This window comes from Molothrus ater, chromosome 16, assembly GCF_012460135.2.
Source record: "Molothrus ater isolate BHLD 08-10-18 breed brown headed cowbird chromosome 16, BPBGC_Mater_1.1, whole genome shotgun sequence".
NCBI classification, from domain to species: Eukaryota; Metazoa; Chordata; class Aves; order Passeriformes; family Icteridae; genus Molothrus; species Molothrus ater.
In genome coordinates this window covers 3,110,055-3,389,588 of record NC_050493.2, presented here as the reverse complement: position 1 = coordinate 3,389,588, position 279,534 = coordinate 3,110,055, and the positions used below count along the sequence as shown (strand labels likewise).

The 279,534-nt window shown below is 48.7% G+C and overlaps 7 protein-coding genes and 1 long non-coding RNA gene across 13 annotated transcripts; 2 read left to right on the top strand and 6 right to left on the bottom strand.

Annotated features, from left to right (window-relative positions):
- Nucleotides 1-18,868: 18,868 nt before the first annotated feature.
- Nucleotides 18,869-42,266, bottom strand: FBXL18 (F-box and leucine rich repeat protein 18). The gene is made up of 5 exons (XM_036392321.2): nt 42,171-42,266; nt 41,350-41,550; nt 38,919-40,459; nt 36,084-36,302; nt 18,869-24,603 (listed from the first exon to the last, which is right to left on the bottom strand). Exons 1-5 carry the CDS (start codon nt 42,186-42,188, stop codon nt 24,447-24,449), a joined length of 2,136 nt encoding a protein of 711 aa, XP_036248214.1. The 5' UTR covers nt 42,189-42,266; the 3' UTR covers nt 18,869-24,446.
- Nucleotides 42,267-47,633: 5,367 nt separating this feature from the next.
- On the bottom strand, nt 47,634-52,436 carry ACTB (actin beta). The gene is made up of 6 exons (XM_036392392.2): nt 52,352-52,436; nt 50,749-50,877; nt 50,233-50,472; nt 49,265-49,703; nt 48,749-48,930; nt 47,634-48,383 (listed from the first exon to the last, which is right to left on the bottom strand). Exons 2-6 carry the CDS (start codon nt 50,869-50,871, stop codon nt 48,240-48,242), a joined length of 1,128 nt encoding a protein of 375 aa, XP_036248285.1. The 5' UTR covers nt 50,872-50,877; nt 52,352-52,436; the 3' UTR covers nt 47,634-48,239.
- Nucleotides 52,437-74,508: 22,072 nt separating this feature from the next.
- FSCN1 (fascin actin-bundling protein 1) lies at nt 74,509-85,673 on the top strand. The gene is made up of 5 exons (XM_036392341.2): nt 74,509-75,401; nt 82,063-82,219; nt 82,683-82,804; nt 83,060-83,227; nt 83,372-85,673. Exons 1-5 carry the CDS (start codon nt 74,579-74,581, stop codon nt 83,572-83,574), a joined length of 1,473 nt encoding a protein of 490 aa, XP_036248234.1. The 5' UTR covers nt 74,509-74,578; the 3' UTR covers nt 83,575-85,673.
- Nucleotides 85,674-86,748: 1,075 nt separating this feature from the next.
- Nucleotides 86,749-162,894, bottom strand: RNF216 (ring finger protein 216). Its single transcript, XM_036392665.2, is given in 19 exon segments — nt 86,749-90,165; nt 90,819-90,888; nt 98,629-98,851; nt 101,156-101,253; nt 133,546-133,624; nt 134,071-134,219; nt 135,412-135,549; nt 136,516-136,566; nt 137,486-137,625; nt 137,905-138,019; nt 139,011-139,175; nt 140,026-140,128; nt 143,636-143,712; nt 145,187-145,675; nt 145,677-146,057; nt 147,011-147,147; nt 148,260-148,388; nt 162,042-162,153; nt 162,782-162,894. Coding segments are annotated over 17 exon segments (2,802 nt in total). The 5' UTR covers nt 148,327-148,388; nt 162,042-162,153; nt 162,782-162,894; the 3' UTR covers nt 86,749-89,845.
- A 1,158-nt stretch (nt 162,895-164,052) lies between these two features.
- Nucleotides 164,053-209,911, bottom strand: SMURF1 (SMAD specific E3 ubiquitin protein ligase 1). 4 transcript variants are annotated; one of them, XM_036392349.2, is made up of 18 exons: nt 209,660-209,911; nt 183,919-183,957; nt 183,415-183,523; nt 182,448-182,581; nt 182,270-182,335; nt 181,325-181,400; nt 180,765-181,018; nt 179,267-179,351; nt 177,277-177,423; nt 175,976-176,180; nt 175,591-175,694; nt 174,044-174,158; nt 172,919-173,097; nt 171,956-172,093; nt 171,475-171,595; nt 169,810-170,011; nt 168,910-168,994; nt 164,053-168,256 (listed from the first exon to the last, which is right to left on the bottom strand). In XM_036392349.2, exons 1-18 carry the CDS (start codon nt 209,712-209,714, stop codon nt 168,157-168,159), a joined length of 2,214 nt encoding a protein of 737 aa, XP_036248242.1. In that variant the 5' UTR covers nt 209,715-209,911; the 3' UTR covers nt 164,053-168,156. The 4 variants fall into 4 exon arrangements, with proteins under 4 accessions (XP_036248242.1, XP_036248243.1, XP_036248244.1 ...); XM_036392350.2 differs by having other exon boundaries at nt 168,910-168,985; XM_036392351.2 differs by having other exon boundaries at nt 180,765-181,003.
- A 2,645-nt stretch (nt 209,912-212,556) lies between these two features.
- Nucleotides 212,557-218,912, bottom strand: KPNA7 (karyopherin subunit alpha 7). Of its 2 annotated transcripts, none has more exons than XM_036392421.1 (10): nt 218,815-218,912; nt 218,049-218,189; nt 217,430-217,515; nt 216,740-217,008; nt 216,168-216,250; nt 215,467-215,730; nt 214,880-215,113; nt 214,368-214,550; nt 213,794-213,943; nt 212,557-212,773 (listed from the first exon to the last, which is right to left on the bottom strand). In XM_036392421.1, the coding sequence occupies exons 1-10, from the start codon at nt 218,875-218,877 to the stop codon at nt 212,693-212,695; spliced, it is 1,554 nt and encodes a 517-aa protein (XP_036248314.1). In that variant the 5' UTR covers nt 218,878-218,912; the 3' UTR covers nt 212,557-212,692. The 2 variants fall into 2 exon arrangements, with proteins under 2 accessions (XP_036248314.1, XP_036248315.1); XM_036392422.1 differs by having other exon boundaries at nt 218,052-218,189.
- A 26,768-nt stretch (nt 218,913-245,680) lies between these two features.
- Nucleotides 245,681-261,703, bottom strand: LOC118692584 (uncharacterized). The gene is made up of 3 exons (XR_004981173.1): nt 261,661-261,703; nt 256,380-256,441; nt 245,681-246,624 (listed from the first exon to the last, which is right to left on the bottom strand). It is a non-coding gene; the product is annotated as an uncharacterized LOC118692584 (long non-coding RNA).
- A 48-nt stretch (nt 261,704-261,751) lies between these two features.
- On the top strand, nt 261,752-277,987 carry ARPC1A (actin related protein 2/3 complex subunit 1A). Of its 2 annotated transcripts, none has more exons than XM_036392498.2 (10): nt 261,752-261,878; nt 265,089-265,193; nt 265,930-266,034; nt 268,469-268,691; nt 270,311-270,418; nt 273,251-273,463; nt 274,676-274,751; nt 274,938-275,131; nt 276,405-276,495; nt 277,606-277,987. In XM_036392498.2, the coding sequence occupies exons 2-10, from the start codon at nt 265,130-265,132 to the stop codon at nt 277,642-277,644; spliced, it is 1,113 nt and encodes a 370-aa protein (XP_036248391.1). In that variant the 5' UTR covers nt 261,752-261,878; nt 265,089-265,129; the 3' UTR covers nt 277,645-277,987. The 2 variants fall into 2 exon arrangements, with proteins under 2 accessions (XP_036248391.1, XP_036248392.1); XM_036392499.2 differs by having other exon boundaries at nt 261,760-261,878; nt 265,112-265,193.
- The last annotated feature ends 1,547 nt before the right edge of the window (nt 277,988-279,534 follow it).

Genomic DNA, 279,534 nt, shown 5'->3' with positions numbered 1-279,534 from the left:
CGGCAGTGACGGTGGCGCATGGAGGCAGGGAAACACGAGCCCCTCTCCTCTCCCTCTGAGGGTGACCCCAACCTGCCCCACATCCCCCACTCCCCCGACCCTTTAACACCCAGGGAAGCACAAGCTTTGCTCACCCGTCAGGAGCTCCCTTATCTTTTAATAAAACCTTTAAGAGCAGAAGTCAGGCAATGCCGGCACAAAGGCAGCTCAGCCTCCTCCCGGGACATTAATCATTTTCTTTGACACGTTTTGCTAATTAGCCAAAGCGTTTGCCTCGACAGGGGAGAAACTGGGGCCTGGGAAAAAAAAAAAAGAAAAAAGTAGAAAAAAAAACATTAGAAGAAGGAGGTGAGGTGGAAAGGGAGAAGAAATGGGGGAAGAAGGAGCTGACGTCACCCCTGTGTGATCCGGCATCCCTGGGCATCACCTTGCTGGGAGAAAACCCGGCCCCAAGCCCATCCCAAGGATTTTGGAGCATCATGAGCTGCAATACACATTTTACCTTCCCCATCCCACTCCTGGTTGCCCCAGTAGTGCAGATTGCAGCCGTGCAGGGTTATTTGAAACGCTCTGTTTGGAGGTTTAACTCACGGCTCTATCTTTTACATGGCTGTTAATCCTCAGGACACATGTTTCCTATCAGCCCTTGATATTTAACATACAACAAGTGTCTTATTAAATCCCAGGGACTGGCTCCATGCAGACCTCTCCCCCCAGGACCTGTCCTGAGGACATCCCAAAGGCAGATGGGGCACCCCAGCTTGGGCACGCATTTGGGGTGTAGAGTTTGCTATAATCCACAGGGTGAGAACTAGAGTGGGGTGAAGGCTCCTTCACAGGAATTCAGCATTTAAATTGGCTGAGCAGCCACTGCTCCCACACATGAGGAAACCCCTCACAATTTTTAAAAATAAGTTATTTTTAAGGGTTTTCTGGCAATGCTGTGGTGGCCAGTGAGCCCATCTCAGGCAGGACTAGCTGCTGCCTCAGCATGGCTTCTTTTTCTGAGTCCAACTCAGTTTTCACAGGACTTGGTGTTCACTGGAGGAGAGATACCACAGAGAGAGCAACTCACAGTGAATTCCCTCTAATCCACAGCATTCAAAACAGAAAATCCCAAGGAGAAAGCAATGCCTGCTCATCCCTCCCCCCAGTCCAGCATGGCAGAATCCTGGCTCCTGTCCCATCCCTGAACATCAGCTCTCCATCCCAACTCCTTAGGGAAGGGCAAGGCAGAAAGCCACACGGCACAATCCCCTTTTCTCCACAAAACCAAGGGTAAGAACAACAAATTGGGGCAGTACAGCCCCTCACATGATGTAAGGACAGCCCCCTGCCCACAGCAACAGTCCCGTTCCCATCCATGGGTACAAGGGAGCAGGAGCAGCATCCCAGAGCCACGTCAGTCCTTTGGGGAGTGTTAAAAAAACAAATCACAGCTCTTTGCTCCTCTCCAGCACAAGTTTCTCATTGCTGTGGGATGACACACACCACCTCCTCCAAAACAAGGCTCTGTATTATTATTCTGTTTCTAATTTGGGGGTTGGAAATGATTTTCCATGCCAGATTCCAAACTAAACCAGCACCCCCCCCCAAAAAAAAGAAATTGCTAATGTGCTTTCCAGAGAGCAGTGGCACGGTCAGTGCTCTGTGAGGAAAGGGTGAAGGTGTGGTATAGAGCAGTGAGCACCACTGCTCTGAGAACATCCCTCTCAGTGCCTATTTCCAAGAAAACACATTTCAAAATAGCCAATTCAGTTAAATACAGAGCTGGCCCAGACTCCTGCTGCAACCGGGTCTGGGATGGGCCGGTCCCACTGGGAAAGGGCTGAGCTCCATCTCTGCCCTCTGAAGGACTTGGAGAAAAAGCAGTGAATGGTGAGAATTTGGGAGGCAGTGTGGTGCTGGGAACTCAATGGGAATCAGCATCATTCCCATTCTGAGTGTTTTAACCCAAATCTACCGATGGACCCTGCTTGCTTCCTACGAGGCATCAGGAAGCCAAGCCACACAGCAAAGTCTCACTTCTCCGTGTCCTGCCTGGCCTTGGGGACAGTGGGGACACCCAGGACAAGCCTGATTGAGTCCCCAGCCCCACCAGCCCAGGTTGTGCCACAAACCCTGTGGAGAAATTTGGGGGGCCCCGTGCAGCCGGCGGTGCTGGCAGGAGAGTGGAAACCAACACGCAAGGAGCCGGTGGAAACCCTCCAAGCTTCCAACACCGTTGTATAAGAGCCACTGAAAAATACTAATCCCCAAAAAATTCAACCCTGGGAGGGTGAGCAGGCTGCCTCCCAGGCAGCTGATGGAGCATGGCTTGCACAGCCAGCCCTGCACACATCCAGGGGAAAACGCCATCAGGTGAGGAGCTCCGCAGGAAGGTCGGGGTCCCAGAGGTTTTTACACCAATGATCCTTTAAAGAAAAGGCAGACAAGCGAGGCAGGGAGGCAGGATCACCCGACGTGCCGAGCGCTGCTGCAAAACAAGTTGATTTTCCATGAGTCACCAGTGGAAAGAGCAGATCAGGCGTCCCATGGGTGGGCTTGGCTGAGCCTGCCCTGCATCCCCACCACGGCCGGGAGGATGCTGCGGGTGCAGCCCCTTCCCTGCCTGCTCTCAGCTCCCCCAGGGCTGCTTTGGTTACCCCAGGGGGGGTTCCATGGAATCCCCAAACACCTCGGGATGCAGGGATTTCCCCAGCCACTGACATTCCCCATGGAGACCAAACACTGTGACCCCGGGGCTGTGTCATTGCTGTCCCCTAAAACCCTCCTGAGGGACCAGGGCAGGCGGTGGCAGAAATAAAAACACAGAAAGAAACGTGGAAGGAGCGCCCTGAAGCAAACGGGTGTGGTTTGATGGTGGCGGGAAGGGGGAGAGCGATGACAGGCGGCGCAGGAAATCCCTGGGATCGTAAATCCCATCGGGAATGCACGAAACCAGCGTGTTTCCTTCCACGGCTGGGTGGGAGGTTACGGGGAGGGCAGTAAAGCTGAGGGAATCTGGGCTGGAGTGTTTTGGTGTTTAGGGGAGAGACACCATAGAGAGAGCGACTCGCAGTGGATTCCCTCTAACCAACAGCATTCCAAACAGAAAATCCCCAGGAGAAAGCAACGCCTGCTCATCCCTCCCTCCAGCCCAGCATGGCAGAATCCTGGCTCCTGTCCCATCCCTGGACATCAGCTCTCCATCCCAAATCCTTAGGGAAGGGCAAGGCAGAAAACCCAAGGCAGGGGGTCCCAGGGTCACATCCTGGGGAGGGCTGGAAATCCATCCCATCCCATCCCATCCCATCCCATCCCATCCCATCCCATCCCATCCCATCCCATCCCATCCCATCCCATCCCATCCCGTTCCCCATGGGATCACAGCGAGCCTGGCTGTGCTCTGGGTACACCAACAGCACGTCCCTGCTGCTGGCCGGCTTTCCTGGCAGTCCCAGGCAGGATTTGGCTGCACAGGAATTTGGAAGCTGCCTTAAATCCAGAAAGAAATGAGGAAAGGCTGGGAGCGACTTTCTGAGCAGAGCTCAGCTGCAAATCCCCGCCCGGCAGCGGAGTGAGGTCGGACACTGCCGGGAATCGCCTCCTCCTCCTCCTCCTCCCTGGGCACATCGAGGAAGGCTCCCCAGCACCTTCCACACCTTCTCCTCCCTCTCCCCAAAAGCACCCAGCTCTCCTCCTCTCCTCACCCCGCTGAGGTGACCCCAGTGATGGATTGTGCTGCTGTGAAATTCCATAAATCCCCCTCCCCTCAGCCACGGGGCTGCTCTCTCCCCGTGGACGCCATGGGCTGACACAAGGCTTCACTGCCTTACTGCTCATTTGGGGGGAACTGGGAGGAAAGGGATGAAAAAGGGACAAGAGGTGCTGAGTGCTCTAAAAATCAACAGCAAGAACGCAGAGAAATGAAAATTCTCCCCAAAGTCTCCTCTGGGTGCTCAGGAAGGTGCTTCCCTACCTCCTGGCTGTCCTCATCCAGGGCTGGTGCTGGGGTCATTTCAGCTCCACACCCTTCAGGAGTCCAGCTCTGGCTCTTCACAACCCCAGATCCATTGGCAGGGATTTGCCTGCTTCATCCTGGCTCGTTGTATTTGTGGGAAACTCAGAGTTTCTTAGGAAAAACGAGCCCAGTGACGTTCCTGAGCTTCCCAATGATAGCCCAGGGTGGAGAGGGTCCTGGTGGTGGATGGTACCCAACCCTGCATCACCAAAATCCAGGTTGCACCTTTTCCTGCAGGAGGAACAGCCAAGCACTTTCCACCCCAGTGATTTTTTTAATCTCATTTAGGAGAATGCTTTTAATTACTGGTGCCATCACCCTGCACACTTTCTGTGTAAACACAGCCTCTCCGTGTGGCTTAAACAGACTGAACTCACCCCTTCCTAAAGAATTCACTGGGAAAAGCAACAAGCCCTTGATGCTCAGAGGGAAGGGGAAGCCCAGGTCCTGGAGAGAGGATTTCTGCAGGTATAAATATACTCAGGATATGCCCCAAACCCATCAGCTCTGTGTTTCCCAGCTCTCTCCTCATTCAGGGGCAGGCACCAACACAGGGACTCCATGCCACAACCCCTCCAGCTCCCTATATTTGCCCTAAAGGGATTTTCCTGCCTTTTTTCCCTGGCTCAAGCACCCTCCTTTCCTAGAGCACCTGAGGCATGACAAACATTATTCAATATCTTAGCTAGGTTTCATATATTGATCTTTTAACTCCCAAACTGCAGCTTGCAGGGAAAAATCAAGTCTGGTGGGAATGGGATCCCAGCCCCAGCACTCCCTGGTTTTCAAGCATCTCATTTGGCTTCTCTGCCTCATTTTGGGGAGCAAACAGCTTCTCCATACTGGGCTGTGTCTTGTGCTGCCTCTCCCTGATGAAGAAGCCCTTGAATAATGTGGAAAGGGCTCGGATCTGCTTTGGCGGAAAGCTGCTTTCTCAAAAAACCTCAAAAACAACCTTCTGTAGGAAAAATAGATAGTTTGGGATGACCAGGGCTGCTCATCAGGGATTCAGGGCTGGATTTGTCCCCGTCACCAACCCCAGTGTGCCCATCAGCCTCCCAAAAAAGCCAGGTTTGCTCACTGCTAATAACTCCCTGCAAAGAGGGGAGGGAAGAAAATTCCCTTCATGCTCTCACTTATGCAGAGACAAGGAAATGTCGTTTAACTAAACCAAACAAACGGATCCAGAGGCAAAGAGAAAAAAAAATCACATTATCCCCAATCATAAATCCTGGAGAGGGGTATTTACAGGCTGAATTGCCAAGTGCATTGGAGCTGCAGAGCATCCGAGGAGCAGATAGCCGTAAAGGCAGACAACGGCCCTGGAAAAATGCTTTGATTAGGATCTGGGCAGCATTCAGCCCAGATGTTCATTTGTCAATGGAAGAGGGATGGGGGGGAGGTGAGAAAGGCTTTAAATTAATCTTTACAACTAGAAAGGAGCTTGTAATACACACCATATGGGGAGCAACGTCCTTGGAGCCCCCTCTCCTCCCCCAGCCCGTGCTCGGGGCCAGGCTGGGACCCTCCAGCCCTGTCCCCCTGTACCCCCTCCCCGTTTTCTCCATGCACCAAACACCCTGTGAGCCCAAACCCCTTCCACATCTGCTTTATTTTTCACTGTGAACAAAACAAACTGCAATTCCTCTTACAACACCAGATCTCTTTTATTATCCCCCCCCTCTCCCCGCTCCCTACTCCAGACCCTGATACCTGCTCCCCTCTCCCTCCAAAATCCACATGTGGGGGTTTTTTTAGCCCTTCCAAGCTGCCAGCAGGGCTGAGGTGGGGGCTGTGTGTGGAGAGGAGGGACGAGGCTGTTTATTAAACGCCAACCATTCAAATTAATTCCCCTAATGGACTCACCGACATCATGGTGTGCATTTAAATGAACGCTTTGTCATATTTCATAGCCAACCTGCAGCTCTCTGCAGAGCAAACCTGCTGGAAAGCCAGGAACAGCAGCAATGACAGGGACAAACCTACAGAGAGATAAATAAGAATGAAATACAAATCCCCACCGCAACATGAAGGGGGGAACAGAGAGCCCTTGGAAATTTGGAGGTGCAAGAGAGACCCCAGGCAGGGCAGCAGGAGCTGTGGTGGCACTGGGAGATGGGAGCAGGGAAAATCCTCCTGCTGCTGGGGCAGGAGGCACCAGGGAACCTTTGGCTGGGATGGGGAACCTTGTCCAGGCCAGCTCAAAGCCACAGATTCCCAGCTGGACTCTGGGCTGTGCTTGCTCCACTGAACCCTGGGGAGCCCCACCAGGGCCAGGAGCAGCCCCAGCACCCCCAGCTCAGCCAGAGAGACCCAGCAAGGAGGGAAACCCTCTCCATGCTGCACCACCAGTGTGGGGGTGAGGGTGGAGGTGCCTGAGCATCCCTGCTCACAGCACAGGCTGGGATGCTGGAACCCAGCCCCTCCTGGCAGGCTGAGACCACAGAATGCCCCAGCTCCTGGCACAGCATCCCTGCTGCTCCTGAGCAAACAGTTCATCCCCCCAGCACCCCTGGCACAGCCACAGGTTCCTCACCTTGGCTTCAGCTTCAAGTCCTGTCTTTACCAGCCTGATGGAAAGTTGGTGTGTGCACACAGCCCCCATGTGCAGCACCAGACACCTCCTGCCCCTCGGTTCCTTTTCTTCCCCCACCTTTAAGAGCTGCAGCAGAGATTTCTTTCCACCTCTGAGGGTCCTTCTCCTTTTCTCCATCCTGCCCCAGGCAGCTTCTGTGGGATCTGGAGGATGAGGAGGGGCTGGGGAAATATTGCTGGCATGACCAGGGGTTTTCACACACCACGAGGGCCAAGGGAAAGGGAATTTCCATGGTCCAGGACAGGGATGTAGGCAGCAGCCCCAGCCCCATGCTGGGCACAGGCAGGAGAGCAGAGGGAGCAGTGAATGCTGGCAGCCAGGTCTGCCCCATCCTCCCAGCCCCACTGCAGGCTGCAGGTCCCAGAATGGGTCAAAAAAAGCAAAAATCATTGAGTCCCAGAAGGAAGGGACCCCAAAGACCATCTCATTCCACCCCCTCCACGGGCAGGGACACCTTCCACTGTCCCAGGCTGCTCCCAGCCCTGTCCAGCCTGGCCTTGGGCACTTCCAGGGATCCAGGAGCAGCCACAGCTGCTCTGGACAAGCTGTGCCAGGGCCTCCCCACCCTCCCAGGGAAGAATTTCTTCCTAAAATCTGATCTAAGCCGGCACTGTTTGCAGAAGGTTCTCATTTAGGGAAACATCTGGAGTCAGCACTTCTCCCCCAAAGGGCAGCGAAGGGTTCAGAGGACAGCAGCCCTCATGCTGGGGAGGAAGAGGAGGAGGAAGGAGCCCATTTTCCTCATCCCCCAAGGAAGGGACACAACATATTTGTGCTTGGTGTCTGTGACCCGGCCTCGAGTGAGCAAGGCACCACCCCCTGCCAGAGAGAAGTGGGAAAACCCCCTGGAACCCCAGCCAGCAGCACTGTCCCTCCAGGGCCCAGAGCAAGTGTTGGCAACGCCCAGGGTCCTCCCAGGGCCAAGGGGACAGCCAGCTTTGGCTGAAGGACCCTGGGGACCCGAGGGGACAGAGGAGCAGGGATGCTTCTGGTGCCCTGGGCCGTGGGTGTGTAGGGAAAATGGCTCAGAGAGGGACAGCACACCTGGGGACATGGCTGGTGTCACAGCACTGCCAGGGGATGTCACCTCCTTTTTCCAGGTCCTTTTTTTCTTGTCACCTCCTTTTCCAGATTCCCATGGCCCCAGAGCAGGAGCAATACCCAGGCTGCAAACAGAGCAAACGCCCCTTCCTTCCACGCTGGGGCATCGCAGGTGAGGAAAGGTCCCATCCCATCCCATCCCATCCCATCCCATCCCATCCCATCCCATCCCATCCCATCCCAGGCGGTCTCCAGGGGCTGGCAGGGCCAGGCTCTGGTGACCCCGGGCTCTGGTGGCATCTGCTGGGCTCCCACCCGATGCCCCCCAGCCCCTCCTGCCCCGGGCCGGACCCCCTCCCTCGCTGAGCCCGGGGCTCTCCAGCCCCGACTCCGCTTCCCAGCCCCAATCCCAGCCTGATCCTCCCTCCGGCTCCCGTTCAGAGCCTCCACACCCCATCCCTCACCGCCAGCTCCAGGGAAAGCCTCCCTTGCCTCGGCCAGGGCAGGGGGCAGCGCCCCCAGCCCCAGTGGGAGGGGTCCTGAGGAGACCAAAACCCTGACAAACCCCTGCATTAAGGGAGAAAATGCACAAATTAGGAGCGGGGGGGCAGGGATTGGGGAAGGGGGGAGGAGTTGTTTATCTAGAGCTGATTTTGATTTTCCTCTTTCAAATACCAGCAGGATGCTGAGCCTCGCCTCGTTATGCAAATCGAAGCAATTAGAGCTCACCCAGGCTCTGCCCACGTGATGGTTTATGGCACTCGCAGAAATCCTTCCTGCTGCATGAGAGGAATAACAACAACAGCCCCCCGTGCCTGCTCCAGCCCTGCCGCGGCCAGGGACACGGGAGGGCTGGAAAGAGGAGCCCCGGAGCTGGGACAGATCCCCCATCGCCACCCCCAGGCCTCCCAAAACTCTCAGAGGAGGATTTTCCAAAGGCTCTTCTGCTCTTCCATGGACACACCAGCCCTGCCGTCAGCAAACCCCGCCAGCTCTTGGCATGTGAGAGAGAGGAGGAGGGATGGAGGGGGAAAGCATCACCCCAAAGCCTTTTTACCCCACCAAGGCACAAAGCCAGCCCCCAGCAGGGCATTGCTTTGCTTTGGCACATGGGTGTCCTTTGCTGAGCTCCAGCAGAAAGAGGCAAAGCAAAATGCCCTAAATTCCCTGCACTGGGGTGAGAAAGCACAGAAAAGTCACCCCCAGAGCAGCCCCAGCCTCGCCCTGGCTGCAGCAGGACGTGGTGGTGGCTCCATCCCCTTCTTCCAGCACTCGCCCCCCCAGGGCCACCTGCAGGCACCAGACACGGGAGTGTAAATCAGGCTGGATGCCATAAATCCATCACCTCCCTCCTGATTTACACCCAGGTAGCCAGGAGGATTTACTCCCAGTACCTGCCTTGAGTTTCTCACCCCCAAAGGAGCACAGGGAAAAGCAAAAAAAAAAAAAAAAAAAAACCACAAAAAACCCAGGCTCTTTCAATATTGATCTTGCTCCTAAATCTCTTTTTTTTTTTTTTCCCTTCTTCTTCGGATGCAAATGGAGATTGATGAGGCCAGGCCAGCAGCTCCTCACCTCTGAGGGTCATTTCTCTGTGTTTCCCAGGGGGAGGAGTGGGCAGTGGGATCCCACAGAGGCCATCACCCCCTCATCCATGGGCAGGAGAGAGCTGCCAGCCCCTGGCTCAGCCCAGAGGTGTGGGATGAGGATGAGGAGCAGCCTCATGGATGGAGAGGGGTGAAGGACACCACCAGGGATCATCTCACAGAGAGCTGACATCAAAGCCAGGAAGTCTCCAGCCTGCATCCCTGCATCAGCAGCTCTTCCCAGGGTTTGCAGGGTGGAAGATCAGCAAGGAGCCTCTTCCATCTCCCCAAAGCAAAAATTCTCCATCTCACGGGGGGAGGCAGAGCCTGATGGACACGGAGAGATGGAATTCTGCAGCCACAGGATGGTTTGGGAGTAAGACCCTCACACCCACCTCGAAGGACCCCCAAAAGCTTTAGGAATTACCCAAAGCTTTAGGAATTACCCAAAGCTTTAGGAATTACCCAGGCATCCAGCAGGGAGCTGGGCAAGGGCTGAGTCAGCACCCAGAGTCGCCCCCAGCCAGGCCATTCGTCAGGCAAAGGCTGGGAAGGAGCTTTTCCTCCCTAGCAGGGCCAGGCAAATCATTCCTGGCAGATAAATAATTCAGCAGGAGCTGAGCCGTGCTCTGGCTGAGGATTGCCTGCGAGCCCTCTGCAATTATCCCGAATTCATTCGCCAGCCTGAATTTTTAGGTGAATTATTCAGACGAGGCATTGCTGGGCTGAGGGAAAGCCTGGGGAAAGGAGGCAATACCTGAAATGACAGGAGAAATCCTCGTCAGGGGGAGGGAGTGGCTGCAGAGCACGGGTGCTGCTGGGGTTATTCCCCATCTGTGGGGTCAGGGTTGGGTTTCCACCCATTCCCTTCCCAGCCAAGAGCCCCTGGACATCCCTGAGCTTTCTGCTCCCTGCCAGGCAATTCCTCTGCTCAAGGAAAGGGAGATGGAGGAGAGACAGCTCCAGCAGAATAAATTCAGGTTTCTGGGTGGATGAGCATCTCCCAAATTGCTTTAATGAGGCATCTCCTGCTTGTCCCAGCTGCAGGCTCCTCCACAGCCACACAAGCCCACGTGGTGGGGACATCCATGGGTGTCTCAGCTCATCTGGAGTCATCAGCCAAGGGCTTGGCCCCCACTGCCTGCAGTGAAGACACAGAGATGGGCTTTGCAGGGAAAAAATACCAAAACAGTCAATTCAAGCAAAAAAAAAAAAGTCATTTTCTTGCAGGACAAAGCAATGCTTCCAGCAGGAAATCAGGGCAGCAGCATTGCAGGGACACAAGGAATGTCTCAGAGAGGCTTCTCAGCCTCCAGACACTGGAGCTGCTCCTGCTCCAAGGGGGCTTTGGCTCTTCCCTTGCCTGGAGCAGAGGATCCCCTGCAGCAGTGAGAGCCTCTGGCCCTTCCCCAGGCAGCTCCATCTGCTGCCCATTCCCAGGAGATGAAACTGCAGGAGGAGAGGACTCAAGGGCAGGTTGGACAGGGCTTGGAGCAACCTGGGGCTTTGACAGAGATGATCTCTAAGGTCCCTTCCAACCCAAAGCACCTGGGATCCTCTGCAGGGTCAGACCACGCAGGGCAGGCTGACACCTTGGCACAGGCACAGCAGTCGGGCTGGAGTCACCTCCCCTCAACAGGAAGACACCACAGGACCCTAAACCTGCCCAGAGAAGCTTGGCAGGACGTTCCTGACAACATCCAGATGGACTGAAGAGTCTAATAATAGTGATAAAATCAAATACAATCTCACAGCTGGATATTTTAAAGCCCACCTTGTGATTTTAAGGGTTTAACTCACATTTACTCCTCAGGGCTGGTGGTGACTGTCCCAGCAGTGTGACCAAGTGTCCCTGTCCCTTCCTGTGGTGGGAAGCAGCTCTGGCAGAGCTGGCAGCCACTCTCCTGCCTTGCCAGGGCCACTCCAGGTCTGCACAATGCCCAGGGTCACAGCAAACCCCTTTCCCCTCTCCTTTGCAGGGATGTGTCCCAGTGCCACGGTCCCCACACACAGCACAAAGTGTCCCCAGAGCCAGGAGCTTTGGCAAAGTCCCCTCCTCACCCAGTGAGGCTTTGCAAGGCTCCTGAATTAACAAACCTGTCTCTCCACGAGCCAACTGCTACAGGCTCCGGATCAATGGAACAGGTAACAAAGAAAAAAAGCGAAATAAATTTGCATGACTGTTCCCTGACGGGTGTTTGATTCCACAAAAGGAACGCGTCTCCTCTGGCTGGGCTGAGATCCTCAGCAGCACCAACTGCTCCTCTGTTTTCCCTTGAATTGCCAGTCATGCATTTAAAATTATCTTTAAGCAGAGAGAGGAGGGAAGTGATTACCTCGGGAGACGCTGCCTCGGAGGCGCAGTCCCGCGGGGAAGGAGGAGGATCCAGACCCCCCCAGCTGCTCTCCAGGCTGCCAGAGCCCACCCAAAGCAGCATGAAAACCACAGATTTTCCCCACTGGCTGGAAGGGACTCACTCGTGGGTGTCACCTTCCTCAGCTGCTCCTCACCCTCACCTGGTCCCTGCTGCCTCCCAGGGTGTTCCTCAGGAGCATCCCAGGATGATCCTCAGCTTGCAGCCACTTCCATCTCAGCTGGGACAGCCTGTGCACTCTTGGTGAGTTAATCCATGGTATTTCACCCAAATTTGGTGAGGGAGTGATTGATTACAGGCTGCAGACTGGCAGGGGGACAGCCAGTGTCCCCTGGCAGAGGTTTGGGACCAGGGAACAACCCCAGGGCTCAGAAGTCCAGGAGAGTTTCCTGCTCCCTTCTAAGGCTGCCCAGGGGCCTTCACCGTGCTGGGTGGGAGGACTGAAGGTGGAAAAAGCCATTGAGCACTGGGAAGGGAGCCAGGAATGGTGATGGGGACACTGGGGGCTCCCTGACAGCTCACACCAAGCCTCCCTTCAGGTACCAGTGGCTCTCCAGTCCTTGCTTGGTCTCTGTGCACTGCCTTGGCTGTACCCCCTTTCCCAGGGCTGGGGACAAGGAACCACAGAAGGAACCTCAACATCCACCCCACCACAGAGCCAGGGACAGCCCAGCTCAGCCCCTTCCCAGGGCTGGGGTCCCCACAAAGAGGGTGGAGGCTCCTGCTGATGCCAGAGGGTCCCCTGGGATCTGCTTGGCTGCCTGAACGCAGCTGGGCTGGGCTGGTGGGAGCTGAGCCAGGCACTGGCACATAAATACACCATAAAATAAATACCCTGAGCCTGTGTGGATCAGAGAACAGCCCAGGGACACAAGAAGACCTGGCCTGCCCCATCCCATCCCACCCCACAGGAGCTGGCTCACCAGGAACCCCCCATGTCAGTGCTCCACCAGTGAAAAATAAGGGAGGAATGTGGTGGCTCTGGCCCCTGGATCTGCCAAGTTTCTCTGTCAGAGAAGCAAAATGAGGACTCTGGACATGCTGGTGCCCTCACCCCTGCCAAGGCTTCCCCCTGTGCCAGCCTGGGGGTGACAACGAGGGTGCCCAGAGCCCCTGCACGGCCCCAAGGAGAGGATGGGGGGAGAAGTACAGACAACAAAAAAGAGCTTTTATACAAAACACAGATAGATCCATCCCAGCTGATGTGAGAGGATAGGAAAGGGAGGGGGGAGAGCAGCAGCTGGGGTTTCAGAGAACAATGTGGGGAGAAAGAAGAAAGAGGGAGGAAGATGAGTGCGGTTGGGTCCCCGTGGTTGTCGGGGGGAGGGCAGCAGCAGAGTCAGTGATCAGCCAGATCTGAAACCAGACAAAACCATTTCCACATGCCAATAAAACCCAGAGTGTGGAGGGTTTGCAGGGATCTGGGGCCCCCATGCTGCCTCTAAAACAAACCAGAGGAGCTGGGAAGCTCACCCAGGCAGGAGCTGGGACATGGAAGGGAGTGCAGTGATGGCATCTGAGCTTTCCTTCCTCATCCTCCCCTCCTTGCCCACTGCAGCTCAGCCCTCCTGGCATTGTCTGTATCACAGGGACACATGGAGAACAACTGGGCAGTGCAGGCATTGCTTCGTGGGGCTGGTGGTGCTGCTGGGTCTCCCACTTGTGAGCTGGGTGGGCTCCATGTGGCACTGGGGACTGAAAGGCTGGAGGCGTCCCTGCTGCCACGGGACACAGCCTGATGGCCCCAGCCCTCCCCATGCTGGCATGGGGACATTTTCCAGCCCACAGATGACAGAGACCTGCTCCCACCCGTGTCCCACCATGTGGTGACCTCGGCTGAGCCTCTGCCTCCCCCTGGCTGAGTCAGGCTCTGTAACTCCCCTGGCCAGAGAGGGGAGCAACCGCTGCCCTGAGCTGTGATAAATCACCCCAGCACAAGCACAGCACCCACTGCCCACTCCCAGGCTGTAAATCTGCAGCAGCAGGAACCAGAGCCTCTTATCAGGAGAGGCCACATCCCTCCCTGGCCAGCTCAGCCCTCGTGCTGCCCACGTGGGATTGCCAGGAGAGGAAGAGGATGCTGGGTTGCTCCGAACCCGCAGCCTTATCGGGCGCCACAATCCCTGCTGAGCTCTGCACCCACATCACTCCCACACCCAGGGATCATCACCTCCATGCCAAGGGCCCAATTCCTGTCCCTCAGCCTCGAGGAAACACCTTCATCCTTCCCCTCCAGCTCAATAAGAACGAGGGCAGGACAACTGTGATGTTTTCCTCTGAAACCTTGGACACCTCAGTCCTCTGGGAACACCCCAGAGAAGAGGATGTTCCCAGAGGACTGAGGTGTCCAAGGTGTCCTGTATTTCCCAGAGAATTCAGGAGGCAGGACTGAGGGCAGTGCTTCCACCCCTCTGGACATGGGAGAGGAGGATATTGAGGAACACGTCCAAGGACTCACCAAGGAAGGTTCTTGGGTACTTTGGGCACATTTGGACACTGAGGGTTCACCAGGCAGCCTGGAAGTCACTGCCACACACAACTCCAGGAAAAGCTGCACCCTCATTATGTTAATTAACAGTGGAGAAGGGAATCAAGCACAGATCTGTGCCCCATCATCCCTTCCCACCAAGGCAAAGCCATTGGGCTCCAGAGCCTTCTGCAAGGGAAAGGGTGACCAGAGTGACTCACAGAGGGTGGAAATTCCAGGTCTGCTCCCAGGAGATGCTGGAACACCCCTGGATAAGAAAAGCAGCTGTGAAACACCAACTGCTCAAACCAGAGCAGGATCCTGTGGCACGGTCACCAACAACCACAGGAGGTGACGGTCACACCAGAGCCCTGCTGTAAATGAGGAGAGACACATCCTGCTGATGGGAACAACTGGGCACGAGGCACAGCCTGATTACAACGAGCTGCTCCTGCATTTGCTGAGCAGCTGAGCTGTGCTCCTGCACACCCTGTAGGGCAGGGGTAGGACTATGCTGGAAATGGGAACATTCCTCAAAATCACAGCCCCTGCTCCCAATGGAGTGGGTCACCCTCCCCCATGGCAAATGAGCCCACCAAAGCCAACCAGGCAAAGAATGGTAATGAGAGGTTTGGAGTTTGAAGGTAGCACTGAAAAGCAGGCCCAAGGTGCAGAGAAATGTTACCCTGAGTTTTGGAGGAATAAAACCTGGTGCAAACATCAGAGCTCCTGCAGGAGGGCTGGGGGAAGCCCTGCCCTCTCCACTGCTCTTGGTCCTCTGAGATTTTCTCCTCTTCAGTTCCCACCCACAACAGGGTTTTATGATGGCATTAAACTCAATGATCCCAGCACCTCTGGGAGTGCAGGACCTGCTCAGAAGGGTTATTTCAGCCTGAAGGGCAGATTTACCACAAACAAATCCAAATGGAGAAGCAGCCGTGGGGTTTTTGCACCTTCTGCCAAGAAATGTCAGGGCCTCCAGCATGAGAGGGGCACAACTTGTTCCTTCCTCTCTCTTTTCTCTTTCTTAGGAAATTAAAAATAATGGTGGTAGATGCCTCTTGGCTTTATCCTCTCCCATCAGAGCAGATTCAATTAGCAGCTTCCCTGAGTGGCAGAGGTGTGATTGACTCCCAGAATGGGATGTATTAAGATGCAGGGCAGCAGGAAGTTTCCATCTGCCCCCCAACCAAATTCCCCAACCATTCCCACACTGAGGATCAGATAAGCTCACCTGTTTCCCTTCCTCATTAATGGGTTTGGGAGGTGCAGCCTGTGGTTTTGTTAAAGAAGCCTTGAGGACACGTTCACCTGGGAGAGCTCACACCAGATTCCTTTCTTCACACATCCATGGGATGCTCTCTACATCCAAAACCACGTCAGTACCCACCAGCTGGGCACAAGGAGCTTCACACCCTGAGCTGGCAGCTGCTGCTGACACCAAAACCACCCCAAAACAGCCCAGGCCCAAAGGGAATTCCCATGACAGAGGTGGGCAGCTGAAACTTTAACCGGTCCTGTATGAAAACAGCATTGTGCCCCATATGAGGGAGTTCAGGCCTCTCAGAGGACCCAAAAAACAGCTGCTCCCTTTCCAGCCACATCCCATCCTCCTGATGGCCAGGGATGGGAGCTGTTCCCTTTCCACAGCACATCCCAGAGCTGAGTGCCCAGCGTGGCATCCAGGAGGAGAGAACGATGCTCCACACCCCTCACACCAAGCCCTCTGCATCCCACAATTCCCATTTGATTCCCCTTTAAAGGGGCTGTAATGCAGCGTGTATTTATACTTCAAAACAGCTTGTTTGTGTAATTGCCAAAAAAATGTAAAAAAAAGGGAAAAAAAGACACAAACCAGCCCTGCTACAATGACTAATTAGCTCGCTCCTGCCTCGTCCCCTGTAAACAAATGTATTTGTAACCAATTTGCAAGCACTTTGCATAAGGGGCCCAGAACACTCGTGCCTGTTTGATGCATTTTGACATTAATTTGATAATAGCAGCTTAACAAGGAATCCAGGCTCCCCAGCTATAAATATGCTGCTTTTCCACTTCCTTTTATCTGCACAGTGAAATAATGTTTTTCCCCCTGCTGCAATAACCACCATCCAACCCTTTCATGAATGCCCTTTATGTCCTTTAGCATTTCAAGGCTGCTTTGCTTTTTTTTTTTTTTTTTCCCTCCTGCAGGAGAAAGTAAAAGGGTTTTATTAGTTGTATTTTTAATTCCTGTTCATTGGTGGGGGGAAGGAGAAGAGAGGACAGTAATGGTGCTCTGATAATGCAGCTTCCAAGAGACAGGGAGGAGAGAGTTGTTTGTTCAGAAATACTGCTCCATCCATTTGTGCTTCCTAGGAAAAAGAAAGCTCATCCTTTTCCTTCTCTTCTCCACTTGCCATCGGGTCTCTCTCACCATGCAAGCCTTCACCACCATGCCAAAAACCAAATTCAAGCACAGTGAAATGGGAATGGGACCATAGAGTCCACTCTGGTGGCAACCAAAAGGCACAGAAAGGGCTGGATCACAGGGCTACAGCTCATCCATGCCCTGACACCATCACTCCTCCTCTCCTGACCCTCCCCAAGACTTTCCTCCTGTCCCCAAGGTCAGAACCTCACTCACACACGGGATCTCCCTTGTGCAGGGCAGGAATCCTCCAGCTCTGCCTCATCTGCCAGCCCCTGGGAGAGGCCAGCTCTGGGGCTGGGAAGCACCAAGCCCAAAATGAGCACCCTGGGAATTGTCAGCTGCCTCCTGTGGCCACAGACATCCTTCACCTCTGGGAGCTGCAGCAATCTGGCCTCTCTCCTCCACACTCCCTCCGTGTCAGTGCCAGGGATGCACAAACTGCTCCCAAACCGCCCCGGGGGTGAAGCTGCACTTGGAGCACAGACCCAGAGGAACTCTCCTCCTGCCATCCCATCCCTGGGGACCTCCCAGAGAATGTCCCAGCAGTGGAAAACCAGGGCCTTCTGCGCCTTTCCCTGACATCCCTACTCCCACGTGCCCACCCCGTGGCTGTGCAGGGGAGGGCAAACCCACAAACACTCTGAGACACCTGAGCAGAAAATGTCTCCCTGTGCCAAGCTGAGCTCTGCACCCTCAGCATTCCCACACCTCCACTCCAGTTCTCCTGCCTGGAAACTGAGTCAGGCCCCTCCTTGCCAAGAGATAAGCTGGCAGAGGACATGAGATCAGTACCAAAAGGGAAGAGGGATGCTCTGCACAGGCTATCCCTGGGTTCCCTCCCACCAGTGTTTCATACTGACCACAGCTCTTCCAGCCATTTCCTCCCCTGGGATCATGAATTCCAAAACCCCACAGCAGGTCCCAGCAATAAGATGGAGGCTTAGCAGAGTCCAAAAGCACATTCTTTCCTCAGCCTCCTCCCTCCTTATCTCCTTCCTCCCTCCCCCCAAAGCACATTTAGATAAATGTTATTGGAACAGTAAAATCTATAACTTAAACACAAGCACAGGAGGGATGGAAGGAGGGTCTGCACTCCATGCCTGGGTGAGCAGATCTGCCAGAACAGAAAAACAGAGGAGAGCCCATGATCCCCTCTGGGAATAAAACCTTGGATCACTGCAGGCAGAGATCCCAGCACAGAGGCTCTCCTACAGTCCCACAAGTCCTGCACAGACTCACTCACCTTTAAAAAACTGATCACAGCCCAGTTCTGAGGCTTTTCTCTACTTCAGCTACCTGGGGTGAGTTGACTTAAGCACACGAGTGCATGAGCTGCACCATTTTCCACCAAGCTGCTCCTCCTGTGTGTTTATTTTGTGGATTTTCCTAACTCAAAGAAGGTGCTGAAGCCTGGCTTCTCTGTGAACCACCATCCCTGGGAACAGCAACACAGAGGCAGCTCAACAGGGTGCACATTTTCTTGAGCATTGATCACAGACATAAGCCCAGGACTGTGCAGCCCCAGCACATCCATCCCACTCCCCTCCAATCCTCAGCGTGGGTGGCAGTGCAGCCACCACTGCACAGCTCCAGGATCCATCCAGGGCAGAAATGCTGCTGCCAAGGCAGGTTAATGCCTGAGGAGTTTCCTTCACCACGAGCAGCCCATCCTGCCCACTGCCATCATCCCAGCTTCCCCTTCGTGCAGCCCCAGCCGGCCCAGCCCAGCTAAATCCACACAGTCATGGTGCCATTGATCCCAGTTCACATTTCACCAGGCACTTGATTTTAGCCCTTGGCTTCACACAGAGCAGTGGTGTAGGTCCTGTCTGTCATCCAGGGGCTGGAGCTGTCAGAGCAAGGTGTGGGAGGTGGCCTGGGCTTGCTCAGAGAAATGGATCTTCCTTGAGCCACTGTGAGTCACCTACCCAGGGATAATGGTTACAGAATCCCAGAAAAGCTCAGGTTGGAAGGGACCTCAAAGCTCATCTCATTCCAACCCTGCTGCCATGGGCAGGGAACCTTCCACTGGACCAGGCTGCTCCAGTCCCCCCCCAGCCTGGTACTGAACACTCTGTCCCACCTCAGCACAGCTCAGCAGTCGGATGTGCAGAGATCCAAAGAGGAGAATCATTTCCTAAACACAGAGTAGCTCCTCCTTCAGCTGAGCCCACAGCCACAAACACCACAGAAGAGCATCCCCAAACCCAGGAGACCAGGGCTGTAACCCCAGAAGTGCTCATCCCAGCACTCCCAGTGACACTCCCCAGCTCCCAGCACACCCTGCCCACACACACACACCCCTTACCTGGCAATGCCCAAGCACTCCCCATCAGAGGGTGGCTTTGGGCTCCACGTGGACAGGGAAGCAGGAGGCAAGGAGGCAGAGCTGGTTCCAAATGTTCCACTCTTTATTTGAAGTTTTACATGCCACCAGCGTACATGAAAGTTGCACATTCAGAACTGGACTCACTACGAGGACAAAGGGCCAGATGCAAACACAAGGGTCAAACGAGCGCGCGATGGATGGAGGAGCCCGAGCCCAGGAGCCTGCAGGGATCTGTGACCAGGCTCTCACCCTGGTGGCACTTGGGGTGTCAGAAATGAACCCCCAGTTTTAGGACCACCTCCCTTTGCCATCTCCAGAGCTGGGTCTTCTCTCCTAGCGTGGCACCGTTCCCTTTCAAGGAGCTAAAGAAGAATTTTTGGTAATATCTCTACCAGAACTGAGGGTGTTTGGAGACCAACTGCCCATTTAATGCTTTCCTGAATTCCCCTTTCTATCAATGCCAGCAGTTTTTACAAGGAGAAACAATTTCCACCTGCTGTTTAGAGGGAGAGATGACAGTAATAGGGACTCTTACACTGACATTTTATTTTCAAAGAAAGTTTTGATAGAAAAACATTTTCCCCAGCAGCCTTGGGCAGGGAGTTGCAGCTTCCACTTCAAAGGACAAACTTCAAAAACAAATCCAGTGTCCTAATGGTTTTGTGCTACATTACTTAATTGTCATACAGCTAATTAGCAATGCCTGATTTCACATTCTCTGTACATAGATGAAGTTCACAAAAGAAGGGGCTACTTAAAAGAATAAATAAAACAAGGCACCAGGCAGCCAGGCTCCGACAACATTAACATAAAATGTTACACTTTACTATTTAAAAAACTGAAATAAAACCCCCATCATGATTAAACCTATATTGATCTGCCTTCCTTCAGATCTCAGAGCTTTGGATCTCTGCAAGGAAGGGGGGAGAACACAACATGGCAAGCGGGGGCTTAGCCTGTGCCTCTGTGTGTGTATTTCACCAGCGTGCAGCAGAGATCTTTAAAATTCTAATTATTTCCCTATCACCAAGTAAGATGGGGATCAATAGATGGTACAGACTGACCCCTTTCCTCCAGTGTCAGGGGGAAATTAAAAAAAAAGAAAGGGGAGGGCGAGCTGAGAGCGTCAGAGGTCAATGCCACAAAACAATAGATATTGATGTCTCCATTCATTTCAAACAGCGGAAAGGTCAATGCCTCCCTTGCTTCATGTTTTATGGCTGAAATCCTGCTGCTAACAGCAACAATGTTAGTAGTCAGACCTCATCCATCCTTTTTTATTATTATGATTATTTCTAACCAGGTTAGCCATTTTGAAAATTTGACGAAAGCTGGGAGCAGCAGTGGGGGGCTGGGTAGGAGGAGAAGAGGGGAAGCTGCCCTGGAAATTAATGGAAGAGATGGTTTCCATTAGTTTTCAAGTCTCCCTGTCCCCCTACCTGTGCCCCAGTTTGTCCCTCACTGCCCCCTAAAAAATGAAAAGGGCCTGAGGCAACATCCCTTCACTATTAATCATTATTCCCTGTACAACATCCCAATTGGTTTCTATGGAAATGATTCTCCTGCTGGAGTACCCCGGCTGCCTGTGCATCTCAAAGAGGCAGGAGAGCTGCAGTGGAAGGAGACTGGGCTCTGCAGCACCCAGCACAGCTCCTGCACTGCTCTCCCAGCTTTGGACACTCTGCTGAGACCAGCCAAGAGGAAATTGCATCCCCCTTAGACAGGTGAAACAACCCTTCTGCACTGGTTCACTCCACCAGGGGGAAAGTCCCCAAATTTCTACAGCCCTATCCTGAACCAGCACTACCCAGCACCTCACAGGGATGGTCCCACACACCTGCCCATTGTCCCACAGCCCTGAACATCCCTGTGAGGGGACAGGTCCTGCAGAGGAGGAGGCAGTGATGGGAATTCAACCCCAGTGAGGGGAGCTGTGGCTCTGCTGCTCTCAGTGCACCCCTGCCCCAGGCCTGCCCTCTGCTACCCTGTGAGCAACACCTCACCTGGAGGGGAGGGTTCAGCACCTGGGGAGCCTCCTGTCCTTCCACAAGAGAGCAAACAGCCCAAGCTCAGGATGTGTGTCTGGCTTCCAGAGGGAGATCCATGACTCCATCCTGCCCTGCCTCCTCGCACTCCCATCTTCTCCCTGACAGAGCAGTGACCACAGTCAGAGCTCTCACGAAGGGAGAGGCTGTCACACACAGCCCCTTCTCCTAACAGAGCAGTGCATACACTGCCATTTCCTAAAGAGACCATGAAATCAGCTTTGCAAACAGCTGAGGAAGCAATCCTTTAACCTACACTCCCAAAAAACCCACGGGAACACAGATGACTTAGCCCCTCTGAATTCCCCACACCAGGGTCACTCCAGACCCTGCCAGTTTCAGGAACCAAATGCCACTTTGCCAAACAAGACTTTGGACACGAGCAGAGCAGCAATCTACATTGAGCTTTCCACAAGAGCAGAACTGCCCCAGAACATCCTTCTCCCACAGAACCATGGACACTTTGGGGGCGGTCAAAGCAAAGATTTCTGCTGCAGTGCCCAAAGACTGGAGGTCTGCTTTGGAAAGCAGCAAGGAAAAGCCACCAGGGACTGGGATCCTGCAGAGGCACTCCCTGTGAGAAGGGCACCTTCTGGAATTGAATTCATTTGTTTCAGACTATGGACAGCAGCATCAGCAGGCTCAGAGATCACCTCCTTAAGATAGCAGGAGGGAGATTTCTGGAGAGATGGGGACAGAGAAAAGCAGGGGGGGATTTCATATTAAATAAAATCCAGGAGCAGAAAAGCCCTCTCTCTGCTCCCCTCTCTTCCCCTGCAGCTGCCTGCCTGAGTGCTGAGTGGGCTCTGAGTCCCAGGCACTGCTCTGCTCAGAACATATGGAGCTGTGTTTAATAGCCCAGCTCTGCCAATTGGGTACTATTAGGGTGGGTTCTTTTCCCAGTGTAAATGTTGCAGAATATAAATTGTAATTAACACCGATGCCAAAATAGCACTTAGAGAAAATAAGCACATTATTAACATCTGGTGAATCCTGCCTGGAGTGCAAAAGCAGCGGAAATTCTCACTCTCCATAAGAGGATTTGTAGTAGAGATATCAAGCACTGGCCCGGAGTTGGGGAGCTGGGGGTAGAAGGAGATTTTAGCTCTTTATTACTATTTGGGATGCTACCTTCATCACCTGTGGGTGACCTTTCCTAGCCCTGCTTATAACTGGCAGCATCATCAGGACTTGTGACCCACTTGCATGAACACAGATGCCCAAACATCATAGCCCTGGCAAGAGAACAACAGCACTAACAAACATACCTGGCTGCTGCTCCCATGCAGCAGCACAGCAGGCAGGTGGATATGGATGTGCCAAGCCAAGTGCACAGCACGTTCCATCAGGTGATTGCAAGCCCAAGAGCAGAGGTTTCCCACCAGAATCGAGCAGCGGCTGGTTTCTGCACAGCACTGTCCCCCAGCCCAGCTCTTCCAGAGGAACAGGAAGAGGTGAGCTGGCAGCACTGCCAGGCCCCTGCTGATGCCACAGCTGTTTGTGCAAGGGAAATCCCCGCTGAGGCTGGGAATGGCCTCATCAACCAAACATCAGGATTCCTTCACAGGACTGAACAGGCTCCCTAAGGCACCAGAGAGCTCCTGCCACACCCTCCACCTTCCCTCTGCCCTGAGGCCAGCGGCACAAGCAGGACAAAGCAACTTTGCCAGTGCTTCCAACAAGGAGGAGAAAGCAGCTTTGCAAACAGCCTCTGCCCAGTCCTGCTAGTTATCCCAGGAAAAAAACACAGGACAGAAACCAGGCAGAGCTGAAGTGGCCTGAGCTGGGCAGAGCAGCAGCTCGTGCTCCTGCCAAAAAGCACATCTGATGTGCTGAAGAGAGGGAGAAGGGGATTCAAACAGGTGAGTAATGCGACAAGAGGTAGAAAGAACGACCTCAGGGGGGAGAGTGGGAGGGAGAACAGCGGCAGAAGCAGGGCAGCAGCTCCTCACACTCAGCTGCATGGAGGTGAAGCTGAGGCAGAGCCTCCAACGCTCAGAAGCGCTCCCAGCTCAGCTGCAGCATTCCCAGGGGAGCTGGCCTCACATTCCTGCTGCCAGCTGCACTCCAGAGGCTGTGCTGGCTCCCTGTCCTCAGAGGGGAAGGATGAGAGCCTCAGGAAAGACAGCAAACCACCAGGGCTGGTCTCAGCAAAGCACAGACCTGTGCTAGCAGAGCCTGACACTCACCTGCTCTTTACTGTAACCTCTCTGAGCACAAGGGTTGTCACAGCCTGGCTCAAGATTTACACCTGTGGGACACAATTCCAGGCAGGCTCACACGTGGCTGATTGGAAAGCAAGGACAGAAAGTCCTCCAAGGCTGGGAGATGCATTTTGTTCTCAAATCTATCCCATCAGACCAGGCTTCCTCTGGACACTGAGGGCAGAAGAGCATTTGGGAGAGGGCATCTTGAGTAGGAAATGCTGACAAGGAGATGGGCACATCATCTTTGGACGACTCTGGGCCTCCCCAGAAGAGCAGAGCTCAACACATTCGGGATTTGGGTGAAGTCAGACAGCTCTGGTCAGCAGCTGCTTTGCAGAAGACAGACCTGGGATGCTACCAAGGAAAATTCTGCCACCCAGACTTGTAGCTCCAGGAATTTGTAACTTGGCTTTTGGTACAGCTGTCTGATGCTTTTAAAAGTGCTCAGTAAATAAGGCAATATGAAAGTGATCCAGACCACTACTGATGCCTGAGGAAGTTCTGTGGAGCAGAGAAGCTGACTGAAATCACACTGTGAAAATACTTCATAACATCTCTAAAATTAGCATGAGCCCAAGGCATGGGATATAAGGACAGAACTGGAACACTACATTCCCATCTACACTGCAAGACAGACTGCATATAAATCAGATCTGAGCCTCAACTTATTCACTGTAGGCACCATCTACCCTAGGACAAGGATTTCCAGAAGAGCTGAGAACTTCTTCCACCAGACTAATGGAAACAGCACCAGCAGGAACATACCATGGTCAAGGTGTTAATGACCTTAATTTGTTATTAAAAAATAAAGAGTCCTTGTGGTACTTCTCAGTCAAAAAAAAACCCCAAACCTTTAAATATCTGTGACTGCACGAGTGTGACTACAAATGCCTATTTGTAACACAGAAAACATGTGATGCACTTCAATTGAGCAACACATTTTTGTGCCTCTGAGCTGGCCTAGGCTTTCTACTTTGCCAAAAACAGACTGAAGCAAAGAATGATTTCCACCAAAACCACAAAGCACACTGCCAACGTACACAGGGGCCCTTGGGACAGACACCAGGGGACACAGGGGAAAGAGCATTGTTAAGTCAGTTTCTCTTACCTTTAACTTCAGTAAAATAACAAAAACAATTCATATTAACCGCAAGGAAATACTCATCAGATTCCACAAGCCTTTGAGACAGGATTTTCAGATGCAAGCAATATCCAATAGATGTTTCCCCACTGTAAAGAACCAGCTTTTTTTATTTTGCAGTTGCACCTGGTTGAAGTGATTGTACAGCATCCAGTGAGGTGGCCAGGAGTCAAGGATGGGAAATCCAGGCCAACAAGAAGCTGCTCCATGGGTTCACACTGACTTGTCCTTTCCATGCTGTGGCAGTCACCACCACAAATTGGGAGGTTCCTCAGCCACTCTGCTTTTAAACAAGGTAATTTCATCCAAGTGCCTCATGGGGACATCTCTGATGACCTCTGTCAAGTCCTCGTGAAGCAGAGGGAAAATGACGACGTTTAATGCAGGGCGCTCTGCCTGGAAACTAAATCAGACACAGGTGATTAGCCAAGGAAAAATACCAGTTCTGCAGTGCAAGGGAAGGGGATGGCCTGGGCATCGATCATGCAGGATGGGGGCAAGGAAGGAGGAGGCAGGAGGGGCAGCTGGAGCTCCAGGTCTCCCACTCTTCCCTCTCTGTGTCAGCAAGGAGCTCAGGCTGGGTTTGCACCCCTTGGCAGTGAGTCTGCTAAGCTGCCACAAGCCCAAATTGCACCTAAAATCGGGAGCGAGGAAGAAGTTTAAAAAAAAATTAATAAAAAATAAATCAAGACGGGTAGGTATTCTTAGAGGATCAGAGATCCCAAGAGCTCTGCCCAAGCTGGGCAAGGTGCTCAGCGGTAACAATTTACACCACCTGCAAACCAGAGGCAAGTTGCAGAGCCATTAGGAAAATCAGGCCAGAGCAATGTCAGGCATTCCCTCGGGGCTGAGCCTGGGATTATCACTTCAGGCTGGGTTGTTCTGCATGCAGAGTCTACACTCTGCAATTAGAGCATAGGCAAGTTTAGAAAGCTCAGATGTGCAGATAAGCATTTAAGTGTGCTCACACTCACACACTGCAGCCTTCTTTTCAATCCAGGCTGCAGAGCAAAGGAAGAAATTTGCACGAGTTAAAGCCATTATGCAATGCAGAAAGAACCGTACAGAAAAAGCCCAAGTGCCCACCAGCAAGTACTTTACATGACAGCAACCTGTGAGGAAGAAAAATGGTGGTAGCAGTGCAGTGTAACAAGAGCTCAGTCTTTTAAAGCTGGGGGGGGGGGGTAAAACTGTGGCATAATTACCCTTAAGAGCTACACCTTAAAATGAAAAAGATCAGTGACTCTTAGTCCTGTGCCACCAAGGTGTTTCCTCTGAAGGGGGTGACGAGGACCGGTTCATTTTCACTCACAAGGAGGCAGAGCCACACTGGCAGCACCAGTCCCTGGAGGCTGAACCAAGCTGTGCTGGGCCCAAAGAGAAGCTCTCTGCTCGACAAACTTAGACTGGTGCGTGCCTGGAAGATTCCCAGCTCATCTCTAGCTCTGAAATGGCCAGGTTTGTGTCAAACACTGAGGAAAGGTTGGAGATCCAGCTGCTGGAAACAGACATGAAAATCCCAGGCAGCAATGCAGCCAGCTGAAGAAAGCACCACGAGAGACTGGCATCTCCTGGGAGACAGAAAGGACATTCCCATCCACAAACGATCTGGAGTAGAGCTGCCAAAAACACAGCAGAGAAACTTCCATTCCCAGGCTAGCTGCTCAGCCTTGGTGGGTTGAATTAATTTGCCTGAACCTAAGTAGCTGCAGGAATAAGAATTTCCAGCAACAGAACTACCTGGGGCAATTTTCTATCTCTCTGCATCACAGACCTGCCCTTCATGCCTCATGCCTAAGGGCTGGCAGAAAAGGACACGGCTCCCTGAGTAGATCTGGGGACTTGTGTCAGAGCTGTGCAGCTTCTTACTTCCACAGCACTGCCCTCAAGAAATCAACCAGCAAATAACTGCTGATCTGGGAGGCAGCTGGTAAAGTCTGCAGTGAAATCACATAAAATACAGCCAAATGTCTCTTTGATAGTCCCTGCTCTGCCTCAGCTCTTCGTGTTTCTTATCCAACACCACAGTCCTGCAGAGAAAATCATGTTAATGGACCGAGTTTACTGAAGTCCAGCAAAGGAAGAAACTGCCATCTCCCCAAGGGAAAGAAACTGCTTCCTTCTTTGTATACAGACTCTCCCAAATTGGAGAGAGTGCCTTCTCACCATGTACAAAATTGTAGTTTATAAGCAGCCTTTACATGTAGCTATAAAAACAAGAACCCAGACAAGTTTACATGATGAACTGCCACCGAGACAAGTGAAAAACCCCAACGCAGTTAAGTGTCCCTCCTCAAGAGGCTGGGTTTATACCAGGGGTTTGAACTTGATCTTAAAATAAGAGAAAAAAAAGAAAGCTTTGTGATTTTCTCCCCCCCCTCAACAGGAAACTGTATGTTACTGCAAACCTTGTAAATTCCATACCCCAGCAAGTTGACGCCAGAGAATTCTTTCCATGTACAATTTGCGTGATTTAAGGAAAAAAAAAATCAAATGCACATGGTTCACTATTATTCTCAGTTAAATGTGCGTGCAAAGCCTCTCCTTTAACTGCCTGTTAAAAAACACCCTGATTTTAACGAGCAGCTGTCATAATGTTAAACTGGGATTAGCAGTTCCCAAAAGCAGCCTCCCTCTGCAATCTCTGCTCCTTTAGTCCTCCCCCGGAAGGCAATTCCTTTCTTCATACACCTGTCCAGGTGGGCTAGATTAAGTGAGAGGCACTTAGAGCACTACTTCGAAAGGCCCCAGGCATGGGGAGGAGATAACAAGAAGGGGAAGAGAGTGAGTTAATGAGTTGCAGAACAGCTCCTGTAATCTTCTTGAGGGTTCTTTCCTCATTCCACACCTGGATGGACTTCAAACTCCATCCACCTCTGCAAACGCAGGGCTTGTAAAATTAAAACCCAAAGGACAGAGAAGGATGTTGACCCAGGGAGACAAAAGAGTTGCAGTTTCAGACATGAAGCCCTGGGTTTTTTTTGTTTGGGTTTGTTTTTTTGGGTTTTTTTTTTTCCAAGGGAAAAAAGCCAAGGATATGCTTGCCTGCTCTCTCCTACAAAACCTCCAGACTAAACTCATCATGATTAATTAAATGAAAGCAAGTTTTCTATGCAACTGACTAGCAGCCCCTTCAAAACTGATCCTTTAATCAGAAACAACCACTGGGATAACAAAGAAAACACCTCCCTCCCTCTCCCCCCCCCCGCCATTTATATTTTCCAGCATAACCTCTGGTCCAGCAGAATCAACACCAAACCAAGCACCACCCAGCAGGAATCTCCACAAGGAGGTTTCTGAAGTGTCCTCACGTGGATGTGGACACAGAGCAGACCTGGTCTCAGCAGCTGGCTGGAATCATCCACAGAGCTGGGAAACAAATGATGAAGCACACCCTGTGTCACAGACTCCTCCTGGCATCAGCGTCTCTCTGCTCTTAGATCTTGAACCGGTTGTGTGTGGATGAAAGGGTTAACGATGCTTTGCTATTTGTCTCCAGAATTCTCCCAGAACAGGTGTGGACTGGACTCAGTAAGGTTATTTTCAAGTGAACAGCTTGGTAAATAGCCTAACACTACACTCTCAATTACTTCCAACCACTGTGGCAGGATCCAATATGTAGGTCAGGGACAAAGTCAAAAAGAAAGAGAAAAAAGTCTAAAGCAAGGCTGCACTTTGATCAGATTTCCTCGATTTTAGCAAGACAAAAGAGACCCTCCCTGGAATGCAGTTATCTCCTGGCAAACATTGACATGCCTCTCCAGAGAGGACAGCCAGTCCCCAGGAGATTCCACCTGCTGATAGATCCAAAGGGTGGCCCAAAGCCATGGGGAATCTCCCCAGCCAGCCTTGGAAAGATGGATCACACCCAGCCCCTGCACCACAGACCCTGGACGTGACAGCTCTCTGCATTAGGTGCTGCTCAAACCTCCTTTACTTGCAGGCAAAGGATAAGGCAGTATTTGGGGCTGAAGAATGTTCTTCCCCTTGAGATCACCACAGAAACCCAAGGAAAGTCCTAAGCCAAATGAGACATTTCAGCACATCCCACTTCCCAGAGGCTGGCAAGCAGGACACAAGGAGGGTTAATTAAACACTGCCAACAAAAGCAGCACACAGCAGATGAAGTGAGGGAATACAGAGTATCAGGAATGGATCAAGGGCAGATCTCTGACCTCCACAAACCAAGCTGAGCTTATGGAAAAAGAAGCTCTAGAGAAGGAGAGGAAGGAAGGAAATGAGGAGAAGTTTGATTTGGGGGAACAGAGCAGATGTGGACTCTGGTTGGCACAACTCTCACAAACGCAAACCAGTCTCTGCTGCAGTCACACACCTTCTCCCCTCCCTGGTCTGACCTTCCCCACAGGCTGGTGAGCTGTTTTTGGAGAGCCACAAGTTTCTCAAGAGCAGAAGTTTCACACCAACTCACTTTCTGCCCCGTATGCAGCTTTCTCACCGACATGCACAAAGCCCTGCTAATCCTCTGCCAGGCACAGCCTGTTTTTACTGGAAGACTTGCTCACACCTCCAAGTTCAAGTGTGGCATCTGTCCTGAAAGCTTCAGCCAGCACACCTGAGCCAGCCTGGAAACTCCCTTCCTGCAGCATGGCACGGTGGAATGGAGGAAGTGCCAGGGCAAGCTGGAGCAGCTGGCAGCAGCATGACCCAACACACACTCACACTTTTCTCATCTTCCCAGGGAAGGCCAGGCAAACACTCAACATTTGTTCCGCTGGCCGTGCCCTGACCTCAGTACCAAGGAGCTGAAAATCCCTCCTTGCCTACAGTGACTGCCAAAGAAGCTTCTACAGGAGCATCTTCCAAAGAGGATTTGGCCTCACCAAAGAAACTGTAGGTGGGATTCTCCCAGGACCCTTCTCCTGGGAGCAGGGAGAGCCTTTGCCTCCCACTCATCCCCCAGAAGCCTCTCAGGGGGGTCCAAACCCTCCACACACTGACTCTAAAGCAGATCCACTCTCTAGTGCCATCCTCCCTTCCAGCCCTGCCAGAGTGCCAGTGCTAAGCAGACTTTATTTCCAAACCTCAGAAATGGACTTGAAAAGTTCCCAAGGAAAGATGTTCAGATTCCTCTGGTTGCCCTTAACTCCACACAATGAGATATTTTTGCTATAAAGCGTTTTCCTTTAGGGGTATCTTCCATCCCTTCATGTCTATGTAGACAAACCAACATTCTCCCACAGCTGCTGATTTTTCCACACTTAAGTCCCATCACTGCAGCCTCCAACCTGAGACCAAGGGGTGTAGATGGGACTCTGGAAATCACTCACACACATCACTGCCAACTCTCCCATTATCCTGAATGCAGCTTCTTCATTTGCCACTGCGCTGAGCCACAGGGAAGGAGCAATAACACATCAGAGTCATCCCGAGCCGAGGCAAATTACATCTCTCTGCTGTGGTTTCCCTGTAAGGCATGAATGGCACTCTGCTGCTTCTCCTGTGAGCTGAGGTTTGTATCAAACACGCCTGCAGACTGAGGTTCCTATGTTATTTTGCCAGCTGAACTCTGCATCACTCAAATGTGACCGGACAATTAGAGGGGGAGGGAAATAGGAACCCAAAGAGCGATGCCAGAGCGCCCAGGACACGTCCTAGGGGAGTGCTCTGCCAGAGCAAGCTGAAAGTTATTTCCTAATCTCTTCCACAAATTAAAAAGCTACTGCAATAACTGCTCAATTAGATTTATTTTACTATGGAAATGCTTTAAAGCTGCAGTTAATGCTTCCGTTCAGGCTTTTACACCCTCATGAAGAGAAAGCACGACAGTGCTATTCCAATATTATTTCTCAGCCAAGAGAGAGAGGACAATCCTTGGAAGTTATTTCATGCACAAACCAATCTGCCCGCTGAGGAAGGTTTCAGAACTGAATTCCTTTCAAAACACATGAGGAGCTGGCAGTTAGAACGAGGCATTTGGGTCAGCCACAGGAATGCATTTAAAGAAGGGGGTTTGTGAGTACCCCCAAAAGAAGATAGATTAATATGGCAAACTGGGGATGGTCCCACAAGCCCTGCTGGCTTGTAAAGTATTTAAACCCACCCATAAACAACATCCCTGGTAGAAGCAAAGGTGTCTGGGCCACACCTCATGCACTCAACCTTCGCCAAGCCCGCCAAGGAATCCTTGGGCAACGCAATCTGACAAGGATGCAGTTTGTTATTCAGTCTGTGACAGAATGATTCAGGGGTTTCCAAGAGCAGGAAATGAAACAGACAATGAAAGCTTGAGCAGGATGCTAATGATTCACTACACCAGCCTGGTGATACATTAAGTCCTCTGCAATCCCACTTGTGCAGGGCTGGAGCCATCTGCACACTGGGGCTGGCAGGGTGGGATCAGCAGCCACCGCCTGCAGCTCTGGGACCAGGAAAGCCAGCAGCAAACAGGCACTTCTTCAAGGTCAGAAGGAAGAGAAGGTGCTGAAGGGATGCAAAACCAGCTTGAAAATCTTGAATAAGCCCTAGGTGCTCACAGCAGCTTTTTGCAGTGGCTGTAGAACTGCAGCAGTCGGGTGGGCAGCACAGGATTGGCTGAATTCAAAGATGATCTTGCAATCACCTACTGCCCCTAGAGCCCCCTCCAACCCCTCTAAGAGTAAAAGGGATCCCCAAATGGGATTTTATGAGCCTGAGACCACAATGAGAATCCAGGGGAGCAGAATGCTGCAGGGATATCCAGGGCAAGGGGGAATACTTAGCCCTGAGGTGAGCAAAAACTCATCTGTGATAACTCAGCCCTGTGCTAAATGCCAGGAGAGGGACTGGCTCACTCAGCACTTTCCAATACTCCATTTCAGCCCTGTGCTCCCACCTGGAAGCCCTGTTTCTGCAACTGAATCCCAGGAGGCTGCCTCATCCTTTCAGCAAGCTCACAGCCACACAGGGCCACTGGAATCAGCAGTTTAAGAAAAAGGGAAGATCCAGCCAAGAGTTTCACACTAAAAAAGGACAATAACAAGCACAGGGAAATGTAGGTAATGCTACAGAAGACTGAACAAGAAGATCTAATTTAGGCTGAAAGGTCTTCCTAGAAAGTGGCAGGAATCTTATCATGAAAGTCACTTCAAACCAAGCAGTGCTCGTACCTGACACAGGCATAAGGCTGGGTAGGTTTGTGTTTCTCTTCCTCTGAGTTTGGATCCCCAGGACAGTGAAATTGTCCTAAATGAGAAAAAATGCTCTGCACTTTCCAGCACTGGTTAACCCAAGAGCGACCTGAGTCACAGAACCACAGGATTGTTTAGGGTGGAAAAGCCCCCTAAGACCAAGCCCAACCATTCCCCCAGCACTACCATGGGCACCACTGAACCCATCCCCAGGTGCCACATCCCCCTGGCTCTTAAATCCCTCCAGGGATGGAGATTCCATCACTGCCCTGGGCAGCTTTTGCCAGGCCTTGAGAACCCTTTTGGTGAAGGAATTGTCCCTAGTATCCAACCTAAACCTTCCCTGGCACACCTTGAGGCCATTTCCTCTTGTCCTGTCCCCTGTCAGCAGAGCCCAGCATCCCCCTGGCTGCACCTCCTGCCAGGGAGTTATGGAAAGACAGGAAAAAACCAAAAAATACTGTGTGTTTTGGGGTGTTGGATGGGCACCCCAAAACACACTCCAGCTGCACCACAGTTTTTCCCTTGGATTCATTTCTATAAACCACAGCTCAGCTCTACGCCTTGACACTCTCCCCCTTCTTTATGAAGAATCCCTAATGATGTCGTGTTCTTAGAGGTTTTGTGTTTTGCTTTGGGGTTTTTTAAAATTTGTTTGTTTGTTTTTATTTTATTGTAGCTTTCTTGATCTTTTTCCAAGGTGTTTTTCCAAGGACTTTTCACTGGCTTGTATTGTCTGGTGTTGTAGAGTCCTTGAAATCACTACAATGACAGGAGCTATCTAAACACTTCAGCTAAAACCGACAAAATTCTAAAGGCACACAGTGGAAAATAAAAATCTGTCCTTGAAGCCAAGGGGATATTTGCTGAAGCATTTCCCATCCCCTCTTCCAGCCTGTTTTCTGAGAGCAAGGAAAGCACCAGGAAAGCAACTTCTCCTGCACATTTGTGAAGTGCCTGCTAACCCCATGTAGCTGTGCAAGCCTGAAGTCATCCAAATTCCTTGCCCGCAGGATTTTTGGGGCAGAGACACACCGGCATATAAATACCGATTATTTAGCATGCAGCCCGTTGGTAAATGGTGGGACCTTCCATGGGTCACAGCTCCATCTACTGACTCTTCCACAAAATAACACTGTGGAAAAGATCGGGAAAGCTCCTGGGAGGCTCAATCCCTTGGAACTGCCTTTGGACACACGGGTCTGTGCAGGGATTTAGAAACAATCCCAGCGTGGCAGCTCAGCCCAAAATGGCAAAGCAAATTTACCTTTTCTGCAAAGAAGTTTTGGCACAGCAGCAAGTCTGGGGTCACACCTGAACCTCCAACCACAGGGCCTCAAATTGTGGTATTTTAGGGTTTGTGGAGTTAGTGCTGCAGTGGTTTGAACAGAAGAGTTATTTAAACAGGGATAACACGTGCTTGGAGCTGAGCACTCCAGCAAAGTTCGGGTCCAAGCATAAAATGGAAAACATTGTGTTCATTGGATCTGCTGCTATCTGAAGTGTGGCAGCAGCTGAGCACCATGTGATGGGGGGGAAAAATGTCAATTTACACAGAAACTGAGACTAAACCAACGTCACATGTGAAACCTGAGGAAGATCAGGGAAGTGGACCTGGATCACTCGAGCCACATCTCCCACTGTAACCACTACGCCCTTCTTATGTGCAGAGCATCTCCCTGAACCATAAAGGAGCTCCCCCCTCCCATCCACACTGAAGGAAAAAGAATAAAGAAAAACACTGCAATGATTTATCTGCCCAGAGGGAAACAATCTTTACAGTCTGCTCTACAGCTCAGAGGAGACCTTGCCCTTGCAAGCCTCCTGTTTGCTGATGAGGCTCCAGATGAGCCCTGCTCTGCTTATTGTGTTTCATTGCAAAAGAGCCAGAACTGAATCAGAGGCTTTTAATGACTCAAATACACGAATTAGTTCGTCCCAAATAGCAGCAAACTTCAAGCAGAAGCTGCTCACCAGAAAGCTGGACAACACAGAGTCTGGTTCAAAGCTATCACAAGACTAAGAGACATGAGAACAACCTCTCTTTTCAGGCCAGTGGAACAGAAATACATAACACTAACCTCCTTTTACAGTAAAAAGGGACAGTTTGAGAAGCAGCCCAGGCTTTAAGCCACTGCTGTGATGCAGCAGATTTAATTCCCAAGCTCCCATCACCACACCCTGTAAATTCACCATCTTCCAGTACAATTCCACAGCTAAAACCAGTCTGTTCTCCCCAGAGAGGTTCTGCCTTCTTCTGTTACCCAAACCCTCCTGTGCACCCACACTTGAAAAAGGACTGCCCTGCACTATATTCATTTTCAAGCCCTCTCAGCTCTACCTCCTGCAGCAAACTCCTGCAGCATGGCCAGCCCTGGGTCCTTCCCATTCCCAGTCACATTTCTTCTCTGTTTTAGAGGCATTGGGAGAATGTGAACCCCCCCTTTGGCTCCATTTTGCTGTTCAAAACTATCTCTCATCCTAAACAACACCTTCACCACAGCCCTAAACAGGAACTCTGACCCTCAGTAGGACCTGAAGAATATGGATCAATTGCCACAGCTCAAGAAAGGGAGCAAACAGAAGTTCAAGGTCCCTGCTCTCACATCCTCCCTTCCACCCACTCCCCATATTTCACACGCAGCATCCACACACATTCCCAAGAAATGGAAAAAAAAAAAAAAAGCATAAATCCCCTTGTTTCATTCTGGCACAAGGATAACTTCCAACTTGCTGCCTGGTGTAAAACTTGGATTAAAGAGACACCAGCTGCACACTCTTAGAGGAAGCCATGCTGTGTGAATTGGAGCCATACCCACAGGTTTAAGCTCACACACAGATTTTACTGCACATCTCTCTGCCTTGGGGTAGCAGACAAAATGCAGTCAAGAGCAAGTCAATTCCTGACCCCATCCCAAGGCACATTTGTGCAAGGATGAGAATGGAATTGCTGGAGAAGTCACGTGGTTAAAGACTCGCTGATGGCTCATGGAAGACTCCAGGCTTTGCTTACACATCATTTTCTGTATTTTGTTTCTTCCATTTGATTACTAGAGACAGTTGCATGAGAACGGGATCTTTGTTGCTTAGGAGAGCATCTGCTCCCACTGCTTATCCTCCTCCTGAAGTCATAATCTTACATGACATCAAAATCGTTTCCAGAGCCACCAATTACAATGTCACAGAGGATTATGACTTCAGGTGTAGAATTTGCAGAAGGAGCAGATGCTCTCTTCAGAAAAAAAAAAAAACAAACAAAAACAAACAAACCAAAACCCACCTTCAAAAAACCCTGTTTTCATACAAGTGTCTCTATTAATAAAATACAAAAGAAGAAAATAAGCTTGACAGCCAGAACTGTAGCTAAATATAAAAATAGTTTTTAACATTTCCACCAGGCATCAGCTGCTCTTTAGAAAGTTCCCAGGGTTTAGATTATAAAGAGGTAGAGAATGTAGTGAGAATCACATCCATGACAGAGAAAAAGAGGGAGAAAAGACTGCAGAATGGTCTATTTCTGCTCAGTAAGTGGACATTAAAATTTTGGGCAGCGCTGCAACAGCACCTCAGAAGAGAGGGAAAATAAAAAATGGGAACCGCAGATTTCTGGTTCTTTCCAAGGATCCCCAAAGCACAACTGAAACCAACCCAGTAATGTTTTTACAGATACGAAGCCCTGTGTAAAACAAACTCAAAGAATCCTTGTCACATCACAAGGAATTTACTCAGATGTTTCCAACAATCCCCATGCCAGAAGGACACAGAGGCTTTCAGAGGCAGCAGCAATCTCAGGAGCAGTTTGGTAGGGAGCTAATATAGTCACAGCCTTCCCTGGATTTGATCCACGGAAACAAGCCAAGTGTAATAAGTTAGTTTGAAGCTGGAGGAAGGCTCGGGGGGAGGAGCACCCTTTAGGATGCACTAATAACGCCGTGTGATTTGAAATTTTTATTAGAGCTTAACAGGGCACAGCAAGAGTAGGTGACAAAGAAAACAGGCTGTAGGTGGGGAAATAGCCTCATAGAAAAAAAAAAAAAAAAAAAAAGATAATAATGGAAAGTCTGCTGCATGGGAAATATTTTGTAAGATGACTGCCATTATTAGAAGATTTCCAAATTCCAAGCGTAATTAAAAGCTCTCTTTTCAAATGCAGTTCACGGCTCACACACAAACGTTTCCCACCACGTGAGCCTCAGAACGCTGCAAGGGGCCAAGCAAAATGCATTTAAGAACTGCCAAACGTGCAAAGGCAGTTTGTACCGATTCCCCCCCCCTCAAGCACCCTCCGAAGAAAAAACCCTTCACAACAACCCTTTAAAGGCTTTGAATTGCGCTGCCAGGGGATTATCAGTAAGTGACATTTACAAGTGATTAGAGGACAGAGAATTATCTTAGTCACTTGTGGGAAAGGAGGAAAGCTTCAAGGTCAAATCTCTCAGTACTTAAATGTCGGCAGATGTTTTGTTTACACAAAAAGTGTCATTTGATTTATGATGGAGCTTTGCATCCAGAACTCAACTCGGCCAGCAGAACTGCAGAGAACATGGGTGGGAATGGAATTAAGAATTCATATAATACCTTCAAATATTTCACTCTTATTAAAGTAAGAGGCTGGCTCGTGTGCCAAACAGTTACACATTACCTATTAGCTCCTTGGAACAAGAGCTCCAAGCCATATAAACCTTGGCAAGCCAGGGAGCGGAGATAAATCTCCAACAGCTCCAGAAATCCCACATCCACCCTTTCCCGCACTCACCTCCGGACAATGGACTGCTGGAGATTTTTGCAAACGGTAAGAGACTCTCCCATAAACATGTGGCACATGATGACCTCAAGGCAGCTGGCCATGAATGACATCACTGCGTCAGACTGCAGAGTCCCGCTCCGGGAGACGATGCAAAGGCGCTGGAGAGAGGAGCAGTGACTCAGTGCCTGGAAGAACTGGGCGCCCGCACAGAAGTAGGGCTGTTCCAGCCTGCAGGAATAAACAAAAACAACTCAATGGGCAATTCATGCCTGGGATGCTCCCAGACAAGAGGGAAAGACACAGCACATTCATGGGGGGCTGGCAAACGGAGCGAGGAGTGCCTCCAGCCCTGAAGGACAAGGGCACAAATAGGCAGGAAAGCCCTAAATGCAGAATTCTGGCACCCACAGGGAGTGACCTTGGAGTAACCTTGGTTTTGCAAGTTTCCCACAAAGTATGGTGGGTAAGAGAAGCAGCAGATCCATTCTGGTCTTAAAAGCACAGCCTGGCTTCTGTACCTGACATCCACCAAGCAGGTGGTGTGGGTTTAGGGACCTTCTGCTCCAGTGTACAAACACTGCCCAAACTGGTCCTATCTTCAGCTTCCTGCCATGAAAAATACACAGGGCACACAGGCTGATGAAGAACTGGGGCCAACACAGCGACCACAACCAGCCCTGGCAAAGGATCAGAGCTGCTGCTCTCCCACAGGAAGAACCAACCATCATCAACCCAACCTTTACCTTAAACACCTGGCTCAGGGAAGAGAGACAGGATCCTCTACCACGGTGATCCAGGAGGACAATGAAATGACAGTGATCATACCTGGCCAACAAGGGCTCTGTGTTTTACCCAGCAGCATAAGTGGGCGACTCCCTCACAGAAACCAGCCTGCAAGGAGCTGGACCTGTTTGAGGCCTGTGCCACCAGGAGAATTCATCTGCTTAGTGCAGATTTACTACCAGGCTTCAGAGCACTTGGGAATCTCAGTCATTGGGTCAGGAAAGCCAAGAGCTCCAGGAAGGTTAATCCATGAGGTGATAACAAGCTGTCAGCCCAGCCTGCTCTGGGTAATCTCTGCACAGGCTTTGTAGTATGCAGGGGTATCTCAGCAACTTAATCCTGTTAATTGTTAAATCCTGTTTCAGTCTCAGCTTACAACTGCTGTCAGGTGGCACTGCCTGAAGAGATCCTAAGAGCATATCAACACTTTGGGTAATAAATTAAAATTCGTATCAAGAGAACGAGCAGTTCTTTTCAATTTTTCAACATCATTACTGAGGCACTGTAAGTTTAGGACAAAAAGCACAGAATCTCCAGGATCCCGGTTTCCAGGTGAATCTCTGGATGCACCAGCCACACCTGCAATGCCGCCCCGCACTCGCTAGATGGCAATGTTGCTTTGGAATAGCCCCTTAAACGTGTTCGTTCCTCAGCCTGGAAAACTGGGAAAGGAAAAAGGGTGGGAACAGCAGGGAATCAGTCAAATCAAAAGGAAACTACGTTATCGGGAGGAAGTGCTAATTTCTAAAACCATCTTAAGCCAATATAAAACCTTAGACTTTACTCAGGGAAGAAGAGCGACAGTTTCCACCCAAATGCAGCACAAGGAGACAGCCCCGTTGCAGCCTTCATTCCAGGCTCTGTGCTGCCTCCCATCTCTATCACTCTTGGCCTCCATTTCAAAGCCTCAGGAAGCTACAGGGCCCAGGATGAGCAAAGCAGCACTGCACACCCCAACCTCCTTCCCCAGCCCTCAGTTCCTCCATGGCTATTTACTCTCCTCAAGGTTAAAGACACATTCACATAACCCAAGACCTTGAGCAACTGAATTCCCAACAGCTGCCACCCCTCGGATGAGACCGGCACACTCCTCCCCCATTATGAATGGGAAGTGGTGGAAAATGAAAACCCTCCTAAGGTGTTTCAGCCCCCCTGGCTGCCCTCACTATTGCAGTGGACCAGGGAGAGGCACACAAGCACCAGTCTCAGGTGATGAGCAGTAATTTCAGCCACAGTAACTGTGACCTTGCTGTCTCAACTGCACAGCACTTTGGAGCTTGGTGAACAAAGGGGGACAATGGGACTGACGGGTTCTGCAGTTTCACTGAAAGAGGCTGACTTTGGAAAGGAAAAAATAAAAAGAAAAAAACCCATCTTCCTAAAGTGATAATGTTTGTGTTCATATGGACTACTGCAAGGAAACCATCACAGTTTCCTTTCACAGCACATTTTGGCTACCATGAAGCTTCTTTGTGCACTCTTTAAGATCAGATCCTTGGTAGGATCCTTTAAATCCTATCAGGAGAGGAACACCAACAGGACAAACTCTATATCTGGAATATTTTCAGTACATTACAAAGAAAAGAAATAAAAAAATAAAGAGGCAAGATTTTCATACAAACCCAAGGCAGACAAATATCTCATTGGGAAACCCAAAGAAAACTACATTATCTAGACAGTGTAGGAGTCTCTTCCTTCCTGGAAATTTAAGAGGTGTGCATGTACACAAAGCCAAAAAAAAGCAAAGGCACGTAGTGTTTAACCAGCCCTGACAAGCTGCTAGCTCCCAAATAAGCAGCATGCACTTTTCCTTATCTAAAAGGAAGGCAGTCACAGCACTTTTTGCTCCTGAAACACTGGTTAAAGGGCATATCCTGAGCCCTCAAGGACAACATGCAATGCCTTCCCATTCTCCACAAGTCAGGAAGGAAAATACTCGGTTTTCAAGGCATTGTATGTACTCTGGACCGGAATGCTTTTAATAGTAGCCACAATAAACCACACATCACATTTCTGGAGATCCACAAACAGAACGGGAGATGTTCAAGGGCAGCCCCTCACCTGAGATCTCTCAAACACTTGCAGTGTTTCAGCATGTCCATGAGAGCAGACATATAGACCACCTTGCCCATCATGCCCAGGTTGGCCAAGGAAAGAGTCCGCAGGTGCTGGCACTGCAGCCCGATGTTGACGAGCCCAGAGCCCGTGAGAATATTTGGCAGCTGTGCTAAGGTGAGGCTCTGCAGGTAAGTCAATTGGCTAATGGCAGCCACCTCTGAATCCCCCACGCTCTGTGCCCGGACACAGGGAGGCAACGAGTTCCGAATTGCTGGCTCGTTGCGGGGCATGGCAGAGGAGAAACTGGACCCAATTATCTCCAAGGTTTCCAAAAATCTGAGGCTTCCCATCAGAGCCCAAAACACTGAGGACTCGATCTTCTGATTTGTCTGGTCCCCCAAGTTCCTTGGATATGTCTGTACCCCAATCCGAACTTTCCTTCCAAATGTTTGGGGCACTAAGTTAGGTGTGCTGGGAGGTTTCTCCACGCTTGCACCAACATCTGTGATGGAGCAAACTGGTAGTGCTAATGAGAGCAGGTGCTTTAGCCTGGACAGGAGCTGGCACAGGTGGTTCCCTATGCTTTCAGAGCTGTGATGGTGAGCTGCAGAGAGGTTCAGGTGTCTCAGGTTGCAGCAAGACACTACCAGGCTTTCCAAAATGCTGCTGTCGATGTCATCTTCTGCTTTCCGAAACAAGGACTCCGGGGCCAGGCAGTGAACGCAGCCACTGAGGTTCAAACTGGTCAGGCTTTTAAGATCCTTCCCACCATTAATGACCCTCTGGATCAGGTGCCCACCAGATAAGGTGCATCGGCTAAAGCTGAAGTAGAAAGGGTTGTTGAACTTCAAGTGTTGCAGGAGCCCAGAGCCGTTAATCCAGGCTTTGGGCAGTTGTAAAGCATCCAGACGAACATTTCGGGCCATGGAGTCCAGGAGGTTTTTGGTGGCTCCCGTCTCTGCAAAGCTGCCGGGGGCAGAGATGAGGAAGGCGTGGAGGTTCTCAGGCGTCCGATCACTCAGCACTGCCAAGTACAGCCTCACCACCTCCTGATTGACATAGCCAGGAGCCAGCCTGGCATAGAAGATGCGGAGGTTCTGGTAATGGGGCACGTTGCTCTCGCCCACCATCAGCTGCCCAGAGAGCATGAACCCCTCCCGCGAGCGATCGAGGATCTCAAAGTAGAGCAGCAGTTTCTCAAGGCTGGTGCAGCACGGCACAACCCCGTAGGAGGGTGTGTAGAGGGTTTGCTTCAGCTCCGAGACGCGGCTGAGGGTGGCTTTGCACTCACTGCTCAGCTGGCTGGCATCAAAGCCCGGGTTCACGTCGATGGCCAGGGAGCGCAGGTGCTGCAGCGAGGAGAGCATCTTGGAGAGCCGCAGCGAGGTGACGTGGCACCCCGACAGGTTCAGCTTCACCAGGTTCTTGCACCATGTTACGTAGTCGATGGTGGAGCTGGGCAGCCAGTAGCACCCGGCCATGTTCAGCTGGTAGATCTCCCTTCCAATGTCCCTCATCAGCTGCTTCACTTTGTCTTTGTTCACCTGCACCCAAACAAAAGCACGTTCAGTGAGGGATACGGCAGAGGTGGGCACTGACTCAGTTTCCCAGCTGGAGGTGGGGATAAGAGTGGCTGGTACTTGGATTATGTGGCTCATCCAAAGGTTTGGGGATGGCAGCACAACCTAAGAATTACCACACTGCTGGCAGCTCAGTCTGCCATGCTTTGGACTCTTCAGATTACACTTCCTTTTGCTTCTGCAGTTCTGCAGCTCTGCATTAGAAGCAAAAGGAAGTGTAATCCTAAGAGTAGAAGCTGCTCAGCAGCTGAGAGTGGAAGGGAAAACCACCTCAGTTTTCCATCAGCAAAGCTATTTCAGCAGAACTGGCTATGTGCAGAAACACAAATTGAAAGAGGAATGTTTCCATTCTTCTTCATTCAGTTTCCTCTTTTGGAAACAAGCATAGGGGACTTTCCCCTGCCTGCACTGGCTGATACAGTTCTCATTGAATATATCACCCTTCCTTCCCAAGCTTTATTTTTGTTATAACATGCACACAACTTCTGGCTTTGCTTGATTGCAAGCCTGACAGCAACATGCACAAGATTTTTTTTGCACAACAACACGGAAAACATATTTTGGGAAACTGGTAACTTTAAGGTCATGTTTACTTTCATTTTAGCTTCCAGAAATATGGAGAAGTTAATTTTTCACTGACAGTATTTTATATAACTAACAGAGCACAGGACTGTTCTAACAAAGCATACTGGAAAATAAATGCTTCTATGAAACAGCTTACTGTGTATTTGATTTCACAGTTCAGGAGCAGTCTATTTATGCATACACGTTGGAAAGTTCTACTTCTTGGCATTGTTTTACAGAAGTGAGATTTGTCTTGACAGCTGACAGAAGAAGCAAGCTAGTCTCCCCACCTTATAATCCTTCTGAAGCAGGACTGTATGTGTTAGACTCTTGTCAAGGCAAAGTGTTGCAAGTTTCCTGCAGGTTCTCCTGACATTGAGGACCAGGTCTGTGCAAGGGACATAGCTGAGGATGTGCAGAAGGATCTCATCTGAGAACTCCATCAAGTTGACACCATTGCTTTCCTCCTCACTCTCCTCACTTATGACCTCCTGGTGGAAAAGAAAAAGAGGAAAAAGAAATGGAGAATATGGAGGTAGGGCAAAACTTCACATGAAATCATGGTACTTTCACTTGGTCTTTCACCATTGGCGAACATTTCCATTCATTCTACTTACTTTGCAACTGGAAAAGCGACTGTCCATGATCTTTTCCTAAATATAACACAGCGATCTCTTTCTACATCCTTCCTCCAAGCGCCACCCGTTTCAATAACCTTTAGAGTTACATAACCATGCATATATACATATAGATACGGCTATATATATCTGTTTACACATACAGACACACACCAACACTGCAGCCCAACATCACCGCCAGCTCTTGTGCAACACTCTCACACCTTAACGGCGAACCCAGAGCCCAAACCGGCACTAACGCCAGGGCAGCTCCCTGCCGAGGGCACCGGGGCTGCTCCGCCTCACAGCCCCGTGAGCCCCCCGGACACACCCGGCGAGGGCGATCCCGGCGCCCTCCGTGCCCCCGAGCCCGGCTCCCGCCCTGGGGGCTCCGGGCTCCGGCAGCCCCGCCGCAGCCGCCGTTACCGGCGCCCCGAGGGGCCGCTGCGGAGGGGAAGCGCGGGGCGAGCTGAGCCCCATGAGCTCGGACTCACCTCTCCGCAGCGCGACATGGCGGCGGCCGCACGGTCCTGCCGCAGCCGCCGCCGCCGCCTGGCCGGGCCCCGCTCGCAGCGGCCGCGTCCCGGGCTCGCTCCCGCCGGCCCGGCCGCCTCCCGGCGCTTCCGGCGCGGCCATGACCCGGTTCCGCGGCAGCGCCCGCCCCGCGCCGCCATCTTGAGCGCGGCGCGGCCGCGGCGCGGCGCCATCTTGAGGGCGGCACCGCCGCCATGGTGGGAGTGGCGGGGCCGTGGAGTCGGAGAGCGCCGGGATCGCTCACGGAGGAAACGGCTCCGAGCTCATCGAGTCTAATCTGTCACCGAACACCACCGTGTCAACCAGAGCAGAGCACTGAGTGCCATGTCCAGGCTTGCCTTAAACGTCTCCAGGGATGGTGACTCCACCACCCATCCAGGCACCCCTTTGCAGTATGTGACAGCCCTTTCTGTGAATAAATGCTTTCTGATGTCCAACCTGACCCTGCTCTGGTACAGTTTAACACCATTTCCTCTCATCCTGCCCATTGCTCCCTGGGAGCAGAGTCCGACCCCCATCTCGCTCCTGTCAGGAGTTGTGCAGAGCCAGAAGGTCCCTCCTGATCCTCCTTTCCTCCAGGCTGAGCTCCCTCAGCTTCCTCAGCTGCTCCTGGTGCTCCAGACCCTTCCTCAGCCCCATTCCCTTCCCTAGACACGCTTCAGTGCCTCAATGGCCTTCTGGGGTTGAGGCACCTGGAACTGGACAGAGCGCTCAAGGTGTGACTTCTCCAGTTGTGAATCACGGGGCAGAACCACTGCTATGGGACACACTGTAGGATACTAGAATGGTTTGGGTTGGAACTTAAAAGATCATCCACTTCCTATGAACAAAAGGACAGGGACACCTTCCACTACCCCAGGTTGCTCCAAGCACCCTCCAACTTGGCCTTGGACACTTCCAGGGATGGGGCAACCAGAGCTTCACTGGGCAATCTGTGCCACGGCCTCACCACCCTCCTGGGGAAGAATTTCTTTCCAATATCACCATCCTGCCCCTCACAGATGTGCAGAGGGCCATGCAGAATCAACCAGGGCTGCTGTGACTGCTGCTGTGACCACAGCCATCGCACACAGCCATGTCCAAGGGGAGCAGCTGGCTCCAGCAGTGTAGCTCCACATAGCTCCTATCCCAAACCTCAAGTACAGACAGGACCAGAGCACTGGAATTTCCAGTTACGTGTATGCTTCAGGAATTTTGTTCATAGAAAATGTGTTTTAAAGATGACCCATAAAGGAAGATGAATAAGTTGCTATTTTCTTCCTGCTTGATTGTTGCCATTTAAGGCCGTGAATTACATTAAGGGTAAATTGGGGGTTTCACTTAGAAATAGCAAGTGCCTCAAGTCTTGATTATGTATTTTGCTTCTAGGCTGGAGTCAAAGAGGAAAACCATTTTTAGTTCTTAGATGAGAGAGAGCCTCTGCAGAAGATCTGTACCTGCTTTGTTTGTCATGTGTTTCACTTAAAGAAAAGGTAATCACAAATTAAATCCGGAGGCCTTTCAGTCAAGACCAACTTGTTTGACATCTGGGAAAAACACCAACCTACCATATTTGCAGTCACCAGGGAAAGCAGAGACCAGGGTGGAGGAGACCTGCATTTCCAATGCAAATGATAAATAAAACCATCAGTGAGTCCCAAAGGCAGAGGGAAGGCCCTGAGAGAGCCAGGGTGGCTGAAGCAGCTGAAGTTTAGAGTAGCCATGGGTTCCCTCCAGCCCTGGGGTATACAGTGACCACAGAACAGCTGACCGCCCCGAATAAGGACTGGGAACAGAGGGTGGAACTGAGGAGAAACAAGGCTTTGTAAGAGGAGCTGCATTTGGACTTGTGATCCACCAAATAAACGAGCAGTGTGTTGGTGCAGATCAGACACGGAGGTTGAACATGAGGCAGAAGTGGGCAGTAAAGAAGGAAGGAATTGAACATCTACACTGAATTCTGGCATTTCTTTTCATAGCCCTGGGAGGTGGCCAGACAGTGATAGAGGAAACCCTCCTTGCTGTGCCTCACTTCAGGAATGCTCTTCATGTGGGTAGACTTTTGGTCGTCTTACAACCAATACACATTTTCCTAGCCCAAACAAGGCAAGGCACATATCATGCTGTCCCAGTCCAGAAAGGCAAACAAATTAATGCCACTATCAAGGTATTTTAAAACAAAATATCTTAACATTCAAGGCCAGTCTGTCCTGGGGATTTTATGTGTTTTTCCTCCAGAAAATCTTGTCTCAATTCTCTCCTCTGATTCTTCTTAAGACTGATATAGCCTGAACATCTTTTTGTCAGCTTGACTAAAGCCCAGCTGGGATGTGGCAGCCACAGCACTTGGTATGCTTGGGTGGGTTGCTAGCTCCACTGCTGGAAGTGATTCTCAATCCCTGATATGGTTTAATACTGTAAGGCCTGCTAAAGTGGATTACAGATGGGTATAATGCAAGTCAGGGCAGGCTCCAGGTCAGCAGTCCTGCAAAGAACGACTTCAGGGACCAAGACTGCCCCTCCTCTGAGCACAGCCCATACCACAGACCCATCCCTGAATGGTTACCTTGGAATGGCCATTTTCTAAAGCTGGTGCTTTGCATCCTCCAAGGGGACTTCTGCAAAGAGGCCAATTCAGTTTGAATGCTCTGAGATTCCCTGGAATTTTCCCACACAGCCAGCTGGCACCTCTCCTGGAGGAGCACATGCTCACTAACGAGAGAACAGGACCCTCCCCATCCAGGGACCGTTTCTGGTCAACTGTCCCTGACACAGCTGAGAGACAATGAGGCCCTTCAGGGCTAAATCCCGAGAGCTGCAACCATCTCCTTTGCCAAGGACATCACTAATTCCCGGCGGTGGCTTGATTCCATAAGCAGCTCAGTGAGGTGACTTTCCAGGTCATCAGCTAATTGCAGGTGAAGTGCCAGAGACTGTCTCCAGCAGGAGGGAAAGTTGGGAACTCTGAGGGAAGAAAGGGTGTACAACATGTTTGCTCAGCTCTCTTGAGCTGAGCCATCTCTCCTGGGGCAGCTGCAGGGAGGTAGGAAAGGGCTGGGTGCCTCGGAAGGATCTAGAGCCAAGTCCCACTGTCTCTGCAGCCCGAGGAATCTGGGAACATCACCATGGCTGAGCCAGACAGGGGGGCACACTCAGCCTGGCCTGTGGGTGGACATCTTAAAGCTTCTGGTCTCCCCACAACCCCTGGCTATTTGTGTGCTGGAGCAGAGGAGGAGAGAGATCACTGATTATCCCCTACACAGCTTCTCCTTTGAGTCTAACAAAGCCAGGACATGGCTCCTCTACTGCTCTCCCTGACAGGCCTCTCGGCATTCCCCACCTCTGTGAAATAGTGAGGGGTGAATAGAGCCCTCTGAAACTCCATGGCAGAGAAACTGCTTTAAAAATCCCCTCTCTTTCAGCACTCAACATTCTTGAGAGGAAACCACTCTGGGCTCCCCCGTGCTCGCTGGAGTTGGGAGCAGTGAGTAATGCTTGCAGTTGTCCCTGCCCGGCACCACATTCTTTTCTCCAGCATGTAATGGCCCAGAGGAGGGATAAATGGAGCCTTGCTGGAGCAGCCTGCAGTGTGGCTGTGCACACCATGGCCGCACACTGGACAGGCATTGGGAAGGGCTGTGGAAGGCTCAGCCTCATTTTACTGAGGGGCTGGTTACCCAAAACAGCAAATGAAATGGGAAGAAAGGAAAAAAAGCCCTGCCAAGTGTTAACTAACAGCACACCTCCATTGGCTGTGGAGCATGAAAATCATCCTGATTGCCCTGTGTCCAGCAGCTCTGCACCAGTCTCCCTGTGCCCACACCTCTGCTCACCTGACCTGCTCTCAGCCCTGGGCATTTTGCTGCTCACTGGTTTCTCACCACCAGTTTCTTTTATTCTTTGTGTCTCAGTACCTTTTCCCACAGCGATCAGTGACCATTTCAGAAGAGGCTGAAGAAAGGCACCCCATTTCCCTATTGCTGTCATCTCTTCTTGGCTGCTGGCCTTTTTCCTACCCCGCTCCCACCAACTCCCTCCCCAGGAGCTGCCATTGCCTCTTCCTCACCCCATTTCCCCAGGTTATAAGCCTAGTTTGGGCCTTACTCCAACCAGTTTCACCTCCTCTCTTGCAAACTGGTCCTTCCAGTACTCACCAGCTCAGCCCAGTGTCTGCACCTCCAGCCCTGCCAGGCTCCCACTGCACCCAGGAGGGAGCCTGGGGAGATGAAGGGCAGAAACCGGCAGGTCCACCCTGAGAAGGGTACGATGCCAGAGCAGTAGCAGGCCAGGCAGAGGATTAAAGAGGAACTAGAGCCTGTTCGCTGCCTTTCATCTGCTTCGAGCATGACACAATCACAGACATTTGCTCTTCAAAGGCAGGCGAGGGTGGCAGAGCCTTGGGAAGCTTCACTCCTGAATACACTCCCAGGTCTGGTCTCCCGGAGCTGGCAACAGTTGCCTGGCTCAGCTTTTCCTGGTTCCTGACCCAGTAGCCTCAATCTTCTGTCTCCTTTCCACAGATGTGACTCCAGCTCTGGGGACTTGTGGACATCGCTGTACCCAACAGGGTCCCAGCTTTGTGAGGATTATCCCTGTTCTTTTCCACAAAATCAGCAAAGCTGAACAAACAAGGCTGAAGCTTCACAGAGGGTTTGGAAGCTCAAAGGATGGGTAGAGAGTCAGTAAGCCCAAAACCTTCCTGGCAAAGACTGGGCTGGAGGCAGGTACCAGCACTGGAGCTGTGTCACTCATCTTGCCAAAGCTTCCTCCTTCCTCCTGCACCTTTTCCCAGCCCCACCCACATAACACTCCAGAGCCCTGCTCTCTGAAGTCAATTTTTTGCACTTCACAGGACTTTCTCTTGCTTTCACCTGAAAGCTGCTCCACACCCAGCCAGCACACTGCCAGGGTATGAGTCTCCCTACCTGAACCCAGGCCTCCCTCCCAGGGCAAACTGGGAGCAGGACAGGCAAGCTCTGATACCTGGAGCAGGGAGAAGCAGGGACACTGCCCAATGTAGAGCCGAGACTAGTCAAAGGAGCCTTGGTGGAAGAAGGCAGCTGCTTAGGCTTTGTTATAGGATCAGCACGCCCCACTTGCTTCCATCAGTCCAGCCTAAGATATAAAACACTGAGGAGGGTGACAGAGCAACATTTGGGAAGATGTGAATTCCCTATTAAGCCCAGCTCCTCCAGCAGCTCCCTGTGGCACACATTGGCAGTATCTGGAGAACTCCAGCCCACAGCAACCTTGGAGACCCACAGGTTTGGCAGGCTCAGTTCTACCCCTCCCATATCACCCAGAGCCATCTGCCTTGTGCCCTGAAGCACCAGCATCCCCCCAGCCCGATAGCAGAGCTGTGCAGCCTGGCAGGGCGAGATCCCAGCAGGGAGCAACTGTCAAAATATGGCATGAGAAGAAAGAAAATAAACAACCAACACCAGTCAAGCCTCTATGGTGTGCACTTTTATTTCAACTGGTCTTAAGTCAGTGTACAGGTAGCCCCTCCCTCCCCCACATACTGGCACCACTTCTAGACCCTGTGGGGGGACTGTAAAGCCTTCATTCACAACTATCACTGGGGAACACAGGCTGCTTGCTTGACAAATCGAAGAGAAAAAGGATCAAGTGTGTTTTGTTTTTAAGGCGGAAAGATACAAAAAGACACTTGTCGGGTTACATAATTTACAGACAAGCAATTATAACCTAACACCAGCTGTAACTGGTGGACTCCCTCCGAGCTGGGCTTTGCCTTCACAGAGGCGAGTAACTTCCTGTAACAATGCATTATAATATTTGGAATGACTATTAAAAAAAACCAAAAAAAATGTACAATCAAAGTCCTCAGATGCATTGTAGAACTTTGGGGGCGTTCGCTCCGACATGTTTCATTTTAAGACTGCTGCTGACACCTTCACCGTTCCAGTTTTTTAATCCTGAGTCAAGCGCCAAAAAAAAAACAAATAAAGCCATGCCAATCTCGTCTTGTTTTATGCGCATTTATGGGTTTCGTTTCATCACAAGGGTGTGGGTGTTGGAAACAGTCCGGTTTAGAAGCATTTGCGGTGGACAATGGAGGGTCCGGATTCATCGTACTCCTGCTTGCTGATCCACATCTGCTGGAAGGTGGACAGGGAGGCCAGGATGGAGCCCCCGATCCAGACAGAGTATTTGCGCTCAGGTGGGGCAATGATCTGCAGGGAAGAGGAGGAACCAGTCAGACACAGCATCACGCTACGCTCACAGCCCACGCACGGCCCTGCAAGATGGAGCTGCCTAATTCCCTTATCTAACCTTGGCCAAGATACCATGAAGTCCAAACAGGATCAAGACACAGCCTCACACACCCACCTCCCTCCTCTGCAGTCAGTCTTTACTCTAATCCCATTATTCATGCAGTTGGGTGGGTGCCACCCTGTCCAGCCCAAGGCCATTAAGGCAGTACCAGACAGACATGGTTTGTATTTTTTGCAGCACGACTCCAGCATTTCACCCTCCACACGTGCTGCACATTTCAGCCCCACAGTGGTGGTGAGATGTTCCCTCAACTCCATCCTACCTTGATTTTCATTGTGCTGGGTGCCAGGGCTGTGATCTCCTTCTGCATCCTGTCAGCAATGCCAGGGTACATTGTGGTACCACCAGACAGCACTGTGTTGGCATACAGGTCCTTACGGATATCCACATCACACTTCATGATGGAGTTGAAGGTAGTTTCATGGATACCACAGGACTCCATACCTGTGAAGAAACAGAAGTATCAAGTCAACAAGGGCTCAGACAAAGTCAAGGAAGCCTAAGAGGATACTACAGGCAACCAAGAGACCACCAGTCCTTTCAGCAGGAAGGCACTACAGAGCCATGGCTGGGACAGATTCAATCTTTGGCTCTATTGACCCAAGTCCCTCAAACAGCTTTAAAGCTGTGTAGGAAGTGAGGCTGACTGGTGTGGGCAGCACAAGTCTTGCTACAGATCAGAAATAAAACATGGTACATCACTGCCATGGTCTCCAGGTCACCCTTCACAGAAGGAACATTAAGGGGCAACACAGTATCCTAGCAAAGTTTGACTTACCCAGGAAAGATGGCTGGAACAGGGCCTCAGGGCACCTGAACCTCTCATTGCCAATGGTGATGACCTGGCCATCAGGGAGTTCATAGCTCTTCTCCAGGGAAGAGCTAGAGGCAGCTGTGGCCATCTCCTGCTCGAAATCCAGGGCGACATAGCACAGCTTCTCTTTGATGTCACGCACGATTTCCCTCTCGGCCGTGGTAGTGAAGCTGTAGCCTCTCTCTGTCAGGATCTTCATGAGGTAGTCCGTCAGGTCACGGCCAGCCAGATCCAGACGAAGGATGGCATGGGGGAGGGCATAGCCTTCGTAGATGGGCACAGTGTGGGTAACACCATCACCAGAGTCCATCACGATACCAGTGGTACGACCAGAGGCATACAGGGACAGCACAGCCTGGATGGCTACATACATGGCTGGGGTGTTGAAGGTCTCAAACATGATCTAGGCAGAGAAAAGGAGGGGTTGAGTCAACAGCAAAACACAGGGCTCTTGCTACACACCCTAACCAAGTCCATGCAAATGGTCTTACTTTTGCCCCTAGACAAGAGACATCTCTACACTTGCCTTTAAAGTCCATGCTTATCTCACCTGGTCTCCACCCACACCTGCCAGGTCAGAGCCTGAGCAGGGACACCACTGCTAGAGACCCATCCACATATCACAGCAAGGAAACAAACAAATGCCAAGTAATCTACAGTATAGTCACTCAGGGGCTGTAAATGGATTAGTGTGCCTAGGCAGAAACAGCAGTTAGACAAGTTGCTAGTTCAGTCTCAGAGAAAGCCAGCTTAGAAGAGCAAACAAAACCTGTCAAGGTCCAGCAAAGAGGAGACTCAGGTCAGGAAAGGAAAACCCTGTAAAGATGGCAAAAAGGGAGAATAGTGGTGAAGAACAAGAGGACAACATGGAAGAGGAGAGCTGGCCTGCAGCAATTATCTGCTGTAGCTCCAAGCTGCAGAGTTCTACACACCTGTGTCATCTTCTCTCTGTTGGCTTTGGGGTTCAGGGGAGCCTCTGTGAGCAGCACAGGGTGCTCCTCAGGGGCTACTCTCAGCTCGTTGTAGAAAGTGTGATGCCAGATCTTCTCCATGTCATCCCAGTTGGTGACAATACCGTGTTCAATGGGGTACTTCAGGGTCAGGATACCTCTTTTGCTCTGGGCTTCATCACCAACGTAGCTGTCTTTCTGACCCATACCAACCATCACACCCTGCAGAACAAAGACCATGTGGTAAGTACAGCTGAAGAGTGGATAACTCCCTTCATTCAAAGCTAAGTCTCTAATTATTGTCCCTCTGCTGTCACCTATCAGGAAAGGCATCCAGTCAGCTGTTCTGACACTGCACAAAGGCTCTGGAGGAGGCTGGATTCCCCACCAGCTGTGCTGCACTGCACAGGCCTCTCAAGGTACAAAGCCAAATAAAAGGGCTTCTTGCCACCTAAACCCCTCTCTTTTGTTAGACAATAAGCACAACCAGCCACCTACCTGATGTCTGGGGCGACCCACGATGGATGGGAAGACAGCACGGGGGGCATCGTCCCCGGCGAAACCGGCCTTGCACATACCGGAGCCATTGTCAACAACGAGCGCGGCAATATCGTCATCCATGGCTGGCTGCGGGAGGAGGAGAGCAGAGAAGGAAACGTGAGCATCCCCCCTCACACGGCGAGCCCCGTCCCGCGGCGGCAGGCGGGAAGGGAAGGCGATGGCGGGAAGCGCAGGCGATGCCGCCAAGGCCTTCCCCACCCATTTCCTTCCTGCCGGCGCCGCTCCGCTTCGCCCGGCGCCCGCTAGAGGGGGCGACGCCTCCCAGATTTCGGCACTGCGCGGATTTGGGACAAAGGAAGTCCCTGCGCCCTCTCGCATTATTACCATAAAAGGCAATGGATGGAGCGCGCCGCGCCTCGCCCGCCACCGGCTGTCGGGGGGACGGCGGCGGCCACTCCCCGGAGCGGGCGGGCGTGGCCGCCACACCCCAGCGCCCCGCCGCGTCCCGCCCAGCGGGGCTCGATGCCTCCGCACAGCCCCGCCGGTCACGCCCGGTGCCCCGCCTTGAGCCGGGCCAGCGGGGCTCAACACCTCCGCACAGCCCCGCCGGTCACGCCCGGTGCTCTGCTCAGAGCCCCGCCATGTGCCAGTCAGCGCGGCTTGGCGCGCCCACCCAGCCTACGGGGTAACGCCCGGTGCCCGCCGTGTGCCAGGCACGGCCAGCGGGATTCGCCCCCTCTGCATGCACAGACCCCAAAGTCTCAGCCAGCCCCTGCAAGGAGCCGCCGCAGGACAAGCGCTGGCCACCACGCCCAGTTCACTAGTCAAGCGTGACCGGGGCTCTGCCCCATCGACCGGCGGCACCACGGGCGGGATTACAGCCAGGGTCTTATGCAATTGCCGCCCGCCCAGGCTCAGCCCCGGCGGCTCCGGTGTAATCCGGTGGTGGGGGGGCGGCAGCAGCTGCCGCACATGTGCCGCCCCGCACGGGCAGCCTGGGAAGTGTAGTCGGAGCGGGCAGCCCGCCTGCACCTGCGCTCCGGGCACAGGGGGGGTCCCCCCTGCGCCCCCCAACCCCGCATTGTTCCGATCCAAAGCCTCGCCCCGTGTAGGGGTGCCGCCCCCTCCCCGCAAGCAACAGCCGCCACGATTATTCCTATGTGCGAGGCGGGGGCGCCGCGCCCCTCCTCACGGGGGACAACGCCCCCGGGCCCCGACCCCGGCACGGGCGGCTCCGCGGAACAGACAAAGCCCCGCGCCCCCCGTCCGCGCCGTCGCTCCCGGGACACAGCAGCCGAGCCGCCCGCTCCCCCCGTCCGCACCAGCAATCCTCTTACGGGGCGGATTAGCCCCACGGGTGGCAGGGGCGCGACCCCCCTCCGCAAGCATCACCCCCGAAACCGGCCTTAAACCGCGAGCTGCGTCTCTATCCCTTAAAACGCGGCAGCGCGCTACGGGGCCGCCACCCCGCCAGCGCACAAAGGGCGCGCCGTGTCCCAACAACCCCGATCACACCGAGATCCGTAACAACACCGGCTCATTACTGTTCTCGTTAATATTATTACTGTCCTATCCCCCGTTGTCGCGGTGCCGCTCTCACCTTTAGGGAGTTGGCGCGGTCGGAGCTGGGGCGGGCGCGAGGCGGCGGCGGGAGCGGGGCGCGCGCGCGGTGAGGACAGGCAGAGCTCGCGGCGGCTCCCGCCCGCCGCCCGCGCGCGCTTTATATCGGGCCGCCGCCGCCGCCGCCTCGCCATAAAAGGAAACTTTCGGAGTGCGCCGCTCCGATTGGCCACGCCTGACCACGCCCCTCAGGCCTCGCCCCGCCCCGCCGCCTCGACAGGGGGGAAAATATTGGGGTGGGGGGGGGAAGCGAACGGGGCTGAGGCGGGGGCGCGGCCCTCGGGCCCCTGCGCTGCTCCGGGGACCGGGCCGTGCCCGTCCCCGCCGCACTCCGCGCTGCTCCGCTGTCCCCGTGCAGCCCCTCCACGCCAGTCACACAAAGCCCCGCGGGTGGGGGTCCCGGCCCTTTCGCCCCCCGTGTCTGTGGGAGCCGGGCGGATGCAGCCCCCCGAGGGAAGGGGGTACGCGGGCGCGGCGCGGGGTCCCGGGGATGCTGCTCAGCCCGCCCGTGGTGCTGCCCGGCTCGGGGCACGTGGGGCGCATGTCACCTGCGCCCCTGGGCCGGGCGGGCACCGGTGACCCCGGCCGGGAGCGGGACCAGCGGGACGCGGGGCCAAGTTCACTGCTGATGTCAGCAAGCGGCGGCGACAGGCTCCTGCCGGCCGCCACCAGGCCCTCGGCCCTTGGACCCGCCCGGGCAACCGGGAACTCCGCCGGCGCCACCGGGCACTGTTAAAGCCCGTGTGCCTACGGTGGCAGCGGGACCGGGGAGAAGGGAACGCTCCGCTAGCTCTGGCTCATCGAGTCAAGCAGGGGAGCCTGGTCCTTGCTCTCCATCCTGCCCCGTGCTGGCAGGGCACACCATGGGAGCAGTGGTTTGGTCAGATTTGAGCAATATTTGTTGCTATTCTCTGCTCCAAACCTTGCTGGAGTAGGAGACGTGGCTGCTCCAGCCCAGGCTGCCTTTCTGCAATTCCCTTCTTGCCTGTGACCATCCGACACTGGTCGGGAATAAAGGGGAGGGCAGCGGCCGCAGAGCAGCAGGCAGCAGCAACCAGAGGGCTTTGCGTCTCCAGAGTGTTGTGCGAACACGGGCTGATTAATCAAGTTAATTAAGCAGTCCTGTAAGTAAAGTAGCAGCAGCCACTCGCAATCTGTTGCCGGCTGGAAGCACAGAGACTTCAGCGTGGGGACCTTGGATGTGTAATCTCAGCCGTTTGAAAACTGTAGTGACAGGTAAAAAAAAAAAATCTCGGGGGAAAAAAAGGCTCAAAATGCCTGTTCTCCATGGAATACCCCTTGTCCAGCATCATAGAGGCACGACTCAGGCCTGCAGTCAAGGTCTTGCAGGCCACACCAGCAAGCTCTTTGTCATCAGGGAGCTGCAAAGATCCCACTGAGGATGAGGCTCCCTCCCCAAACTGCCCATATGGGTCTCACTGAAGGGGACCCAGGCATTATTCCCCCCCCCCTCCTCATTACTCCTGCTGTGGGATGAACAAAGGAGAAGAGCAGCAGGAGGAACCTGCAAAAGCTTGTTGAGATGGAGATTTGCAATTACCTGGGGGATGGGAGGCAATGGGACACCAAGCATGGATGGGAATACAAGAGAAACCCTTTTCCTTTGGATGGCATCCCCTTCCCCAGGAGTGCCTTGTCCTGGTGAAGATCCCCAAAATTCAGCACCACAGCTGCACTCAGGTGGGTGCTTTGGAAGGGGTGGTACAGAGGGACAGGAGACCTGTGGGCTCTTCTCGGCCACCCCAGGGCCATGCCTCACCCCACAGGGCAGAGGTGGCCATGGTGTCCTGCCAGGCCACTTTGGGACCAGGCCATCCCCACCATGTGGAGATGGCCACAGTGATGGACGTGTTCTGCCCAGCCACTTTGGGACTATGGCATCCCCTCCTCACTGGAGATGGCCACAGTGATAAAGAAGAGATAGGCCAGGAGAGTCCCCCCAGGAAGCCCTCAGTGGAAGGGGACCCAGCCTCGGGTTCCTGCAGGGCCGGGCAGGAGCAGAGCTGCCTTTGCCCGGTCATTCCTCTGTCGCCTCGATGTGGATCGTGCAAGATCTCTCTCTCGCAGCTTCCCTGGCAGTAAAATGGGAGTCATGGCTGTTAATTACCTGCCTCATGGGGAATTAATTAATGTTTGCATTCCACTTTGAAAAGGCTGATTATTAATTAGAAGATTATATGTCAAATAAGGAGAGCCACAAGGCATGGGTAGAGCTGATGGCCCTCGCAGCTGGGAAGTGTGGTCCACCAATGTGCTGATAAAGCAGGAAAAGTCCAACAGTACCACTGGGGTGATGGGTTTGGGATGGGGAACATCAGGTCAGGGCCAGGTGGAGAGGGCACCAGGGCTCATGGGGGTCTTGGGCAGATGGATGGGGCATGCATGAGACGGGTGGGATGCTGTGCTCTGCTGCATCCCTGTGAGCAGGCTGGGTGGAGCCAGGCTGGGGAGCCACAATGGGAGACAGCCCATTAGGCAGGGAGAGAACTGCCAGGCAATTAGTCTTGATTATTGGACTGAATCAGAAGGCAATCAATCTGCCAGCATCCGGAGGGCAGCAGCACGGCCTCGTGGCTCCGGCTTCAGGGGCAGCGAGGTCTGGCCTCGGTGGGATGGCAGGATGTGGCCTCCAGCACATGGCTGGGTGCCACCACTTCCTCCCAGGCTGAAGACACCTTGACAGCAAAGCCACCAGCCAGCCACCACTGTGTGAGGGACCAGGCCACCTCCCTGCCCGTGACTGGGGCTCTCTTCCCATCGCTTCTGGGATGTTGCAAGAGCTGAGAGGAAAGAAAGGGGAACCAAGCAAAAAGCTCCCTGGCTGTCATGTTACTTGGGGCAGACATCACAAGCTCCCAAGTTCCCATGTTTTGCTTCATGTCTCCCTGCTCGTCCTTGATGCCTGGCTCACACTGACTCTGGACAAAACTATCCAAGGGAGGATCCTCCTGCCCTTCAGCAGCTGATATGGCTGGGCTTGCATTGCTGCACTTGTGGGACAATGCGTGAGCTCTGCTTTCCCCTCGCTACTCCCAGCCCTTCTCCATGTGCAGCAGCCCTGTGCCCATGCAGGGATGGCACCTGCCGCGCTTTTGGGGAGAGGAGGGTCAAAGGGGGAGAAATATTCCCGGGAATTTTTGGACTTGGAGTTTTAGCTTGGATTTCTGCACATTCCCTTCAGCACCAGCTCTTCCATCTCTCACTCTGTCATGTGCTCAGGCCTCCCTTCTCTCCCTCCTGCTGTTGTGACAATGAGAAGAGAGGTAGAAACTTCTGAAACCACCACAATCTATTTGAATCACCCTCGCACAAAAATCATGGATGTTTTTTGAAGCACTGCCTTTCTCTTCCCTTCCCACTCCCCAAGGGGAAGAAGGAAAGGTGCTGACCACATCCCCTGTTTCACAGGCACAGGGGCCATCTCAGCACCTTCCTCTTTCAATTTTCTCCTTGCAGCATCAGCTGTAACGGGAATTTGCAGGAGGTAAAATCTAAGCAGGAACCCCAGGCCCTCCACTCCCTTTGGAGATGTTTGGGGGCCTCAGTGCAGCCCCCACCTCTCCCTTTATGGGAACATATTCAGCATTAAACCTGAAGCAAAACAGCCCCTGACATTTTCCTGGCTCGCTGCGTTGCATCCCTGATGCCAGCTCATCCCTGACAAGCTGCAGACTCGACTCTCCCCCTTTAAGCATCATTCTCCACTCCCATACACCCCTCCCCGAGGTTTCTGCTCCTTTGTATTGATCCTTGAGCTGTCTCTGATCTATCAGTCCTTTTCCAGAGAGGCAGCCTTTCCCTTCACAGCCCTCCATGTGCAAGGGTGTTCTCCCCCGATCTGCTGCATCCGCATAGACAGGCTAACAATGCATCGAGCATCCCTCCCATTCACAAGGGATGAAAATCATTACATTGTATCATGCTGCAAAACTGTATAAATCCCCCATTTTCCATTTTCAAGGCACAGACAAACAATCTGTGCCAGGGTTTGCCGAGGCTGTTGAAAGGGCCTAGCCCTGCCCAGGTAGCCAAGGTGCTGTCAGGGCACACGTGCCTGGTTTACAGCCTGCTGTCCCTGATAAATGGACTTTGCTGGAGGGGTTGAAGATTTTTCTCCACCTATTTCTCCAGTCTTGTCTCTTTGTGTCCCCATGCCTTCCCCAGCCCTTTCATTGCATATCCCTGAGCTGATCCCTGTGCCAGCATTTCCAGATCCTGACGCTGGCCTCAGGGTTTCCCAGCTCACACAGGCAGCAGGAGGCCAAGGTGTCATTCCCAGCCTCGTGAGCAGCCAGGTCAGCATCCATCAGCTGGTGCCCAGGCTGGCACCCTGTGCCCAGCCCCATCCTGGTGCCCCACAGCCCTGCCACCCTCTCACCCTCCCTGGGCTGTGCTGGCCTGGCCAGAGCAGAGCAAAGCCCTCCCTTCCCCCACTGCTCAAATGTGCTGCCAGGGCTGTTTTGGTTGACCTTGATAGCAACAGCCTTTGAGGCCAGAGCGTGGAATTGTTTTCAGCACAAGGTCATTCTGCAGCACAGAGCGATTACCCCGGCACAGCCAGAGCCTGGGGCGATGCCGGCCGGGCTCCCCGCTCAGCCCTGCCCTGGGCATCTCTGGAGTCCACTTCTTCCACAGAAACAGGACAGGTGTAAGCTAAATCCTGTGCTGGAGCTTCCCTGCAGAGACAGAGAATGGTGGAGCAGCCCTCCCCTCCAGCCAGGCTTGGCATCAGTTTCAGGGGATATTTCCTCCAGCTAAAAACAGAAGGGGAAGAGAAAAAGCTGATTCTCCCTGGGTTTTTTCTGCCTGTCTCAGCTCTCTGACCCCGCTCACATCACCCCCATGCTACTGAGTGACCCCTTGGCTGTGATGCACCTCCAAGGGGGTCTTTCCCCCAAGGATGCTCCCTGGGGTTCAGTTACCTGTCCTGGCAAAAGCCTCCTGCAGGTGTTACATGGCACTATGCCGAGCCATACGGTGCAATTTCAGCTGCTTCTTAATTACTTTGAGAATTGATTTTTCTTGGTCTCTGATGACAAAGGCAGGGGAGCAGCTGGATAGAGTTTTCTGCTCGTACAGTACCTAGGAAATGAAACAGATCCTGGGCTACCCAAGCATGCTGGGAAATTCGCTTTGATCTTTGCCAGGCTAATGGCACTTTCCATCTAGGGGCTTTGAGCCTTTGACAGAGGTGACCTCTCCTACCTTGGAGAGTGGGAATAATGCTGCCCTTGTTTTCTGTCAGAGAAACAGAGGCAGGGAGAGCAGGGATGGCCATTGCCCTCAGCCAGGGTGACTTTCCTGCCTATGCCAGGTGATGTAAAGCACTCGTGACTCTGCAGATAATTCTGGCTTGGGTTTGGGGCATAAGCCCCCTTTTCCTCCATCAGCAAGTCATGGGGGCCTGGTCACTGTGCTGGTGCTGCTGTGGGAGCACCCAAAGGTGGGGAACCCCCCCCAGCCTCCAGTGAGCTGCAGCAGCTCCCATCCCTGCAGGCACAGGGATGCTCAGGCAATGAATGGGCGAGGCAGGGTTTGCCCATTCCTAGAAGGAGGGATGCAGAGGAACCCAGGAACTGCTCTGGGCCCTGTCCCAGCCCCATCCCTGCCCGGGCTAGCCCCCGGCTCTGTTTGCACAGCCGGTGCCGAGCCGTGACGCAAGCGGGAGGAGTGGGACCTGCTCTAGTCAATGCCCCATCCACTCCTCCGGGTTTAAATAAACCTTCAGGGGTGATTCAGCACTCACACAGCACTCAGCCCTTTCACAGAGCCACCAGAACTGAAGTTCAGTGATGGTCCCTCTCCCCACACCTTGGAGAGCAGGTGCATGGGAGGAGGGCCAGGTGTTTTTTGTCTGGTGCCAGGCTTGTTTGTGGTCCACATGGCTGGGGCACAGCAGGGTGATGCCACTCATGATGGGCTGGCAGTGGGGAAGGATGGAGCACAGGCTTTCTGCAGGGTGGTGCTCCTCCCAACCAGCCCCTCTGGTCCAGCTCACACCGAAATCTGCAGCAAACCTGGGAACAAGCCAGCAAGTTTGCAAATATATCATCCCTCTGATATCATCCTGAGTCCACTCACACACAGACTGGGCGTGGGAGGAAAGCGCCACCACCAAGCCCCCCTGTATTTCATTTCCCTCCCAGCCCGCGTGCCCCCAAAGTTTCCATTCCTCACTCGAGACAGTATTTCCACGTGTGCTTTGTTTGGCACATTTCACACATTCCTGCTGGCAGGTGATAAGATCTCAGGAGAAAGGCAAACCAAAGCCCTGGGTGCCAGGCACTGGCTGTCACTCCCCTGGCTCATGAAGGTACCCTGCTCCCTCCTCACCTGTTCTGATCTGGGAGCTCACATCCAGAATCTTCATTTCACCACGGGTGGGATCTGGGGTGAGGGTCCAGAAAGAGAAATCGTGGTGGTACTCAGGTGGCTGAGTGAGTTGTCAGGTTCCCTCCTGCTCCTGAGGAGGACTGCAGAGCTCTGCTCTCTCAGGTGCCTGTGCCACCCTGGGATGCCCACTCTGCTGTCCCATGTGGGTGATGTGTGCCTGGGTAGGCACAGAGCCCCTCTGGAGCAGCAGAGGTGTTATCAGCTCTGAGAATATTTGAAAAATGCACTTGAATGCTATTAGAACCTTGAGTACCTGCAGGTGGCACTTACTGGAGCAATGGCACAGCCCTGGGGACTGCCTGGCCCAGGCGTCCCCAAGGCCCCCTTTGCTGGTATGAGCAGGCTGGGGTATGAACACACCTCTCCCTCCTCCAGCCTTTAACAATAAATGGAGTGAAATATTCCCCATTCCTGCTCTCTTCCCTTCCCATGCCAGAGCCAGAGCAGTGTGGGGTTGCAGAAGTGGCTTCCAGAGCTCCTCCACTTCTGGAGCACAGAGAAGCCAAGTGGGTACAGAGGCCACCAGGACCTGGTGGAGCTCAGATGGACACAAAGAGTGGCCACTGTCTTTATGGTTTCTCAGCCCAAAGAAGAAGCAAGTCAGCATGCAGAAAAAACAGGGAGTGACTTTCCTATGGGGCTTTGTAGGAGCCCTTTTGGTTCCCAGATCACTGCCCAAGGCTGTGAGAGGGCTGCACAGCACATCTCATTCTCTGGGAACCCTTGCTCATGTTTTGCAAGAGCTTGGGGCAGATGGGGACAAGCAAGAGGAAGAAGAAAAGCAGCCAGCTGTGGTGACAGGAATGAGGAAGCCCAGAGTGTGGGGCAGCTCCAGCCCCAGCACAGCCTGGGCTCAGTCCTGGCAGGGCAAAGGGTGTCCCAGCTCCACCCTGGCACTGCTCAGCTCAGGTCCCTCACTCAGGGCTGGATCAGTGGGACCAGAGCCTTCTGCTTGGGCCCTGTCACCTCTGGGACCAGGAGAGGTTTTGTCCTGCCCATCCAAGACCGGGCACATCGCTCCACAGATGAACCCACACCCCTTCCCTTGGCTCTTCCCTCTGCCACAGAGACCAGTGAAAGAAGACATGGGACAAAGGGATGGGGAGATGGTGAGGGTTCTCCCTCCCCCCCCAGAGGAGCCACATCTCTCTGGGCACACATTTTAATGAGCAGTGAGTGGCCCAGGGACCGTCCCAGGCAGCTCTCGGCACAGCCCAGCCTGGGGAAATCAGCCTTAAATGGCAAAACCTGGCCCTGTCTGCGGTAACCAGCTGGAGCAAGAGGCAGAGAAACCGGAAACCAGAGAGCAGCTGAGGCCCTCCCCCGCCTCCTGGCTTTTAAACCTAAATTCACCAGGAATACACCTTAGAAATTACCTCCTCCCTCCTCTGCCCTTTCAAGTGCTGGGAGTGCCCTCCTATGGGATGGGTGCCCCAGATCATCCTGCACCCTGCTCCTGAGGCAGGCACGGGGAGAGAAAAGCTCTCTGTATTCCCTCTCCCTTGTGCATCAGCTCAAGGAACAATGAGGGACAGGAGCCCCCTCCCCAACCTCCATTGTTACTTTTGTGGGTTAACTCCCAGCAGATTGCAGGGCACAAATTCCTTCCAAGAGAACTCTCGGTGCTCAGCAGCGAAAACATTGCTGAGCTCCCCCAGTCTCCATGTGCTGGGATAGAGGGAACTTGGATGCTCACTCCTCAGAGATTTTGAGGTGCCTCTCAGGCCCAGCTGCTGTAAAGGACAGCCTCACATCTTTTTTGGGCTGTGGGCAAGGAGGGTCTTACAGTGCAGGATGAGCCCACCACAAGCTTAAATTTCTTCCATAAATCACCAGTCTCACTTAATGAACCCTGCACTGGTTGAGTTGGAAGCTCCCAATATTTGCTCTGGCTGGGTTGTTGGCCCCCCCACTTTTTTGGGATTAATTTATTCCTTTCACTTGGCCCAATCACATCCTGATAGCGAGCAGGCAGTGGGCTGTCAGCAAGCTGCTCCTGGCTAATACTGGGGTGGAGCACAAGGTCCTTCACCCAGCTGCTGCCCTGGATTCCCATCTCTGGGATGGGACAGAGCCTGGAAAGCTGAGACTTGCTGCATTACCATTTCTCAGCACGTTTCTCCAGGAGCACTCTGCCAGCAGCCTCATTAGCTGGGACATCTCATTACAGCAACCATCCTTGGGGGAACTGGCTCACACACAGGAGCACTGGGATTGGAGTGGCCCTTTTCCTCCCCACCTTCAGACAGGAGAGAGGATGGAGCCCTGAGAGAAGCCCCATCCATTGGGATACTCACAGCAGCTGCCCTTGCTGCCAGGGGAAACTGCAAAGGGAAAGTCAGAGGGAGAAGTCTGCACACATCAAAAAGGAATCAGCTCAGCAAAGTCACAGTTATTTAAGAACCCCACAGACAGCCAGAGCTCCCATTGAGCCTCGGGAGGAGGAGGAGGAGGCTTTCTCCTGCGCCAGGACCGGTTTCCCAGCTCTCCAGCCCAGTGGGAATGAGGCTCTGCCTGCCAGCCCCGCTCTGTCACAAGGTCCCCACCCTGGCTGGCCAGGGGACAGGGAGCTGCAGCACCTACAGCCCCTGGACTGGGAGAAGCATGGAAATGGCCTGGAAACACTCTGGGTGGATTTAATCCCGTCTGAGTTCCTCTTCTGTGAGCTTTTTCCAAGTCTTCTGACATTGTTTCCACTCCTAAATAAATATGTTTCCAGCCTGGGGTATGCTCTTCTTCATCAAACAGGAGAGGACCAACCTCTTCATCTCCCTCTGCTCCAAAAGTCTCGAGTTTAAGGCAAATAGGACACAACCATCCCTGGGTGGAGATGTAAATCCCACAATTCAAAGACCAATTTAAAATAACAAAATGGGGCTGTGGGACACCAACAACCAACAGAGCTGTCAATCCCTGCAACCATCCAGGGTGGTTGATTGTCACCATTAAAGGTCATGCTACCACCACCACCTGGCATCACTGCATCACTTCCAAGCTGCTTCCCACTGCTCAATCTTCCATAAAAATCACATAAAATCAGGGCCCAGGGACTAAGACACCACAGTCTGCATGAAAAGAGTTTCCTCACCTCTATACCACTTCTTTGCCACTGTCAGTCCAGCCCAGGATTTCTGCCATTGCCCACAAAGGACAAAGTGGTCCCTTCCTCCACACCTTGCCCAATTGTGTCTCCTGTAACTTCCTTTCTCCAGCCAGATAAAGGGAAGTAGAGATTTTTCTACAATCCAAGCATTGCAGCTCCTCAGGATGTCCTAGGGCAGGGGAGGCTCTCCCCAGCCCATCCCAGCTGGCTCTGCAGCTCAGGTCTCCCAGCCCACCTTCACCCCACCTTATTTATAATACCTCACACCTGGGGGGGCTGAGCATGAGCAGCTCAGTGAGGAGAAGAAAAACAAAGATGAAAAGGGGTTTTAAACCACTTCAGCCTTTTTCAAGCCTCAAAGAAGCTCAACCCCCCTCAGCATGAGCCCTTGGTCCTAGGGGGTTGTCATTGTCCCTCCAACGCAGGCAGCAGAACCGACCCACAAAAAAAAAAAGAAAAAAAAAAGGACTCCAAGCCTCTTCTCCATGGTTTTATTTTTCTGCCAGCAGCTGCCAGGAGGAGTCACGCTGCTCAAGGAGGTCAGAGGGTATTTTTTCCCCATGGATTGCCTTGACCCAGGGTTGCATGAGCCCTGCCCTGCAGCCAAGCCCAGCTGCCAGCAGCCGCAGCCGAGCGCCCGCGGGGCTGTGGGGACCGGCCCGTCCCTGTCCCCATCCCCGTCCCGCCGTTCCCACAGCCCTGCCTTCGAAGGAGGTTTCACCTTCTCCAGGCAGAGCAGCGCTAATGACAAGTGAAGGATGCTGCCACACCTGCACAAAACCATTTTTGGAAGGACACCTGGGGAAGAAATGTTTCCCATGTCGCTGCTCTGTAATTAGCATTAATTACCAGGGCTTGTGAAACCTCTTCCCCATTTACTCCAGGCAGCATCTGACGGAAACTGTGGGAATCCCGCATGGCTGAGTCAGCCAGGAGCAGGGGAGGGGTCGATGAGCCCCCACAGGGTGCAGGGATGAGGCACCAGGGTCCCCCCCTCGGCCCATGGGGACAGAGTGTTGGCCAGGGGGCTGCAGGCCTGGTGAAAACAGCAAGAACCAGCTGATATTCATTCATTTCATCCTTCCCCACAAGGTGCCACTGTCCTTCCCCAGCCAGGGGACAGCCTGGGACATGCCAGGGCTCAGGGGGGCTCGCATGTTCTGCCCTTTAAGGCATGGCAGAGTGGGAGGATCCCCAGCAGCACATTTCCTCGGGTATTTGCCTCTCCCTCCGCTCACTGCTGTCAGCAACACCCCAAGGTGTTATTACAGACTGGGGAAAATCCACCCCAAAAACCTAACCCCAAGCAGCCACTTTGTCACCACCCAATGGCAGAGTACTCATGTCTGAGTAATTCCTTCTTCTTTTTTTTTTTTTTTTAATAATATTAATGATTAGAATGAGTCAGGATATTTCGTCATCTGGAGTGGCTTGGGAGTCATCTCACCCTGCCCCAGTGACTCCTCAGAGCCTGGGGCTAGGGACACATCCACCAGCCACCCCAGGGTGGGGTGCAGCTGCTGCAGCCTCACCCCCAAACTGGCAGATTTTGGCTTCAAAATAAAACGATAAAACAAGAGGGGATAAAACCCCCACCCCACCCGCAGGGCCTGTTTTCTGCTTGCAGCAGCTCAGGGTGCTCCAGCATCCAAGGGTGACCCCGACCACCACCCTGGCTGAGGGTCCCAGTGGCACTGGGCATCACCATGGGGATCCCAGGGCATTGCCCAGGTCACCCTGGACGTTCCACACACCCTTGTTTCTGTGACCTCCAGGGGTGCCCACAGCTCCCAGCACCACGTGGGACCCCTGTCCCTCCCCAGGGACCCGCTGTCCCCTTACCCTCCCACTTGACCTACCCTCCTGTCCATAAATGGAGAGGTTTGAGAGCTGTCCCCAGGGTGGAAGAGGAGGGGAAAAAAGGAGAATAATGCCAAGAATGCAGGACACAGCTGAGGAGCCCAGTCCCAGCCCCTCGACACGGGCTGGGGGCTGTGGGACAGCCAGCCTGGCCAAAGCCAGTCCTGTCCCTGCAAGCCACCCCACTGCAGTCACTGCAAAGGTGCTATTTTTGTTTCTCTCTCTCTGCTTTTCTCACCAGCTGGGGACTTTCCAAGGCTGGGCTGCCCCATTTCCATCTCAGCACCGTGGAGCAGCCCTGGGGTGCAGAGCTGTGCCCCCACACCCGAGGAGTGTCCCTTTGCAGCAATGTGTCACCTTGCAGCAGCACGTCCCCCAGCAGATGCTGCCCCCACCCCTGCAGCAGTGTCCCCTTCCAGCGCGGTGTCCCCCTGCAGGGACACATCCCCTTTCACCGCTCTCCTCACCCCATCACCTGTGGGAAAGCCACACTGGGAGGGATGTGAGGTGCAGGGTGGCCCCAGAGCCACCCAGAGCGGGTGACAACGGAGGGTGGCAGCAGCCACGCGCCCCGGCTGGCACCGCTGGGACCCAGAGCCCAGCGCCTTAAAATAGAAAGTGAAAACACTCGGGTGCCCCGTCCGGATGGGCGAGGGGGGCCCATCCCCGCCTCTACCAGCCGAGCGCCGCCCCAAAGGCCCCACGACCCACCCTGCTCGCCAGCCACCCTTCCCCAGCCCGGCAGTGCCCATCCCCAAGGTCAGGGTGGATCCCTTCGGCTCCTCTCGGAGAATTGCTCCAGCGGCTCGCTCAAATCCTCCATAAAAGGAAAAACAGCCAGCAGGTAGCACTGCCAAACTTAGTCATCCCCAGTCCGGCAGCGCTCGCAGCTCCGTCAGCAGCAATTTCCTCTCCGCGCTCCCCTCTGCGCGGGGGGGACGGGGAGGAGCGGCTCTGCCTCGGCCCGGACCGTGCCCAAAGCTCCGGGGCTGCTGCCGGACACGCTGCGCTGGGGAGATGCTGCCCTGCTCCCAGCCAAGAGCCGGGGGGGAAACGCACACTCTGGGAAAAAGGGAATCTGGCACCCGGTGCAGCGGTAGCACTGCTGGTCAGGCAGCAAAATCTCATTTTCTGCAAAGAATTTGTTCCTGAGCACAGATGTGTGGATGTACCTGGGAGCGCCTTGAAGCACCTGGAATTGGGTGGGCAAAGCCTGTTTGCTGCCCACGGGACAGGGATCACAGACACATGGGACAGGGATCAGAGAGCCCACGGGACAGGGATCAGAGGGCCCATGGGACAGGGATCACAGACACATGGACGGGGATCAGAGAGCCCACGGGACAGGGATCACAGGGCCCATCACTGAGCTAAGGGACTGCAGCCCCTCCAGAACACAGGCTCTGGGTGCTGGTCCTGGTCCCATCCTTGATGGCTCCAAGGGTGACCTGTGAGCAGGACATGGGACATCCTTGAGTTCCCTCCATGCCACCTCCTCTGGCCCTGGCTCTGCCTCGATTTCCCCACAGAAAAAGCAGGGCTGACTGCCTGCTCTGCCCTGGGGTGCTCTATTGAGCCTGAGAGGAGTGACCAGGGCTCCCCACCCCTGCAGGAGTGCCCACAGCATGGCACAGTCACCCGGGATTGTGTCACAGGCAGAAACGCCCTGGGGCGTGAGGAAGTGACATCTTCTGCTCTTGCCCCAGGAGACTGCCTGGGTGTTGCTCCAGGTGGCTGTGTCACCCTGTCACCTCACCATGGGGACACAGCAGCACTGAGAGGTTTGAAGCCTTCTCTGGAGCAAGGAGGGGAATCAGACTGGTGGCATCCCCCCTGTAAACACCTCAAAACACTCTTGGGAGGCTGTGCTCAGCTGGCACCAGCTGGCACCAGGGTTTCGCAGACAGGCTGGCTGCCCCAGTAAATGATTCACCCCAGCAATAAAAGACTGGAAATGTTCTGGTGACATCTCACAGCACTGAAGGCGTGTGCAGGGCCGTGGGGTGTGTGCAGTGTCCCCGGGGCTGAAGGGAGTGACAGGTCTGTGTGTGGGCCAGGTGCTCTGCAAGTCACAAAGAAAGGTTGAGATGGATGATGCTGAGAGGGTCATGTGGGGTCTCTTGTCCCTGTGCTGGGCACCACGGTGTGGCTCAGGCTGTGGTGGAGCGAGTGGTTACACCAGCACTTTGTCACCTCAGTGCAAGGTGAACCAGCCTGAGGGGACAAGCTGGAGTCTGCTGTGCGCAGCACCGAGCCTGTGGCTGCCCCAGCAGGGATCCGGTGGCACTGGGGCACCCCTTTCCCCGTGCTGTGATGTCCATTCCCACCCAATGCTCAAATCCCGCAGCACGCACTGCCGGACAGAGCTCTGGCTCGTGTTCCAAGCAATGCCCGAAAAGAAGCGACCCGTCCGCGGACGGACAGACAGACAGACAGCCCATCCCGGAGGGGCTCAGCCGCACTGGGGGGCGGCCGGAGCAGGCTCAAGCCCCCACCTCGCTCCCTGAGCGCTTTGTTCGTCTCCATGCTGTCCGTCCCTGCTCGCATCGCCGGCGCCGCCCGTCCCGCCGCAGCTGGGTGGTGCTGTTGGGATGCGCACTGCCGGCCGCGCCGGGAGCGCGCACCGGGAGCGCGCACCGGGAGCGCGCGCCGGGAGCGCGCACCGGGAGCGCGCACCGGGAGCGCGCACCGGGAGCGCGCACCGGGAGCGCGGGATCGTGCGAGCTGCAGGCAGGATCGCGCACACCGAGATGCGTGTTGCATGTGGAGTCACGCGTGCCAAGACGCGCAGAGTGCATGGGATCATGCACACCACACACAGGAGCACGCGCACAGAAATGCATCCTGCACTTGGGATCTTGCACGCCAACGCATGTGCTGCAGACAGGATCGTGCACACCGAGGTGCACGTTGCATGTGGAGTCATGCATGCCAAAATGCACAGAGTGTGCAGAATCGTAAATGCCAGGATGCACAGAGTGCATGGGATCATGCACACTACACACAGGAACATGCACGCCAAGATGCGTCCTGCATGTGGGATTGTGCACACCAGTGCATGCGCTGCACGCAGGATCGTGCACGCTGCACATGAGCACACACACATTGAGGTGCACGTTGGGGTCAAGATCCCCACACTGCACACAGGATTGTGCTCATGGCACACAAGGCCATGCACAGTGAGGTGCACAGGCTGCATGTGGGGCCATGGATGAGCCACACACTGGGATCACACACGCTGCTGCATGCAGGTTCATGCACATCAAGATCCATGCTGGGTGTGGGATCGTGCATGCTGAGATGCACATGATTCACATCTGATCTCACACACACACACACACCGAGGGTGCAGACTGCACACAGGCACTCCAGGGTGATCCCAACACACCTGAAATCACAGCCCAACACACACACACTGCATGGGATTGCACACACCTGCACACCCCACATGGGATGGGGCACACCAGGGTGACCCTGCCCATGGCATTGAACATGGCAAAATGCAGCTGTGCATGGCCTGGTACAGCAAAGTGTGTGTAACACAAGGCATTGCAGGCATGAGGGATTGCACACACCAACATGCACGTTGCACACAGCAGTGCACACAGCCTGCACACAGATTGCTCCTGCCAACACACACAGCACAAGCAGTCACAGGGCGCAGTGGGCTCTCCACTGACCAAGGCCCCCCAGTGCTGAATGTGCTCCCCACCGAAGGCCTTCTCTCACCCTGCAGAGCCACAGCCACCCCTGTCCCTCCCAGGGACCCTCTGGTGGCTCTGCACAGTGCCTGCCCCAGGCTGCCCAGTGTCCAGCCCAGTTTTGTGCACACACCCAGGTCCAGGGGCTGCTCTGCTCCCCGGGACCCCAACCTCACCTCAGTGGGGTGTTCTCCTTCACCCTCCATTTCCAGCTGGGAATGGCTGTGTGGAACTCCATCTGGGGGGTGGCAGGAGGGGCTGGGAGGGGGCCAACAGCACCTTCACTGCAGGGAGGGCTGCAGAGCCCCCCAGCCCCAGCTGCCCACAGCCCAGGGCCCCCCGCCGGATGCCCGGGGCAGGGCCCCCGTGCCGAGGTTTTGGGTTTCAGGGCCGCCCCCCCGCCTGCATTCCTGCCTTCCCAGGGCCTCTCACAGCCAGCCTGGCCAGAGCCCCCAGCCCTGAGCCCTCCCTGTGGCCATTTGCCCACGGACAAAGCCAGCCTGTCAGCACTGGGGAGCCAAGAGAGCTGTGGGACCGTGGAGATGGGGGGGATAAAAGCCCCCCCAACTCTCTGGCACTGCTTTCACACCAGCAGGCACCGGGTTTCCTGAGCTGGAGGTCAGATCCAGCCCCTCTTTGCAGAGGACACAGGGAATCATGGAATTCATGCCCAGTGGAATTACCCTGAACTCATTAAACGGTTCCTGATTTTGGGACTTCACCCCCTCCTCAGCCACCCCTCCTTGCAGATGCCACAGGAAGAACATCTTCAACCCTTAGCCCAGATGTGGTTTCCCACAAACCAGATGCAAGCACAGCTGGACTCCCACTGCCTCAGTTTCTCCATGTGCAGAACTCCCTGCAGCCCCCTACAAGGATGCACAGGAAGCCCAGACACTGAGGAGAGATGGGTTCTGTTAACCCCTTCTATCCAAGGGGCTCTGCTCCTGGGAGACTTTGCAATTCCATGAGAAAATGCACTGGGGAGCAGGATATCACATCACCTGGGGACTCAGCTCAATTCCTTTCACTGATTTCCACATTTCTCAATCCAGTGGTTCAGTCAGAGTCCCATCCCCTTCTGCATCCCAAAAACCCAAAGGACTCCAGTGGCCCTGGACCAGCAGCCTCAGGAATCAAGGAGGGCCAGGTGGGAGGTGCAGGGCTAATCCCCAAAGGTCCCGTTCCTAATCCTGACTAATGGACTCTTTTCACTACTGACAAAGGAGTTATCCATCTGGAAGGGGATCTCTGGGCCCAGGAAGGCACAGCTGGTGGGGCCAGGGCTGGGCAGGGAGGTCTGACCCCTCCCCCAGCCCCAAACCTCTGCTCCCAGCCCCTTCCCTGGCCAAAATCCCTCCTCCCCCCTGCAGGTAAGGGCACAGCTCTGCTGCTGCCCCCTGCATCCCACCCCACAGTGCCCAACACCACCACCAAGGAGTCAAACAGCCCCCTCACCTCCTCTCCAAGGCACAGGCTGTAAAAGGCCCCTGCCCCTCTCAGCCCTTTATAGGGCTCCCCCAGGGCATCCCAGCTGGCTCCCATTGCTGCTCCTATTACCAATACCTCATCCTTGAAGAGATGCCCCCCCCTGACCTGGGGGTGTTGGGGGGATCCCCCTGGTCCCTCTGTTTCTCTCCAGGCTGAGCTTCAGCCCCCTGACCCCACCAGGGGGATTTGTGCACCTGTGGGTGCTGCACCAGCATCCTGCCATGTCCATGTCCCCCTGCACGCTGGGAGAAGCTGGGGAGATGGCAAACACAAAACCACGATCTGTCACCTCCTCCTCACCCTCCACCCATGGTGGCTTGATCAGAGTCTGCTCATCCCTGTTCCTGACATCTCCCTGCCGCTCTCTGACTCATTTCCAAGCCCTTCCATCCCTCTTTGGGATGCTGCTGCTCCATCTCAAGGTGAGGATGGGACAGCTGTGGGGTGTTGGGTCCTGCAGAGGAGGGAATCTCCATCCCAGTCATGCCCCGAGCAGCTTTTGGGATGCTGCAGGTCCAGAGAGCAGCTGTGCCCTGGGAATGCAGGCAGTGAATGCCTGAACCTGCCCTGATGTCCCTTCCTGTGCCCACCAAACCCTCCAGCATCCTGGGCACAGAGGCCCTGAGCAGAGGCAGCGTTGGACACAGAGCCTGGGCTGCAGTGGGAAACGTGGATGGGGCACGGCCGAGTGAGGAGATCCGAGCAGAGAGGAGCTGCTGTCGCTGCTGTCGCTGCTGTCGCTGCTGTCGCTGCTGTCGCTGCTGTCGCTGCTGTCGCTGCTGAGTCACCTGCTCCGCCCAGCCCTGCCTGGGCTGGGTTATTTTGGAGCTGTGTGGGAGCCGCTGGTAACACACTTTGCTCTTCCCTGCAAACTCCTCTCTGCTGACTCTGCGCTGCAGCAGGGAATTAAAAGTGGGGACAGGCAACAGGGCTGGCACTGGGATCTTCCTCTGGGCCTCCTGCTTGGGGTCTCATGGCTACAAAACCCCCAGGGATTTCCCTTGCTCTGCTTGCGAACTGGGCAAATTTTCAATTTTCCTTTTTTTCCTTTTTCCTGTTTTTTTCCTTTTTTTTTTTTTTTTTTTTTTTTTTTTTTTTAAGCTGGAAAGCTTCCCCTGGTAATGGATTATTTTGTCCCACAGAATGCCCTGTGTCTCTCGTGTCCTGCTCCTGGGCACTTGCACTGGATTACAAGAGCCTGGTGTCCCAGCAGAGCCCCGGGGACCCGGCAGGGCCCTGGCTCCAGGACAAAGAGCATCGTCCCCAGCACAGAGGTTAATCACTGCCACACAAAAGGTCCTTTAAGCTTTCCTAATAAAATTCCTTCTCCTGCCGAATGAACCGGCCTCAGCCTCTACCCCACCTCCGCAGGGTCCTCGGGGGAGACAGAGGAAGGAGCGGGTTTTCACTTTAATTTCTGGTAATGTAAAAACCACACCAGAAAACACCAGAAAATGAGCTGGGGCGGGAAGAGAGGGACGAATTCCCAGTGCAGAGTGTCTGTGTGCACTCATCCACTTCCTTCCTCCATTTGCTGGTCTCCAACATCCAAACTGCTTGAAACAAGGCACTTCAAGCACTTCCACCCCTTTTTGCTCTCTGGATGCAATTAAATTAAGCTAAGGGGATAAATCCAGCTAATAGAGCTGAGCAAGCCTGATGACCAGTGCCGTGCCTGATCCTGATGTCCAGGAAACACAGGAGCATGGCTGAGCCCCCATCATACTCCACCACTGTCCCTTGCTTCCTGAGCAAACCCCCTTGGGGCAGCATCCCATGGGAAAACATCCCTGGAGCACGATCTGCCTCCCTGAGCCCCTCTCTGAGGGCTGCTCTTTGTTTCCCCTGGTGCTGCTGCTTTTTTTTTTAAATACAGCCTAATACAATTTTAATGAGGCTGGGGCGCCTGCCAACTGTCGGGAGGGCCATCAGAGAACCTCTGCTGAGCTGGCTGGTGGCATATGGCAGTGAGGCTGGGCACCCTGGGGTGTCCCTGTGGCCCCCAGCAGCAGCAGGGGACAACTGGGGACCTGGGGAAATGCAGTTCTCCAGCCAGAATTTTGTCTGCACCTGGGACTTGTTCCCAGCCCTGGTCCAGGGGTCTCTGATCCCTGTGGAGTTTTGGCAGAGCCCTTTATCCCACTGGGGGACAGCTTGGTGCCTGCACAAGGTCACCTCATCCTGCCTCATTGTCACCAGCTCTGTCCCACGGGGGATGGCGGTGGTGGAGAGGTGGTGACCCCCAGCCCTGCATCCCCGATCTCTGCTGAGCCCCTCCAGGGGTGAGGGGGCATCTGCATCGTGGGGGGACTTCCCAGGGCAGCCTTGGCCATGTCACAGCCACTGCCACCCCCGCTGGGACAGCAGCACCCCCAGAGGGGTTTGTGTGTGCCATGGGCCCTGAGCAGTGTGTGGGTGTGCCAGGGAAAGCACCTGGCTGCTGTCCCACTGTGCTGGGGGTGAAAACCAACCAGCAGCACCCTCACTGTGAGCCCCCAAACTTGCTCCATCAAAGAGGAGCAGGGAGGGCTCAGGCCAGGCTGGAATCCTTGAATCCAGAGGAGAGATGTGCTGCAAGGGAGGGACCCAGTGACACCAGCTTTGGACGCAGGGACACAGCTGTGCCTGAGGGTCTGTGTGCTCTGGAGGGCAGGAGGGTGCTGGACACAGCTCAAACCATCCCTGGGGCTGGAGCTGCTGCCTCCACACTGCCCCTTGGCCTGAGGACATCCCTCTGTGCCCTGGGATGTCCCCACTGCCCTCCTGGGGACACAGGGCTGGAACAACCCCCTGCTCTTCAGCAGCCACTGCTGTGCACTGCATTTGCTGTCCCTGTCCCCTCTGAGCCCCCGTGCCAGCCCCTGGCACGGTGCATCCCACCCTCCCTGCCCAGCTCTGCCTTCCCAAGCTCCAATGAAAATCCCGGGATTGCTCCCAAACCGAGCCAGGCTGCCACAAGAACTGTCCAGGCAAGCAAAAAATGGAAATCCGGGGGCGTTTCTGTGCCTGAGGCAGGCGGGACAGGGGTCACTCCACGACCGGGGCTCCTTTTCTCCTGGCTCCTTTTCTCTCTTTTGGGATCTCTTTGAGGTCCCACAGCCCCTCGGGGGACTCACTCCGGAGAGCCCTTGTCAAAGTGTGCCAGGATTGGTGTCCTGCAGGGGCGGCGGTGGGAGGGCTGGGGGACGACCTCAGGAGCGTTTAGTCACGGTGCCTCGCAAAGATGACGGGAAATGCAAAGTACAGAGGGAAACCCAGCGCCTTTCCTGCCGCTCCTGGATGCCCTCGGGACAGGGGCTGTGCCTGCTGCACCCCCAGGTCAGGGGACACTGGGCACCCTTCGGCACCACAGCCACATGTGGGGGGGTTCAGACCGTGTTTAGGGCTCTCCCAGCCCCCAGGAGCAGAGGGTGCAGGCAGGGTGGGTCAGGCAGGGTGGGTGCTGCTCTGGAGGGACCCAATCTGCTGAGCCAGGCAGTGCCACACAGTGCCACCATCCACCAGTGTTGTCACCCATCCATGCCACAGTGCTGGGCAGTGGGGACAAAACAGGGTGGGTTTTTCTTTCTCTGCATAATTGCCTTTTTTTTTTTTTTTTTTTTTTTTTTGAGGAGAAAAAGCTGTTTCTTCCCTGGCCTCATCACCATCTGCCCGTGGCGGCCGGGGAAGGCAGAGCCCAGCAGCTGTGGGTCTGGGCAGCTGCTCAGCCTCATGGCCAGCTCTTAATGCAGGGGGGCTTGGAGCCAGAGCAGCAAAAGGGATTTTCTGGGCAAACATGGATGTGCCTCACTGCAGCTCGGGGGGGACCTGTTTCCAGCCCAGACAAGAGGCTCTGGGCTTGGCTCTGGTTGGCAATGGTCTGTCTGGACTTGCAGGGCTGGGCAGCAAGGATGAGCATGGAGCAGGTCTGGCCAAGACTTCCAGGAAAACAAAACAAATCCCATCCCAGCCTGGCAGGTTTGCCCTGGAGGGGTTGTGCCAATGAGCCCCGGGCAAGGCTGGCCTGCAGTGGAGCAGTGGCTCTAACCAGTACAGCCAGTGCAGAACCAGTGGAGCCTGCAAGGCCCTGGGAGGTGGGGTGGGATGGATGCCGTCCTGCCTGGGATGGATGAGCCTGGGGGAATTCTTTGTGCCAGCCCTGAGCACTCAATGTTGTGCCCTCTCATCCATGCCCACACTCAGCTCTTCACTTGTCCTGCTTCATCTGGGACAGGCAGTTCAGCTCCCTGGTCCTGCTGAAAACCTTCCGTCTGTCCTTCCCATCTTCCCTCTTTCCCCGGTTTTCTGCTTCTGCACATCCCTCCAGCCAGCTCCCCCCTGTAAGTGCAGGGCTGTGCCTGAGCCAGCTTCAAGTCAACCCCTGCAGCTGTGCTCCCACTTATTGGTTTATGTGCCTGTTAGAGACACAAGAAATGTCCCCCAGGCGCAGTGGGCAGCACCCTTGGGCAGCACAGACAACCCTCCCCAGGCTGGATTCTTCCCATCTCCAGGTCAGCCCTGCTGGAAGTGCCACCATTGCATGCACAGCAACACTGCCCACCCACCCCCTGAGAAACGGCCTCAAAATGCTCCCCTGTGCAGGAGTGCCACTGGTTTTACTCTGGATTTGCTGTGGCCGTTCAGCTCCCCAGGGCCAGGGTGCTCCAGTCTCACTGGTGCCTGGCACAGGGTGCTGGGATGGCTCAGAGATGGCAGGAGGCCACAGCATCTGTCACACTGCTCCCCATCTGCCCCACAGCCTTGTGACACAGCCAGCAGCCCAGGAGGGACAGAGGGGTGCAGGGGGGTCTCACAATGCCTTGGAGTGGGATGGGGATGTGCAATCAGAGGGATTCCTGCAGAGCAGGACAGAGACTTGCAGTTCGAGTGGGTGTTGTGCAGTGCAAGGGGTGTTCTCATTATGGGGAGGGTCCTGCATTGCTTAGGGGGTCGTGCAGTGTGTGGACCCTGCAGTTCAAGGAGGGGTCTCTTGTTTTACAGTGAGGCTCTTGCTATGTGTGTTTGGGGGTCCTTCAATTCGAGGGGCCCCTTCCTGGAGGGGCCTTTCCATGCTGAGCTTGTGCTGGAGGAGGAGATCCTGCAATTCATGGATGCTCCTGAAATGCGGAGAAAAGTCTTGGGGTCTTCCAGTTAATGGGGAGATTTTACACTTTAAGGGTGCTCTTGCTGTGCTTGGGGCAGTCTCGCCATGAAATGAGGACTGGCATTGTGTGGGGCTCCCGAAATGCAGGGAGGGCCCTTGCCATGCACTGGGGGCTGCCCCACAGCTCAGGGAGGCTCCCGAACTGCACGGAGCAAACACTGGGGCTCCTGCGGCGTGGGAGGACCCTGCGGTCCATGGGGGCTTTTGTCGCGCAGGGAGGGGGCTCTGCACGCAGGGGGAGGCGGGGACGGTGTCCTGGGACTCGAGGGGGCTCCCGCTGCTCCTGGCGGGCTCGGGCCGGGCCCGGGGCCCCGGGCGGCGCGGGGGCCGGGCGGGGGTCGCGGCGGGGCGGCCCCGGCGGGCGGGCGGGGGGTGCGGGAGGCGGCGCCGCGCCCGGCGCTATAAAGGCGGCGGCGTCGGGGCGGGCGCGGCGGCGGCTCTCGGTGTCGTTCGCTCGGTGTCGGTCGCTCGGTGTCGGTCGGCGGCGGGAGCAGGATGACGGCGAACGGGACGGCGGAGCCGGTGCAGATCCAGTTCGGGCTGATCAACTGCAGCAACCGGTACCTGACGGCGGAGGCGTTCGGCTTCAAGGTGAACGCCTCGGCCGCCAGCATGAAGAAGAAGCAGATCTGGACGCTGGAGCAGGACGGGGAGGACTCCAGCGCCGTCCTGCTCAAGAGCCACCTGGGCCGGTACCTGGCGGCCGACAAGGACGGGCGGGTGAGCTGCGACAGCGAGGAGCCGGGCCCCGACTGCCGGTTCCTGGTGCTGGCCCACGGCGACGGGCGGTGGTCGCTGCAGTCCGAGCCCCACCGCCGCTTCTTCGGCGGCACCGAGGATCGCCTCTCCTGCTTCGCCCCCGCCGTCTCTGCCGCCGAGAAGTGGAGCGTCCACCTGGCCATGCACCCCCAGGCCAACCTCTACAGCCTGGCCCGCAAGCGCTACGCGCACCTGGGGCCCCGGCGCGACGAGCTGGCCGTGGACCGCGACGTGCCCTGGGGCGTGGATGCGCTCATCACCCTCCTGTTCGTGGATCAGCGGTACAGCCTGCAGAGCTGCGACCACCGCCTGCTCCGCAGCGACGGCCGCCTGGTGCCCGCCGCCGAGCCCGGCACCGCCTTCACGCTGGAATTCCGCTGCGGAAAGGTGGCCTTCCGAGACGGGGAGGGCCGCTACCTGGCCCCCTCGGGGCCCAGCGGCACCCTCAAGGCGGGCAAGAGCGCCAAGGTGGGCAAGGACGAGCTCTTCGCCCTGGAGCAGAGCTGCCCGCAGGTCGTGCTGAGAGCCGGCAACGATAGGAATGTCTCCACCCGGCAAGGTACGAGGGGCTGGGGGCTGCGGGTGGGGAGAACGGGACGCCTCGGCTGTCCCAGGGCTGTGGCCGCCTCGGGGAGCGCTCCTGCATCCCTCGGGCATCGCCCGCCCCGAGCAACCCCTTGCATCCCTCCGGCATCGCTTCCCCTGCATCCCCTCAGAATCGCCACCTCGGAGTGCTCCCCCCGCAGCATTGGCCCCAGCCCCCGACATCCGCTGCCTTCCTCAGCTGCCACCCCACAGGCTGCCCCCCGCTTCCCTCTGCCATCGCCTCCCCCCGGCTCAAGCCCCTTCTCACACCCTCCCCTGCAGCCGCCATCTCCCCCGGGCACCCCCTGCACCCCTCAGCATGGCTGCCCGCGGTCCCTCCCCCAAACCCCCATCACGATCCCCTCGCATCCCTCCCACATCCCTTCCCCTTCCCCCTCCCGCATCCCTCCAGCATCGCCTGCCCGGGGCCCGGGGCCCCCATCCCTGCGGCACCCCCATCCCCGCAGCATCGCCCCCGCAGGGCCCGGGTGGGCAGGGGCGGCGAGGGGCCTGCCTTGGGGTGCAGGGATGGACAGGGAGGGGGCTGGCAGGGTGTGGATGGAGCCTTCCCTCGCCGTGAAGGAGGCAGGGCTGTATCCCTCGCCTTCCTTCCTTTGGAGCTCATTGTTCGCCCAACAAAGCCTCCGCCAACCTCCCCCTCCCCGAGCACGGCTGAGCCCAGCGGAGCAGGGAGGCTGCGGGTCCCGGGGGGGCTCTGGTTGTCCCCAAGGGGGGCTGGAGATCCCATGGGTGGGGGGCTGGGAAGCAGCGTTACATAAAGGGCTTTGCCTAAACTCCTGCATCCCGCATCCCCCGCACAAAGGCCGCCGTCCCTCCGCACCCGCAGCCCCCATCCCCTCGGAGGGGCCGCGGTGCCACCGGCCCGCCCCGGGTGCCATCCGCCCGCCCTGGGGACCCGCTCACAACCGGAGCTCCCCGGGCCGCCCGCGAGTGCCCACCGGGCATCGCAGCCCCGAGCCAGGGCTCCTGCTGGGAAATGGGGGGGTCCCCGCTCTGCGGTGCCTGGGGGTCCCGGTGTGTGCCCTGGGGGTCCCGGTGTGTGCCCTGGGGTCCCGGTGTGTGCCCTGGGGGTCCCGTCCCGGTGTGTGCCCTGGGTGCCCCGGGGCTCATCGGGCCGCGCCAGGTCAGGCCGGCGCACGCCGGGCGTGGGATGGGTGCGAGCATGCAGCAAAGCCTGGAGGAACAGCGGGGAATTTTTGTGTGTGTGTGTGTATACGTTGTATTTCAAGGTTGCTGCTTAACCCTGATCCGTGCCTGGGCAGCTCCGTGCGGGGAGCTCCACGCTTTGCTCCCGTCCGAGGGCAAATCCTGCCCAGTAACCCATTAAAAATTAATAATAAATTCTGCCAGGATGGGCAGTGGGGATTGTTTTGCCAGGCGCGGGGATTTGGGGAAGAGCAGGAGAGGATGGCGGTGGCGGGAGGATGGCGGGAGGCTGCCGCAGCGCCGTGGGGGAAGGGCTGCTGCAGCCCTTTGTCACCAGAGATGGGGAAACCAGATGTGGGGCAGATGCGAGGGACGGAGCGGTGGCGGTGGGGGACCCGCGGTGGCGGAGACCCCATGGAGCGGTGGGAATGGTGGGAATGCTGCTGGCCGACCCTCCGGCTTTGTCTGCTTCGGAAGGGATGGGGGAGCGGGAAGGGGGGGATCAAATCTCCCCAGCAACAGAGGGCCCTGGGCTGTGCCCGGCCCCTTTCCAAGCAAAATACAGCGGGAAGGGCCGCGCTGGGGCTGCACATCCTCGCTCCAGTCCGTTTTGGCTGCTGAAGCCGTTTCCACCCCGTTTACCCTTCCCGATGGCAGTGAAAGGCGGGGAGCCGCCGCTTTCTGGAGCTCACCCTCTCCTCCCATTGTGTCCCAAAGGTTGCCGAGGAGGCAGCAGAAACAGCGGTCGGAGGAAGCCCTTTCCAGACAGGCCTTTCCCCCGCCGGGCTGATAAGGGCCGTGCTGCTGCTGGCAGAGGCTCCCATGGCCACTGGGGATGGGGGACGCGGGCCGGCGGTGACCGCAGCTCGGCACAGCCCGGCGGGAAAAAGGAGCAGCTTATTCCTGTGTGGAGTCAACCAGGGAGCAGTGGCTGCCCCCCCTCTGCCCCATGGGAGGAGCAGGGATGGGTCCATGGGGCTCTTCTGCGGTTCCCTTGGCTGGGATCTAGCTCTGGAACGGCGCTGTCCCACCCGTGCCAAACCAGCTCCTGGCCTGGCGTCTCCTCCCTGTCCCGGGCATTGCCAGCATCCCCTGCACCCCGGGACCACCGCACAGACACCCCGGGCATTGCCAGCATCCCCGGCACCCCGGGACCACCGCACAGACACCCCGGGCATTGCCAGCATCCCCTGCACCCCGGGACCACCGCACAGACACCCCGGGCATTGCCAGCATCCCCTGCACCCCGGGACCACCGCACAGACACCCCGGGCAGCAGGGGATGGGTGCCAGCCCTGCCCCTGCCCCGGGGCAGGCTCTGGGGGTGTCCCAGGTCCCCCTCTGCTGCCTCCAGCCCCAGCAGGATCCCCGGGCTCCCCGAGAGCTCCCGTCTCCCGTTTGCAGCTCAAAGCGAGCGGAGCTGCCGCTCGCAGCCTCCTCCCGCTCAATGGCTCCTTTCTCGCCCGGCTGCGGCAACAAAGGCGCTTTGTGGGCGCGGGGGTCCCGGGGGCAGAGCCGGCTCTGCTCCTCCCGCTGCTCCCCTGCCCGGCCGAGGTGTGCCCCTGGCCCCCCACACCCATGGGGGAGAGGGTGGGAGTGAGGAATTCCAGGAAATGGGATCTGGGGATGGGGAGGAGGGCGAGCGAGCCTGGACGTGCCGTGCTGGCAGCGGGGAGCTCTGCCCTGGGGCCAGGAGCCCTCCCGACATGGGCTGAGCCGCATTTTCCCCCCTCCAGTTCATGTGGGTGCCACGGCAGGGCGGGAAGATGCGGCTCCGGGGCAAGGGGCACGCAGGCTTGGATGTAGATTTTCATCTGGAGATGCCAAGTGGCCTGTTGACACTTGGGGGATACCACAAAGCCACAGGAAATCCACGGGGAAGGAGGGGTGGGTTTTTCAGGAAATCATGTTTCACCCCTTCCCCTGACCCCTTTGCAGAGCTGCACCCTCAGCAGAGGAGCTCCCCGTGCTCCAGGCTGTTGGATTTAGACAAAAACCTGTTTGGATTTCTGCAGGGGTGCAGTGCGAGCCCAGCTGAAGGGCAGGGAGGGGCAGGAGCAGGCTCTGAGCGCGGGGGTGGGTGCAGCCCACAGGGAGCCCAGCCCCGACCTGTGCTGGGCACAGCATCCCTGTCCCATCCTGAAATCCTGCCCTGGGGGCTCTGCAGGGTGCTGCCCCTGGGTTGTGGAGCCATCCAGGCGTCCCGGGCTTGGTGTTTTCAGCTTTAACCCAGGGGTTTTTGAAAGGAGAGCTGGAAATGGGAAAGGTGCTCCTCCCCATGGAGCTCATCCCACTGTCTCTCAGCAGCATCCCAGCACTGCTCACGGGGGACATTGGTGTGAGCAGAGGGCAGAGGGAAACTTTTCTGCCTGCCCTGAATGCCCCACACTGGGTCTGCAGTCCCCCATGGTGTGGAGGTCACCAGAGCTACCACAAGCTCTGCTCCTTCAGAGAGAGAATCCCGGCCCTGCAGGAGGGACAGGGGGGTTTGTGCCTGCCCTGGGATGGCCACAGGGCTCCTGCTGCACCCACGCTCCTGGCTGGGGAGCAGCGAGGGCTCCACATCAGTCCTGCAAACCCACGAGCCTGGAGGACTTGGGGAGCCCTTTCCTGCTCTCTGAGCACCCCAAGCCCAGGGACTCAGCGTTAGGAAGCTCTGGGGTGCAGACATGCCTGAGCCTTCCCAACACTCTCCCTGAGGTCCCTGGTGCACACAGAGCCCGAGGACATCCCACACCAGGAATTTTGGGGCGTGCAGGCGTACCTGCCCCCCCTCCCAAAGAGCCCCCGTGTGCTCAGCCCCCTCCTGCCTCCAGCTGTAATTAGCAGCTTCCTCAAGGTCAGGAAGAGCAGCGCCAGCTCCAGACTGTGAATTTACCAGGAGCGTTAATTAATCCTGATTGCAGAGGGAGCGGCCCTGGGCTGCCACAGCAGGGGGGTGGCTGTGGGGACAGCCTGTCCTCCCCACGGGGACACGGGGACATCTCTGAGGGAGCCCCCACGGTCCTGCAGCCTCGCACGCAGCCCGGGCCTCCTGCAGTCCCCCCAGCTCGGCTCCAGCCCTCGGAGCCCCTCCTGCCCCAGCCCCAGCGCATTCCTTTGTGCTGAGTCGCTGAAACCCAACCCCAGCTGCTGCTTTTGGGGAGGGGGCTGTGGGAGACCCTCCTGCTGCTGCTGCTGCTTCCAGGCAGCGGGGAAAGCCAAAGCTCCCAAAGCTCCGTGCACAGAGAGTGTGGAAATTGGGCAGGCAGAGGGGTGGGGAGGCTGGTGTGTGCCCTGTGCTCCGTGCCAGGGGGCTCTGGGCAGAGGGAGCAGCGTTTGGAAGCTCCTGGCACTCCCTGTCCTGCTCTGTGGCACACGGCATCCCCTGGCTCTGCCCAGCCTGGTCCCTGCAGGTCAGTGAGCTCTTCCCAGAAAAGTCAGGGAGGGGAAGCACCACTGCCCCTGCTCCCCCACAAACCACAGGCACCCACAGCTCTCAAAGTCTGGGGGCCCAGGGGTGCTGCCAGCCTTGAGGCATGGGCTGTGTCCCCCAGGGTCACCTCCCCACAGCCCAGGCTCTCTGTGAGCCCCTGCAGAGCCCCCCTCTCTCCGTTTCACAGCTCTGGATTGGGGCTGGAGCCGGGGATGCAAAATCAAAACCAAATGTTCCCAGAACCGCCGGCTCAGCCCCCGGCAGTGCTGGGAGGAGGCGACTCTGGGACGGCTCTGGGAGCTGAGGACGTGGCCAGTGGGGCTGGGCTGGTGGCCATCAGCACCCTCTGCCCCCTGCCTTGCCCCAACACCCTGGGCAGCAAAGCAGCAGGGTGGCTGTGTCTGTCAGGAGAGTGGTGGAATCACAGGATGGTTGGGTTGGGTTGGGATCATGGGCAGGGACACCTCCCACCAGACTGGGCTGTTCCACACCCATCCACCCTGACACTGAGCACTTCCAGGGATGGGAGCTGCAAAAGGTGCTGGAGGGTGCCTGGTGAGAGGGGGGGTGCTGTGAGCAGGTGGGAGCTGTGGAGCTGTGGGCCAGTTGGGATGTGGGAGATAAGATTATGGCCAACAAAGTGGAGCCTTCAAAGCCTGATCCCTTTGGGAACAAAGCCTCATCCCTCTGGGAACAAAGCCTGATCCCTTTGGGAGCAAAGCCTGATCCCTCTGGGAAAGGTGGGTGATGGATGTACAAAGCAGAGGCTGCTCCTGGGTGTTGGGATGGGAGATTGGAGACACGGACAGAGACACAGACAGGTGATGTGGAGCCCCAGAGAGCTGGGGTGCAGCTCTGGGACCCCAGAGCAGTGGGGCTGCCAAGACTGCAGCCCCTGGAGCCCTTGCAGTGACTGTGCACAGCACCAGAAACCCCAGCAGGCCTGAAACTGGGATGCATCGTGGAGGTGTGAGGGGCTGAACACGTGGCCAGCCCCCAGCTCCCTCAGCTGCTCCTCATCAGATTTGTGCTCCTTCCCCAGCTCCATTTCCCTTCTCTGGACATACTCCAGCACCTCCATGTCTACTTTAGTGAGAGGACCAGAACTGGACAGAATGTGCACTCCAACCCTGTGCACCCCTTTGCAGCAGGGAGGGATGCAGGTGTGTTTGGCTCTGGAAAATTCATCCAGCTCCACTAAACTCCCATTTCACTGAGCTCAGTAGTGGGGCTGAGCTCTGCACCCCAGCACAGAGCTCGGCCATTGGCTTTGGCTACAGCTTGTGGCTCTCATCCCCAAAGTGTTTTTAGGCTGAAATCCACCAAGCTGGAGAGCTCTGGAGCAGTTTTGGCCCTGCTAGCCCTGACTAAGCAGGTTTGCTTGGGCTCAGAGGATGCACACGTGGCTGGCAGTGGCCCAGGGCTGTGGCTGGTGGCCCCAGGAGCAGCTGCATCCTTCTCTGCATGGAAATGCTGTCTCTGCCCTTTGGGCATAGGGAAGGGCCATCCTGGCTGCAGAGCTGGCTGGTGCTGATGATTTTGGAGAGTCAGGGAAAGGCTTGGCTGCCCTAGGGCTTTCCTGAGCCTCCTGTCCCTGCACACCTCAGTGCCCCAGTGGGATGTGACAATTGTGGATGAAAAACGTTGTCATGGTCCTTAAACACGCCACGAGCTGGGATTCATGGGTGCTGCAGTGGCCTCTGCTAATGGGCTGAGAAACCTGGCTGTCACCTTTGGGAAAAACTGCAGCCCTTTCCTTATAAAACACCTACACTGGTCTTTGCTTCGTTGTGATGGAGCTGCTGGGTCAGGAGTGGAAGCTCACGGCTGCCCACCCCTCGTTTAAGACCTTAACACCAAAAAACCAAATGAAAACCTGGATTTGAACCCCAAATGCCAGAGGGGAGGTCCATGTGAGGGATTTGGGAGCCACCAAAGCTCACCCAGGGGGAAGGAGCCCCTCTCAGTTGGGTTTCCTGGGCTGCCCTGCACCTGGACCTGCTGGAGGGGGGTTGTGGTCCCACCCCCAACTCCGTCTGTCTCTGGTCTGTAGGGATGGACCTTTCAGCCAACCAGGATGAGGAGGGTGACCAGGAGACCTACCAGCTGGAGATCAACAAGGACACCAAGAAATGCGCCTTCCGCACCTACACCGGGAAGTACTGGACCCTCACCTCCAACGGGGGCATCCAGTCCACAGCCTCCACAAAGTGAGTCCCCAGGGCCCTGCCTGGGCTTCAGAGCACCCTCTGCACCTCCCAGGGGAATTCAAGGGGATTTTCCAGCTTGCATGTTCATCCCAAACGCTTCCCAGCAGAGGCAGAGCATTTTGGGAAAGCCAGGGATGGGTCGGGGCTTGCCGCCCACGATGCTCTGGAGGTCCCTGGGGCCACATAATCCTTCCTGGCCGGCTGGGGCTGTCGAAATGTTTGCCCTGCAGTTCAACCCTGAGAGCCAGGCGGAAAGCCCAGAAGTGCCTTTGGCTGCCTGCCTGCCTCCCGCCCCCGGGGCGAGGGCTCCCCAGCGGGATGGCCACCACAACACAGCTCATCCTGCACAAACAGATCGAAGCAGCCTCTCCTGATCCAGCCGTGGCCCTTTCCAAGCCAGCAGGGGGGCGGTGGCAGGGTCCCCCTCCATCACACCCCCCTGAGTGTCCTCTCTGCCCCACAGGAACGTGAGCTGCTACTTCGACATCGAGTGGTGCGACAAACGCATCACCCTGAAAGCTGCCAATGGCAAGTACGTGACAGCAAAGAAGAACGGGCAGCTGGCAGCCTCCATGGAGACAGCGGGTAAGGGACCCTTGGGGACCCCACACCGGGGCAGCAGGGGATGAAAAAAGCCCCCCTAGAGCCAGGTTCTCCTTCCAAGTGATGCTCAGACAATAAGTTCTCTTAGTGACGTGCTGTGAGACAGGGGGACAGATGGTGTGGGTGAGAAATGGGTGAGGGCACAGCCCTTGCTCCTCCCCGCTGCCTGCCAGCTTTGGGGTTTGTCTCTGTGCCCCCCGGCTGTTCTCACAGCCCCTCGGTGTCCCCTCGGTGCAGGAGAGACGGAGCATTTCGTGATGAAGCTGATCAACAGGCCCATCATCGTGCTGCGCGGCGAGCACGGCTTCATCGGCTGCCGCAAGGTCACCGGCACGCTGGACTCCAACCGCTCCTCCTACGACGTCTTCCAGCTGGAGTTCAATGATGGTGCCTACAACATCAAGGGTGAGTCCCCAGGGTGCCCCAGGGCTGGGGGTGGTGGCCTTTGGGGTCCCCATGGTGGCTCATCAAGGGTGAGTCCCCAGGGTAGTTGTGGCCTTTGGGGTCCCCGTGGTGGCTCATGAGGCCACCGTGTCCCCTCTCCTGCAGATACCACTGGGAAGTACTGGATGGTGGGGAACGAGTCGTCCGTCACCAGCAGCAGCGACACCCCCGTGGACTTCTTTTTTGAGTTCTGCGACTATAACAAAGTGGCCATCAAAATCAATGGCAAGTACCTGAAGGGCGACCACGCCGGGGTGCTCAAGGCATCGGCCGACACCATCGACGCCTCCACCCTCTGGGAATATTAATGCACTTTAGGGTACCTCCCATTGCCAACTTCTCTTTCCCTTCCTGTCCTCTTTTCCTTTGGGTTCTGTTTCTCCTCTCTGTAACAGGATTTTCAGACTGGCTTGCCCTTCCCTCCTGCCATAGAGTTGGTGAGTTATGTGGGAGGTGGGTCTCCGTAAATCCCTGTAAGAACTGGAAAAGTGGTGGGGCTGCCTGCCTATAGCTTTGTAGAGGGGTCTGTCTCTATCCCCCCTTCCCTGCCTCCCTCCAGGTTTGCTGGGCTTGGAAATGGCCGTATCCCCCTCCTGGCCCTGAGCATCACCTTAGGTAGTTGATTTTCCTCTCCTCAATTAAAAAAAAAAGGGAATAAGTTCACCTCTGTGCTCGCTTCTGCCATATCAGCACTGGCACAGCCTCAGACTGGCTGCCAGTGTCCCCTGGAGCATCCATCCTGTCCTGCCCCACTCCAGTCGAGGTGGAGAGATGCTGCTGGGCTCAGCTGGCTCAGCTGGCTGGTCCCAGCAGCTTCTCTCCCCTCCTGGATTGTGGGGCAGGTCCATCCCCAGCTGAGCTGTAAGAGGTGACCTTACATATCACAGCATCCCTGGGGATAGGGCTGGCATGGCTGCCCCTCCCCAAACACCTGGAAATGATTCTTTAGGGTGATCCTGTCTGGAAAGCCTCAGCCTTTCATCTCATGGAGCCCAGTGCTCCTGTCCCTCCACCCCTCCTTGTGCTTCTGGCTCTGGAGGAGCATCCCAGACCCTGATGGTGGGTCCAGCCTGCCCTGAGGCTGGTCCTGCTGCTGTGCCTGGAGGGGAGGGCGTGGGGGACACAGAGCCAGCCCATGCCAGGGTGGGGGCTTCATCCAGCCCATCTCCAGTGGGCTCGGTCCCAGCAGGAGCTGGGCTGGCCAATGTGATCTCCCCGGGGCAGTGGCTGGAAGCATAAACTGCAGATTTTGGTTTACAGAATAGAAAAGTTCCTTAGCAAACTTTGCACAGTGATATTTGCTCAGTACCTTTGATGTTGTTTTTTCTCTCTCATAAAATACTGGAACAGTGAAGCGAATCACTGAACACCTAATGCTGAATTAGGAAGCGCCCGCTCCTGTGGGCACCCTGAGGGGGCAGCTCCTGGTCCCACCACCCCCAGGGCACCTGGGCTGGGCTCTCATGAATTGCAACCCTACTGGAAAAGGAAAAAAGAAAAAAAAAGACCAAAACAGTATTTTTGTTAGTCTCTATTTATATATGCTCTCCATGGCACTGTGTGACCAGCTGTTGTCTGTACTAGGTCTGCATTAGAGTTTAACACTGTCTGTAAGGGTGATGCTGCGTGTTCCTTAGGGTGGTGAAAGGCACTTTATCCTTTGGGGCCTTCCCAGGGCCGGTTTCTGCTCCCTACAAACACACCAAGGAGCCTTTTCCCGCGTGGGCCCCCTCTGCAGAGGAGGAGTGCTGGTCCCACCCCACATCAAGGGTGCTCTCGGCATCGCTGCCGTGCCAAACCAGGGCCGGTCCCTACTGCCGGAGGCCAGGCAGGGGCTCGTCAGCCTTAAAGCCATGAGGAGGGATCCCCTCCGCAGGAGCTTGGTGCTAAATTCAGCTGGGAGAGCGAGTGGCTGTCCCCAGGCAGGGGGACAGCTCTGGGCCGGGGTCCCTGGCGGGCGCGGGGGATCCCGGCTGGGACTGACTCTACCTCGGCTCTGCTCTCACACCCAGGGGCTGCCCGCGCCCCCCGGCCCCCCGGGACACGCTGCCCCTCCAAGGACCGAGTGTCTTGAAGCCCTGTGTGACCCTGTGACTTGACACACGCCCTCGCTGGCCTTCACCCCTCCCTGTGTCACCTCCTCCCCGTCCCCGTCACGCTCCCACCCGTGTCATTCCTGCTCCGGCTTCTCCCGTGTGACACTAGGTCAGACATCTCTCCTGTCTCCTCTTACCGGGTGTCGTGACTCTCTGAAAACATCTCACTCTGAAAATTTAAGTTTTGGGTTTGTTTGTTTTTTTTTTTATTATTATTATTTTTTTGTAAGTGCCATTTGTATAACTTAAAAAAAAAATAGCTTCAAATGGAGAAAGATGAATTAAAAAATAAAACCTGCATTCGGATTCAACCTGGTGTGTGGTCTGTTGGGCCTGAGTGTGGAGATTTGGGGTGATGGAGCCTTTGTCTGATGGGTTGAGCTGGTTCTAGAGGAGATGGTGGGATGGGAATGGTGACTAAGAGGCTCCAAAGAGGCGTAAAGCCAAAGTCAGAGGCTGGGTCACCTCTGGAGATGCTCAGAGCCTGAAGCCACTGAGCCCAGGGGCAGCTGGGGATGGGTGACCCATGGATGGGTCAGGACCACCTCATCTGCAAACCAGCTCTGCTCCCTCGCAGCCAGGAGCAGAGCTGTGCCCCCACAGAGCTTCTTCTCTTGATTCAGGTGTTTCACCTCCATGGGAGGGCTCACATGGGAGGGAAGAGCACTGGGATGGGGGGTTTGGGTGCGTGGGTGCATGGGGGTGCAGCCAGAGCTTCCCTCACCACAGCCTGGCTGGGCACCCACGGGCTCCTGTTTGCCTTGGAAAATGTAAAACTGATTGGAAAAAGTAAAGTTTGGGATGGGGGGGCTGTCCAGCTCCCCCCAGGCACACACCCCAGGGGGATGGCATTGCCTAGAGGGACCTTCACCATCAGATTAGGGGGAGGTGAGCCCTGCATGGGCCAAAGGAAGGAAGGAAGGAAGGAAGGAAGGAAGGATGTGCAGTGCAGGAAATGCTGAGCAGCTCTGATGGCCACACTCGGCCTCCCTGTGACATCTGTGTGTGCACAGAGCTGGCTGTGGCACCAGACTGTGAGCCCAGCCAGGGGAGCAGCTCTGCCAGGGGGTGCCCACCCTGGAGCTGCAGGAAGGACTCTCCCCCTTGCCCTCTCCCCAGCTGCCAGCACACATTTCCTCTTTTCACCAGACTCCAGCAAGAGGGGAAATCCCCTCACCCTTCCCCTCCATCCTGGTTTCCATTTAAAGGAGTGACTGGAAACCATTTTCTATCCCATCCAGTTTTTCCTTGGGAGCACAGGGAACAGGTTCAGCTGTTCCAGGAGGGTCAGCTGGGGTTTTGCCTTAAAATCTGGGGAGGTTCCATGGCACAGGCAGCATGGGAGGACAAGGTCATGGCTGTAAGAAAAGCACACAGGTGAAAAGCCAGAGTGCACAAATTTATTTACAAAAATTCAAATTACAATATAATACAGGAACTTTTTACACACAGAATATTAGAACTGTTTACTACCAGAATGTAAAGAAAAATATTTTTTGGGGCTTTTTTTCTCCTTTTTTTTTTAATAAACCACCTATTTATTTTCAGCTATTGTTATACAAAGTTGCAGAACATGCACATCTTTACAGGTCTTTTTTTCTTTTAATACAACGTTTTGCTAAGTGCAAATACTAAGTTTCTCTCTCCACCTTTAAGGCAAGTAAATGGGACACTGCAATTAGCTGTAAGAAGTACCTGTTATGGGATCAGCCTGGGCACAGCAACCTCCTCATTGCCTTCAAAACCTTTAAACAAGTGGTTCCAAAGACTGTGAGACAAGAGGGAAAGTGGGATGCAGGAGTTAGAAACCAGGTCAAGGCTGCATTGGGTGGCTCAGTAAAAGTTTTGGGCTTTTTCTCTCCTTTTTTTAATAAATCAACACAGATTCAGAAGCAACTTGAGATCTCCTGGGTTAGAGGGGAGGAGCAGCCACGTGCTTGGGCTGCAAGGTTTTGGTGCAATGGGTGTTTCCTTGGGGAGAGGGGCAGTGCTGGGTGTGCTGGGCATGCTGTACCTGCACACCACAGGCCAGGCACTGATTTATCCTCTCCTGGACAGAAACAACCCCTTGGCTTTGGCAGGGGACCCAGGGAACCCTCCCTTCCCTTCCCTTCCCTCTGTATCCTCCAGGCTCCTCCAGGACCACGGCAGCTGTGCCAGGGCAGCAGTGACCCTGATGGATCACAGCCACCAACCTCCCTGTGCCACCTCTGTGCCACCTCTCCAGCCCCTCTGCTCCACACCCTCACTTCCCTCTGCCAAGGCTCAGCTCTCCATGCCCACACATTCCTGCACCACCATTTTTTGCTGGATGATCACCTTATTTCCTTCTTAGTTTGGGCCACTGCCTGATCCCTCCTGCACCCACCAGGAAGGGCAAATCCCTTGGAGAGCCTGGAGGCTCATCCAAACCAGCCCTTGAGCCCATAAAACCTCAGCTATTAAGCGATCAGGATTCCCTTTCCAGGAGGGAAGGCACCACTGCTTCTTCTGCCCTGGGTGTGTTTTCTCAGCAGCTGCTGTGACAAAGTTCTCCCTCCCCAAGCCCAACAGGATTCCTGTCCCTGGCTGCTGCAGGAATCAGTCAGTGCAAGGCAGGATTTAAACCTGGTCAAAGCCCAGCTGAGCAGCAAATGATAGAGCTCCTGCAGCCCCCACACCCCTGCCAGGAATAAACTAATTCAAAATAGAAAATTCCAGCAGCAAGGGAACAGCAGTTGGTTATTAATGCTAGAGAGGCCACGGCACGGAGGAGCCAGAGAGCTCCACAGGGAATGTTTGACCCACAGGCAATGGGAAAAGCACTCAGCTCCAAAAGGCAGGGAAATCCTCCAGTCTGGGACACCTTCCTGGGGAGAGCAGTCCCCAAATGCTGTGCCAGGCCCTGTGCAGGAGCATCCCACTGACACCCTGTGCCCCCTGCACACCCGAGGGCTCCTGGAGCGCTGCCCTGGGGCTTTGGCAGAAGCTGTGAGGTGGAGACAGGGAATTTTACCTGAAAAAACCAAAGAAACCCACAAAACACCTGGATGCTGAAATACAGGGGGGAATGACGGGAGGGGAAATGCACCCAGAGAGTTCCCAGCAGGACAGAACAGGATGAAGGCCAGAACAAGACATTTGGAGAACAACAGCACAAATGGGCTGCTAAAAGCCAGCCCAACATTCCTGGGAAGAGGGGTTTTTTCCACTCCAACCATTTTCTTTTCTAGATGGGGCCTGTACCAGGTAGCACAGCCAAGGGATGTGGAGAAAGGGCTTTGTGCCACCCTCCTCCCACAGCCCAGCACTGCATTCCCCACCTCTCACAAGGAAGTTTTGCTTTTCCCTCACTTTCTAAGCCTAGCAATACTCAGGTTTAACTTTTAACACACTTTTCCAAAGCCAATTAAGCTGACACATACATTTTCATGAGTTATTTGGTGCTGGGGAAGCAGCCAGCTTCCTGCAGCATGAGGCTCCAGCTGCCCATTGGGTTGTGAGGGTTTGGGGTACAGGAGCTCCCAAGCTGAACATTCCCAATTTTCCTACCACAGGACACATCACTGCCTGCACGTCTGTCTGGGTGTCTCCCAGGCAGTTTTTGCAATAAAGGGCACAGCTTTGGCTCCAGGTGGTTCCACAGCTGCCTGAGCACTGCTGCCAGAAGCTGGGGGAGGTTTGGGATGCCAGATGAGAACAGCAAAGCAAAGGCCACGTTTCAGAAGCTGAGGGGCACACACCTTTAGGGGGGAAAACTGAGCCCTTCAAAGGGGACAAGTTTAGTCCAGCCAAAGATTTGGGTGCCCAAATCTCCTGCCACTTTCTGACACCCCCAAACAGAACATGGCTGTGGGCTTCCTACCAAGCCCTGAGCAGTGGGACAGCTGCTGCAGCCCCTCGCTCTGCTTGGAGAGTGAGGCACACTAAAAATGCTACATTGACTTGCTTTTGAACAATTTATTTCTGCTGGGAGGTGCCAGCAGGATACAGGGATGCTGGAGAGCACAGGAACCCCAGCCCTGAGCCTCACCACAGGCAGGAGGCTGGGGCAGTTGCCTCCTATTACCTCACTCCTGAAGGTTTTATGCTTACTCGGATGCCAAGTGTCTCCTCCCTTCCTCCAGGACTCACTTTGCTGCTCTGGCCAGCAGGAAGGCAGGATTTCTGGGAATTCCCCAAGGAACAGCTGTATCCCTGTGTCCTACAAAGCCTCACTTTTCCTCCCAACAGCTGCCTGAACAGGCTTTGTCAAAACAAAACATCTGGAGATGCCCAGCTCAGGGGGGAATTCCACCCCTGGGAAATGTAGCACCAAACCCTGTCGCAGCACAGGTTGAAATGTTGGATTGCAAAGGTTTGGAGAAGCCCTAGAGAGGGTGCAGCACAGGGACACTGAGTCCCCTGGCTGCTGGCTAAACCCCAGAGGGGCTGGAGTGGGGAGGGGGTGCCATTAAGGGGTGGCTTGGCCCTGTGCTGACCCTGCTGAGTGCTGCGGGGCGGGTCAGAAGCGGTGCCGGGGCTGAGGCCCAAAGTGCATAGGCAGGTTGTGCTCCAGCTGCACGTTGATCTGGGGGAAATCAAAGTTCACCCTCATGTTGGGCAGGGGGGGCACGTAGGGAGCAGGGATGGGCCCGATGTTGAGGGGGATGTTGTTGTACAGGGGCCGCACGGGGGGCAGGGGGAACGGGGGGTGCACAAAGGGGTACGGGGGCATCCGGGGCTGGTGGAAGTTCTGAGGCACCGGCCTGGGGATGGCCTCCATCCTCTGGATCTTCTCCACGGGCTTCTCCACGGGAGGGCCGATGCGCTTGAAGCTGTTCTCTGCACGGGGGGGAGAGCAAAGAGCGGTCACCCCACAGAGCAGCTCAGCACCACAGAGCAGCTCAGCACCCCACAGGGCAGCTCAGCACCCCACCCATGACCTCATCACCCCACAGAGCAGCTCAGCACCCCACAATGCAGCTCAGCACCCCAAAATGCAGCTCAGCACCCCAAAATGCAGCTCAGCACCCCACCCATGAGCTCATCACCCCACAGAGCAGCTCAGTACCCCACACAGAGCAGCTCAGCGCCCCACACCATCAGCAGCCCCATCCCAAGCACATTGCACAGCATTACTGCTGCCCCTTGAGCTCTCCAGCCCGGCTCCTTTCACCAACACCACCCCACAAAGGGGGAACATTTCCGGCTGTGGGATGTGGGGCAGCCCCTGTGCCCCCCAACACCACAGCTCAGAGGTTCTGATGCCCCTCAGCTACTTTGACAAGCAGAGACATCCACAACGCCGGTGCCACACGAGAGATGGACACAAATCTTGCTCACAATCCCAGCAAAAGTCTGCAGGCAACAGCACTTTAAAAACAGACCAGCCCCCAGGAGAACAGAACCCAGTGCAGGTCCAGAGACCCATCAGTTGCTGGGAACCCTGTGCTGTCCCATCATCCATCCTCAGTTTGATCCCAACAGTGACTTACCCCCATTCTTCTTCCTTTGCTCCTCCTCAGCCTCCTTCTGAATCTCATGAATTATCTTCTCATCATCTTCCTAGAAATCAAGGAATACCAAGAATCAGTGGGAGAATTCCTGCTGCAGCAGCTTTCTGTTCTCTCAGTGCTGCTTTTCTTTTCACATTTCACGGGGAAAACCAAAAAAGATTAATTTGGCTGAATTGTCCTCGTTTGGGGCTGGCCTAGATTTACCCAAAAGCAAAGCTGTGATGGGGGAACTGCAGCAGCACAAACAACCTGCACTTTATGGAGTATGACCAAGATGCTTGGATCAGCTTTCCAGGGAGATCAGCACTAAAATTCATTGACTTGATGGAAACCAGAGAACAGCGACCCAGCTCCACCCCTCTGAAGAGCTGTTAATCTTTTTAATGGCAATAGTCTATTAAATATTTACATTATCCTAGCACTTGTAGAGTTTTTGGCCCAACAGCTGGAATTAACACAACTTAAATCCTGGCTCTAGTAGCTAAATAGTGCCATTTAGATCTTATCTGTAACTCTAAGAAGGGCATAAATCGAAATATGGTTCTTTAATGTCTGTCTAGAGGTTATAGCAAGAATATGCAGGGCTGCTGCTCACTGAGAAGGCAAGAACAAGCCAGAAACTGAATTTGTCCTGCTGCCTCTCATCACCTTAAGCTCTCTTAACTCAAAGGAGCACCAGTGAGATCCAACGATGCAATGAAGCCTCAGGTGAGTTTCTGAGGCTGTGAGGATGGAACCAAACCTGGAGATTTCAGGGAGAGCAGCCAAACCTCCAGGACAGTGCTTGGAACCCTGAGCCCCAAGGACTCCACAAAGCACAAGGCTCTGCTTGTTTTAGTCACCCTAATTTCAGTACTGCCAAAACACATAAATTTCTTCCTGAGCACTCTTAACGTGAAAAATCCCTCATTTTGAAGAGTGCTCTGGAACTAAATCGAAAATGTGCTTCGTGTATGCAGCTACACTGAGATGATTTTAAGCTTCCCAGTCCCCAGCTGCCAGTCCTGCACATGCACAGCCTGGGAAGCTTGTGGAGAAATCCCCTCCTCCACCACCAGATAAGGTTTCCCTGGGAGACTGAAGTTATCTTAATGTGCAGCAAGCCAAAAACTCAATACTTCCCTCACTTTTATTATTCTCTGAGTCGATGGTTAAAAATTAAGACTTTCCAGGACATGTTTTGTTGATTTTTTTTTTTTTTTCCTTTCCCAAGCAGGCTGCTTGCATGGGCTGTTAATTACAGCTTATCTATCTCCACAAAAGCTGCTGAAGAATGGCTCTTCTGAGCCTATATGGAATGCCTAACTACCCCTGTAGTATCAGTATTCCTGGCTGGAAAACCACCTGGGCATGGCTCCACAGGCAGCCAAACACCTCCTGCTCTTTAGCTGCCCCAGCAGCACTCTCAAAGCTTGGTTTCAAGCTTTAAGACTTGATTTTTTTTTTTTTTTCCTTCTCAGACTATATTTTGCAATGCTGTTGAAAATGGACACAGCCACCACTCCCATTTCATTCTAGTACTGGAGAAGATGCACCTGAAGGTTTATGTGACAAGAAATATATTTTAAGCTCAGCTGAGCAAGATCACCCAGTATCTCCTTTCCCCACACAAAGGATAAACCTTACCTTAAAGCCCAGAAATGTGCCCTTAGACTAAAGTAAAAGCATTTTGTTAAGTTAAAGTCTGTGATTACAGAGTAAACTCTCCCTGGGAGGGTGGGGAGGCCCTGGCACAGGCTGCCCAGAGAAGCTGTGGCTGCCCCATCCCTGGAAGTGCCCAAGGCCAGGTTGGACAGGGCTTGGAGCAACCTGGGATAGCAGAAGGTGTCCTTGCCCATGGCAGGAGGTGGAGCAAGATGAGCTTTAAAGTCCTTTCCAACAAAAATCTATGGTTAATCCTGTGCAGTGGTGCTTCCCCTTCCTGTCACCGCCCCTGATGCTGCAGCTCTGGTCAGTCCTGCACAAAACTGGACACAAAGACAGCTTTCCCAGACCCTTCTGCAGGCAGGGCTGCTCCAGCCTCCCAGTTTAAACTGCAGCTGACCTCCCTGTGATGGGGCTGGACACATCCATCTGCCCCGGGGCTGCAGCCAGCTGCACTGGCCCAAGGTGCTGCTGGATTTGATTACTGCAGCTCCCAGAGCTCCTGGGAACAGGGAACAGCAAACCCATCTGCCAGACCTCCAAACTGAGCCCAGAGCTGTCCAGCACAGCATAAAACACATCCCCCAAAGTGCAGCAGCCACAGAACCCACTCAGCTCCAGAGGGGCAGAGCTCACAGCACACCCTGGGTGCAAAACCCTGCCAGGAGCAGACCTGGATCAGGATGACGAGTTCTGAAACCACAAATCACAGCAGAGCCACAACAATCCCCATCTCCAAGAACAGACCTTATCAAGCCCTGTTGCTTCTCTGCTGATAAAAGTGTATTTTCCCACTGGAAGGTTAAGAAGTGCTTATGCTTAATGCCACATACCAAGATTTAGCTTGGAATTTTTGGTTTTTTTTTGCATCAGTATTTCTGAAAGACTGGTATCCATTATTATCATAAGAACAAAAAAAAGAACCCCACTACACATTAAGAGGCTGACATTAAATTTGGCAAGTGATGAATGCACAGCACCGTTCAATACCTGCAGTATTTAGGAAAGATCCACATCCCAGATGGAACAAAAGAATTGATGATATGTAAACAGCAAGATAATTTTAGGATGTTCTTTAAGAAAGCTGATGCCACAAGTTCTGCCTAATACATATTGTGCAGGTCAGAATTAGAAAAAAAAAACAACCAACAAACAAGTTCTGGTGCTATTTTAGTGAATCTTACAAAACACTCCTAATTCTTTGGAAGCAAAGGCTGTTTTTTAATACCACAGTAATTAGAAAGATGACAGATTCATCGAGGGGTAAAGCACCCACACCAAAAATTAAGATTTCATTAGCACACTTATGGCTGGTTTTGTGGTGAGAAACCTTTTAACATCACATGGGGTGATGCTGCAGGAAGATTTCAAAAGCTTCTTGTGTCCATTTCCCTGAGCGGGTTCAAGTCCCCTAATAAAGGATTAGATTATAATTTTAATGGCCTGTTCACAGGCTGTGTGGATTGAAGGCATTTATCTTGTCAAGTTAACAGTCATCTTCCTGTCAGCTGCCTTGCCTACAGCAAGACAAAAAAAAAAAAAAAAAAAAAAAGAAGAAGAAAAAAGGAAAAAAGGAAAAAAGCAACCTCCCAACCCTGGGGGGGTCTCAGCACTGGGCAGTTTTTGTGAGCAAAGATGTAACTTGGCTTTTCTGCCAGAGAGGAAATGCAGGGCAATGCTACAGCGTGGCCCTTCCCCACACTCTGCTGCATCACGGGAGAAGGGAGGTGGCCAGGAGGAAAATGCAAAGGATCTCTGAGATGCATTCACCCCTTTTTATCTGCAGAAAGCACACATGGTCATTAGCAGGAGCTGTGTTTTCAAGTGACAGAACATCACCAAGCTTTACTCCAGACCCAGCAGCAGAATGCTCTGTGCATCCCATGCTGTAGCCAAGGAAAACAAATGCTGATCCCTGGCCAGTGTGGGAGCCTGTCCTTGCCATCCCCCACCTGGGAAAGGCTCTCACAGCATGGCATGGAGGAAGCTTTTCCTTTCAGCTCTCTGCCATTGAATCCAGGGAATGCAGCGATCTCGGAGCCAATCACAGCAGCACACAGAGCTTGGTCTGTGGATGGATTAACGAGGAGCAGGGCTGGGTTGCTAAGAGAGGCACCTTTTCATGGCAGGGAGGCCTGATCCAACAATGCTGCTGCACAGGAGCCTCACCCAGCATCCACACAGGGCCCTGCCACAAGCAGAACGAGCTGCTGCAGAAACAAACTGCCCTTGGGAATGAGAAAATACAGCAGCAAGAGAGATAAAAGCTCAGCAAGTCACACAGAGACAACCTCCCCCCAAATAAAACCTCCTCTGCCCAGAACAAAAGTGCCAGCCAGGGAGCTTTTGAAAGCTCTGTTTTTATCTCCTGCGCTTCTCGTTATCTTTAATTATTAAGTGTCACCGGGAAGCGGCTGCCGCCTCCTGAAAAGAGGGAAAACAAGAGTCCTGGTGCCTATTTCTGGGCTCTGCAACTCCTCCCCTACTTTAGAAAGTGCTTCAGCACCACTGCCTCCCCCTTTCTGCCTCTTTACTGCTTTCTTTTTTCCATGTACGTGTGGCCGCAGCCGTTCCTAATAAACTTGAAATGATTTTTCACGACGGAGGCTTCCAAAGGACTGAGGGGTTTTGTTTCAAATCATTCCCAGATCAGCTGTGGAGAGGCTGAGCAAGAACAGGCCTGGGCTGTCTCTGGGTGCTCCTCCATGCAGCAGGAAGCAGGGATAAAAGCAGCCTGTGCTGTAAGTGGAACAGGGCATCCGCAGTGCTGCAGGAAAAGGGGGGCCAGCATGGGGACCAAGCACACGCTGGAGTTCAAGAAATGCAGAGTTATTTTAGCAACAGGCATTCCATATCTTTGTGTGAAATCCCCTGGATGAACCATATGCTTATGATTGAGGCATTTTATAGCAGTTAAAAAAACCCCAAACCCACCACAAACTCCACATCCTAAACTTAGGGGAGCTTCCCCCCATCCTCCCTTCCAAATCCTAAAGGCAGCACTGTGCACTTCATGCATTTCCTTGATGCATTTGAAGTTTTACAGAGTCTTCTCTCAACATCATCTTTTTATAACACCAGAAGGGGGGATAATTGCAAACACCTCATGATGATTAGTCTTCTGCTTTGAACTTTAACGATGGGCCTTTGGGAGGGTTTTAAGAGTTTACTGAAAACATCTTAAAACTTTAAAGCCAAAAAAAAAGCCTCTGTGCAATATTACTGAGAGCCCAAAGATGAGTATTAAATTCAAAATAATATGTTTGAGAGCAGAACCTGGTTTACCAGAATGCATTAATCCCCATTGCATCCCAGGATTTGTAAAAAGTGGATGAAATGCACACAAGCAGCCTTAGGTTTGCTACAGATTTTTAGAAATCAGGGCAAACAGGCAACACAGCCCTTCCATCCCAGAGCCAATGTGTAGAACCATAAAGTGTCCTGAGCTGGGAGGGATCCACAAAGATCATCAAGTCCAACCTGTGGCTCTGCACAGGACACCCCAACAATCCCATCCTGTGCCTGGTGATGTCCAAATGCTCCTGGAGCTGTGGCAGCCCTGGGGCTGGGACCATTCCCTGGGCAGCCTCTCCAGTGCCCCAGCACCCTCTGGGGGCAGAACCTTCCCTTGATATCCCACCTAAACCTCCCTGACACAGCTCCAGATGTTCCTTTGGGTCCTGTCCCTGCTCACAGAGAGCAGAGATTGGAGCTGCAGCCCCCAATCAATCAATCAATCAATCAATCTATCTCCCCTCAGCTGAACAAACCAAACACTCCTCAGACAGCTTCCCCTCAAGGCCCTGCACCATCTCTGCCCTGGATGCTTTCTAACAGCTTTATTCCCACTGCTCCCTCCTGAGCTTTGTCTCTGGCAATGTTGCATCAGCCTCTCCTGCAGAGCAGAGCCTGCATGGACTGGGGACACGAGGACTTGTGGCCAAGCAGCTCCCTGGGAAGGGCTCCTGGCACCTCCTGCAGGGGTGCAGGGCACCAGTGGGCTCCAGAAGAAATGCAGGGATTAAACAATTCCTGCCTGGCCCCCCTGGAAGCTGCTCACCACAGCAGGACTGCAGCTTGTCTCAGAGCCAGCAAATATTGCACTGATACTTTTAAATCAGACTCCAGCCTGATTACAGCTTAGGGACAAAATTTTAACTAACCTTTAATTATGGGAAATTTTGAAGCCTCTGCTTTACTCTCTCAAGATCATTTGAGACAAAGACTAACAGATGCTGCCATTCCTAGAGGACTGCCTTTAATTTGTTTTTAACCCAAGCTAATGAGTAGGTTTACTTATACTTTCACAAGAATTGTTTCAGACTGGGAAAACATTAAACATTTGGAAAAGAACAAAGGTTCCCTATTTTAAAGAAACCTGAATTTTGCTGTAAATAATAGGGATTTAGACTCAAACCAGATCTTTCAAAGCCATGCCTTGGATGGATGTTATCCCTGGCAAAGAACAGAACACTACTGATGCAATGGTCGTTCACTCTTTCAAATCTCCATGTCAAGACTCAAATTCCATTTTCCTCTTTACATCTACCAGGCTAATTCTTGTCTCCATGTCCCATATGAGAGCAGAGATCACCCTGGAGGGGTTGGGTTGGTGTCCCTAAGCCCCTTATGAGGGAGGACCATGCACACAGATACCATCATTGCAGCTTCAAGCCAGCAGTTGAGTTTTGTGTTACTCTGTGCACTGCAGCAAGGACAATCACCCAGCTTCACCTCGCCAGCCCACCAGCACTCCATCATCCAAAAAAGAATTAAATAATAAAAGAGCAGGCAGTGCCAGCTCTGTGCTGACAGTGGGAAATTTTCCTTTGCCACAACATTGGTTAATTAGAGAGGTGGAAAGGGCCTGGTGACAGTGGCCTCTTTGTGCTGCTTATTTATTTATTTATTTGAAAGTACAGTACGAGCTTTTTTGAGAGGCCTCATGTTTTCTCTGGCTCTGAACAAATGCCATCCCCCAGCACAATCAGCAGCCTGGCAGGAACAACGGATGCCAGCACTGCTGAGCCCCAAATCACATCCTGCTGGAAAAGGAGTGGGACAGCAATCCCAGAGACTCAGAACCAGGTGTCAGAAATGCTCCAGGGGTGCCTGCAAGGAGGTGGTTGTGTATAGTTTAACAGCTCACACTGACAGGATAATTCAGGGAATAAAAGCAGGCAAGCAAAAGACTTGGAAGCTTATGCTGGTTGTGACATTGCTGGGAGATCCCCAAGAGCCTGGAGGTAGAAAGGAGAGATTTAGAGTGGATTTTCCCTGACTCTGTGCAGATGCAGGATTGTGCACATTCCCTGCAGACAGGGGGGCTGGGAACAGCCTGGAAAGCTGCAGAAACCCAAGACAAAGAACCATTAGGAAAAAGGAAGTTCAGGCCAGCCCTGGGAAGGCAGATCCACATTAGTGTTTCTCTGCTGGCGTTGCTAAAATCAGGAAATTCAACTCCTGCTCCTTCCAACACTCCTGGATTTACAGTATTGAACACCTCTATTTACAGAGATTTACTTGCTGCAGCAAGTTTTCCCAAGCCTGTCACAGATAGGAGCTGTATTAAATTACTACAGCTCACTCCACACTTCAGCTCTCCCTCTGCAGCTGCTGACAACAGCCCTGAGAATGGACCCAAACTACAACTCTGGGCTTGCAGGCAATTTTCTGATGGGTCCATCTCTGTGACAGGTTTCACAGCCAGCAGTCAGATCATATGAGCACCAAAACCACAATTCTCCTTGCCTCCAAATGCCAGGCCATGCCAACACCATCTCAGCTGCAAAAGCAGGACTGAGTCCCAATAATCCCAAAGCTGGCTGCTGTGCCTGCTGCCAGCATTGCTCCCCACCAGCCTCACTCTCCAGAACAGCACTCAGAGCACTTCCAGCCAAAGCCCTCATCTGAAAGGAGCTGATTTTCCCTAAAGCAACATCAGCTCCTCCCAAGCTGTGGTCAGATGTGACTCTGTGCTGTTGCAGGATCCCAGTGTGGTGTTTTAGCTGCCTTGGGAAAGGTAAAAGTTGAGCTGACTAAAACCATTTTCCCCTCCCGTGGAATGCGTGTATTGCAAAGTGCCTGTGTGGGCGGTGATGGAAACTGGGGTGAGAATCATTGACAAAAATCCTTTGTTACTTACTGTGGGGTCTGTCCAGAGGGAGCACTTGGCACAGTCCTGGCAGGGTGCCCCAGGAGAGCGGGGGTGCTGGCAGAAGTGGTCGTAGCCGTTGATGGCAGCCCGGCAGAGGTAGCACATCTGGGCGCCGCAGCGGCACGACATGCGGTTACAGCCCTCCGACTTGATCAGGCCTGTCCCACACTTGTGGCACTTCCTAATCCGGGCAGCTGTCATCTTCTCCTCTCTGCAAGACCAGGGAGGATTAGCAAAGGGGTGTTTGCACTCACCAGCCTGTGATAAAATGACTTTTACAGCACCCCAGCAAGGCTTTAACCCCCTCCTCTCTGCTCCGATTCCATCCCCAAGCCTGCTGCTGTTCCAAGGAGGTCTGGGCTCAGCTCCACGTGGAGCCAGCCCATGACAACTCAGAACAAAATAAGAGAAAAAAAGTCAATCACTGGCTGCATGCTGCAGCCCTGATCCTGGTTTCCACGAGAGCCAAAGCACCAGCCTCTGGCTTGGAAGGAATTTGAGATGCAAGTTCAAGGGCCAAAGGGCACTTGGATGCTTGAGTTGGCTGAAGGAAATACAGCCAAGGAGATAAAGTTCAGGAAAAGCAAACATTTGGCTGTCACCTCTAGCTTTTATGTTTGCCTGTTGCTCTGGCTACAAAGTTGCCATGACCATGTATTTCTCTTCCAAGCCTGGCTGCTATGCTCCAGATTCACTTAGTGTTTGTTAAATTTAAATCAGTAACTGAAAAATAATCACATTTCCCCATAGAGGCGTTATCTTTTCTCTAAGATTCCCTATATACATTTTGCAGAGGTTATTGCTTTAGGTTTTAGAAATGGGTTTTCATCTAACAGAGCACAAGTGGGAATCCAGGACAAAGCTCAATCCTTGTTCCCAAGGGACACCCTGGCAGTGACACAAACTCCAGCACAGGCTCAGCTCACAGCAAGACTGTTTTGGCACAGAAATGAAGAAAGGCTCGGTCATTTAATTAAAAGACTTCAGAATATAAATTATCATCCTGAGGGCCCATTTTCTGACCGCTGGAGATCACGTTACACTTTAATTCACAACCTAGAAGTGAAATTTGATGACAGCAGAGCAAGGCCAGCGTGTTTGCATGGAGGGAAGCACAATTCTTCTGACACTGGGGAAGGATCATCCTTAGCCAGGCATCTCCACCCAGCTGCCTCAGTGCATCTGCAAAGCTAACAAACGTTTGGGAGATGGCAGGGAGGTATTTCTGAGGACTGCAGCAGAGCCCCACAAACTGCTCCATCAGCACAAGCAGAGGAGCAGGGAATGGTGGGGTGGGAACTCCCCAGCCTTGCAGACACCCAAGGTTCCCACAGAGTTATAGCCAGCATGACCTGCACCCAGGCATGTGGAGATGTGCTAAGAATAGGCACAAAAACCCAACTTGAGAGTGACTCTCCTTAGAGCTGCAGCTGCTCTTCCCTCTGCCACTCAACAGGATGCTGTCAATGCAGATTTTTTTTTGGAAACTTTGAGCAAGGCAGGAAGTTTAGCCTGAATTCCAGCTGGGCTTCCCTTTCCTTATGCAGGGTTTCAAAAGGAAGTTTTTATTGTATCAGGCAGTTAGACTCATCTATCCACAGACACGATCTGCTGAAGGTTTTGAAACTGGTATTTTTTTTCCTTACTAGGGACATAACAACTCATTCCTCCTCCCTCTCATCCCTCTTTCCTACAGGGAAAGGATCAGCAGAGAAAAAAAACTCATACCAAATCTGTAAAGATTTTCTTCTGAATTAAGGACTGTGGGATGAGCAAGCAAGAATCATTCAAATCCCAGTGGTGGAGCTTTCCAACCTCTACTCAAGCCAGACAGACTAAATCAGAGAGGAAGGGATTGGGCAATGTGGGCAAGTCCCACTTGGCTGCACCAGACATTTAGCTCCATAAATGAAAATTCCCTTGTTTCCTGAAGGCAGAGGATTTTGTCATTTACTGTAGATAAGAGGGAAATCAAACTGCAAAAGATTTTAGGGTAACAGTCAGGATTTACATCTGCATATTTCAAAATGTGACTGCACTTTGTAACAATTCCTACAAACTGGTTAGAAACAGGCAAAAGCTTCTGGAGGAAAACACATCCTCTCCCACAAAGCAGCAGCTGAGCAAACAGTGCAGTCTCCACTCCGGATTTTCAAAGGCTAGTAATGACCTACTGTGACTCAATCCACTCCTCTGCCTGCACACACCACGTCCCTTCTCCCCCCAGCAATGCTAATGGGGGTTTCTCACCTCGGAGAAGGACCAGGTGCCAGCCTGCAGACACTGGGCCAGCCAGAGGAGCAGGCTGGGCTGGTGACAGCTTTCCCACGTTCTCAAATTACCGGCTGGATCTGCTGCCAAGTATCTTTCACAGACAGAAATCCCATCCTGGGAGCTGTCTGACCCCTCAGCTCTGCCATCCCCAGTGACAGCCAGCAGAAACTGAGGGACAATGTCCTGTGATTCCCAGTTCATCCACCTCCCTGTGTTCCCCTGGCTGTGGGGTCTCACTTACATGGATGTCCTGTATTTGATGTCATCCTTCTCAGCCAGCTGCTCACAGGTGAGATTCATGTGCTCCTTCCACAGCCCCTGGCACTTCCGACACGTCTCCTGAGGAGGATAACAAACATTAAAGGAAGGAAAAAACCAAAAAACCACCCAGCACACCACTAACAGCTTTAAGAACTGTAAAAATTCCCCCATCAAGCTGCAGGTTCTCAGGTGAGGGTGGGGCTGGCAGGATGGTCCAGTGGTCTGCAGGTTTGTCCTCCATAGGAGACCAAAGGCCACAGGTAATGGGAGGCAAAGGTCTTTCCAAGGCCCAAGAAAATAGATATAAAATAAACCCATAAATCCTAATCACCTAAAACTCATGGGACAGCTACCAGGCTCACCAGTCACAACCCAGAGCAGGCTGCAGAGGTAAAAATGTGGTGCCAAAGGACATCAAGTTCATCTGTTTCCTGACCAAAATCCTTCACCTTCATATAAAGGGTTCTAATTCCACCATTGATGGAAACTCTGCAGTTACATCAAAACCTCAGCTTCACCAGGCACACAAGCAAATACATATATTGTTTTGCAAAATCTCACAAAATAAATGATTAAACAGCTGAAAAACACAGAATCTGGACAAACATCCATAAAACCGAGGTAGGATATGAACAAATATTTACAAACTTAACCAGAAGAGTTGGACTAAACTTAGAGCAAGTAGCTGAACTCTCTTGTTCCTGCAAATTCTTTAGCAACAAGGCTCTAATCCAGGACTGGTAAAGTTGCATGGAGCAGGATTGCTGTGGAGGCACAATTAGGAAAGGAGCTTGGACCAACACTGGGGACAGAGCTGATTTTTTCAGTTGGCTGGCCAAAGAAAACAATTTTGTTTTGGGTCAAACAAGAGATTTTCCTTTAATTTGAGGAAGATTAAAAAACATCCAGATCAGACTTGAAAAAAATACATGGTTTATGATCCAACTGTTTCATCTTCAGGATGGCTGGGACTTGCACTCTTAGATCCAACCTTCCCCCTGGCAGGAAAACCCATCTGGCTATGCAGCATCCTTTTCCCCTGCACACCAGAAAAGGTCCCAAAAGAGCTTTGCCCAGCCCTGGTCTCACTATCAGCAAAATACAACCACTGCAAAGACAGATCTTACTTGATTTCATTTACCTCCATTTTATTTTAATGAAGAAATTGGCCGCTTATGTGAGATATGAAAGAAGAAAATGCTTCAAGACACACGTAGGCAGCAACACTCTTTTGATCGTGAATCAGACAAACAGGATGAAGGCCAAAGCTTCCAAGGAAGCCACCCTAGGAGGGGGGGATGCAAAATGGGGCCTTGTTTGTATCTGTGCTCGCTGGGAGATGCCCAACAGCTCGTGCTTTCATCTGGGGAATGAAAGGCTCCTGGGCCTGGCTGCTGAGCTGGACGTGTCTGCAGACAGCAGGGTGAGGGCTGCAGTGAGCTGTGACTGCATCCCAAAACCCAGCAGAGCATTCTGTGATCACTCACCTTGCAAATGCACCCCTTGGCAGGCAGGCACTGGTTTTAAGGGGCAGTAAATGCCTCGGGTTCTATTGATTCTCATGAATCATTCATCACACCCTGTGTTTTCCTGCTAAAGCTGTTAAAACAGGCACCATTTTGTGTGCATTTTTGGCAGGCCACATCTGGCTGTTGGCTGCACAGGAGGATCAGACTGGGAGCTGTTCACATACCTCCATGAGGACCCACCTTCCCCTTTATTCCCAACACCTGGCCACATGCCATTCTGAGATCAAAAGTGCGTTAGGTTGCTTTTTTTAAAATGTGCACCAAGGGTTAAAAAGAGCCTTTGGAGCCCTGTTATACAGAACTGCTTCCACATGCCAGCAACAGAGATTTAACAGCTTTTTGCCAGGAGGGCTGGCACATTTTCCAGCCAGGAGCCTGCTATTCCCAATTACTTAACTCCAGGAGCCTCCTCTGCTGCCCAAACGATGCCCTTCAGAAGCAGATGGTGCCACTTAGACCCTCATCCCAAGTCATTCCCTTCTGCTCCCGCCTCCAGCCCGGTGGCTATTGGAAACAATGCTCTCCCTGGAGCCCAGGCTGCTGTTATTTGCCAAACAGTTGTCTCCTGCACTCAGGAAAAGAGATTTCTGTGCAGGCAAGGAGAAAGAGAAGAGGCATGGCCGTGTACATTCCTGGGATGGCACCACAGGAGGTATCCGGTTCCCCGTGTGGCTCAGCAGGTCCCACTGCAGCTGTGCACATTTCTGGGATCCCTCCCAAGTTGTGCTGTCCTCAAGGAGCTGCAAACCCACAGGCAGCTGGGCCTGTGCCAATGCACCCCATGAAGGGGACAGTCCTGTGGCTGCCCAGCTCCCGAGTGTCACCTGGTGCTGCCTCTGACTGAGCAATGTCCTCTCCACGGGAGGCTTGGGAACATGCACCACACACGTGTCATTAGCAGAACCTGTAGTGATTTTCCCCCTTATTCTACCCAAAAACAAGGGCACATTGTTTGATCCCTTCACACAGAACTGGGGAGGAAGCCCACGGCTCAGACAACAGCTACTGCCCTGGTACCACAACTGAGATCACAGCCCTTGCCCAAGAAAAGTGACCTTCTTTAATTTCTACTGAGTCAAACCCAACCCACTTGGCTGATGAGGGTTTTGCACATCTCACACAATGACAATTCTGAACTCTACAATTTCCACAAAGTGTTCTTTTACTTCAGAACCATCCCTTTGTTTGATAATGGAAGATACTCTCCCATTACCATATTAATTAGCCTAAACACACAGTGGAACAGCTGATTCTTGCAACCAACCTAGGTTATTTCCATGGGAAGAGCAGCACAAGGCACCAAGACTGGCTACAGCAATATAAGGCACCACCCAAACCCAGAAAGAGGGAACAAGTCCTTCCCTGTCCTGAAATCATCTACTCCAAGTGTAGTGGCAAAAAAGCAAGTCCACCAAAATAAAGATCCTTCCCAACTTCTTCAGCACTTGGTCCCTTAGCAAACCCTGCTGTGGTCAGGTAGGGGCACTTGTGTTTTAGCTTTAACAGCACTTCAGCTGAATGCATCATTTCTGGATGCTGTGAATTCCATGTTTTCTCCTGCCTTCTCCCACCCAGCCCACTCCTCCTCACAGGCAGGAACAGCTAAGGCAGCTCATGCTTCAGGTGCTGAAGAAGTCTTGGCATTGGGAAACAGCTCCAAAGCAGGCATGGAGACAGGAGATGCAGAATCTGCTGCCTGTTACATCCCCAGCTTGGCAGGCAGCCTGGGACAGTCCATTACTGCTGTGCTGGCCACGGGAGGATGTGATGGAGAGGGTGTTTAATCTCACCCTGTAATCTCCTCACTGTACATCTGTTAGAGGCAGTGGCTCCGCTTCCTCCCGCTGCCCGCCAGGAAGCAGCCGGGATTAGCACAAACATGTTTGGGTTCAGGAGGATCCTTTGTTCCCAGGGTCAGTGCTGGATGTGCAGCTTTCTGTGCTCAGGGCCAGCCTGGCCAAGGGTGGACTCTTTGCGTAGCCCTTCAACGCCCTTGTTAATTGTCCAAGCACCTGATGAAGGTGGCAGGGAGTGTTTTATACAAATTTACCACCTTCCTCAGCACTTCTGCTGGTACTTCCAATGGATGCTACAGTTTTAAATACAGCCTAGACTTTTTTCCCCTCACCCTATCATCAACTAAAAATAACTCTCTAAAGTCCATCCCACTCATCACGAGGGGTAAAAATCTCAAGTAATCAACTTTTCCTTGCCAGTCTCCACATTCTCTTGGCCACAGTCAGTCACAGAAGTCACTTTTCCTGAATGCAACCTAAACAAATGCCACATGGACAAAAACATCAGATGATCCACCCAGATCCCAGCCCGCCTGCCCACGGCATTCCCGCCTGCCCGCTTGTGCTGTAGGAGTTGACACGGAGCCATTTACTGACCGGGCAAAACGCAGAGAGGCTGGGGGAAACTCCACTTAAACAACAACAGGCAACAGCCCCGGCTGTCGTCACCGCCCTGCGCTCCCAGTGGTGGCTCTGAGCTCCCCTCAGCCCTCCATATGCTGAGTAATTAAATCCTTGTGTGATTGCCTGCGTCCCCCAGGAAGGGCGAGGTGCACGCTCCAGCGGGCTCTGCCCATGGCACACGTGGGATGTTGGCAGGAGGGAGGGGAGGCAGCCTGGGACAGAGCCCCAGTGATTGATTTGCTGCTTCCTCCTGCTCTCGGACATGCAACAGTGCAGGCTGACCCCAAACAGGCTGAGCTTTACCCAAAAGCAGATGTGAATGCAAGTGCCTCAGAACAGCACCTCAGGGCCAGTCCGTACTGTGCTGCTTTAATTAAAGAGCTGCAATTCCCAACCAGATGAGTTAATGGGAAAACAAAGAACCACAGAGCCTTCCTCCCACAAAGTTTCACTGTCCATAAAGCTGCACCAACCTTGACTAAAAATTGATGCAGAAGTGGCTAAATGAATACAACCTTTAAGCATGGATAAGCTCTCATAAACACACTCCTTCAGGGCTGTTCCTGGGATTTCCTATATGTTAAGCTGGGATAAAGAGGCTATAATCCAGCCCAAGACAATCCATTTGGGTAAGAGACCCCTCTTTAGAGATGTACAAACACCCAGCACAGGGAGGAGGGGTGATCCCTGAACTCCACAGTGCAGGGAAAGCTCCTTCCAGCATCAATTGCTGTGGCAATATTCTGGCAATATTCTGGTCCTGGAGCTGCACACAACGGGCACGATGGGCAGCAGGTACCAACCCCAAACACAAAATCCAGGCAGGGTGGGGAAAGGAATGCCATGCATGGGATGGGTGATGGAGCGAGGCTCAAGGGGCAGGGAGGGCAGGACATCGGCGGGTTTGGAGCTCCCCGGGAGCACGGCTGTTCCCCAGGCAGCGCTGCCCCTCAGTGGTGGCTGCTCACACAGCAGGGACAGAGAGCAGGAAGGGAAACTGGGAAAAACAAACCGAGTTCTCCTCTCCTGAGCACGGCCAGGAGCCGTTCTGTGAGGGGAGAGGTCACAGAGAGAAATAAAGCCAAGGCACAAGCTTGAACTGGGCTGTTAGAATGTGCTGTGGCATAAAAATAGAGACCAAAAAAAAGAGTGACTGGGAATTAAAAGCTGGATAAGGAAAACATGCATTTATATCCAAAACCCACCAAGAACCATAGAACAGAATCATGGAATTATTAAGATTGGAGAAGATCTCCATCCAGTCCAATCTTTAAGAAGGGTGGTTAAAGCTTTTATACAGCCATGTATTAAACCCCATTACAAAAAAAAAGGCATGACCCAAACGAATGTCTTCTGTTTTGCCTGTTCTTGTTAAATTAAGCATAGTTTTAGTCCCACCCCATCTCTAAGATACTGGAGATACTCAATGCCCTTTTCCTTCCAGGCTGGTTCCTATGAAGTTTTGGGCTGTCTGTGTCAGAATCACAGAACCAGAAATGTGTGGTAACTCCCACCTTTTGCCTAAGCCAGTAGGACAATCTCATACCTGTAATTCAGAAGTTTCTGAAACACACAGGACCAAACCAAAATAAGCTTTTTCCCTCCTCAGAGTTTGACTTTAAAAGGCCAGAACAGCTGCTGGTGTGGGTGAAGTGGTTTAGAGACCTATGAAGCACAAATATCTGCAGCTTCACACAAGAAGTGTTGCTCAGCATCACTGACCCTGTGGCTGGCCAGAGGTGAAAACAGCACCAGCACAAGAAATTGCTCCTTGATCTCACACTCAGGGTAACCTGAGTATGAGAAACAGCTGTTTCATGGAGAAAGGTCATATTTAATTTGAACTTGAACAAAACTATTTTTTTTTGCATTCTCTGGAATGTTTATAAAGAAGTATGATTGTTTCAAAGCTACTTTCTCTCAAGCTCCAGGGCTCTGAGAAACACATCAAAAGGTGCAGGCAGCAGGTTGGCTGCAGAAAAGAGCACTGGAGTATTTGCATCACACATCCATCACACCAGGATGCCTTCCCCTGAGCTGAGGAACAAGTGTTTCTCACAAGGATAAGCTCTCCTCACCAAAATTATGTGGGTTTTTTTTTTTTTAAGCTAGTTCCCAGCCCTGAGCAAGTTGGTATCACACAGAGCACCTCTCCAGACCAGCACATGGAGATTCTGGATACAGGGTGGACTGTGCCATACCCAGAGGTGGTCACCCACCAATCTGAGTCCACCTGCAGTGCAGGCAGAGGAGAACACTGCTTGGCCACTTTAGAAAGGCAGGTTAAATACATCCTGGGACCTCACACCAACTGTGCTGGCTAAATCACTGTACCTGAGGTCATATCACTCCTTCCCAGGGAAAAAAGTTGAGAGAAACTCAGCACAAGCTACTGGAAACACATCTGTAGCTGTCAAACAGCTTTGAGATCTGTTGGACTGATCGCAGATAACAGCTACTGCCTTCCCAGCCAAGGTAAATAATTAAATAGCAGCAGAGGAGTTCAAAGCCTCAGCAGCTGCCCCTCCTGCCCTCCCCCAGCGAATTCCCGCACTCAGTCCAGCAGAGCACATCCAGGAGGTTATCCCTGTAATCCTCTGCACAATCTCACAGAAAAAGGGACGTTGCTTCCAATAGCTGCAACACCAAGTGATGAAATCTGACTGTGGAGCTGGTGGAAACAATAGAGACCTTGGGAGAGGCACAGATTTACAGTTCAAGACAAGGAACTTGATTTTCAGAGGATAACTGCGGAAGGTCACGCCAGGGATTGCACCCAAGGATGCCAAGAAGGCAAAGGCTGACAAAAGGAAGGTATCTTATTTGCACAGGTACCTGCTAACAATGCATTGTGAGACTGAGAGGAGGAACAATTACTGAAGTTAGTTTTGAAAATTCCCTCTTACACCACCACATGATAAACAAATGAATTCCCCCATCACCAGGCCCCAGACAAAAACCAAACCAAAGGGTGGCAGAACCTGGAGGAAGCCTCTTCCAGACCCTTTTTCCCTTGGTTTTCTCTCTCCCTACAGTTTCACAGATTTTTTTCTAACACAAAAAGATCAGCAAGAGGAACTCTGTTAGAGATGTCCTCTCCTCCATCAAAAATTGCATGGAGACCCAGGTTTATGTAACACACCTACAGCCCTTTTTAAGGAGTCTCTGCAATATAGCAATTTTGATGGTAATTTAGCAGCATTAACACACCTTGTTTTCAATTTAGAACATTTTTAACTGCAATCTCTACCTACAATAGAAGTTCACACTCCAGATCATCACAACACCAGCAAGGGATGGGGGAAGGTGAACTGATGCTTGTAAATAGCTTTGCTCTGGGTACAAGTCCACCCTCAGAAACTGGGCAAACACAGCTTGTGTTGCCTGGGAAATGAAACCCAAATGAGAGGGAACCCAGACTAAGCAAAAAATAAACAAAAATGTTGGGGAACGAGCAAGGATTGAGAAAACAGAAAGCAAAGAGATAACTGGCTTTATTCAAAACTCAGAAATTCAGAAAAAAATGATTTACTGCTTTAATGCCTGTGTGCTTCAGTTACTTCTTACCTGCTGCTCCCCACACAAGCACCATGTGCAGACAGGACAAATTTGCACCCCTGAACTGAACCACAGGGCAGCCAGCTCTCTAACTGTAATATTTATAGCAACAATATTTGCCACAGAGGTATGAAAATGGCCCTGCGAACCACTAACCTCACCTTGCACCTTCACCACTGTGACACTGAGTCACCTGCAGCTCATTTGCTGGGTTTAAAAAAAGGCAGTGGAGAAACCAGAACCCACGGCCCTGCAGCAGCCTGCTGGAACTGCTAAAAAAACCAAAATGACTGAGAAGTGCCATGTGGTGAAGAGTTCATACCTGAGCTCCAGTGCAGGAATGCACTGGATTTCCTCCTGCAGCATAAAGCCTATTATTTTGTACAGGTGTCTGGGTAACAATAACAAAATCTATCAAGGAGACAAGTATAAAACAAAGCAGAAAAACTAATAGGGAAATAGATGTGCTGGCAACTTACTGATTCCTCTTCCAGGGTCCCTGAGTGATGTTCTCATTCCCTCCTGTACTTAAAGCACCCACCAGCTGAGCCTGGGTTTCTGTTTGCTGCAGAAGTGGTGAAAAAACCCCTCAAACCCACAATTTGTGGGTGTTTTTTAAAGTTCTGCTAAGGTTATTTGGCCCTGCACGATGCAATGTGCCTTCCCAAGGCTGCAGGGAGCACAGGGACACTGGGAAGGACCCAGCAGCCCCACCAGGAGCAGGGCAGAGAGGACAGAGCCACCTAAGGCCATGGAGCCCAGTGGCTGCTGACCCCAGAGCAGCCTAATCTTGACCAAAGCCGATCAAGCTGCCTTAACTCCCGTGGGGGGACGGGCAGGTTACTGGAGCAGGGCTGCAATGTCCTGCCAAACAAGGGTAACTCAGGACACATTCTGTCTTCTAAGTAGAAAAATTGTTTAACCTGTAATTTAATTTTCAGCTAAGTCATATAATCCCTTTCTATTCACTTTTTTATTAGTCGCGGAAAAAACGCGGGGCTTGGAAACGCTTTGGAGTAAGAGAAAAAGCACCTCAGATCTGCAGACATTGAAGCTAAGCTGAGTTAGCAACTCCAAAGGGAGCCTGTGCACCTGCAGCAGCTCTCAACAGCAGCTGCTAATGCAGCAAGACAAGCTGAGTTCCACACAGCCACGTGAGAGCAGGGAAAAGAGGCCAGGAACAACAACTGGAACCCCTGCAAGGTTTGTGGGGTGCCAGAGCTGGGTGGGACACAGCCCTACACAAGTGGAACAGCACCCTGCAACACTGGAGTTGTGAAATCCCAAGTGAAGAGTTCCCTTTCTGCCACACTCACAAACACCCATCGGAAAGACCGGTTCCCCTCTTCCCCTGCATGAGCACATGAGTTTAATTAAGCACGCTGTTCAACAATTTGCATGGCATGACTTGTCTACAAACCAGAGATGTTGCAAGCCTGTTATCTGTAAAAGCAGAAAAGCACAAGTCACCCCATCTCCAGGGATCTGTTTGAGACCCAGCTCATTCCCAAGCAGCAGCAGTAATTTCTGCCATGACCCAACTACAACAGCAAAACAAACTGGAATATTTCATGTTGCACTGCTGATGACAGTTTGGTTTTGAGGGGAGAATCCTGGCTGGTTCAGGAGAAGGAAAGCCATCCTAACACACAGAGAGGAATGATGCTCCTGGGTTCACTGGTCACCTTTACCACACACAAGTCATCTCCCTCCTCCTACACCCATACAGAAGGAAAAACCACAAGAACTGCAAGTACAGAGAGCTTTGGCAGAGCTGGATGTAAGCAAGGATCAAAACTGGTGTTGTGGGGGGTTACATTATCCAAAGGGTGGATTGTTGAACTATGCTGTACATGCAGTTCCTCTGAAAGGATTAAGTCCAACACCCTCACAGGGGTACGAGCCACACACAAGAACGCAGAGGGTGGGATACCCAGAGACTCAATCGACCATTTTGGCAGCACAAGTGAGGTATTTAGACACAGACTGGTCTCAGCCATTTCCCCAGCCCCAGAGCAACTTCCAGATCCTGTTCTCATTTTCCCAGGATGTCTATTGTGAAGACAAGGAGAGGAAGGAAAAAAGGAAAAAGCACAATCACAAACACACCACCATTAAAACAGAGTTGAAGAATATGCGGATGCTACTGAAAACCACTTCCAAAGTGGTTCCCCAGCATGGGGGGAAGCGTTTAGCTCCTGCTGACCAGTCAGTGACCCTGGGGAAGAGGCTTTCCATGGCAGCAAACTCCAAGGCATGTCACCCACCAAGGAATGGAAACACCTTTCTCCAAGAGAGAAGTCCCAGTCGTATCCCTGCAACTGGACACTGTGATCTAGTGAGGGGTGGCTGGAATGAAACAATCCCAGGAGCATCATCAGAGACTCTCCTAACTAGCTACTGTCTTTTTTTCATCCTAATTTCAGAGCTCAAGTGCCACATAAGAACCAAAAATAAAGAGTCAGCCAATAGGTTTTGCATGGAAGAAACGTGAGCTGTATCACTTAAAAAAGCAGCAGTTTAACCCAGTGCCAAATGAGCCATTTGCATTAACCTCGTGAAACAGGATATGAAGCACTTTTAGAAAGAAACAGGAGATTGACTTTATTAGAAAAATACTTTTAAGGTTCAAATTCATCAAACCATTTGTAGCCAGGGGGGGATGATTTGTAAAAGATATTATTGGCTGACAAAGCTGGCTTTTGGCTGTCCAAGCCATCAGCAATTACCACCCAGAGGGACATTACCTGTTCTCAGCTAATGAGTGACACCGGTGCCAAACATCAGGCACAGACATTAACTGGGGTAGAAAATGGCTCTTTAGGGGTCAGGAAGAAAACTATTCTGAGACATCCATGAGAAGCCAAGACATTTCACTTAGTGTAAAGGAGATTGTAGAGAAGAAGTGTGTATTGTTCTCCTAGGCTTATCTAGACTCAATCAAAGTTAGCTAAACTCAATCAGACATGAAAACGTTGTGGGTTTGGACCAGATCAACCTCTCCCATGAAATTACGGAGACTCACAATTCCTAATTGCTGTCTTAAGCAACAAGACTGAAAATCTATGGCCCCCTTCAAACAAACAAACCCATCACCTCAGGGTCGATGTTGTAACTTGGTTTATTTTAGTCTAGAAATTTACTATGTTGCAAATTCCATCCCCACCCATCGGGCTCTGGTAAGACCAGCCCCTTCCTCCTGCCCCACTTCTCCTTCCACTTCTGACCCAGGATTTTATTGCAAAGGGAAACCAGGGTTATTTGCCATAAAAGGAAAAGACCCATCTATCACATTTCTGCAGAGGGGAGTCAACCAAGAGGAACTTGAGTGACTTCCTAAAAACTGCGGAAGCAGCAGAGGCCTCTGCCGTGGCCCCTTATAAGGATTAAAGGGCTTTTCTCCCGCTTCCGCCAGGGATGCACGTGGGCACCAGCAGCAGACAGAGCAGCAGCACAGATGTCTCATTCTGAAGGAAGACAAAGGGGAAGGGAAAGAAAAAAAAGCAGCAGCAAGCAGGCAGTGTAGGGAGTTCTGCCCCAGGCTCCCCAGGGCACTGCAGATGCAGCCTTTCCCTTGGTGACCCAACACGCTCCTTTCCATGCAATCCTACTGATGGATCTGCTGGAATTAACAAGCTGAAAATTTCCCTTACATCAAGAATGCTTTTGGCCTTTTAGTTGTGGCATGTTTATGTTCGCCTAACAAACCTCTATGTTTCTTCCATCAGATATTATTCTGAATTGCTAGCCTCAACTATGGGCGTGCTCAATCAAAAAATAAGGGGAGTCAGAAGTTATTTCATTCACAAACATTAACTTTTGCTTTTTTTAAAATGAAAAAGCATTCTTTTACATTTATACCACTAACCACAGCCTCACTTAAACTCCCTTAACACATAGGTACAGATGAAGGTGAGATGCCCCTGCACTGACAATCACTCACCAGCAGCACACTGCACCTTGTATTTCAGATATATCTACAAGAAAAGCTGACAGGACAATTTCATTTTTGTTTCACTTTCAGAATCACATGAAACAATGCAGCAGTATTGGGTGGAAACCACAAAACTGATTAGGAGCCCAGAAGTAAAAGTTAACCTGAACTTGTTTGTCAGGTCTTAACAGCACAATGGTGACTGGGGAGAAAAGTCAGTGTAATGCTCACAGGGCATCTTAAAATCCCAAAACATCACTTATTGCAGGGTTTGTTTGGAGGGGAGGCTTTTTATTTCAGAGTTGGAGCTTCATAATTTTAGGATAAGCCAAGGAATCTCTGCTTTGTAGCTGCAGTGGCTCCAAGTCTCTTCCTTAGAGTGGTTCCCATATGTGTGAATGGTGCCTCCCCCACTCCCAGCACCAACCTCTTAAACAAAAAGAGTTCCAGTAAGAAGGGAAGCAAACAACACAAGATATCCTCTTCCACTTTACACAGAATAAAATACTCCTCTGTCCCACACCAGACCTTAGAGCAAACAGCTTCACCCTGGGCAAAGTCTCCCACTGATCTCCAGGAAGTCCCACTAATAGAGCATATTCCAATATTTACTTTCAATTTCATTTATCCATTTATGTACCAATTCAGGTACATAAACTGAACCTTTGGTAACACATTCTACAACCCAGTACCTTTGTGAAAGGGTTTGGTGTGCCAGGTTAATGCTGCCCAGTAGCCAGAGAAAGACCCTCAATCCTCTCCCCTTTTTTAACACAAACACTATTGCTTGACTTCTCAGGAGCACAAAGAGGATATATTATAACAAGAAGCACAAAAACTTCACTTTTTGGTTTTGACCACTAACCTAGAACCTCTCCCTTCGAAGAGCAGCTTTTCAGGAGTAGCTTGAAAACCACCCTGGCTTACAGCAGTCTCATTACAGGACAGGACAATGTTCCCCCTCCACAAGTCACAATAAACCAAAATAAATTCAATTCAGCAAGGCCTCAGCCAGCTCCAGGCTACAAGCTTTCTTTGGGCGAATTGTTTAGAAGAGTCTTTTTAAATCTGATCTTCACTACCTAATGTAGGGCCACTGGGGTCCCACTGCTAAACCTGAGGCTGATGTTCCTTTGCTAGCAAATCAGTGGCCTGTGTTACTTATCCCAACAACTTCTAGTGCCAATTTATTTTATAAAGCAAGATCCTCAGCAGAGATCTTACTCAGAGAAAAAAAAAAAAAAAAAAAAGAGAAAAAAAAGCCCCAAGCAGGTATAACATCTGACTTATAACATCTGACTTTACTGCTCTTGAATGCAAAACCCCACAAGCCCTTTTTGACACGAGGCTCCTAAAAATAACTCATCCTTAAAAAAGTCCAGTTATTTTTATACAGTCACAAGAATCACTGGATTGCTTCTAATTATCCCATCCTTCCTTGGAATGTCTATTTGTGCTCAACACAACTGGCTGTGACACCAGTGGAATCATAACACATCCTGAATTACAGGCAGCTGGGTAAGTTTAGTTTCACCTTGTGAACAGCTTTGAGAGAGTGACAGTTAAAAAAAGCCCATTTTACTGTGATCTTTGGAGCCTGTGTTAAAAAGGTGCCAGTTCAAAGTAGAAACAGATCTTACACTGGCCATGACTAAAAACAAAACCTGTCTTTAACAAGGATTCACAGCAGGATTAGAAATGTTCCACCTAAACAGGATCAGCAGGCAGATTGCTAAAAAGCCCCTAGAGCAGGGCTGGTCCACTGGACTTCTCTGTCTTTGCTGTAAATACATCCTTGCTGCCTCTGGCCTCCAGGGCACACTGACTTTGCTCCAGAGGGTGGTAACACACAGGAATATGGACAGCTGTCCATCTGCAGCATGCCCAGCCACTCCAGCTGGACCCTCATGGCAACCAGGCTATCACTGACAGCCCCAGAGCCTCCCACGGTGCAGGCAGCCCTCAGCTCCAACTGGAACTCATTACTGCACATCCAAATATTTGCAAGGAAAACTTGCTAGATGCTTATTCATAGGAGGCCTGGCTCCTGCCTCATTTTCTTAATGCTCCTCCACACCCTGAGGGGAAGAACATTTCCAGAATTAGTATCCACAGCCCCATCTTCTTCTCCCAAGCTGCATCTCAAAGCTAGAACTCACACCATATCTTTCTGCTATTGTTTAACACTATTTTTTCCCTTCCTGCTATTGTTTCACACTATTTTTTTTCTCCTTTAAAAACGTGATGCTTTTATCTGAAGAGTCATCCATTGCAATTTGTATTGTCATGGCAACAGGACTCCCTCCCCTGCCCAGAGCCCATCCCCAGGCTCATTGTGCTCATCACCAGCCTGGCAGGCAGCACCCTGCATACAGATGAACCTCTCAACGTGGGCTGCTCTCCCTGCAGCTGGACTGACACAGCTCTTGCTATGGGGCTATGGTTGCACCACAAGAAAGGAAAGATCATTCCTAAGTCAAATTCCCTCTATTCAAAGAAATAAGCTTTACTCAAGGCATTTCTGTAGTAGGAACATTTTTGTTTTGCTGGTTAAAATGAAGAGAACCAGGTTCATAATCTATCTGAGCAGTGCAATAGAAAAGAATATTTAGAGCAGGTGTAAGAGGGCTTGGCTGAGGCAGCTTGGACATACTGATAAAGAAAAAGGGGAAGATTACTCCACAAAGGAACACAGCCAAGAACAGGGCTCTGGAGCCCTCTTATGGCAGCTCACTCTCAGCTCCTCAGAGCAGAATTCCACACACAGCTCCCAGTGTCTGTAAGGACAAGGATGCAATGCCATTAAGACAGGGTGGGAAAGAACACCTCTCCTGGCTTTGAGCACACAAATGTTTTTTAAAATCCCACATTTCCAGCTCCTTAAATGGTCCTGCTAAGTGTGCAAAGACTGGACGAGTCCCACATTTAAAGTGGGACAGAAGACACTGAGTCCAATCTCCTCCACAGCTAAAATGCTCCTTCAGCAACAGAAACATGTAAGGGAAAAAACCAAATTCACTGCTCCGTGGGGATGTCAGGCTGACTAATGCCATGCAGGAAGGCCAGACTGGTTTCATACCAACACTTTCTTCACTTCTCCAAGCCAATAAGTTCTGACAGAGCCACAGAGCTCAGCTCCAAAATCCCTGCCCAGCAGCTACTCAGGGAGCACATGGTGAGGAGGGGGCTCACCTCAAGCTGGGGAGAGCACAGCTGCTGGACTCTGAAGGGGTTACAGAGATTCAACAGCAGGGAAATATTTATGGAGAAAAGATGCTGAGCTGTGCATGTTTTCCAGGCTGGAGATGGTTTTAATTTACCTCTTGCAAAGGCTGTGATTATTTGCCGCTGGTTTTTGTTGAAAGCAGCTATTCGAGGCTCACCTACTCCCTCTGGTGTCACAGCTCTGCAGCTGAGCCAGAACAAAACACCCCCTAAACTCACACAAACTACAAGGAATCCTGCTTTTTTCCCCCTCTGGAAAAGAGGAAGCCATATTTATAAGCATTAGTGATTACCCTTCCCAGGCACAAAGCAGTCTTTGACTATAGCACACTAAGGACAGTACAGACATCTCCTAGAGCTCAGAGCTACAGCCAGGAGTAGATCTCTTTTTTCCCAGTTCTTCTTTCAGAGGCTGGTCTCTGCCTGACTTCAGCTTGATTGCAGCTCCTCACTAGCTTTTCCTATAGTTCTGGTCAGCACTGACATGCCTGTGTTAAAGTATTAATTTAGATATTTTTATGAGATGTTTTAAAACTGGGGATGTATCCTCACCCTTACAAGGCTGGAGCCAGGCACCCAGTCCTCCTGGAACTAGCTGAACACTGCAGGAGAAAGCTGCATCTCACCAGCCCTCTCACATCACTCCATGAACTCCAGGAACCTGCACAGCCCCATAGACAAAAGGGATTCAGGTTTCACCATGGTTAAAAACTGCCACCTCCCAACCAGTGCTGCTTTCCCAGATGCCACCCTGCTGCGTGGTTCTTCTGCTTCTTTCTTCTCAACCTGCTCCTCCTCTTCTTTGTCTTTATGTTGTGCTTTCTTTCACTGCTGAGCTGCCATACAACGCTGCTATAGCACAGAGGAGAACAAACACAGCTCCTTATCCTCCCTTTTTCATTTGTAGCTGCTTCTCTCCCATTCCACCTGGGAATCTTGCATCCTTTCCTGCATTGTCTGCCCCATGCCTCTTCCCCAAGCTGGCAGCAGCTTACCCAGCCTGGCAGAATCCCTCCTCAGCCCACGTGAACAAGGTTTCCAAGCTCTCCTCATAAAGCATCTGCTCCAAATTCTCTGATTAATACATACCTTGAAGGGAACCATAAATATTTGCCTGGATTTTCTGTTAATCTTGCTCTGACATAGCTATTAGGATTACTGGAGTGTGGGTTGATAAGCAATGGGGTGAGTGCTGGAGTGTTTCGGGAGATGACAGCAACATCTTGCTGTATTTCACTGATGTGGATGCCTTGGTGACCTGCACTAATCCACTTGGAAAATTACTATGAGAGAACAAAGAGTCTTAAAATATGAAGCAGAGGGAGGTGGAGTGCTGCAAAGAGAAGTTTATTTCCAGACCAGCCTTTTCTAAATATATGCATAAACATCTGTATTCAGTGCTAAGTGGAGAATCACAAACAGAAATGAGCAGAGAAAAACCCAGAGCAGGACCTCCCCACACACATTGGTCCAGCAGGAAAAATCCAGGAGCCCTAATTTACAGCATAACCTTTCTCTCAGTGCACACACACAAGAACAGCCATTTGACAAAGCACCACACAGAAACAAAGGCTGTTTTGCAGAGTTCAGGTCAAAAGCAGAATTTTGGATGCAGTGATGACCGACAGCCCTTTTCACACAGACCTCTTACTCCTGAATATTAAAATGCTGCTTAGTTCCTTCACCAGCATCATTAGCATGACCCAGTGTAGGGTCAGTAGAAGTCCATCTAGACCTGTGCTGTTTGGAGGGCAAGGAGGAAGCTCCTTATGGACAGGGCAGGAATGCTGCTCCTCACACTGCTCCCCATGGGCCAGGGACAGTCTGCACTTTATCTAATAGCTCTCTCTAAATTCTTCTTTGAATTTGCCTTTGAATCACACATGTTCTGAGGCTGTCTCTCTCCTGGCAGCACTAATTAACACACCACAGGATTCCCAGAAGTGTTACCTACTGAACCCAGGCTCCCATTCCCTGCAGTCCCTCAGCTCCATGGCTCCCAGTCAGCCACGTGTTCACACCTAGGCTGGCTCAGCCTGGCCAATCTAGCTGGATCACAGCTGGAAATGGTGGGGCTGCAGACTAATGATGTTACAGCAATAGATTTCAACTCAGAATGAGCCAAAAGTGACCTTTAAATTGGGTGTCCTATAAAAGCATCTATTCCTTTTATTCCATTTACAACTAAGTCTAAAGTCTTCCCCTTCCCAGTCAGGATCTCCATCTTGATCCAAAAGCTCCAAGATGACTCAAAGTACGGGTTTTCAGCCAGCTCTGCCTTTTAGACATTTAATACTAACTTTTAATACTATCTTCTCATTATCTGTTACATTTAAAATGTTACACACATCTCTGGAGGTGTACCCTGACAGACTCATCAAGTGATCTCAACATTTCTCCTCAGAGACACAGCTTTAACATCTTACTGTCTGTAAGGCAGATTTCTAGACTGCAGAGAATAATTTTAAACTTCTTCTAAGGGTCTGCTACCTTCCTGTCATTCTTGACTAAGAACCAGAACAAAACACTTGGTGTCACTGATGTCATAATATAAAGAAAATGTGATCTGACTCCATATGCCCAACATGTAAGCCCAAGGACTGCAACAGCTTTCCTGGTAATTGGCACCGCTTGCTTTCACTTTTCCATAGTGATGAGGTACTTCAGAAAAATGATCCAGTCCAAATTTTTGGGATAGCATGTCATCAAACCCACAGGGAGCAGCAAGAAGGCTCACTGATACTGCAAAGGCACTCTGAGCAGCAAGCAATCTGGAGTAACACATGCCAGCAGATCACGGGGATTTTGCATATTCCTGACAAGCAGCTGTAATGATTCCATGTGGGAGACAAGTCAGAGGACTGTCAGAGGAGCTCAGTCTGCTTTGCTATGGCTGTACAGTTGCACAACTCATTACACACAAGAACAGTCCACCCAATGCACTGAGTAAATGCCTTTTAGTTTTACATAACCAAATCAGCCAGGCCAGCCTTTCCCCCACACCCTGGAGCTCCCCAGGGCCTCTGGGCTGTTGATCCAGTCTCACAGGCAAGGGAAAAATGAGAGAATGGGTGTTCAGGGACAGCAGGAGAGTGTGTATGTGCAGGCACACACAGCACCCACACTAATACCAACACTCACTTTTGCAGATACTTCCTGGGCACTGAAGATGGCAGAGATCCCATTTCTCTAGGAAAAAAAAAGCTGAAGAATAACCCCAGATTTCAGAGCAACAATTGATCAGTGTCTTAGCCATGGCAACTTGCCACCGATAAACGGATGCAGGCGAGGGATAACATGTCTCTTATTCAGCAGCTACTTCATTCCCATTTCACTTTCAGAGCTCACAGGAGGGAACAGAAAAACCAACAGCTACAGCTAATGCACAGCAGCTCTTGCCTCATCAGGCCATCTCATTCCTGCTCACAGCTGGACCTTGAGGCTGCCCCTGCAGCGACAGAGATTGGAGCCAACTGCAGTGTGAGAGCACTGCTACACACACAGCTCTTGCCAAGCATTTCCCCCTGGTATGAGTCACCCATGTTGGGATTGAGATATGTCATTTATACCATGCATTTTAATTTATCTCCTTATGGAGGTAAGGCACAGGGAAAGTCATTGCAAATGTCACAGCAATACCTGAGAGTTGAAGTGTCAGAAAAGGGAGCTGATCCACGTATTTGGTGAGGACCCAGGGCTTCTACCCCTGGTCCTCAGGGGATTCTCTGCATTTTTCCATTGTTTTTACTCATTTGCACACCTTGAGTTCGCCATAGTGCTTGGATCAGGAAAAGGAAAGGAAAATACATCACAGAATGGTTTGGGTTGGAAAGGACCTTAAAGCTCCCCTTGTTCCACCTCCTGCCATGGGCAGGGACACCTGGGCAGGGACACCTTCCACTGTCCCAGGCTGCTCCAAGCCCTGTCCAACCTGGCCTTGTAGGGGTGGGAAATCCACAACTTCTCTGGGCAAATATAATTATACCCAGGACACTGCAGTGCTTGGCTTTTTACATCAGGGGTGAGCCTGGACTAGGTAAAGGATGCTTTGCTTTCAGAGACCAGCTCAAACCAGCTGTGTTAAGTCTCCTGTGCAGAACACAGTTTAGTCTGGCAGATGGAGATGCTAAGTGAGACTCATTAATCTGTTAGCACTTTCACCCACCCACCGAAATCCCAGTGGTCTGAAGTCATGGTTTTCTGACAAATCCAGAAATCTATAGCTTGTACAACAGCTGCAACCAGAATAAAGTTCCAAGAAGAAAAAAATGTTTCGTTAAACTACATGGGTAGGTAGGTTAAAATTATTCAAAGGATCTCAGAGTATAAGAAATGTGTGTCTGAAAGTATCTGCACGCTAGTTTGTGGTACAAAACTGAAAATGCAACTAACAACTCCTGCAAAGCACCTGTTCTCACTCTGCACACCTGAAACACCACAAAGGGTTAAAGCTTCAGGACAACAAAACCCTTCAAAACAGGAGCTTTTCTTAAAAAACACCCCAGTTGTTACCTGCAGACAGAACAGCTACAAAACCAACTCTTGCTCACATAACCTCACCTCATTATCCTCTACCCCAGACACAGAACAGTGAAGACCAAGGCTCTAAACAACAAAGCCCAGAAGCTGGCAACCCATGCTCAGGGCTGCCTGGTGCTGTGCCTATCTCCATATCTAGAAAGGTTCAATGCCCTCATTCCGGGAGGCCAAGAAAAACTAAATATAGTAGCAGGCTACCAGCAAACACCCAACCTGGCACAGCTTCCAGCTACCTGCAAAATCCATCCCTGTCTCCACAGGCCACTCTGATAGCTGCGATCCTTTCCCTTCTTTGGGGACAACGTGCTGTAAGGAGGCACTTTCAGGTTTTACTTACATGGATAATTGCACAACCAAACAAAGGGATGGAGGCAATGCAATAACAGCACTGATACCTCTCACTCAGGGGGATCATCTGGCCCTTTCAGATTGGGGATTTTTATTAAGCCTGACATCCGCTCACAAATAGGAGGGAGCATCCTCCCCTCACGTGTCAGGAGCCAAGTCCTCATACAGCAACTGCCTCTAAGAGCAGAGACACCATCCAAGAGCATCTGTTTTATTTCAACCTCTGCCCTTAAAGGAGGACCCAGAAAGGAAAAATAACCCAAACCCTTTATGCTGCGGACTGGCTTTGTTGGTGTGTACGAGGTTTTCAATCAGAAAAAGCCTGAGGGAGAGCTGCTCACCTCTTGGCTTCTGAATGGCATCACGGATGTTGTGTTTCAAGCTGCAGCCCTAAAGACAGACCCCAATTTTGACCAGGCTTTGAGATTTAGCTTAAAGGCATGCATGCTCCCTACACAAAAAAATGAGGTCAAAGAAGCTTCTTTTGAAAAAATAAATAGAGCAATAAAGCATTCTTTCAGATTGGCTTCACAGGGGATAAATCACTGAACAAATACAGCCATCTTATCTTGTTGGCAAATGGCGCATTACAGCACCCAGCTTCACGGGAAATGCGCTGCTTGGTCGGAGAGCAAACTGATTTCTCATTGTCTTGGAAAATGCTGCTCTTTACTTTTTACAAGACTCGTTTGTTTTTAAAAAAACCACATGATCCCTAAGCAATGCCAAGCCTGCTTTGCCTCCTGATGCCTCAGGACTTCCTAGCAACCTCACAGCAGCAACACGATCCATCTCCTCTGACCACGAGGACAACTTGTTTAAAATGGCATCCCAACAATATCCTGGCTGCCCTCCTGGCATTCCCCACATGGATGGGATGCAGCAACCACAGGATTTCATGAACAATGGAGTGAAGCAGGTGAGGCACGCAGGGCTCTCACAGTACATGGAGGTAAAGCTTTCCCCAAACCTTCCATTTTTAGTCTCTTTGTCCCCTCTAAAATCAAACACAGACACTAAGGACACCCAGTGAGGAACAAGAGCTCATGGGTGGTTACAGAACCACCCCTGGCTGTGGCATCCAGCAACAGCAATGCCTGTTCAGCATTTTGGCACTGATTTATGACAAGTGTACTTGCCTTTCCATTAGCCACAGCTCTCTCAGTTGACCCCTGGGCTCGGAGAGGCAGCCTCGACATTAAACTCCCATCGGCTTTCAGTCCCGCTGACCTCATCCCCAAAACTCGCTGCCATGTTTTACATCAGCCAGGGCCGAGGCATTCCATTAATGCTCCCCTGGCTCAGGAAACATCTGCTCTGTTTACCCTGCTAGCAGCACAGAGACCACTTAAAGCATCACCTCTGCTCCCGCGGCCCACGGCGGGAGGAGCGGCCGCGCACGGGGCGGGCCCTGGAGCTCCCGACCCCGGCACTCCAACCTGGCCACTCCTTACCCAGCAGGGCAGAGGGCACTCACACCATCAGGGCACAGCCACGGGAGAGGTGCTGGGTAGCAGCAAGGAAGGTGGATTCCTCCAGGCCAGAAGTGCAAGTCTGAGAGGGGAATTCGTGCTGACCCTAGCTGAAGATGAACAGGCTGACTGGAAATAAGGATGGGTGAAAGAATGTCAGGAAATTATTAATTTTTTAAAATCCAAATGGTTTTATAGACTGAGGTAGAGACTCAATGGATATGGATGGTTAATGGTCCATCTCAATCAAATGTGCACCTCCAGGGCCAGCCTCACATCCCCCCCAGCTCCACGACCAGGGCAGGAGTCCCTGCAGGGTGGTTTGTCCCACAGCATCAGGGAGGGACAGTCTATCTTCCTGAAAGCAAAGCACAGTTCATCCAAAACAATCCCCCCAAAAGCACTGCAGGAACCACCACAAACACACAGCTTAGCTCTCCACCTGGGAGAGCCCAACAGCTCTGAAATACCTGTTCAGGCAGGGGGTGCTTATCTATCACTACTACGTGCTGGAGGCTTAGGGCAAGTCTCCACCAGATCAAGGGGGATGTTATTACATATTTTCCAAGGATCTCTGACAGCTAAGAGCCTCCAAAAGGCAAACCCCAAACACTTGCTGCTGCTGTTGTTCCAGTGTTAGGTGTGCATTAAATTAACCCCTGATGTCCTCTGCTGCTGCTAGAAGCATCCTTTACTGTTAACCACCCAGTCAAGGCTATAGCTGCTAACAAGCCCATTAGGACACAAAAATGTACAGCAGCCTTGGAATATCCAACAGCAACTGCCACAACAGAGGCCTAGCACACAACATACAGGGCATTCAGCAAGGGACATCAGCCTTTGTTATAATGAAGTCAAGAACAGGCTTTTCCCATCACTGATTATCTCAACAGTCCATGAATCTGCTGCATTTTAGATTTTTGTCTTGCCCTTGGACAGAGCCTGGACTATGAACTCACACAAAAAGACCTGACACTCACAGAGGGCTTAGACCACTATTCCAACACCCCTATAAACAAGCAACAAACCCCCAAACCACCCTTTAAAATTTTTAAATTTTGAAACTGCACACTAATGAAGGCTGCTTTGACTGGGGCTGTGCCATCCAATTCTGTTGACTTAACCCCACCAATCCTGAATGAGATGACAGGTATTGGGGAGGAAAAGAATAAAAACTGTATTTGCTCATGATCTGCAATACATAATGGAAGAGTAATACAATCTGCACAAACACTCCCTGTTTTTCAGCTCAGCCTCAGTGTCTAAAGTATCAGCTTTGCCAATTCTACCACAAAGCTGAAACACTGACTTTAGGATTTTTACTAGTCCCCTTTCAACCAAAAAGATGAAAATTCAGTCTAAGGGGAAGAAGCTGGCACTGAATGAGAGAAATCAAATTGTCCCTTTCCGGTTCCTTAATTCACATGTTAGGGGACAACCACAGCTGGGAATTTCAATCTCTGGAGCAATTAAAGAAAATTAAATTCAGGGAATGAGGCCTTATGCACTCAAAGCTTCATTAACCCTCTTGCCTTTTAATTAAATACGTGCACATGAAATTTCGGACAGAGTACTTGCCTCACTGACAATGCTCAATTTTAGTGGCAAATCAGTACTTGCCTTTTTTTTTTAAAAAAGAGTACACTGGGATTGTAAACTCTAGACCTCTCCAGCTTCACAATGGCTTTATTAAATACAGTAGAAATTACTGCCTATCACCAGCTCCCACTTCATGGGAATGTCTGCTCTCCCTCAAATGCACCAGCAAAGCTCTGCTCTGGGCTTGCTTCAAGATAACAGAGCCCCACCAACACCACGGATAAAACACGAGCCAGGATTTAAGAGCCCTACACTTATTACCATCAGTAAGAGAAATAAAGTTGGCGAGCTACAGCAGGATGGGTTTTACAGCCCACGGAGCAGAGATTAGAGCAGGCAGCCTCTCTTTTAAATACTGCTCATCCTTACAAAAGGCTCAGGCAGGCGCCAAAGGCGGAGTGTGACGAGGACAGTTTAACGGATAATCTTTGAAAGGGGATATTGTCAAGTCTGCCCAGCCTAAATATCGAGCTGGCTTTGTGTGAGTTACCATCTGACTCGTGAGGGAGTCACGCTGCTCCTGCACTGGCCTCCCGCCTCCCTGGGAATGTCAATGAAGCAGATTCGGGCTCAGGGAGATGCCTGGCAGGGACTGAGCCCCAACTGCTTTGATGCTTCCCCACATCCATCCAGAACAGGGGATGGGGAATCTGCCACCTCGAGCCAGACATCTCACCCAGAGATGTGCTCTCATCACTAGCAACCAAAGTTATGCCTCTGGGAGGGATCAGCCTTCAATTTGTCCGTTTTCTTTGTAAGCATGTTTTTGGGAGAGGGACTTGTCATTTGCCAGCACACTCTGATCACTGCTGGGTTTGTAGGTTACTGCTGACCAATGCATTTTAGGTGTTGTGACTATTCAAAGACAATGGTGTGTGTTTAGAGATGACCTTCTCTGACTGTCACTTACCATAAGAGTCGACACATTTTACACTCAGTGACACTCCCATCTTCACACGCGCCCCCCTCTCAAGGGGAAAGCTAACAAACAGACAACTGTTCACACCAGGCCTCCAAAGGATGCCAGATTCCCCAGAGGATGCTTTGCCCAATTGAGTGAAGAGGCAAAGCTCCATTAACCAGAAGCAAGCAATTCCTCATGCCCAATATTCACAGGTTAATTGCTGCATCCCTAAAATAATGTTCTGGTTTAATAGCAGCTGTATTCTGTCACATGGAGCAGAGTGAGCTGTTTGCTGCTGTGGGATGCCCTTGGTGCTACCAAGGACAATCTGAACGCACTGAGCATGACAGGCTCTCCCTGAATGCAAAAATAAATGCAGCCACTTTGCTTCCTCAGCCTTTGACACCAACAGGGGAAGGGGCTTCCTGCTACAGCAACGAGGCACATGTGAATTTTGTGATGCCTGAAGTGCTGGCCAGGCAGAACACAACCCATCACTCCAATTCTCTGCTGCTAGAAATTACAGGTCCATTAACCCTTCTCTGTGCATGAGATGCTTCTCCCAACTGCACACAGCAAATAAGCAAAGAGGATGTGCATGGTAAGCGTGCCCAGGTGTGCTCCAGGGTGAAGGAGGCATTTCCAATGCAAACCTGCACATACAAACAGTTCTGCTCTCCGGTTCTGATGCTATTATTTTATGATGACAACATTTCCTGACCCAGTTTCTATCTTGCTCCCCATTCCTCTGGTACAAGTAGTAATTAGTAATGTCAGTGTTCTGGCTGAGTTGCTACAGTCCATTAATAATGCAAGAGTAGTAACAGAGAAAGAGCAGAAGAAAAGAGGCTTGAAGGTTACAAGCAATAAGAGAATGCATTTTGGGGGACATTGGAAGGGGACAGGAGAAGAGGAGGAGAATTGCTGGCCTACTGAGATTATAAACCATACACTTCAAAACATATCATTCCTTTCAGATGGAAGTGGTGGGTGAGTCAGTCATGGCTAATTAGAGGATAATATGCAAATAGGAATGACACACAGAGGTGATTTTTACTAAATCAGAAGTAAACTTGTGTTTCACCTTCCCTTTGCCCCTCCAAACCTGCTGCCTCACCACTCAGTGCTCCCATTTCCCCGTTACTCATGTTTCAGGGGTCAGTGGTAACCTGGCTCCCACACATGACACACACTGAAATTTCCTCTCTGCAGAGAATTTCTGTTGAGACCAGCCTGTACCTGCCCATCTACAGCCAAACCTTTAATGCCACTAATCCATCTGCTCTGGCCACACCTTAACCCCAGGCTCTGCTGGAGCTGTTTATGACATGTCCTGTGAACCTAAAATAGAGCTGGGTTTGAACAGCTAACCCAGCATTTCCCCAGGCTTCCAAGGCTTGGGAATCTCCTCTGACTGACAGCAGCTCCCTCGAGAGCAACAGCTTCACCCCCCCCAAGGCACACAATCCTCCCCATGACACTGAATAAAGCTGCTGGAACTGCATCCTCACTGCATCACCTGGGAACTTGGTTTTTTACCTTTTATGTTCTCCTTTTCCTGCTAAGCTCAGCACAGAACCAAGGCAACAAAGGAGCCTGGAGGTTTGGTGATGATTCCTTGGCTGTTCCTATTGCTGAATGAGAACTCACATGAAGAGTGGAAGAGCTGAAGTGTCTCTGCATGCCAGGAAGGTGGCTGGTTTGGGGCTGACTCTACTCCAACACTGAGAAGCAAGGATCTTCTACAGGAAATTTGTAAGACAATTGAACTCAATCTGAAAGGTCTTCTCTCCTGTTTGGCATTTACAGCTTCTTACATGGTACCAGGCCTCTTGTGAGTGATGATGTACAAAGCAACACATGTGCTCTTCTTTCCATTACCTGAAATCACACACGTCACTCCCTCTTGAAACAGAGATTTCAATAAATCAAGTTAATCAATGTTATAATTTAACTACAGCACAGCTCACTCTGACATTTAAGAAAACTACTCCAAAGTCCTCCAGCACAAAGGGCTTGGATGACTACCCAGAAAGCATAAAACCCCAGCATTGAGATTAACTCATAGAAGAATGGCAAAGGAAGGAAAAAAAAAAAAAAAGGAAAGATCAGCTTCAGAACTGCATGGTGGTTTGGGCCTTTCAAGTATCACTTCCTCTGTGGAAAGGAAGTGAGAGAAGCTGGAGGTTCTCAGATACAAACAGCTTCCCCTCCACAACAATGAGAGAAAAGGATGGGTGTTTTTAAAAAGAAAAAAAAAAGGGAAAAAAGAAAAAAGGAAAGCAGGCCAGCCCTGAACACACTGTGACCAAATTAGGAAACAAACTCCACTGACAGCCTCCAGAATGGCCATCATCTGCAGCAGCCGTGTGTTAGCTCAGGAAGTCTGATGACTGTGTCATCTGCTCAAATCTGTTTATGTGCAAACAGAAAGGGGAAGCAAAACACCTCCCCACACTCCCTGCACCAGGTTAGGCCACCCCAAGGAGTCATCAGTGCCCTGACTCGATGCTATTCCAAACCTCTGCTGCTGACTCACCCCCCTTCAAAGATAACTGTGTCCTGGAAGCACTAAGGTACAGCAAAATTAGGTGTATGGGGTTTTTTTAGTGCATTTTTTAAGTGGTTAGCTGTGGCAGATGAAGCTGAGGTTAGAGATCAGTGATTACTACGACAGGAATGTGAGGGGGAGGAAAGAGAAGGAAGATAGAGCTTCTTGAGTAAGGTCAGAACAATGTTTTTAATTTGCCTTGGGAACAGCCTTTTTCCATCCCTCCAACGTCCATTTCCACTGCAGCAGCAAAATGATACCCCTGCTCCAACACTCTGCTAATACACCAGGCAGGGTTTTAACCTTGAACTGCTGTGAAAGAACCTGCACGGAGCCCACAGCAGTCCCAGAACACTCGGTGGCACTGCTACCCTGCTGTGGGGACACACAAGTGACTGAGCAAAGTTGCTTCACTGTTTAAAAAAAATCAAACAAATGAAGGAATCTGAGCACTTTGGTCCATACAGAGATTCAGGGTTTCTCCCTGTTGTTAAGGTGACCATGTTACATTACTCCCACACTTGTCTGCATGAGACAGAAGAAAACCCTCTTGTCCCTTTCATTTTCAAAGGGATTGAGAAGGAAATGGCAAAGCTGCCAGCTCATCTCAGCCTTCAGCAAGTCTCAGCCTCAGCCCAATTCAGCTTTCAGGGTCCCTCCAGCCCCAGGACCTTGGCTACGAGTCCACTTCACCAATTCTCCACATTCAAGGCAGCCAACAGTCTTTCACAACCCACTCAGGGTGCTCTTATCCAATTCCTCATGGAATCCATCACCTATCTCCAAAGACAGTCACCATAAATCAGAACTGACCACCACAGGTGTGCTGCTTCTCTCAGTGTTCCCTTTGCCTAAATAGCTGTAGGCTCCCTGTGCCCAGGGACAAAAGGCCAAACAAGATGCTGGAGCTTAAATTTCCATCTCCACATGAAGCTGTACTCAGTTTATTACTTCTGTACCTTTCCCCAGCAAAGGGCAAAGCCATGAATGGAAGGCAGCACTGCTACCTCGTATGGGCCTGACACAGAGGCACTCACTGGTCAGTGAACAGCCTTTTCAGCTGGCTTTTCACTGACTGGATATTGCTGCACAAGGCAGAAAGCAAGCTATTTTTACAAGGAGTAAGCTTGTTGCTCAAAATTGCACTGACTTACACAGTCCATTTTTAAAGGGACTAGAGTCTGAGTTCCTGCTTTCAGCAGGTTTTTTTTTTCCCTGCAAGAGACAGATACCCCATTTAATCTGACCTCTTTCCTCAGGTCCATTTTCAGGCTGGGCCTCACCCTCTCCTCCTGTCAGACTCATTTATCAAGTGAAGCATTTCCACATACCACTGCATAAATAGACTTGACCTTGTTAAAGCAGCAGCAGCACCTGAGCTCCCACTGATGGAGTCTCTCCACCCCACCACAGCAATTAACCCAGCCCATTCCTACCCTCTTTCCAGGTGGGGTATTCTGAAAGCTTCTACAGCCCTTTCCTGTGTGTCTCAAAGGGTGACAAGTTGGCAAGCAGTGATTAGGGGCTGATCATTGTGCCTCCTTCTCTGGAAAGGGGAATTTAGGACCAACTTACTGCTTACAACTCAATTCTCGCAACTGCTCCTGCCCATTCCAAGCACACAGCAAAAATCAAGGTGTAAGACAGTACCCCCAGCATGTGGCCTTCCCTCATTCCCCTTTCAGTTTCCTCCCAGGATAAGCAGCTTGCCCAGCATAAATCAGGGGGTGAGAAGATCTCCTAACCCTCTGCACTCCCCAGGCAACTCTGACCCTCCCCAGCTCGATGGCACAGCCCACGTGGTTCAGCGCACGTGCCCGTCCTCCACGGAACTGTACTTTTAAGGTTTGCTCTACCACAAACTCTCTTCTGTTATCTATCTCCCTTTAGGACCTGGCAATAAAACCTACTGGGGTGTTATCTGCTGCCTACAATCACCTCAACCCCACCTTGGACCTTGGTCCCTCCCTCGGGCCCATCCCAGTGCGGAGATAGGGAAGGAGGCTCCGATAGCATCGCGCTCGCCCTGCCTGCGGCTTGGCCCCGGCCCCACGGCTGCAGCCGAGCCTCAATGTCCTTTTATGGAAGAAAAATGAAAATCGCCTGCCCAGCCATGGAGTGCCTGAGCCGGGCTGAGCCGAGCTGACAGACGGAAACTCGCCATTTGTTGTGGTTTTGGCACTCAGAGCACCCAGAGAGTTCCCATGCACGCTGCGAGTTTAAAAAGGGCGCAGCGGAGAGCTCCAGAGCAGGAGGTGTCAGGGATGCAGAGCCATGAAGAGATGGCTTAGAGAATTCTGCTGACATGGACACGTGGGAGACAGGTCTCCAGATCCAAGCAGACAGAGGCATGAGTGCTCCATTCCCAAGCCCTGTCCCTGGAAGTGTTCAAGGCCAAGACAGAGCCCCAGGCAACCTGGTCTAGTGGAAAATGTCCCTGCCCATGGTGGGGGGGTGAAAATGAATGGTCTTTAAGGGTTCTTTCAACCCAAACCATTCTGTAACAAGGTCATCCTCACCACACTTCCTTCTCTTCCTTGTCCCAGCAAATTTTCCTAAAAGACACAGGAGGATGGGAATTTAAACAGGAGCTGGGACTTGAGGTCACTGCCACCAAGAAGGAATTAGCGAGGGCCTGCCACAGCAAATGCCACCTTCAGCTCTGCTCTGTACTAAAGCTGTGGGGCTAAGCTCCAAGTAACAATCAAATCCAAAGAAACAGGCTCAAGGAAAAACATACGGATAATAGCAATAAGAATGTCTGAACAGAGAATGAGATGGGGCCACGGGACTTTCAAAATGTTTGTGCTGCTGTCAGGAAGCTGAATAAGACAGCAGACTCCAACAGCTGGGAAAACATGTTGCAAAACAAGGAGAATTAAGTAATTCTCCATATGTATATCCTACTCTGAGGCATTCTGGACAAGCTCAATTTCTCCAACCAGGACAATCTTTTTTTCCATGTTGCACATGCACCCTGCCAGCTACAAATCCTGATACAGTTTAAGCCTAAATCTACAGCACATCTGGAGTCGGGCAGGGCAGCTCTGGGCAGCATGGCCCAGCCTTTAGCACAGAAGTAATGGGCCCTGTGGTATGTGTTGGATGACATCCTTGGACAGCTGTGTCATCCTGAACACATCCCCTGCTGCTGGGTGCTGGATTACACAAACAGTTCCCCCTGCACTCCATAAAACACTCCTAAGCAGTGTTACCCACCTCTGAACCACAAGCAGCTGCATGTGCCTTGCTGTACCAGGTACAGAGATCACAGGTGTCACAGGATCCCCCTCACCTCCTTCTACAACTCCAGCTCTTGTTGATCAAGCAGTAATTTATCTCAGCAAGACCCCTCCTCTCCAAGCCTTGCGAACCGCACAGCGCGACTCACGCTCATTACGGGTGCTGCTGGTGCCCTGCTAAGAGTGGTTGTGTTCAGGCACAGCTCAGTGCAAGTTTAGACCTGCCCCACTTCCAGCAGAAAATGAAGGCTAAAAGCAGCTGGGTGCATCTGTTCCTAGCCAGCACCTCCAAATCAATCCCGAGACACGGAACAGCTTAATAAGGCGTGCCCTAAAACACAAAGTCTCAGTGCTGCTAATTAAAACAACATGAGGATTGCTGGTGGCCAGAGAGCCTAAGCTGAAGATGAAAGAGCAGAAATTTTATCCATCTGAGATAGGCACATCAGTGCTCAAGGCAGTCCCCAAACCCACTGTGGATGCACAGGAATGGCAGCTGCCCAGGCCAAGGACAATGCCATCCCACACCATGCAGCCACATGCCATCATCTCTTACACCCAGCCAGCACTGACCCAGACAACTGGGTACCATAAAGCAATAAAAATTCCATGCTGTGAAAAGGAGTTTTAAGGAAAACTCTTGGAAATGCAAGTCCCTGCAATGTGGCCTGGCTATGAAAGGAGTGCTGGGGGTTTCAAGCTCTCTGCTGCTCCGTGCATGCATTATTTCCATGGCAACGGCAGCTTTCAGCTCCCCATCTCTTGCTGGCTGAAAGCCCTGCAGTGCTTTGTGCTGAGACTGCAAAGAAGGGAAACCATCTCCCTCTCCCACAACACGGCGCCAGGGCCGGCAGCAGCAGCAGCTGGGAACAAAAGCCTTGTCTCCAACATTGTGGGGTCTTGGGAGGAGGGAGGCTGAGCACAGAGGATGGACTCCCTTTCCTGTGGAAAACAGCACTTCCCCCACCATGCAGAAGCGCACCCTCACCTCCCAGTGCTGCACAACTCAACCAGCAACATGTGCCTTCCCTTGTTTTACTACAGTTGCCAGTTTCAGGTTGCTCTGTAGTGCTGGGAGGAGGAATGTCCATCCTTAGAGGTGAGAAATTTGAGCGCTTCTCAAAGATGGAGCAAGATGGAGGCCTGGAAAACCCTCCTGTCACCAGGAAGCCTGGCTCCATGTGCAGTCAGCAGCCTATTACAGAGCAAAACCTCAATACTCAGCAAAATCTGAGTGAAATCTGCCTCTGCCCCAGCTCAAACTGCACACACACAGAATTCATTGAAGGGTGGCTTGGAGATAGGTGGTCTTTTTCCTTGGCTAACTAAGCTCTTCCTCCACCCTGCTGTTTGTCATGTTAAGATTCAAGCCCTGGCCACCTAACCAGGAACCAAACTTGATGCCACACAGCTGGAGCCACAGTGGCCCTGGCAGATGGTGCCAGCTCATCTGCACGCTCCCTGTGCAGCCAGGCACTCACAGAGGCAGGGCAGCTCTGCCTGTTGCTCAAGTTACCATCAGCCACATTTTGGCCCCTGCAAGGTGCAAATGACTGGAACTACAGGTGAGATGCACAGGCAGTGACCTGGGTATGTGCAGAGCTCTTACTGTTGAGCCCAGCACACAGACACAGAGCCAAAGTGAAGGCTTGCAGCTGGTTCACATCACTTGCTTTACAGCACATCCATAGCTGGCCCAAATATGAATGAACCTCCCTGCAAGATTTAATGGAGACCCCGAGGGTATCAACACAAACTCCCAAAGCCAGATGAAGGATCCAGGTGATGGAGCACAGGGATACAACAGGTCCACCATCTGGTCCTCCTCTCCCCACCCTCAGAGCACTCTGAGATTTTGGGAGAGACACATTTTGACCTTCCCCTTTCCACACTTCCCCTTGCTTTAGGTTCAGCTATGTGAGAGCAGTCCTTCCAACCAGAGAGGGACTCCTTCCAGGATCAGTCATCACCACCAGCAAGCCTGCCAGAGACACTGCTAGCAAAGCCAGTGCATCCTCTCCAAGCTCTGTGGAGTTCCCCAGATTAGCCCTTTCCTCCCTTAGGGCAACCATTTCCTGCAAGCAAGAGCATTAACTGAAATCCTTCATTCTGGAGAGAGAGGAGATAGCAGGAATATGAAGAACCACTGCAGCTGATGCTGAGACACCACATCCTGCTATCCAAATTCCTCACCCTCGACTTCAAGTCCTGAAGTCGTTAAAGACTTCTAAGAAGAGCACAAAGCTACTCAGCAGATTTTCAGCTAATGAATCAACACAAGCTGTCCAGGAAACCAGAAATCCAGCCCACTGGAATGCTGTAACCCCAGGGAGGGGGGGAACAGGCAGCACACTAGGAAGGAAATGAAACAGTGAAGCAGTAGGAAAGGAACATTTCAGCACTGATCCCTCTTACACGATCACTCTGCTGCATTACACATTTTAGGGAAAAAGCAACTTCAATTCATTTTGCCCATTGAAGGGTTCATGTTTTTCAAGCCCAAATTCTGTTTTTTAGTGCTGACATATGTACATTTTGAAAACAGCTCAGCTTTTGCAAAAACAGTTAGAAAAAACCTGAGATTTAAACGTGAATCAACATTGCCACCTAGTGCCTAGCAAACCTCCTTGCCCCAACACCAGGACATTCCTTTTCCCATTGTGAAGGGTAGATGTTAACAAAACCTATCTGGAGATCTAAAATGGAATTGAGCATATTTCATACACAGCTTTCTCCCCCAAACTAAGTTCGATTTTCACACCAGAGTTCAGTGCTGGCAACTTCAACTTCTCCAGGCAACAGAATTTAACTATTAGGCTTTTTTAGCCAACATCTTCCAAGAAAAGATAGGACACCTCCTCCAGCAACAGTGCCCTGAAATTCACCTGTCCAGGCACCCAATTTTATAGAAGATCAGTAGGATCCAGCAAACACTCTGCTGCCCCTATGCAGTCACATGAGATACTGCTACTAGGAAGGGTGAGCTGTCCTCCCAGCTCTCCTGCCCAACACTCCAGAAGAGACCAAATGTGAAGTAAGCCCCAATTACCTTTCTGCAGCGGGGATTGGGGCAGCTGAACCGCTTCACATCGCTGTCCAGCAGAGCTGGGAAGTTACAGAAGGGACACCTGTAGCCCAAAACAAGATGCCATTAATGCAGAGTGCCAAACATAGCTTTGCTGAAAGCTGATTTAGTCAAATAGCTGCATGGAAGTTGCTAAGGCTGCCAACCCAATGCCTGTTGCCAGGATGTGCTGACTATTGCCTTTTTGCTCATATTTCTTCAATCACTTCCCCGTTTGCAATCAAAATATTATATGCTCAGCACTGCTTTTGACCATGTAATTTAGTGGATCAGCACAGAGCTGGCAAGCAAGTCTTGGGGGAGACAAGTCTATTGAATTTTAATCTGCTCCTAGTCAAAGGCAGAATAAAAACAGACCTGGGAAGGCAGAAGACTGAATTTATAATCCAGCTCTTTAAAAGCTACCTATCTCAGAGTCAGCACAAAAGCAGAGTTCCAGGGAACAATTTTGCACAGCAGTAAGTGCAGCATTCTCCGTGGGACACCCACCTGACGAGCTCATCTGCACAGGCAGCAGCCACCTCCTCCTCGGCCTTGCGCTCGTAGTATTTGCAGAGGATGGTCTCTGGAAGCACCTTCTCCAGCTCACTGGTGGGGAAGGAACACGTGCAGCTGCCTTCCATGCAGCTCAGCTCTGACTGGGGTTGGAAAGAGGGCTCAGGTTCAGTATGACATTAGCAAAGAGCAACTCAGGATCCAGAACATTTCCAAGGAAATCACAGAGCCTTGCTCAGACAGAGCAAGGGCTGAAGTCAGCAGGTCTCAGAATGACTTGGGTTTTGGGACTTTAAAAATCATCCAGTTCCAAATCCCTGTTATGGGCAGGGACAGCTTCCACTATCCCAGCTTGCTCCAAGCCCTGTCCAGCTTGGCCTTGGACACTTCCAGGGATGGGGCATCTGCAGCTTCTCTGGGTAACCTGTGCCAGTGCCCCATAACAAACATTTTTTCCCAATATCTCATCTAAATCCACCTGACTGCCAGAGAATGAGTTCACTACAGAAAGAACAAGCCTAATTAAACAAATCAGGCCTCAAACAAGCACTGGGCAGGAAGATGCTGTTGCCAGCTAGGATCACAATTCACTCCAAGTTTACTGTGACCATGCATCAGCCCATTATTATTGTTCAGTCTCTGCTGAGAACCAGCACTCACACATTACATTCTTTTCAATAAAGTCATATAAAATACAGCTGCCAGTTTATACATTTACATGAAATGGATCCCAAAGTACAACAGCATCCCAGTTTGAGCATCATATCCTGAGGCAAAGGAGCAGACACACTTCAGAGCAGGTTAATGACTTGTTTATAACTCAGCTAAGTACCAGGATAATTGCTGGATAAATCAGAGACTAAGGAGGTTAGTACCATAGAGGAATCAACCCCCCAATTAAGTTGGGATCACAGTGATATTATGAAGGACAAACACTCTTAGGTAGAAGGAGACAGGCCAAGTCGGAGATAATTGTTCTCTGTGCAGATACCACTGGTTTATTTAGTAGAAAATAAAATCCAAACAAGTTATTGTTTTACTATGAGTGTTGTATAAAGTTTTCCTAACTATCAAATTGCTAAGCATAGAGCTAAAAAAAAAAAAAAAAAAAAAAAGGAGGTTAGTAACCCTGAAATCCCGTGCAAAGATCACATTGTGAAGTTGTTGGCTTCACTTGATGGCAAGACTGACTTGGATTTCAGGACACCATTCCATTCAAGTATTTCCTTGGAAGTGCAGTTACATCTGTTTTAAGTAACAACACTACACAAACAGCAATGTCATCTCCCAACAGCAATTACCCACTTCTCCCTTGTCCAGTTGTGAAATCCTTACCTTCCCAGAGCCAAAAACTGCCTCCTGAGCATATTTAATTAGGCACTCCTTGCAGAACAAGTGACCATCTGCACACTGAGTCAACTCTTCGAAGGCAAACTCCCCGTAGCAGCAGCGGCACTCGATCATCTGCCCGTCCTGCAGCCACCAGAGGAACCAGCATCAAAACATCAGCAGCTATAGCAACACACACACAACTGCAATGCACAAAAACCTGCCAGCATTAATGCTAAAAAACAGCTGCAGATATACACCATTCCATTAGATACCCTGTTTGGTGGTCCAAATTCCCTAAGTGCAATCAGAAACTCAGTTTTAAGTCACTTTGCCTCTACATGTCCTGCTTGACAGGTTCCAAAAAGCTACAGAACATGCAGTGATTAATAATTCTTAGCTCACAGGCAGAGCAGCATTTTGGAATTGGGAAGCTGCAGTCACAGGGAAGCAGCTTGAGTGTGCCACCACTCTCATGGGGAAAACCAAGATTCAGATCTGTTACCCTCTAAAGGAACATTTACCATCTGCCTGGGCAGACCCTGTCTTGGCCTCTTAACTGTGGGGGTGGAGAAGTTTGCCACTGCTAAAAAGTATAAGTATAGCTCACTTTTCAAAAGTTTGAAAAGGAAACGAACATTGAAACCAAAATGTAATGCACAGCTGCTGAACTGTTCTCTACATTTTCTCTGAAACAGAAGAGATGATTTTCAGGTTTTTAAAGAATTCTTTCTGCAAACAAGGAAGGCCTTCTCACTGGCCAAGCTCCAACAACAGTGGGTCTGTTTGAAGCAGCCATAATGGCAAGAATGAGAGCAAACCTGATGCTATTCTGTTGCAATGTTTGTTCTGAGCAGTGAAGATACAAGCTGAATTACTACAGATCATTACATGCATCAATACTGTCTTGCTGGCCTCAGCTCCTGTCTACCTTTCCTAAAAGCCAGCCAACAAACATTACACAGGTTTTGCCAGCTCAGCAAAAGCAGCACAGTGAAATACAGCTTCAGAAAAGCTCCATTCCAGAGCTAAAAGTCTCTGTGAAGGAGGAGGTGCAAAACAGTGTCTGTGCACAAGCTGAATTCAACTTAGAACATTATAGACACTGACCTTCTGATACTGCTCCTCGTTCATCTGCAGAGCCAGGAGGAAGTCTGCATGCTGCAAGAGACATGTGCATCTGTATTTACAGAATAGATAAAGCAATTTTCCAAACTCTCCACTCATTTACATTATCTCAGGACTCACAAACCACCATAAAAGGCTCGCTGTCTGCTCATAACATCACTCAGCCCATCCCTCCAATCCATTAAGCTATTTATGATTCAGCTAAAACAGATGGGAGAAGCAAAGGCAGCAAGAACAAAGAACCAAATTCTGCCTTGTGGGGTTCAGGTTTCCATGGGCAGAGATGATCTCACCCAATGGGCCCCTCCAGAGAACATGAGCTTTTTGTTTCAAAGGAGACCTTATCCATCTGCCTAAGAGACAAGGATCTTTAAGGAGCTACTTTAGAAAGGACTGTGGGTGCTGAGCTGTGAGTTCACTCTTTCCTCAGCCTAGGAGAGGAAGACAACACAGCAGTGGGTGTTGCAGGTTCTGCTTCAAAACACCCAGTTCTCAGCACAGGACAAACCCTTGTGGAGCCACAGGACTGCCAGCCTGGGGAGGGCACAGTGAGTGGACACACTGCCTTGGGCCTGGCCATTCCTCACCACCAACACTGAGCTGCAACTACAAGCCCTAAAGCAGCAAAGAAGCCTGCTAACAATTAGAGGAAAGAGTTAATTGGTAGAGTTTTTGCCACTTCATAGCAAACTCCCCCCTCCAGAATGGTGTTTGCACAAGCAGCAGCTGCATATTTAAGTAAATATGAAATTCTGTGCTTGGCTTCTTTCCTTTATAATGGAGTTTCTTGGAAAGAGATATATGTAACAGGTAGGGAAGGGGAAAACATAGTTATTCAATACTTGGTTCAGTGTTTGAGTTGCTGTAAGAGACAGATTTTTTCATGTTCAGGGCCAAAACTTCAACAGTTGTTGAAGATTTGCACATGATCAAAGCAGCTCCTATCACTCACCTCTGCCATCTCTTTGACTTTCTGCTCATAGAACTCCTGCTCCAGCAGCACTGGGGGGAGAAGGGACAGCCTGTCATAGGTCCTCCAGTGCCTTCTCTTGTTCTCCAGGAAGAACATGCGCTTCTCAATTTTCACGTCCCCTGAAGCAGAGTGAAAGGCTCAATAAAAAGGGATAAAGCAGCCAGAACAAAGCTTCAATCCTTCTTCCTGCATACACCACCAGCTGCAGACTTTCAGCAGCTCACACAGCACTTTACCAAGCAGAGGTGCTAATGAGGAGCATCTCCAAAACAGATACCACTGACAGAAACTCAGCTCTCTTGGGACCACATCCCCTTTCAAGAGCTGCTTTCAGCTGCAAGCCAGTTCTGCTTACAATAATGATGCAGAGAGCACAATACACACAGCTTGGCATTTACCTTGCTCAAATTTGAAGTCTATATAGGAATATTGATTCATTTCTTTCCTCCTTTTTCGTTTCCCACTGGTTTCGGGAGACAGCTCCTGCCACTTTTTGATAGCATCTGAAAAGGCCTAGAAAACAACATACAGCCTTAAATCCTGTGCCTGGAAGGAAGCAGGAGCACTTAATTCAAGCTGAAGCACAGTACAAACATGGGCATAGGACTGATCCAAAACTAGAAAGCCAAACACTCCAAAGAGAGGCAAATATACATCTTTCCTCTGCTCACCTTGTTGCTTTATGTACTCAAAGTAATTATTCCATAAAAACAAAGCAGGTGAATGATACTTCATAACAGCTCAGCTGTTAATACCAAAGTGGGCACCAGCTGTATTAAACAGAGCTGGTTTGGCTTCTTTTTTTGTTGCTGGGTTTGGCTTCTTGTTTAAAAAGGTGAAGTTCAAATACTCAGTGCTCAATCAAATCAAGAGAACAGACAACAAGTTTTGTTTTAGTTAAGTCCTGGAACAGTAGAGAAACAAGCTCAAGCAAAGGCATATCAGAGGAGCAGATCTAAGTCAAAAACTTGAACCCACACTGACATTCAGTTTGCTGATACTTCAAACAAGTGTCTTTGCATCTCCATGACAGTGAAACTCTTTTACAAGCAATACAGGACTCATGCCACAGGTCATAATAAGACCAAACAAGATAGTGATACTCAGGCTGCTTCTTAATTCCATGCAGCCAGTTAACCAGCAGCAGCAGTTAAATGTTTTAAGATTTAACTAAATGCCAGGGTTTTATTGGCAATTATACTGCACTTCAGTGGCGACACACAGGAGCACTTCCCAGTTTAATGCATCACCCACCACGAGCCAGCTCATGTTTCCCCAGCTCTCCTATTAGGGAAAGTAAAAACTTCCTGCAGCATTCTGTCTGGCCAATAAATTTTGAAAATCTCTACTAAATGGATTAAAACTTCTTAAAAGGAAAGGAAGATTATTATAAAACCCATAACCACACAGCAGCAGATGGTACAGTAAGGCCAAAGCCATCACAGGGCTCTCTGCAGACATGGGAGATAAGCCCAGGAAAGAAAACAGACTTGAGCTGGAGCACCTTTCGTGTGATTGCATAGTGCCCCTTGAGCTCATGCAGTGCCCACTTGATGTCCTGGCTGCTCAGCATTTTGAAGTCTGCCATGAGGAGATCAGCTGCCTGAATAAAGCACCGCTGGTCAAGGGGGGCGAGTTTGGAAAAATCAAAGTAGTCCACTTTAGGCACCTAAGGAGAAAATGAAAAAGATGAAAAGGCTGCTATAAATACACACAGGAATGTCACAAATGGCTCTCTCAGTGATCAGGGCATTCTGCAAGACCACCCAAAATTCAGGGTATGTGGCACCCAGCTCTGAGCACCTTAGCCCAGTGTGGGTGCAAAGCCTACTGGCCCAGGCACCTCTGCAGGTGACCTGCACAAGGCAAAATGTTGTTTAAAACCATGGTGTGTGGCTGCCTGACACAGCAAGGAGAAGAAATATTTAGAAAATTGTTCATGATGAAGAGTGAACAACTTTATCAGCTCAAGGTAGAGAGATGCTTCCAAGAGTAGAAAGAGGCATTCAACATCTCTCCCAGGCCACACAACATCCTCAGAGTGTAGCTCAGAGAGAATTTTTTTTTAAATGGATGCTTTAAAGCACAAAATCAAGCATCTGTAGGGAGATTTGCAGTTAGAAGGCTGCAAGGCAATGCCTAAAGGCCTCATAGAGAGACCCGAGGGCCAAGGCTACTTCATGTGACAGAATGATTGTGGAATTCTTGTCTCAGTTATCAAAATGAACACTTGAGATGGGGCAGTGACAGGCAGGCAGGGCAGAGGGGCTTGCTGGAGGCAAAGGAGCAGACACTGTGCAGCTCTGGCACAGCCAAACAGGAAAGGCTTGGAAGTCATCTTGCAAGCAACTAATTATTGCTATTTAACGCTGCCTTACACACACCCAGAGGCCTCCTGTGAAAGCCAGGCTCAGTCAAGCACTCTGCAAACACACACTAATCAAAGCAGACATCCCAAGGTCCACTCAGGCTGAACAGACTGCCCAGAGGCAGCAGGAGATGTGGATACTCTCACTTGCCTTTGTCTCATCTTGGCTGGCAAGCAGGCTGCTGCTGGGGTTTAAAACCACTCTGCCTTCCTTCTTTGGGTAATCTGGATTTTCCAGAAGAAAGTTACAAAGTCTGAAAAGATAAAGATTGTTACTTCAGGGTTGGGGAGCTCAGGTTCATTTCTCATTTGTCAAGTTTTTAGTATTGGATAATTATGAGGTCACAGTCAAAGCCTGCTCTGTAAGGACCAAGGGTGGTCCTGGACTAGAGCAAATGGTAACTAAATGACTGAGAGTTAAATGAAAAAGAATCAGCTGTGTGGATGCAGAAGGAAAAGCAAATAGGTTTGTCTTTCAATAATTAAGTTTATATACATAAAGCTTGTATGGATGAGCTACTAATCATATATGGAAAAAACCAGCACAAAAATCCCTACAAAACCCACAGAAGGGTCACGTCTTCCTCAACAAACTATTGCAGATTCAAACTTGAATCAAAGCCTCCATTCTCAGTCTGCCTTCACGTTAAAGCAGCCAGAGCAACCTGGTTCAGTGGAAAGTGTCCCTGACCACAGCAGAGAGGATGGAACTAGGTGATGGTTAATGGCCTTTCCAACCCAATCTATTCTGTGACTCCATGATTAAAGCAGAGACAAAATGAAGTTTAAGATGTGTATCTCCATGGAATACAAACTCTGAATACAGGTTTCATTGTAAGAAAGTTTGCAATCACACCAGCATTACCCAAATTCCACTAGAAACTGGTCTGGTGAGAACAGCACTTAGAAAATAACCACTAAAATTGCTGAAAATTTGCCTAATAGCCTGTAAATGCAGCATATCTGAGGTCCTACCACAAACAGTCATAACTGTCAGGTAACTGCAGTTTAACTGATTATTTTAGCTTAGAAAAGACTCAGCAAGGGGTTTTCAAATGTCCCATTGGTGGAGAACCACAAATACTCCAGAAACCCTTCTGAAAGGCCAGCCTGAATCAGGCTCCCACAGCTTTTTCTCAACCCTCACCAAGCAGCTGTGCTGGCTGGGGCAAGTAACACAAGCTGTTCCTCAGTTTCCCCAGCTGCAGAATAAGATCCTTCTGAACAGAGCCAGGACAAGCAATTAAAATTTGTAGAACTATTGGAATGAGAAGGTGCTAGGCTGCAGCAAAGACATAATTGCAGCTAATTTATATTCCTGATGTCAGAAATCAGTCCCTAATTAAGAAATCTGAACTGGCTTGAAGCATTAACTCACTATCAAGGCACGATTACTTTAGCTCTGCTTTCACATTCAAAGCAGGGACATTTCTTTTTGTTTAATCAGGTATTGACATATTGAGCCAGAAGCTTTTGACTGAGTGTGAATGCTCCTGCACACAAAAGCTGAATAGATGATACCCTGCTAAGAGGGGCTCCCACATCTTATCTTTCACATCAGCTGAAAGTTTTAAGATCATTTCAGGGAAAACAATAAATATCTTGGCACTGAGCATTTAATAGCTTCCAGCTCCCACCTCCTGCCCCCCCTTTGGTAAAAGATAACTGTTTTAATGCAACAAAACAAACTTCAAGGAGCTCAGATCGTGGCTCTAAGGAAAGGGTTTCAGCTGGGGCACGGCCAGGGTACATTTGAACTCTCCTGCATGTTGCCATTTACACGCTGAGGATTTTGGGGGATGTTGTCCTCCAGTGTGTGACAATTAGTTAAGTGGGTCCTGCTGCACAGCACACCCACGCTCATGGCACTGTTCATTAATATCTGCACCACAGGACACAGAGCTGGTTAAAAGCCTCACCCCTGCCCAAAACCACTCACCCTTAGTTATTATATTTCAAGCCTGATTCAGCTTGACACACCATGGAGATCAAACAGACCCTGCCAGCCAGGCTGACCAGTGCTTTGACCCATTTGTTCTCACACAAAAGCTGCAGTGACAACTCAAAAGATAGTTTGGTTAAAGGAATAAAAATATGGAGAAGAAATCTTTATCATCCAGTAAGTGGGTAACGCACCGCTGAGCGGGCACTGTAGCAGGCCTACAGGGAAGCCTGGAAGCACCTTTTCATCTCCCTGGGTCTGTGGCACACAAAGGGAGAGAAGAGATTTCGGGAGCAAAAAAGGGAAGGAACACATTAAGACTGACAGAAGCCAACAGTGGGATTTAATTCCATCAGGCTTCACTAAATCCCCCCAGGACACAAACCCGAGGTTTTTTTCACACAATCTGGGAGGGTCCTGCAGCCAGATGCACACCTTCAACATCCCAGCTGCGCCAAGGAATGGCTCTGCTTGTCTTCTACATTCCCACCACAACCCTCCACCCTGAAGTGCACCCAGTCCATGGTGTGGGCACCCCAAAGCTGCTCCACCACTGCAGAGAAAGCACTTTTGAAAGACCAGAATGAAGTTCTGGTCTGCTCACTTTCTAACCAAGAAGCCCTACTTGGGAGACACAACTTCACAGCACAGGCAGCACAGCAGAACAGGAAATCTGTGCCCAATGGATGGGATCACCCTTAGTTCCTCACCAGTTAACTCACTTATGGCCCAGTGACTAATTGTAAGCCTCAAGCACTTAAATGCTGCTTAATTAGTGCCCCAGTTAGCTGGAAAGGGCATTGGGTTTATACAAATGAACACTCTGGCAACCAACACCTACTGCTCATTCTTGGATCACACAGTGACCAGTTTGGACATGCTGGAGATAACAGACACAGCTGCAGAGGGAGAAAGAGAGGCCACCAAGCATCAGACACCAGTCACAAGTGATTTCCTTCAAACCATCTCCCCTCAGTGCTGCTGGTGCCAGCACAATCAATCCTTCACTCCCCAGCTCTACCCAGAAGGGCAGGGGGATGATGCAACTCAGCAGGAAGGTGAATAAAAGTGAATAATCACTTTTTTTTTTTAACTTTTGACTCTAACTTGACTCCCAGAAACCTCCAGCATGATGAACATTAAGGTATTTCTGAGCTGTTAATGCCATTTGGAAAGCAAGTCCTCACATTAGCTTTCCTCTCCTTTTATTTCATTTTCTTGCTCACATTTCTGCTCGGTTTGACCAAAATCAGTCCCTCATCAGATCTCTAGAACCAATCCTACCAGCCCTTAAATGTGTTTGCTCTGTCTATCCCCAAGTAGTGATGTGAGAGAAATCAAACAAATTTACTGCTACTTGAGCAAGTAAATGGGATAAAAGCCAACATCATGACACCAAATAATGGACTGAAGCCAGTGTCAGCTTTACTTGGAAAACTCCAAAAACCAGTGAAATGAAGGAGGGAATGATTTCCTCCAACTCAAAACTCACCAACCCATCTCCACACTGTTTTATAGCAGTCCTCATAACACCTTAATCCTGACACTCACTCTTTTTAAGAGCTCTAGTAATAGGTAAGACAAAATTATATGCAGTACATTTAAATAAGTAAATTATCTTAAAAGCAGAGAAGCTACAGCACAACAGAACTAGAAAGGACTTAAAACCAGCTCAATTAGAAGAACAAAAAAAAAGAATCTGTGGTACCACCAAAGCAGTGCTGAAGGCCCAGCCTGGATGTGCTCTAAAGCAGAGTCCCTGGCAGGATGGAAGTGCTGCAGTTGTATGACACGCTCTGGTCCTTGCCTCTATACTTACACATTTAAGTCATAGCAGTTCTTGAGGAGGATTAATTCTTCAATATATTCCTTCTTCACATCTGGGAATCTTGCTTCCTACAGTAGGAAAAGGTAAAGGTTATATAGGTATTGGAGAAGGTGTGTAACAGACATAGCACCCAGGATGGGGATTTATATGTAATTAATCAAAAAAATCCTGAGACTCGGGGCAAAATGGTCAAGAGATCATTTATAGGCACCCAGCCTTGCTCCACAGGATAACTGCTAACAGCTCTTTCTCAAAGGAAGAGTGAGGCCAGGGATGTGAAAAGCCACAAGCACCTGGCCTAAGGAGAGATTCAGGCTCCATGGGAATGAACGTCAACCCAAGGAAAGGGAATATTTACCTTCAGCATGAGCAGCAAGGAGCTCCAGATTATGTGCTGAAATACAACATTCCAAAGCAACAGGAAATAAACCAACAACACGTACAGACACACCAGCAATGAGAGCAGAACAGAAAACAAACCTTTGGTGGCATTTCTGTGAAGGCTCTCCCAGTGTTTGCTGCTCTCTCTGGGGTTTCTGTACAGCTACTGCTACCATGTGGTATTTTGCTTTGCAAGACTGGACTGACACTGCAAGAATAGCCTCTTACCCATCTCAAAGGCACTGATCAACGAGGTCTTGGAAAGAACCGAATTTTGTTAGACTGCTACTTAAAAAAATATATTCCTCAACTCCAGTTTTCCCAAGTAGAATTAGCCATGGGATGTGGGGGGAAGACTTGGAGGGGATGGGGTGGTGGTAGAGATACAAACACATAAGATTATGCCTATTTGCAAGAAAAAATATTCAACAAACCCTCCCTAGCAATCAAGGGGAAGGGTGTGCAAATATCACACAAGTGAATCACCACATTTTTATTTAGCTTTATTTATCATGTATACACCACGCTGCCCAAGCTGCTGGATATACCAAAGGATAAGGAGTGTCCTTCTTGGTGGCTGCTGTCATAGCCAGTGTCCCTCATGCTAAGCTTCACACATGGAGCATGTGCAGTTTACATGCACAAGTCCTCATGGTGCTTATCCACTTAGTCCTTGGTGCTGGGACTTGAAAATCCAAACTGCAAGGGCAACCCTTACCCTTGGTGGCATTAACATGGGCATGGACCACACTCCTGTAGGAGAGGCAGCTGAAAGCAGTCCTGGCTCTCAGCCACGTGTCCCTAAAACTTCTCTTCTCCACCCTGTATCCTCCTGACACTGTTTAGTGTCCCAGGTTTACTCATTTAGTTTTATATCCAATCTTAAACCAGCTCTACAGTGTTGGGTTAGGAAAGAACCAGATAAAACCAGACCAGATCCAAGAGGGTCTTTCAGGGAACAGACACAGATTATTTCATGTTAAGTAAAAGTTTTCCAAGACAGTTCATCACATGCTCTCACCTGGTGTGTGGCTGAACCTCAGCCAAAGCAAAGAGGATTTGCAGCTGTGTGTCCTGAGCATGTGAGATGCCACACACCTTGAAAAACCTGTCTGAAAACATCACACACACAGGAGGCAGAGGAGCCCTGGGAATACTTACAGTCTCTCTGATGAGCAGGGCAGTGAGGTCCTGCTCCTGCCCAGCAGCTCCCTGCTCTGGCACGTCCCCTGAGCCGAGTTCACGCGAGCCCTGCGCGGGGAAGGCGGGCCCGGGCTGCTCGTTGTCTGTCCCCGCCTGCGGAGCCGATTCCTCGGGGGGATGTGCCGGCTGCGGGGAGGCAGGGCCGGGAATGCCGTCCTGCTGCGGCTCGGGCCGGGGGAAGGCGGGCCCTGGAGCCTTCCCTCCGTACGCCTGCAGAGATGCCGGGTTTGCCTCTGGCTGCCCTCGCTGGGGAGCGCGGCCGTTCGCGACAGCCCGGGGCTCATCTTCCGGCGGTGGGAAGTGCCGAGGCTCCAGCTGGCCCTTCTCCTCCAGCTGGCCCTTCTCCTGCATCTCCCCCTGCTCCGGGGTACGTTTAGCAGCTATGCCTTCAAGTTTCTGCTCTGGCTCCAAGTTCTTTCCTTGCCATTCCCGAGCTTCCATCCTTTCCTCCTGTTGACGGTGGAAGGTCTGCATTCTCCAGACTAATGATTTTTGTGTTATCAGCAGGCTGTGGATGCACCTTGATCAGTGGCAGCAAACTTGGGCCAGGCTCCTGGCTACCTGTAAGTTCAGATCTGGAGCCATTCAGCTCAGATGGTCCTGGCTGCTGCAAGGCAACATCCACACTCTCACCCCTGCTTGGTCCAGCATTGCTCTCCAGCACGAGGGTATTCCCATCTCCCTCACAGGGCAGAGCTGAATGCTGCAGGTCTGTGCTCAAAGGCTCCACAGCACTTTTGGATCCCCCTTCTCCCACAGTGTCTGCACCCTGCCATGGAGCAGCCGGTCTGATGACATTGGGACGCAGGGGCTGCTGATGCTTTGGGGTCTGAAAAGGACATCAACAAGAGAAAGGAGGAATTCTTGTCTCTGTGTCAGAATCCTTGCTCCAGATACTTCTGCATCTAAGAAAACTTCTGATGGGAAACTGATAAACAGTCTGTTCAGCAAGATGTTTAATAAAGCACAGAACTGCACCCCACACATCTGTGTCATCAGCCTGTCCCCAGGTGCTACGAGAAGCTTCAGCAGAACTGGGGATGCACAGGACTTTCAAATTGGAATAATTTCCTAAGCTCACCTCAGTACTCACTTCCCTTCCAGTAAAACAGTCTGGGCAGGAAGAACTAACTGATGACATATTTGTGTTCTCACCAATTTATTTAAACAGGCAGGAACCAAAGCTCCAAATATTAATCTCTGGCCTTGTTCTTGCCTCTGGCAGACAGACTGCTGTATGCCAACAGAGCCTGAGTGTTCTCTGCTGCTGTTTTCAACTAAAAGCAGAAAGGTCAGCTTTGCAACCCATTTTCTCAGTGCTTCTGGTTAATTTAACAGGAAACTGGAATATATTCTTAATATAAGATAGATATGAAATGCTGAAAAAATATCAGTGCCTGCAACAGCCCAACATGAATGCAAATAGCATAGAGGAATATAAAGCATACAGAGTACATTTATAAATCAAACAAGGCATGGTTTGAAAATATTTTATGGAAGATCAAGTCCTCTTGCAAAGCACTCCACCTTGCTGGATTCAAACAGACAACTTTATGGGAGCTACAACCTTCATCAAGTAGAACTTAAACTACACAATGCAGTTCCACAGTCTGGTTCTCCCCTCCTGTGCCCAAAATATGCCATCATTTCACTGTTATTTCAGACATCCCAAGCAGATTGCTATAACCAGGCAGGACTCAGAGGAATGCATCAGGTACTGGCACAAGTCTTGGCAATACAGGCCATGAATACAGCACAGCAGCTACAACAATGAAAAGTTACCTCTGCTAAGATGACTATATCATCATCATCATCCTCCTCAGTCTGCTGCTTTTCTGGCATCTCCAGCAACAAAGGCAAATCTTCATCTGAGGAATCTGATATTGTGATCAGACTTTCATCTCTGTGGTTTATCCAGTCTGCAGAACAGTAAGTAAAGTTGAAGTTAGCTGCTGGCTCAAGGTAAATAAATAGAATTATAGGGTACATGCACTGAAACATCTGAGAAAGCAATTTCCCCACTTGCACTGCAGGAAGAAGCGTTCAGAGGTCACCAATTCCTCTGCAAGGCATTGTAAGAGCCACCCCTGCATCCCTCAGCCTCCAGCAAAACACCTGCACAGCTTCAGCTCATCACAACAGCACTGCAGGGACAGCCACTGACACTCACAAAGAATCTTCTACTACCCTGAACTCCAGCACGAGTCAAGCTGCTGCAAAAGTTATGACAAACAAGGCAAGTAGGGAATACTTCTGCAGACAAATCCTGAACTTCCAGTATTTCAGGGACATTGCATTTTCTTTGTTAAAGTGTAGTGCAATCTAGCAGAGAGATAAGGGTCTTTGTGCAATCCAGCCTCTTCTGAAAGAGAGGCTTTGCAGGAGTACCTTATGCAGGGCCAAGATAAGGCCTGTGGCTGTGGGTGCAGAAGGTACCCTGCTGGTAATGACAACCTTGTGCCTCAAGGTTTGTCAAGAATGGAATACAGATGCTACTCAACAGCTGCTGGAACACAGGAGAGAGATTCAAGGCAGAAATAGAGGGTTTCTGTACTGCACAGAGAGCATACAACTATGCTTTCCCTAAAATCTGACATGTTTTGGCTTATTTTTTAGCATGAGTGTTCATTTATCACCTTTCAGGCATACAGAGAAAGCCTCACTTTAAATTCCACCCTGAGGGAATGGGTGCCAATGCACACAGCCCTATGAGAGCATAAATTTAGGGTCAGCCTGTCTCCTGTGGGGTTCTCAGAAGGATGGATCCTCCTTGGATCTGCTGAAACACATCTACACAGTGTTCCCAAGAAGTCAGCAACATCCCTTGAGGCAGTACAACATGAGAAAGACAAGAGCCAAATATTTAGCATGCCTGCATAATATGAAAGAGTTTCTGTAGGTGGCTAAGTCAGTAGTGTGTGATGTGACAGAACAGACCTCCAGCAGCTCCCTGGAAGCTCAGTGTCTGCGAATCCTGCTGCTCAGCAGTTTCACAAGAGTGTTTTGGAAACAGGCACAAATCAGTACTCACCTTTCCCTCTGTGATTGCTGAAGCTGTTCAAGTTAATCACTTCTTCATTCCCACCTCTCTCTGCCATTTTAAACAGCTGCACCCCAGAGTGTCAATGCCCCAGCATGGCAGTCAGGCTCACATGAGGAACTGGAAGATAAAACAGAACCACAAGGGAGTCAGACAAACTCAGATTCACCCTAAAGGTTTTTTTTTTTTTAAGATTTAGCTGCTAGGGGTTCTCCTGGCTCTCCCAGCAGTCTCTCCACATGAGTATTTCTCTGTACCCCTCCTCTCAGGACCTGAAAGGAGATATGTTTGTTATCTTGTGCTCCAACAGTTAAGACAGTGGACTGAAAAGTGCAATTAGGCCAGAGAAGTCTCTCTGGAGGAGCCATGCAATCACAGAAAAGGAGGAGAGATGCAGTTCTACCCAAGCAGGACTCAAACCCTACCAGCATATTGGCCTTCCCTTGTTTCCAACCAAAATCCAATGCACCAACCCACACAGTGCTGTTTCTGCCACCATCAATAGGTGAGAGAGGCAAAATCCCCATGCCTGAGCTGTGCCAGGGCATCCCCACATGCACCTGCATCTCACAGCCCCCAGATGATGTCACTGCAACCATCCCTGTCACCCTTACTGCCAGGGCAGTCACACACAGCCTGGAGGGGAGCAGGGACAGCACCATCCCAGCCTGAATTCCCCCAGTGCTGCCAAGCTGTGGCACAACTTCAGAGCCACCAGAGACGCTCCAAGCTCATTCCCACACCCCCCTCATTCCTGGTGTGTCAGAAGGAAGCTGCACCCTGGGCAGAGCAGTGTCAGTGTGTGGTTTGTGCCTGCACTGTCAAACAGCACAGGAACATTCCAGAGAACACTTCCTTACCACCATCTGCTATTTTATAGAAGAGATTTCCCTGATTTACAGCAAGGGTTTGGTACAAATTCCAGGAAACACCATCTGCTCTCACACCAAAAGGAGAGCATGACAGGAATCAGGTTCCCTCACAGGACTTGGCTTTTTGAAACTGAGCTTTGCTACCCCCACCTGTTCTCAGAGAGGCACAATGAATTGGCCAGAGGCTCCCAAACAGGATTAGGGGGCCAGAGGAATCACTGCAAACTAAACAGGAGGTTTCCATTTTATGCTCTGTCAGCTTACAGCTCTCCATTCCCACTATCACAGAGAGGCTGAACAAATACAGGAACTCCAAGCACAATTTGATGACTGAAAGGAGAAAGGAGGTTTTTTTTCCTTTTATTGGAAAGTATTCATCTCCTCATTGCAGCACAGAGGAATCTGTACTGTTAAATATTTACTGATGCATAAGCTGGAAGAAAATGGTGGGTCTGCTATAAAATCCTTTTTGCTAGCACACAAGAGCAGTAGAAATTCCCCCTCAGTAATTCTACTTAACTTCCTCTGCAGGGAACAGGATTTGCAGCTAGGACAGTAAAATGAAGAAATGAATTCAGATGCACAAGATACAATAATAAAAATTAAAATGTATAATTTAGCACTTATAAAAGCCTAGCAGAACAGGCTTAGTGCCTGAGGGAACCTTCTTCAGAGGAAACCTCCAGCATAAAGATTTCAAGGCTTGCCTACAAACATCCACATTTACCTGATCCTTGATCTGGTGCTGGTCCAATTTTGAGTGGAAGATTGGATGAGGGAACAGCAAGAGGCCTCTTCTAACCAGCATTACCACAAATATGCAACTGCCCTGTATGTGAGCCCTGATACCTCAGTAGCACATCCTAATTCCAGTAAGCAGCTCCAAGGTTATCATGGGCATACTGGTGCTTTGAAAACACCTGAAAAGCAACATTTTAGGGGTGTTTCCACTAGATTCTTAATTTTCTGCCTCATAAGGAGAAATAAATCTTTATTTGCCAGAGTGGCATCAAAGTGCTGTTCCACCATCCCAGGCAGGTGCTGGAGCTGCAGCTCAGGGGCTGGGTCACTCAAAGTGCAAACTCTGGCCTTTGTAAAAGGTCACATCCACATTATTACAGTTGTATTTTCCCTGGTACTTGTGCACAGCAATCACCTAGCCCTGCACAGCACTTTTCCATCCTCAGCTGCCTGACTCCTTTAGCAAACAAAATCAATTCACTTCTTGTCATTTAAAAGGTGGAGAAATGGAAGCAGGGTAGGCCCAGTGTGGCCAAGGTCACCAAAGGATCACTCTGAGACTGGCTGGGAGGAACAAGAACACTTGTGAGGGCCACAAACCAGCCCTTGCAGCATCAAGTGCTGCAGACAGGGGCTGGACAGGTGTGTGCTCAGATCTGCTCCAAGCAAAGCTGAGTGCTTGGATATTTCTCCCCTCCAGGGACTCGTGGTGCATTAGCAGGGCTGGCTACTTCACAGGGGGGTGACACTGCAAATACTCAGCACAGCCACCTAAAAAAGAAAAAAAAAAATCTTCTCCCAAATAGCTCAAATGGTGCTTTGTCCAATGCTGGCTAAGCCCCAGCTGTTCAGATCCATGAATGATGGATAAGACACAAGACTAAGGTCATATTTTCTATGGGCCACTCTGGCTCCTGTAGAGAGGAACTTGCACACTTCCACCTTCAGCAGTGAGAAAGAGGTACAGGGAATATTCTGAAATTAAATTTGGGATAAAAAACTATCTGCACTTCCATAGAAGAAAGCGTGCACACCACCAAAACGGTTTAAAAGCAGGAATATAATAAACAGCATTAACTGTAATACACAGTCAAGGCAACAACAAAAAAAGCCAAGGCTGGAAAGAACTGGCAATTCTTCCTACTTCAAAACAGACTGAATAAAATCCCAAGCAGCTAAATAAAGCCCTGCTTTGAGGGTGAAAGCCAAGCTTCCACCAAGAGCTAGCAATTCATTTTGTCAATACTCAATACAGAGCTGAAGTTTACACAAATATCCATAAGCATGGGCCAGTTCCATCTAGTGGCATGAATAAGAAGTTTATTCATGTTTATAGCACCAGGCCGCCAAGAATGTGAAGTAACAAGATCAAAGCCACCCTGGGGTCTTGCCCTACATAAACAATAATAAAAAAGCAAGGAAGACAGATGGAAAGAAGCTATTGCACACTACCTCAGTGATTTTAGAGCCTATTTATAGGCAAAGAATAAGGCTACCTATAAGCAGGCTCTAACATGCCCATCAGCTTTCCTGCAATGCAGTCAAGGACAGGAAACTTGAACTGTTTTAACAGCAAAGCAGTCAGGTAAACACTTTCCAAACTTTTTAGTTTTTCTTCTTTTCTTAAAAGGCTCTCAGCTGCACCACAGCACATCAAGCTGGGTTTAGGACTTGAATCCCTACAGCAGTATCCAGGTGACACAAAATTCTCATCATGACTTCTAAGACACCCACTGACTGTGCAGGGAGGAACCACCACACTGAGGACATGGTCCCACCCAATTCCACCTCTGTGTTCCTCCATAACTCAGTCACAGAATGTCCTGAGTTGGAAGGGACCCACAAGGATCAGAGCCCAGCTCCTGGCCCTGCACAGACACCCCAACAATCCCACCTGTGTCTGAGAGCATTGGCCAAACCCTCCTGGAGCTGTGGCAGCCTTGGGGCTGGGACCATTCCCTGGGGAGCCTGGACAGTGCCCAGCACCCTCTGACACAGCACACCCCAGCTGCTTCACTGTGCAGACAATAAAATCCTCCCCATGGTGGTTCTTCCTACCGTGAATTCAATAAAGAACACATTACCAGAACAGCTACTGGGAAAAGCAGAGCCCACCAGGGACTTGGGTTTAGCAGTTCTGTGAAGTGACAAGACCTCAGACTGACAGCTGAGGTCACAGGGACTTCCTGGACAAGCTCCTCAAACATGCAAAAATATCATCCACAAAACCACTGCTTCCAACCACTGCTATGAGGTAAGGGATCAGCTGCTATGAGGTGAAGCAGGTCTCAGGAGCACACAGAATGCTTACACAAGGATTTCCAAAACCCATTCAAAATCCTTTTAAACACCACATGACATATTTTTAGCTTAACCTAAAAATAGCCACCATTGGTGCTGTGCATATATTTAATCTCCTGATAGATGAAGGCGTTTCTGGTCTGCAGTAACTGGAGCAGAACTCAAATCTGCTCCCTCCACCCCACATTTGTGCTGTGATGAGCATCTTCAGATGGTGCTGGAATTTAAACTGACAGTCAAGGGGAGAGCTCCCCTTCTCAACACAGTGTAATGTATTTTCCCCCCCTCATTTACAGCATTTGAAATCTTGAACTCCCACATACCCAAGATGGGACTAGGCTCAAAGTGCTCCTGTCTGGCTGCAGCTCAAGGCAACAGGACTAGACAGAAAGCAGGGGAGGTAGGAACTGAGATCCCAAATGAACAGGGGAGAGGGAAAAAAAAAAGAGCAACTTGAAAGAGATGTCAGCAACATCAAATCACTGTGTTTTAGCCTCTCCCCCTCACAGAACACCACAGTTGCTCACCTACACTGACAGAAGAGCATCAACTCCTACTTTGTGCCTGCAGGCAGCAAACGTGTCTGCTGGTAGCCTGCGAGCAAGGTGAATTTCTGGCTTATTTCAAGCTGCTAAAAGAAGCTACTTAAATAATGCAGGGCTTGTGACAACCACCAAAATGGAAAGCTAAAAATTCAGTCTTTAAAAATAAAAAAATAAAAGAAAGCACAACAGAAGGGAAATAAACCAGCCTGACTTACTGTCAAGCATTTCACCAAAACATTTCAAAGGGTTCACCATTTGCTGGGGGCTGCTCCTTGTAACAGGCACCGAGCAAAAGCAGGGAGAGTTTAACAGTGGTTGATCGTGTTAAGCAGCATCATCCCAACTGAAAATTAGAAATCCCCTGATCATAAGCCCAACAAGAGCTGCTGGGCACAAACAAATCCTATTTGCTATGCACAGGGCAGCTACTGCCACTGCCTCACACCCTGCAAAGGGACAGAGCCAGAGGGCAACACGTGGGGCTGCAGCAGGGCCTCTGCCAGCAGGTTTGCTCAGTTCCAAGCCTGGGCAAAGTGGAAAAAGCATTGATTCTAGCCCAAAAGCCTTACCCTGGCCCCTCAAGGCAGGAGTGTGTGGGCAGAACCTTGAGGAAAGACCACCTGGTTTCCAGCAGCACAACCTGCTACAGGTATTGGCCAAAAGCTCCTCTCAGGAGCACAGACCAGGGGTAGACTTAGGACAAGAGCATCCACGCAGCTCTGCCACCAATTTATGGACCCACAGCATGTGCTGAAGAGAAAAAACAAACCTGAAGATCATTTAAAAACAGAACTGGCTGGTGAGTTATAAAGTATTCCCCAAGTGTTTCCCACGTTAGCAGCTGGCTTGGTTTACCACAGGATTTTAAACACATACACTCTGAGAAGGGGAAGACAGGATTCCTGAGATGTGAGAAAAAATCAAGGAACAGAAACTGAAATTAATAATAAAAAGAGCCAGGCAAAATTTCTAGGGCAGAGAGCCACAGAACTGGTTTAACCACACCAAAACAGATTATATAATACAAGAAGTATTTTGTGGCAAGTAAATGCAACCTGAATGCCCACCTCCTCCTGACAGACAAGACACCCAACACACACAGTTCAGTATCCCAGCAGAGCAGCTACTATTTCCAAAACCACACCAACCTGGAACTGGCTCCAGCAGCTCCAGGACAGGTCATGAATGAAGATGGAAATGAGGAATGACTCTGGCAGCAATCACAGCTTCCAGTTACTTCCCAAAAGTTCCCTGTTCCCCTCTCTGACCCAAGGAGGAAAGCACTGAAGGGAGCGATGCCCTCTCCTCCCAGGCTCACCACTGGTAACTGCAGAGTCAGGAGTGGGACCAAGAGATGCTGCAAAAAGAGAGGCTACAGATGAACACAGGATGGGCTACATCAGTGCCACTGCTCCAGGCCAATGAAAACTGCTTACTCAGGGGCAATCAAGAGAGCAGATATTTAGGCATTACTTGGCTTCAAATCCCCAACTAGTTTTTTCCCCATTTTCTAAGCCCACTCAGGACTTACAGGAAATATCTTGGCTGCTTGTACATCACAAGACTTCTCATCAACCTTACTTGCAGTTCATTTCATCAAGATCACAGTATCATAATTATTAATCATAATTGTTTGAAGTACCCAATCACCATTTTTATCTGAAACACAAAGTACAAGAGAAAGGAAATGTACCCAGTTTTACCTAATTCACTAACAGCTGGCCACATACATTGGCACCAGTTTTCCTTCTCAAACCTGCAAAATATTTGCATTTCCCTAGCAAAATATACGCTCTGTGAGCTACTTTCTAAAATGTAAGACTGTTTTGAAACAGCTGCATTCATTTTCCAAAACTGGGCAACATAAATGAAAGTTTCCAATTCCTTTGAGCTATTCCCTGGTGATTGGCATCAAGGTCAACTTGTGGACACTTCAGTGCCTTCCCAGGACCCCCATCAGTGCCTCTGGCAAAAAGCAGAGTTCCCATCATCCCATCTCCCTGAGCAGCACAAGGCTCCTCACTCTGATGCATGCAAAAACCCACAAAACAAAAACCCCTCTCTGCACAAGAGATAGAGACCTTTGGATCTGTCATTCTCCCTCCCCCTGGTTGAGTCCTGAAAAAAAATTAAATCTACAAATTCTAGTTGGAAATGCCTTCTAATTCTAGTTAATGCCTTTACCTTGAGCAGCTCATTTTAAGAGTGAGGTGAAAAATCAAGGTTTTGAGGGAGGAGGCGTTCCTGGAGTTAGCTCCTGTATGGGCAGTACTCTGCCTGCCTCAGACCTCTGGCATGTGCAAGATCACCCAGTGTAATCCCTAAATCCAAAACCTCCCTCCCACATCACAAACACAGGTGCCAGCTTGGCATTTCACATTGGTGCAACAATTCAGACACCAGCAGCCCAGCACTTGGCTACAGACCCACACACAAACCCAGCCTTGCTCTGCTCACAGCCTGTCTCCCAAACCAGCATTTAGAAGAACTCATTTGCTCTGATTTTGTGCTGTAAGGGTAGGGATGAATGGAAGAGCATGTGAAACCACGTGATTTGCAGTTCTGCTGCTTCTAGAGCGAGTTTTACTTCCAGTTTCCTTTCCCTGAACTCACAGCCAGGGGCTGCTTTGATCAGCACCAAGATTCAGTCACCTGTGGGTTTAAAGGGCTGGACTCCACAAAGCCCCAGGTGCTGCACGTACCTGCCACAGCTCCACACAGCATTAACTGCAGCTGCCTTCTCTTCTCCATAAACCCAGCAGCCCCATGGAAAAGAGCAGGGGAAATGCCCTGTGAGCCCCAGGATATACAGCAGAGTGCTCCTCTCTTACTTGTACTTCACAGATCCCTCCAGGAGAAAGGACAGAGCATTTCCTCTCCAAATCCTCAGTAGTTTTCCTACCTTTTTTCTTTTCTTTTTTAAGGCATCCTGAATGCCACTTTAAAGAGTTTAACAGAACAAAGAAATCCAAGTGCAACCTTTTAAGTAGTTATTTAACAAGCTGGATGAATGTCTTCAGGAGCATTCAGGTTCCCATCCTAGCACTGTTTTCACTGGAGAGGAAACAGAAATAAAGGATTTAAGATTGCTGGGACAGGCAGTGGCACTGACATTCACACTGATGAGCAACCAGCAGCCTGCTCAGCTCACAGCCCTGTCTGCAGGGGCACTGAGAGCAGGGAGAACCAGGCTGCACACAACCAGCAAACTGCTGTGAAAAGCAGCAGAGAGGGCTAAGCAGACCAAAACCAAAAGGGCTGGAAAGCACAGAGTCAGGTTCAGTTCCAGTGGCAGCCAGAGGACTTGAAAACCACAAGGAACTGATAAGCTCTGATGGCAGCCTGGATGTTGAGCAGCTGCCCATCAGACTCACTCAGGAAACCACCTAAGCTGCACATGGGAAGCTGTGCTCCAGAAAAAATTACAAGCATAATGCACCACCAATAAAAATGTGGAAGGGGGTATTTTTGTATTTTATTTTATTTTAAATGTGACCTGAACTTATCACAAAAAACTTTGCTTTCAAGCACAGCACACCTCACCTCGTTCTCAAAGCTGCTGACAACACAAAAGCTGAGACTTGACCTTGAGGTGGCAAACAGGGAAAAAAAATCTGACTTACTGCAGCAGCCCACCTTGGCAAAAAGAAGGTCCCTGTCAATCTGCACAGCACTTCCAGAACTATTGACTTAAAAGCCTGCCACCAACCCTTCCAGGTGTCACACATCCCAGAGTGAAGGACTTGCAAAAAGAATGATTTCACAGGTCACATATTCTGGTTCCAACAGTCATGCCCTTTTTTAGGGTATGAATGTAATGACATTGCATTAAGCATCTGCACTTGCCACAGCTCCAAAGGTCAGCAGCCAGAAGCTGTGGCTTGGTGCTCAGAAGGGTTTCACTTCAATACCTGTTAAGGACAGTCATGTTCCCTTGTTTCCTTCCTTCACACTGAGCTCCTCCAGCATTTCTTACAGCTTTGAAAGGAACTGCCCTGGAAAACATTTTTGTAGGATTCAGATCAGATACCCTCCACACATGGTGGAACTGGGAGAAGAGAATTAAGCTGGCAAAATAAAATGCAAGAAGGGGGAAGATCTTAAACTGCAGCTTAAGCTGATACAGCCACAGCCTATCCCTACCACTCAAATTACATGTGCTCCCTCCTGCAAGGTCAGGCACTTTGAAAGATGCTTTTACACAATCAATTAAGGGTTTAAATATACACAAAAGCCAGTTTAGAGCCAGACTGGGCCAACAGGCCAAGCTCACAGTGCTAAGTCTTAAACGGCCTTACCTACTCAGAGTAAAATACCAACAGAAACCCTGTAAGACAGGTGCCAACACCTGAGCAACAAATCCATGCTCTGCACCAATTTCTGCTGGAAAGAGTAAAAAATAAGCTGCTTCTTGCACCCAACAACTGCTGCAGGAGGAGCATTGTCACAGAAGAACTGCAACTACCTCCTTACTGCTCCAGCAGCACAGATGACCACTTGTCAAAAGATTTTCCAGACAGGCAGCAACAGCCTTTGTAAAACTGGGTTTAGTTTTGTTTACAGCCACGTGTGGCCTTGCAGCCAATTCCAGCCCAGCAAGCTCCCAGCAGTGAAAACCCAGGGCAGCCTTCCAGGCTCATGACAGTTGTCCAGCCTGACTTCACCCACATCACGTGGCAGTGGCCACTGTGGAGTTTGAGTATGTTAAAATAGCAGAAAAGCAAAGAGGCTGCATTTGAGGTAAATACTACTGTATCAGAACAGAAAACAGTGAAATTAGATGGTGGCTGGATTTAGAGATGCTCCACATCCAGCATGAATCCCTTCTGAGACTACTAAAGTTCACAAAGAATGAATGATGAGCTAAAAAGGGAGAAAAGAAGAGCTGCATGTTAACTCTCCTGTAGATTAACGAGACTGTGCCACCCATCCCAAGGCAAACCAACATTTCACAGACACAGGACTGCAAAAGCCACCACAGGCCACAGCCAGGGGGTTACAGGCTGCACTCAGAGCACTTAATGACAGACTTTCTCAGGCAGTGAATCCTGTGCCCACCCTTGGTCAACACATTTGTGTCCAACGCTGGGTGAGTCCTCACAGCAGAACAGAAATTCTCTGCCTGGGTGCTGCACTATCAGACAGATTATTTAACTACCTGGGCTGGAGGATCAGTAAAAACAGCCACAATTTGCTAAATAAACACAAACACTGTGTCCAAGGCAGAGGTGCTTCCAGCCTGTGAGCTGGTCTGGGCAGATCCAAGGGCACCTCCCAGTTGATACACAATGAAGCTCCACTAAAAGGATTCTGCTTTAACAATCTACAAGGAACTATTTACATGAGCCAAGTTACTGCTCCCAGGTCTTGCTCATCCGTAGCTGGAAATCCCAGCAGCACAGGAGGCATTAAATGCCCTACCCTGCTGGTTTCCTGAAAGGAAAGAAAGAGCTGCCTTTCCTGCCTCCCCATTATGCTGCTGCTGTCATCTCCCTCAAATTGCATTTCAGCACATGACAGCAGAGCAGGGAAAGGAGGAAAGTCCTCAGCAGCATCGTGGCTGTGCTGCAGGCAGCTTGTCAGCACTGCTGTCCCTTCTCTCTGCCAACCCCCTGAAATGTGTTTGCCCAACAGAGCTTGTACTTGCCAGGGGTACGTGGGCCAGTGCTCCTTCCAAGACTGGCCTTCAGGCAAAAATCATCTGCATCAGGGAGAGGTTTTCCTTCCCCATCCATCACACAAAAACACATCATGTCTTTGGGATGGGATTTGGAAGTAGAAGTGTAAATCTGTTCCTTGCTCTGGTTTTGCAAAGGCTGCAAAAAGCCAACCCCTGCCTGCTTTCCTCCAAGGAATAACAGGAGCAGTGCCCACAGCTTGGTAAGAGCACATCAGTCTGGATAAAGCAGTACAGAAGCCTCGTGCAAGGAGTGCTTTGGAAAAACATATTTCTTGAGGCCATTTTTCATTCTTATATTCACCCAAAAAGAGATTCCAGCTAGTGCAGATCCCGACCACCGTGTGCTGCAGAGCAGCATCACGTGATGCCTCTACAGATCCCATCCAAATGTTTCTCTGAATAATGCAAACAGTAGCTTGGCCTCCTTGCAGGGGAGAGCAGGCTGAGGGAGCAACACCACTGAAAACATTTCAGGCCACTCTGCCACCCACAAACACTCCCAGTTTTATTTCAGCTCATCAACCTCGCTTCTCATTACAAGGGGCAACCACAGCCTCCAAAGCTCACCCTGGGAGCAGCTGGACACCACCAGCATCAGCACAGGAGTGGGGCACCCTAAAGCCAGAGAGGAATCCACACATTTAATTTCAATTCCTGCTGACCTGGGTCAGGAACACTGCATGGCTCGGGGTAGCAGCTGCCCCACGGAGAAATCCTTCCCTAAAGCCCAATGGTTTTTCCACTTAATCAGGCACTGACAGTTCCCCTCATGAACACAGGCAGGGAACCACAGCAGGGCTGGTAATTAGGAGAGAGGTGTCATTCAGAAGGAATATCATTTCCCATCCTCAGGAATTAAGCTTTCTCAAGGATTGTTATGAATTTAAAACTATTGCAAGCCCTTAAGCACTGACCCAGAGGAAAAACACCACTCCCGAGATAGTCCAAAATAAACTTGAAATTCTATAGAAGTGACATGAAGGCTGGTGAGAATGAGATTATCCCAGCTCAGTGAGACACTCCCTATTATCTCTCATCTTAGTGCTTTGACAAGGATAACTTACTTGAGCCACCAGGACACTGCTAAGTGGCTTTTTCCCCCCCCCTTTTCCTGTTTCCTCTGCCTACCCCTCCCCAGTTTCCCACATCTCCCACTTCCAGTAACCTCCTTAAAAACAAAACTACTCTGGAATAATGTTGGCCAGCCCATTATTCAGCTGCATTTCAAACACAGGAACTCCCAGCCTGTACACAAATGACCTTATCTCCAGGGAGACAGCTGCTGTCCCAGGCAGCTGTGAGTTTCACACCTTCTGCTGTATTTAAAAAGGCACCTGTCCCACTGGGATTGGTCCCACTGGGAGTAATCCCAGTTACATGAAGCAACTCTAAACCCCACCATCACTTCAGTGTACACACAGGCTTTGGAGACTATTAATCCCTCATCTTTAAGCAGTTACAATGATGTCCAAATTCAATAATTTAAAGGGAGTCTCCAGATCAAATCCGTCGGCAAAAAAAACAAAAAAAAAACAACTCCAAACTTCAATTGGAGAGAGGAATTAGTGGTGCAGTTCTGACTGTCCCAGAAAGAATGCAGCCAGTGGCAAGCCCCAACACCCAGCACTGCTGGTGCTCAGACACAGCAAACCACTCACAATGGCTTTAGAAAGATATAAATAAAAATAAGACACCCATTCCAAATTAATGAATGGGAGCTTCTTCCAGCAGGCACTAAACAACACCCGAAGGGCTCCACGTCTCTTGCACTTGGGTTTGTGCTACTCCAGGTTGCTAATCAGCTCCTGGCCCCTGGGAAATGCTTCCTGCCTCTCTCCAGCTGCGCTGGAATTGTCTGTTTGCCCCACCTATTCTTGCCACAGGACTTTTCAGTGATTTGTGTCCAATTTCAAAGCACAAGCCTTGCCAGCAGCAGGAACGCCCACTGCATTCTCAGGCAGACAAAGCACTGGTCTACCCCGGAATTTGGATTTCCGAGGCAGCTCCTGAAACTCCAGGCCAGGAACAGGCTGCCAGCACCCTGCTGGAATCCAGACTGCACCTTATCACCAGGAACACCTGCCCCAAGTGCCCTTCTAGGAACTGCTGTTCCTGCCCTGACTGCCTGCAGCCAGGCCAACCAGAAGGAAAACATCCTAGGAAGCAAGAAAAAGAGATGGAAGAAAGCCTGTTACCACAATGCAGCACCTCCAAGCAGGCTGAATGTCTACAGATCTTCAGGAAATCTGTCTGAGTCCCTTCCCAAGTCTTGGTGTTCCAGGCACAAACTCCTGTCAAGATGATTGTTTATTAACATGCAGTCACACCACCAAGACACCCAGCACATGAAATCTATTAACGTGTTTACAATTGCAGAAAGCCTGATGTAAGGCAGTGGAATTTTTGCACAGCATTCATCTAGAAATTAAAAGCACATATTAAAGCTGTAAATCCCAGAGTTCTGGAATTGAAAGCTGTGCCTGGAATCCTCCTAGTCCTAAACAAAGTGGGTTCTACCACGTGGTTTGAGCTGCACAGGCCCTGTACCTGTTCAGGGATGTACCAGAAGCTGCTCAAGATTTGGATCTGCAGAATGATGGGTCTCAGATTTCCTGCCTCACCTTCCAAACAGGTTGCTGGAGGAAAAACCCTCATGCCATCCTCTCTGAAAGCAGGAGAGGCCACATTAGCTGAGCCTGCAAAGGCCAGTCTGAATGCCTGATGGGGGACACCTGCCTTTCCCTCCACTGCTACCACTAGAAACCTGCAAGAGCTCTAAAGTGCATCAGGTGGGAGAGCAGAGGTCGTTCAAAAAGAGGAATCAACCTCCACAGAGACAGAATAGAGAAGCAGAGATCTGCCCACAGGTCATAGGGACTGGCTGTGCCTCTCAGCCACCAAGGCACCCTCTAGAACTCCTGCCTGAAGCAATGCTGTTCCATAGGGAAAGAAACACAAGAGGGAATACTCTGAAAAGCACATGGACATCAAGCTTTAGTCCTTCAGCACCATGCCTGAATTATGGAAATAAAAGTGCACAGCAGCAATATCAGCTCTTCTCTTTCAAAGCATCAGAGATCTCAGGACAGTGACCAAACCATAAGAAACTGAACAGAAACATCAACAACTAAACTTATTTCTATGAAAACTGTTCTAAGCATCTGTCAGTAAGATTCTAAAGTAAAATACTGGAGGACACTCAAAGACAACACTCCAGGCCATAAAGCACAGGTGAGATGAAAGGAAAAACTCCCCAGGCTGGGCTGGCAGGTGCAAGCAGCTGTTACCCACCCAGGGTTCCAGCCAGCACAGCTGCAAAGCCAGGGATCCACGGGATGACTCTTTAAGCCAATCCACATTTTGCCCACCCCAAAGCACTGCCCCGGGCCAGCTCACACTCCTCTTTCACACACACGCTGGAGTTCCCCACAGCTCTTCCCCACAGCCTCAGACTTGGGTGGGATCCCAACCTGCCTCCAGCCATCTGGGGGAACAAGGTCAGCTCCAGGGGCAGAAAAACTCATTCCATAAACGCAGTGTACATTAACACTTCCAGGCTGTGCTCTACCACGGCTGGTTGGCACTTGGATCAATAGAGAAGGGAAAGAAGAGGAGGAAGAGGAGTATCTCTTACACTGATCCCTCAGCTCCGAGGACAGCTGTGTTTGGGGTTTCTTTCCTGCAGCAGCTCCCACAGCAGATACCTGAAATGTCGAGATGTCCCAACACCACCGAGTGCTCCCACACTGAACAGGGGTCAGAAGAGAAATATCTTTTACCCTCCTGTGCCCACCAGCTCCGGCTTGTCCCCGACTCCAAACCCCCGGCCCGGGGTACCCGGCATAGCCGTGAGGAGCCCCCGGGAGCAGCGCCTGTCCCCGGCTGTCCCTCGGGGCTGCGGGGGATACAGGGGCGGTGAAGGGACCCCCTGGCCCCGGGAATGGGGAGAAGGGAAGCGGCCCTGAGGGGGTGGAGGGAAAGGACCCAGTCCTGAGGGGAGCCGGAGGGGGAGGCGGTGTCCCCGATCCTGAGGGAGAGCGAGGAGGAAGGACTCGGCTCTAAATGAACGTGGAGGGGGACGGGAGGACGGACACGGGGACGGCGACGCCGAGGGACCCGTCCCTGAAGGGAAGCGCTATGGGGTAACGACCCGTCCCTGACGGCAAGAGAGGGGAAGGACCGGCCCTGAAGGGACGCGGGGGAAGAGGAACGGACGGAACGGACACCGGGCCCTGAGGGAACGCGGGGAGAGAGGGGGAGAACGACCCGTCCCTGAGGACAGGCCCAGCCGGGAGCAGCGCCCGACCCCGCAGCGAGGGGTCCGGCGAGGCCCAGGGACGCCCCGTGGGGCGGCAGGGCTGTCCCGGCACTCACCGGCTCCGCGGGACGGAGGGGTCACCCCGGCACTCAGCGGCCCCGCCGCCCCTCCGGCCCCGCTTCATTTAACCGCCGCTCCCGCCGCTTCCGCCCGGCCCGCGCCACGTGACCGCGCCGCCCCGCACCATAGAGACACGGCCAGGGAGGGACAGAGCGGCGCGCGGGGACGGGCGGCGCGAGCGGGCCCGGCCCGGCCAACCTACCATAGAGACACAGGGGGCGGGCGGGCAGCGGCGCGGGACGCCCCCTGCCGGGCGGGCGGTGCTCCCGGGGGAGGGGGCGGGGCCAGGGCCGCACGTGCGTGAGGGGCGGGGCCGGGGGGGCAGAACTGAACTTTGGGGGGTCAGCAATGGGGAAGGGGGGGCAGAACTGAACTTTGGGGGCTCAGCAATGGGGAAGGGGGGGCAGAACTGAACTTTGGGGGTCAGCAATGGGGAGGGGGGGCAGAACTGAACTTTGGGGGTCAGCAATGGGGAGGGGGGGCAGAACTGAACTTTCTGGGGGCTCAGCAATGGGGAAGGGGGTCCGGGACTCCTGCACGGGATCCCGCTGGAGCAGGCTACAAGGATCCTCCTCTCTCTTAGCACCAAAAGGAAAGCAGAAATCAAGAAAACTTCACAAAAAGTCGTTATTAAAGAAAACGGCGGTGTCAGTGTGTGGCAGAGCACTGAAGGACTGACACTATTTCCTGCTCCAGATAATGAAATCGTTCAGGCCCTGCTGCTGGCTGACACGAGGGGTGGGCTGCAGCATTTGTTCATACTGTAAAATTACTCAAAGAATAAAAAGCATTTTATTTGCACTCTTTCCTTTTTATTTATTAAACCGAATTATGGCCAGAAGAAACCCCAGCTTTCAGCATCAGGGAGGGAAGGTGCTGCTGCAGCACACACCAACACTAAGCACCCTCCTCGGACTTTCTCCTGTCCTTCTCCACCTGCAAAGCAGCAGTAATTAGGGAAAAAAACCCAAACAAACAGGAAAGCAAGGATTCATCAACATTAGTGAATCTTTCTCCAGCTTTCATTAAGGGGGAGATTATAATTTTTCTGCAAACTGAGGTTTTGGAAAAGTATCAGGACAAATAATGAGACAAGAGGGGAAAAAGATTAACGTGAATTATTGAAACAAAGTATTCTCCCTGCAGAGGAGGACTTTCATCTGGGCAATCCTTATAGAGCTGTTAAATCAGTTGCATTTCGATACTTTGTCCTCTCTTTTCCTCTGATTCCCACAAATATTTTAACAAACAAAACAGTAGCTACCAAGAGTTTAAAGTTGTGAGTTTATTGCATATGTAACAAAAATGAACATGACCTCCTGGGTCCAGCCTACTATACAATCACTGTTTATTCCAGCTGGTTCCATAACCACATTAAATAGAACTAGTATTTCCTTAAATACTTTGATTTAGACATAAAATGAAACATTAGTGTACAACTTCCACAAAATAAATCTGCAATAAAAACAGTGTGAAGAATAACAAGGATAGCAGCAATACTTAAACATGACATTACAAAATAATAAATTAAAAAAATACATTATAAAGTGGTTGAGGAACAACAACAACAACAACAACAAAAAAAATGAACAGATTAAAACCAGATCCATACTGTGTTTCTGGGAATTTGCTGTGCCACACAGCCCTGAACCTGGGCACTGGCTCCAGAGGGCCTGGTGGCTGGATCAGTAATTTACAAAACCTGCTGGATTTTACAACCACCTCCACCTGAACTGAGGACAAACTGCTGAGCTGATGGCACCGCCTGGAGCTTGGAGCAGCCTTTTTGGAGCAGGGTCCTGTCTAACATAATGCCCAAGAGAACACTCACACCCATCCATCCAACAGCCTGCTGGAGCACACGAGCAGAGTGGTGGTTTCCTACATCCCTGAGCGTAGAGGAGAGGCTGAGGAGCAGTCCCAGGGCAGGGCTGCTGCAGCAGAGGGGTTTGTGTGGCACAGCAGTGACACCCACGCTGTGCCTGGTCTTCCCTTCGGGTCACACCCAAGAGTTTCGGCGCTGGAACGTGGAATGGCAACACCAACACGGGACTCCATGGTTTTCTTTGGGCAAGTTTGAGAATAACAACCAAGTTCAAGTGCTGGCAGAGCGAGTGGGAATGGACGCACAAATTCAGACAGCTGAGGTTATCCCAGACCTCTGAGAGCCACTGGCTCAAGCCAAGCTAACTCCTGTTGGCATTTTGTCCTTCCCTGGCCTTGGAGGTGGGCACAGGAAGAACAAACAGCCCATGGCTCCAAAGCCAATCTGCCTCACTTCTTGCTGTTCCTCCATCCACCCAACCAGCTTTAAGGCCTGCCTCAAATGCATGTACAGAACAAGACAAAAAATGTCTCTGTCGTCACTGAAGTGGCACAAAATTGCAAAGACAACACGACGGGAGAGGTGGTGAAGCTGCTGAAAAGAGAACTGAAATAATTTAAAAGACAGTGCCCTATTCTCATTACTGTCAGCACGGAGGAGGTACCTTGACAAGGGCTTTAAAATACAGCAAAAAACAGACGGACTTTTCCAAACAACAATCCTTGCCTATTCTTATTTTGTGCATTCAATAAAACACTGACCTAGCAAAGACATTAGGAACTATCTTATGTCAACTGGGTCGTTGACATAAAGCTACTTGACCTAAAGATCTCCAAATCAGGGGCCTTTCCCTTCACCTCACTTGGTTTGTACTGAGCCAGTTGTGCTGCAGGTGTGACGGGATTTTTATTAGGGGTGGGCTTTAGTATCTGGGTTTTTGGGGTTTTTTTACACTTCTTTTAGTGAAAAATCCACATGAGACTGCATGCAAAGCTTTTGGGCAATAATCCATTTTGCATTTTTCCTATCTGACTGGTTTATTGCACATTCAAACGTACTGAAAGGATTAAATACACTCTATGAACAGGTTTCACTTCAAAGCAATTTGGAAAATCCAGGGTTGTGAGGACTCTGCTACTCAGCCTGGGACTGTAGGGATGCTGTCTGCCAACTGCTGCACATCCCAACAACCAGGACTGCAGAAACTGGTCTCCAAGTGCCAAAAGATCCCTACAGAACAGGGGCTGAACATGCCTCTCCTGTACAGTCCTGCAGGATGAGCATCTTTAGCTACCCTGTGCAAATCTCACAATATGGTACAATTTTACACCTCCAATGCAATTCCCGACAACAAATCACAAGAATTATGGTCAATGGCAAAAAGAAAACCACAAACAAACAAAACAGAGAAAGATGCCAGGTTTTGACAAGTGTCTACTTTCTGTCCTATCACAGTTTAAAGCTATTACCAAATGCAATTAAATAAAAAAAAACAAAATAGAAGTATTCCAGTAGACATCTCCTAAGGACAGTCTCTTACCCACAGCTGAATTTCAATGCACTATTCCATTAATGTAACAACTGTTAAGTGGTTCAGTCATGAATCTCTCTAAAAATCAGGCTTGCCAAAGAAAAAAAAATCCTATACAAGCAAGTCTGCTTAAGTTTAGACATGTCTGATAGATAACTGGGTCTCTCTGAAGCCATGTTATTTGTTAAAATATTGTCTCATCTTGGTGTGCCAACTGGAAAAATGTTAGTGATTCAGTGTCTTAGGTTACAATGTAAGATGTAACCAAAAGTATGTATTCCATCACAATCTGTTAAAACCAACTGGGGCAGTGCTCTTTATCTCTTCCATGACACATCCCTGCTAACTCCCTCTGGGGGAATTATCTTCTGTTAATGGGCCATGGAGCCTCAAAGCATGACTGACAAAATCACATCATGCTGAGATGCTCCACCCAGGGGAGGAACCAAGCATTCCTACCTGGATATAATCTGAGATTACACAACCACCACTGGAGACCTTCAGAGGAAGACCAGACCCTTCTACAGGATCACTGCTTCAACAGAACCACATCTATCACTTCATCAGGACTGCAGCCACCACTAACTGGGGCTGCCATCACCACCCTGACCAACAGGGTGTCAGCTCCTAGCCTGACTCTGTCCCTTTAAGCCAGTGTTTCTGTATTATTGCCTTGTTATCTATACTAGTAAAGAGCCATTATTCCTATTTCTCATATCTTTGCCTGAAAACCCCTTAATTTCAAAATGATAATAATTTGGAGGGAAGGGGTTTACATTTTCCATTACAAGGGAAGCTCCTGCCTTCCTTAGCAGACTCCTGTGTTTCAAATCAAGACGCTCAGGTATTGGATTTGCTTTTGTTTCCCCTGTGTTAGAGAACAAACCTTTTAATATTAGTTTCAGATATTGGAAAAAATAGCCTTATGGCTCTCTGGAGAAATTTTCATCCCTATGTAACTGAAGTCATAAATTGTTCCAATAGCTTTCTGTAACATTTAGAATGTATTCACTATATAGTTCCCCTTTCACCTCAATCTCCAAATAAACCTTTCCCAAGGCCAAAAAATTTGAAGCAGGAGTTTGTTCTGTTAACTTGACTTTTAGTGATTTCCATGTGAGTCTTAGAATTTAAAGTCACACAAACACATCTTGGGTAAAACAGTGGCACAGAAATCACAGCTTTGGGATTGAATGGATCTTTATCCTCTGTCTCCTCCTCACAAGGCTTCTCTGCAAGGTACTTATATCTGAACAAACGATGGAAAGTAATTCTGCTGGAGGAAAGAATTGTTTTCACGTGCAAAACAATTAGATTCAGCCAGGACAACCAAAAAGAAATCACACAATACCGTTTAAGCTGTCCCAGATTCCTTCACTTTTCTTAAGGTGAGCCACAGCTTCCATTGGGAGCTTCCTGCTAAGGCAGAATTTGGATTTCTTTACCTTTCAGTTAAATGTTCATATGGAGGTATTTTCTGCTAGAAGTTTACTTTTTAAACAGATGTTTAAAATGTGCAATGCAAATTCTGGTGCCAGTCAGACACTCTGCACCTGCTGGATTCTACAAAGGCTCAACCTTGATTTAAGACAGACTAACCAGGTGCACCTACCAGTTTTAAGTCCTCAGCAAATTAAGCTCATTCTCAAATACACTTTGATTCTCCTATTAAAAAAGCCCCACAGGTCGCTGACCCTATCACAATATGTGTTACAAATCTAGCAGAATATCCTGTGTAACCAAAGCCAAATGCTGAATTTGGCTGCATTTCAGGGGGGATAGAAGAAGAGGGAAGGGGTTATTTTAACAAAGGGGAGAAAATAGAGTTGGGAACCACCAAGAAAAGCCCCGACCCTCCCCCCCAAATCCACCAGCGACCTAAGGGAAACAGCCTCATCTCTAAGTTGTCAGAGTTCAGATGTTTCAGACAGCTTAGCAGGAAGTTCACAGCAAGCTTCTTCTAGCTTTTGATTTGGTGGTCCATGAGCTAGCATCTGTTTCCTTTGGTTGCTTTTTCATTCCACAGCAAACCCACACGTCTCTTCCACAGCTGTCAACAGCTTCTCATAAAGCTTCTCGTATGACTCATAAGGCGGAATGTCGATCCGGTTAAAGCTGCAGGGAAAGTAACAAAACACTGATGGATCTGAAGTGCTTATTGGGGGAGAAATGTGAAGAGGCTACACATAGATAGAAACTGTAAAAACTCTCAGCTGTCTCAGTGACCAAAGGAGACAAGATGAAAAACAACTATTTCTACAGCAGGAATGCACAGCTTAATAGGGCAGCGTTTGGGATGAGGAGGAGGAAGAGGAAGATGCAGGAGACTTGTAAAGAAAAAGCAACACATCAGGCAAGCCCTCTCCTTGCCCTGCCTGCAGACAGTCTGCTGCTGCTGACACCATTTCCTGCCTCTGATGGAGTGAGATTTCCGTGCAAGGGCTCAGGCTATGCCTATACTGCAGCAACAGCGTGAGCTTGCAACATTCGACATCTGACAACACTTCTTTGTAATAAAGAAATAAACTTACAAACATCTCACTACCCAGAATTATCACCACTGGAATAAATGAAAACCACAGATAGTATAGAAGACAACCTTTAAGAAAGGCAAATTATTTTGCTGGCTGCAGAGTGGAGATATATCCAAGCTAACAGAGCACTCTTGGAGTCATCCATGTGCATCATATGCCTAACCCCTGCCCAGGACAGAGATGACTCCTTTAAATCAAGACAAAGGGAGAGGAAGCAGAGTGTTTCCATCTTACCAAGTGTGAGCTTTTGGAAGGTTGTCTGTGTTTGCATCTATTAAATGGATGGTAAACAGTCTGGGTCCTGCAGCGCCTGTAGAACCTTAGACAGACATTCTAGTTAATGCACTTCAACAAAGCCTCATTCACACACACACATTTTGCTGAGTATAAAAAGGCAAGAGAGGAAATTACAGCTCCAGCTGCAAGCCTAAGTATGTCCTAGGCTAAATCTGTAGAGATATTTGCAGCTGATGAAGGGATGGCAGAAGAGATAGGGCTGTTTGTGACAATCATTTTACAGACTGGTATTTTGGAAAGCTGCTAAATTTGATATTAATGAAGCTGCACCATCAAAAATGAAAATACTTAAGTGCATGAAGGTTTTCCTTGTAAAACAGAACTAGTATTTTAATTTTGAACATCAATTTACTGCCAGCCAACAAATGGAATGTGATCAGGAGATCAGAACAGCCAAGGACACTGCCACATTTTTGATAAAAACCTGCAATTTTCAGAAATTTGCTTTAAAGCCTAATGGTTTGTTGCTGAACACTGAGGGGAATACAATTCTCACATGAAAAAGTTCTTTAGTCAGCCATATATCCCTGTGCACACTTGCATGGAATGATTTGAACCTCAGAGCACAGAGCTGCAGGAGACTGACGAGCCAAAACTGACAGCAGTCAAAGCACTGCACAGTAACAGATCCACCAGCTTCCATCACTATCAGCAACAGCCAAAGTGTTCAGCAGCAGCTGAGCTGCTGACAAATGTAAAACAGCTCTCAAGCTCTGAAGTTTGCAAGTGCTTGACTTATCCAGTCATATGCTGATATTTTACAAGGGGCCTGTAAGTACCACACCACTTTTATCCCTTTCTCCAACCACAGATTAACTCAGCCTCCACATCAGTCACCTTGTAAAGCCTTGAAACCTTGAAGTGGGACACGCGTCGAGCCCGTCACGAACTGCAGCAGCCTTGCCCTTCTTTCCTCATCAAACGTTTCCACTGCTTGCCAGAACCACTTGACAATGTTGCTGTCAGCCATGCAGTGCTTTAGGCGTGTGTTGGACTTCCAGTCATTCAGGTCTATCTTATCCAGGCCTCCTATGATCAGCTGTTAAAAGATTAGGAAGCACTTTAAAGTCCAGAGTAATTCCAGGTTTGCAGTTATAAAACACATCCAACCACGTCACCAAGCCTGGCCTTGTTTAGGTGCTTCACCCACCTTTTTGATGCAAGGTAACCTTTCAAACCAGTACAGAACTGGCAGGCAATCTCTCCAGTTTGACTGCAGGGAAACTGACCCCAAGCAGTGCTTTATCAACATTAGAACTTCCACAAGCATCTACGAGTCAGGAGCCCATGCAAAATTTGTTTTAGTGAATCTGTGCTCCCTGGAAGATACAGCCTGTCTTTATGAGGGCACAGCACTGATTTGGAATAAGGCTGTGGCACAGCACCATTGTCCTGCTGCAGGACTGTCCTAGAGGTGCCAGTGGAAGCCTGCTCAGCTTATGAGAACATCTGAGTTGCTTTGTTGTTCCACAACAAACGAGTGAAACTTTTCATCTGTTTTTTGACACCATTTGTGAGAATATCTGACACAGACCAGACATATCACTTCAATCTCTTTTCCACATGACACCAGGTTGCAAAAAGGAAGTTGCTGCTGGCCATGATTTAACCACCTCCTCTGGCAACAACAAATAAACAGCACAGAGCAAACTTCACCCCTCAAAACAAAACGTGTGTTGTATTTTAAATTTCCCATAATATTCCACAATAAGGATCCCATTGCTGAGAGCTGCCCTTTAGCAGCTGCCTTGCTGTGCCACCAAGACAGCACCCACTTACACCTGCTCACATCATTAGGGGAGTTGAGACTGTTCTGACATGGGGAGTATTGAAATATTTAATGGATTTTTAATCTACCTTTTTAAGCAAATGGAATGCAAGAACTTTGTGGAATTAACCAAAATGCATGACTGACTAGCACAAAATGCTTTCTAAACCACAAATGATGAATATTCCACAGGTTGTCTTATTTTTTCTAGGAAGCAAAACCAGAGGAAAAATTGCTGTAACAGGAACTATTTTAAAAAGTAGCTTTCTGCATCTCAGGATTTGATAAGAAGACAAATTAATTTCTTTTCTATATGCTCAACTCTTCTACTTCTGCAAACCAATTCCTGTGTGCAAACAGAAACAGCCATGCATGAAAAGTTACTGGACAAAACAGGTTCTGGGCTAAATAACATGTCTGGTCTTGCCAACAATTCCTCAAACTTGCAGAGTTTCCTCCTTCTCAGACCACCTGCCTTGAGCATTAGTCCTTGGATAGAAACCATGGTGTATTTATCATGGTTACCCTGGTGTTAAGTAGCCCTCTCAATAATATGAACCCAAAGAATGTCTAGAATAAACCTAAGAGGGTTTGGTTAAACAAATACTCAGCTTTCTGGTATATAGAATGGAATAAGTTTTGTGGTTTGTTTGTTTTATGTTTGTTTTTTAAATCAGTGCTTGACTGTGGATCAAGCAAATTACAGAACAATAACACATGTGGATAAAACATACCTCAAGTTCTTTCTGGTCAAAAGGCTTAAGGAGATGTTGAGGAATAAGTTCATTAAAACCTTTCTGCAGAGCCAGGAACTGTGCCTCTATTCCTCTCATGAACCGCCAGTTCACATACAACCTGTGGGGGAGGAAGGAAGAAGTCAGGGGTGATGAGCTGGACAGCACTGGGATTTTCACAGCAGACTTGCAAAATGCTCATTTTACAGAGGACCTTGTTTTTACACACATTTTGTATTATGAAAGAAGTGCTTATCCATTCCTTTTTCCATCAACAAATAATTATTGCACCATCAGCAGAAAAACCAAAATACCATTCAGAACTGCATCTTCCCAGGTCTTCCAGTGAAAACACTCGTGCCATTTATGACTCAGGAGTTCCCACCCAAAATACTTACTTCCCTTGTTTCACTATATACAAAAATTCTGTTTACTACCCTCTTCCCACTCCATTTGCAGGACATATTTCTGTTGGCAATACCTGACATATTCCTTCTTGTTCTCTTCTGTCACTGGAATATTCCTGCCATTTGGTTTGAGTTCATGCTGTAAAATCCTCCCGAAGGCGTTGTGCTCCACACAGAACGTGTGGTCCAGGACTGGTGTGATATCGTTCTCTCTGCCAATGCACAGAGGGTAAACTCAGCATTTCTGGCATTTTGCTAACTCTCAGTGGTGATGCTGACAGTTATTTGAGCACCTAGGGAGTCCTCAGGCTAAATCCCAGTTATCACCTGCATTTCACACACCACAGGAATATTGCCACCATCACCAATTTCTGTATGGTTTAGTGCATGTTGAAGAGCCTGACCAGATATGGGATATTCATCTAATTCTAACAGGACTCAGGATACTGGATAAAACCCTATCTACAGAAATACACACCCACATCTATAGATATACACCCAGCAAGAATCTGATCTGCTGTCACATATCTGAAGCACAGAAGAGATCATACGTAGAGAGCTTCATCATCAGTAACTTCTTTAAATATAAAATTCAAAACAGCTTTTAGGAAAAGAAATTAAGATAATGCAAAGCAGTTCCAAAGATTCCCAAAGCTACACTGAATGCTGGATCTTGTCCTGTAAGCATACAGAAGCCCAAATTACTTCTATTTATTTTAATTTTAATCAGAGTTGGCTTTCTTTTGAAGAAGGCTGTACTTTCCCTCAGACCTCTGTCCTGAATTTGGATTTTGATAGTGATATTCTACCATACTCATGCCACCTTTAATGATTTAGCATCTACTTTATTGCAAGGAGAGTTGCAATGAGAACTTTCCCTCAAGTACCTCTGATATATTAAGAACAGTTTAATGACTTTGTACAGACAGCCACCATAAAAAGATTTTTGCAAACTCTTTGTCTAAAGCACCTCACTATTGCCAACAAACTCTACCCCATTTTCTGTACAGTGAGACATTGCTAAATTCAGTACTTACAAGATCCAGACTAAACTTTTGTGTAATTCTGGGTCAACAGACTCCAGGTCGGAGAGCTGGATGGGCTTCCCCAGCAGCTGCTTGTAAAAGGGAACTGTGAACCCCCCGTTGATATAGTGTCCATGGAACACAGCCAAACCCATTATCCGACCAACAAAATGGAAATAAGACAAATGGTCCTGCAGGGAGAGAGGAGAATCAGCCTTGGGAAGACACTGACATCTTGTGGCACCCTCGGTGGTTTGTTCTGTGTGAGTTACCTGCAGCCCTCTGGCAAGAGCAGCCACCACTTTTCCTCACAACATAACCAAAACCAAAGCATTTAGTGATTAAAAACCTTGAATGAGTCTCTCTGTGCATTACCTGATTAATAAATTGGATTCAAGTCTCTAGACCTCTCAAAGGGAAAAACTTGGAAAAAGAAAATCCCTGTGAAACCTCCAGAATCCAAGAAGATGAAGATTCCAAACAAATTAGTTTATTCTTTATTTAGCCATCCAAATGTATCTAGTCTTGAGGAAGCAGTGTGCTTGTTTCCTTCATCTCTTTCATGTTCCTTTGAAACTAACTTTTGAAAGCTGGGGTGTAAGACCTATGGTTAACATTCTTCCAATCCACCTCCCTCATCTTCCAGTGCAAATGTCAGGAAATGTCATGTCAGGAAGAATTCCCTCTACTAATACAGAACTGCTGCTCCTTTTAGGGTCTGCATCAATACAAATCTCCAGTAAGAGAAAAAGCAAGCACAGGAGAGTAGTGAGAAAGGGCAAGCAAGGGATACATCCCTAAAAGTCATGGGGTGGCACTGCTGGGAATGCAATGCTGTGTGCACAACCAGCTGTGCTCACAGTGAAAATTAATTTCATCTGTTTTGTCTTCTCAGAGTCACTGTGCAAACCAATCAGTACTGAGGAGTCTCACAGAAATCAGATATTTATCAAAGGCTGTCATGCTTTTAATTTCTGAACAAAACCCCTCTGCTTCTTACTGTATAAATATAAGACATTAACACCTTCTTATTCCAATTTACCCTGCAGTTTAGACACTTCTTGTGAAAGAACAGCTGTAAGAAACTGCAGAGGACATCTCCTAAAGTAGGAATATTGCTGAGAAATTCGTACTTACAGGATTGATAGAAGAGTCTGGATTGATTTGCAGCATGTAAATATTATCTGTGGAGTACTGGAAGAGTCCATAGTAGGGATTCAACATTTCATGGCACAGCAAATACAACCACTCTCTGTCAAGAAAAAAAAAACCAACAAATTTAGAAGAGTGCAACTTGCACTTAAGTTTTAGACAACACAATTATTGTGATTGATCAGTCATGGAATGCTTATTTCAAAATCAGATTCTCTTTTGGTGCCCTCCATTTGTAGATCAGAAGGGTGTGATTAAAACCCCACAACGTCCAACCCCACTCAGGGCAGACTTGGTTTAGTTTAGAAGCACTGAAGGGATTAACATCAATTAAAGAAGCTACAGCAAGCTGTTAGACAATGCCATCAACTAATTGAGTCTGAACAGGCCACACTTCCAAAAAAATCCTGCCTTTGTACAGAGTTCAGCTATTTGGAGCCCATGAGATCTGCTTCTCTGCAACCTGTACAGTATAAGGAAATATTTAAAAAATCTGTTTATTAGGATCAGCTCAATTGCTGAGGATCTTTAGAAAAGCTGTTTTTCTGTCAGCTTGGTGACTGCTTTCAGCAGAGGCCAGAAGGGACAGAGACCAAGTGCATTAAAAGGAGGGGTTGGGTAAATTCTCTCACCTCGCTAACACACAAGGACAGGAGCAGAACTAAAGCTATTTTTGACCTCCCAAGCCACCATGACAAATACTCCTTTGTTGTTAAATTTGGACACCCTTCCCAGGTCCAAAATATTCAGAGAGAACTATCAATTGTAATGCTTAGAAGTGGAGCTGTACTGATCTGGAAGAGTCTGTTGCAACTAATGGGCAATTATGAAAGGCATCAGGGTAACAGGATGTCAACAGTGGAGACACCCAAGGTTGCCTCGGGTAAGGCAGCTCAGAATGTTCCAGCTTCTTTCCTTTGTCCAGGGACTGATCACTGAAAGACACCTATGTGGGCAGCTTTTGTGGATTTGAGAAATTTCTCTGTCAATTTACACAACTCTGAGCCAGCAGGTGAGCGTTTTTTCAGTGATGCTAAATCAGCTCTTGAATTTCAGATCTGAGGTGATCTGCAGGGAGTTATTGTCATTTTTAAGAGGGAGGCAAGTCCTCGCTGAAATTTTAGCTTTTGTTTAGGATTAGTTCATCTCCACTCCTGCTCCAACAGATCAGAGAGCTCTCCTGAATGCAGCTGAGACATAACAAAAAGGAACCCTCCTGCAATCCATTTGTGGGAAATCAGAGAGGTGTGTTTAACAAAACCATTCCTGTGATCTGGATCTGACTTCAGGGTCTATACACTCCCTGAGAGACCTCACAATTTGAGCTGATCAGTGGGACAACTATTAAATCACAAGCTTCCACTTTCCAACCTACCATAGAGAGTGAAGCTACAGCCACTGTCTATAAACTACACCACAAATAATTAACATATGACATTAACAGGTAACTTGAAAGAGGATGGTAGCAACCATAGCACGCTTGAAGGGCAACTTTACAGTTAGGAGGTGTCAGAGAAGCCCCAAAATCTCACCTTGCTACTCCTCCATAGTCCAGGCCCTCCTCTCCTCGGAATTTCACCATAAGCCTCTTTTTCAAGTCCTTTGGCCTCATCTTCATTATCTGACGATAGGATTCCTGTGTGTGCATTTGTACAATTAGCTATTTTATTTCCTATAATTAAGTCTATTAAAATTTCTCTACTACCATAATTAAGATCTCTGCATTTCTGTAATACACAGATGGCTACTGAACTACAGAAAACATGACTCTCAGTGCTAACCTGAAGCAAATTTCAATGACAACTGTGTAATGTGGTGGGTGCTTGTGAAGCAAAGTTGTTATAATCAGTGATCAGTTTTACTTAACTCTTCAGTGACAAAAGTTGCTGTTAACAGTAAAAAAAATCAATCAAATACCTCAAATATTTCCTCTCTGGATACTTCAATGCGACAGTGACCAGCCTGAGGTTGCTGAAGAGAGAGCTCATGTCTAAGAACTTTCAACTTTTGTACCAAGTCTCTTTCATATCTCTGTGCAGGCAACTCCTCACCCTCTTCCAGTGACCCCTCATTTGGAGCTGGTAGAGGCTGCTGGCTGGGCTCTTTTAGCTGGCATTGATGGCTTGGAGAAAAAAAGGACAATATTTAGTCTGGGCACACAGCAATAAGGAATATGTAAAACAATGGCGGAAGAAAAGATTAAGCTTCTCTAAGAGAAACATGGAGTGAAATGTGTATTCAGCTGGATCCTTCTGTACCATCTTTACATTAAATTCAGGGATGTAAGGAACACAGACACTTAAAGAGTTTCACATTTTTGAGCTGTTTTTATATGGCAAAGCACTGTGGAAGGCTCTGGAGCATGATCACTGATTGCTGACTGAGCAGTAATTAAAGTTTGTGTGTATTTCTCCCACATAGAGAGAACTTTCAGGAGTGCAACATAGAAAGAGATCTCTAATGGAACTAACAGCTTTATAAAGGGAACTGTTTAACAACTGCAACTGATTTTATTCCAGCTTCAAGCAGAATGAGGCTGGGGATCCTGACACAGTAAAAATACTGCATCTATGGTTTTTAAGAGAGAAAGAAACACTTGTCCCACATAGTTGCAGCTTCATACACTCAACTATCCTTATCCATCAATGCTTTATTTGGGTTGTAGAGCAATTATTTTTTAGATGCAGAGATTCCCTGGCTGGCTTCAAGCACAGGCAAAAGTCTGGCCCTGGGCACAAGCAGCACTGCCAGGCTGCTTCAAGGGTCAGTTCCACAACAGTCCAGCTGCCTTTCCATGATGCAGAACTTGAGCTTACCAAATCCTGCTAAACCCCAACTGGCTGTGCACAGCACCCATTGACCAGACTCCAACTGGTTTTATATTCCCATTGTCTGGAGCTCAAGGGAGCATGAAGTTAGTCCAGATCAAGAACAGACAGCACAGAGCTAGAACTGCTCATCCAGACAGACATGAGCTGCTGGGGAATCCCTGGCAGACTCTCCACCCCACACCCCAGCAATTCCAGAACTGTGCAGAGCAGAGTAAAAACCCTTCTAAATAGTCTCAGCAAAAAATTTAGATAAAAACAGGACTGAGAAGCAGTGCTTGGACCCTGACTACAGCACTGGCTACATCTGTTTCTCAATTACCATTCAGGGTTTCAGCCCCTCATGACTCCTAGACCTGGCAGGAATTATTTATCAGGCAAAGCTCTTACTTCATGATGTGATGTAGTCGTGGATCTGTGAATTGTGTGGTTCTGTTGTTATGATCTACAAAATATATTCTTCCTGAAACTGTACTTCTGACTTCCCAGCCTGGAGGCAAGGGTCCCAGTTCATCACAATTCACACTGTTAAGGTCTCTAAAGTGAAAAACAAACAAGATGTTAATGCACATTTGAAGTGAAGCAACCAAATACCAAGATCACTTAAAAAATTCAAATCACCTCTTTAATTAGGTTAAGGTTAGAATCCTGACTATTTAACTGAAAAACCACTGAGAGTAAGTGTTTTAACACATTCACTCCCCTCCTTCATCCTGGATAAATTTCAGGGATCGCTCTAAGTGCTGCTAAAGGCAGTCACTCACTTCCAGGCAGTGTCTGAATTCAATACATGAAATGTATTTATATCTAAAAAGATTGAAAATACCTAAGGCTACAGCCAACTAACTGAGGAAAACACCAAGAGTGGCAAGAAAAGGAAGGAAGGAAACATGAAGATTATTTTTAGGCAGAAAACCTATTGTTAAGTAAAGTATTCTTTAGACAGCTGGCAGGGATCCAGGGTTGAAGACACCACTCTGTGCAATTCCTCACCTAAATCTACCCATGCAATATTTGTATAAATGAGTTAATTGAGAGGCTTTAGAAAGGTAGGAATGCTTTGTAGACTGAAGGTGCCTTAGTGTCACAGTGAGCATAAGCCAAGGGGACACACAGGCAGACAGACAAACCCTTGTTAGGCTCCTTAAAGGAGATTATGGCTGGGACCATTTGCTGAGATCAGCTGTGCACCTCCAAGTCCTGCAGAGATCTGATTACAGCAAGTTTTAACCTACAGCTCTGCCCCATGCCAAGGTTAGGTTCTTGCACCACAAGCTGGTAGCACAAAAGTCACCTTTAACTAGAATAGGTGTGACCTGTGCCTCACAAGACACTGCTGTGTCCACTTCCACTGCTGCTCCTGAAACCCTGGCTCAAGGACTGGGGGAGAGGAGCAGCAGCACCTTCCATTAGGGTGACCAGGAGCACAGGAACAAGACACAAGGCTTTGGGCACACAAGCCTGACAAGACTGACACAAATGACTGTCATTTCTTCTTCCACCAATACCAGCTAATCTAAAATCAGCTATTTTCTCTCTCTCTCTCAGCTTAGTTTTTCATTTCCTTCCATACACACTGAGCTTTTATCACCACTTTTGCCTGCACTACTTTGTATCATTTTTCTAATATCCTGTACCACATTCCTCTATTATCCAGGCAGTGCAGCAGCTGAGAGTTACAAACTTCACTCTTGAATCTGGTGTGCAGGTGGCCCATGAAACAGCCCAGATTCAGAGCTACTCAGGAAGAGCACCAGACCTCACTCACAAAGACCTGGATTAACTGCAGGTTAAGGTTTAAAGAGGCTTTACTAAATTAATCATGTGAAGGATTCAAATTTTCTAGCTGCAAATTACTGGCCTAAAGCATAAAAACCTCAAACCATTTCAAGTTTAAAGATAACAAGTAATCTCTCCTTCAGCTGTACACAAGTGAGTACTTATAAAACAAAAATTACAAGCTGAATTTTCAAGAAACAATTATTTTAAAAAAGAAGTTAGTATTTTCTCCAATTTGCAGTCCAAACTGTTTTCACACAGAAAAAAATTGTAGGTAAGATTCAGAAATTTGCAGCTTCACCAAAAACAGCCACATCAACATTTTAGGAAGAATTTGTCAAATGAGAATTCCTGAGGGGTTCACATTTTTTTTTTGCTTTTTGTTTTACATGATTCTCAAGTAAATAATTCTTTCTCTCAAAAAGAGTAATCCTTAATGTTTGGTGAAAGGTAACTAGAAACATCCCAAACAATTCCTCTGCTGGGAGCTCTCCCTTTAAATTCAGAAAGGCCATTTAACAGATTTTTGCTCTTATAAATCCAGCATCCTGCCACACAAATACACACCAAACCCTCCTGACTTTTAACCAAAAATCCATACCTTGGTATCCTTGGGTCATGCCATGTGCTCACTCCAGTCTGTGTGTGCAAAAAATAAACCTGTCCCTGTACCGTTGTTCTCTGCTCTGTAAAAATGGAAGGAAGATTATTCTAAATTACAATTCTTAAAAAAAACCTAAAATTAAATAGTTTAAAGACATTAGAATATTTTCCTCCTAAGAGAAAGTACTGGAGCCATCACACTGATCTCTTGCAGCATGGACTGTTTTGTCCTTGACAAATTTACTCTGACTACACATTTGAACAATCTTTTGAAACTCACAGATCCATGCACCAGCATGTTTTAGTTTGTATTTTTAGTGTTAGATTTTAAGATAATTCAAACCCCCAAACTAGATTTCTCTACTCCTAGATTTGGTATGCTCTTTTCTGAGGTTTAAATTCTCCTTAATCCCATCCTCACTAATCTTCTGTACTATTGGTTTCTTTGTTGCTTTTATATATTTTCCTGATCTTTTCTCAAATGTGGGCTCAAACCTACACAACATGCCAAGGGGGAAGGAAAAAATAGCATTACTGCTCTAGTTTAAAGAGCTCTTTCCATTCGTTCTCCCTAGATACACAGCCAAGATTAGCAGTGAATTTTCTGTAACAGCATCATACCACAACCTCATGTTTAATTTACCATCAACCCCTCAGTGTATCCTGGCGTAGCCAACTGCTAATTAGCCAATCTCAAACTCCCATCTGCACTTAGTTCCTTTTCCAAAAGGCAGAATGAGATGCACGTGGACGCTGCTTGTTCCAACAGGCAAAACCCCTCGATGCATCGAAAGGGAAGAAAATTTTTGTAACTTTTTGGATAAAGGTGTGGGGGAAGATGAAACAGGAAAGCCTTATAAATATGATTGCCTGGCAAAAGATTTTGGAATATAGAAACTATAAGTGAGATTGAAATGAAAGCAAGCTTTGAGATACTTTAGTTACTGAACAACTGGGAAACAATGGCCAGACTGAAGATGATCCCCTTTTGATGGAACAACACCCTCTGCTTGCAGACAGCTCCAAGGGTCAGAGCAGACCCTACAGCTTGGCAGAAGGGGCCCAAAGAGGAGTTTTTAGGGTTTAAAAGGTAACACAGTATGGTAATGTAATGATTCTTATAGGCTGTATGTAAATGCTATAGGATTTGTATCTTGTACTAGATGGTTAGTGAGAATTAGAACATCCAACACAGAAGAAGATTTATTGTATTGGAATGGGAACCTCTCTCTCTTACCCTTTTACGCTCTTACTTTTTTTACTCCTTTACGCTCTTACCCTCTTACTCTCTTACCCTCTCATCCTCTCTACCCCTCTTTTTTCTTGGGCCTGCTCTGAGCTGTGGCTGGCAGCTCCCAGCAGGGCCCTGCACCCAGAGCCTTTGCAATAAACCCCAAATTCCAGACCTGGCTGCAGAGATTTCTCGTCTCCATCCATCCCGACTGCCCTACCCCTGATGCTCCTCCACGAAGGAAACCCTTGTGTGGGGCACTCACCGTAGCCCTCAGGCAGCTCGGGTGACTGGTGGCCGTGGGGCCTGTTCTGAGGTGTCTGGACGTGAGCTCTGAGCTCGGGGGTGCGGAGGCGCTGGGCCTGCAGCCTCTGCTCCTGGCTGGGGGACTCGAGGAAGCGGCAGCCGCCCCCTCCGGCCGCTCCCGTCGTGTCCGTGTACGGCGCCGGCTCCTCCATGAAGCAGCTCAGCGGCCTCCCCGGCCCCGAGTCTTCATAAACCGTTCTGAAAATGGGGAAACTTCAGGAGTTTCCATCACAACAGAAGTGAATGCAGAAATAACTGTTTCTCTCTCCCCACAACTACACGTACTGCAGCTTTTAACCCAAGAGGTGCCATTTTCTTAATGCTTTTATAGCTCAATTTCTCTGCGCTGGTAACAAAATAAAATCAAGCCTTAGTGAGTTTGGCCTAATAACCTTGCTGCCTGATACACATTCCCAGAAAATGTAGTAGTTACACTGATACTTAAGTTTCTAATGTTAGTTACAGTCTTTCCACACACAGACCATTTTTCTAATTAAGTGTAAAGAAAACAATCCTTACCCTTCATTCTCCAAAAGCCCTCTGCAGTCTACTACAGAACCTCCTGTGCCTATTCTGTCCCGTGTTTGTAAACTCACTGAAAGAAGAAAACACAAACTTAGGTCAATAAAAGAAAAACTGCATTCTTAAAAACAGCAAAAAGCAAAAAAAATCCACATTTATACAGGGAAAAATATTAAGGAAAGCTCTATCCTATGCACAAGAGCACATCATGTACCAAAATTCTCTCCATTCTCTTAAAAAAAGCATTACTAATTTTAAAAAATGCTTTTTTAAAGCATTACTGATTTTTTAAAAAGCAGAAGAAAAACCAGAGGGACATCCCCTCAAAACTTGACTTTATTTCTGTAAGTATCAAACATGTCAAGTTCTACATCTGGGTTTCATGAGGATCTAGAAAGGGAAACTGGAAAAAAACTGCTCACCACTAGATGTCATCTTAGGGTGAGAATTTGGAGTTTGCCAAATATATTTATATATCAGCTGAAAAGCTGGGGTTGGTTGGGGGCAGTAAAACGTGGGGTAAATTTGCTGTAAAATGAACACGGCCTTGTTGAAATTTGGAAATGGCTTGCATGAGTCAAAGGTATCAAACCAGCAACTTGTAAAATGTCTTTTAACTCCTCCAGATCCTTTTTTAACACTGAAGATTCCCTCTGCCTGTCACCTTGCCCAAATGCATCATTTCCCAGTGACATTCACCCTTCCAGAGATGCAGCAGAAGCCTTCCCAGATGCATTCCCTGTTTTTAATGCTGTTTCCCATCATCAACTGAGAGGAAACAAACTCCTGCATAGGAGTGTAATGAAAATTTTCAGGTTATGTAATTTAATCCCAGTAACATAAGAAAAAACAGCACAGAACAGGCACAGAAGCAGTGACTAGAGGAGTTTTTCCCTATGGATATTTACCAAACAGATGGAATTTAGCTGGGATCATTCTTACCCACTATTTGGCCTCGGACAGCATCGGTGTCTGTGGGGTTGAGTTTGCATAGATCCAAACGCTGGTCTGCAAAGGAGAAGTGGAAAAATCAACGCTGGGAAGGGCTGGGTGGGAACATTCACTACTCAGTACAAGGTATGGAGGGTTCTTGGTCACACCAGGGAGGAATTGCTCTTACATCCAGTATCTTTTAGCCTGCTGATGGCATTGGAGAGGAGTCGGACACACCCCAGGAAGCCAGCTCCCTGTTTCTTATGGATTTTTTTATGGTTCCATACACTGATGGTTATGGAATCTGTTTTCCCAACATATCTAGAAAGATACATATTAAAAGAGTAATTTTAGAAATAATAACCTCTTTTTACTCCACAGAACTGATGCTGTAATTGGTACAAATTCTGACACATTTTAGTACATCGGTCATGCCTCTTTATTAGAAGTACACAAGTGTTTATGCCCAAAATGCTGTTATTAATGAATTACTGCATAGTGATTTCACACAGCATGGGAAATTGATATTGCTGCAGCATGAATTTAACTACAGCTAGCCTCATTAAAAGCTAAACAACAAGTCGATTAACGTACAAAACTGCAGAATTTATGGTTCTAATAATTTGAAGAAAATAAATCATTCCAACAAGGACAATTTTCTGTAAAAACCGGATGGCACTGCTCCAGGAGAGCTCACTAAGCCTTTGTGCTGTGTACCTGCCACACAAATATCTCCAAATTCAAACACCTAAAAGCAAAGTACCACTCCTTTATCAATAAGGATTTTCTTCTTGGAAAAAAATCAGTCCCTGGGAGGGCAGAGGTCGATGGGATATTGGAAAGAAATTCTTCCCTGCGAGGGTGCTGAGGCCCTGGCACAGGCTGGTTGTCCAGAGAAGCTGTGGCTGCCCCATCCCTGGAAGAGTCCAAGGCCGGGCTGGGAGCAACCTGATCTAGTGGAAGGTGTCCCTGCCCATGGCAGGGGTGGAACTGGATGATCTTTTGGGTCCCTTCCAAGCAAATCGTTCTGAGATTCTATGAAATGTGACTCTTGTTGCTTACACAAAATGAAGTTGCAGTGCCAACCCTGCACTATTTATTCCCTAGACAAATCTCTGGGGGACTGTTTAGTTATGACCTTAGAACCAACTCACAGATCATAATGCTGGTTCCACTTGGGGTCCAACGTGTTCTTCACAGTGTCAGTGGAATGGCACTGACCTGACCCATCCACAACTATTTTAGCAAATGGGTCAGGAAGTCCTGTGGAAAGGAAAAGTGGCTGTTAGACACAGTCCTTTGTTTTGCTGCTTCCAAGACAACGCCACTAGAAGCTCCCCCCTCAAGAAAGGACAGTTGCCATTATCCTGAAAGAATTTTAGCAAATCCTGTGTTTGAGGATGCTCCTGGTACCCCCAGCACAGAGCTGTGAGCAGCAGCCTGTCTGTGGTTCCATCAGTCAGACTTCCAGCTGGAATTTGTGAGCCCTGAGTGCTACCAACCCTGAAGTGCACACAATCTACAGCCCAGAGTAACGTGTACTCCTGTAGTACAGCTGTGCATATGACACACACAGATGAGCCTCCACAGTAATGCACCATCTCCAAATAAATCTGATTAATCCAGAGCAGAAAGTCACACAATTAGGACATACTTACTGAAGAAATCTTTCTTTGCGAGATTCTTGGCACATAATACTGCAAAACAAAAAAGCAGATAAAGAAATCTTAAAACCATAAAAAAAAAAGCTTTCTGGAAATCAAATCAGCTAAAATAATACCTGATCATAATTTATAAAAACCACCTAAATATTAAATGTGAGCATTGTTTTCTTTATCTGGGATTGGAATATTTACATATAAATTTGGCTTTATATTTGCTGCTTTAATTCTATTGTTACAACACAGAGAAGATTTAATGAACATCCCTTTGCATTAAAACCTCATCATTTTCTTCACTGCATGTTTACACAAATACTAAATCAGATTTTTGTTGTTGTTTTAGAATCCATCCATTTCAGAACAAGGGCTAAACATTTTCTGAACAAAGAACAGTTCTGGATTTCTGGAAGAGACCTCTTCACTAAGTGCCATCAAATGCAGAGCAACCTCCTGCTCCTTGCACACAAAGTGTGGGTACACGGTGAAACAAAGCATGGCAGGGATTCTGCAACAGCAGAAGCAATCTGTAAATACACAAAGGTTTGGGGAGAAGTATGGCAGGGCCTTACTGAGGAGAAAAATAAATATACTGGAAAAAAAACCAACTGCATCAAGATGTTTTCCTTTGAAAGGGCCACAAATGAGACATCATTTCCCTCTCTCCAATTCTGCTCACCAGCACAGCAGTTTAAGAAAAAATTACATCAGGAAACTCACATCAATCTCCATTTCTACCAGGTCTATTACCAGCTACAAGTCTAATTTTGCTTTTCCATAAGGACTGCTCAGTAGGATCTCAGCAATCCAAGTTGTTTAGTATCCATTAAACTCTTCTAACAGGCCAGGAAAAACAACTCCAGAGCCAAAGAGGAAAATATTGGAGCTCAACTTATCTCAAACTAAGATCCAAGAAAGGAAGGTAACTATAAAAGACCTAATTACTGCTGAGGGAGTCTCTTTCCCCAGTGGGAAAAAAAGAAATCTTTCAGCATGAGAATGAAGGCTCAGAAGATAATCAATGGGCAATTCCCCAGGTATGGACCATTTCCCCTTCTCATCTCCATCTCCCCTTCTTCCTGAATTACCCTCGGTCTCACTGTAATTCTACACTGGGGAAAGGGAAGGTGCAAAGGAACAAATACTTTATTTATTTATTTTTATATACTTCTACTAGAATTGCACCTCTCAGCTCCAGAGAGACATTCCCTACGTAACACAGGCAGCAGAGAAAAAACTGCCTCACCTCACATGTCAAGCAAACAGACCAAAGAAATCCACTATTTAAACCAGAAGCTCATGGAAAAAAATACACAAATCCTCCTTCTTAGTAATAATTAAAGCAGCCACACCTGGAAAGTATTTTTAGAAGGGATTAAAAATTACTTATTTCTTACACTGGTAAACTATAATCAGAGAAGGCTTCTCTTGCATTTTTTTTAAACAACTGACCAAAAAGAGAAGTGTGCCAGACTCTGGCAATTCAATTTGAAACAACACAGGGTTAGAGAATCACCATCCGCTGCCCGTGGAAGCACGACAGAGCAACCTTTAATTTCCTTTTCCTGTTGAGAGTGCTTCAGAGGAAAAACTACTCAAGAGAGACTAAGTACTAAAGTAAAGTAAGAACTTTAGCATGCTAGTACCAGCCAAAAAGAATTCTGTGAGATTTTTAGAATCAACTCGACTTTGCCATCCCCAGTTTTAAGAATAATTCATTGAGCTGGAGAAGGATGACATCTGTAACTTTCTGCATATGGTTTGTCCATATAATTAGTACCTTTATTCCATATTTCAGGTGTGCTTTCAAAACAGCAGCGTAAATTTCTAAAGCTATTATTGAAGAATTATATTTTTCATGTAACTCTTTTCCCTCTGCCCCAGCCTTTCAGTCTACAGTAGATGAGCACAGCTGCCAATTTTCCACTCACAGCCTGTGAAACCCTCAATTTTCGGTTGCAAAAATTATTACTCTTTCTTGTAAGAAAAATATTGGCACAAAAGCTAATAGCTGAAATAAACCTTTATGGAGCAATCTCCAGAATCAGGCTGCCCGAGATGGACCATTGGCTCTGTTCCACTATTTGCATGTTAAACCCACTAGTGCAAAAAATATTTGCAAGAGCTGTATCACTTAAAAGCCACAGATTTCTAAATTCCAGTAAAAAAACAGGTGGCAAAGGTCAGCAACGGGAGAAACTTGGATGTGAAACCATGCCAGCAGCAGAGCAGACAGCCCCTCCCTGCTGTGCAAAGCTGGGACTGGGCCACATTTCCTTCTCAAACACATCATCTCCAACCTGATGGCTGCTACTTCAAGCTCCAAATTCATGGACTTGGGTAGCTTTACCTACAAAGGCTTAAAAAGTTATTAATTTTATCCCTAGTTCAGAGAGGTTTTAGGAGAATGAGACCCTTAGCTCTTTGCCCAGGTCTTGCCCAAATCCCCTCTTTGCCCATTTTCCAAATTGTTTTTTCTTTTAGTTTTTCTTTCTGTTAAACAAGAAAAGTTCTGGGCTTGTCAGCAGGAGTGATCTCCCTGCATTTGTTGCAACACTACAAAAGGTACTAATTCTCCTGACTTGGGTATTTACATTCTGCCTCCTCAAAGTCAACCAACTTGTTTCAGCCTGACACAGGATTTGTTTATGTTCAGCTCAGGATTGTTGCACAGCTCTGAAAAACTTCTTTTCTTAATACAACAGATCCCAAACAACACCGAAACAATGTCTCTACATCTAGATTATAATATTTATAAAGGGATGGGAATGTTTTTTTAAGTACCTGACATTATTGAGATAATTTCAAAGGCCAAATTAGCCAGCTGGGTGAAGTGCTAGTGTGAAAGCATATTTGGCAGGAGGTGAAGAAAGGATGAGCCTTAGACAAAGTCAGCATTCACCCTGGGGATGTAACTTGAGTGAGCTGAGAGGTTCCTCTGCCAGGCCCTGGTTGTCCACCCTGCCTCCAAACAGAAATGAATCATCTGCTGTGGTTCAGGAGGTGCTGCAGGAGCAGGACTGGTGCAGTGAGGAGAGCACGGAGTGGCACCAGTGTCTGAACAACCCAGCTGAGAATTGCATCAGAAAGCTGCTAATTCACCCTGAGACACATCCTGCAGCAAGAGCAGCACTTTGCAGGGAGGCACAGAAAAACAGTCTGGGAGAGGAATAATTTCAAACATTCCCAAGTAAACAGCCTGACTCTGCATCAGCACCAGATTTATTCCCATACAGCCAGAATGTCTCAGTTTGGAAGGGACCCATAAGGACCACAGAGTCCAACTCCCAACACACCCCATCCCACTGCACACTGCTAAGATGTTACAAGGGTTTCCAGCTGCACAGTGTACAAAGGACGCGGTTTCCTGGGGGGAAAAGTAAAGTAAATAAGGCAAGTGATGAAAATATTCCATAGGCCCAGCCTGTACCAATGCAAAACAGCAGGCAAATGTGCACCTGGGACTGCATTCATTCACACTTTGCAAGTTAAAGGTAGGAGCCTCCATGCTCAAATTAAGGACCTTTACATGTGGATATGATCTGAGCTAAGCACGGCCTTCAACTCAGTATCCAAGTTAATTCTGGAGATAAGACAAGACAAACCAGCAGTACGTCCACATCTTCCTTAGGAAAGGTGGGGAGAGGTCACAGTGAACCAGGCTGGCAAATACCACCTTCAGCCATCTCTGGCCTTCCCCTGGATATTTCAGGTTAATTATTTATGCTTGTACAAACAGGCAGCCAGATTCCAGGATATATTCGTTTTACTTTGTGACAGAAGATAAACACAGGCCAGCAGGCTGATGGCATAGAAAGGACTTCACTCAATATTTCCTTCTGTACAGACCATCTTTAATCATAGAGATATGCAGCATAATCATTACAAGCACCACAGGCTGCTTGGTTTGTTCTAAGATAGAAGCAAAGAAGAACAATGAGGCTTTGGAACAGAAAGCAATAAAGATCTTCACATAAAATGAAACTAAAGTTACTGCACACAATTGGAAAATGAAAAAAGGTTGCAAAGCAGGTCAAATTTGAGACATCCAAGTAAGGGAAATATCTCTGCTAATGCTTCAAAGTCTGTGTAGGTTTTGACTTGTGAACTTGGTAGCCTGTGTTGGAGGTGCCCCAGCAGGACAGTCCCCTGTGTGTGCCAGCTCACAGCCTGGTTTCCACAGCAGAAATCCCATTCTGAAAAACAGTTTTGGGAAGGCTGCATTGCAAAAATAATGTACATGAAGTGGAAAAAAGCCTCCCCCAAAAAAGGAGAAAAAAGCAAACATCAGCTATACACCACATGCTGCTCCAACACCCTAAAACTCATGGCCCCACAGTTAAAATCTTTGCTGAATCTCTTATGTGAAATCACATCTCATCCAAACAGTTCCGTGGATTTTGTGGAAAATACTCTGAATACCACAAGCCACCCCTTCTGAAGTGCCCTGAGGAATGACTCTGCTTACAGTTGTGCTCTCTGCACATAACCTTAAATGAGACTTCACTGCAGATAAGGTCTGCTTTTATTTCTGCTACCAGACAACCCGTGAAGGTTTCACATGTCTGGTTTTTTTAAGGATGACAATCATTTATATGTGGTGGGGTACAAAAAATGATTTTATGGGAGAGGAAAGATGGCTGAAGTGTGTAAAAATGCAGTTCTCTACAGCTAGCCACACCGCTGAACTGAAATACACCACTTTACTCACAAATTGCACTTTAAATTGTCACCACAAAGGCCAAGGTTTCTATTCTAGTCATTTTTTTTGTTTGCTTTAGGAATACTTTTGGTCTTTCTCTTTGTCTGCTCGAGACTGAAATGCACAAATCCAGACTGCTTTAACTTCTCAGTAACCGAACCCGACCCGCTGCAGCGCCGGCGAGCACAAAGAGATAAACAAACCCACAGCCTTCCTCACATTTGCCAAATAAGCCAATTAGCTGTATGGAACTAATTTCATCCTGACATGCACCCTGAGTGGCCTTCACTAACGATCTCAGCATTGTGGTGCCAATGAGATTTGCAATCTGAGACACAAACCGACCAAAAAGCCCCGAGACCCCTCCGACTTCAGGCCCTGCATTCATGCCCTGACACTGGAAGGCTCTGCCTGAACTCATGCTAAACCAGACCTTGACTACCAGATTAAAGCAAGGCTTCATTATAAAACCCTCAATTCTCAAAGAGTCGCTAGAGTTGATACATGAACTCTTTTTGTGGCCCTTTTGTGTAGGCTGCAGTAAAAATCAAAGCCTCTTTTCAAGGCATGATCTCCTCGTGGGTTGGAACTTGGCTTCGTGTAGCCAGTTGCAAACACTAGACAACTTTGAAGAGATCTTCAAAAAACCACACACCCAGAAAAAGCCATTTTTATTAGTCCATTAACATGTCATTAAAGTATCTACTTAGTCAGGAATCTAAATTCCATCCTACCTAAGCAGAAACCAGTCACGAATGAGAGGCAGTTCTCCTACTGCAAAAAAAACCAAGTTGACAAAACACAAGAGCTTCATCTCTGCTCCTAAGAATTACTCAAACTGAAAAATTCTCCAACAATAGGTCTTTCACATACAACCAGCAAGGGCTGACTTAACCCTCAATATTATCAATCATTGAAAAACCCAGCACAGGGCTATTGGAAGAACAAGACTCATTAAATTCCCTTTTAACTGAGACTGTGTGCAGTACAAGACCAGTAAAGCAAGTTTAAAAATTAACTGACTGAGATGTAAAACTGCAGAAACACTGAAGAGTTATGGAATCAGCTGAAGAACTTTGCAGGGATAAGAAAGGGAGATCAATAGGAAGCTGAATTAATGTTGATGCACAGAATCTGAGAAAGGCACACAAATCAGAAGTGGGAATAAGCTTATCAATTATAACTCATACTAACTTTTCTCTCTCTTCTTCCCTCTTGCTCACCCCTAACAAATACCTGAGATAAAGGTTACCTCTCAGATTAAATCTTTCATTAAATCCCAGCTATTTGCCTCATAAGTTTTCTTATGACTTTGCAATGCCTCCCTCTAATCCAGCCAAGAGACAGACACAAACCCCAAATATCCCTGAGTGCAGGAGTCCTACAGACACACCCTCAGCTCTGAAAGCAGAACCTGCCCATGGGGCTTTGTCACCCATGTGCCACTCAAATTGTACTTCCATGGGTGCTTTTTCTTTTAAAGTTGATTTTTTAGGGCAAACCTTTCATAGACTGCTGTTTCAGCAGCTAATTGTTCTTCTTGGCCCTGAAGTGGTTACTCAGATGTGGGGAAAACAGCCAGAGATGCTGGGGCAAGAGTGAGACCCTAACTGGTGACACCTCCTCTGTCACCAAGATGTCCCTGAAGCTCTGTCTTCCCTCACATCCCTTCCACTTTCTCTTTGCTGACTGTCTCCAAACATGTCCAAAGCACAACCAGTTTCTGTGAGAACTGGAATTCAAGAGCTAAGTCAGTTATTACCATCACCATTTTACAGCCATTCCCAAGAACAGCCCTTTACACAGCTTTACCAGGAAATATGTTAACAGAACATAATGTAATTCATACCCACTGTATGGTTTCTAAAACTCACTCATCCACCCCCACCAATAATTCTGCCAGGACCACAGCCAAGTGGGACAATAATTTTGTAAGGAGAGATTTCCCAAATTCAGTCAAGATTCAACAAAGTCTCCTGGTTCCCTGAAAACAAAGGATTCACTCAGGCTTCAGCTACAGCATCAGCTTTTGTATACACTGGTAAGATACAGGAATATCTGTAAAAGCCTCAAAATTGCTGTTAAAACCACACATATGCTGTTCTCAGGGCAAATACAGCTTCTTAGCTGAGAGCAAAACAAAACAATTTCAATGGAAAAATATCCTGCTGGAAATACAAAATGGACTTTTCATTTACTCCACACTTCACTGTGCAAGTTACAGTTATTGGGATCAACACAGCTCTGGAATTCTTCCCTTATTCAATCTTTTGCATCTCTAACCACGTGCACTTTGCATTGAATAATTCATATTTCCAAGCAAGTGGTGTCTATCCAGACAGACTTATCTGCACGCCTTGCACATTCTTCTTGTGCTCACACTTTGGATCAGACACAACGTGAGCTGTGCAACATCATCACCAAAATGAAGCTAAAAACACACCAGGAAACTATGTGGCTCAATTCCCTTAAATTGCATTAAAGTTAAGGAATAAATCCATGCTGAAATCTCAATACTTTGCTGTTACAGTTATCCAAACACTGCAAAAGCATCTGGAAAAAAATTCCTAAAGCATGAAAAACATGTTCCTCCACCCACATGCACTCATAACTCAGATTCCAACTGAATTTTACTAAGATGGCCAAAAAATATTTTGTACTTTCAACACCAAGGAGGTTTCAAAGCACCTTTCAAATCCCTAAAAATGTTGGGATGAGGACCCTGTTCTCATCCCAACATTGCTCACAACAGGTCCCAGGCAGAGCTGGGGATTGAACCCAGCTCAAGCCCAGCCCTAATCCCAGAGTCCCAGTAACAAAAGGTCCTTTCTAGAAATCCTATCCAAATGTTCAGATATATGAATTTGTCTCTCTGGAAAATGTGAGGTGAACAACATTAAATTAAAAATCAAATACAGAACAGAAACCCTGAATGCTTTAGATATTGCTGAGGCATAAATGAGGTATGAAATAGCTGACACTCCTGCAGCAGAGAACAGTGCCTGTGCTCAGGCAGCATTTCAGGGAGGTGTGTTTCATTTAAGGTGTCTCTGATCTTCACTTTCAGAAGTTCAAGGTATAAAGCCTTGAACACCTTATTTTCATTACCAAAAAGAAGCCTAGAAGGACTCTCCTGTGCAGCTGATCATTTGCTTACTAATTCAGTACATAAAAGGCTTTTCCAATAAATATTATGTTCACTATAAAACACAGAAATTTAGATTCTCCTTCTTCCCAGATATTCTCTCTGGGGCTACCCAGACCACTACTACCACTGCATGTTTTATAAGCAGTTTGTGAGATTCAAGTTACAGGTATGTTTCTGTACTAACAGCAGCTTTTTTTCCCCCACAAAACACCATCCAATTAATGGACTTCGAGCTTTTACAAGCCATTCATTTCCTAATTCCGTGAGGAAAACCTGCACAACTGCTCTCTGCTGCTTTATAAAGGGGAGAAAGTGCAGAACAAGAGACCAAAACCAGAAGCAACACATTTGCGGGTACTTAACTGAGCACTACAATCAGCAGAATTCACAAGCACTCACACCAATTAAACCAGACCCAGCCTTGGGGTCCTGTCCACGGAGGAAAACATTTGAAATGTCAGGAACACAACGCACAACTTTTGTACTTTCTAAGCCAGTACTATCTCCAGCTCAATATATAAATATTGCCTTGCCTCGGAACAGCTGCTTGTTATGCAGAAAGCAGGAAGGAGTCTGACCTGCTGCTGCAGAACATGTGAAACCTGTGAAAGAAGAAACCTTGCTACAGAAAATCTTGGCAAAGTTGGAGTAGATACAGCCAAGCAACAGTTCAATAGAAACACTGAATTTTTGTCAAACAGCAAAAGGTCTACAACTTCCAAGTTAAAACGAAGCAGATTTCTCAGTTTAAAACTAAAACATATGTTTTGTATCTCCAAAGAGTGGCTGGTATTTACATTCCTTCACATACAGGTAGTGTCAGTATTTCAACAAAGCAATTTGAATGTTAAGCACTATTGTAAAGGAGGAAAAAAATGTAATTTAACACATTCTCAATCTCAATTTAAAACTGAGATTTGTTTTTCCAGACAAAACCAGTATTTGACTTTGGTATCTTACTGCAATTAAATAAGGTATAAAATCAACTTTACAGGAACAAAAGTTTCCAATTGGGGTATATAATAAACAGTACAAAATTAATGTCTGGTTTTCATCAAGTGCTAAGTAGATTGCTCAAAAGCAAGAACATTGTTATTCAAAAAATTGATGGTGTTATGTGTAAGTTGTAAACTATGTAAACTATTAGTTCATCCCATGGGGCTTAAATGTATCAGCAAAAGAGCTGTAGTTAAACAATCCACATGGAACGTTGCCTTAGTGCTCAGTATGCAGCTTTGGCTCTGGACTGCTCAACTCAGTGTTGAACTGAAGCTTCCTTGTGAACCAGGAGCAGGAAGCTGGCAAGAGAATCACTTCAGTGCCCCAGGAAGCTGCTGATGTTGAGATAACTTCCAGCAAAATGAAGGGAGGGAAAAAATCCCTATGTTAAAAACATAGAAAATACAAACCAACAAATTTTGCCAGAGTAATTTTTAGAAGCTCATAAATAAAAGTGTAAAAACACTGATGACCACTGCGGTCACAATGTTCAAGAATCCAAATTTCTTCATTCGTATGGAAGCAGTGAATGAAGAATTTTCAATACAGAAAATCCACAGGAAAATTTGGCTTACAGGCAACTATGTACATAGAAAGAAACCCCAGAACAATGCAGGGGACCCAACTTATTTCAGTGTAATCAAGACTCATTTTGAATTTCAATAATAACTGTAAATCTTGTAACAAGCAGTTGCTCAAAATCTATTGCAAAGAGTAACACTTACCAAGCACCTCTTCTGGCACTACCAACTTCAGTAACTGCTACCAGGAGAAATTCCAGCAGGTACTGGATGACTTTTCAAGAGGCACAGTCAATATCCCAATTTTTTTTTTTAAAGTAAATGAAAAGCATTCTTTCTTTCAAGTAAGGCATCAGCACCATATCACTACTTTGCCACCACATACCTCAGGTTAGCAAATGCCTCAGAAACTTTCCCTGATTTCCAGCACATCTTGCTGTTTTCCATGCTTGGATTTTTACTGAGGTATGCCGAGTGCTTTTTGGCATGTTTGGATAGAAACATAAAAAGCCTCAAGTCTTGTCATGTAAAGCTTTTCAAAGCCACGGGCCTTGCTGCCAAAGAAACCTTTTCATGCTCTTACAGCTTTTGCCTTCCTTACTCTCAGACCTGCTGTTTGCTTTGCAGTCAGGATGGTAACAAACACATGAGCTGGAGCAGCCCTTTCTGACCTGACCCTGAGTGAGCTCTGACTTAAAATCAGGGCAGTAAAAGTCCATATTCAGGGAAGAGTTAAGGGAGCACAAAAGCCCAGAGCCATGAGTTCATTTTGTTCTAGGCTACTCAGAGTGGCCAGCCAAAAACTGACCCAGCTGGAATTCATTCCCAAGTACTTCTTCTTCCCAGAGCTCCCTGGGCTGTCGTTATCAACCTGAGGATAACAAACATATGGATCATCAAGATGGAGTTGGTGCTGGAAAGGAGTGGCAGAGCCTAATGGCCCATAATAAATGAAGTCTTGAGCCTAACTTGGATCTTAGTCCTGAGGTATAAACGCTTTTAATGTCTTAGGGGGAAAACTGCCCACACTAGATGGAATTAAACATTCCACTGACTTCTCTTCTTGATGGTTTCCCTGTTACCAGCTCTTGCACACATCTATTTTTGTCTTCATTACCATTCCATATTCAAATTATATCTGTCAGATTCCAGACGATTCAAGAGGCATGTGCAAAAAAAGGGAAAAATGACACCCTGACCATCCAGGTAAAATTTTCAAAAATAATTCAGGCTGATTAAGTGCTGAGCTACAAAATGGAACAATTGCTTTAATTTCCTATACAAAAGCTAAAATAAAGGTAGCAAGTTTAAAAACAGGAAGAGAGAAGAAAAATTGTGTTCACCCAAATTAAATTCTTGGCATCCTTTCTCATTTTGAATCAGGTACATTAGCTGTTTTACAATATTGCTTTTAACTCCTGGAATTTTTTTCTATCTCCAGTAGCTTGTTTTGTGATTATTCTGCCCATTTTAATCCCTTCCAACATCCGCCCAAGAGGCTACACATCGCTCTCCCCTGTCTTCATGTCTATTTTTTCATTTGTTCAGAGAACTCAGCTCCAACTCTCCTTGTTTACAAATGAGAAACCCAAGGCAGCCCCAAACACTCGTGTTTGTGGAGGGCACTGATGCTAAAAGGTGAGCAGCCACCTGGACACCTGCCAGGGAATCAGCTCGTCTGGGCTTATTGGGCTGGGCCTTGTGCCAGCCCTGCTGAGCCTGGGGAGGGATGTGGGGAGGTGACAGTGGCTGCACTGGGGAAGGAGGGGGACTGCAAGTAGATGTGCAGGAATAAGGAAGCTGCGGTAGAGGCAAAGGAGAACGGGACAGAAACGAGGCTTGTTCCAAAAAAAGACTGCAATTACAGAGGTATTAATAGCTTTGTGAAGCCAAATTTTTATCATTCATTCACCTACTTTTGTTCTTTTATTAACCCCAGGACTGAATTATTGTTTTCCTCTACAGGACAATTGTCCAGCTGTCACAGGGAAAACATCCCTAAGCAACAAACTTTCCAAGGAATCAGTATGAAAGCTTTTATGTAGAGGAAGAAAATCCGATTTAATAACCAGTTCCATTCAAAAACTCCAATGAGAGAATGATGTGTAAGAGACTTTTTTTGGTGCTGCCATTATCACAGGATAAGCCTTGTCTACATGAAGCATGTAGACACACTCCTTCCAATCTACCTAATCACCTATTAGTCACACGAGTGGTAAATCCCTGCAAGCACTTTGGCCCGGGCCGTGGTGAGCTGAGTTCCATCAGTTCTCATCTGATTTCCTGGCAGTGAGCTGCACGTGACTGCTGCCGTGCCCGAGGCAATGTGGGTCAATCCGTGTGTGCCCCGTGCTGCTCTCCAGGGACACACAGACACAGCTCTGTGACTCAGGAGCACCGGGCTGGCAGGAGGGAATTAGTGATGCTCTGTGCTGGGGAGCTCACACAGCACTGCCCATCCTCTGGAATGAGATCTCAGAGCACTCCAGAACTGCCTCAGCAAAATGCTCCTCCAAAATGCTCCAATGATGGAGAAGGCTGTCAGGCACATGGCACGACAGCAGCCACTAAAAGGAAGGTACTTCCTTCAGAAGTGATTAATCACCGTGGTGTTTGGTGTAAACAGATGTCCCAGCCGTGTGTCTGTCAGCTGAGCAGCACTGAGATGGACAATCCAACACTGCTGCTGCCTTGGGCTGGAGCAGGATTCCTCCCAGGGTATGCCCTGGCTGGATGTAGTTAACCAATAACCTCATGGCAGCACCCCCTTCTTCCAAACCTGATCTCCAATTAGTACCAAAGTTCAGTGGATCCCTGCTATATCTGTGTTATCACTCTCTTGCACAAGCAAAGCCACCCTCGCCACTTTAGGTATTTTAAGCAAAATGTCTCATTCTTGCATGACCTAAGGGAGGCACCAAACTGGGAGCTGAATGGCACCAAACAGGACTCTATGAAAAGAAGGCTTTTATTCCAAATAAAGCTGTATCAGCCTGTGTTATTCCCTTGTTCTAACCATATAGGCCAGCATCTATTTAAACTGCCAAGCTAATGACTTCAAATTTGATCAATAGTCTCTGTTTATTCAGCCAAGTGCTACTGACAGTCACCAGGGATGAACAACAAAACAAACACACTGGTCAGAGCCAATCCCTGGTTGAGCAAGAAAATCCAATCTGTGGTGGCAAACACCCTTCGATTGGATGGGGAGCTGGGGAGGGAGGCCTGCTGCCCACGGACACAGCCACAGCCCCTCTCCTGGGTGTCCACAGAGCATTTATCCACATTATCCTGCTAACAGCCAGCTCGTGAGCGCAGTGAACTCAAGCAGAACTAACATCAGAGTGGCTCCAACTCTTATTGTGTGCCATTGTAGCTATGCTAAAATATTTCCATTTGTTGTCAGATTAAGCATGGCAGGACATGACAACAATAAGAGGATGTCACTAAGCCTTTGGACCGTAGGCAGTGACTTCCCTCATTGTCACCTTATCCACTACAGAAGGAAATTTCCACTGGAGAAGCTTCAAGAAAGACTGGAATCATCTTCTTGAAAGCAGAACAAAAAAGTCCTTGACTGAATCTCCAGCCAAAGGATGCTAGGAATGTTTTAGTTACAGACTGGCTGCAGAGAGCAAAATAAAAATAGAGTTTAGAATGAAAACAGATAAGTAGAGCATGCGTAGCATTCTAGCACAGATTTTTCTTTCAAAACAAATAAACATTTTCATTGCAAAATCAGTTTCTCAACAGTGGCTAAACAATATATGTGGACCTTCCTCCCACTGGCAATTTTTATTAACAGCTTGCAAGCTCCTCACTAAAGAAACCCCCTTTCAAATCCCAAGTGAATCTGCAGTCACAAAGACTGGGATCTGGGTGAAAATGTTTTAGTGCATTATTCTGACCAGGATGTTTGGTCACAATTTTTTCAACATTATACATTCATCACTTTGCCTTTCAACAGCACCTGTTTGCCATTCTCCTTGTACAAAATGTCAGTGTCCATTACATCAATAAATTACAATCCCACTACTGCTCTGAGATACTTTGATCAAAGGTATTACATAAATAAACTGGAGCTTGAAGGAAAAAATACGATGCCTCTTCCTGTACAACCTTAATGCATATTCAGATATACAGACACAGGATTTTATACAAGTGACACCACTTGGTTCCAGGACCCTGCAAAAAAAAAAATGAAGTTCTCTTGAACAAAAAGTTCTTTATCAAACTACTATATTAGCACATCCAAAGCCCAGAACTTAATATCTAAAAAACTCAGTACATGAGGATAGCTGGTTCACTCAAAGCCTAAGACGTTTGCTTTCCAGTTTAAATTGATTAAATAGATTGAATACATTACATTTCGCATGGATGGTTAACAGTGCTAATATTCCAGACAAAATGAAATGCTGTATGAGGAAAATTCTCACTAGGGCTACCTCCCCCTGGATATATTCCTTGCTCTCACAGTAATTTAGTATAACGGAGCCCTAACAATTTCACTGAACAGGATTACACAAACAGCTCTTCACAGATCATGGCACAGAAGCTCCCAGAAATATCTATTTCTTCACTACCTTCTCCATACAGGGAAGGCACTTGAAAAACAGGCTGACACTTGCTTTGTGGGAATCATAAAGTAATATAATGTTGGTTGCTTTGTTTTTATGAAGAAGGTGCTTCTTGTTTATCAAATAGTCAAGATATTAAAAGGCAGCCTTTTATTTGCATTCATATCACAGAGGACCTGCACACCTCAGAATCAGATATTGTCCAAGCACTGAATGACAAACTACTGATAAACCCAAAAGAGAGCAAATTTTAATAAAAAATTTCCACAAGAGAAAAACCTTTAAACACCATTTCACTCCTTACTCCTTACTAAGCTATGTGGCACTAATTTGAAGTGATAGTGCTGTTCTTTTAATTAAAAAATGCCAGTAGGAGGTTGATGCAGTGGCTGGTGCTGGAAGCGACGTGTTTGCAGGGCGCAGCTGAAGCTTTGTGTGAGGAATTAAGGCACAGTTACAGCTGGGTGAAAAGGCAAAACAAAACCCCTAAATCCAAACAAACATATAGGGAGTGTTATTACAGGTGCTTGACCAAGTCATCTAGGTGTTTGTCTCACAGAATGTTAAATTCTGGGGGGAAAAAAGCCAACAAAAACCCCGAACACTCACCATAGTTCATGAATATTGGTTTACCTATAGCTGTGTGGGACTTAATTCAAAGATGTCCCTCCCCTTCCTACCTCAGAGCTCCTCTCTCACTTTCCCAGGTTGCTCCTTCCACACCTCCTGTGCACAGGGCTGGGACCAGGACCATTCTGCCAGACCATGGCAGAGGTGGATTTGCTCTCCCAAGCTCCACATCTCCATGAATCTTGAGCCCTGGTCTGCTTAATGGCTCAGCCTTTATCAAATTTGACTGAAGCCAGATGAAAAGCCAAAAATTAGTTAGAGGAGAATGACAGGTGAGATCCCTTTTCAGCCTGGTAATTTTTCAGTCTGGAAAAAAAGATTAAGCTTGTCCTGTAAGTTTATCCATCAGCATGATGGTCAAATAAGGCAACACTTTGTCCTGAAAAGTGTAGACAGCTTCCACATTCCAGGTTTCACTGCTGATTTGTGAAACACCAAAAGGCTAAAAAACTGATTAATCTACAAGAAATCCTCACAGAAATATTTGCTGGATCATTTCCCTCTCGGTCTTGCAACATCTTAATTCCAACAGCCCAGAGGAGGCCAGCAACCACATCCAGGGCATAAAAGAAGAGCTTTACACTGACATCTGGGAGTGATGACAATCCTGAAAACCAGTGGCTGCTCCTCCTGATACAGCCTCCCTGGGGAAGGAACATCCCAGAAACAAGCAGGACATTCTGCCTTTACTTGGCATATGGAGCAGCAAAGAGAAGTCAGTTTATCCACAAGCTTCTGGTATATTTACTCACCACTCCTACAACGACTATTTCAATCACGTTTACACTACCAGCATCATCTCAAACATCACAGATAAATCTGTTTTCTTCGGCTGTTTCAAAGTCTGTTTTCTCTCTGCACACTTGCAGGATTTACATCCTAAGGCAATGAGAAAAAAACCTGTTACTACTTTCCAACTGGGCTTTATTTTCTTTCCCCCCACCCCTTTCTATCAAAAATAGCTCTCATCTACGTTCTGGTTCAATTTGGAAGTAGCACATGCAGACTTGATAAGCATCCTGCAAAGGAAATGCCTTGAATTGCAGACTACTTACAACATATTTTCCCAAGCAACTTTTTATAAATCCCATTTGATGGCTGGTTTGCTAATTTCTATTGAAGCTTATCAAAACATTATTTGCAACAAGTCAAATTACTTCTATGATTGCACAAATAAAAAAAAAATTACAAAAGAAATGACTGTGACTAGAAGTCCAAGCCAAGCTGCTGGGTTATACTGAAGTGTTATTTATCCTGTTACCAGACAGACCTGGAACTCCAAGGAGGTATTTAATTTTAAACTGAACAGGAAAGCACCTATGTACATGTTTCTTCTGTTTGCCAAAGTCTCCTTCTGGAGCTGGTGACAGCACAACTGCTGGAGCTGATTCCATCACCCTCAGCAGATCCAGGGGCTGCAGAGCAGTGTTGGGCTGCCCGGCTGTCTCACATAGAGCTCGATAAATGAGCACAGACACATGAATTAATAAATCTTGAAAGAAGTCTATTAACAATAAATTCCCTAAAATTCTTGGAAAGAAGGAATAAAAGATGTAGGTGTTCCTATTATGGCACGTTAGCTGTACACATAGCATACTATTTTTAGTTAATTATTGCCCAATATGCAGAAGTCACTCTTATAAAGAGCCAGACACTTATTTCTACACCCTGGGCTTTTCCAGAGGTAAATTTAATGTTGGATTATTGAATGAATGATGGGATCTCTGGAAAAAGATGCAGAGATTTAAATCTGAGTGTGGTTACATCACAGAACTTGGTTAGATCACACACTTACCAAGTTGTATAAAGTCATTAAAGCCCGAGCTCAGCACTGAAGCCCTTCTCTGACTCCAGAACCTTCAGAGGCTGATGGACCATGCTGAGTTTCACAGCTGAACCACTCTCTGGCACTTCTGGCTTCCCTAACTTCACTTCTGCCTTTTAACCTCATCTCACCTTATTTCAGCACTCATCTGTACAAGGGGAACCTCAGCAGAAGTATTTTCACTGCGGTTAAAAACAATTTCAGGGGTGGGTTAAATGCATCGGCCGATCACAGCACAAAAACGCTTTACGTAAGGGATAGCTGGGAGATGAAAAATTAGATACACGGCAATTCCCTGCCAATTCCAAAACCCACAACATTTCAGGCTTTTTTTTTTTTTCACTAAGCCATTTCTGCTCTCTCTGATCTGCTCAGTAGGGTATTTACAGACACATGAGATATGAACATGCCCACTGCAGCACTTAATGCAGCCATTACCTGTCTGCAGATGTTTTTAAGAAAGAGATATGAGAGACATTGCTTGGAATTCCTTGGAATATAAAGCACTGAAATAAGTATCACTTGAAGAGCCCAGAAAATTCACCCAATTTCTCTTTCAAAGGCTGACATCAGACCTTTAGCTTACGCTCACCCACTCAACTGCTAACCCAAAGCTTACCAAATGTAATGGATTCTCTCCCCATTAACATTAAAGGAGCAACAAAGAGGTATCTGCTGATTAGACTTACACTTGTAAAATATGATATTTTAATTCTGAATTAAAGTGAAGTTCCCACATGCTTGTAAAAATGTCTGCACATGGGAAAGGAACCAAAACACATCAGCTACAAGGACAAAGAACACGGATTCCCTGGGAAATGCATCAATCACTGCAAGTGTGAATCAAACTGAAATTCTTCATTTTTCTAAATTCTGCATTTATGTAGTAAAAAAAAATTGTTAAAGCAACAGTACAATCCATATACTCAGCTCATTTTTGGTCTGGAGTTTTGGGGGTTTTTTCCTTCTTTTGCTCTTCAGGAAAACAGAGCACATGTATTTCTAAAGATGTTTCCTTTCCAATAAACTTTTCAGGTCATACACCCCATGTACTAAAGAATGTGCAAACACTGACCACAGGGATTGAGTTTTCTGCCACAATGTCTGGGTGGCTTTGAGGATGCAACACAGCCCAAACCTGGCATGTGAAGTAGAAGGGTCAGGGCCATGAAAAAAGAAAGTCCGGACTGATGTGAGGAGTTGCCAAAATAAATAAATTATTTTCCAGTATAAATAAGAAAGGCAACTATTTTCAGTGTTTTAACCTTTATTTTCAGGAGAAAAATACAAGGGGAGCTTTTAATATTGTCCTGGAAACATCAGGAAGACAAATTAGAAGCCCAGAATTTAACACGTGCAAATTTAATTTGCTATTTTGTGATGAAAATAAGATATGGAAACTTTAAATTGATAAATACATAACCATTTTATTTTAGTCTAATTATTAGAGGAAATAGGCAGATATTTAAGGAAGACAAAACTGTAAACACATTCAAAGGTCAACGAAAATGCTATTTTTCCTAATTCACTCATCCAAAATGCTATTTTACTCCAAATAACGAAATGTATCCACAAAGATCTCATCAACTTGAGGAAAAAAGATTGAATCCTATCAAAAATATTTCTTTTCCTGCTACTGGTTACCTATGAAAGCAAAAACTTCTGCCAGAGAAGGATAATAGCAGGTTACCCATGAAAGAAAAAGAAACAAATTTTATTTTTTTCAGCAGACCTTCTTCAAAATGAGTTGGGAAAGAAACATCCACCATTCAAAAAAACCAGCCACGGGTAAAACTGCACATTAGTGAGGACATAGAGGGACACTGAGCACTCCTGGAGTACAGCAGGCAGTGCAGTGGTCAATAATCCTTGAAGCCAATAGTGTGCTTTAACCCAGCCCCTCGTTCCTAAACTGCTGTGCAGCCTCAGCAACCAGGACCCCAAGTGTAAAATGGGAACCTGGTCCAAAGTCCAATTCCACAAGATTTTCCATCATTTCTTACAGTTTAGGATTATGAGCTTAACCCATTTGAGCAGCTCCATCACGCAAGGGCCGAGGCAGGGCCGTGCTCACCGGAGCTGCTGCTGTGCCAAGGACAATTCCCTCCAGCTGTGGCGAGGTGAGCACAGCTGGAACAGCTGCCTGCAGCATGGCCAGCTCACTGCAGGGATTGTGCATTATTTTTCCATTACTCCCAAACAATAATGGATTGTTTTACCCACAAACAAACCTTCCATTTAAATACTTTCTGTTAAATTGTATTAGTATGCAGAATAGTGCCCATATCCTCCAAAAAGATCCCAGGGAAGAGGATTTTTCCAGGGGAGGGGAAGACGAGTAAAGCAGGCTCTGCCAGCTTTATGTATCTATGCTGGGAATTGGGTAGCCTTGGGGATTTTTGCCTGCTGTGCTTAGTGTCCCTGACAACAAGCCAGTTTGAATTTTGGCCTTTAACTTGACAAAAATGCCTTACTGAAGAGGAAGGCATCAAGCTATTACAGCCCTGTGGAGAGATTCTTTCTGAAACAGCATGGATGCTTACTCTGCCAATTCAACTAGAGCATCATCAGATTTATCATCCTACACCCCCAAATATTCACCATGTAGCTGTCAGTTCATAAAAGAGTATGACAAAGAAAAAGTTCCATCATTTCTGCTATGTTCTCCAATTATATTTTATGACTTTCCCAGACATGGAAAACTGTAAAATATCCCCAGGGATCCTCTCTCATAAATTACTGAATTTCCCCTTAAACACATGTGAAACAAAGTTTTAAAACATGCAGCATCTTAATGCTAATTGACCTACTGCTTCACTTAGCAAACATACATGCAGCTTTCTTCTTTTATTACATTAATACTTACATAAATAATTATAAACTGAGATATACACACTTGCTGCATGGTTTACAAAATCACTAACGTCTCTTCTGATTTTCTCTCAAAAAACCTCACAACACATGACTTGCACACACCTGAGCTTTTCAATGTTCAGCAGCTTAGTCTAAATCCTAGAGCCAGGCTTACACAGGAAAGCTGAATCTGCACTGAAGTAGCTGAAGTGCGAGCACAGGTTTTCTTCCGCCAGCTTTCTCGTGGCAGGTGACAAATTTTTGGCAATGAGGGTCAGCAGACCAGGAAGGAGATAACATCTTGAGTTAGTGCAGCAGTATTGCAGGAACTCACTTGTAAGCACCTGAAACATCACAATGTCAGAGCAGCAGCTTCCTCACCACCAGCCATAATACAAGTGCTCCATGTCAGCTGCCCGCAGGCTCAACTGCAGCCTGCCGACAGACATGGGAGACAATGTGAGATGATAGCCAGGTGGAAAAAGCTGGGAGTGCCTCAACTGCAGTGCTGTCCTCACAGAGGGACGGTGAAGCACCAAGGACCACGGTAAGACCTCAGGGAAGACATTCCCTAAAAGCTGAGCAGATCCCAACACAATGGTTGTCAGCCTCGAGACTCGAGGTCGCATTGACTCCTCTCTGCCCCGACAACTGTCGGTACAGGAAAGAACAAACCATTTGCAGTAACAGTTTATTTCACTCTGGAGGAAGAAATTAGCATCTCCTTCCATGAAGAATATCAAAGCTTTCAGTGATATTCCAGACTTTAGCCCTTCTCATAGTAATACTTTAACTATTTCCAGAGGAATAATAATAGAGAAACGTAACAACAACAACAAAGATTCCATTCCAAACTTAGGGAAAAAGATGGCAGATGGAACATCTCTTCCAGCCTTTTTTTTTTAATTTTTTCCTCACTCAAGTCTTACATGAATTGCTCTGCTGGGTACATACCTAAACTTTACACCCAACTGATTTATCCACATCTTATCCAAACCATTCTGTTCCATCCCACTGCCTCCACCAAGACAGCCCAAACCAACACGACAGTGAGCAGTTGACTCAAGAACCATAAATAGCAGCAAGTAATCCAACCAGATTAATCCAGCTCTAAGCATGGCAACTGGACTGGCTTCAAGGTGGGCAGTAATCCAGGTAAACCTCCAAAAACCACACACATGGATGGTATTTCCATGATGTACTTCTCCATTCTGTGACCTGTCAAGCAAGCCTCCAGCCAGCTCAGGAAAAACTGAGGGGGCTCGCTGATCTTTATTTACAGTGGCAATTTTAGCAGCCTTGAGCTGCTGGCAGTAAAGTTCCTCTACCAAACACACAGAAAATCGTGGTATAAGAGCAACCTCCTCACTGAGAAATTCAACACTGCTTGTATTTCCCTGGAACCGATGATTAATTTTGAAACACAAACAGAAAGGATGATGCTACAAAATCTTAGAAATGTGATATAGCTGTTTCAAGAAATGGATGAGAAAACTGTTCTTAGACTGGTGGGCAGTATGGAATAAAAAAGAAATCATGAACTGCACCACTACATCCCAAATTGCATTTCTTTATATGAAGACATTCAATTTGACAAAAGAAAGTTTCAAGTCAGGAATAAAGTAGTTATTGTTTCTACTTTCCCCGCCTGAGGGGGATATTCAAACAAACTTCTTTTGGTGATTTAATTTACTTCCACCAGGACAATGGTGCTGGCACAGCTTTGACTTACTGAGAGAAGTAAAAAAGGAGATTTGCTCCCCATAGCCTGCCCAGAGGAACGGGCTGCTCTTTGGATTCCCACTTTGGCAGCCCAAAAACGTCAGCTGGCCAACTGCAGAGGCTGTGCTCTCCACTTCCTCCCGTGAAAGCAAAATTTTATTTTCCTTAATGTCCTCAGAGTTCCATGGCCCGAGCCTCTTTGCCATTCCTATCCACAGGGCTCTGAACAGCCAGGAATTTACCTTCACAAAAACGCTGCTGCTTCCCAAGGCAAACGGGGAAGGGAGGCAGAGGGAGGCGAGTGCCTCGCTCAGCATCGCACAGGAAACGCGCGGCCAAGCTCCGCACAGAGCTCAGCCCCGCGCTCCCATCGCAGCCGGCCCCGCTCCCAGCGGCCGGGGAAGAGAAAATCCTCACGAGAAGAAAAGAATGAGACACGGATTTCCACACACTCCCAGATTACCACAATAAATAAATTTGGAACTACCCAACTGCTGCTTCCCACCGTGTCCCCCCTGGCACAAAGCTGGCTCGAGATTAAATACCAGCTGCCAGGGAGGCTGGGATGAGCAGCCAGCTCTTCTGCATTCCTGCCCCAGCACTCTTCACCTGGAACCAGTGGTCCTGATGCCCAGCCATAAAGCTACAGCCAGCCCATGATGTATTCACCATGTTTGATTGAGAGACCCCCACACAGATTTTCACTGAACACGGGACAGAAAGTGTCCAGGTCACCAATATTAGTGTTGCTATCGATCAGTCAGTTAACTCTGCTGCACTGCTCGATACATTAGTCATGAAAGGGAAGTAAAACATCCTGACATTTGGGACACGCTTTAGTCTGTGCCTTTGTAACAATCCTAAGTGAACACTGCTCTAATGACAGCATAATGTTTTATCTTCTGCTTGAAGTCACTGTATTCTTTTATGGATTCCTTGAATCACAAATGCAGGAAGTCCCAAAGGCACCCATTTACCAGCTACCAACTGGCCAGACTCCGTGGCTGGGGCTTCCCTGAACTGGCTGACTACACTGAGCTGGAAGTGTGTGTGCAGGATACTCATCTGTGGCACTTCTTCCCTCTTCCCCTTTCTTTGCCACTGCTAAGCACAACCACCTTCCTTACAGCAATCAGATATATCACCTACAAATCCCCTCTGGCTCCTTTCTCACCTCACAGCAACCACCTGCTTCATCATCGTCTTCCTCACTCCTCCCTTGATGCTTCTGACACTGCACTTTCTTACCCCTCACACCTGGGAGGATTCTCACCTACAACTGCCTTCCACAGCTGCCACCATGAGCAGCAAATCTTCCCAGGCCAGGTTTTTCAAGGAGGAATTGAGGACTCTGAACCACAGTGAAGTGAGGTGCTTGGAGAAGATTATTTGGATCCTCCTGTTACACCAACTCAGGCCTCTCTGTTAAAGAAACTCAGTCCTCAACATGTGTCTGTGAGATCCAGCTAGGAACTGATCCTTACAGTTTAACTTCCCTCAGCTCCACAATGGCCCCAGAAGCCAGCCAGCTTTTAACACCTCAGCTGAGGCCCTGCTGAAAAAGCCAGAACCAATGAACCCAGAACGCAACTTGAAGCTTTTTTGGTGAAGTTCCATGTTTAGCCCATTTCTTCACGGCCTTTCCAGTTCCACCTGCAACCTTTGCCTACGAGGTACCTGGATCAGGGTGTCTCCCATCCCCAGCACCAGGAGATTGCAGATTTCACCAGTGCTTGTGGCTGGTACAAGGGTGAGCAAGGCGTGTGTGAGCCTTGGAGATGATGAACCCTTTGGAACTTCCCCAGGGAGCAGAAGCAAACAAAGCTTTCAGAGAAGCACAAGGCTAAAAAAGGGACACATGCTACATGAAGGTTCCCTGATCTGCAGATTGTGCTCCTCCTTGACCCAGCAGACCCTGAGCATATCTGGCAAGGACGTGCACTCACAGGATCACTTCATTTTTCCATCCTTGTGCTGGCAATTCCCCCACTGCCCTGATGACAGCACCGATAGGAAGAGACCACAGATTTAACAGGAAGTTTTCTCTTACTCTGCCTAGAACTGTTCCAAGGGACAAGAGACAAGGCCAGAGTATCTCTTGCATCACCCACTGGGGTAAAGGCTTTAGTGGAAAGAAGAGGAGAAACCGATTTGACAGGAGATTAGCATATTTGAGATCCACAGGTCACAAAGTCATTTCAACCTGTCATGCATCTCAGTGTTACATTGAGGATTTCAGTATTTCTGCACAGGGTGCACTATTTGCCATTTTACTTCATTACAATTTGCATCAGGCTAGGACTGACATCATTCTGTATAAGCTGGGAGATCACTTCTGCTAATCATCAGCAGATTGAGAACTTTTGCTTATATTCACATAAATAACCCCAACACTCCACTACCACAAATACCTTTACAACAGATGAGGAAAAAATTACTTCTTTAGAAAAATCACAGGAGGTTCAACCACTGTTCCTTTGCCATTCACCCAGTGACACTCCCAGGCATACTAAGTGGTATTTACACTGCTATTTTCAGTACTGCAAAACTTCAATGGTGCCTAATCACAGGAAACACAATGCAGGTAGTAAATCATAACAAACGAGGTCCTCTGTCTTGATTTAAATGTGCTCAAATCTCCCAAGAGCCAAGGAGATGAGAAAACAACAGCCAGGCTGGCTGCAGCTATTTGAAACAGGTAAGTCAGCACCCCAGTCCCAGCCAAGAACTCAGCATTGCCCAACGATTCCAGAGCTAAACCTCTCCCAGAGCAATTTATTTGTTGATTAAATACAGCAGTTTTTGTCACATCACCCAGATTTCCTGCTTGTGAAAACAGAAGATGTGTTTGAGCAAGCAGGAGATTTCTTCAATACAGTTAAAAAATGGGGAGTAATAAAAAATAAATCTACCAAGTTGCTCAATAAACTGAAACTTCAGTCTGTTCCAGGAAACATTCCCAGCTCAGAGAGAAGACTAGTGTATGCTAAAAGTAAAAGAGCATTTTGCTGCAGCATTCAGCCTTTAAAATTAAACCCAACAGCTTCTCTCTGTTATTTAAATGATCTCCTCCAGCTCAGAAGGGCTATGACCATGGCCTAAGTTACTTAACTCACATTTTTATTGACTGACTTGCATAAAAATAAGCCACATTAAGGACTGAGCTGACATTTGGTATACATCACCACAAAACTCATTTCAGATCAAACATCATTCATACAACCTAAAAATATTTCCAGCCTTCTCCCATCCAAGAAAAGGATTTTCAGATTTACATTATCCTCACAAACTTTGGTCTTCTGAAGCACAAGCAGTGCAGAATCAAAGGATTAAAAGAACACCAGGATTTTTATTTTTTGATGATCAGCCTCTGAGTGTGTTATGTGCCAGGAGCAAGTTAACCTGTACCTGCAGTTTCACCAGCACCGTTTTCTCATCATTTGCCAATGTTTTATGCACCCACACAGAGAAGATTCTTCTCCAGGGATCAATTCTGGTCACCCAGAGCTGCACTGTGGCTTCTCCAGCCCAAGTGACCTCCAAGCATCCACTTGTTGCCTTTGAAGCAATGGATTGGACCTTATTTTTTAATAATTCACACAGTCTCAACAAGCAGGAACTGTGTCTCTTCTCATTAAAGAAGCAGGCTCGGCATCGAGCAGAGCAGCTTCCAAAAGACTTAATCCAAATCTTTCAGGGTCCAACATAAATTGGTTTATCCACCCATGAACCCTCCAGAGGCCTTGCACAGAGGCAGGACAGACGCAGCTCTGGGTGTCAGCCCCTGCACAGGGAAGGAACTTCCAAAGCTGAATGCCAGGATGTGCCAGGTGAGAACAAGTTGAGAGGAAGGAGGGAAAATTAAAAGAACACGCTAAAAAAAGCCCAGCTAAAAGCAACTAAATGGGTATTTTCTCATTAGCAACTGAGTTATCCTCCTCGGCACACAGGAGGTTGGGGGGGTTGTTAATTAAAGTGAAGTAAGGCAAATTATGAACGGCTTTGCTGAAAGCCAGTCTGTGGGAGAGGTGGCCCTGGGAATCCTGCTGGGAAAGGTGGAGAGGAGCCCCCATGGAGGGGTCGCCTGGTCTGGAGGGTGGAAGGGGGAGCACAGGGATACCCCATGGGAGAGGGAACAGGGGAAACCCTGGGAAAGGGGGAAAGGTGTCACAAGGATGCCCACGGACAGGGAAGTGCAGAAGAGATCCCAGAAAGGGGCTGGGAAGAGGGCAGGGGTGTCACGGGGACCCCCACACTGGGAGCGTGCAGAACAGACCCCACAAGCGGGCAGAAGGCAGGGGAGAGTTATCAACAGAGACCACCATTAGGGTCAGGCTGCTCGAGGGGGTGGTGAGCGTCACCTTCCATGGGGACGGTGCAAGAAAGCCCCCAGGAAGGAGAAGCGTGCCCTGACCCGCTGGAGAACGAGGGGGACAAAACAGCGACAAACAGTGACAACCCCCCCCCCCCCCCGCCCTCCTCAAATTTCTGTCACCCCAAGGGGGCTCAAGCACCCCACGCCGGAGGGGCGGGAAAAAATATAAATACACAAAAGCGCAGAGAGGCTCCGCCGGGCCACAGCGGTAGAAGCGGAACAGAAAAACGGCGAATAAAAGTTAAGCAAGGCTGGAGCTCGGCCCGGCCGCCCCTCCCCTCACAGCCAGGCCGGGGAGGGGGCGAAGGCGCCGGGGAGGGGAGGGGACCCCGGGCCCAGCCGGGGATGTGCGGCCACACACACACACGGTGCCGCCGCCACCCCGTTACCTGTGAGGCGGATCTTGATGCTGGATCCGTTCCGGCGGGTACCGGGATTCGACATCGCGCCTGGAGGAGAGGAGGAGGAGAACGAGGAGGCGGCGGCGGCGGCGCCGAGCTCAACCGGCGGCTCCGCGCGGCCCCGCCATGCGAGCCCGCCCGCTCCTCACGATGCCGGGAATACCCGGGCCCGCGTTCCGGCGGCCGCCGCAGGCTCGGCGCCCTCAGCCCCTTCCCCAGCCGCCGCCTCAGCGTCAGCCTCAGCCTCAGCCGCCACCGCCGCCGACGCGCCCGCCCGGCCCGGCCCGGCCGCGGAGAACCGTGGCCGCGCCCCCGCCACGCCCCCGCGCACGGCGGAGGGCGGTGACGTCAGCGCGCAGGGCGGCGTGGCCACGTCCGGACGCCATGAGGAGAAGGTCGGAGCGGGGAAGGGCGGGGTGCGGCGCATGCGCGGGAGGGGTCGGGGGAGCGCCCCCTGGCGACGGGAGAATGTGGGGGCAATAGGGGGGATTGGGGAACAGGAGTGGAATGGGGGAAATAGGAATGGGATGGAGGAATAGGGGTAAAGGAACGGGATAGGAGAACAGGAGCGGGATGGGGGAATGGGGGGAAATAGAGGGGGAGTGAGGGTAAAGGAATGGGATAGGGGAATAGGGTTTGTTTTGGGGTTAAAACACAACTACAGGCAGTGGCAATGCCTGTTCCATCTCCAGAAATGGAGCAGCATCTTCCCACTGTCTACAACTCCCTGATGAGAGAGTGCCAGATGGGGAATGGACTCTCCTCCCAAGTGACAACACAAAGGAAACCAGGATTAGATATTAGGAAAGAGTTCCTTACTGCTCAAGCACTGACAGGTGCCCAGGGCAGCAGTGCAGTCCCCATTCCGGAGAATGTTCAGAGGAGTGGAGGTGGCACTAAAGGGGCAGTGGGCTGATAGGAGTCAGTGGGTGGCCTTGGAGGTCTTTTCCAGCCTCAATGATCCTCCACCTGCTCCTCTGGGGCTGGGACAGGGGAAGTTTTAATTAGAAAAACTACTATTTTGTGCAGCAATAGATTGAGCTGCCCTGAGGAAGCACAGCAGCATCTCCCCTTCTCTGGTGGCCCTGGATGCCCCATCCCACCCCACTGGGAGGAGAGGCTGCCTCCACTGCCCCAGAGCTGAAATTGCCCTGCTGGCTGAGCCTGGGGCTGGCAGGGGAGGGCCAGGCAGGGGCAAGCAGCTGCCTGCAGGTCGCTCACACACCCACACAGAGCCCTGGAGATGCTGCAGGCACTGGGCCCAGCTCTCCAGCTGCCAGGGGAGACAGCAGGCACAGCCCAGCACTCTTTATAAGAGAGGCACATTGTCCTAGCCCCTGCCTTCAGGACAATATTTTGTTAAGTTACACAAGGATGGAAAGGAGCAGCTCTGGGCCCCTGGCTCTGTGTAACACCACCCACCACAGATTTATGTCCAGAACATGCAGGAAAAAGAAGCCAAGAGATTTCCTATTTCTCTTTTTATCAGAACATCAGCAAAGAGCAGCTGTAAGGGACAGCCCTGCCTGGCCATGGGAAAAACCAACTGGGATGGCCCAACAGAAGCAAAAATCAAGAGTCAGGACAGGCACACAAGCCCCAGCTCTGTGTCTCTGGTGGTTGCTCAGCTTCCTCCCATTCCTTTTACCCAGGGACCTGTGGCCATTCCCAGGTGCCCCAGCAGACCTGGCAGCAGTGGGGAGCCCACAGAGCCCCAGCCCTGGTTCAGTGCATGTTCAGGCAGTGCTGTACCATGTTTTTAAGCCCATAGTTCTGGACGTAAGAAGCACTTTGCATTTCATCAGATCCCAGTATTTGAATATTTAATAAGTGATACTCAACCCTGCTACCCATAAGAGAGGCTGCCCAGCTCCTCCCAGAGAACACATTCACTACCAATTCCCTTTTCCCTGGGTGGCCTGCAGGAGAAATGCATAAATCCTCTGATGAACAGATGCAGGGAAGAGGAAGAATCTCCGTTTCCTGAAGAGGAGATTTTCCCTCCAGATTAAGCTGCCTGTCCCATCACCTCCCGCTGCACCTGAGGCAGCAGAGCCCTGAGCCCACCCAGGGTCAATTTGAAGAGCCAAACTCCCCAAAGCAGGGAGGGAAAGCTGCTCCCTCATCCTGCCTTCAGCAAAGCCTTCGAGGTGCTTCAAGCCCCGGGAAGCCAAGGATTGGGGCAGGGTCTGCTGGGAGCCATCAGCACTGCAAGGATGGAGCAGTGGCCAGCAGCTTGCTGAGAACCCACAGCACAAAACCTTTGAGCTCATGGCTCAATTCCATCCTCACCTTCTGCTGGAAACCACACTTGGAGGGCTTGGAGAGAAGGAGAACAAGAGCCAGGGACACACCATGGAAACCTGAAATTCAGGTCCTTGGAATTTCAGGGCAGAGGCAGCTCCATGGGCTCCAGGCTGATGGATGGCAGCAGGGAAGCTGCAGCAGAGCTGAATCATTGCCCCTGCACTGCCTCCAACAGCTTCCCTTCCAAAGGAGCAGCATTTGCTCAGCAGCTCCCACATCCACACTCAACTCCTCCAGGTGAAATAACACAGCAAGGCCCCTGACCCACCTGGGCCTGGCTCAGCTCCTTCCCCACAGCAGTGAGGGTGCCTGCAGAAGGGTGAAACACCTCTCTAAGAGGTTTTCAGAGCTACTTCAGCCACTCCAAGTCAAGCCTAGGAGTTTCAGCTCAAGGATTTGGTGGCAGGATGCTGCTCTCCTGCAGTTTAATATACTTAGAAGAAAGATTCCACCCAGAAAATCTGCCCAGGGGCTCCAACTCACTCCTGCAAGGCCTTGAGATGCTATTGGGAAAAAACAAGTTAGGTCATCTGCAACAGCAGCTTAAAAGAGGGGGGGAAATAATTAAAGGCAAAAGGTACAAAGCCAAAAGTGCAATTTATTGACGGTTTCAGAAGTAAAAAGGCTCAGCATCTCTGCTCCTCGTGGTTTGGATGTCTGAGCTCTTCCAAGGTACCTCCACCCACCAGTTTAGAGCTGTGTCATGCTTCATCTTCAGAAGTTGAAGTCTTGCTTCTCTACTGAGAAATTATACAGCCCATCTTGGCCAGTCTGGGGCTCCAGGTTTAAATTCTCCTAGGAGGAAAATGATAAAAATCACTCACAGGGTCTGCATTTGAGTAAACCTAAACTTTTTACAGCAACTCTGTTTTAGTCTTGTTTTAAAAATCCTGTTAAGCTCAGCCTGACTGAAACAGAACTCCTGAAGAGCAGGCCAAGCCTTCCTGCTCCTTGCAGCAGCCTGAAGCTGCAGTGTCCCTGCAGCCCACACACAACAGCAGCCAAGCCTTTGGGCTCAGACTCCAGAAGAAAAGGAAATAAAAGTGGCTGCAGTGGTAGAGCTCACTGAAATTAAATGGCCTGCTTGGAACAGCAACAAGCCAGGACTGCTCAGGGAGATGTTCCCTGGCATGCAGTCCCTCCAGCCAGAGCTGCTGTGGAGAACTTCCTCCACACCCTCTCACAGGGACACCCCACAGACCCTGCTCTGGCAAAGCTCTAAACCAGACCTCTGCCTCCTGCTGCAGCTCACACCCAAACTGAGCCACAGTTCCAAGGCCTGCCAGACCTCTAAGCCTCTTCCCTGATGCTTTCCCATCTGCAAGTCCAAGGCTAGGACCAAGCATGGCATCTGTGACGGTCATTGGACCCTTGCAGCTCCTAGCTGGTGTCCTATCCTCTTTTTCCATGGATTCCTTACCATGAGGAGGGTCAAGTAATCCAAATGCAACCTGAGCACTGTTATCAGCTGAGTAGGAGGCTGCCATTCATAGTGACAAGCCAGCTCAGCTCTGAAGGAGGAAACTTCTCCACATTTGGTATTCATATCAGTAACTGCAGTAACTCCAGCTGATGCCAGTTTAAATTCCAGCAGCAAGATGCTATCAAGGCATCCATGTCTGTTGTCCAACTCATTGGCTGACAACTGAGAGCTTTCACAGACCTTTAAAAGCAGCTGGAAGAAGCTGCAAGGACTACTTTGGTCATGTGGAAGTCTCCTCTAAAAACCTTTTCCCATATCCTTAAACTCTGTGCTTCATTCCAGTGTGTAATAACTTCACATTTTCAGCTGAGAAACAGCAAGGGCTCACATACCTCACCAGAAAAGTATTTCTCTATGAGGTCCAGGGCAGCTCTGTAGACCATGTCATTCTCATGGTTCTGCAAATCCTCAATTTTCTCCAGACCATCGAGTTCTTCCACCAGCAGACACAACTTCTCTGTCTTTCCCAGCTTCTCAGCTGCCTGTAGCATTGGAAAGCCAGGCAGGAAAACAGAACATCAGTAACAGGTCTGAGATGGTTTTTTTCTGTAATTACAACCCTGATCTACAAGTCAAAGGCTCACAGTCCCTGAATTTATGGTCCCTTCCTGATGCCAGGGATGTGCCTGTGGTACACCAGTCTCTGCTGGGGGCTCCCAGCCAAACCAGGGAGCAGGGGATAAAGAGCAGCACTTTGGGAACTCAATCTTGCCAACCCTTTACACAACCCAAGGGTATCCAAGGCAAATTTAGACAACATGAAGTCTCTCTTTACTCCAAATATCAAGAGTCATTGTTCTAACCACACAAGATGAGCACTTGCTGCTCTTTGGAAGAAGGAAGTCAAAAGATGAGACCTTATCAGGAAGAGATTAAAAAATGTCATCCAGGATGAGCAGATCTCACCAGGAAGAGATTTGAAATGGTGTCCAGGATGATCAGGATGGTTTTGCTGTCTTTGACCAAAAGCAGGTTGAGCAGAGGTTTGAGGACCCCGGAACGGACGAGCTCCACCACCTGATCCACTGTTGCTCCAGTTGTGAAGTTGGCCACCACCCACACAGCCTCCTTCTGAGCCTTGAAATCACCCTGGGAAAGCAGCACAGCAAAGGCATTCCCAAGCTGTGGTATCCTCTAGGATGAGTGTGAGGCCAGGATAACCATTTCCCTTATCTGCAGCTTGCCCAGCCCCTTTGGGTGGTGCATGGACACCTGGCAGAGGTGCCAAGGGCAGCTCCAGGATGTGTTTCCATGCAGGTGTACTGACAAATTGGGATGCTCAGGCTGTCCCAAGGATCTCAACAGCTCTGAAACAGCCTGCTCAGGCAGCTCTGGGGCCAAGTGCTTCACAAAGGAGCCATGCCAGGCCTCCTGAACCCCACATCCCTCCCCTCAGTTGCCCTGTGCCCATCCCTTACCTTGTCAAGCAGCTCCACCAAAGGTGGCAATAACCCACAGGTGATGATCTGCTGGATCTGGTGGGAAGGCCCTGCTGCAATGTTGCTGAGGGTCCATGCTGCTTCCTTCTGGATCACTGACTTGCTGTGCCTCAGCAGCCGGGGCAGGACAGTCAAGGCACCAGCATTGATGGCTTCCTGGGTCTGCTGGTCTGTGCCTGTGACCACATTCCCGATGGCACGGAGAGCTGGAGTCTAGACAGAGATTAGAGGAGATGAGGAGAGTCCTTACCTCCAGGGATACATGTCAGAAAGCCCAGCAAGATCCCTCCCTAAGTGCTTGATCCTCCACACAAGGAGAGCATTGTGGGTGATGGCTGTTTATTTACAGCCCTGTCGTCCCTTGTTTGCTCTAAGCAGCTTTAGAGCCTCTATCCAGCCTCCAGCCCCAGCCAGCAGAACCAGCAGTGCCTCGACAAGCAGGCAGTTCCATGGGCTGAGGGGACAGCACACCACAGCTGCCACACAGAACAAGGGCACCTGCCTTCCCTCTCCTCAGACCTTTCTACATTAAGGGACCACAGGGTGGAAATTTGATTGTTCCCTACCATAATAATCAAATCTGGGCTGTCCATGAGTTCCACAAGCCTTGGGAGAACCCCTGTCTCCACCACGACTTGGATGCGATCATTGCAGCCATCAGTCAGGTAGGAAACAGCCCAGCAGGAGTCGGAGATGACATCCTTGTCCTCATGCTGCAGGAGGATGACAAGGACTGGCAGAATCTTCTGCACAGCATCCAAGGGAGGGCAGGGGTTCTTGTTCCTGCACAGGTTTGACAGTGTCCAGGTGATGTTCCTCAGGAACCCAACCTGAAACACAAGGTAGGTGTAAGAGCCTCTCAGGCTGTGTTAGCCTGTGAAGGTTCTCACACACCAGAGACAAAACAGTGGGGCAGGAACCATTGCAGAAGGGCAGAGACAAATCACAGAGCAGCAGCAAGAAGCCTGAAGGGCAAGTTCAGCCCTTCCACATGCATATGCAAGCCTGCCTTGCACCAGTTTCATTTTATTCCTAGCCTGAGATAGTCAGAGCTGGATAAGAAAGGCCAGGATGGAAGAGATCACATTGACTTGGAGTGTCTGCTTGGCACCCCCAGCTTTGTGCATAGGCAGGGCCATAAAAGCAGTTTAGAGCAGGGTCTCATTCAATGACACAAACAGTTTGCTGTGTACAAAGCAGACAGTGGACTCACCCATCACCCAAGGGATTAAGATCTGTTAAATCAAGGAAATGGAAGGTTATTTACTGGAGTTGCAGGTGACACCAGAGCCAGCAAGGGAGGAATCACATCACGAGCAATAAGAGCATCCCTGTAGATAGGGCCATCACCTGGACAGATAAAAAGGGTTGGTCACTGCACCTGCCCAAGTCACAAGACAGTCAACAGCAATCAGACCTGCAGGGCCAGGGCTGGGTGACCCACCAGCCACACACCAATAGGCATTTCCAGGTGGGAAGGATTTACTGGGCAGACTGGAGTGCCAGCAGGCCAGCCAGGCATGACCCCTTCTGTTCTCCCTACGGTGACATTAGAGGGTTAAACCACCCCAGCAGGACAGAGTCTTGCCCTTGGCTTTGGCCAAAATCCTCTTGCAGAGCCAACACAGGATCTCAAAGGCTGCCAGGCAACACTAAGGGGATGAAGGGTTATGGGGTTCACTCGGGGCAGCAGCTCAGAGACCCAGCTGCATGGAGAGGAGCTCCAGTGCTTCATCTCCCCAGCAGAATCAGAATATTCCAAGTTGGAAGGAACCCACAAGGATCATCAAGTCCCTGGCTCAGTCAGGGACCTCCAAACGCCCCTCCAGGTCTCCTCACCTGCAATGTTGCCCAGGGCCCACACTGACTGCTCGCTGATGTGCATGTGTGGGGAGGACAGCAGAGAGATGAAGGCTGGGATGGCTCCTCCCTCCACCACGGCCCTGGTGTGCTCAGAGGTGCCAGAGGCAATGTTGGTCAGTGCCCAGGCTGCCTCAAACTGCAGGGCAGCATTGTCAGCACGGCCCAGGAATTCCACCAGCCTGGGGATGATCCCCAGCTTCATGATCTGATTGATGGGGGGGTCCTTGTGCTTGGACAGAAGTCTCCTGTGAGAGAGGACACAGCACAGCCAGCCATGAGGAACCCTGTGTGGTGCCACCACAACCCATAGCCCTGTGGTCCTTTGTGCCCCTACCCTTGTGGGGACAGCCCTGCTCAGCACTGACCCTTTACAGAGCCGGGCTCTCCAGACCTTGTCCTGCCCAAGCATCTGACACTCAGTTTCTTGTGGGACCCAAGATAATTTCAGGCCCAGGAAGGGGCAGCACAGCCAAACCTTTTGTTAGGTCCATGCAGGACTGTGAGCCAAGCACAGCACAGAAGCCACAGAACAGGCACCAGCTGAGATTCCCTTGGGCAGTTTGGGTTACCAGGCCCCATCTCCCTTTGCCACCTCTCTAGAGAGCTCCTCAAACAGGAACTTGCAGCCCCCAGGCCCCAGCACAACTCCAGCAGCTGGGCACATACCTGGTGGCCTGGGTGGCGAGCAGCTGCAGCTGGGTGTCTTCCCCATTCACGGCTTCCAGGATCTCCTCCAAGGAGGGCTGAATAATCTGTGTCACAGGGAATGATTCAGAGTCAGCCGGGGAGCTGGGACTCCCTCTGGTTTAATCTCAGCAGTCAATCAGCTGTCTAGACCCAGCTCAGTCACCATTTCATATCTAAGCAGTGTCTATTCTTTATGCAACACGGTTTCAAGATGAGGCAGGGGAAGACAATCCACAAAAGCCTTCAAGGCAGCTAATGCTTGTAATCAAGCAGTGAAAGAGTCACTGACACCATAATGGGCTGTGAGCTCAGTAATTACCCCTGGCTGTGCAGGGAGCCAGACAGGAGCAGCTCCCAGCGAGCCAGAGCACCAGCCTGTTCTACCTGCCATCAAGGGAGGCCAGCAGGACATCATCACCATGAAAAATTGCACAGACAAAGGCCAGGCAGTCTGAAACACTCCCCAGCACTGGGCATGGGGATCAGAATGGCACCAGCTATTTAAATCAAGTCACCCCAGCTGGAATTGATAGTGGCCCAAGTAGGGGATGATTCCTGCTGCACTGATCCCACCCAGGTGCAGAGCACCAACACTCACCACCTCAGCTGCTCTGTCTTGTCCCAGAGAGGGATTCTCCTCCTTCACATGAAAGGAAATGTTTCTGCGCTTCAGGAGCTGCTCATCCTTCTTGGCCTTCCTCAGCTCAACGCTCACCTCCACCCTCTGCCTCCGCAGGCTCTGGGGGGAAGAGCAGCATCCCACTTATATCTGCATTGCCCCATTCCCCAGGGAGTTCATCCCTCTGCCCCACATTTCCCACAGGAGGAGTGGGGAGCCAGCATCTCCTCCCGGTGGTCTGGAGGGTGATGAAGGAGTTGGGACAGAGGAAGGCTCTCCCTCGGTGCCTCCCAAGGACATGGGCTGCTGGATGAACCAGCAACCAGTGGGTATTTTTAAAAGTAGATTTTCTGAACCTGAAAGGCAAATCCTCATCTCCTCTACTGGCTTAAATCAAGCTGACACATCCTACATCTGACATCCCATACCAGCCCCAACTCCACAGGGATAACTGCTGTGGAGAGCTCAGCTGCCTGGGGCTGAGCCATCTCCCTTCCCCAGCCACACACACCCAAAACTCACATCCCCCTTGCCTGTACCACCACACTCCTTGCAGCCCAGCCAGCCCCACACCACATCCCCAAAACCACCCAAACATCCCAGCTGGAGGTATGCAGAGCCATTCCCCATTCCCTCACACAGGTAGATTGGGGGCCATGGACCTTGAGAAGCTCCTCCATCAGGTCCTGCCAACAGTGGGCTCTGCTGGGGTCCAAAATGCTGGCACAGGCAGGGGGATACTCACAGTTTCATCCTTGCCCTTGTTCTTGAACAACTTCATGTGCTGGCTGTGCTTCCTGACTGGCATCTTGGCAGAGTTGAGAGAGGTGCTGGAACCCTCACGTGCTCTTGGGGGTCAGCACAGAGCAGAGTCAGGTCACAGCTGCCCAGAACCATCCCCTGCCAGCCACTGAGGGGGCTGGGACCCTCCACTCCCACCACCAGCCTGGGCCACACATTTCCACCCCACACTTCCAGCAAGGGAGACACTGGAGACGCCCTGGCCCAAGCAGGGCTTGGTAGGATCCTCACACACTGCAGCTGAGCCACTGAACTAAATAGAAGCACAAACTACCACTTAATATCAGGCTACAAAAATTACAGCTGCTGCAATCCCAGGAGGAAGCCAGACACAGACACCCCATGGTGACAGGAACACCCCCTTCCTCCAGCCCTCATCCTGGGGCTTTCACATTTACTGTGACACACAAGCCTGGCAAAGCCTCTTGCCTCCAAAAGGAGCAGCTCAAGGTCTGATTTAAGGACACACAGCCACATCTAAGCCTCTTTCACTCCACCACAGAGCCCAGCCTGGCTTCCTCCACCTGAATCCCAACTAGGAAAGGCCCACAGGCACACACAGGGACACAAAGTGACCAAGTTCAGCTGATAAAAAAAAATGTTCTGGAAACCCAGCAACTGTTACAGGCTGCCAGGGGAACATCATGAAATAAGCACAGGTCAAAATAATTTCTAAGCACCTCCTAGCAAAAAGCCAGAGATTTACACACAAATAAACCAAGACCTGGCCTTCAGACAGCTTTTGTCAGAAAAACAAGGCTTCCAGCCAGCAATAAGGGAGATGTTTTCAGAGCAGACACCATCATGGGACCCCTAAACCCAGGCTGTGCATCAACATGCTCAGGGGCTGATCCCACACAGATGGTGCCTGCTCTCCTCCCCTCCAGGCTTACAGCCAACACCTGCAGCTCAGAGCAGTTTCCAAGGACTCCCTCACACCACTCTTTTAAGTTCAAGGTTTTGGTGTTTTTCTCATTCTGTCCCCCTGTTTTCTGTCCCAGTAACCAAGGCCAGGCACCAGCAGCATCAGCCCCTTTCCCATGCATCCAGCAGAGCTCCTCCAGCTTCCAGAAGGGCCAGGCTGAGCCACCCTTTGGCTCAATCCACCATCCCCCACAGCCTCAATCCCAACACCCAAACATCAAGGTCTGCTCCAGCCTCCCCTCCTGTCTCCCCAGCAGAGCCAAACACCCCAGAAAGCCTCTTCTTTTGGGGGAGCTTTCTCCTCCCACCCCAGCAGAAGGGCACCACAGCCCACCCAGTGATCCCAGCCAAGCCCCAAACAGCCAGGAACCCATAGTGGGGTATAAGAGACTAAACAACAACCCAGTACCCAAGGGGAGGAAGGAAAGGGGAAAAATATCCCACTTACTCTAGGTGTGCCTCATACCCTACTGCCCTCAGCTGCCTCTTTTATTGCCCCATGGGGCCACACCCCCCACCCCAGTGCCCCTCCACGACTGGCCCAGGACAGCCCCCCGTTATCTGCACCTGCTCCCTCACCTGGCTGCACCTGGAGGATGGATGGATGGATGGGTGGATGGATGGATGGATGGATGGATGGATGGATGGATGGATGGATGGATGGATGGATGGATGGATGGATGGATGGATGGATGGATGGATGGATGGATGGATGGATGGGATGGATGGATGGATGGATGGATGGATGGATGGATGGATGGATGGATGGAGCTGTCTTTCTGTCTAGGCCACCACTCAACCCCCAGATCTCCTCTCTACATTTATGCTTTGCCAGCTTTGGCCTTGTTTTTGGCCAAGACCCTTTGTGGTGCTGCCAGCCTGTACCTGACAGTGTCCTGGGCTGTGGGGACAGTTTGGGCTCTGCCACCCCATCACTGTCAGGGCACAGCCAGTCTGGAGTGATGTTATTTTGTCTGGGTAGCTTGGGGGTGGTGCTGCAGGCCAGGAGAGCACCTCCTCCAGTCAGAGGGGCCCAGGACCAGGGAGCCAGGCAGAATCAGCTGCACAGAGGTTGCAAGTGAGCCAAGACAGGATTAAGCAACTTGGAGCATCATCAGGCACTGAGCTGCTGGCTGGCACAGCAGGGAGGTGGCAAGGAGAGAAACCCAGCAGGAGCCCATTATCTCCATGAGTCCTTTAGGTTTTGGCCAGGAGCTGCTGGGCAGCTCACAAAGTGCTGTGTTCTGTGCCCATGACAGTCTCCATCAGTGAGGAGATATTTTCATTTATGGAGCCCTTGCCTCAGTCCTGCTCTGGCCGACAGGGACAGCAGCTCCCTGACCCCCAGATAACCACTGCAGCAGGGCTTGGCTGCAGCACTGTGGGCACTTCTGGGGACTCTGAGGTGCTGAAGACATCGTGGCTTGGCACCCCCTCCACACCATCACCCTTTTTAGCAAAGCCTCATAAAACCCTCTCGGTGTGGGCAGGGGTGCCAGCCTGGTCCTGCTGATGGGGAAGGGAGGAGCAGTGTTTCCCAAATGGCTAGGGAAAACAGCAATTAAAATATTTAATTAAAACCTGAATTTAAATTACTTGACATCTTTTTGTACAAGGGAGATGGGGAACAAAGACCCTCAGAGCTGCAGGAAGGTGATGCTGTGATGCAGATGGGAACTGCACCCTCCACACTCCTGGAGGGGGTGTGCACTTTCCAGCTGTGCACACAAAGCCATTCCAATCCAAATTATAGCAATTCAGGGAACAACGAGTACTGCCCAGCATGGAAATACCTATGGAGACACACTGTGCAATACCCTGGCTGCTCCAAGTCCTGGATTCAAGTCCTGGGGTCACACCAATTCTGCATTTCAAGGCAAATAAAATGAGTTGTACACAGCCTTATGTGGAAGGTGATAGGGGAGGTTTGAGGAAAGACCTTCAGATAAATCTGTTGTTTGTAGGCATTAAAAAGCCAGTTGTGCTAATCCTGGCTGTGATTTTAAGCTTCAAGTGCCACTGGTTGCATTATCTTGTTTCTTGGCTGCTTGAGACAGGAAAATTACATTTCAATTGCTTTTTAATTCAACTTAATCTGGTGCAAAAGTTAGTGTGCACCCTCTAATTTTGTTTTCTGAGCGGTTTGTTTCCACTAATTCCTAATCAGCCAACACTAAATCAAAACAGGCCTGGCTCAAGCTGAAATAGATGAGTCCTTGCAACCTTGCCAAGCAATTTAATTAAATTGGCTTAAAATCACACCCCAAGGTAAGTGGGGGCAGCCTCCTGCACAGGCCAGCCCCCAGCTTTTGGTCCCCTGCCTGCAGAGCTCTCACCCAAGGTGCTGCAGGATGTGAATGTGGAACAAGGCTGGGAGAAGTTCGTGGTTATCCCAGGCTGCTCTTTTCTCCCTGCTCCTTCCATTCCCTCTCCACCTGCCAAGCACAATCAGCCCCATCCTGTTCAGCTCCCTGTCACTTCAAGCACACAGAGGGAGAGGATGGGGAGAGAAAAACACGTGTAATGGATGAACATCCCTCTCCTTGTCCTCCACTCTGGTCCCTGATGTCATGAGAGGTGGCACTGCCACGCATTTGACCCCAGGAGCAGGCTGAGGGTGAGGGGGGTGGATTTGAACCTGTGCTGAGGACACAGAGAGATCAATATTTGCCAAATGGGGAAGGGAGCAACCACTGGAGGAAAGAAAAGTTTTGGGTTTCAGCATAATAAGAAAGTATCACAGCTAATGGAGAGGAAAGGAGATAAAACCCTAAATCTACATGACAGTGTCCCCTGAGCTCAGCCTTGTGTGCTCAAGCTGAAAATCCACATTGTGACAGGTATGAGAAGCTGTGGTTCCAGTGCAGGGTTTTTTTTTGAGGCTGTTCTCCCCCACTCTGCCACCCTTCACCCCACACTGCACCTCAGTGAGGCTCTGACTGGGGTAGATTTGAAAACACCAATTTTTAGCCCTGAGAGAAAAGCCCTGATTTCCTCTCCAGCGTTTTTCATGTTTCTTGCATGGATTTACCCTCACTGCATGTGGAGAAAGGTACTGGTCAGGGAAGCTGTCAGTGTGTGTGGCATCTCTGTGGCAGGAACACCCTGGGGTCCATCCTGGGGTGCTGCACAGGCACAGCAAGCCCTCTGTGAGAGGAGAGCCTCAGCTGGATGGAGGGGAGCAGAGGGAGGGGTCCCTGCCAGCCCCTGAACGCTGCTCTCACACAACATCCTCGCTGTCAGCAACAGAGCAGTTCCATTAAATGAACATCAACAAATTAATTTCACTTATTAGTTGCACTAACACCAAGGAAATATCCATGTGGTTTCCTGAAACAGCTGGTGGTCTATAAAATCATGATATGTCCTGAACTGGAAGGGACCCACAAGGATCAGAGTCCAACTCCTGGACACAACAAACAATCCCTCCCTGTGCGTGAGAGCAGTGTCCAAATGCTCCTGGAGCTCTGGCAACCTTGGGGCTGGGACCATTCCCTGGGGAGCCTGGGCTGTGCTCCACCACCCTCTGGGGGAAGAGCCTTTCACTGATATCCAGCCTAAATCTCCCTGACACAGCTTCATGCCTTCATGGATGTGCAGCATTCCTAAGTGTGGCAGGGATGCAGCCTGGAAATTCCTCCTTGTTCAGATGGGATCCATCCCCCGGGCACACAATCTGTGAGGGAGGCAGTGCTAACTCCACAGGTGCCTCCTGGGGTGGCAGGAGTTGGGCAGCTTGTGACCTCCCAGCAGCAGCCACCAGCCTCTTGCCAGAGCTATTGTTGGTGCAGCCCCCTCGGGCAGAGCCGCGCTCGGAGCCGCTTTGTGCCAGGCACGGAACAGGCACGGAATAATGACAGCCCCCATCTGCTCCAGTCTGGCTAATCAGGACATGCAGAAGGTGGGAGAAGGGATTTATTGTTATCTCTGCCTTGCTGCTGAGCTGCAGGCAAAGCTGAGCACTGCAGCTGGATTTATTGAGGCTGAAAGTTCAGTTTGTGGTTTCCTTTAATTTAGTGGAGCAGCCCCAAAAATGTGGGTCCTGCTTTTCTGCCCCTGCTCCTCTGCAGCCAGGGAGCCATGGGCATGTGTCAGTTCAGAGAATCATGAAATTGTTTGCATTGGAAAGGACCCTAAAGTTCATCTCATTCCTACCCCCTGCCATGGTAGGGACACCTTTCATTACCCCAGGCTGCTCCAAGCCCTGTCCAACCTGACCTTGGGCACTTCCAGGGATCCAGGGGCAGCCACAGCTTCTCTGGGCACCCTGTGCCAGGGCCTCCCCACCCTCAAAGGGAAAAATTCCTTCCCAATATCCCATCCAACCCTGCCCTCTGGCTGTGGAAGCCATTCCCCCTTGTCCTGTCCATCCATCCCTTGTCCCAAGTCCCTTTCCAGCTCTCTTGGAGCCCCTTTAGGTCCTGGAAGGGTCTCTAAGGTTTATCTGGAGTCTTATCTTCTCCAGGCTGAACAGCTCTGTCAGCCCATCTCTATGGGAGAGAAAAGAAGGAGGAGGAAAAAGAGGAGGAGGAGAGAAGTATGGTTTTCCATTTCAGTTGAAACAGGTCTTGCTGTGACTGTGGGATTGATTCTGTGGTGCTGTTCAAGGCAAAGTGTTCTTCAGGTCCTCTTCCCAGCCAAGAAATGGGATCACTCTGAAATGTAGGCACTGAAACCCAAAAAGGAAATGAATCATATTGACATTGTACAGAAGAAATCTATATTTGTTGATAAAGAGGCCTGGGAGAGTTGGGAATTCCCTGTGAATCAAGGGAAAGAGGATTTGTGTGCAGGAAGACAGCTTGTGAATAACACCAACTGATTGTCCCATCAGCTGGGCTGGGAGCTCCTGCTGAGCTGTCAGAGCATTGGGAAGGAGAACAGCAGCAGGGCTGAGGGAGTTGTGGGAGCTCATTCCCACTTTCCAAAGGCAGCTGTTGGTGTCCATTTGGCTCCACTGGAAGTGGATGCCCCAGAAAACCAGGACAGCCCTGGAGCCTGTAACTCCACACCAGGCTGAACGTGAAGGAACTAATTTTAACTTCTGGGCATCCTCCTGCCAGCCACGGAGGGACTAGAGTAACAGTTTTTGAAATTATTTAAAAATAACATCAGACTTAATCAGAGTTATTTATTAAATCCATTATCCTCTGTCAGTTATGGGACACTGGTTCAGCTGCAGAAACTATAATCACCTATGGCCAAAATATTACTTTTTTTTTTCCTTAGCGGAGCCCAGCAATAATTATTCCTTTAGTCCCTGACTCTGTAACTCAAGGATCTGAAACAGAGAAATCCACAGTGCATTTGGGGATGAGGCACAATGGAGTGATGAAGTAACCTTGAGATTAATCAAAAACCCACATAATTTTGTATAAATCATGCATGGCCTTGCTCCACAGCACCAAGCAGGAGAAAGGCTAAGGTGCTCTCTAAAGGAGTGGAGTGCCTTGTAAATCATACAGGAAAGAGAAACTCCATGAAAACACCAGGAAATCCATATAAATCATGTAGTCTTGAGCCTCTGGATGCCTCTTTGCTGTCAGGGAGCCCATGTGCAGCTTAATTAGAGGAGGGGATGAGCTTCCCTGCTGCCAGACGCTGCTCACCTTGCTCCAGCGCCTCCAATTATCCCAGCTGAGGACAGCATTTCAACAGAAATTAGTGTCTTTGTTTAAAATGTGTATTTAGGGGCTTTCCTTTGAAAGCCATGCTTAGGAAATGCTAAAAAGAGGATTGGACATGCACATTTCGCCTGATCCAAGAGCTGCAGGTAATTTTTGCTAAGCCCAGAGGTGATGTTCTTCTCTGTTGCAACTGCTTCACATCTCACACACACTGATTTGGGAATGAGCTTTTGGGGAACACCCCTGGTAATTCCATCTCCTTGTGCCATCTCCTTCCTGCCACTCCACTGCTGTCCTGGAAATGTGTCAGTGTAACAAATTGTATGTAAAAATGTAAACTGAGTTCTGCAGGACCCACAAGTGTCCTGGGCTGATCCCACAGCGTAGGCAGCAGAGGGGGGGATTCTGCACCTCAGCTGCATTTTCTGAGACCCCCCCTTGGACAGTACTTCCAGCTCTGGGGTGTCCCTCATCACGAGGATGAGGAGCTGCTGGAGTGAGCCCAAGGATGCCACAGAGATGCTCCAAGGGCTGCTCTGGAGCCAGGCTGGGAAAGCTGGGGGTGTTCACCTGGAAAGGAGAAGGCTCCAGGGAGAGCTGAGAGCCCCTTCCAGTGGCTAAAAGGGCTCCAAGAGAGTTGGAGAGGGACTTGGGACAAGGGATGGATGGACAGGACACAGGGAATGGCATCCCACTGCCAGAGGACAAGGTTGGATGGGATATTGGGAAGGAATTTTTCCCTGTGAGGGTGGTGAGGCCCTGGCACAGGTTACCCAGAGAAGCTGGAGGTGTTCAAGGCCAGGCTGGATGGGGCTTGGAGCAACCTGGGATAGCGGAAGGTGTTCCCTGCCCATGGCAGGGCATTGGAATGAGATGAGCTTTAGGTGTCCTTCCAACCAAACCATTCCATGATTCTCCGATTCTTTAATTCCTTGCGTTGAGTGCTACAATTGAAAATGTACCACTGAAAAGTTGGATACCAGCAAGACAGACTTGAACTTTGCTTCCCTGTGTGTACCCTTCCCTGAAGCTTTTGATCACAAGGCACAGACTGTCTCCTGCAGGATCTGTGACTCACTGAGCACCTGGTGGGATTTGAAAGGCCTTGGCATTGTCCCCATCAGACCCTCTGTGCCCCACGAGCAGTGATCTGCCCTTGTTTGCTTAGAGCCTGCTTGTGTCTCTGAAGAGACAACATCCCTGCAGCCCTCACAGGAATACACTGATCCTCCCCAAGCAAGCACAGACAACAGCTGAGAATGAGGTTGCAGCTTTCATTATTTTCTAAATGACTAATAAATGCAAAAACTTCTTGCAGTCTCCTGAGGGAGATCTTTATATAACCCTGTGATCCTTCAGCAGGGTTTTCTGGTCCGGATTCCATTCCTCCCCAAACCACCAGAGATCAGTTTGCTTCTGCTGCTGAAATGCAACCCCAAAATGCAGCATCCAAGCTGAGTTCCTTGTTATTCCAAAGCTTATCACAACAGCACAAAGGCTGAGGCTCTATAACAAGCAGTTATAAATGGTTTTGTACTTGCTGTTCCTCATCTTGTCCTTCTCCAGTTGCACTCTCCTTCTTTTTAATTGGAAATGTCACTGTGGACACCTGGGCTGCTGTGTTTAGCCTGGGACCCCTGGCAGCACGGAGGAAGAGACAAGAGCCTTTCTTGTATGTGGTCTGTATCAGACAGGTGGAATGCAGGTAGGGTACATGCAGGAGATTCTTCCCTGTGATGGTGGTGAGGCCCTGGCACAAGCTGCCCAGAGAAGCTGTGGGTGCCCCTGGATCCCTGGAAGTGTCCAAGGCCAGGTTAGACAGGACTTGGGGCACCCTGGGACAGTGGAAGGTGTCCCTGCCCATGGCAGGGGATGGAACAAGATGAGCTTTAAGGTCCTTCCAACCCAAATCATTCCAAGCTCCTACACGGGCTGATCTGCCTTTATCTGAAGGCCATTTTCCAACCTGAGAATAGAATTATGCTCCGCATCCCTTCAGGCAAGAGGGCTGGACTCTCAGTCTCACTTTAACATGATGAAGGAATCTGTGTCAGGGCAAGAAACTGAGCCCACACCAAAGGCAAACATCCTGCTTAGCAGACAACTCCCTGCACAAGCCGTGGTCTGCAGGGCTTGCTGTGCACTGCTATCGGGACACGTCACCCCACAATCTCTCCTCTGTCCTCTGAGGGAACCTCCAACCCCCTTCCCAGATAATGCAATCACAAGGGGACATGCTGGGGAAGCAGCTGCAGCCCAGCCCAGGCTGTCCCAGCAGGTTTTGAGTGTAGTGATGTGCTGGAGCAGAGCGTGGCCAGTGAGACACAGGACAGGGCCTGGGCTGTGGACATGGCTACAACACGTCATTAAACTCAGCAAGAGGCACCTTGGGAGCACAAAGCAGCTTGGCTGAGTCCTGGTTCTTGTTGATGTGTCTGTGAGCTGAGTGGGCCAGCAGCTGTTTCAGGTTTACCATTCTGCCTTGGATCACTGCATGGAGAGATCCAATAGCTGCCTTTGCAGCTCTCTCCTCCTGTGTGGTTAAAACATTTATTTTTTCAAGTTACACATGAGCAAACAGGTCAGAACCCATTACTTACTTGATGCATTTCACATTCTTCTCTAAGGTGTTGGGTTGAGAACTGTTTACAATCTCCATTCACAGATTCAAGGTTTGAAATAATTACCTAAAAAAGCCCAGAAAATATGACTTGCTCCAGAGAGATTCCTGAGGAGTTAATCACAGTTCTCAGCATTCAGGACTCTGGCTGGCCATGGTTTCTGCGGTATTACTCTGCTCCTGACGGGACATGCTGAGTTCCTAGAATCAGATTTTCAGGGTGAATAGTCAGTTACAAATTCAAGAGGTGGGTGTAACATGAACTCTCTAATTTTCACCTCAAAGCAGTTGTTTATCTGAATCTTCCTGCTTGGAAACTCAATCCCAAGCGTGTTCACCCACAACACCCACAATGGCAATCCTGGCAGGGTAACCACATCCCAAACGCTCCAGCTGAGGCAAATATAGCAGAGAAATACTTAGGGCTGATACAGGAGCTGTTGTCTTTCATGTGTTTCAGGGCAGCTCATTCCCACTGAGTGACTGAAACATGCAGGATGCTAACACAACAACAGCTTTATCCTCCCTGCTTGCAGCAAACACACAGGCTTTATTCATCATAAACATGGGGCACAGAAACGATTTTAAAATGAAACTTCAGTTCCATCACCAGTGTGGCTGCTCCTGCCAAGGGTTCAGCCTGAGGTTTGCCTGTCAAGGATCAGGTCTGATGAAATCTGCTCTTCCACCTTGGCAAGAAAATACAGCCAAGGATGTGACTTTGCATGGAAGTTTATTTAGATGATCTTTCTATTTCAGCCTCTTGTCCCCTACCCCCCAGCAGCTGAGTTTATAGAACACCTACAAGGCAAGACAAGAAGAAATTGCCACAAAACAAAGCATTATTTGATGTCTCCTGAGGGATCAAAGCTTCCCAATCAGACTCCCAGCATTACCACCCCCCTGGACTTACAGATAAGGAATGTATTGTCTCTTTTAAATGTAATTTCTGGATCAATCCCTTTGGACAGCTCTGAAAGAGCCTGGCCAGCCCTTGCAAGCACTCACCTTCCAGGACCTTGGGTTAAACCTGGTGTGTGGTGGCTGGGAAGGGGTGTGAGATGGAGAGCAGGAAAGGGCCATGTGGCAGCAATGGGAGGCAGAGGCAGAGAGAAAAAAGGATGCTGTCTGCAGGTGTGTGTGGAGTCCATCTGGGTTTATAGTCACTGTTTTATATCAGGTAAACTTGAATTCACAGGTATTTTAACCATAAGTTTGTTAAATTCCACATGATCTTGAGGAAATTAAATCTCAGAGTTTTAACTCACCCCCAGCTGTTGGCATGGCCTTACGCCTTCCTTGACTTTTGGGTCTACATTTACACCTAAGCTTTTAAAAAGATCACTCCTTCTGGCTTCAGTCTGAAAGATCAAAACAAAACAGACTTTTTGTGGGTAGATTGTCTGCCAAAAAATAGGCTGACACTGGGTGGACAACTCTGAAGGTGTAAGTTGTCATCATGTCCTGCCTCAGTTTCCCCAGCTGTGAAAGGATGAAGTATAAAGAATTTAAAGTTCCAGAAGAGTCTGAGCCCTACACCCAAGAAACTGTTTGGTGCAAGTATGAGCTGTTTTGTGCCATACACTTATTTTCTGTAGGCATTTGGTTTAACATTTCATTGATCTGTTCCAGGGACCACTGTTAGTCCCTGTGTTTCAGGGAGGTGATGGATTAAATGCAGACCTGAGCCAGGGCTCAAATATACATTGCAAATCCAGGCATCTCAAGCCAGCCAGCCTACAGATTTAGCTGTGTAGATTGAGAGGGGAAATGACTGCTGAGCTGTTACATTCCTTATCTCTGCCTGATCAAAGCGGAAATGGACGGAGGAAATTTCTCCTTCCTGCTTTGCAGGTGAAATTCACCCCAGAGCAGCAGATTGCAGCTGAGAGTGTCACACCAGGACCTTTCAGAGCTGGGAAACTGGTTTCCAAGGGCACAGCCCTGCTGCCTTGGAGTCCTTGCACACGTATATTTTTAGCCCATCAAGGTTTTCAGGAGGATGGTGGGGAAATGAGATCACCAGGACAGCCAGGGCCACTGCTGCCTCCCACCAGTGCCAAGCTGTCCTGACTGCAACCCGAGCAGTGGCCTCTGAACCAGACCCTGGTGGCCACAAGTGCCCTCCCCAGCCCAGGGGCTTCTCCCACTGTGCCCATCCTGACTCCTGAGCCAGCTGAGTCACCAGGCTGGCGCCCAGCGTTGCTCGGGGCTGCAGAGGTGGGACAGGAGCAGCCCCGGGCCTGGGCAGTGTGTCCCTGCTGCTAAGGAAAGCCACAGCACAGCCCCTGCTCCCTTTAATCATGGCATGATGAAATCAGCCTGGCCTCTGCAGGGAGCAGCAGCTGAGCAGGTAGGGCTGGTCCCCAGGGGCACATCTTGGGCTGCTGGACACGGACACAGAGCTCACCATCGGCTGCTGCAGATGTGTGGGTGGGGAAGGAAAACTGCCTGGAGTGTGGGACACAGTCTGCTCCCAGCACAGAACACGTCCCAAAAAATGCAAAGCCTTGGGACATGAGTCACGCCCTTGAACTCCCCTGCTCCCTCCTCTGGAATGGCTTTGCCACAACTCAGGTTGAGACAAGAGTGAAAACCACCATGGGTCATGGGAAATGATGTGCTCTGGACTCTCCTGGTAGTTTTTGGTGGCTGAGGGCAGGAGCTGATGAACCAGATCCTCCCTTTTCTCTTTTGGTTTCCTCTGAACCCCCATCCAAAAACCTCCCTCACCAGAATTGGTCTAACAGTTTTCAGGAAAAAAAAAGATTGGAGAAAAGCCCCCTGTTCTCAGCCATAGGCAGGCTCCCAGTGGCCTGGGCCTAGTGGGGAAGGCCCAAGAGAAAGCGGGAATATTCTCCCTGGTTTTTCCCAGGCAATCTCTTGTTTCTGACCCCTCTTAGGAGCTACCCACTCATATTTGGGATCTTCCTTCTGCAGCAGGTTCCCACTGAACTGGAAGGTATCACTGGTGTGAAGAGGACACCACCACAGGAAATTCCATGTTTCTTCAATCTGCTTCTCAACAGCGTGGGAAACACTGCTATTCTTTTCTTTTCCTTCTGGTTTTACCTTCTACCCAAAATAGAAGCCAAAATGACTGATAGTTATAGGGAAGAGGGTGTGGATGACACTGACCCCATGCAGCTCCTGACTCTGCCTAAAAAAGAGAAACCTGAGGCCATGAACAAGCCCTGGGATGGATTTTTCCTCCTGGGTGAAGAGAAAGGCTTTCCTTGATAAAAGCAAATGGCAAAACACCGGAATATTTGAGTTCTCTGCTTTGCTTTGCCCTCTCTACAAATTAATTCCCTGCACTTCTTTTTGCCCATTCATAACCCAGGGGGGAATCTTGATCTGTGGCTGCAATGAATCCACACTCACACAGAGCTCTGGGGGCTCCCAGGTGGTCTGGAAATGGGAATAAATAGCAGTGGGAGGAATAATCACAGTGTTTGCAGAGAGCATGGAGATTCCGGAGAGAACAGTGCTGTAGAGCAGCCTCGGGGATCCTCAGCCAGGTGGGATTTCCCAGCACTTTATTTCCTGCCACCTGCACAACCAAAGCATAGTAAAAAGTGTTTTATCTGGGTAGAATATTGTGAAGAGCAGGTTATTCAAATAAGGAAGGAGATATAAGCATCAATAATCAGTGAGGAAGACCCAGTCTTTTGTCATGATAGCAATGCGGAAAGTTGTTTGGCATCAACTAGAAATAGTTCCACCATAATGATGGCTCCTCTCCTCTCCTCTCCTCTCCTCTCCTCTCCTCTCCTCTCCTCTCCTCTCCTCTCCTCTCCTCTCCTCTCCTCTCCTCTCCTCTCCTCTCCTCTCCTCTCCTCTCCTCTCCTCTCCTCTCCTCTCCTCTCCTCTCCTCTCCTCTCCTCTCCTCTCCTCTCCTCTCCTCTCCTCTCCTCTCCTCTCCTCTCCTCTCCTCTCCTCTCCTCTCCTCTCCTCTCCTCTCCTCTCCTCTCCTCTCCTCTCCTCTCCTCTCCTCTCCTTTTCCTTCTTTCCTCTTTGTTCTTTTTTTCCTTTTTCCTGTCCCCTCAGACCCTGCTGTGGGGGTCAGTAAAACAATTCTGAATTTAAAGACACGAATAGCAGCGACATTTGGCCATGCAGCAGAAATCCTGTTATTCAAGCCTTGTGGGATTCCTTCGGTGGTTTCCTATTCCTCCTTCCAGCTTCCTCACCGCCAGACCTCTGGATTGCCAAGTCCCAGCTTGTCCCTGTGCCTGTTTCCTCCTCCACAACTTCTCCCCCCAGGCTCTCCCTATCCCACACGCATTCCTAGCCTGTCTTATGCTGCCCTCTATCCTTGGAATAACCTTCCTCCTACTCCAAGCAACAAACTCGTTTCTCTTTCCCAGCTTTCTGCCCGCAGATCCCCAGTGCTGCCCCACCATCCCCTGTGGGTGTCTCGATCCCGGGATACACCGAACCCTCTTTCCTAGAGCTGAACCCCACAGCCCACTTTGCATTCGGTGCTCCTTCCTGGGGCTGGGATTAGCCAGAGTGCCCTCAATCCACACGGCTGGACCCCTGTGGGGAGCCTCTGGCAGGGCTGAACCTGAATGGAATTCCTGCTCACAGCGGGAATTCAGCTTTTCGTGGGAGGTGGCTGACAGAAAATCTACTGCTCGGGTTTGGATATTGGTTTGGATGGTGAGGGGTCATTGTCCTCAAAGGCCAAGGCTTCTGCATTGAGCATCCTGCTGGATTTTGCAGGAATCCCTGGAAGATCAAATCATCCAGATAAATCCTCTTCTGGAGACCCTTAATAATGCTAAAAATAGGAGGAAGAACAATTCCTTCCATTTGTCAGTAGCAGTCTTTCACTGGTAGGTCACTGTAGATCATAAAAAGATCTTCCCTCAGAAAAAATAAAACCAAAACTATCTTAAAATGCTTCCTCAAGCATTAATTTATATTTGCTAACACTTCCCACTGAGCATTATTGGTTCCTATTTTCTTGAACTGAGTTTGTCACTTTCGTTTTGCCTTCCTATTTTTATATGCCAAATTTTTATATGTCAAATTAAAAAATAGTTTTGAACAACCCCTCAAATCAATGCCCTTTCAACTGATCACTGCTGCAAAGATTCAAAATGCAGATTATTTTTAATTTTACAGATTTTTTCAGATTATTTTGCAGATTTTCTGCAGTTTAATTTTGGAGTTCTCAGTGAACATGTAAAACATTGGGAATTTCAACTGAAGCCTCACTCCTGTTTCTGTGTGCTACATACTTCTGCCATATGCTGCAGAGAAAGGAGGATTTCTTTAAGCTCTAATACAGAATCTAAGAAGAAAGACAGTTTTTTATAGATCTGATCTTTGAAAATATTAAATTTCCTCTCACTGACTTTCAAATTTGCCCCTACAGGCAACATTGTCTGTCCCTGATGAACACTCAGAACCTCTCAGCTACTTTCTGTTTTCCTACAGATATTGCAATCTTGATTAACAGACTCATCTTTTATTTTCTCATCCAAGGCAAATTTATCTGAATTGACTGTGGTGGCACAGGGAGGCTGGCTGGGGCTAACACTGGGAGTTGTAAGTAAGCAGATAATTCTCCATATTAACTTTGCTTTGGGTTTTTTCTTGTGTTGAATGGACCCTGTTTTGATTAAATCAGACACGAGCAAATCTGAAATGAATTCTGTGAACTGGAGGGATCTGCACTGCTGTAAATGAAACCAAACTCTGTCTCTTCTTCTACAGTGAAGTTACATGTTTTAGATGATGACAAATTTATTTCCTATTTCTTTACTTGCCTGTGAGACTCTGTGCACACAAAAAGGACACGATGCCTCTCCCAAAGCTGTACATTTTTCACTCCATGATTATATTGCAACCATTACTAACACTCATCAGCACAACATTGTAATTGCCTTGCAACCAAGACCCTAAAAATAGCTCTGCAGGGAAGGTGCATTGTTCTGTGCTTGCATACGTGCATCCAACACTAAATTGAGAGCCACAAATCTCAGCTCTCAAGGTGAAAAGACCCCATCACATTTCCTGACTAAAGCCCTTCAATACACAGAAAAAGGAGAGAGGAAACATATGGACCAGCCATTCTTTAATGTGGGATTGTCTGCATCCCTCTGACTTTCAACTCATCCCAGATTTGCATCACACCCAGCAACCATATGTTGGATTTGCCTCTGTGGACAGTTCAAGGCCAAGGCAAGTTGAGGTTGTTTCCTGGCAGCTTTCAGCCTCCTCCTGCCTGGCATGGCCAGACCTTTGCTGGGCAGGTCCAAGGACCTCCTGAACCTTGGCTGGAGCTCTGTGGGCAGAAGGGATTGTGAGTCCTCCCAGAGTTACTTGGACTAAACAAAATTGGCAATAAAGGTGATTTGAGTTAACCTAAACTCGCCTGAAGAACTCACATGAAGCAGCTCAGAGCAGACTTACATGGAGAGAGGGAAGGACAAAAATGCCCAGGCAGGACCTCCTGGTGATTTGATATCCCTTTGGGGATTTTGGAGTGAATTGATGCAGTGAGGTTTAGAGACCAAAAGCCAAACTGTGTTAGAGCCTGGCAGAAGGCATGGACCGAGTGATTTCAGGGTACAAACCACCTTTTCCAGAGCTCTTCACTGAAACAAAGGGCAGTGCAAGGACACAATGCACAGGACAATCCTACAAACCATGCACTGGCAATTCAGAGGATACTCAGAAGCAGGATGAGTTATTCTGGACAGCTGCTCCTGAACCCAGCAATGACATAGCTGGACAAGCATTGACATTTTCTTCCTCTCTTTCACTTGCTGCTAAAATATCTGTACTAACATTTGTGTCAGTGGGAACATTGTGAAGGTTAGAGGCGTGTTCTGAGAGCATCACTGAAGGATGCTGTGGTTTTTGCTGCACTCACAGGACTTCCAAAGGATATTTTGAAATACTGCTTTCACTGATATCAAAAGCAAAATTGTCACTGACATCCAGAGGGCTGTGACTTTTCAATCTCTGGCTGCTGGATACATCTGGGATACAAACATATATATGCTCCCCTCTATGTTCCATGTCTGGAGAAGTCATGTATCATTTCTCAGGAATGAGCCAAGAGATATTATAATTTCTTCCTTGAACTTACTGGTACAGCACTTTGTGTGTGTTATTCACTGTCTTTAATGCTCACATCCCTGCTCAATCCTCTGTTTCTGGGATAAAAACCCTACTCCCCAGAACTGTGCTTGGTCAGAGATTGAAATAGGTTCTCTGCAGTGGGGGGTTGTTACTAATTATCCTGGAAGAAGAGGATTGCAAGTGACTTTTCCTTAGGCAGGCCAGAGTGAGAAAGGAAAGCTGTCTTCCCTTATCTCGATCAATGAATGGGGAGGTCCCCCTTGATCTGGCAGGGCTGCCATGAAGGTAAAAATGATAATTTTCAAACTGAAGTGTTGAGCTGCTTCATGCTAATTGCTTGAATCTCCTCAGGACAGGGAAGACAGCCAGGACAAGCTTTTCAATACTCTTGAACAAAAGGTTTGGGTGCTCAATCCCACTTACTTCAATGTGGCTGCTATGTCAAAATCTCCTGGGCAGCCTAAGTAACTTGTCTCACTAAGGGCTTTTTTTTTTTTTTTTTTTTTTTTTGTGAAATACTCAAAACATGCTCAGGAGTTGAAACCTAGAAGAACATTCAGTCTCCAGTCCAAAACCTGCTTGTTATGCCTTGTTTGGACTGATTGTGTCATTACCTCTTGGTCTGCCTCTTGCTGCAGAAACTTCTGTTTGTGTTCAATCCTAATTTTTAGCATTGCATCAAGGTGTGATCACAGCAAAAAACCACAGATGGTGGGGAAGAGCCTTCTCACTGGAAGCCTGAAGGAACATCAGTGAAAGTGAAAATACAGCAAACAGGATGCTCCCCCCCTGTCCTGAGCTTCCTGTAGGGATAAAATTCAGCTTCTTCAACCTGAGGATAAATAAGCAACTGAGGAGCAGCTGGGACAGCCTGAGATTTGTTCAGTTTTCTGTGAGCTGAAGCCTGAAGATAAAATATCAGCTCCAGAATAAACGAGCATGATGTAGGAGTGTCTGGTTAACATTCAGTGGCCTGGGGTTTGCAGGACTTCAGATGAGCTGTAACAGGGTTTGTTTGAAGCCTGAAAACTGACAGATCTGAAAGCTGTGGCAGAGACCACAGGTTAAAACCTGCTCATTTCGCATCCACGTGTAATCTCAAGGAGCAGCTTTTGTGAGGAGAAAACTTGACCCTTTGTCTAGTTTTGACACATATTTTCCTTTTTAATATCATTTTGAAGAGTATCTGTTGCTGAGCAGAGCTTATTGGGAATATCTGCTGGCTTCTGAGACTATTATTATAAGCAAGACTTGAGCTACAGCGAGATCAAACAGTCTCCAGCTGCTGAACTTCCAGTGCCCTTTCCAGCAGCTGTTGGTATTTTACAGCTCCCAGGATTTATACATTGCAAACAAGCCTTTTGTATAAAGCAGATATGATTTTCATAGTCCACAAAGACAGGCAGTTCCAAATCATGGCTCACAAGTAACACACTGCAAGATCCTCTGGTGTGTTTGGAGCTGTGCGCTCTCCCTGCTCCGGGCAGGGTGGGAGAGCAAAGCACCGTGCTGGTCTGAAGGGACCTGGCTGCTCAAATCTCAGTGGGATGGAAAATTATTTTAAATATTTGACACCATGGCCTGGCTTCCAGCTTATGGTGCAGATTAAGAATTCCCTCGTGGGGGTCTGTGTCCCTTCTGTCCTTTGATGTCCTGGGCTCTGGTCCAGAAGAAGAGACTTCTGACTCAGGATGTCACGGAGAAATTCCAGCAGGAGCCAAGGAGGAGCAGGGAGAGGTGGACAACATGGACCTGGCTGGAGACCTCACACTTGGTGACACAAATCAGGGCAAAGCCAGCGTGCTGTGAGCTTAGCCAGTTCACTGAGATTGGAAAAGCTGCTAAACCCAGACTCTTGTTTCTGGGGAATATAGAATGACCTTAAACAACACATTGATTTTTTTTTTTAAATGAACAGATGTGCTGTTGAGAGTCAGAGCTGGCATCCACAGCTGCCACAGGGCAGCAGGCCTAGCAGATGGCTGAGCTGTCAGCTAAGGACTTGATCCTGCTTTGTCCATCAGCCCTGCCTTGCCAGTGAGTTTGGAGCCATGGTGGAGCACAGGCACAGGCCCTCCAGAGCCTGCAGGAGCCCAGGGGCAGCAGCACCCACTGTGAGGTATTATTGCCCTGCTCCAGCCAGGCAGCCCTGCTGATCAGTGTGTGTGTGTGAAGGGATGGAGCTGAGAGCTGCTTCCCTTCTGTCCTTCCTACTTTGTTCCCAGCAGGGCTGATCTGCAACCATTTTGCTGAGTATGCAGCAAGGGAATGGGGACAATGAGGGATTTCCTGCCCTGTTACTCAGATTAACATGTCACCTTCCCTCCAACAGTGGCTGACAAAGTTACTCAGCTGCACTCTGGAGAGTTCCAGTGGGGTCACCACCAGGCCCAGGGGAAAAGCAGGGAACAAGCTGGAGTGGAAGAGCATCCTCTCAGCATCAGAGTGCCAGAATGGAGGATTTGGCCATCAAAGGCTGCCACTGTAACACCTCTGAGCCAATCAGCCAACCTCCTCAAGCCCAAGGGAGGAGAAGGGGAACATCAGCACAGCCAGTGCAGAGCAGTTCTTTTCTGCCATGCCCCTTCTCTAACCCTGTGTAAGCTGGAACCTGCTCTTAGCAAAGTCAGAGATGGGCCCAAGCCCTCTGCATGAACAGATCACCCCAAACTTCCATGGGTTTTTCACATACAGTAACACTGGGAAAAGTACAAGCTAGAACCAAATTAATGTGTGCCTGTTGCCATAAAGGCAGAGGTGGCTCTGCCATACAGAAATGAGCATCTCAGAAATCCTTTCCAGTGACAATTAGTTGAAAATACTGATTATGCAAATGTCTGACCTGTGATGCCACAGTTGGGCATTTTAATGCACAAAGAACAGCAAGACTGTTCCACAACTCCCCAGCAGGTTGCCACTGGCTTTGATTAAAAATATAATCTTTATAGAAATTCTGAAAAGGAACAAACTCCCAAAAAATCACAGCTTGTTTCTAGTAAAACAGAGCAATAGGAAAGCTACCTAAAAGACACATCAACCAAAGATTAAATCAAGGTTTGCTTCCCTTGCTTGCATGTTACTGAGGAGCCAGAGCCCTGCAGCTCACTGCAGCCTGTCTTGCCTTTCCTGGTGGCTGTGCCTCGCCTCTCTGCTGTGCTGTCACACAGCCATGCTAATGCTTAGCAGCAGGAACAGTATTTAAGCATATTATCAAACTCCACCAGTTATTCATATACTCCACTGCACAGACACACTGACAGAACATGATCAGAGCATGAATCACAGGCCCTTTGGTCTATCTTTTTTACACTCAGCAACTATTTCTTTTCTTTGCTACCAAGTAGGTTTCTGAAAGTGACATTTGACTGTGCCAAATATGTTCTGATTGTGCTTGGTTATAGCAGCCTAGAAGCCACATTGTCCTCTCTGTCAGCGTATCAAAGTATGAGCCCAAAAGGTAAAAATATAATCTCTCCACAACACGCTTTCCTTTGGCAGTGCTGCAGAATCATTCATTCAGGGCAAATGGGTTTTCCATGGAAAGGACCCCCTGTGAGGAGTGAGACTCTAAGGATTGCTTTAATGCTATTCCCATGCCAGCATTAACTCATTTCCTTTCCCTGTACCCACAGGGAGGATTTCTGCCTCTCTCTGCACAAGTTAACAATCATAAATCTGCTTTCTTATGCACTACCAGGCTGTTCTCTTGCTGTATCTGAACTGGTCATGCCTTTCCTCCCCTGCTCCTTTCCAGATGTGACACAACATCAGGGGGTGGTAACAGAAGAACAAGGATCCCACCAAGCAGTGGTGGATTTGCTTCAGAAATCCAGCCTGTCCTTCAAGCAGAGGAGGCTGCAGGTGGAGTGAACATCAGGGTACAATCAATTCTGTCAGCTCCATGCATCAGTACACAAATGTCCCCGCTTCTGGTGCCCAGCGCTTCCCCATCGTTCTGTTGTGGAAAGGACAAAGCCTGTTCCTGTAACACTCCCTTCATGCAGGTAACAGCCTTTGTCTGCTCCTGTGTCCTTCTCTACCCTGCTGAAAGACAATCTTGCTCTGACCTTGAAATTTCTGCCCCTCCAGCATGAGAGGCAGACGGTGTGTGCGCGTTGGTGCGCTCGGGAAGGCACCACGAGCGCTGCTCCAGAAACATTCCTGCACAGATGGAAGCGTGAGTGCAGCCCTGGATTAATGACAGGCTACAAAATCTCCCCCTGGCACTCAGTGGCCTTCTGCTGCCCAGACAAATGTCAGGTTTTGATCAACCAGAAAAACCCTGCTGCCTACCAGGGCTGTCATCAGCTCAGCCCAGCACTCTGCTGTTGAGAGGTGAATGGGAGAGATGGGGAAACTGCTTTGCAGATTTTGAGCTATCAAATGGACAGGGTTGCATCTTATTCTACTCCCTGCTTGTGGGACTCCATCTTGGGCTTTGCTAAACTGATAAACAGCACCAACATAAAAGGGGAGACTGACTCTAGAGATGCAGTCCAGCACCTTGAGGATGTGATGTTTCTTTCTGAGGCTGCTGTCACAGCAGTTCCAGTAACTCTCAGGAGTGCTAGAAACAGGACAGGAAAGCTCCAGAGAATCCTGTCAATATTTTGCCTTGAAAGTCACAAATGAAGATGGGAAATGCATTACAGAAGAAGTTTTGTGTTACTTTTCTGTGTATTCAAAGCTAAAGCCAGTTGATATGGGGCTATGATTCCAGCTGGGAAATGCAAATGACTTTATAAACCAGAAGGTTTTCTCTCTCCAGCCTTGGTAACTCCTGTTAGCTCTTTCACTGCACTCCTCTTTGTCTCATTCCAGGAGCAGCTGGACTAACTGAAGGTTGCTTTGCACAGCACATCCCTGCATTTCACCCACTGCATTGCTCCAAATGGATTCCAACAGTGTACAGCAATCCTCAGGCAAAGCTCACAGTGCCTCCTGCACAAGCTGGAGCTGGCTGAGCAGATCCTCATGCAGGAAGGAAAGAGTTTGGTTATCCCTTCACAGGTTGCCTTGTGCCCAGGGGAATGTCAGGCTGAGAGACACTTCCAAGCACCAGGGCCAGAGACAGGATGTCTAATAAACCTCTCATTTTGTGAGAGAAGCACAAAGAATTAGGAAATACATGACCAGGAACTAGACAAATTGGCACCATTTTTATTGGCCTGTATTGCCTCCTGTGACCTTTTTTTTTTTCCTTTTTTTTTTGCAGGATAACCACAGAAGCAGGGAGTTGCAGAGGGGGAAGAGCAACATGAGTTTTCACCTATGATATATAATAAAGTGGAAGGGCAAGTAATGGAAAGCAGTGAACAGCAAACAAATGTGCTATGAATAGGCAGTTACTCGTGCTGTTTGAATTCCAACACCATTACTGAATGCACATGCACATCTTCCACTTGCAGATGTCAGAGCTGTGGTTAGAAATGGCTGCTTCCATTGCTTCTGCTTCTTCCAAGAACTTTCACAGGTAGGAATATCCACAGGCTTCTTTACAGCAACATTACAGTGCCTGTGGGGCTGGGAAGATACACCAGAGAAGATCTTAGGCAGTGATGAGGATTCTGCACTGCTGCTAAGTTCTATCATTATACCTGTCTTTCCAGGTTAGATACCAAAACCTGAATCCCAGCTTGATCTCTGCAGTGTTTGTGGACAATGAGAAGGCACCAGAGCTGCTGCTTGGCTCTCCTGACCTGGGGGAAAAGGAGTGCAGGTTGGATATAAAAGGGTACCATCTACTCCAACCAAACTGGGCTGACTAAACTGATGGCAGCTATGACCCAGGATGCCTTTGGTGTAGATAAAGCTGCAGAGTTTGAGTTTCTACAGCAACCCACTTCCTCATGCATATAATATTCTCTCTTACACACACTCCTGAAACTGACTTTTAATCAGACAGTTCAGTTAATAAAATGCAAATGAAGTGCACCTTCAGCTATGCGATAAATCTCACTTGCTTTTTACTATTCCTTAGTCAGGCAAAAATCCTACTAACTGATCATTTATCCAATTTAAGACTGGAAAGTAAAATGTAGAGAGATTGTTGTAGTCATCTAATATTAGCAGCATGCATCATTAAATTTGCACATATGTTTTTGTCATAACATAATGAAAGTAGCTATTGTAACAGCCACGCAGAAGGGAGCATTCTGTTCTTTCCAAGAACCTAAAATCTGCATTTCCCAACTTTTATAATAATTACACAATAGTCATCCCTCATCCAACCTACTCTATCTTTAGGTTTCAACTTATGGATGGAGATCACTGCCTCAATATTACTTTAAAGCCAACAGCTGCAAGATTACTACTATTATTTTTCATTACTACTGAAACTATTTAGTGCATTTCCTCTCACAGGATGGCACAAGGTGTATTTTGGTTTTATCAAGGACAAAACTTCCACCCCTTCAGTTTTTTCTAAGCCCCACATGTTCTGTTTGCCACAGGCTTGGCCTGATGGCAATTCAGAGGAATGGCCACAAGTTTCTGCAGCTGCTTTTCTGGGAGAAATTAAACATTAAGGTGAGGAAAATAAACTGAGGTTGTCCTGTTCTGCAGAATTAAACAGTGGCAATTACAGGCACTGAGAACCTTGGGATGTCTGGGCAGGAAAGATAAGGGCTGGGAGAAAAAATAACAGCCATGTTCAGTTAGAGACACTGAGAAAGTCAGTGACTTTCTTGTTAATTATTGATAGGGCAAGGGGCCTAAATAATTTCTTTCCAAATCAATGCCAGAAAAGTTAGTAAATGGAGAAAATCCTGAAATCTGAGTCTATGCCTGCTGCCTCTAGGGAGTGGAAAGAGAATGTCTTCAAAATTCAAGGCCTGGATTTCCCACTTCTCAAACCACCACAAACCAGAGGACGGTGAGGAAATGAGCATGGGAATACAAGATTTCACTATTCATTAACATTTAAAAGCAGAAACAAAGATATTTGGTTCACTTCTCTTAAGCAGGACCCCGCAGCCATCACAAAGGGGCAGTTCCAGCCCAGAGTCTCTTCACTTAGGCCCAGGATGGATAAATCAGTTGGGTTTCTGGCAAGAGGGGAAAGAAAGTGCTGATATACAAGTTTAAGTGAAACAAACAAAAAAAAAAAAATTAAAGCCAATTTTCTACATATGGTTGAACCAAAATCTGCCTTTTTATCTGGGTACACACCTTCCAGCTCCAGTGTGAGCCAAATGAGGCTAAGCTACAGGCTTAGAAAGTAAAAGCTTTCAAAGGGTTCTGGTCCCATTTGGACTGGTGTGAATCTAGATCATGATAAGAATCATTCTGCATTTATATCAGTTCAGAATTTGGCATGCAGTCCTGACTTCTGTGCTGGCACACAGATCTGCTCCTGTGCTCCATCACAACCTTTTCTAGGAGCTGTATTACTCACACCAGAGATATGAAACTGCACTAAACAGGCATTTCAGGAAACACCAGGCCTCCCACTGGTATGCAAAACCCCCTAGGATCTGATAATAAAATGACCACCTCAGGGCTTTCAGGAGCCATTAGAATAGAAATTGCTTGTTTTGGGAGCCTCATTGCTTGGACTCCATAATTCCAGGTGAAGCTGCTGCTGAATGTGGCTCAGCGGGAGGAGGAAATGTAACTGAAGGGATGGGAGGTGACAATAATCATGTCAAAGATTTTCTCCCAAAGATTTGGGATCTCAGAGAAGACAGGAAAGAGCAGAGGAGCTGACAAGCCACTCTGAGCCAGGAGAAGGGTGACCTCTCCACCCAACTGCAGGCTGTTATCCACAGGGAATGGTTAAAGGCTCAGGATTCATCCAGGCAGGGCATCAGCTCCCTCAGGTGACTCATAAGAGGCTCCTTTTCAGAATATGGAATGAATAAAGAGCACATGGGGATGATGCATGAGCTTCACAGGCAGCCTGACTGTAACTCAAATAAAGACTGAAAAGCCTCCTGGTTAAAGCAAAGGAGCTGCTGTCACAAGTTCTGTCCCTGGTCCACCACTGATATTCAGTTTGAGCCACAGCAAGTTGGGGTGGCATCTTTTTGAAGTGCAAACTCTTTTTTAGGAGTCTGTGTGTGTACAAACAGAGGTTTTAATGCTTAACTTAAAGAAGCTGTGGCCTGAGACACAGAGATCAACTGTAACACAGGCATGCTAAAAGAGTCTTATTAGCAGCCTTTCACAGGATGAACACTGGATTCCCACCCCTTCATTAGGAACAAGGGAACCTGTTGGATGGTCCAAAATGAAGGGTGGGCCTCCTGAGGCAGCTCCTAGATGTGAAGGAGCTGACAGGAGGGCCAGCAAGTGGATACTGGAGGATTAGCTCAGCCATTTGAAATGGCACTTGGAAGGGCTGGAGAACACCCTGGCTAAAACCCAGAAGGAGAAGTGGGTATGACACATAACCAGGGGCTTTTTCTGCCTTATTCTTCAGGGAAATGAACCCAGCCAACCATTACAGCTCTTCCACTCAGAGCACCTTTTGGGATGCTCAGATTTACTCAGCTCATCTCCCCCACGGTTTCTTATATTGTCTTCTAGCATCTCATACAACCTGGGATGGATTTAATTATTCACTTCACCCTCCCACCTGATAGCAATAGTCATTCCACAGGAATTTTTAGGGATCTCTCTACATAAAGACATTGTATTTCTTTGACATTCTTCATTAATTAGACCCACTTTTACGTAATGATGCTGGTAGGCCTCTGCTTATAACACATCTCCCTCTGCAGCCATGAAACTCCTTTCCATCCAGCCTTGGGGAATGCTTCTCCCTCTCCTGCACCTGAATTGTTTTTTATTTAATGTAATTGGAGAAGTTTTAAATCTGCACCAGAGCAGCCATGTGGCTGTCTGCTGCTTCTTCTGAAGTCAGTGTTAACTTCCACAGGATGTTAAACTCACAGATGCCTCATATGCCTCAGAATTTATTAACTGAATCTCAGATTCCTTCTAAAGAAGCACAAGTTTCCAGTGACATTTTGTCCTGCTGCTGCTAACGGCTTGTGTGATCCACAAAAACCTTTTCCTGTCTGCAGGCATTAGACCACAGGGTTCAAACTTAGATCTCTCTGCTTGGAATGACTCAGTCACTAAACGCCAAAAGGAGAAGAGGGCTTTGCAGGGAGTTCACCAGGCAGAAATAACTGTTTCAGTTTTCTTTATTCCTCTCCATTCTCATTCTCCTGGTCTCGGGAAAGGAAAAAAATCCCCATTGTCTACTTGGTTCAATGCTGTGAGACTCCAGCATGCTGCACAAACAGGAAGGGGCTGTGTTTTTCTAGGTATTAACTCATGGCAGCACAGTGAAGTGTTGCCAACTTGTGCCACTGCCCAAAAGAGGTGTGTGAATTTGGAGGGCGAGCAGGATGCTTTGGGAAGAGTCACTGCTGGACTGAGCTCCTGTGGCCCCATTGAAAACCACACATGGAGCTCAGGCTGCTCTCCAGAAGCACCTTGGAGGAATTCTTTGGGTTTTCAGTCTGTTGCCAGGGCAGGGTTTAGCTTCTCACTCAGTTCTGTGCACTAGTTTTGGCTTCTCCCTTCTTGGAAAATTGCAAGGTGAGGAGAACAAGGCAAGGAGAACAAGGTGAACCACCTGCCCAAGAACAGCAGCCAACCTGCCACTTGGATACCTGAGGTGCACTTGCCATGGTCCCTATTTTAGATGACCCTCTTTGCTCTGGTTTCAACATGCTGGGCCCTTTTGATGAACATCATCTATATGTTTGCTGTGGCTGCCCCATCCCTGGAATGTTCAAGGCCAGCTTGGACAATGCTTGGAGCAACCTGGGATATTGTAAGATGTCCCTGCCCATGGCAGGGGGTGGAATGGGACGGTCTTTAAGTCCCCTCCAACCCAATCATTCTATGATCCTATGATTTTTATGCTTGTTACAAAGCATTTTTTCACATTTATTCTGCTTTTTTCAACTAGCTGGAGGACAATTCTGAAGAAGAAAAGAAAATCCATGGCAAGACGAAAAAGGCTCATCCTGAAGCAGAGCATGACCTCAAAACGACAACTGCTTACCTCAAGGACGTGAAATGAGCAAAACTTGAAAGATGTTCTAAGGCATTTTCATGGCTTAATGTGTCAGTTAGAGTGGAATTTCCCAGGGTACAAAATCCTACTGGGTGCAGTTGTGCTACGTCACAGCTCTGACACCATCAGCTCCAGCTGAAAAGTCCCTTGACCATAAATTCACTGGGAAAATCCAGATCTCATCAGCATTAACCCAATGACAAGCACAAGTACAGTTCAGTAATTCAGGCAGGCAGAATCAGAAATGCAAGATTTTGTTTCCTAAGTCTTTCTCTGACTCATTGTCTGATATTTGTAATTCATCTTCCACACTCACCCACATATAAAGTGTGTATAATCACCGGGAAGTTATGAGGCTTAAATGATTCATGTTTATGTAAGGCCTTCTGATCCTCAGACAAAAACTGTTTTAGAATTGCAAAATATTATCACAAATTAGAACTTTATTTTAGTGTCACTATTGACTACTTCAGTGAATGGTCTGCCAGCAGTGCTCTGAGAAACCTCCCCTTAGAAATTAACTTCCTGGAATACAAATACCCAACTCTATATTATCCAAACCACTAATTTACCTAGTTAATGAGCTAAGTAGCAAAGGCAATGTGTACAATCATTAATACATACTGCAAGCTTTGCTAATTCATATTCTCCACTGGGAATACAAGATCCTTGTGCTTCAGAGCAAGGCCACTGGGACACTTAAGTGGCAGAAGAAAAATTAAGTGTTTTAGTCCTTCAGAGCTGCAAACAGGCTCAGCTTCCCAGGCTGCTTGAGCCTTTCTGTGCAGACCTGTTAATGATGGCATAAGAGGAGCTTCCACAAAGGAAAAGGGGACTTAAGTGCCCTGCCAGTCCCATCAAGGAGACAGGACACTAAACCTCAGCTGTTCACTACAAGCAGAAAATATAATTTGGCTTAATTCATTTGGTGTAATGTCCTACTTTTGCCACCCCACAATAGGCAGCTTGTGCAGCTTTGACTTTTTGATAAGACTGAGTTGGCATAAAAGATTAATACAGCCCTTTAAACCTACCCTGTTAAAATGGAGTCTGGATCCCATATCTCTTTAAACCCTTAAATAACAGAACCAGCTGAGATCTAGTATTTCTTTTTCCCCAGGCAGATGCTGATGTTTTTTTTCTACAGCAGATTCTGACTTCTCTTGAGCTTGTGAAACCCCTGGGCCTGGAAACATTTGCCTTTTCGTTTCCAGTGACTGAACAGTTCAGCCAGCTCTGAATCCAGCTTGTCTTGTGCATTATCCACTCACTGGAAACTCCACTGTGGAGTCTGGGGAACTGTGTGCTCACTGCAGATCTCCTGCCATGCTTCTCTGACCAGGAGAAAGGTGATGTGTTCCAGGATCCTCCTCAGGAAGTCAGCCAAGATGTCTGGTAGACTTTTCCATGGACTCTACTGCCCTCCAAGGCACTGTCCCTCTCACTCTGGAAGGAAAGGCGGTAAATCAAACAAGAAATGAGGCCACAGTTCACGGGACGTGCAGCGTTACCATTCTGAATTCAAATATTTATTTCATCCAAGTATTTCAGTGTTCAAATATTTAACTAAACACTCAGCATTTCAACAAAAACATGACACAAAGACCTAGATTGCAGCTATTTCTATGAACAAGCCTCTATTTCCCTCAAGTAAGCTTGATTATATTCCTGAAGGCCAAATTCCAACATCATACAGGAAGCCAACCATGCTGCAGATAACATCAGCTGTCTGCTGAGACACCTGGCCAGACATTCCTGCTTTCTTGGCTCAGTATTCTCAGCCATAGATCTCTCCCAAGAAATAAAATCCAGTTGAGCTGACAAACATAAAGAGAAGGGAGTGAAGAAATTAAGATTCTTGTTGATATTCCCACAAATTTCTCTCACATCTCCTGCTCACAGACACTTCTGTGCCCCTGTGTGTACTCCAGGCACTCCAGACACTGAAGAGCTGGAAGAAGACCTGGAAGCTGAGGCTGTATTTGAATAGAATGCTCTGAACATCTTCTAATGACTAATACAAATTGATAACATCAATAATAAGGGACATTTCCATTTTAATTCACTTTAGAAATGTGAGCTGATTAATTCTCATCCATATCAGGAGATAGGTCCACGTTGTCAGACACCTTGCAAGAGGGAAAACAGGTAGAGGAGCTTGTCCAGTGGCACAGAAAGCAGCAAGTTCAAGCAGAGCAGGGCTACAGGAAGAACAGTTGCCATGGCTGGGATAGCAGAGCTCATGGAGATGCCCCAGAGTGAAAGCAAAGCTGGAGATGGACAAACAGCTCATGAAGGCAGAAATGGGTAAACTCAGTGTAAGCATGGAATCTCTGCAGAAATCCAGGGGGAGAGACCAGCAGGGAATTCCTCACCAAACCAATGCAGCCACAGGTGCAGCCATGAGTGCAAAGCAGAATCCAGCTTTCCAGTGGGAGCTGCTGATGCCAGGGAGCAGCTGTTGGCAGCTGATGCTCACCACTGCCCATCCTGGCTGATGGAGCAGGCATCCCCCTCACAAAGGTCAGGGCACTCTGCCCTCCCCCGGGCTGCTACAGTCATCCCAGTGCAGTTACCAACTGGAATAAAGTGAGTTTGCCAGGGAGGGAGGATATCTTGGCCCTTGAAGCCTTACTCAGCATCATATGACTGACCTCTCTCTTCCAGCTGAACTCCCATGCTCATGTGCACTTGCTGGAAGATAACCTGGCTGAGGCCAATGCCCAGCTGGCTGTGGTGGGGGAGAGCCAAGCTGAAAATAAAGCCATCAGGCTCCAAGGTAAATTCTTGACAGCTTTGTGCAATGTTACCTCCCTCAGATCCTTCTCTTCCCCTGTATTCCATCCAGCTCTGGCAGCCCTGCCCTCTCTCCTCTCACAGATCTGGCCAATCCTTCTCTCTCACTCCAGTCACATTGAATTAGTTCCTCTCCTGCTTCTATATACAGTTGTTGCACAGCCAAAACCAGCCAGCTGAGTTGGGAGCTCCAGGAAGCTCAGAGCAGGCTTACCCAGACTGTCTATAAAGCTTTCTCTCACCTTGCATGCAGATGCCTTGAGGAGACAGCTGGGTGAGGAGCCCAAGGTGCTGGGGAACACCAGCTGCCTGCAGAGGCTGCTGCTGTCATGGGCCATGCACTGCCTGCTCCTCTGAACGTTGTCCACTTCAGAGTAACAAATCTGTTGTGTTAGCCCTCACAAAGGAGAACTTTTCTCATCCAAGTTAATGTCTGGGCTTGTCACCAGCTGGTCTTGGAGGGGATGTGGGGGACATGAACCTTGTATGGATATGGAAATAAGTCTCCCATGAGCTGGCAGCAGAGCAGAACACAGAGAGCCTCCTGATTATCAGTCCACTGTCCATTCAGTGGATTGTGTAGCAGTTTATTTACAGAGATCACAAAAGCCTGGCTCAAAATATATCAACATTTCATCTCCCTGTCTGACACCTGTGTGTTGCAAATGTCTGCTCATCTCCAAAGAGTAATTCTAGTGCTGCACCTGTATATCACCAGTCTGGCAAGGATTCTGTGCTCAGAACAATCACCAAATGGGTTTACTGTCATCATTCTTTGAAACACTGAAAGCAAACAGTGATGGTGACATGCCAAGTTCTGTTTTCAGTTGTATGAGCTCAATTCAATTCACTCCAATAGAGCAAAAAAACAGGTAAGGAAAAAAAGACCCGAAACCTTGGCTCCTGAACAGGAAGATATTTTGAAGGCTGAGATGTTTCTAGATGGCCCAGGACTGAGAGGTTCAAGTGGAATTTGTTCTGCCTTGAGTCCTGCATGGCTGCAGTGGGAGCCCAGACAACACTAAGCAGGATTTAGACCTGATGAAAGAGCAGCTGGAGAAAGAGGAGAAAAACAAAGCTGAACTGCAGCTCAGCTCTCTCAACTCAACACTGAAGTCACAGTCTGGAGGGCCAAATAGAGGACTGATGCCATTGATAGAAGCAAAAGCTGGAGGAAACTAAGTGAGTACTCAGCTTTCAGGGAGTCTGGGGCTTAGGGCAGTCTCATTATTTAGCTTGGCTGCTGAGTCACAGCTCATGGATGTGATCTGTTGGGATGTAATTTGGTAAGAGAGAGAGAAAGCAAAGGGCTCCAGCCAAGAGAAGGAAAATAATACTTGCAATAACAGAGACTACTGAGACCTAACATTGGTACACAGACAATAGAAAACAAACCTTTCTGGTTAAGGCTTGAATTTGGGTAGCCTTTTTTAATTTCAACAGGACTTTACTCTTCCATTAGCCCTACAAAAGCCACTGTAATTTCCGAAGGATAAAGCAAACACCAAAGTTTTTACAATCTGTTTTCTGAGACTGCTGCCAAGTTACCATCTTTTCTCTGGTGAAAACAGTGATGGTGTTCAGTAGGTGAGGGCTGCTGATTCCACCACTCTTCAAATCCATGATCTACTCACCAGGATATTTCTGCCATCTTTCCTTCAGGAAAAAGTTGGCTGTGAGGCTCCAAAAGCAGAGGAGACAGTGGGATCAGTCCAAGCCTGGGCTGCCAACGTGGAGAAAACTAAGCAGAGGCTTCAGAATGAAGTGGAGGAACTCGCTGTTGACTTGAGAAGGCCAGAAATCCAGCTAGCCAGGAGTGTTCTCAGCCTGGCCACCAAGATCTAAGACCTGGTACCAGAGGCTCTGGGACCCTTTCTGTTAACTCAGGTGGGCTTTGATCCACTTCCTTATTTCTTAAGGTCTCTCCATTAAATGTCAAGCAATCTGTATGGCCATGAGAAACAAGGCTAAGGCTTCTCACATCAAGAGAAAGCCCAGATGAGAGCCACAGCTAATTCCTGGGAGCACACAGCATGCTTCTCATAAGCTCATTAGCTGACTTCCAGAAACAAGAGTACAGCAAAAGAAAAAAGCCCTCCTTTACTGCATGGCAAAGTATTCATCTTCCTTTAAAGGATAATGATATCCTGCTTTGAACTTTTCAGTGTTGCAGTACTGGTGGGTTGGCCACTGGTTATTAACTACCAAACTCAAAGCAGACCTAAACAACACATTTAAACACCAGCTCCTTCATTAAATTAGTATTTCTACTCTTGCTCATGTTAGTGTAAGAGCATGAATAGTAGTGCAACTGTAGGATATTTGAATAAAAATGTTACTTAAAATAGGCACAAAGGCTGCTCAAATCCACTGAAGTCCTTGGGTACTTGCCAATGCCTGCAGTTGGCTTTAGAACAGATCCCAAGAGCCGAAAATCCCAGCATTGCATTACTGGGCTGAAAAAATCTGTTTCCCCATCCCTTTCTTTAATGAAGCAGTTCTTTATTCTATGGTTCCTGTGGTGTGCTTGTCACCATGGTATCTGAACACCATGTGGATCATAAGGATATGTAGAATATTTGTGATTAAAAGCTCCTAGGAAAGAAAAATGTACTTTTATTCTTTCCCTTCATGACAAGCAGTTAAACAGTCTAAAATAGTCTTGAATAACATCTTGTTTGTAACTGAATCTGCTTTAATATAGAAAAAGTCACACTGATCAACCCAGGCAATTACCAGCAGCACATCTGCACAAGGAACATCTGAAGTGGAAAACATTTTGCTCCACAGCAGCATCATTATAACCACAGGAGCAAGGATGACTATCACACTGATGGGAACTGGGTGATCTTGTTAAATTCCTAATGGTGAGGAAAGACAGCCTCATAAACATTTTAATCATCCATTCAGAGTGACCAAGAGAAATGCTGTCAGCCTTTAGAATGGCTGCCAATTTAACTGTGACTGGCTGGCAGGACATACAGAGAAGTGAAGAGTGAAGAGAACTTGTGTCCAGTGAATGCTTGGCTTTATTTTTCCAGGCCAACGCTGCTTGTGCTGCTCTGGACAAGAGGCACAGAGCCTTTGGTAAGATGCTAAAGGAATGGCAAAAAAAAGGGCAAAGAGTTGCAGGTTGAAGTAATTCACAGAAGGAATGTACACAACTGAAAATGTAGAGCTTTAGGCTGCCTGAAGAATCCTTGGAGCACCTGGAATCTATGAAGAAAGAGAACAAGGCCCTTAAGGTTAAGTACTGGTTTGATGTACAAAAATTGTGCACATCATAAGCCCCTTGATTTCTACTGAATGATCTGTTGGGGTGTCTTCTAGCACTAATTCCACTTTCCTTATTCCTAGCAGTGCTTTCACTCTCTGAGGACATTAATTTGGTGCCATAAAAGAGAGGCTGCAGTGCCAGTTCTGGCTACTAGCATCCTCTAATTCTGAGCAATTCACCTGGGGGGGCTGTTAGCAACAGCCAGCTTTACCCTGGGAAGATGATATTCCCTTTAACCTCCATGGAGAGGATTCAGCATCTCCAGCAATCAGTTCAGAGCAAGGCAGTCAGACTCCTCTCAATATCCATCTTTGCATCCCTTCTCCCTGCTGGCTGTTCAGTGATGCCTTCCCCCTTCCCCCTGGTTTTTTTTTACAGTTCTGTAAATTACAAAAATTGATCTCTTATATCACTGTCTGGAAGATTACACTGTAAACATTTAGAAGATGCTACAGTCTCTTGTCCTTGTGGCCAAGAGAAAACAGTGATGGACACCCTCTGGCACACACCAGAATTTCCTGGGCTCTCCTCCATCAGCTGGCAGAGAGCCCCTCTCTGCTGCAGGGAGATGATGTGGTGTCCTGTTCCCATTTTGTGAAAGCAAAAATCTGAAAGGGGGAAAGGAGAAGGCTGGATAAAAACTGGAAAAAAAATTCTCTTTATTAGTGCACTTCATTCTTCCACCTCTGTGAACACATGCAGCTAGCAGGGCTCATTCAGAAATCCAGGATAATGTCTAGCAGTGAAAAAAAAGGGCAGCTGACATAAAGTGACTGAAACCATTTCATGCTATTTCCAGTCAAAGGATCTGTCTGGTGCACTCAGAAAAGTTCACAGTCCTGAAATAAACCTATCACATGAAATATCTGTTTTCTTCCCTAGAGGAAATTAAGGATCTAATCAATCAGCTGAGGAAGGGAGGGGAGAACACTCAGGATCTGCAAACAGTGAGGCTGGAGATTGAGAAGGACAAACTGCAGGTGGCACTGGAGGAAGCAGAGACTTCCTTGGAGGTATCAGTGCTGCAGATGTGAGAGATTCCTGCCAGCCTGCTGCCCACACAGCACCAGATGGATTTTGCATTTATAACTGGATAGATTTTGTATGTATAATCACGTAGACCATAATTACATTATGTACATAATAAGGTTGCAGCATGGAGGTTTTAAGTTAGACATTAGGAAAGTTTGATAATCATTAAGGGGAATTACTGCTTAGACCAGATTGTCTGGAGGTTATGGTCTCTGTTATTGGAAGTTAAATGCAGTCTGGTCTCACATCAAGTGGGACTGGTTTGGCAGGAGCTGATCCATATTTTAGGCAGTACATTCTTAGGATGACCTCTTGAAATCTCTCCAGCCCTGTTTTAAAAGGAGATATTTGTGAATGGCTTGGTACAAAGTCCTGGTATCTCAGTTTTAACAGATTTGAAAAGTCACTGTATTTTTATTACTTGGTGGGCAATAATTTGATACAAGGGCTGGATCAGACTCAAGATAACAGACTGCTGTACCATATGCTTCACTGGAGTCCACAGAAACACTCACCAGCATGCAATTGAGTCTCTGCAGGCGAGTCTGGAGACTGAAGTGGAGGGGCGTGCTGAAGATCTCTGCCTGGAAATGATGGCCACTGACCTGACCAGAATGGAAATGCAGCTGGATTGTGCCAGCAGGAACAGCAGTGAGCTTGTCTAGACCTGACCAAACTGCAACAGCATGGCCAGGTAAACTGGATGAAAAATAACTCCAGATCTATTTTATACTTAAGTAACAAAGCAGTAGATTATGAGCTCTTGTTTAGACAGAAATCTTGAACACGCTGGGAATTTATATTCAAAATCCCTGGCTCTCCCACTCACACCAATTTCAATCTGCAGTAGTTTCAACAAATCTTATACAAGACAAGCATTACTAACAGTTTTTGTCAAACTGAAAACCCAAGAACTATTTATATGTAATTAAACCAAAAATGTTCTGTGTTTAAGAGAAGTTGAGATTGCTGTTTGAATAGGATAGCCAAGAAATGGACTGGAAACTAACAGAGATGTAAAACTAGAGAGCTTCCTTCAGCTCTTCATTGCTAAAATAAAACAAAGTAAGCAAATTAGTAAAAAGCTGTCTCTTTGTTGGAATAAAGTTATACAACTGCTGCCAAAAATCCAATTCTAGTAACATAAAGACTTACAACAAAGATTCTTTCTATCTCCCCATACATATCTATATGTACACACACACACACACACACACACTCAAACCTCACTTGTGCTCAGTTACATCAGCCTCAATCAGAAACAATTCTCTTAAAGTCAGGGTGGCTACAATGAGAGGAAAACAGGATACTGAGAGAGCTGGGGTTTTCATAGGGTTTGGTTTTAAGTTTTGTTGTTTTTTTTTTTTTTTAATCTGGCATGACCTTAAAGAACAGCTTTGCAGAGAGACCTCCTACAACTTTCAGCATCCTCTCCCTTCATTATCTACATTAATCTTTCATTTGCTTTCAGGACCTTTGGATCCAAAGGGATGAGGATGCTCACCAGCATGAGGAGCTGTAAGTGCTGTCTCTGCCCACCTCAGAGAGAAGTGGAAGAAGTGCAGGCTGACCTGGAGGGCAGTGAGCACTCTGAAAAATTCCAGGAACAGGCAGAGGTCATGGAGAAAGCATGAGGAACTCAGTGTCCATGCACAGAGAAAATATAACTACTTATGCAACAGCCACCTCATCAGAGAGCTCAGTGTGTGTGGTTTAACATTAAATCTTAACTCTGGGTAAGAAATCCAGGATTAGGTAAATAATGGATAAGTATCAGTGGTCTATAAGGCAAGTCTGATAATTCTATGGAGTATGAAGAGCTCAGTTTTTAAAAATATTTCACTCATAGCAGGATTTTCACAAAAGCACCATCTTGGACCAGCTTTACTCCTAGCAAGGCTTATGAAGAGACTTTAAACAAATTTGGTGGAATAATTAAGACACTGCTGAGGGAAAAACCAGCCTAAAAGGGACAGCATAAGATTCTGCCTCCATTGAAACGAGAGTTTTACAGTTGTTTCCATGGTGCTCAGATTTCTTCCATGGACTGTAGCCCCCAGTGAAATCCATTGTAGTGAAATTTGAAGCCTCCTTGCATTACAGACTGCAGAATGAAATAACATACCTGCCACTTCAGTTTGTGCACAGATTTATGAAGCCACTTTAACATTCCCCATTAGAGTCTGCAGTGCTTTTCCATCAAGACCACCCATGATAACATTTCCAAGGAGAAGAATGTAACTTCTGGAAAGGACTGATAATCCAAGAAGCACTTCTCAGCTGCAATTATGGGGCATTGGTTATAAAAACTGAGTCATAAATGTGGCTTTTATTTGAATAGGATAAAAAATACAACCAATACATTCCCCTCCAATTGACTGATAATAAAAGGATGCATTTTAAGCAGGTGAGCTGCTATCTCCATACTAAATTGGGGGTTTAAAACTTATTTGTTATATAAAACCCACATAGCACTGAACTTGTGCAGCATTCTGGAACACTGTGGCACATTTACATGATGTTGTTTTGCTGAAGAGCAGCCTTTGTTACCAGAATGCAATTTTTCTATTAAAGCCTTTGGAACTCTCCTTCCATAGTGTGTTTTTATTATTATTATTATTATTTTTACAGCAGCAACAATAACAGTCGTCCAATGATTCATATCAGTAAACAGTAAGCGCTAAATGAGCTGTGGGGCTCATATTTTCCATGAGATAAAAAGACACATCTATATCATAAACTGTGGAGCAGAGACTATGTTTGTTGAGAAAGCAATCAAATACAGCTTCAGTCAGGTCTAAAGCCAGCTGCTGCTACTGCAGCAGAGCTCTGAAATAAATAATATTGGTATATAAACTCCAATCCAGCAGAAATTCAGAAAAATGGATGCAGACTTCAGGACTTGGTAAACAACAGGGTCTGTTTCTGCCTCAGAGGTGTATCATTGTGTCATTCATAAATCATCTCTGGCAGCTGAATGGAAGAGAGGAGCAGATAGGAAAGATGTTTTGAGTATCTAAGACTTCTTTCTGCCCTCTAAAATCAGTTTGTTTACTATTAAATGAAAGCTGGGGCCTGACCTTCAACACTTTACTAATGAGCACAAGGAAATCATCAGCGAGCACTGAGGAGGTGATGAGGGAGCAAAGAAAGCTGGGGCTAAGTCACCTCCCCACCTTTTGCCCTTTCTGGTGGTAGCTGGAAACTTTCAGGTATATATTCCATTATTTCTCTCCAGTGCTGATTTGATAGCAGTGTTAATAATAGATGTCAGCACTTGCACTGCTTTTTATGATCTTGAAAGGCAGGATGCATGTTAGCTCACTGATTGCAGCCTGGCAGAATTAATCCACAAAAGAAGAAATTCACTTTCACTCTGCCTCCCTGGTAATCTGCATCACAGATGGCACCCTGAGGAATTCCTCCATTTCCTCTTGATTTGTCCTTTCTTTCACTTATTACACAACTCCACTCCTCACACCTACCAGCCCTCCAACAAAGAGTAGGCTGGGTTCCCTCTCCAGCGAGTCAGTGGCATTTGGAATTGGCAGAGGAGAGCAGAGCTGCCAGCACTGAGCAGATTGCTCCTTTGGCACTGTGCTGACAACTGGCACTTCCCAAATATCACAGCTAGCTGGGGATTGAATGCACAGCATTTCCTCCCAGACTGACACTGAGCCTTCTGCCACCTTTGTGCTTTCTGTGTGCTCAGACAATGTCTTCACCCTCCACCTACAGCACACACTCAGCCACCTTCTTTCCACTGGAGGGTGGAAATAAAAGCCTGAAGTGTCATTAGAATCAAAACTTCTGATTTAATAACAGATGGGGATAACAACTTTGACTGGTCCAGTGGTTCAAAACAAGCACCCCACCACCTGGTTTATGGTCTGATCTAGAGTGGTCCAAAATGTCAGGGATTACTTCCAATGAATTCAGTTAACTCTGGATCCAGCCTTCAGAAGGCAGCTTGTGATACACAATAAAATTTAAGATATGGCAAAATTTCTCAGAAGGTAACACACAGATTTCAAATCTACATATCCTAGCTTTCCATGATCTGTATAAATAGCTGTGCTCTCAATCTGTTTCATACCTTCCTCACAGTCTTCCTGTGTGGCAAAAGATCTGTGTCAAGAGCAGGATCATTATGAGCACCTGGAAAAGATTAAGAAGAACTATTAAATTGCAATAAAAGACCTGTAAGTCAAGATGGAATAGGCAGAACAGTTAGCCCTGAGAGGAGAGGGGAAAAAAACACCATTATGAAACCCCAGGGTAAAAAAAACATGTATAAATATCTGAGAAAGATTATTCCAGCAGAGCAGCTATGAAACCCTTTCCTGCACCTAGCTTCCACATTCGGCACAAACACCTGAAAAGGAACATTTTCATTTAACAACCAATATGTCCCAAAGGGAATGCACTAATTCAAGGAAATCCAGGCTAGGCAGAAAAGCTGCATGTGGGAACTCTGAACCCCCTGGAGCACAAGGGAATTTCAGCACTTTGCACCCATGCAGAACTCATCCATCAGGATCTTTATGGTGCCTGGATGCAGCAGGAGCAAGCCACTGGTCTCAGCAGCTGATCTACACCCACAAAGGAGAATTTGGAAGGTGTGCTGTCATCAGCAGCATGACTTTTTATTTTTCAACTGCAACAAAACTCCAGAGGCACGAGTAACTTCAAATTCCTGGGGTAGATACCAAAACAATGGGCCATTTTCTAACCCTCAAAATGGCACATCAATTGTGCTGCTCCTCTTCACATGAAGGAACTGAAACAGCCAGACAGCAAACAGAAACACTGTGTGGAGACTGAAAATTCTGCACAAGAACAAGAGGTCTCTGAGGGAGCTGGTCTTCCCCAAAAAATGGCTGTAAAACCAACCAGATGGGACAGATGCAGAATAAACTGCAAATGAGGAGTCTGTAGGTCTGCCTTGCCCCAGCTCTCTGCTTCATCACTTGGGAGTTTGATGGGATGATTCTTACAGGTCCCTTCCAGCTTGATGTGTTCTGTGATCACACAATGGCACTTGGTGCACACCAGGGGCATTTCCCCTCTCCAAAACACCAGCTGTGTTCAGTTCATACTGACAGCATCCCCAGACTTGGGGACTTTGTAGACTTGGATGCACCTTTTGAGAGAGTCCCTGGCAAGAGTGCATCACTCTCTACAAAGGATTGTTCTCCTCTGCCTTCTGTGCAGCCACTTCCTGCTCTCAAGCACAGTCTCTGATGTGTGCACAGACATGAACACACAATTTATAAAATACTTATTAATTACCACTCCTCAGGGTCATGCCCATTCTCCTCACCTTGATGTCACTGTGCACAAATATCAGACAGGTTCCAGGTCAATTTTTCCAGTGCAAAGATTCCTCTTGCTAAATCAAACCATTTCTGATATAGGAAGAGAGCCTGGCCAAAGAAAGGAAGTCCATACAGGAAGGGGAAGATGCGGAGGAGAGGGAGATGGGATGGCTCCATTGGCTCTAAACAAACTGCACATCTGGCACTGTGTCTCAGGCTTTCCTTCCTGGGGAGGTTATCCAAGGCCTCTGTCCTTTTGCTCTGTGCCAGTGGCTCAGGGAAGCTCGAGCTCCCATGTCTGAATCCACCTGCCATGAATTTATTAGAGCAGAAAAGGGTGTGGGATGGAGATGAGGAAAACATAGGTGTGTTCTCAACACCAGCTGACTCATGCAGTTCTGAGCAGGGGAACACAGATATTCCACAAGTCTCTTTAGGCACAGAGGTACTCCTGGAACAGCCATTGGACAGTACAGATGTTTTCACTAATGGTAAAACAGAAAGGGAAAAGGAGCAGCATCCTTCTTCTCCCCAAACGGATGCACAGTAAGGGCTAAATATTTTCTTGAAAGAATAGAAGACAGAAAAAGTGTGAAAGAATCTGCAGACAAAAGAATTATCTCTGTGTCAGACTCAAAACTTTGCAAATAATACATCCCTGGTATATCTGGAATGATGGAACACATCCAACACTTTGTGACAGATCTGTGCTAACAGAGATTAAAGATTCTTCAAGTCGAGGATGGGGGATGTGATCCAGGTCATCTCTTGCAAATAATTCCTGTCATCAATAGCCTTTATTCACAGTCTTATTAAGGTTTAGTGTATGGGGGAAAACTTGTATTTTTCACAGTGAGATGGCAGAACATCATATTCTGCCCAAACTCAAGATGCAAGGCATCACAACAGGAGGGTAGAGAGCACAGAAAGAGCAAATCCAAACAAGCTGAGAGGCAAACCCAGCTCCTGTGGCAGTGCACACCTAGAATGCACTTTCCATTCACCAATTACCTGTTTGTGTATCTAACAGCCTGCTTCCAGAAGATCTCTTTTTGACTAGCTGCTACCCTGTAGCTGAATGAGGATGTCCCAGGTTAAATCTTTTTTTCATATATACCTTAAGGTCAGATTGCATCTAAACCACTTTCACTAAAATCAGTTCAGCCTTGTTTGTGAGGCTGTAATCTCAAAAACATCAGCATCCTTCCTGGATTAAGCATAGAGCAATTGTATCAGCACTACAGCAGGAGCAGTGGAGGAAAATTCTTTGGGAAGCTTCATTGGAGACAGGGTCTTAGCTTTTAATGCTTAAAACCTCGGCAGAGCTCCTCATTTAGATGCTCTCCCTCCATCTGGTGAAAGTTATTTTGTAAACATAAACCCGTACTTAAAATGTAATTTTGTTGCAGTTATGTAACTCTGCTCGGCCTAGTTGTGTGACTTTAATCCCTGCAGCTGGGGCAGGTTTATTGTGAAACCAGTAAGGGCTGCACTGGTCACACATCTTGCAGCCACAGAGCCACAGGACCCCTGACAGAGGCCATCCACTCTCACCTCCTTCCTGAATACAAGACCTTGTATTGCACTTTTGACATCCTGACAAATATTTCAGATCCATTCTTAAAAACCTCTCAGAGCAGCCCTCCATCCTGTCAGATCAGTTCCTAACACAGGGCTTCACTACTTCAAAGCAGTCGCTGGCAGTTTTTACCCAGCTCTGCCTTGTTGTTATCTCAGTTTATGACTTCTCGCCCTACCCTGTGGCCATAAGAGAACAAATTGTTCCTTTCCTCAGAGCAGCAGCCTTTCATCTCTTCCAAGACTATGCACATCTTCCCTCAGTTTTCTGTCCTCTCAACAGGCTCAGCTGAAGTCGTGTTCAAAGGCCCTGATCATTATTGCCACCTTCTTCCCTAAATCATCCTCATTTCTCTGGTGCACAGGACTCTAACGCTCTTCCAATGCAGCTCAGCAGAGCACGATCCCTTTGTGTGTGTTACTCAGATTTCCTTAGTGTTGTGTGGTGTTTACCTCATCTACAAAAAGATATTTTTTGTTCCTGTTCAGCTTTTGACCCTCAGCAGCCCCTCCACCCTCCCCTGCAGCACAGCTGCCCTATCTATTCCCAGTGGTGTAAATCTGATGGTGTTGGAGTGAACAGCAGTGCACCTGCTGCTCAACCACATCCCATTTTTACCACAGAGCTCCCATTTTGAACCCTGGTTCTGCCACTGTGTTTATTCTGAACTTGATCTCAGCTTCAGATGCAGTAATTGCATTATTGCATCACAGATGAGTAATGCACAGGTAATTCCCTGTACAAGCACTGATATTAAGTACTTCTTCCCTCAACCAGTTTTGCAACTCCTTTAGAGCAGTATCATCTAGACTGGTTTCCCAGTTTATTATTAGAATATCCTGCAAGCCAGTGTCAGAAACTCTACTAAAAATCAAGATATATGACATACATTGCTTTGCCCTTATCTGCAATCCTTGTTATGCTGCCAGAAGAGGAAATTAGATTGGCTCAATTCATTCCTGACAAAGCCATACTGGCCAGCAGTCACCTTCTTTTTTCCTTTGAGATGCTTATAAATTGTTTATTTTCTCTCAGACTTGAAATTAAACTCACTACTCTATTGCTCCTCAGTATATCTGGGGCTCATTTATGCCTCCCCAGACTTTTTTGTTCATTGTTGTTGTACTTGAGCTCACAAAATCTCACAAGTTTGAAGGAGACAAACTATGAGACCCCAAAGAGGAGGGAATTCCTCGAGAGGATTAAGAGTAGGGCAAATTATTGCTCATGAACTTATTTGATATTCAAACCCTCAGTCATGGAATGGTTTTGGTTGGAAGGGACCTTAAAGATTATCCAGTTCCATCCACCCCTCTGCCACGGGCAGGGACACCTTCCACTGTCCCAGGTTGCTCCAAGCCCCATCCAACCTGGCCTTGGACACTTCCAGGGATCCAGGGGCAGCCACAGCTTCTCTGGGAATCTGTGACAGGGCCTCCCCACCCTCACAGGGAAAAATTTCCCCCAGTATCCCATCTAACCCTGCCCTCTGGCAGTTTGAAGCCATTCTCTGTGTCATGTCCCTCCATTCCTTGTCCAAAGCCCCTCTCCAGCTCTCTTGGAGCTCTTTTAGATCCTGGAAGGACAGAAGATTCCTGGAACTTCTCTTCTGCAGGCTGAACATCCCCAGCTCTCCCAGCCTGGCTCCAGAGCAGCCCTGTCCCCTGCAGTGCCATCTTTCCCTGTATCAGGGACAGCGTGGCCAGCAGGACCAAGCAGTGATTGTCCCCCTGTACTTGGCATTGGTGACACCACACCTTGAGTGCTGAGTTTAGTTTTGGTTTCTCATTTCAAAAAGGACATTAAGGTGCTGAAGCGTGTCCAGAGGAGGGCAAAAGGTTCATGAAAGGTCTAGAAAACCTTATAAGCCATGGCTGAGGAAATGGGTTTGGTTAGTCTCATAGAGAGTCAGTGTGGATTTATTTGCTCTCATGTTTGTGGCATTTTGTCTCCATTATACCAGCAATTACACCAGAATAGATTCTATGTGATGTATCCTGTAGGATGGGTTATGAGTGTTGCTGTTTGGGACCCAATCTCATGTATGTGTCCAGCACCTCTGTATTTTGAGAGTCATCTACTGGGAACAATTAATAATCACACCTTTGTGTTTTTCTCCTCAGAGAAACAACCGGGCAGGGGGAAATACCTTCTTTTTTCCTCTTTTTTCTTTACTTGTGCTCCAGGCTGACTACAGCAGTAGATCTGAAAGGAGCGTGTATTGAGGCCGGATCCAGCCTCTTCTACCGTGCCAGCAGTGAGAGGACTGAAGGAAATGGCCTTGAGTCCCTGGAGAGTCAGGTTAGATGTTATAATTTATTGTTTTCACTGTTCGGGTGGTCAGACATCGGAACAGCTCACCCAGCTAAGCGGTGGACTCACCACCCCTGGAAGAGGCGCTTGCCTGATGCGGTTTAGGACACACAATGGCGGGGGTGCATTGCCAGCCGTGCTTTACGATCTTAAATTTCTCTCCCTACCTCGTCAATTCCTCAGTTCCAGCCGGGGCCGCCCCGCCCTGAGGGGCCGCGCAGGCGCCGCTCCGCCCTTTGTGTGGGGAGGGCTGGCGGCGCAGGCGCCCCGCGCGTTTCCTGCCGCCCGTGTCAGAGCCGGGCCCGCTCGGCCTCTCCCGCCGCCGGAGTGGAGTCGCGTTGACTGCCCAGAGTCCGCGAGTCCCGCTCCGCCCCCGCCGCCTCAGGTGAGTCCCGGCCGCGGCAGCGATGGGCGCCGGCCGGGGGGAGCCTGCGGGCCCGCCGGCGTGAGGGGAGCGCGGGGGGGAGGCACCGCAGCATCGCTGCCCCGAGGGGCTGCGGACGCCGTGCTGAGGGCGAGGCGGTGGGCACCGCTCACCGCTTCGCCCTGAGGGGCCGGGGAGAGGCGAGGCCGAGGAGGTGTCCCCCGTTTCCCCCGCTGTGCCCCCCATATTCCCCGCTGTGCCCACACGGCCCCCGCCGTGCCCGCTGCTGGCAGGGCCCAGCTCACAATCCGTGCCCATCCCGGCGGCTTTATTTCCTTGATATCTGATTGCTAACGGTGTCTGGTGTCAGGAGGTGCCCGAGATGAGCCGCCCACCCCCGTGGGAAATCCGTGCTGAGTGACTTGGGAGGCAGTGACAGTGCTGGGAGGCTGTCCTGCATCGCAGGTGCTTGGTACCAAGTGTTTGCAAGTGGTGTGGGTGCTCTGAGGATGGGAAAGGATTTCAGAGATCCCTTTTTCGCTGTCACACGTATTCCATCTCTACTTCTGAATCCGTATCCTGGCTGGCTGCTTGTCCAGGAATGGGCAAGTACCATTCACCACATATTTCTCACCCCAGAAGAGGTGACAGCAGCTGGGTGCTGTACATCCCAGCCTCGATGCTTTCAGGCCTTGTACTGAAAGAACTGCTCTACAAAGGTTTCCCTTTTTTCCCCTCCATTTTAAAATATTTTATTGAAACTCAAAGTCCGTTGCTTTCCATTCAAAATAAAACTCAAGGAGAGCTGCATGAAGTACTTGGTAACAAAGTCATACCAGCATCTTCCCCATGTGAGACTCTCAGTTTGGGTGACAGGAAGGCATAGAAGTTATTCATTTATTAAGGATTATAAAGCCAGCAGCATTTTCCCAAGAGAAATATGAGCTGAATTTTGCCTGTCTATTAGTAAAGAATAAATATAACTGGAAAATTTCTTTAAGCTTTATCTTCCCAAAGAACATAGCAGTGTATCTATCAGGAGACAGAAATAGCATTGCTTTTTGAGGTTATCATCACTGTTGTGTTTTATGGGTTTGTAACCAAACCAAAATGAAAAAAAGTCTCTTGTAGCCAGTTGTGGAGCTCAAGTAATTCAATCAATGGGAAGGAATGGATCATACACCTTTGGATAGGTTTTGGGAGCAGCTGAGTAAAAATACCTGAACTAAAAGTTAAAGTGGGACCATATTTTATATGTAATGCCAATCTGTGAATAAAATATTACAGTTACATTAGAAAGTGTTTCAAAATAGCTGCATTCCTCGGGGAGAGGAGACTGGATATTTTTACATTTTATTTCGGAAAGAGTAGCAAAGGGTGAGCATTCCTTGTTGGTGGAACAGCTCTTGAACTTTTCCTCTATATGGAAATGTGCTGCTACTGAATGTTGGCAGGAGCTAAAGCAAGATCCTGGAAAAAGCACTTTGCAGTTGTGTTTTGCTTCCACACGTGGAATCTCAAATGATGGATGCCCAAGGGCAGAGGTAACCCAGATTATAGCAACGTTTTCACATTAACAAAAAATAATCAATTATTTTGCCTAGGACAGTGTGTATTTAATACCTCATTTGATTGGTGGAATGTGATTATGATAAGAACCATGAAAATCATGCTGGTTAAACTTATGAGCTGGACTAAAAGCTCATATTGTTAAAAGTTGCATTTCAAGTACATTTGAAATGCACCCATAATTTGCATATTTTTAGAATAACAGTGCTCGATTTCCTTAAACAAAAAACTAAATAAAATAAAAAGTTCCTCCAGTTACTTGCATTGGTGTAAAACTGTCTCAGCTCTGCTCCAAGATCCAGCACTTTCAAGGTATTTGTTAAACTGGTGTGATGGTAACTCCTGAGGCTCCCTAAGAGCACACTCATCCTTCTTTCACTCCCAAGTTTCTGTTGGATTGCCATTCATTTCCTGTTTGCTTCCAAACTCCTACCTTGTCCTGAAGTCTCCACCCTCTGCTAACATGGCCATACTTGGGTATGTTGTAATTCCAGGCTGTAATGGGTGTGGATGTCTTGGAATGACATCACGGAGATAGTTCTTTCAAGAGGGATATTTGGGGGTAAAAATGCTTTGATCCATCAGGCAGTGATAAATGAGTGTGAAAATTACTGGAATATTCCAAAGGAATTGAAAATCCAAGTTGGATGTATTGAGCTGTGCACATTTTTATTATTACAGGTGACCTTGAGTTTTTATGGTGTTATATTTCCATCCATTTATGCTGCTCTGGTTAATACAGCACATAGAAGAATGTATTTTAATACCTAAAATATTTTGGTATCTAAAATACTTTAATGTCTAAAATATTTTTATTTCAAAAATATACTATTCTATGCCCTGTATTAACCAAAGACAGCATAAATGGATGGAAGATAATATAATAAAAACATTTTAAACAACTTTGTGTCTGTGGATGGATGTGTCTCCAATTGCAGAACTTCAGCACCGTCTCTTGTAACAGCCATCAGTCACAAGAAAAAAGTAGGTATTTAGCCTTTTTTAAACAAAATACTCACAAACTATAATGATTCAGCTTGTTTTAGTGTTGAATTTCATGGGGCAGAAGCCTGATTATCAAATAGTTCAGTGCTATAATTAATTTGAAGAAATTGCTAATTAGTTAATTACTAATCTTACTAATTTTTCCCTAGGATACATATAAATGGTTTTATCAAATAATATATCAGCAGATCAGTTACACATCAGTTTCACTTCTTGAAAATAAAAATTTATTATTGTTGTGCTGCCTGTGAGCCTGGATACAAGTCAGGCTTTAGAATCAGTTCACACTGACCTTTGTCCTAGATATTTATTTTTTTAATTGTTCTATTTCCACAGTAAAATTAATAGGTTTATTAGATTTCTTGAGGACCTGCTCTCTTGTCTGGGAGGATACACAAAGAAGCAAGTGTATCTGGCTTTTAGGGCAATTGCAATTAGCTAATGTAAGCAGGACAATGCAAATCCATCATCCTACTGAAAATATCAGGGGCTGTGACCCAGGCAGCTCTTGAGCAGCCTTATCATATTTATTAACTTGTGATCTGTAAATTAATTGTAGCACTGCACTAAAAGATGCTTGGTAAATGTTGAAGGTTAACTTTGTTTTATTAATTCTCTCATTTTGAAGCGTTTTGTTTTCAATTTTACACCTTTCAGCCTTTTCACTTTTTACAACATAGGAGCCTCTTGAACTCGGAATGTCTCTGCATCAGTTCCTGCTGGAGCCAATCACCTGCCATGCCTGGAACAGAGACCGTACTCGTAAGTCATGAGTTCATTTGCATTTTTAATTGATCTTTTTGCCAATTGCTGTTTTCTTTCTGCTGTCGGTTTTTGATCTGGCGATGTTCTGGGTCACATTTAGGGAAGGTGTGTTCAGATGCATAGCTCTACATGTTAGATGTTCTGCCTCTGATCCAAAAAAGCACAAGTCTTCCAAATCTGAGTTTTTCTAAGCCAGTTGCTGGAACTTTGGCATAGGAGGTAATTGAGTCTTCCTGGTGTTCCACAAAGCTTTGCCTCTTGGCCAAGTTTTCTATATGATGTGGATTGCTGTGTTCCAAATGTGTTGTCTTCCTGTGCAGAGTACTCATGACCATGATATGTGTAGCAATATCAAACTGCCAGAGGGCAGGGTTAGGTGGGATTTTGGGAAGAAATTCTTCCCACACATTCCCAGGGAAGCTGTGCCTGGCAGTGCCCAAGGCCAGGTTGGATGGTGCTTGGAGCAGCTTGGGACAATGGAAGGTGTCCCTGTCCATGGCAGGGGGTTGGAACTGGAAGATCTTAAAGATGCCTTCCAACCCAAACCATTCCATGATTCTTTGTCCATAATTATTGGAGATTTTCCAGGGACTTTGGCCCTTCATTTACAAAGCCCATGTAATGCTCTCAAATTTGTAAATAGAGGTTTTAGATGGGAAAAATCTTTCCAAATATAGCATTTGCTGTTAAAAAGCCTTCTGTACAATTGGATTGTTTTATTTCTTCTTTCAAGAGATTGCCATTAGCCCTAATAACCATGAAGTGCACATCTACAAGAAGAGTGGGAACCAGTGGGTGAAGGCTCACGAGCTGAAGGAACACAATGGACACATTACAGGTGAGAGTGTGCTGAGCCACACATGAGTTTTTCCAACCCCTCCTGTTTTCCCCAGTTGAGATTCTGAACAGAAAATCTGCAAGTGTTGAGTAAATAGATCTTTTTATAGGTTGGCATTCCCACTTAGACAGAGCCTTGCAGCAGTTTTCTGAACTGCATGCAGTGAATGTTAGGAAGAAAAGCCTATCTCATTTCCAGACATTTCAGTGGAGTTACTGAGCCATTTTTTCTTATCTATGGCTTATTTTTCATCCCTAATGACATAATGAGAACACATTTTCAGTCTGCTGAAGTAATCTGCTTGTGTCACAGTGATGCATGCTGTTCCCTTTCAAGTGCTAGTACTAAAATTTCATCAAGTATACAACTGTAGAATTGCTTTGTGGCTTCCAACAACAATAAATACCCTTTTTTAAGGACGGTATAAACATATGAAGTGGTCAGTCCTGGACTTAGACCATCAGTGAGCACATTTATTGCAGGCCCCATACATCCACAATGAAAATGAAGAAGAGCTACCACAGTGAGTCACAAGGTGTTATTTTAAAAATGTGATTATTCTGTGGCAGTCTTTTGTATTACTGGATTGGGGTTTTTTTCCATGGTGATATTTTTAGAAGGGCTTTATTCTCTTAAGGAAATGAAAATAATTAATACAAGCACTTGCCCAAAGCAGCAGATTCTCTTTTCAGCTCACTAATGGGCAGAAGTATCAGTCCAACAGCAGGAACTTTATTCAATTTTTCCAATTGTTGCTGTCCAAGAGTGCAACTATCCCTGCTTCTTTATGCAGAGTCCCTTGGGCTGCATTTACAAATTAAGTGTGTCCCCCCCAAGACATTCTGCTTGTACCTGTTAGTGTTAGAAGCCAAATATTCATGACTTGGGAAAAGAGCTCTCCCTGCTCTCCTGCACAGTGTGAACCTTTGGAGTACAAGACACTGTGGTGGGTGTAAAGAGTGGAGTTAAGCTGTGCTTACACACAGGAGATGCACTGATCAAACTGCTTGTAAGCCCTGGCAGGAGTGAGTCAGCTGCTGCCACTGCAGCTCCTGATCACAGGGGACAAGGTCCTTGTGTGGCTCAGGTTTGTGCTGAGCTGCCTCTGCTCACTCACAGGAAGAGCTTGTTTCCTGCTCAGCTAAAAATCTGAACTTGGCCTAAGTCAGAACAGCACCAGGGCTGGTGAGAGGAGGTGGGCAGGAGAAGGAAAGAAAGACAGGATGGTCCCTCTTTCAAAGGCAGTGCTAGAACTCCTGTAGCTGCAGTTTCAGACTACCAAGCTGTTCACTTTTTAAGCATAAATCTATTTTGAAGTAAACAATGTATGAATAAGATGATAACATTAGTGCAAATTCTTTCTACAGCTTTTATCCCACTTTCAGTTTGTGAGCTTAAGAGATATTTTTAATACTGAATGTAGTAATGGAAAACCACTGATACATAATTTGTGGCAGGAGAGTTGAGGACTGCATCCCAAAGGATGCTAGAGAAAAGATGAAAAATAATGTTCCCATAAGACTTTCCAGCTGGGAACATCCTTCATTGCCTAAGAGGGGAAAAAAGCAATGGCAGCTTTATCAAAGGTTTTATTTTATTGTTTGAATTTGTTATTTTTTTCTTGTTAAACCTTTCTTGTGGCACAGCTTAAATAGGCACAGAATAATAAAATGTAAGCATTGTGTCAGTGCATAAAGATTGATAACAGCTAACCAAAAAGCCCTGTTATCTAAACTTTAGATCTTGGCTGCAGTCTGGCAGCAAGCACAAAATGTTGTTAGAGGTTGTGCAGTTTTAGAATTGCTGAGTTTCAGCTGTTGAGAGGGATCTTGCACAAGTCAGAGGTTTGGAGGGTGCTGGTGGACAGGCCTTGGCCGGTCTGCAGAGCTCCACCTATTGGCCAGCCCTCGGAGCTTCCTCAGCCAGCAAATCCTTGGGATCTGGGAATTTGGGATCTGCAGTTTTGATGAAAGCTGGAGGGAGAAACAAGTATCCCTAACAGCTTGAAGTAGCTCCTGGAGAATAAGAGATGAAAGGGAATGACATAACAATAATAATTGTGTCAGTGATCAGTTTGTCAGGAACTGCAGTGACAGGGCAAGGAGGAATGGCTTCAGACTGAAAGAGGGGAGATTTAGGTTAGATATGGCAAAATTCTTCCCTGTGAGGGTGGTGAGGCCCTGACTCAGATTGCCTGGAGAAGCTGAGGCTGCCCCTGAATCCCTGGGAGTGTCCAAGGAAGTGTGCAAGTGGATGGGGCTTGGAGCAACCTGGGATAGTGAATGGGCATTGGCACAACGTTGGAACTGGACAATCTTTAAGGTCCTTTCCACCACAAACCATTCTGGGATTCTGTGACAGAGAGCTGTGGGTTAACTCTGTTTTGCTTTAATGTAAAGGAGAAAATGAATTCCTGTGCCCCCTTCCCTGGCAGGAATTGACTGGGCTCCCAAGAGCGACCGCATCGTGACGTGCGGCGCCGACCGCAACGCCTACGTGTGGAGCCAGAAGGACGGCGTGTGGAAACCCACCCTGGTCATCCTCAGGATCAACCGCGCCGCCACCTTCGTCAAGTGGTCCCCCCTGGAGAACAAGTTTGCTGTGGGCAGTGGAGCTCGGCTCATATCTGTGTGCTACTTTGAGTCTGAAAATGACTGGTGAGCTGATTTTGTATCTTGAAGGTCCCTGTGGGAAAGCTGAAGTTGTTTTAATGTTGTTACTATTTTGCTAATACCTGAAATATTCAGGAAATGTAGAGGGATGGCCTCAGTTCTTCTGTGCACTTTAATGTTTGGGGAATAAGGTTCTGTCTCTTCACTCTGCTGTAGCACCTAAAGGCCTTTGCCTATTTTCAGCCATTACAAGTTGGTGTGGATGGGTTCTGCCTGGCTGCCATAAACATATGTTGCTTTTCTGAAAGTGCAAGAATTTCTGCAGAGTAAAGATTTCATTACTACAACTCTATGGTTGAAAAAAGATAAATATATTTCCTTCCCTCTCTTCGTGCCAGAATGAATGAAGAAGTCTTCACTAGAGTCTTCCTTCTGTATCTGTTATTTTGGGCCATTTCTTGTCATTCTGTCACATCTCCAGGGTGATCTGTTAGAAGATGTTTGAGCTTGTCATCAACCTGTTCTGCATTTTGTCACGTACTTTTACCACAGTTTCTAGATTTCACATAGGAATATCACAAAGATATTTCCACCATTAACATTTTTCTCATTTTAGCATCTAAACTCAATGCTTCTGGTCTTCTTGTGTTGGAGCTACATTTGCTGTATCATCTGTAGCTTAAATCAGCATGTGGGATATCTCTTACTTTGGGTTGCTTAAACAGGCACAAAAACACAGGTGTCCTCTGTGCAGTCTGCCATGTGGAGATGAAAAACAATGGCACCATCTGCAAAATACATTTTAAAGATTGTTTTGGACTTTTATGCTTTCCAGCATATTCACTTATCAATATTTTTTCTCTGCCTCACTTCCCTGCAAAAGAATCAAGACTCCATACGCTAAAGAAATATAATTTGTAAATTGTGAGCCTTAAAACTGGTTCCTGCTGGAAGTAAAATCAAAGAAAAAGCACCATCATCTCAAAGGCCATCAAGTGAATAATAGATTTCATTACTGGTTTGTAAATAGTTCAGATAAACCAAATCTGCTGAGACATATTTAGGCCACTATTGATGAATTCAGCAGCAGGACCACTTTGCACTGCACTGCAGATAATTGAGATGAATGCACTGGTTGGGTCGTTGGCAGTCCCCCCATTTTCTTGTTGTGTTTTAGTTATTGTATTTTTAAAAAGTAGAAAAGTCAATAGGCAAGAGATGTGACTATAAAATTCATTGGAAGGACTGGAGAAGGACTTGTGCTTGGTGATCCATGAAAATAGTGCTGCTTAGCTCAGTGTCACAGTCCCAGCTGACCTTGTGTTCCTGGGGGAGGAGACCTGGCAGTTCCTGGGCAAAATTCACATCAGGGAGTTCCATCTGATGCATCATAAAAATCACCTTGAAGGGGAATAGGACTTAACTGAGGAGATGCATATTTAATGAGTTTGTTCATAATATTTGAAAGTTTAATTAAGCTAACCATAAAGTTCACAGATTGCACAAGGGAATGTGAAAGATTTGAACATGAAGTTTCTTCCAAAACTGATGTGTTTAGTCATTGACAGGGAGGAATCTTTTTGAGGAGTGCTTCATGGATTTGTGGGAATCAGGTAAATATGTTCATATAAAATTTGTCTTATTTTGGTTTGGTTTTGTTTTAGGTGGGTGAGCAAACACATTAAAAAGCCCATTCGTTCCACTGTCCTCAGCCTGGACTGGCACCCCAACAATGTCCTGCTGGCTGCAGGATCCTGTGACTTCAAGTGCAGGTGAGAGAAACCAAAACTTTTATCTACAGTTTGGGTTACTTGATCAGATCAGTAGCTTGGGCATGTTGATCAGGTATTTGCACTTGCTATCAGAATAAAAGGTGGCTCATTGTGTACTGTTGTTGGTACCAAAATAAAATACCCAGTTTGAGAAAGCTTGGCTTTGGTGCTGCTGTGTCCTGACTTTGCACAGCCAGCGTGGATCTGCTGAGGGACACACCTGAACCTGAATCTGGGGGATTACACAGCATTTATGCTGAGAGCTGGTCATTAGGCTGAAGTTGGATTAGCAGGTGTTATCTTGTAGAACACCAGCACTGCTACTTAGAGGTTAAAAAGCAATACCCTAATGGTGCAGTTTTCCAAAATTCAGAGTAACTGGTCATTTCCAAAGGTGTTATCCCATCTTTTTTTCTCTGAGTTCCTTGTTTCCTCCCCTTTGCCTGTGGGGAGCAGAGTCAAGCAATTGATCCACCTGCAACTCAACACAATAGAAGAGATTTTTGAAGACCATTAAAAAAAATAAAGGCTGTTAAAGGCAGATTGGTGTGAGAGATGGATGGGGGAGACTTTGCAACTGATTGTGAAATTACAGTGTGAGGGATGGGCCCTGCAAACTGCTCTGTGCTGAGTGATTGGGGTCACTGCAGGGAAGTCTGCATGGGGAGTCTGCAGGGCCTGACTTGAATCCACATTGACTTAATCACTTGTACCTTCGATGATAATGAAAGCTTCTTTTCTTAAATTCTTTATGTAATAGGGCAATTTCTAAGCTTCAAAGTGTGTACTAAAAATGACTAAGGAGGAGTGGGAGGGGGAGGTGGGACTGACTGTTGCATTCCTTATTTCAGAATGAAACCCTCACATCTAAACCCCGTCCTTTGATACCTTTTCATGTAAGGAGAGATGTTAAATGGAAGCTGGGAAAGAGAGGGGAGAGTTGTCTCCTCTTTCCTGCCTTATTTACAGTTTAAATTAGATAAACTGTATGTATTCACTTCCTGTCACAAAATAGGTGATGTGAAACAGAAGCAGCTCCTTTTCACACGTGGAAGTTTTTCGATTTGGTTTCATAAAGGACCTCAGGATTTTGACATAGGTGACCTGAAATGTGTGTGTGTCCAACCCAAACCATTCTGGGATTCTAGGATTATGTTTCTTCCCCAAAACCATGAAAAACTATTTTGTTTTGTAAATGAGGAGTACAGGTCTCCAGAATTCCAGTTCTTCCTTCAGTTCCATATTAAAAAAAAATAAAGATACCTGAAGTGTGCACCTGTTCTGATGGAAATTAGGAAATGGATCTGCCAGAGCCACTGCCACGTAATAAGCAGCTAAATGGGAAACATTTTGGAAAAGGAATGGAGGGCGGGAGGCTGCAAATTGCTGGGTATTCAGCAGAGATTTTTGGTGCTTGGCCAAGATAAATGAGCTCCCCTTATATTTATCTGAAATACATATGTATCTATAGCTACGAGCACCACATAAGTATGATTTTATGTTCTTGCTGAGGGAATGAAAGTCATTTCCCAAAATTCTTTGAAGGCTGGGGCCTTCAAGCTGAGGTGATTTTGGTTTTAAAAGACAGGGAGACTTTAATAAGGGGGAAGACTTCTTATATTTTTAACTAACAGTTAAATTCAAGGTCTTCCCTACTTAGGTATGATTTTCCTGCCTTGTGTCAAAGGCTGTTGCTTTAAACATCCTGTCCTACTTCCATACATTAAGAGACCATCCTTTTAGGTAGCTCTATAAAATTCAGATTTTTAAAGGATTATCATTAGATTATATTTAAACTAATAGAGCCAAATATATATCCATACTTAATTCCCTGAAAATCTGTACCTAATATAGCTGCAGTTAAACCCTTCTCATTCCATATGAGCAGCTTTATTGAAATAAGCTGAATCTAGGTACCTTTGGAAGTGCTTACCCCACACACACACAAAAGATACAAAAAACAGGGAAGGGGAGGCCACATTTCCTTAAACTCACTATAAAATAATTCCTGTTTGTGTGTGACTGCAACCATGAATATTTGATTATAGTTTCTCATTTGCACTAATTTTTTTTCCTCTGGTAGTAGCATGGTGTAGCTGCCTTGCTCCTCCTGTTCAATGGACTCAAATCCTATGGTTGTGACGTCCCAATAAATTCCATGGTAACAGTCAAGAACACCATATTGTGGCATGTCTGAATCATGCAGAAGGAATTTGATGAAAGGGGGAGGCTTTCTATTTAAACATACCTTAAAAACTGTAGTGCTGGGGAAAAAAAAGTCTGTAAAAACATCGCAGTGTTTCAGGTTTTCAAGGCATTTTTGCAATAATGAGCCGGAAGAAGGTGGCTCGGAGCTCCTTTGCTGGCATTAGAACATCACATTTCTTTCTTTGAAATCCTGCTAAAATGGGAATGTTCTTAAAAAGTGGGTAATTTTGTAGGTGTTTGTATTAGCTTCTAATTATACAGTGCCATTCCTGGGTTTTCTCTAACTGAAGGCTTGACTCTGGAGAGCTGTTAGCACCGCAGAAGGATGAAAGGGAAATCTTGGCACGGGGAAAAATGCACTGACAACGTGTATTTTTGTGCCATCTTCTGGAAAAAAGAGAGAGGGCTACAAGAACAGCATTCATGAGAAACCTGTGTGCTTTACACCCTTTTTACTGCTGCTTTCCCTCTGCACGCTGCTGCTTCCAGGCTTGTTCAAAGACACCAAAATATTTTATTTTCAGAAAATCAGGACCCATCTCTCTCCTTCCAACATGAAACGCACCCCACGCTCCCAAGAGCTTTGTTCTCTCTTTGTTCACACAAAATTCTTTTCATTTGCAGGGTGTTCTCTGCTTACATTAAGGAAGTGGATGAAAAGCCAGCCAGCACACCCTGGGGCTCCAAGATGCCTTTTGGGCAGCTGATGTCGGAATTCGGGGGCGCGGGCAGCGGAGGGTGGGTGCACAGCGTGAGCTTCTCCGCCAGCGGCAACCGCCTGGCCTGGGTCAGCCACGACAGCACCGTGTCCGTGGCTGATGCCTCCAAAAACATGATGTGAGTAGCCCCTTGCTGGTGCTCTGAGCCTGAGGATCCTCAAGGTCTTTTCCAACCTTAGTGATTCCATGGTTCCGTGTGGAATATTGGGCTCACAAGCTCGCGCCGCTGTCGCCTGTTTTACTGTAGGCTCCAGGTCTCTTTGAGGCAAATATAAATATAAATATAAATATTCCATGAATAAGGTTTGTTTCTGTGAATTTTAGAGTATAGAATTTAAATTCTTTGTAAGAATCCTTTGGTGAGAGTATAGCTGATTTATTTTGGGGGAAAAAAGAGGCATTTAGGAAAAAAGTAACCAGGGAAACAATATTTCCTTTTTCAAAACAGTATTTGCAATACAAAATATTCCAAGCAATATTCCAGGCAATATTCCCAATTCAAAGAGAATCCATGCTCACTGCAGCACTAAGACCACATCCCTAACCAGAAGCTGGAAAATAAGTTCATGAAATATTAATTTCAACATCTGTCTTAAGATGCTGCTGATGCAAGGTTTCAACTTACACCTTCCAATCCAACAAAATACTTTAATAGCAATTGCTCCTTCTGCTGCTCCTCTTGATCTGCATAACTTTGCAGTGTCCTTGGCTTTCCAGCCAGGAAGGATGAGATTCTCCATATGTTTTGGTAACAGAAGTCTCTGGGGTCATCCAGGCATTTCTGGGATTAATTCTGAATTGTGGTTCTGATCAATACAGTTGTATAAGTACCTGGCAGGGAATATCATTCATTATAAAGTGTTTAAGAATTTTTATATTTCTAGATATATAATTCATTATAAAGTGTTTAAGAATCTTTATTTGTCATTAAATCACAGAGGTTGACTTAAATGAACATCAAGGCTTTTTGCCTCTGCAAAGATGTCAAGTATCAAAATTTCGAGTGTCTTTTATATTCAAATGAAATTAATATCTTCATTGATACAGATATTTTTGGGGGTATTCCTTTTCAACTCTTGCCCTTGTTTACACATAATTTTGGTAACGTTAGCCTTTCACCTGGAATACTTGGCTTTGTTATAAATCTTCCAGCACACTTTTATTAGGCTGAAACTTTTTGTTGCAAATTACAACCTTCTGTTGTCACCTCAGGACAGCCAAGCTACCTTGACTTTTCCAACAATCTTGCGTGGGAAGGGTGCCTATTTTTTGTTAGAGCCGAAAATGAGAGGTTTCAGTGAATCCCTCTAACAAATGTCCTTGTGCTCAGGGTTTCACAGCTGAAAACAGAGTTCCTCCCACTCCTGAGCGTGTCCTTTGTCTCGGAGAACAGCGTGGTGGCAGCTGTAAGTGTTTGCTATTTCCTCCTTGCAGAGCTCTGTCGTGTTTTGGAGGGGAGAAAACCCCATATTTTGCACAGTTAATAATAATACCACTAACCCAGCTGTGCCCTGTGCCAGTGTTTGTTTACCTGTTGGAAGGGCAGGCTGGGAATGCTGAGGTGCTGTTTCCTGACGGGTTTTTGCTTGCAGGGCCACGACTGCTGCCCGATGCTCTTCAACTGTGACGAGCGTGGCTTGCTGAGCTTCGTGTCCAAACTGGACATTCCCAAACAGAGCATCCAGCGCAACATCTCCGCCATGGAGCGCTTCCGCAACATGGACAAAAGAGCCACCACGGAGGACCGCAACACCACCCTGGAGACCCTGCACCAAAACAGCATCACGTGAGTGTCCTGCTGCCAGCAGCAGGGCAGGCAGTGCTCTCCAGGCAGGCTGTTCTGCCAGCACTTGGCTTTGCTGTACCAGGAGGGTGGAGCTGGTACCTGTGGTGTTCGCAGGGGTCCCAGGAAGAGGGAAGAGATGAGGATCTGACTCCATTTTAGATTTATTATTTTATGATACATATTATATTAAAACTATACTAAAAGAATAGAAGGAAGGATTTCATCAGAAGGCTAGCAAGCAAGGAATAGAAAGGAATGAATAACAAAAGCTCCTGACTCTCAGTGAGTCCAAGCCAGCTCACTGTGATTGGCCATTAATTAGAAACAACCAACATGGACCAATCAAAGATCCACGTGTTGCATTCCACAGCAGCAGATAATTATTGTTTACATTTTGTTTCTCTCTGCTTCTCTGCTAGGAGAAAAATCCTAGCAAAGGGATTTTTCAGAAAATGTCATGGCTACAGGTATCCCTTGTGGTCTTTCCCTAGCAGCTCTCTGTTTCTGGGATTTACGTGGGTGCTGGTTAATCATTGACGTGGCTACAGCTGTTTGCTCATGGTTAATGTGTTGTGTACCTTGGACACAGCTTATCTTATCAAATATGTGGGTAGTTCCCAAGAGGCACTGGTGGCACTGTGCAAAATCCAGCCAGCAAAATCCACCTGAAATTCACATCCCAGCTTCCTACTTCAGATGTTACTGCTGTGTGTATTTATTTATTATGTATCACTGTTTTCAAACTGAAAGAGTGAAAATTTAGGGTAAACATTCAGTAAAATCCTTCCCTGTGAGGGTGAAGAGGCCCTGGCACAGACTGCCCAGAGAAGCTGTGGCTGCCCCATCCCTGGAAGTTTTCAAGGCCAGGTTGGAGCAACCTGGGATAGTGGAAAGTGTCCCTGCTTATAGCAGGGAGTGGGGCTGGATGAGTTTTAATGTCCCTTCCACCCCAAACCATTCCACCATTCTGTTAATTGAAAGGATTCATTCAGGTTAATTGGGTAAAATATCTTTGCATTAAAAAAATTATGTGATCCCCAGGGATGTTGAGCAATTTCTCTTATTCAAGGAAAACATTTAGTCTCACCAAGCCATTAAAGAGCTTTCAGATCTTTTTCTTGGCTTATTTTTCTGAGGCATTCTACCAAGAATCTAGTGTAGGCTCTGGTATAGTCATGTCTCCATCCAAAGAGTAGGAGTAGAATTCAACCCAAATTTCCCAGTTTTCTGGCTCTCTGGAATGGGTGTTGGAGCTCTCACTCTCTGTTTGCAGCCAAGTGTCTATTTATGAGATAGACAAACGGGATTGTCGGAAATTCTGCACCACCGGCATCGATGGAGCAATGACCATCTGGGATTTTAAGGTAAAAATGTGCTTTTACTGCCATGTTTATGTGAACTAGCTGGGGTGATGGGTTTTTAAATTTTTTTTTAATCTCTAGTATCAATTCCTGGGGCTCAGCCCCAAGCCAGGTTTTAGTAGCAGCAGGAAATCCAGACTGGAATATTCAAAACCATTAGTGAGGTCCATAAAAAAAAAACTGATCCAAGAATCTGCATAAATGCAGATGCAGTTTGTTAAGCAGATGGTGATAATACAGACTTATTTTTTAATAGAATTACTTAATATCCCTGTAGGAATCCCCTTAATTCTTTCATTCTCCAGCCTCAGCCAGAGTTGGGCTGGAACAATTAGTACAACACAACCCCCTGCCTCTTCCTTCTCCCATGCCATGGGGCTCTGCTCATTGTCCTGCTGCACAACATGGCCCTGTCCTCTCAGAATTAACTTACCCAGGGAGTAAGAAGTTGTCTCTAACAGCTGGAAAATACAATATTGAAAATGCTAAAAGAATGTATCAATGTCCATGCTTGCTTTGCTCAGGCCTGGCCAACAGAGGTCCCTGTTGGGCTTCCCAAAACTGGGATATGGGCTCTGATATAGGGAAGGAACAGATTGTCTGTGTTCTGTGGTGCCAGAGTGCTCTGGTGGGGACAGGAGTCAAACATGAAGTTGAGGTGATCTCTAAGCTGCTTTGGTACAGTTTTAGGTCTGTATCATTGGCCTGTAAATGGCTGATTTTGAAAGGAATGACTGTTGTGGTCTCTGGCTCTTGCATTAGAAGGAAATCCTTTACTTAAAGAAGAAATTCTTCCCTGTGAGGGTGAGGGGGCCCTGTCACAGATTCCCAGAGAAGCTGTGGCTGCCCCTGGATCCCTGGAAGTGTCCAAGGCCAGGCTGGAGGGGCTTGGAGCAACCTGGGATAGTGGAAGGTGTCCCTGCCTGTGGCAGGGGCTGGAATGAGATGATCTTTAAGGTCCCTTCCAACCCAAATCATTCTGGGATTCTGTGACTGAGTCTAACTTCAAATATTCATGTTCTTTGCTTGGTTTTATTAGCATTTACACTGAATTATTTAGCTCAGGCTATGGCAGCAGATTGTAATTAAGATTTTTTTTTTCTCTCCTACAAGACTTTAGAGTCCTCCATCCAAGGGCTACGAATCATGTAAAGATGGATTTCCATGATCTAGCAGGACAGACTGCTTGACAGAATGCAGCTCCCACATCTGCACAAACCTGAAAAGGGAGGAGGAAGGTGAAATATTTGGAAACACTGAGAAAATACAGCTTGGCAGATTTTCTTTTGAATCTAAATTTGGTGAATTGTGTTGGTTTCAAAATCAGCTGTGATTGTTATTTTTTTTTTTGGTTGGTTGTTTCATTCCATTCTTTACCAAAGCTGCTCCTTAAGGTAGTTTATTGCAGGAAGTTATGAATCACTAACTTAAAAGGGGAATTTTATGTAAATTGTCTGCTAGAAATAATAATAATAATAAAAAAGAGAAAAACTGATTCTTTGTTTTGATGCTTATTGATTAAAAAAGGGGTGTTAAGGAAATTGGGAGAGAGATGGAGTGGGGAAAACCCTGCACTGATATTTTATGGCCTTAAAGCAGGAGAAGTTCATCTTAACTGAAAGGTTCTAAAGTTGACACACCTGGAGTTCTGATATCTGGATATGAAGATTCAGATGAGCTTCTTCCAGAGGAATTCTTCCCTTGAGATGACAATTTTGGAGGATGAATGATTTTATCCTACTTCTTTTCATTCTGTCTGCCTTGCATTTGATCTGTAACAACAGCAAAATAACCTGAATGTCTTTTTTGTTGTCTGCCCAGTGGGTGACATTTTTCCAATGGTGAGTGACCAGAATTATTTGTAGTTGCCTTTGGGATTGGTGCCAAGCCTGCTCCCAGGTCAGTGCCTGGGGGGACAGGATGGAAAGCTCTGTGTGGAAAGTGAGACAAAAATCTGCTGAGCTTCATCTGGAGAAGACAAATGAAAAGCAAATCTTGTGGTAAGACTGTGGAACTTCATGGAATCACCATCCCTGGAGGTGTTCAAGGAACAACTGGACATGACACTCGGTGCTCTGAGCTGGTTGGCAAGGTGGGAATTGGTCACAGGTTGGACCTGATGAACTTGGAGGTTTTTTCCACCCTCAGTGGTTCTGGGATTCTGTGTCCTGGTAGAGCTGAGCTCCCAGCCAGTAAAATCCTGTGTTTATAGCAAGTGGTGGGCAAAGGAAGCTGCAAACAGAGGTGTCAGTGTGGTCTGGCTTCTGTGCTGATCTTTGTGCCCAGGTACCTGTTTCAGTTCAGCTCTGAGCCTCAGGAGCTCATGGAGGCATTTGCACACAACTTTCTTCTCGGGTGTATTCCTCCTCCCTGTGTTGCTGCCTTGCTGTGCTCTGAGGGGATTAGCTGGCTCATAGCATTGCTTTACAAAGCTGAAAATTGTCATTTCTGCTGAAAATGCAGAAGTGTCTTAAAAAAACCCAATGACTAAATTTACCACTTCCTCTGGAACCAGAGCTGCTTCACACCCTGCTCGTTTCTCAGCTCTGCTACTGTGGAAGTTCAGCTCTGAGTGGCAGCCACTGTTCTCCATCACAGAGCTGGATCCTTCTCTGGTTTCCTTGTGTCTCCCACCTCCCCTGGCAGTCAGGCTCGGCTTTACAATTTCCTTTCCCTTCTAAACATAAAATAATCAGTGTTTCATTTGCAGTCAGGGGCTCTGTGGGGTAGCAGAGAGGGAAAGGGTGAGTGAGTGCATCCCTATGCCCAGGAGGGAAGGCGTGAGTGCATCAGGTGGGAAAGGGATAAAAATGAGCTGCTCTGAAGCAGGAGGTGATAAAAGCAGAGGTCTGGATGTCTGCCGCGTGGGGACACAGGCATGGTGAGCACAGCCAGCCTGGCACTGGGTCCCCCCGGGCTCTGTGGGATGCAGGAACCAGCAGCAGCTGCTGCCGAGGGCGGCCGGATCCCGGCTCCGCGGGGTCCCGCGGCTCTCCCCGGCCGTGGGAGGCGATGCCGACGGGCGGCTCGCCCCGCGTGGGC

Coding starts and splice junctions, on each gene's coding strand:
- FBXL18 (XM_036392321.2), bottom strand. Junction 36,303..38,918: donor AAGTGTTTGAGAGATCTCAG/GTGAGGGGCTGC, acceptor TTATTCCTGCAG/GCTGGAACAGCCCTACTTCT. Junction 24,604..36,083: donor CAGCAGTCCATTGTCCGGAG/GTGAGTGCGGGA, acceptor TGTCTGATTTAG/TTTCCAGGCAGAGCGCCCTG.
- ACTB (XM_036392392.2), bottom strand. CDS start 50,871: ATGGATGACGATATTGCCGCGCTCGTTGTTGACAATGGCTCCGGTATG. Junction 50,473..50,748: donor TGGGTCGCCCCAGACATCAG/GTAGGTGGCTGG, acceptor TTTGTTCTGCAG/GGTGTGATGGTTGGTATGGG. Junction 48,384..48,748: donor CCAGCACAATGAAAATCAAG/GTAGGATGGAGT, acceptor TCTTCCCTGCAG/ATCATTGCCCCACCTGAGCG.
- FSCN1 (XM_036392341.2), top strand. CDS start 74,579: ATGACGGCGAACGGGACGGCGGAGCCGGTGCAGATCCAGTTCGGGCTG. Junction 82,220..82,682: donor CAGTCCACAGCCTCCACAAA/GTGAGTCCCCAG, acceptor TCTGCCCCACAG/GAACGTGAGCTGCTACTTCG. Junction 83,228..83,371: donor TGGTGCCTACAACATCAAGG/GTGAGTCCCCAG, acceptor CCTCTCCTGCAG/ATACCACTGGGAAGTACTGG.
- SMURF1 (XM_036392349.2), bottom strand. CDS start 209,714: ATGTCGAATCCCGGTACCCGCCGGAACGGATCCAGCATCAAGATCCGC. Junction 181,019..181,324: donor GGGCTTTTGGAGAATGAAGG/GTAAGGATTGTT, acceptor AAACTCCTGAAG/TTTCCCCATTTTCAGAACGG. Junction 177,424..179,266: donor CATGACCCAAGGATACCAAG/GTATGGATTTTT, acceptor TTTTCACTTTAG/AGACCTTAACAGTGTGAATT.
- KPNA7 (XM_036392421.1), bottom strand. CDS start 218,877: ATGCCAGTCAGGAAGCACAGCCAGCACATGAAGTTGTTCAAGAACAAG. Junction 217,516..218,048: donor AAGACAGAGCAGCTGAGGTG/GTGAGTGTTGGT, acceptor CCTGTGACACAG/ATTATTCAGCCCTCCTTGGA. Junction 217,009..217,429: donor CTCGCCACCCAGGCCACCAG/GTATGTGCCCAG, acceptor CCTCTCTCACAG/GAGACTTCTGTCCAAGCACA.
- ARPC1A (XM_036392498.2), top strand. CDS start 265,130: ATGTCTCTGCATCAGTTCCTGCTGGAGCCAATCACCTGCCATGCCTGG. Junction 270,419..273,250: donor TCCTGTGACTTCAAGTGCAG/GTGAGAGAAACC, acceptor TTTCATTTGCAG/GGTGTTCTCTGCTTACATTA. Junction 276,496..277,605: donor TGACCATCTGGGATTTTAAG/GTAAAAATGTGC, acceptor CTCTCCTACAAG/ACTTTAGAGTCCTCCATCCA.